This window comes from Buteo buteo, chromosome 27 (assembly GCF_964188355.1).
Source record: "Buteo buteo chromosome 27, bButBut1.hap1.1, whole genome shotgun sequence".
NCBI classification, from domain to species: domain Eukaryota; kingdom Metazoa; phylum Chordata; class Aves; order Accipitriformes; family Accipitridae; genus Buteo; species Buteo buteo.
The window spans coordinates 8,151,978-8,395,770 of NC_134197.1; the positions used below are offsets into that span (position 1 = coordinate 8,151,978).

General features: G+C 39.1%; 6 protein-coding genes across 14 annotated transcripts; 2 read left to right on the forward strand and 4 right to left on the reverse strand.

Moving 5' to 3' along the window:
* Positions 1-26,164: 26,164 nt before the first annotated feature.
* NPTX2 (neuronal pentraxin 2) lies at positions 26,165-37,322 on the reverse strand. Its single transcript, XM_075058351.1, has 5 exons — positions 36,780-37,322; positions 35,051-35,267; positions 31,307-31,551; positions 29,703-29,882; positions 26,165-27,794 (listed from the first exon to the last, which is right to left on the reverse strand). Exons 1-5 carry the CDS (start codon positions 37,230-37,232, stop codon positions 27,567-27,569), a joined length of 1,323 nt encoding a protein of 440 aa, XP_074914452.1. The 5' UTR covers positions 37,233-37,322; the 3' UTR covers positions 26,165-27,566.
* Positions 37,323-96,710: 59,388 nt separating this feature from the next.
* BAIAP2L1 (BAR/IMD domain containing adaptor protein 2 like 1) lies at positions 96,711-140,929 on the forward strand. The gene is made up of 14 exons (XM_075058318.1): positions 96,711-96,915; positions 106,327-106,402; positions 110,114-110,200; positions 129,223-129,284; positions 129,384-129,455; positions 129,785-129,922; positions 131,303-131,455; positions 131,898-132,065; positions 132,843-132,993; positions 134,178-134,385; positions 134,696-134,773; positions 135,109-135,274; positions 139,364-139,404; positions 139,985-140,929. Exons 1-14 carry the CDS (start codon positions 96,865-96,867, stop codon positions 140,058-140,060), a joined length of 1,527 nt encoding a protein of 508 aa, XP_074914419.1. The 5' UTR covers positions 96,711-96,864; the 3' UTR covers positions 140,061-140,929.
* On the reverse strand, positions 106,080-157,445 carry BRI3 (brain protein I3). Of its 2 annotated transcripts, none has more exons than XM_075058320.1 (3): positions 156,976-157,445; positions 155,114-155,228; positions 106,080-106,224 (listed from the first exon to the last, which is right to left on the reverse strand). In XM_075058320.1, exons 1-3 carry the CDS (start codon positions 157,139-157,141, stop codon positions 106,128-106,130), a joined length of 378 nt encoding a protein of 125 aa, XP_074914421.1. In that variant the 5' UTR covers positions 157,142-157,445; the 3' UTR covers positions 106,080-106,127. The 2 variants fall into 2 exon arrangements, with proteins under 2 accessions (XP_074914421.1, XP_074914420.1); XM_075058319.1 differs by lacking the exon at positions 106,080-106,224 and adding an exon at positions 142,038-142,426 and having other exon boundaries at positions 156,976-157,430.
* Positions 157,446-161,516: 4,071 nt separating this feature from the next.
* Positions 161,517-189,595, forward strand: TECPR1 (tectonin beta-propeller repeat containing 1). 5 transcript variants are annotated; one of them, XR_012654532.1, is made up of 25 exons: positions 161,517-161,588; positions 165,816-166,048; positions 167,755-167,937; positions 168,456-168,578; positions 169,238-169,363; positions 170,891-171,065; positions 171,162-171,262; positions 172,731-172,832; positions 173,228-173,373; positions 174,248-174,771; positions 175,610-175,755; positions 176,718-176,873; positions 177,406-177,555; positions 178,178-178,335; positions 179,663-179,790; positions 180,075-180,177; positions 180,868-180,964; positions 181,372-181,451; positions 181,780-181,836; positions 183,389-183,563; positions 184,768-184,903; positions 185,251-185,343; positions 186,069-186,175; positions 186,663-186,769; positions 187,445-189,595. XR_012654532.1 is itself a non-coding variant. In XM_075058343.1 (25 exons), exons 2-25 carry the CDS (start codon positions 165,818-165,820, stop codon positions 187,640-187,642), a joined length of 3,615 nt encoding a protein of 1,204 aa, XP_074914444.1. In that variant the 5' UTR covers positions 161,517-161,588; positions 165,816-165,817; the 3' UTR covers positions 187,643-189,595. The 5 variants fall into 5 exon arrangements, 4 of the variants coding, with proteins under 4 accessions (XP_074914444.1, XP_074914445.1, XP_074914446.1 ...); XM_075058343.1 differs by having other exon boundaries at positions 186,650-186,769; XM_075058344.1 differs by lacking the exon at positions 172,731-172,832 and having other exon boundaries at positions 186,650-186,769.
* A 1,763-nt stretch (positions 189,596-191,358) lies between these two features.
* BHLHA15 (basic helix-loop-helix family member a15) lies at positions 191,359-195,473 on the reverse strand. Of its 3 annotated transcripts, none has more exons than XM_075058340.1 (3): positions 195,210-195,473; positions 194,739-194,837; positions 191,359-193,611 (listed from the first exon to the last, which is right to left on the reverse strand). In XM_075058340.1, the coding sequence occupies exon 3, from the start codon at positions 193,573-193,575 to the stop codon at positions 193,075-193,077; it is 501 nt and encodes a 166-aa protein (XP_074914441.1). In that variant the 5' UTR covers positions 193,576-193,611; positions 194,739-194,837; positions 195,210-195,473; the 3' UTR covers positions 191,359-193,074. The 3 variants fall into 3 exon arrangements, with proteins under 3 accessions (XP_074914441.1, XP_074914440.1, XP_074914442.1); XM_075058339.1 differs by having other exon boundaries at positions 194,287-194,837; XM_075058341.1 differs by lacking the exon at positions 194,739-194,837.
* Positions 195,474-196,917: 1,444 nt separating this feature from the next.
* LMTK2 (lemur tyrosine kinase 2) lies at positions 196,918-241,238 on the reverse strand. Of its 2 annotated transcripts, XR_012654533.1 has the most exons (15): positions 240,984-241,238; positions 226,145-226,269; positions 225,204-225,348; positions 223,333-223,406; positions 222,668-222,786; positions 221,160-221,247; positions 213,049-213,182; positions 209,807-209,891; positions 209,084-209,205; positions 207,473-207,622; positions 204,279-207,198; positions 202,748-202,883; positions 202,117-202,365; positions 200,858-200,983; positions 196,918-200,182 (listed from the first exon to the last, which is right to left on the reverse strand). XR_012654533.1 is itself a non-coding variant. In XM_075058353.1 (14 exons), exons 1-14 carry the CDS (start codon positions 241,138-241,140, stop codon positions 200,955-200,957), a joined length of 4,533 nt encoding a protein of 1,510 aa, XP_074914454.1. In that variant the 5' UTR covers positions 241,141-241,238; the 3' UTR covers positions 196,918-200,954. The 2 variants fall into 2 exon arrangements, 1 of the variants encoding a protein (XP_074914454.1); XM_075058353.1 differs by having other exon boundaries at positions 196,918-200,983.
* Between the last annotated feature and the right edge of the window lie 2,555 nt (positions 241,239-243,793).

The window sequence follows — 243,793 nt, forward strand, 5'->3', positions numbered from 1 at the left end:
GTAAACTGACAGGCAAAACCTTCTATTAAATATACCAGCACTCAGAAAATAGTATTTCAGGCCATGGAACAAAGGAGGAAAAAACAGCAACTAGAATGAAGAGAAACAAGCCCAATTTCCTAAAGCCTGCCTCATTTCAGCCTTCCCTGAGAGCGGTAGGGACAGACTCCATCTCCTGCTCCTGGAACCTCCTGAGCTCAGCAAGGCTGTTCAGAGAACACCACTGCCCTGATTTGGGTGATATCAGTCACAGAAAAAAAATAGTTAAGTGCTGTCGTGGGCACTACAATCAGGTTGGTCTGCAACAGCAAAGGGAAAATGTCCCATTACCAGCTGTCCCAATTAAAGCAGGGCTTGCTAGAAGTGAGCAACCAGTTTCCAGTTGTTCAAGACACCAAAAAAGGGGGTGAAGTTCAGTGAAGCTGAACTGCAAACACAGAGGAGACCCTGCAGAGTTTGTGGGTCTGCTCATGGGCTGCACCAGGGATATGTTGTTTGTTCTCACCCCACCCCAAGAGAATTTGCTTTTACATTATGAATTAGGGATACATCTAAACTTCGTGTGTGTTGAAGGCAACCAGGCCTCCAGAAAAATCAACTGAGCAGTGGACTGGTGCTCGTTGGAATTAATGCAGCTGAGCAAGGGCTTTGTTGAAATGAGAAAGCCTAAAAGAGATTTGCTCAGATCAGGATTTAAGCTTTGTCAGACATGTTCGCCATGGCTCAGAGCTGCCCAGACAAATTGCAGTCAGCAGGTAGCTGTGGTGATTAGAGAGAGGGAAGAGGAAAAAAAAACAAAGAACGAGCAAACAAAAAACCAAACAGGAGTTTGAAAGTGACAGCCTCACGCTCACAACGTATTCGTACCGAGCGGCTGTGTCATGCAGTGTAGGATGCCTGTCCCCACTTTGCCCAGCCAGACCCACGGAGGACCCCTTTTGCCAGGCCTCAGTGACAGAGCCTCCAAGAGGATTTCACCCACAGCCATCTCTGGTTGCAGGTCTCACCTTTCTATCAGCCAGAAGAGGGGCTCAGTGACCCAACTTTGCAACATTATCTGCATGTCCAGGGCATATCTTCTGTCTCAAGCAAGGATGGGTTGCAGGACACAACCTTCATTTTAGCTTCACATCAAAACTAAAACTACTGACAATTTCCAACAGGCAAGCTGAGGTCAAGCGCAACAACACCCTTGAACATCGGAGAACCTCACCACCGATCCCATGACTCTGCCTGAGTAACTTCTAGTAAATTGCTTTCCGTTGGTCTACTCCCAACAGCACTCAATTTATAACATTGATGGGTCTGATAGCAAGGTCCACAGCCCAGCTCCTGCTGAAGCCATTGCAGAGGATCCAGCCTGGAGTTCCCACCAGAGTTCTCCATCCTGAGGTTCATTTCAGCTTCTTCCCAGTCTGCTTCCCCCATCCTCCTGGTCTGAGCAGGCAGCAGAAATTCCCAACAGGGCAGGGAAGTGACGCACGGAGATGTGCAGCAGTCGCTCCACTATCCATAGGGAGGCTGAGGCATCCTTTGCAGGATAACAAGCAGGAGGGGATGCCTCGTTTGCCTCTGCAATATTTCAGCTCTCTCATTGTGATCAACCGCTCTCCCATCAGCCTTCCAAGCCCCCTGCTTGGGAGCCTGGTTGCTGCCTCACACGAGGCACCCTGCCTGCCGGCTTGAAGAGGACCCCTCCTAATTAGCAATGCTGCACATGGAGCACTCTGTACCTGTAATAGCTTAAACCTCACAAGACTACATTTTAATTATGACTGTGTTAGAACAGAATCAGTTGCCTAATCAAGCTTAAATTAAATGCATATTTAGCGATTTTCATGCTAGCATTCCCAGAGACGTGATACTTGCACAATGAATTATTTATTTTGTATAGATCTCCAGTATTTTTTAAGAACAAAACCAGCAAACCAACACTCCAGGAAGGTAGGTAAATAAATTAACATCACTTCCCTGAATGACCATCTTCCCTACTGTCTTTGCTGCCGTGCACTTAGAGCTCTCACAGTAAAATGAATAAAGAGCATTCAAAACCTGTCAGCCAAATTACAGTGTGCATTTCCAGTGTAAACACGGATGGAAGGATTCTTTTATTAACAACAGCCTACAGATAGTACTTTGTTTGCAAGGTTGGAGCTCCAGAGGCAGACGTGCTGCAGCAGCTGCACTAGGTAGTCCAAAAATAGATATTTCCCTCTTAGTAGGTGAGTTTAAAGCTCATGAAAGCCGCTGTCTAAAATGACAGAATGACAATAGTAGTAGCCAGGTATTCTGCTCAGAGCACCATAAGCTGCTTTCAAGGACATGCCCTCATCTGTGCACTGATCAGTGCCCCCATCCAGCAAAACAGCTAACCTAGAGCTGAACAATAAGCAGGTATGTAAATCCCATTGATTTCTAGCGAATTTTAGGAAGGATCATCTGCAAGTTAATCAAGTTGACCAGGAATTTTGGTTACATAGGTCCAGATTTGGCAATATATCTAAGTGACTGAACAGGGCTAGAATTAAGTGTGTGCTTCAGGTTATGCATATTCAGTGCTTTGCAAGGCTGAGTATTTTACATCTCTCTGCAAATCTCTGCTTGTCTTTGTTCCAGCTTACCTATCTAATAAGCCAGTATGATAGCACTTACTGGGCTGTTTTGAAGCATGAATAATACTGTTTAACACTTCAGATCCCACAATAAAAAGTGATATGAGAACAAAGTATCGCTATAACAACATAGCATTATACTATAGAAGTAGTAAGTGTCATTAGAGTTATACACAGGAATTTTATTTTAATGCTGTGTAGTTTTCTACCGAGTCCATTAATGATCAGCCATTATAGTAACAATAAATTACCTTTTACAGTACTTAAGTTTTTCATGTTATAAGAAGTAGTCAAAATTTAACAGAAGCGACAGGTTGAATTCCCAGTGACACCTGAATTTTGTATATCGGCTGCTTTTGACAAACAGCAGCACAGAAAAAAAAAAATCAATGTAGTAAAGCTTTCACTGGAAGTAGAAAGATCTTATTTCAGTTATCCATCATAATTCCCACTGAAATCATTAAGAATGAGGGGAGCAGAGAAATCTGTAACAGGATCTTGGCAAAAGCACAAGGGGATGCTTTCTCCAAGCCCTTAAAGCTATATAGCCCTTTCTGAAGCTTGGTAACGTATGTTTTAATACTTAATGTTGATGCTAATCAAATTCCATTATCTGTGATTGAAAGTCTCAGTCCAAAGCTGTATTTTCCCCTAATGTACCAAATCATTAGTTCAAGTCCACTGTTGAAAATTTTTAGCATTTTGAGTTGGTTTCAGATAAGAATGATTCAGATTTCGAAGATCTTCCCTTAAACAAAACCCACACACGTACATGACAGATGGTGTTAGACACATAACACATAGCCTATAGTAGCGTAGCTATATATATATATATCTCTTATCTTTGCATACTTTTATAGATAAGAATAGGTTGCATCACTTGCATGGTTAGTCACAAGTCTGGCAGGGGACCTGAAAGCTATAGAAAATGTGGACAAACAGCTCACAAGAGTCTGGTGTCAGGAGGTTCCCAGGCACCAGAGGTTTGCATCTGGCTTGCTTTCTATATCTCAAGCTTTTGGAAGCCAGTTTCAACCTATATATATATATATATATATAATTCATAGTTATAATGCAACTGCCAGCTGACAGTCTCCAAGCAAAATGGTGCAATCTGGGTTACTGCTAGAGAGGAACTGGGATAGTGGCCTGGTTTCAGTGCCACATTTAAATCATCCTAAAGCCCTAAACATGCAGTCTCCTGATCAACACTTATCCTTAGTTTTTCCTTGAAATCCACCAGGTCACATACAGACTAAGCCCAGCACCTGAGACCACAGTCCAAAGGGAGGTGTGAGACAGAGTAAATAAGACATTAATTTGGTTAACAGAGCAAAGATCCCACGTTCCCTGTAAATGGAAGCAGCTGAAACCACATCTTGACGCATTGTCACTGTCAATAATTAAGTAGTGCATATTTTTGAAGATGGACATGAATATTTGCCTTTCAGCTTTGTCATTTGTCTGGAGAAAAATCAGGAATACTACATTGTTCCAGCAGCAGAAAGTTAGGCTCTATCACCTCACATGTGAATTTGATTCTTCGTAATTGGATAAGCTTGGCCTGCTTTTAAAAATCTGCTTAAAGGTTTGCAGATACCTTAAAGGTTGTTCAAAAAAACAGAAGAATATGCTAGTCCTGGGTAACTGCAGCACTGGGGACAAGGGGTGCAAGAGGGTTGACTCCATTATTCACAAACTAAGAGAGGTAGAAGACAACTCATGAAAAAGGGACATTCACTAATTTAGTGCACCTAATCTTCTGGACGGTTGGTAAACACCTAAAGGAAATTTGGAATTTAATATTAAATAAGACTGCTGTTCCCCAAGTAAATAATAGATAAGTCTCTTAATGCATCAGAAAACCCATTCCAATCTTTTGCAGCTGTGTCCTTTGATATGGGCAAACAACAAATACATTGGGACAAATCTCTCCCAGTGCACCTCTACTGGCATCAGAGATCAGTGTGACCTATAGCATTTAAGTGGGGGTTACCCTAATACGAACTCACTCATAAGCCTGATTCCAATCCGTTTTTAAGGAACACAGAGGCTGAAGCAGATGTCACTGACATTAGCATCAGGCTCAGTAACTGAGTCATTAAATTTGATACAGGCTCTACTTATATCCCAGCTAAGATTAACTGGAACATGTGGTTACCTGTCAGATGGATTTTGTTACACAAAAAACAGTCATGCCTTCCAGACCATAGCAGTGAGATATGCCGCCACCATCATCTGTAGAAGTAAGATTGACAGCTGCAGCATTAGAACTAGCATTAAAATCAGCATTAGATGACAGCAAAGTTTAAAATGCAGTATGTACACAGCAGTATTTGAGATATATCCGCCATTTGCCTGTCCAAAGGGGGTTCATTTTTGTGCCAGGTGCTTCATACTAGTAGAACAAAGATGTCTCTTGATTTATTAGTTAAAATTGAAGTTACTCCCCTAATCAGCATGTTTTCCCCTGTAAACATTGAGTGCAGGCTACTCCACTACTTTGTTTGTTGAGGTTTTCCTTTTTTAAATCATCTCAACTCCGCACCTTGTACAGGTTGATTCAGCAAGCAAGTTTTAGAATCCCTGACCAGCACAGCTGCGCCAGCTAAAGCCAGTGCACCCAAAAACATTTGTGCATTGTCTTCAAGTGAATTCAATGTGCATCTTTGCAGGTATAGACCTATTCCTGGGAACACAGTTGGAATAGTAGAGAAGCATTCCTGTTTTGGCAAAGTACTCCTACCTACACAGAGCCTTGCAATATAAAAGTACTTGGAAGGAAAACCGTTGCTAGATATAATGAAACTTCGGGGAATTTAATTTAAATATGTAAAAAAGCAGTCTGAATATCAGACTAAAATATCTAGTAGGAAGTAGGGTAGGTTCACTAGTGAGACTTTCTGTAGCAAACCTGCACGTGTCTGTCAGACACACACATTATCGAGCAACTATGCATAAAAATTGCCATGAACATTTACCAATATTTGTCTGGACTAAAGGATCAGATCTTGTCTGTACAATACATTCACACTCTTCAAATATTGGAAAAGCAGAGAAGTTTCTAGAGGTGTTAAAATAAGGCTGGATAGGATGTTGGTAATTACATGGAGCTACTCTACAAACAGCCCAACCTAGACCACAGCTTCCATTCCTATGCAGTATTTTGGTGGACAGATTAGCTGTCAGTGCCCTGAGCTAGAGCTTTGCTCTACCCTGCATGTCCAAACATCTAGCAAGATCCTTATGAAAGTCTCTTTCACCTTTATCTATGCAAGGCTGTTCATTATGTACTTGCATCCCCATGAAACCACACTGTGCTGGTGAATCATTTTGTTGGACTGCTAAAACCCAGGCAGTCACATCCCATGATAAAGGGTGATGCAAGTCATTTGGCAATGAACCTAATCTCCTTACTGCTGAAGGGATGGAAGGAGTAAAGCACTGAAGCTTTTGAAATGTAATTAAAAATGTGTTGTCTTCCAAATGACTGCATGATCTTAGAATGGTTCTGGAACATTTAAATAAGCTGTGCCCCGTAAAAACAAGACCACAAAACTACAACAAACTTGAAAAATATTAATGAGGTGCTGTCTAATTAAAGTTAATTTGTTTGGATTAATTAGTGGACTGTTAGATATTTGTTTGTAAAGCTTTGTAGATACGACACATCTTCAGTACTGAGTACAGTTCATTCAGTTACTACCAAGACTAATCCCAAAATGCTTAACCAGGACTTGAGCTCAACAGGCACGTGTGGTTATACAAAAATCTCATTTTAAATTTCTTTTAAAGAAAAAATAGTTTCTAGCTGGGAAAAGGCCTCAGATAATGGCCAAATGCTGAAAAATCTGAAGGAAGAAACCCTGTAAAACAGCTACATATATAATATGCATATTTGTATTTTAAACCAAATTTGTGATTTCCTTAGAGTACCTAACACTGAGAACACAAAACTTGTATACAATCCAAAAAGCATTCAACAATTTTGAATGGTGCTCTCAACATGTACTAAAAGACGTTGCTGAGGGATGCATGCCAGGACCACAGACTGCTGGACACAGATTTCTTTGTTGTACATAGAACTTCTCTCATATAGCACTTTGGATTAGATATTACTATAAGGAGCATAGAAAGGGACTGTCATATGTTAGATCCTGTGCAAAAAGCAATATCATATCTCTCTGTAAACCTAATTATCTGACTGGGCTTCCCAAAGAGGACTCCAACTTTTACTACATTAAAGAAAGGGCACGATTGCCACCACTGCCACTACTGCAATGCTATTTCTGAGCAGACAGGCATGACATGGAGATCAATGCTGAATGCTATCATTCTCATTGCTTGAGTCCAGGCTGTTTTGATAACACCAGAAAATGTTTTATTCATATTCATAATAAAGCTTTAGAAGAATGCATATTTCACTTGTGTTACTGGCTAAGTGACTGTATTAACTATCCTAGTTTTCAATGACAGCCCAGTTGGTAGAGTATGAATTTGAGGAAACAAGCTCAGAAGGGTTTTCAGTCAAAGGATTCAGTTTTACAGGGGAACAACCTCCATCGATATACTCTTAACTTGGGTTCTTTTATCATTAAGACAACAGAGGCGCTGAATTTGACCCCAGTGAAGCATCTTCCCAGCACAAGAGGCAAAAAAGCAACTGTAATTCTCTGCTTTGAAACCCCCTAAGCACAGGACTACTCTCGCAGCACAGAGGAAGAAGAATATGCTTTAGGTGCTACTGTGCTTCAGAAGTCCCAGAGCTGCTACAACAGCCCCTCTGGGATCCTTTCCACAGTGAAAAAAGATCAACACTTCATTATTCTTCTGGATTACATTGACACTTGGCAGTCTAAAAACTTGCAGACCTTAGTCCAAACTGTTCTGTGCAGGGTATAAAAATAGTAATCAAAGATTTGATTGTCTAACTGAATGAGTGAGCATGAGTGGATGGTTGCACCCTACCCTACAGGCAATAACTCAGACTATCCAACATGCTTTTCAGATTTTGAGGTTGCAAAATACATACAAAAACACTTGGAAACTGATGCTAACATAGTCCCCAGTACATCTGTAAAAGGGACCATAAGGTATTCACAACAACAGAGACTGGTCACAAAGAACTTCTTTTCCTTATCATATAGTCCTATGGAAGAGTGCTTAACTTCACCTGTAAGTTAGATGAACCTGAGTAGAAACCCAACTCCCAGGGATATGTCCAGTGGGACAAGGAGGAATTAAGTTCAAAAGATCTGTTCTGCATATCTCATCAACAGAATATGATCGGTCTAGGAGGACTATCCAGTTGTAATTTGAAATTAGGTACCTCTAATCTGGTTCAACATGTGCAGTTAAAATATGCACCACAATAGCTCTAGTTTTGCTAATCTTACGGATACTATCTTCATTCTGATCACCATTCTGAGGGTCAAATTTTGTCTTCCAAGGAAATAAGTGTGCCTACTGCACAGGAATATGGACCATGCTGGAAAGATGACTCCCACCTGCCGCACCCCTAGGCACTGATGGGATAAACCCAAAACTTTCTGCTTCCTGGTGATCTGTTGGTTTTCATCCCAAGAAAGGTACAAGCTTAGCAATTGCTGAATGTGCTTACAGACTGGTAGCTTTCCTTTCCATTGCATTTAATGCTAAATGCTTCAAAGGTTTCTAGGAAAAGAAGCTGTCAATGTCCTATCAAACATTCAGAACCATGCCATCTTTGCCCCAAATATTTATCTTTTCCTCATTAAGGTTTTCTTTATCAGTTGCAAATGAAGTCTTACAAACTTTGAAATACTGCTCCTTTAGCCCAGGAGAGCTTGTCAGACGCCTGTCCATCCCTTGAGAGATACTTCTAAAAAGCACGTTAGGCACAAAAGGAACACACCATCTAGCTACACTTAGATTCTCCACTCAGCTCCTAAGAAATTCCTGCACACCATCCTTTACCTTCCAGTCATTTCAACAAGCCCTTTTATTTGATTTTCAGAGAGAAGCTGGGACATGAGCTAATCAATGTTATGATCAAGGTAAAAGGTAAAAGCATCAGAGACCTAATCTATATAATTTACTAGAAACAGCACAGACACTTCCCAACATTGATGGCAGTGAGCTGTTTCTCTGTCATACGAGAATAGTTGGGGGTGGGGGGGAAATCAACACACAAATGAACAAACCTTAATGTTAAGGTACTCTCCCGTGACAAGGCAACCACATCTGAATATGAAGCCTGGCCATCACCCAAAGGTTTGTGTCACCAGGGTGACAAAGGGTGCTACAGGCTGTCCTGCAATGGACAACTTTTCCAGGAAAGTTCAAGCACCCTTGAGGTAGAAGACATCTTCTCCACACATTTCCTCCTCGTTAAGACATTAGTCTTAAGCCAACAACAGTTGGAAATCCCATGATGGCATCTCATGGCATAAGGCTGATAACCTACTGTAACCTCAGTCTTGCCCTTAAAGCACTGTTCACAACTTCCCAAAAATAGAGCATGTGAGCAGATGTTTGGGAGAAAAGAAAGCAAACATCTGCCCTGCTAGAAATGTAAATCCTCCATAGCCACCCCCTGCCACTCTGCAGCTTGGCACCAATCCACCCTCAACTCCTGCAGCACATGGGCGGACACAGGGAACTGCCTGATCCCCACGTCACAGCAATCAGCTCCACAATGGATTTTGGGTAATGCATAGCATTAGGCACAGCCCATCATCACTAATGCAAACCCAGGCTGGCATCCATGTTACAGGATCTAAGCAAACAGGCTTGGGGTTAGCTGGATGTCCCAGCTATGTTTACCAAAAGGACTTCTGCAAGTAAAAGGAGATAAACTGCTTGATCACATGATGCCGTCACGTGAACCACGCACGTACATGTGATTCTGCTCATCTGCTTGCAATAAAGCTGAACAAGTGCAAGAAGTCATGGGAGAGCCAGAAGAAAAATCCTAGCTGTCACTTTAATTGAAAGTGTGCGTGTTTGCTATGTTCTCTGCTGGCAGCGTGAGCATTTTAAATAAAACATGACCAGTAATTTATTTAGCAAGCAAGTCTTTGAAAAGTTCTTTTGCACAGCTCTTACTAATTTATGGCACACAAGATTAACCCTCCTTTCGCTCCACATGTCCACATGCTTGAAGTGACTGGGGGCAAGATCCACATTAAATATTGCTCTAAAGTACAACATTCAGGCACCTTTCTAGTTCTGTTTCAGCCACTTACCTGCCTCAGAGAGCTTCAGAAAAAACACAATCCAGCCAAGGATTCAGTCCCTTCTTCCCAAGATTCGGTTTGATTCTTATCCCAGTCAGTGCTTTTTCTTCAGGAATATACATTATTCATGCTACATATTATGGTGCTGATCAAGTGACTGTAGCACATAGACACCTCTATGAAATCAGGACAGCTCCAGCTGTACATCTGAAATAAGGTAAAAGATTTTATGCTGTATACATGAAGTATTTACACGTGCACAGACACAAAGTACATGTCAGTGTCAAATAACCCACCACGCTAAAGGACGGAGTTCCTGTGGTGACTTGGAAACATTCCTGTGAAGTTTAGCCACAGTTCTGGGGGTGGGTTTGGGTTTGCACTGCCAGAGTGGTTTAAAGTAGATGTTGAATCTCGGTTTCAGTCACTTCTTCTTCCCACACATGTGGGGAAGCATGTGCATATTTGTGTGTACATAAACAATTTTATATATGTGTGTGTACATACATATATATGTATAAAATGTGTTCATACAAGACAAATATACACACACACAATGTTTGTATACACATAAAAGTTATTTTCCCTGAAAAAAATAATAATTGTGAGGAATCAAAAAAAAAACCACCCAAACCCCACAACATTTTGTAAGTCCAAAGTAGTCAGTTTATCCTTCCTCAAAACGGCACCAGCTTCCAAGATAATGACCACAATTGACCAGCAATTTCTTTGGCATTTACAGCCTGGCTCATCTTCCATTTTTATTTTCTATCCTGCCTATTTTATTATCTAAATATATCCAGTCTCTCTTGTGCTGAGAAGGAACCTTAATATATTGAAAAATGTATAGTAATTTTATGCAATAGTAGGGTTAAGTCATTACAACTTAACCTTACCAAAACTTAAGAGATGCACATTTTATTTGTGTAACCTCAACCCTTGGTATAACAGCAATAGCTGTTTACAGCTTCAGAAAGTTAATTTTAATCATGGCAGTTTTTTAACTATTTAGTAGAACTTCAGGAACTTCATGTTTTCCTTCACCAAAGTCTCAAGTTTTGTCAGCTACAAGTGTAAAATGGATGATAAAAGTATATGTGTGTGCACACATACACAATACATTCATATATTTTATATACTATAAAATACAATATTTGTTTATATAGTTATTACATAGCAATATTTATAAACTGTGTCTCACTTTTTGTAGATTTCTTTTCAGATTGCATTTTGGGAATGTATAAGAGCCAATTATTTGGATTTGTGTTTGCTCTAGCATATTTAATAGAAATATTAGCAGCAAGTTGTAAATAAATTGAAAATAGCAATTTATAAAATTATAAACAATAATATGGTTCAAAGTCAGAACTGCCACCAAGAAGACCTCTTCAAGATTTGGACTCACCTCCCACCTCTCATGTCAGTGCAGACCATAGTACTCATGTCAACAAAAATAACCTTCTAAATACTTAAATTTTAGGCAGAGTTCGAAGTGAGTAGAGAACTCTAGAGACTTGAATAAAAAGAAATCCACCAAGCCCTAAGTCTTATTGCAAGTAGAACATCTCTCATACAACTTCCTATTTTGTTGGGAAAGGTCAATTTGTTTAAGCCAATTTCAAAGGAGTATGTACCTCACTGAAACGCTTTTTCTTCTACAAACACAAAATTTTTCAAGCTTCATGTAAAAGATGCATAGTTATGAACACTGCATTTATTCTTTACCGTGCTCTTTCTGATACTGCTTTTGTGAACAGAGAGCCAGTTTATGTACAAATACAGCACAGATGACTGCTGCTACAAGTCATTTCAGTATAAGGTAGTTTAACTGGAGGAAAATCATGTTCAGGCAAACCATCAAATCCAGAAAGACCAGCTGGTGAGAAAAAAAACACGTGAACACCATCTTGAACATTATTGAAGTTTAAAATTATCGTTAAGAAATAAATTATGTCTAAAACCCCAATTTAATAGCCAAGGACAGTATGGGTTTTCAGAATCATGTAAATTAAGATCTCACTCCAATCAAGTCTTGATGAAACCAAGAGGCAATTTTAGGACTAAACCAGCTAAAAGGAAGCTTAGTTCTCACTGCAGAGATGTCTTTGAGTTTCCCACTGCACAAATAAAGGCTGTACAGCCGCCTAGCTGAGAATGCATAACACAGGTCAGCTCTTCACTAACAGGAGCTGCTAACAAGCCAGCTCAGGCAGGTGCTTAACTACCGAAAGCACGACAACAGCTCCATCTGAATTAAGCCTGCTCTTGGAAAGCTTTGCTCATCTCCTTCCATATGAGGATGCATTAAGCCCTTCTCACCCTGCAGCACTCACTGGATAACAGCTACATGTGTCCAATAGCTCACTGGCTCTGACCATGCTCCCAGTTCTCACAATTTGAGTCTGTGCTACAGCTACATCATTTCCAAACAGGATAGGCAGCACTGAGCCCTGGTGAAATACATTTTCAGCCAGCTGCACTTGAATATTAGCCCAGGTGTCAATGCGAAACATTATTTCTACTAAAAAAATCTTTATTAGCAAACACAAGCATACTAAATATTTAAGGCACGGTTACATGTTCTATTGCTTAATGTAAAGTGCAATGAGAAAGCAGTACACTAATCTGTTGAATATACGACTTGGTTCAGCTTAAAGGATCATTGAGCAACAATCAAGATACAGCAGTGCTGAGCACTGGTTATTCCACAGCACAGCAGAGATCATATTTAACAATAATGAAACAACAAGGAGGCCCATCATTTTTGTGGCTTCAATTTTATTGTCTTCAACAGCTATTTACAGGGTAGTGGTGGTGAGAACAGGGTTCAACTGTACTTGAAAGAAGTTGTGCAAAGCCTGGTTTAGGAAAGATTAAATCTCATTGTAATGTCCCCAGCCTAGCCAGGTGCAACTCCACTGAAGTCTTTATAGCTGTGTAGCATAAAACTAGCACAGAGATCAGCAGCAAGGACCACATTTAGAAACTATGATGGAAAGAGGAGGTAAGAATAACATCATCCATCTCTTCTGAAGAGTCTGTTTGTAAAATCGGGTAATTTTTACACTGTAAACTAAGTGGTTATCAACTCGAGATGCTATATTTAAAATTCAGTGTTATTTTAGACGTATTTTGTTTTTGAAGTTGGTGGGGATGGAATAAGAAAGGAGAAATTCTTGAATCTGTACCTCCCCCAGACATTTGAGTGCCCAAAATATACACTACTTTCTGTTATTTGATTCCATGGCAGCAACTGTTCCTTTTCCACAGCTACTGTGTTCACGGGCAGCAAAATCCCTTGGTTCCCTCCAAGCATCCAGCCCCTACCCTTGTACTGCTGATACGCAGAAAATAAACCTACTTCATTGTGCCCATATTGATTTTGTAGAGCTAGAACATCTTCGGGAAACAGAGTCTACAACTCAAATAAAGATGATCTGATTAACTCTGCAATTGTACTTATTGCTACTAGACCCCTTTTTTCTTCTTAACAGGATTATTGATTTAGAGTTTATAGCAACTTAAATGTAACAACAAGACATCCTGTGCACAGAGATAAGGCAAAGAAAGACACGCTTTTAACAAGGAGGACAAAATAATACTTCTCTGAGCATATAAATGAAGATAGCACCGCTGTTAAAATAATCGGTTTGTCAAGTATCTTCTTGTAAAACCCAGGGAGGTATATACTTTGTGGTGGTCCAAGGGATAGACAGTAGCTTTCACCCGATACAGCAGCACCTCCCGACCTGAAGATACTTCTGTCTTCCCCAAGATGGGTGGCTAGTCCTGGTTAGATGCAGTGATGGAGAGATGGCTGGCAGAAAGGAAGGATGCAAGAACTGCCTGTGGACTACGGGTGAGGGCCTTAGTTTCAACAGCAGAGTCCCTGCTGATTTACACCAGCACAGGGAACACAGGCCACTCACCTTCCCTATGCCATAAATGAGATTTGTAGAAAATCTGAGACTTAAATAAATGCACATGTAAGAAAAACATACCCATATTTAGCAGTCAACATTATTACTCTTGACCCCTGAATTTTTATTTTTTAAATAAATACACACAATAGCACTTTAACACAACTGCCTCTGGAATAAGGGACAACAACCAGATAGCACACATTGTGGGGGTAGGAAATGCAGCAGAAAACTGCAAGTTGTCCTCCTCAGTGGAGATAATCTGCAGAATAGTTACTCTACATAGAGCTTGCATTGTTTTGCAGAGCAAAAGTCCAGGCCGGTCCTTCAAAAAAAAAAAAGCAAAAAACCAAACCTACACACCAAACCTACACTGGACTTGATGCACTTTCTTCTCCCCTTCATCCTGCAGCAATTCGGGGGGGGGGGGGAGGGGGGGGGAACACAACAACGACACCAAAAAGAAACACCTAACCACCACACCACAAACTTGGAAATTATGCATTTACCCTAACAAAACACCAGTCTCCAGTGCAATTCTACAGTTAAGGACATGCTGAAGTGTTTCCCTGAATTAGGCTAGGGCTTTTTCCTAGAGATGCAAAATAATCCTTCTATTTCAACTCCCATGAAAGACACAGTTAACATACACATCACGAGAGTTTAAAAAAATGGATAGAAAAGTTCAGAGACATATCAAAGAGGAATTCAGTGCTAAAACCTGAGCTTGCAGGAGAAGTCTCAACAGAATGTTAATGTCAAGAACTACCTATTTGTAGGGAAACAGTATACAGTCTATTGAACAGTAAGAGATCCAACCCCTAAATAAAAAGCTGGGGGCAGGGGGGGAAGTAAAAGTGAACAGGTATTGATCAGCTCTAGGGGAAGTGCTGGGAGAAAAGAACACACACAGAAAATTAGCCAACTGAAGACTACTGGGATTTCAATTTTAAGATATTTATTGTACCACTTTGTAGTTTCAATTAAATTCCATGTTAAATGAATTAAGAGTGAGAGAAGTGACAGATCTCCGAAAGTATATGTCTACAGGGAAGTATCAGCAAATGACTGTATGTTCCACATGGATTCATACCAGGCCTGGCATACTCAGCACGGTCATTTATGATATTGAAATAAATATATATTCTACTAGCAGTGAACTTACAGACTACACAAAGGACAGCACAGTAGTAAATAAGGATGGAAAGAGGCCAATAGAGTGGCCTGGATAGCTTAATAGATTGGGCTCTTTCCAACAAAATAGGCTTCAATAGAGCCAAGACACACACAAAGCTATATGTCTAGGAACAACAAGCATTCAGCATGAGAAACTGCATCCTAGAAAGCAGATCGAATAAAGGATTTGGACAACATAAAGAACAAGCAATTTGTTAGGCATTCCCAGGGACAAAGCTTATTTAATATCATGCCTGAATATATGAATCCAAAAACACCGTCTGAGAGCAGAGATGATATTTGACTTCTCTACAGGGCATTGGCAATAACCAGTTCCTGCTTCAGATGTGAAGTTGAAGAAAGACTCATGATAGCAGAGAAAAAAAGCCACAAAAGCGTTAAGGGCTGCAAGAAATACCTAGAATTGTTCTTAGTTGTTTATGCAACAGGCAGAAGATGGCCACTTGCAAGGAAAGAAGGTGCTAAGAGGTAAGCATGACAAGGACCAGCAAGTGAAACCTGAAGGCAGACAAAATCAAATTAGGAAAAAAAGGCATACTGTCTTAACCCTGAGAGAATTGACTGGAACACACTGAAAAGGGAAACGTGGATTCAGTGCCTGCTGACATCTTCAGACCACTTTCCAGGGAATCCGTTTTATAGAGCAGATTACAGGCTCAGTAGAGAAATAACTGGGACCTGTGAGGGTCTACAGAGCTTGTTACTTGCAACATGTTTAAAGCTGAAAATTGTCATTTATCTTTCTTTGATAACTGTTGGGAATAAGGAGTTCTTAGATTCCTGTGCTACAGTTTTCAGGAGTACACAGTGTGCAATAAGGAACGTCGCCCTTCAAACCCCTTCCTCTGCCTATAATGGCTCAAATCCAGTCCACCTAATGTTAGGCACCTTCTATATGGCCAAAGTTAAGAACATACTCAGAATTGCCAGTCTCAGGAAAAGAAAGTCACTTCCAAATAACAGCTCAAATCTTAAAGGCATCTTCAGCACATCTCTCTCTTCTACCCATTAAGGAGCGTTTCTATGATGACTACTTTATTAGATCCCTTAAGAAGAACTGCTTCTAATGCTGCAGGGGACTAAAAGGATGCTTCACCGTGTCCCAGGCCACTGGGCCACACTTGGACCAGGCTGGTGACCTCAGTTAAGATTTTTGTAGCTGCAACTTTCTTCTAAACCTTTTTTAAGTGAAGTAAAATCCTTCCATTTCATTTTTAACCTTTGTGTAATGATATTTTTTCCTCCATAGTGCACCCCTCTGCATTATTAATTGCAACACAAGACAGTGCTTGCTATTAAAAATTTCACAATAAATATTGTTGCCAAGTGCTGATGAGCAGATGTTAAGCAGCATTTAAAGACTACAGGACCAAGGTAGGTCAAGTTATTTTAGTTCTCCCTGGAATCTAGAAAGCTCTTTTAAGCTGATTTTATGACAAACCCGATTGCCTGCTTTCATTACTAGAAATTCATGATATCTAATCCCCTTGTTTCATGTAGCAGAGCATGCTGAGTGACACATGAGTGTTTCTCTTCATTCAGTTTAATCAACCAGCTGCAGTTGCATTCAATCATCTTTACTGGAGAATGAGCCTTCACTCACTATGGCTTCATCTAGAGAATAAATCGGTACGCACAAGGAGAGCAGGACTAGCAACAATTGTACCGCAATGTTGATTCAGACCTGTAATAATAGTCTGTTTGCATCAGTGATCCAGGATCCACGTAAACAGTTTGTGTAAGTCTAAAAATAATGGGCAATAATGCAAACTAATTCAGCTTGAAGCTGAATGGAGCAGTACACTATCTGAACGCCAGGTTTTTTGGTGGAGCATTTGATTAAAGCTAGTAAGAGCACACTTTAGCTTTATGAACCTGTTTGTCCTGTCAGTTGTCAGAGGGCAGAGAGGGGTCACCCTCCAAAGGACGACTGAGCAAAGCAGCCAGCAAACTCGCTGGATATAGCTCTCCGGAGGATGCCCAAAACACACATCCTTCCTGTTTGGAAGTTAACTTTTGTGACCTGTGCCAAAAATCTCGGTTTCAGGGTGGATTCCATGTCCATGTCTTGAGCATGTCCTGCTCAAGGACTCTTCCTGACTTCCTCCTTCCTACTGTTAGTCTGTGTGCAGCGTCCTCCTAGTTCAAGTTCTTACCGCCTGCTGTGGTTAAAGAGTATAATGACACAACTAGCTTAAATATGGAGGGAAGGAAAAAGCAGAAACAGGTACCACTATCATGATTTTTGTACCAGTAGGAAGTATGGGGGTAACAAAGTCTTTCAGGAGGCACAAAACCTTTGGACAGACAAATCCAAAGGAGCTGTTACACTGAGATTTGCAAACCTCACCCACTTGCTCTAATGGAAGCAATCAATAGTCACAATGAAGTTTCCTTTCTCCCATCCTCTATGTGTTTTAGAGGAAGACAGACATCAAACCCAAATTGTGTGCATTAAAGTACGACCTCCACAACAATTATGAAGGCAAAATATAGAGCAAACTAGAGCTTAATGGCTCTATTCAAGTATTTTTTATCTTTTAAGGGGCTGTTTCAGAAACACAGCTGAACTCAGAGGCATGGGCTTTGATTTCTTTCCCTCACCCTTCCAAATCAGAAAATAATTTAAATTCCATGAGTGCTAAATTGACCTTGCATTCTCCTCTGCTTGCCTGCTAATTAGAGTTTAACAAGTGGTGCTTCCAGCCCTACATAGCACATCCAGAACAGAAAATGATGCAAATGTGAACTGATAGGATCAGAGAGCTTTACCCCACCATTAATTTCTACATAAATCCAGATGGGACATCAACAGGAATTTTGCAGACAGGGGATGGCCCAAAGCCAAGATGAAAGCAGCACTAATAAATCTTACTGTGGTCATGTTGTTCTGTTACACTTCCATCCTTTTTGAGGTTTAAAATATTACAGCAATTCCCATCTGGGGCAAGACCCAGAATGTATTTTCATTCTCTTCTAATGCTTTCAGCTGACAAGACTGTCAACAGGCAGGTTTCAGTTAGTGAAACCAACTTAGCTTCAGTGAGCCAGGAACATTTACATCTTCAGAGATAAACTACACATTAGCAAATACAATATACCTTAGCATAGCTCTTAATTAAATCAACTTGCAGTTGTCACTTAGGCATTGATAATGCAACATAGGAAGCACTTTCTTCTTCTAGGAAGAAAGCAAGGCGCTCTAAAAATCTCACACCAGTCTTGATTTTCTGCTCCAGCTGGATTTTCAAAGTCCTATTTGGAATTCACCTTCCTTATTATACAATATCCATGTAGATTGTTCTTAGAAGTATAATTTAACAAAGATTTATGGGCTTTTGTTTCAAATTTGTATTTTTCAAAGCCAAAAAGCATACAGAAGTGTTTTAATATCATCTGAAATGCTGCTCAGAATACAGTCAAATAACAAAGAGCTCACATAACTAGATTTGTGCCATGCATTATTATAACAGCATTGCTAATCCAAGAAGATGCAGAGGTATCAAAGGGATGCTGAGGAAGCACCATAGCAATGTTTCAGAGTCAAGTAGTGTCTGTCAGCTCTTCAAGACACGCAATTTATATATAATTGCCACCAACAGCCTTTTATCCTTCAGAGGGAAAGTAGAAGGCAGTGCTGTAGAACAGTTTTCTGGGAGTTTTTCCCCCACATCAACAAGCCCTTATTGTAAACTTGAAAAAACTGGGATACAATATGATGCCTATTGCATAGATGCCAGTGAACAGGGGTGCTATATCCAAAGTCCACCAAAGCTGACAGATGGTTCCCAAAGCTTTAGCAGATTCCTGATCAGCCCATCATACAGCCAGTTCCCTGACTTTCTGAACTGTAGCATACACCTTCTGTTAGTTCCAGCTGTTTTTTAGTACTGAAGAATCATTTATTGATACCACTAAAAAAAAATAAAAATAGCTGAAGAGTCTTTATTGCTAACATAGCCCCAGAAGTGCACAAGAACCATTTGCAAGTCTGACATGGGTTTCTACAGCAACCCATTTTCACCTTGGCATTTAATTCAGACTGCTCTAGAACACTCCTGTCTGCATCTGGAAAAATAAATGATTGTATTTCTGTTAATGAAAAGGGATTTGATACAGCCCCCACAGGACTATGGGATGAAAATGAGCATGTCTGAAACCAGCTGATACAGTCCAGCCTCCCAAAATACAAACTTGACTTTTAGGCAAAGTCTGAGGGGAAGACGGTTCTTCCCATATCTACAATGATCACAACAAACAGACATTATTTCTGACTTCAACTGCTGAACTCAGAGACAACTTTCCCCTTACCACAAATATTGAGATGGTCACAGTTTCCTTCCACTTCCCCCCTGAAGCGGTTTATGCTGGCTTCACTCTCCTCCCTATCCTCTTTCAAGTGCAAGAAGTCTGCTACTTTCAAGTGCAAGAAGTCTGCTACAACGAACGGGGAAAAATAACTACATAAAGATAACTGCCACTTCTTAAGTCAATGAATGCCATTAAAATTTGCATCCTTCAACTGAAAAACAAGTATATGAATGGCCTTTGAATTCAAGCATTGAGTGGAAAACCAGGACCCAGTGCAAGAGATGTTAGTAAGATTCTGCTATTAGTTATTTCAATGAAGGTAGATTATTTTTATTTTTAGTCTCCACCCTCAGCTGCAGAGAACTTGCCCCCAAGGGCTGGTGCAGGGTGGGGAGAGAACAAGGAGACAAAGAAACCCCCACACAACCCACCCACCAAAGAGGTTGCCCCAAGATTTACTAAGCAAATGCCAAGCATCATCCAGTTTCCCACAGAAACAGACAAGGAAGAAAGCAAAGTTAATATTTTAATTAAAACAATAAATCAACCACCTTCTCTTGTTTTCTGAAATGGCTTGATATAAATTCTCATCTACAATATTTTTGCCGTATCAGAAGAGGGACCTGCTCATCTGGCAGTGATATTTATAGTGCTCAGCAAATACTAGCCCATTCCCCCCCCTTTAACATACCTAACCCATCTCTAAAGACTTGTTTTCTCAGTGTGTGCTCAAAATTACTGAGTGGAAATAAAAATATAAAATAAGTACATAACAGACTCCAGTGATTCAGAGTAACCCACTCTAGCTTGTGTTTTCAAAAATAGCTTTAAAGTCACACCAGATTTTTTTGTTTCATTTTTACCAGCATGCTCAGACTTGTCTCAAACAGTTTCTTGTTCTTCTCCCATTCAAGTCTATGGAAATTTTGACTTCAGTGTGATCAGAAGAGGAAATTCAGTCATATTCATTTCTCCAGGGTAAAGTAACCAGAAAGGCATTAAAGGGCATAGCCTAGTGTGGGCAACACTACTCGTCTGCAAAGTCACTTTACACTGATCCTTTTTCAAACTCTGCCCATGGTGCAGTACAGAACAGATCTCACTACATTTCTGGGACCTAAACAATACCACGTGCCAATTCAGCTCACAGATTCGATCAGGATCAGAAGATCAAAATCATAGCTACAGCCCTCAACAGGCCATCCTTGAAGCACCCTGTTTCTTTATCAGGCCAAAAATCCTAGTCCCAGTCTCCGGAAGCAAGCAGCTAACACCTTACCCCTGAACCATCGGATGGCAACCTGAGGTCTAAGAATCATGTATCAGCCCTTCCACTTCCCAAGGGTCGTAAAGTGTCATGCTGTGGTGGAGATCTGCAGTCAGCCCCACTCACATCAATGGAGCTACGCTTGATTTGCACTGACACAGCTGAGGAAGCCTGTACTCTTCAATAGGTTGCTCTGTTTTGTACATCCTACTTCCACTTGTGCACACAAAGCCCTGCCAGCCTTCAGGCAATTCCCAGAACAAATAGACTGGTTTCTATTTTCAGCAGCAGCCACTGTCATTGCTTGGACTTATGTCAAGGCAATATTTTTCTTATGTTTTTTCCAAATCCCAAGCGTAGGGAAAAAAAGAAAGACATTATCCTCTATGTAATTTGTTTGAGCTGATGTGCCAGGTCTTCAATTAACAAGCGACAGCTCCATTCTGTACCAAATACTTTGTTTAAAGCTCTTCCAAGCTGACCTGTGCAGTCAGCGGTGCCTGAGTAACCATAGCAGCACATTTGAACAATGCCAAATACTTGTGAACAGACACACAAAAATTCAAGAAGTGGAACGCACAAAGCGTGGATCTCAGTGAAAAGCAGAACAGCCACTAGAAAAAGCACTGGAGCTGCTGACGAACATGAGAGCGGAGCTAGATCCGCTGTTTACCGAGACCAAAATGAGAGTCATGATGGGTGAGAGTGCTAGTACAGCCTCAGAATTAAGATGACAGCACAGATATATACAAAGTAAAACTGGTGACCAAACCAGCTTCGGAAGCCCCCTTAATTGTCTGGATATCTGTGGCCACCATAGTTACCCAACTAGCAAGTTCTGATCACTCCCTTGCAAAAGCCTTGTAGGTGCTAATTTTGCACTTGACAAGAGCCCCCAACAGGCCAGAAGTCCAAAGCACATACTGACAGTTGTTTTCCAGTGACATTAAATTATACTTGATGCAGAGAGGTATTTACCTACTACAATTATACCTAGAGCTGGAAGTCTCTCCAAGACCTTAGAAGCCTTGAAAAAGCTAATTAATGAACTGCTATAAATAATTTGATCTCTTAGGAGGATACGTACTCTCTACACAGTAAGTAACAGCTTTTGTTAATGGAAAAAAGGATGATTTGCCCATGCATATCTGTATTTTATTATAGGTGTTTATCAACCATTTATAATTTGCCATAAAGAAAGCAGAAAAGTTAAAAAGAGAAACCCTACCCTAAAACACAGCACATTCCTGTGAGCTACACCATCCCTAGAAAGTAAATCTAGGTCTGTCCTGTTTTGTCAGACACAAATATCTCCCACAGGGAAATCTCACATGAAATTAAGAGGCAGTGCAGATCATTTCTCCCAGACCCTTTTGCAGTTGCGGAGATAGACGAAGGCTACACAGGACCATCTCTTCCCAGCTCTGCACCAGAGAGGAAGCAACTGCCTGCTCTGAAATGGGAGGAAAAACAACTGCTTCCCGTTGCAGAAAAAATAGCCACGTTTAGGACCACAGCACGATGGCATGGCAGGGTTCCCCTGCGAATCAGAAAGTATGATAGAAAAACAGGAAAGTTATAAATCACCTGCTTAGCTAGTGTTGTTACCCAGAAGGTTTTAGCATACTCTTTTTAACACATGAGATTGCCCTTTAAATAGGTTTCCTTTTGTTTGGTAAGGTCAGGAAAGCAATCTTCCGTTGTGGAGATAAGCCTAGGCGACCAACTCTGTTGCAGTAGCATAAGGATTTTAAGCTACTCACAAGCTGGTTTAAGTGTTTTGAAAGATACAAAGTAAAAGAGCATCTAGTACCTTACCACCTAAACCCTCCTAAGAAATAGTCATTCAGTTACCTTTCTGAATACTTATTCTTAAAAAGCACTTCAGAACCTCTGGTGGGAACAGCTTAGTGATCTAAAAACCAGAGCAAACCTCTTGCAAACATCTTTTAGTCCAGAAGAGAAGCACACACCATGCCACAGATGCTCAAGACCACCCTTTGCAAGGTAAGCTCTGCACCCTGTGATTCAGTACAAGCTGACCGGCAGCGAGAGAAAAAGTCGATACCACGAAGACAACTGCTCGGAATCTTTTACATGGCAGGAGCACCTGGGAATAGCACCGCTAGGAGCTAAACTGCTTGGACAAACATGTGCTGGGAGCCACCTCAGGTGAAACGCCAAAGCATCTTTAATAAATAGAACAATTTCTCTCGGTGGCATCAAGCCATCAGGGAGCTTCTGTATTTGAAGCTTTGCCAAAACATCAGCCCATCTCTCCTGTGGAGAAAGAAATGGACCTTTGAACTCCTTGTGCAAATTTATACTTTTCCAAGTGCAGCCTTTTAGAAACGGCTATAGCCAGGGGTGCAATTAATTCAATTCTTTCCAGAAGATTTTTAGCTCTGTAAAACTCATATATTATTTAAGCCTCACAGCTAAATCATGAACATTATCAAGGTCCAGCTTTTATTTTGTGGGAGGGGAAAAAAAAAAAAAAAAAAAGACATTTTGGTAAAATATCTCTGGAAAAATCCCGCAACACCTCTAAAACCCCCAGATTCCATGGCTACCAATACAAACCTTTCATTTCTGCAGTGAGTTTGATGGTACCTGACTCTCTTCATCAGCAGATCTCTGTTTCAGAGGGGTCCTTGCTGTGCCTAGCCTCAGATTCCTACAGTGGCATCAAGGGATCATCTGTAATAAAAGCCTCAGCCAGGCCATTTTTCTCCTGTATCTGCACACCTAGCAAGAATCAGGTCCCCCCAAGGATGCTGCAATAGAAGGTGGCTGATCTTCCCTCCCAACCTGGATAACTGAAGTCAGCTGGATGAAGAATCCTTATACATTAGCAAACAAGAAATAAGTCTACTCTGTAGTTATATAAACATTTTTTTAGAACAAAATATCTTGATTGAGAAAGTGCCAGCTTTAAACCCCTAATACAAAGCATTAGCTTTGCTACTGGCCTGCATTTCACCTTTAGGAAAGGCCTGAGAGAAACCAGCTCTCTGGAGCAAAACAGAATCAGCTTCTCCCTGGCAGTCTCATGAATTCGAACACTGGGGAAGTGTGTGTAAAAATGAGGGTAGAACTTTACTGGCAAGAATTTCTGCGGTCTTCCTTGCATTTCTGAGACCTAAACTAACAGTTTAATGAGCAAACATCACCCAGCAGAAAATCATCTGCACGAGGGAGTCAGTCTCCCATTCACAACAGGATCCCAGAGGCACAGAGGTGGTCCTCCTCCCCTCAGCAACATTCAGTTCTAGTTAGACAGCAAGTGTGTAGCTAAAGCCTTCAAGCAAATACCAAACATATGATATGATCTACATTTTCTAACGGCCAGCCAGTTAGTCAAAAAGACTTGTCTTTGAAGAAATATAACCTGGATTTAAACATACCAAACGCTAGAGCCTTTGTTGCTCAACAGCCATTAAATGCATCAAGTATATACAAACAGAACAGTGCAATACAGAAACTGACTGAACAGCATTCACACCCAAGAAGTCATCTGGAGACCTAGCCAGGTCACAGCTCGCAAGACATTGACTTGTTAGGATCAATGATACCGCTTTTAGGAGTCCTAGCTCTGTCTGTTTTTAAACAGAAACAGATTTTCTAGAAATCTGCATTACTGCACGTTCCAAGTGCTGTCGCTGTCAGTCAGCTTTCCCTAAGTTATTACTTCTGTGTATTCAGAGCAGTTTGGGAACTGAAGGTTGACTTGTCACTTCCACGCTCCATAAACAGTATAGATGCTGGAATATGGTAATATTTACTCCTGTTTTGCCATCTGCTTATATATGCACATAAACCATGTGACTCCCAGAATGTGGAGCAGCAGAATAACAGCTGTAGCTTTTTATCACAAGATAAAGGTACAAAAATCAATACACATATTTTGTTTTTGATGAAAAAGGTACTATTGCACAAAAAAAATTGTATCTAGTAAAGAAATAATAATAAAACCCTTTTCAATGGAATATATACTCCTTAGCTTTGGCTTTTACTAAAGAGTTGGTGTCTAAAAAAAAATAAACCCCAAACCCTATCATCTTGGCTACATAATCAGTAAAATACAAGCCAACCCAAACCCAGAGGACTAAGTCTTTAGAAGAAAAGATCCATCCCAGGTCTAGGTCAGGTTGCAACAGGATGAACGTCCCCAAACACCCTCTCACCTGTACACCCTAACATACCTTAGCAGAAAAACAACTTTGAGCATCAATTTCCACACTGAATAGAAGTTCTGTTACGCTCCTCCTTCACACAGCCTGAGCAGAACCCAAGAAAACAAGCAGCCAGCCACTCAGCAGCACCAGCCTAACAACGGCCCCCAGACCAGGTGTTCTCACTATGCACAAAAAAATTACACCCCCCACCCACAAACACCTCCCCATGAAGATGGGGCTTCCTACTCAGGTGTTTATTATTAAAGCCAGTGCTAAAGACAGACCTAAGATTGGGAATGTGCTTAAATAACTCTAAATAAAGACCAACATGGCCAATTGAAGTGTAAAGACCATCTACTTCCCTAAACCAACAAATGAATCCAAACACTGAATTAGTGTTTAAAATGATAGACCACATCCATGCACAGGCTCCTAGCCATACAGGAAAGTGCCTGAGACAATTTCACCATTGCACCTTTTAAGAGAGAAATATGCAAAAGCTATTTCCTGAAAGGGCAGAGCTCAGCACAAAGAACTCTAGACTTCAGTTCCTTCAGTTCATTTTGAAAAAAAGCTGATAAAGAAAGGTAGATTGACTGGAGGGGCTGATGCCTCTGCCGGTCTTCAGCCCACATGTACTCTCCCTGATCTTAGGACACAGATTCTTTGGATATTGAGGGGGTTTTTTTGTTCTTTTCTTAAGGCAGGGAAAGTACTGTTGTAAGTCTGGGGGCAGGGGTGGCAGTGGCTGTTTTAAGGCCCATCAGGATGAGAATATTTGAAATCAAGTTGTGTAATGTTTCATAGAAACCTCAAACACTCCACGGCCAGAGAAGAATGTCAGAGCTGGATAAACATTTCTGCCCCAGCTGGTTGTTCTCTTACAGAGAACATTATCAACTTACCAAGCAGAGCATTTGGTTTACTACCAGACCCCACGGACACTGCACTTTACAACTTGCACCAGTGTAGTGCCTCTGCTGTTGCATTTCAGCAAGTCATCTCATCGTTTGAACAGTTCTTTTCACAGTGGTTTGTCTACAACCAGTACTTTCACCCAGAAGGGGTCATACTTTCAGCTTCTCAAAACTGTAAAAATAAATATGAATATATATTCTGGGTTCCATCCCACTCCAATGAAACTGCTGTATCCCAGGCCATGCCATAGACTAGCATCTATGAGTGGTAGGAGGCAGGTCTGAACCTAAGCTTCAGACACTCCACCGCATCCAAATGTGGAGACCCTCTCCCCAGTGGTGGTTTCATGCACATACACATCCCCCTAAGCAACTTTTGGTTGAAGACTGTGATTTAAGACACTTAGGGAATAAAGATAACTCTTACAGGACTGTACTTCTATCAGTCTAGAGAGACAGTAGCTGAACTCATAGCAGCTATGAAGGAGAACATTTAGTGCCTTGTGTGACTATAAAGGAATTAAAAGACTCATTTTACAGTGCATTTTAATTAAAAGTTCATTATAAGAATTTTCTTTTAAGAACAGCATACTACATATTAATGGAAATATGTAACTTTATCCTACAAATGGGACTGTCACCATATTATTCTTACAATTCAAACATATGAAAAATAAAATATGATATTTAGCTTTATAAATTTCCCCTCCCCCCCCTTTAAATCCTTTTTCTTTTAAATAACAAAAGAATTAACTCTTTCCCGGTACAGTGCATTTGCTTATCTGCGAGCCACAAACCAAGTAGTCACATCAATGCCAAGGAAACAGCAACATTGTTTGGAAAATATTGAGAGAAAATGATAAAAAAAATATATTAGTCAGCTCAGTGCTTACAGAAGAGACAGTCAACAAGAATTGAAAAAACAGCACATTTTCATATTACATAGGACCATTATAATAACATAGAAAACAGTGCAGAAGACTTATGCTGGAAAAATATAGAGCGATTCTCAGCAAGCAGAAACTGAACTTTGGCACTTGCTCATAAAAAGGCCTTTCAAAGCAAAACAAAACAGAAATTCACTTAATCACAGCTTGTATATTTAAAAAAATAAAGACATTGACTAAAGCAAGAGAAACAATAGAGAAAAGTTTACAAGCCAGGTCACTATGAATTCAGTACATTCAGCCTACAGAAAATACAAATACAATCTTTCATCCATCCATCTACACTGGGATCCTGGCTAGCAAGACAGGCTTTGGGACAGAACCTTTACCTGAAGCATCTCTATTTCAACAGAGCTATGCTGATTACACAGCCCATTTCTTCAAATTGAACTAGAATAGCATGTCTCAAATACATTGCCTCCCTATCGTAAAATAAGGATTTCTAATCTGCAAATTAAAAAGCAAGACCCTTGCACTCAGACAGTGGCTGTTCTGCTCTACCCATAGTTGCACCATAACCACTGTAGTGTAAGGATTAAGTGATTTCTTTAAAAAGGGCTAAAAAAGAATGGCTTCAATTCAAAGGGGAGACGATAGACTGGAAGGAAGGATTCACACGTAGCCTGTTAGTCTTAGCAGTTTGTCAGCACTGCACATTGTTAAAAGGAGGACTGTAGTTAACATGTGCATGGCTGTTCCCCTTCCCTGCCAGGACTGATGAACTAAACTCGGGCCTAACCAAAACACTGCTGCAGGCCAAAGCAAATTTTTGGATCAGGCCATGAGAAAGCAAGGGCTGCTCTAGCCAAGAAGTGCTTCTTTCATTGTCAGGCTCAATGCCCCAAACTAGCAGCTATCTTTGCACTGAGGCAGTTTATTCAATTTTTTTTATTCTTTTGAGGAGTTAAGATTGGAGAAGGGCAGAGAGAAAAATAAGTGCTTTAGATTCCACAGAACATTGTCCTACTAAAGGGGGCACTTGAATGGGAAACAATTGCAGCTATAAATCTAGCAGACGCTCTTCACATGTCTCCACAGGCCATTTAGTAGCACCTCCAAACACATCAACGTTGTTGTCAACCCACGGTATGATGTTGCCAGGCATGTTGGTAGAGCAGTTAGCAATATTCATGATGTCTTCAGCTTTTAAGACCCTGTCCCATATATTGAACTGGCTCATCTCCCCAACGAAGGCTTGAGTTGCATCAAATCTTCCTCCTACTGTGTCCTTTAGGCACACAAGAGTTGGGATTAGATGAGAAGGTTACTTCAACATTTTCTTCTTCAAACTTGAAGACCCTCCCCCCCCAGCCACACTGCTAGAAGGAGGTGCAGAGCTAGGTCATAGAGACGAACAACTTCAAGTTTCTAGAAGGGCTACTTTGAACAAGATATTCTATGGAACAGTTAAAAGTTCCAATCTGAAATGCACCAAAACAATTCAAACCAAGCAGTAGTGACTGTATACCATCACACAAAGGCTATACATAACTAACCCTGCCCCCAAGCAGTAGAGCAGGAAGGCAGCTTTGAATATTAAGGCTAATTTAGGAGCCATTTTGCAAGCTTGGCACAGGACAACTTCAGCAAGAACTGCATAGATGTGTAAGATTACTCCAAAACCTTTATGGCTATAGATTAAACTGAAACTGCAGCCCTTGACAGTTGTCTGCAGGGCCTGTAAGATGCGATCTTTGGATCTAAATACACAGGCTTCTTCTGGTTGTACCAAATGACTAATTCAAACTGGTGCATAACACTAAAAGTGTTTGCTTGCTCCATCCACTACTCAAGGACAGAAATCACATTTTGTGTGATCACACTAACACAAAACTGATAGCATAGGACCAAGCATAGTACAGGCAAATGACATGAGAGTTACAGAAAAGCTGCCAGCCACTTAATAGTGAGCTGGAGCATCTGCTATGCAGAGTGTGTTAGGATTCTGAATTTACCATTCTGTCACTTATGTCATGGATAAGTATCTACTAAAATCAGTATCAGGACAAAACTAATTTTTCATTGCCCCGTTGTGAGCCTGGGAGTCCCAGAGAAAGGCTATTTCCTGCTACTCATTACAGTATTCTTTTTAGTATATGTATAATCATGCAAAGAACAGGTAGAAAAAAATGTGAAGATAAGAGCCACACAATTCATAGGCAATAGCTTAATGAGATGTTAATCAGAAATGCAAGATTCAAAATCCTTTGGGTTTTTTTTTCAGTATTCAAAAAGGACTTATCCTTAACCTCATGAATGCTTTCTGTTGGCAGTACTAATAATCAAACTTTATTAGCATTTGCATTAGGAAAGTTATTTATTTACATCTTTAATGAGAAACCAAATGTCTGATTTAGAGTTTGTCCCTTTGACTTCAGACTCATCTTTAAAGTAGACATCAAATTCTGAATGAGTGACAGACTGCTACTCTAAAAATGTGTTACATACTGAAAAGCTGCAGAATTCAGTCTGGACAGAGTTCTCCATAGCAGGCCAAATTATAGAAGATCCTGATATACACACAAGCACTCCAGTGCCCATAGTTGTTGGTCCCCTCACCCCCATACACACACTTTCCTTGGTCTGTTCCAGGGCTTGAGGACTAACATTCTTACTATTCTGGGGATAAAGAGGAAAGGAAGGGGGAAAACCAGTAAACTGCTAAGGGGGACAGTCAATTTGGCTTCAATTAAAAAAAAAAAAGTTTAAACAAATCAAAGCAATTATACTTGGTCGACTTTCAGCAAGCTCCTTTTTGACTGCTCATAAAACAGTGCTAGCCCATTCTGTCCTTTTCTGTAACTTCAGTGGCCACATTGCTAGTTACCAGCAATCTAGCTCAAAGGATTTAATTTAAGGCATTATTCAGATCACTGATGAAGTTGCACACTGTAGCATTAAGAGTGGGAATAGGAATAGCTGCAACATGAGTATTCTGAATATTTAGTAAATGAAACAAAATATACCAATGTACGATTGCATTAAGCATTTGTTGCTTTGTTTTAATCTTTCTGATACTGTCTATACAATAGGACCAAGTGTTTAACAAAGAAATTTTCCCACAGCTGCTGTTCGTTTGGGGAGTTTTAATTTAACTTTTTTTTTTAAAGCCTGGAACATGCTGTCATTCACTCACCTGTTCCTGACCCAGGATCAGGACACCTCCAGGTTTAATTGGGTGCCAAGGAGCAAGATTCTCCCCAGTGCCAAGCTTCTCTCCATCCTGAAAAGCCTCCCACATTCCATCTCTGGTTGTCCATGTTATACAGATATGATGCCATTTTCCATCACTAATGAAGAGAGGGAGCTGGGCAACCTACAAAAACCAAAGAACAATGCATGTTGCAAACAAAGTCTACCAGTTCAAGTACAACATTTAAAAAGAGACAGTATTTACTCTGTTCTCAGAAGCAAAAATTTCAGAGGCAGAAGTTAGTCCACATCTTTCTACTTTGTCCCAGCTCTCCTGTATTCAGGAATACAGCCATGCTTTTTATTCTAGATGTGAGCCTTTGTTTCACCTAGAATCAAGTGAAACAAGTAACAGAGTCTAAGCTGCTATCAGTCCACTGATCCTGCATACTAAACTGTGGCACTTGTTGCTTAAATCTCAGTGCTTAGTCCTAACTTTCCATCCAGTGCTCATGTTGAGTTTCTTTTAAAATCTCAGGTTTGCCTGGACCATTTGCAGTAACAACTCTGACAAACAGATCTGCCTGCTTCCAGTAAAACTTGCAGAAACTGTTATGCAGGGCTCCAGATAAGGAATTATGATCCTTTAGGAATTTGATCTGAAAACTTTCAACTCAATGTAAGACAAGTGCAGTGGGCTATGGAGTAGCTGTGATGTAGGAGAAAGAAAAGCCTCACAGAACATTAATAGTACTGACATAACATCAAAGAAAAAGTTACTGCTAAAGATAAGCAGACTCAAGTTTTCTTCTCTTCCACAGGCAATTAAAAATAATCAGCTTTTCACTTTTACTGATTTGGGAGGATGCTAGGACTGTTAAAGTCCTTAACTAGCCACATGACTGAACCACCTGTGTCATGTTGTAGATCTGTAAACACCTGATCCCTCAGAGAGCAGGGAGTTACTAGGAAACCTAACTGAAGGTGGAGAGAAAGGAAGTATTTATAATCTGTTTTAATGCCAAGTTTCAATGGGTCTTGCTTTCCGCAAGCCTCATTCTGAAGCTTGCCAGAAACCATCAGTGGTATGTAGTAGTGTGAGACAAGTGTTTCTTTTTGTATCTAAAGTCTGAAAAAATTGTATTTAAACTGATGTTCTGTCGCTAAGCATAACAAAATCAGCCACAATTACATGCCTTTTGCTCTCTGTCTTCTGCAAAATTCATTTTAACATATCTGAACTTCTAGGATTAGAGAGACAGAAATACTGCAACTGGCTTAGATCTCACAGGTTTTGCAGTAGCGTGGCTTCAAATACTGCTTCTGTTTCATAAAAAACCCAAGAAGCCAAGATCTGCTTGTAAATTCAGAGGACATGCATAAGTACAGATCTAAATGTCATGCTGCTTTGTCTCAACACTTTGTTTCGAGTACTTTTATCAACTTGCAACAAATAGATGGACAACAACAGACAAGTAGATGCTACCATCTCAAAGGCCCAGAGCTGGCTTCTCTCAAGAGAGAATGAAAGAGTTACTAGAGAGGTACCAAGGGTTCAGGCCTTATTCTGATTATGTAGATAATAAAGAAGAGTTAGTCAATTCTCACCTTATCATTAATTAGCAGTTCAATTGGATTATTCCCCCATTCTATAAGGACAATTTCATTAGCCTGCCCAGGAACAGCATATGAGAATGGAGTGCCAATTCCAGGAGAAGCACTTGATCTCAACCACAAGCATACAGTAAAAGCATACAGCTCTGGCAGAGTCTTCTTGATCTTCCCATATAAGTAGTTTGTGCGAAGAGGAAGGGAGACTTTGAATTCATCAGGTGACTTAAATGCACTGTTACCTAGAATTACATTGGGGAAGAAAAACCTTTAACACTAAACAAAACAATGTATTTGTAATTCAGGTTAAGAGACAAAATAATTGATATTGAGAATCTTTGGAATTTTAATCACTTTAGAGAGGTAAACACACAAAAAAAAATTGAAGTAGTATTACTGAATGTTGATTTTGCAGCACAGAAAAATCGGTTTTATACACATCATGCTAATTACTTAGTTTATTTTTCCTGCTCATTTAGAGCAAAAAAATAGATGGCAGAGAACTAATGAGAGACTGTTAAATATTTTCTTCCTTCATTGTTTAGTTCATGGCTGGAGGCCTGCCTATTTCAAACAATTCAAACTGTTTTAAAAGATATTTACTGTTACTGAACCTGGATTCTCTGGTATGCTCATTATTAAAGCATCATAGCACTTCAAAAACAGTATTTCTTTTCCTACTACTGCTACACAGGGAGCTAGCAGCAGCATCCCCGTTTTACAGATAGCAGGCTGAGGAGTGAGGTCGATGCTCTCATTTTGGATGGCCAATTTGAAATAGGAAAAAGCTGATATATTCCAGAAAGCAGAGTTAAATTCAGTAGAACAGATTTCTGTCCCATAGATGAATCAGGAGGTGATCTGAACAAAAACATAAAGCTGAAGTCCAAAGTGACCCAAAGAAAAATGCAATATAAAGTTATGAACTATGAAGACATTAGACATTTGTTTTAATATAAAAGCAGAAAATAGTTTTTTCTAAAAGATGTGAGAAAAACCAGCAAGATATTCCAGTTTTTTGTGAAATTGAGAACCCTTAAGACCAAAACGTTCTGAAGTTGCAATACTGTGTATTATATAGTTTGTGTATATTTCTGATTTAGTTGCTTACAAGTAATTTTCTAGAATATTAAGAAGAGAAAAATCCCACATTGTACCACAGAATAAAATCCCACAGTTCTGTAGTAGAGTGTCACCCTCAACCTTTTAGCAACCTGTTCTTCTGAGTCCCACTCATTTCCTTTACTCACATTCCTGAAACAAATTCAATCCCCTTGCCAAACTTCACACTTCAATCCAAATGAAGAGCTGTTATCACAAAAGGTTGCCACAATTCTCATATGGAATTTTTAAACCATTGGCATTCTCTCAGTTCCCATTCTCAGAAGCAACTGAAGTGTTTTGACTGCATTTTTCACAGAACGAGGGGGTGGAAGAAGAAAAAGCTTGTCTGATGCTTGCATCTGTCTTGAGGCACTTCCAGACCAAAAAATGAAATATTCTAAATTCTAAGCAAAAAAACCCTAGGGTCTTAGGGCTAATGTGGAGCAACCTCCACTAGGCTGGTACAACCAATCTCACATATTAAAAACCTCAAATATACTCCTGTAAGAGCATTAGTCACTCTGTGAAAGAGCTTAAGGAAGCAATAATGGTTTGGAAAAGAACAAACAATATTCATCTTTTTTATATTTTTCAGTTTGTTCTCATGACTTGAAAATATCCACAACTTCAAATGATAACAAGATCCTCCTGTTCTGGGCAATGGGCACATGCACAGGATAACACAATCCTTTTCCTAAAGAATCTGAATTATTTTGGGACAAGATGGGCAAGAAATATTGTTATTCCCTTTTCAGATGGAGAAAATATATTTAGACATAGCAAGTGCCCTGTCTAGCAAGTCTCCAGCAAAGCTAGGAATCACATTTAAGCCCACACACTTAAATGTTGCAGGATTATTCCTCCACCCAGTCCTGCTTTTTAATGCATCATCTATCTACTGCTGTCAGTGGAGACAACCATTGAAAGAATTACCAGAAGACTTTGGGAATCACAACAGTTGCACAAACTTCAAACTCTTCTGCCCCACTGGTAACTGAAGACAGCTGTCACAACTACAGATTAAAAAAATCCAAAGTTCATAATGTTACCTTATAAAGTTAGGGGTTTTCCTCCATTTATTTAGCCTCAGGACAATGGGGAGCTTATGACAATCTAGTTAGTTGCTAGGAAGAGATGCTAAACAATATGGCATTTAAAATAAAAGCACAATACAAATACTATTTTCAAGAGGTCAGTTCACTTCAAATATTGTCTGCATTTTATCTACAAAATCATTAAATTCTTGATTATTACCCTCACTTTGATTTGACAGAGGAAACAAAGGCACAGAACAGCTAAACTCCACTGTTAATAGACAGCAAATTACGCAACTAAAAGAAAGCCTGTGTCTTGGTTCCTGGCCCAAATTCTTCACTTCCCTGGAGACTTAAGACAGCCCTCTCTCCCCACACAAAAAAAATAAAGGTGGGAACAGGCTGTTTTTAACCTAACTAAATTACACATTCTTGTTCTCCTACCACTCCCCTTCTCTTTCTGATGACTTGCTGATATGAGTCACACCTTTCAGAGACAAGGACTAGCAATACTTGCCACATAAGACATTAACAGGCCACTAATTCTCCAGAACTTTAGTTGCAGTTTAGGCTTTATCTTGCTCTCAGAAAACACTAAGTGACAGAGCCAATAGAGGATCTCTTCTGCCTCCTTCCCCTTTCCCCTCCTTCACACTTTTTAAATGAAAAAAATAGATACAATATTACACAAATGGATCCATTAGGTTGCATTTTAAAATTCAAGAGATATGTACGTTTGCACCATTTTGAAAGCATGTCCATTAAGCTGCTTTTAAGCAGAGAGCCTATTCACCTTGGAAAATCATTTAAGGATTGGGCAGTGATATTTACTGGTACTCTAGTCCTACACAGTCCACTCTGTAGGTGTATACAGTGAATCCAGAAAGATAGTTCTGTTCTTTGGCTCATTTCCATGGGCATTTGTAATTCAAATAAACAGACTCTACTCAAGCATAGAGATCTCAGTAATAATTAATCTAAGTATCTGAATAAATGACTAGGATTAAGAGAGTGTCCCCCAGTGGCACCATGTGTAATCTACTGTAAACTCTAAAGGCTATATGCTTGGGATAGGACACAATTCAAGTATCTGCAGTTACCCAAAGTCATAACCAGCAACAAAAGAAAAGCCCACCAGCAACACTTCCAAAGCAGCAGGAAATGGTTCTGGTATAAAATGCCATTCATTACATCAAAGGCAGTTGTGCTAATTACATTTAGCCCATATGATTTTCAGTCCAAATAAAGGCAGGCAGCTTTACTTAGACATTATCTAGCTATTTACCTGACACCAGTATCATGCTTCTTCCTATTTCCACTTACCTCCTTATAGATCTTTTCATCCCACAAACACTCAGAGTTTCATCTTAACCACCCACATATGCCAAATTAAGAGACAGAAATCCAAAGCCATACAGAGACCTGTCAAGAAGGAAGCCTGTGACTAAAGGAAAAAGGGAATCCAAGTATTTGCACTGTCACCTACTACTTAGTCCAGTGCCTTAACTCACCCTCAAGGCCCACATTTAGACTACTGCACTAGAAGGAGGGAGTAAACAAAATTAATCAGCATGGGGAAGCGTTTAGATTCTGTGCAGATTACCTTTTTCTAGTTCAGACACTCTTTCTAGCAATGCGTTCAAGGCTGTCTCCGTCTTCTGCCGATGGGCTGACGTCTCATTATGAAGCAAAGACTTTTCATCCTCAAGCTCAGCCACTTTGCTCAGGAGTTGGCGTTCCAGGTCTCCAAGCCTCCGCTGAAGCATCTCTCGGAGGTCATTAGGCAGTGCTGCATATGACACGTTGGCTCGGAGTTGGTGCTTTAGGGGAAATGAGAAGGAAAAGAAAATTGTCATTTCTAAAACAGAAACTGTGAAATGCAGATATGCTCCTGATTCAAAAGGAAGAAAGCAAGATCACTGAGTTCTCCACCAAGTACAAAGGAAGCACTGCTTTTTAGCACTTGTCATGTTTAGTGCTTTTATGAGCACTGTAGCTAAACAGGTCCTGAAACAAAAGGGCACTTCTGTTAGAGGCTTCCAGCATTTCATATGAAGGAGTCTTCATACATTTAAGTTCAATAAAATCAATGTAGGGAGCCAGGTCTGATGCACTGCCATTAGTATGGGTACACGTGGCACATTAGTCAATTTTTGCTTTACTTACTGCAAGCGACATTGCCAACGTAAGTAAACAGAAAAACTATTTCTTTTTAAATAAAAAATTAAGCTACTTTGAAAGCAAATTTACCAAATGAAAGTTTCCTCAGGTTTGATTTGCAGAGTAAGGAAGTCAGATCCTCTTTCGATCAACTGTAAGTCTTAGCCAGTGAAAGTATTTTTATTTAAATTGAAAAAAAAGAAAAAAAAAGAAAAAAAGAAAGCCCCACACTCTTTCAGATAACACTGGTATCTTTAAGGATACTACAAAACCAACAGTTCCACCTACCATTTTATTCTAGTGGAGTTTCTCTTCTACAACCCTAAAAAAAAATTGCCTCAGAAAGACAGCAACAGTAATAAAAGGATGTTACGCTACCAGATCATTCAAAACTGTAATTGAAAAACAGCCCAGAGTGTTTAGAACTCTCAGAATATTAGGAAGCTGCTCGCCATCCTCACATCACCACTGACTGTTTGGAGGACAGCAGGAGGACATGCATGTAGCTCTCAGGGTGTGGAAAGCAAAACAACATCCAGCACAATTCCTGTTGGAATACTCTCTATAAAATATTTCCATGAGTGCCACTCAACCACAGGCACTGTCCAAAGCCTCATGGAAATCACTTATTGGTGGGCTTAGACCAAATCCCCTTTCTATTCACAGGCATACAGAATCAGGTTCTTTTTATTCTGTATCAGCTCTAAATACATGATCTTATCTTCACAATCTGCCCAACACAATCTCCTCATTACCACTGGTCTGTTCAGCGCCATATGCCAAGGTCTTACTGCCCAAGACGTCAGCTTTATACCTCAAACCCCACAAAGTCACATTCCCAGAAAGAGAGATTTAGACATATTAATACAGAAACTAAGCTGGTGACAAGCAAGAGAACCATAATCTCCCCCCACGCAGCGGGAGAACACATTCACAGAGGAGCCCTCCAGGTTTTTCACCATTAAAGCGAGCAGATAAAAAATCAAGAAAACCAGACAAGCCAACGAAGCAACTCGCTCCCAGGGCTTGGCCGGTTTGGATTTACCTCCGTCAAGATTACGCGCCCTGGCTGTGTTCACCCAGCGGTCCAAAGCCACTGTTACACGTTAAGTCGTTCCAAGTTTCTAAGCGGGCGGGCGGGGAGGCTGGCCCACCCCGCGCCCCGGCCCTACCTCCAGGCTCTCCAGCCGGTCCTTCAGAGTCTGCATGGTGCGGCTCAGCTGGTCGATGACCTGCGCCGGGTCCCGCGGCAGGTCGCCCATAGTGTCCTTGCCCTTGCCCAGCTCCTTCTTCCACGTTCCCGTGGCGGACTTGCCGTCGGCGCTCTCGCACCGGCTCAGCTTACCGGTGAGCTCCCGGATGGCCTCCCGCTGGCTCCCGATGGTCTCCTTCTGCTGCAGGACGGTCTCCCGCAGCTGCAGCACCGTGGCTTTCAGCTCCTCCTCGGGGGGCAGCGCGCCGCCCTGCATGGGCACCGGGGGCAGCGGGCAACCCGCCCCGGCGGCGTCCAGCGGCAGCGAGGTGCACACGAAGCGGCTCCCCGGCGGGCTCTCCTGGTCCCCCGCCGCCGACCCCCGGCCGCCCGCGGCTAGGGCGAGCAGGAGCCCGGCGACCGCAGCCAACATCCCGGCTGGCGAGGGGGGGCGACGGCCCGGAGGGGACACGGCGGGGCGGGGGGGGGCCGAGTCGGCCGCCGCGGCTGACGGGAGGCCGGTCGTCCCGCCGCCGCCACCCCGTCCCGTCAGACTCCTCACACCGCTCCCGCCTTCGCCGCCGGCCCGCGGCTTATATAGGCAGGGCGGGCGCGTGGCGGGGGGGGAGGAGGAGGAGGGAGGGGGGGGCGCCGGTCTCGCGCCGCGCGCGCTGGTTGGCCGCAGCCGGCGCTGACGCCGCGCGGTCCCGGGGGCCGAGGCGGCGCGGGGGGAAGCGGCCGGACCGACGGGAGCGGCGGGGGGGCGGTGGTCGGGGCTGGAGGGCAGTCCGGCGGGGCTCCGGGCCGGCCTGCGGCTCGGAAACGGCGTCGGAGCGGGCGGCTGAGGGCTTAGGTCCGCTCGGGTCCTGGAAAGCGGCGAGGATGCGAGCTGCGCAGCCTCCCCCCCCGGCAGCCTGTGCCTCCGGTCCAGCGTCCCCACGGGGAAGAAGCTTCACCCTGTGGCCGGTGCGAACCTCTCCCGCTCCACTGGACACCCGCTGTCCCTCGTCCTCCCACCGCACGCCCCAGTGAAGGGCCTGGCTCCGTCCCGACGATCTCCTCTGCCGAATTCGCTCCAGCCGGTCCGTGTCTGTCTTGTACTGGCGGGGTGGGGGTGTCAAAACTGGAATACCCCGTCTCTGGACGTGATCCGACCAGTGCCAAGCAAAGGGGATCATCGCTTCCCCTCGACCGACGGGCTACGCTCCTGCTAACGCAGCCTGGGATACCGCTGGCCTGGGCCAACTAGCTATTTGAGCTAAAAGATAATGTTGTCACAAAAACGAGATACAGTTCCAGTTATAGATCAGTATTCAAATTGGTGATGGAGGGGAAAGGGACAGGGACATTTGAGAAGGAGCTTCAGAAATTAGTTTTCTAGAGTACCATAAGACTCTCGTCAGACCCCAAGACCATTCTGGTTTTAGCTATATTGTTCATGGTATCCAGTATTTTTAACGCTGATCACAACTACTTTATAATCCGTGAAGGCTTGTGCATTTTTCCAAGTGCCATGAAAACATCAAACGAACAGTTCTTGCAAACTTCTTACGCATATGCAATGAAAACTGTTACCTCTACTGGAAAAAATAGAGAAACAATTTCCTTATGCATCAGCAGAGGCTGCTCTTAGGACTCTAAAACCTTTGAGTAGAATTTTAGATTTTTAGAAAGGTTATCTATGGAAATTAAAGACATTTCACCATAGGGCGAGTAGCTCTTACTATGAAATACGTAACTTTTTTAATAATAATGAATAAAAATAAGGAATAAAGAATATGTAATTGAAAAGATTTTTTAGCTCTTTTTCGGTCAACATGTGAACTGCTTTGTTACAGAATGAGCTAGCAAGTTTCAAGGAGTGTGTATTACAGCGATAGTTAATTCTGATTGTTTCGTGAAGTCCAGTTTATTTGTTTAACTCCTCCAGCAATGTCCTGTTTGAAAGTCATGTTAGTCAAAGCCAACTGCAGATGCTGTTAAGCCACGCCAAGTGAGAGATGCAGCTCATATTGCTTATTCAAGGGGAGAGAACACAGAGGACAGACAGAGCTCAATAAGCGACCAGAAGCTCCGATTTCTGTCTGAACTCCTTTTGTCTGGAAAGCAGGTCTCAGGAGACTGTACTGCTTCCTGGTTGAATGAAAAAGACGTACCCACTCCAGTACAGAGGCTCTGACTAATTCCTGGTTAGACATTTAACTCCCATTGAAATCAACAAGATATCACTGCTTAATCATTTTGCTGATTAAAATTCTGGATGCTGCAACGAGGAGGACCATGCACATACACTAGGAACAACTTGTCTGTCAACACAGTGTCTTTCCAGTCCACGCAAGTCCAAGAAATGTTAAAGCCTACATGCAATAACATACCAAAATTTTTGCTTTACATGTAAGATGATTCAGTCACATTATAGCTCATTTCTCCTGAATGCCATGTGAAGCAGTACTAAAAAACTTAATAAAATACTTGTAAAATGCTGGGTTTGCCTGTCCGTAAGGCCTGTCACCCTACTGTAGGGCAACAGTAGTCCTATATTGCTATTATACAGCTTGATTTCATCCTCTATAATATGAATTGTGATGGTACCCTATGAAAATGACCTCACATTACTTAAAAATAAACTTCAAAATCCTGATCCCAATTTTAAAACCCACTTTACAATTCAGAGCTATTCCCAAACAGATTTTGACTTAACGCATGACAGTGAGAAAGGCATTGCTTCTTTTTAAATTCAGGCAATGTATAGTTTGAAGGTTTTGCTTAATTATAGATAGATTTTTGTCATAATCTCTTATTCAGGCAAGCTGAGAAGTAATACAAGCAGCAGCAAGCAATAAACATCTGACTTCCAAAGTTTTGTAAGGTAGATGGTGGCAAATTGCTCATGACAACAAAAGTATTGTCCTTTATTGGTATACTGTTTCTTTTTGACAGGGGAGGTCAGTAAAGCAGGAAAAAATCCCAACAACGACACTTAGAAATGTCAGTTACCACACAATGGGGGCATAAATGTGGAGGAAGGGCAGACGGACAGGGAGAAAGGCAGGTATTATCCATAGTCCTTAACATCCTTAGTATTCTTCTATGGTACTTCAGTGCTTTCAAAAAGGGAAAAAAACCCCAAACAACACAAATTACCCTACTTTACCCCACTTCCAGATTCTGAGACCTAAATTTAATGCATGCAATAATTTCTTGAAACACTGATTGTGACTGTAGCCAGTGCTTTTTCATGTTGAAGGCCATATCAGTCCTCTTTCTGACTGACTAGCATGCAGCAGTAAATTATCATAAATAATAAATCATTAAAAAATTGAGAAAGTCTATAATTGTTACACCAATATATTACATGTTAAGGCATAAGCAAACTGAATACTTGATAATTTGAGATGTTTAAAAAAGGAGGGGTTTTTTTCCTTATGACCAAGATGAACAGTTCATAGGCACAGTGACTGTATTCCACTGTAGCATAAAAGTTGATTGGGGTAGAGCAGGAAGCACAGCAAGGACAAATAACTTACTATTGCATTTGAGAGGTTTTTAAAACTTCCTGGCTCTGTGGCTGTCAGGCAGCCTAGTATCTCTGCAGCCCACAGAATGCATTTTTAATTTTTAATTTAACTTCGACAGTTTCTACTGCCTTCAAAAGGGCTTTATTCTCTTTGGAAACAGCATTTGCATGCTAGCTGCTATCTGTCTTTATCTTTGATGCGCAACTGTAATATCTAATACTGGAACTTCAATACGTATGTAAAATGCATTTGGATTCTCAATAATATAAAGTTTTTGTGTTTAAGATGAAGGTCTGGGATTCAGGAGATCTGACATAAAACTTTGCTAACACACTTCTGTCTGGCCCCTATCACTAACACAATCTTGCAAAAAATTCTAGATAAATTAGGAGACTGTGCCTAATTTTTAAAGTGTAGCTTAATCACATGAAAGGCAGTGTGCAAGTGACTTTAGATGAAAGACCAGCTTATTCGTTTTGATACTTTGGTTTTGTTCCACTCATTATTGTCCAGATGTTCAGTGAAATATTGGCCTAATTATTTGAAAGGCTCAGCTTAGCCTAGACCTACAGATCCAGGTTTAGATCCTTTTTATAAGTGATTCAGAAATTTGGGTCTTACTGTAATGGAAGTTAAGCATTTAACTGCCTAGTGAAATATTCAAAAGTGCTAACTGTCCAACTTCGGCAGTAAGTACATAAATTTTACAGCCTGGCCCTAGGGATATCTGAAAAAATTATCCTTCATTTCTCTACACCTCATTTCTCAGTTTATAAAATGAACATACTATTCTCTTTCCTCTCTAGCCTTCCTCAGATTATAAACTCTCACCAGGCAGAAATTGCCTATTCCTGTATTGCGCATCACAATGGGACATAGTCTCACCTGATGCTTATTATTTGTATCAGAGTAGTGTTTATATTAGCTAGGTTATACTAGTTTATTTAATCCATTTGCTTCTAAGAAAATGCTACTTGGTCTGCCATTTACAACTCCCAGAAGTTAAAAAAAATATTAATTTGAGTAATGCATCACTTTATCAAAAAAGACCAATTTCACTTGTATCATAACAAGTCTAGCAAAACTATAGAGCTATTCACCAGCAGCGAAGCCTGAAACGATGAACTTCGTTCAGTATCCTTCTTAACATATTTGCTGAAGTAATCAGATACGAACACACTCTTTACTTAATCTTTAATATCAAGTCTACTTCTGACAGCATAAGAGTCTCCTGGCTACTGATTAAAGATGTGCCACAAAACTGAACTCCAAAATTTTTAAGCATGTTTCAAGAAACTTGGTATCTGGCAAGTGTTAATATCAGTAAACTTAGGGGGGGAAGAGAGCCAATTAACCAGTTACAGGAAAAGAAATATGAAACTTGGGTTTGCCTACAGAAGTTAAAAGTCACAGCATCCAGGGATATTGCAGCATGAGGATTTTGTTCAACATACTTTAGATGTTCTTAATATTCCCATCTATAGCTTTTATGGATAAAATACAGATAGAATATTAGAAGAAACCAATCATTAAGAGATTCAATCATTTGAAATTATTGAAATTATTGAAATCTTTCAATAATTTCTTTCCATATCCTAGGCTGTTCTATGATCATCATAAATGAAAAATGTATTCCCTTTTAAGTCAACAGGATTTTTGCCATTGATCTCAATAAATTCAGAATTTCTCTAGATCATCTAAATGATACATTACTTTTCTGACACTTGTTAATTAGGATGATCTTCCTTCTAGGAGAAGGAAAACAGAACTTACTGTAGAGGTACTCACTGTAAAAACTTAACGTTGTCAGAGAGATTCACTGCAGGAACTTTCAAAGAACATCAGATACTTGAAAGAGAATTTACTGCCTCCAGCATTCCCATATGCTGCTGGTGACTAAAGGACAGGAATAGGAGACTTTTCTAGGAATACACACAAGCTGCCTATCACCCTGATACTAATCATCAACCAGTAAAACAGCCACTGCAGGACCTATTATGTTCCTGGTACTCTACAGATATTTAGCCCAAAGTGCCAGGCTTAGAAATACCTTCCAGAAGTGAAATAGGTATGTTGCATGGAACAAACCCTGAGACCTTCACCTTCCTTACTCAATTCTTATTAATTCATATCTCCCTCAAGTTTGAAGAATTTTGCCCAATTCCAAGTGCAATACAAACGCCAGAATTTGGCTAGAGATATGCAAAATAAATGTCAATATATTTTAAAGTCTGCATATATATAAAATATACTGCAATGCATAAAATGATTTTACATGTTCAGAACTGGGTATTTATTGCTCAAGTTTCTTTTCAAAACTCTTAGTCCACTTAGATTTGGTGTTTTTGCAAAATAAGATGCTACTGTGAAAAGACCTAATATTGCACTTCTTTCTGTAGCAAGTGAGATGCATTTCCTCTCTACTACTCCATTAGCACCACTTCCCACATGGACTATAGCTTTCGGTGCAGTAGCTGTGATACACAGTTATTAAACTCCATTTCAGATGTCTCAGTGCTTTGCACAAGGATGAATTACCGCCTGTTACACCTCCAAATACTGCAGTATGGTTAATTACTACAGTCCACATTTGGGCCTGCTTTGGTGGGTTTCTAGAGTCAATAAGCTTACATGAATCCTGTGAATCGTTTTAGTCTTACAAACTTTAAAGTCCAGTAGCAGGTGAATAGTTTCCCCGTTGCTGGCCGGGAAATTGTGTCCTTTGACCAGATGGTTCACTGTTATTATGGTATTGGAAAGTTCTGTTTTCTTTCTACGATACCGTTACATAAACCACAAATACATGTTTATATCAGTCATTTATATTACCGCATGTGTGTGCTAGATGCACACATGCATTCGCATACATATGTTAAATTAAATATATTTTTGCAGTCACCACGCCAGAAATAATACACACTTGGATTTAGAGCTAGAATTCACAGAATAGAATGTAATGTACCCACCTTGTGACAAAGAAAGAAAGAAAAGAATACATGAGAGATTAGAAATCCAGGACAAAAGGCAGAACAACTTTCAGTGCCTTTCCATTAGAGAACATTACTATAGAAGAAGCTCAGTCTTTCATGTCGGTGAGTTAGTTTTTCAATTCTGTCAGAAGTGGAGTGATAACCTTGAGTTCTCCCTACAGGGATCTCCCTCCTCCTCTCACTATTTTTGTGTCTCATTCTGTGGCTGACAATTAGAAATGCTATTATGTCTTGACCCATACGACATGTGAAATGCCAAAGCACCTGCTGTTCTGAGATGATGTTAAGTCACCTCAACAGGTTTCATCTCAAGTTCTAATGAGTGTGACAAAGTAACAATCCATGGAGAGGCTCCATAGAGTTCTGGTAGGCCAAGAAAAAAAAAAAAGTCATTGTCTGTGGAGATAGTTTTTTTGCAAGAAACTAGAATGCGAACAGATGGAAGAAGATTGACACAAGAAAATTACAAAATAAAGGGTTATGTAATTTTCGCTAAGGATTCTGCACCAAGTATGTTTCAGACAAAACACCTGGGGCTAGGCTGTAGATTTGATAGCGGATCTGAAGATTCGTTTATTTACACTGGCAGTTAGATTGTGAAGTATTTTGGCTTTACTGTAATCAACAGCAGCTCCACTATTGACCTGTGTAGGGTATTTCATCCCATGGCTCTGGTAAGGTTATTTGCACTGAGAGGTACTTGTGCGTGAGAAGAGTTAACCAGCCCAAATCTTTTCAGAGTATAATTGTCAAAAAATGCATTTACTTGTCATTGTACTAACTCTATTTGGCCAGGCTGCAATCATATTTTCAGAGGGGTAGATCTAAATAAACTTGTTTGATTTTAAAGCTCATAACAGATTTACCTTACCCTTCCTGCCACTTGCCCAGTTCCATTTTGATTTAACCTGTTATCTTTTCATCATTTAAGATTACAAGATCTTTGGGGAAGTGACTGTCCATTTTCTATATGTTTTATAGTACCCAGCTAACTCCCCACTAACATAAAATACAAATACTCAGAATTGTAATGGTATTATCCCCATCTATATTTTAATTATCTAAGACCTGAATTCACTGGTAATTTTCTATTAAATTGCTTTGTTCAGTATCTTTCACATAGTATGCCATCATGAAATGATGTCACACACTACCTTTCTTTCTTTGCAGACCGATGGATGTTCATTAGAAAACATATACCAAAATAGCAGTAATGCAATGTAAAAATTGTCAATACTTTGCATTTAAGTGGTTAGCAATAGTTTAAGTATTATGAAATTAATGGCATTAAGGTAATTCATTTGTGAAACAGATGCCACTTCAGTGTTTTCATTCTATAATGCATGTCAAAAATTTGCAGTTGCAAATTACAGAGATTTCATTTTCAAATAAAAAAGGAAAATATTTTGCCCATAAATCCTTAACCTTCAGCCTGTGAAAAATATCCCAGACTATGAAAAAGCATGTTCTACATCCTTGCTGTGCCTCAGCCAGTCTGAACAAAGGTCTAATGAGTTTGTGAATAGTGTGAAAAAATCACTGATTTTCTGACTAGCTGACTGTAGGGCAGGAAGAAATCCTATTCGGCTAGGTTTGATTGAAACTTGAGTTAACTGTCAGTGCCCACACAAACCGGAAAAATAGGATTAAAGGCCAAAGAGATATTAACAGTAGACATGTTGTACATCTGCTTTGACAGATGATTTTCACACTTCACAGGTTTAACTAAAGATCACTTTCGCAGCAGTTCTTATGAAGCTAAACCCCTTCTAAATGAAATTATTAAAAAACAACTGAGGATTAAACATCAAACTCTAAGCTTTCATAAAACTATCCAAAATGTTGATAGTAATGATAAACGAAGATAAAGTAGAGCACTTACATACAAAATTTCAAAATAATTAGATGTCTATACATCAAAATCCAATCAACCTGCCTGTACAATGCTAAGAGCCTTAATCATCGATTTATTTCACTAACTCTGTGAATCTTTAAGCATACACCAAACTAATTTTTATCTGAGATTATGTAAGTACAATATGATTTCATAGCCTGTTAAAATTGTAAGGATGAGACTGAAAGAATCACTTCAGCTTCTTTCTGCTTGTAAAATGACTGCAACCAGATACCTTCCAAAAATTATGAAGTTATCCAGCACATGCAAGCTTATGTATGATGCTGGTTTAGTCTGGATCAATGGCAATAATTCAATGCAGAGCCATTGAGCTACACAGTCAAGTAAGTGAAGGGATTTCTTTTCTGTTGTTTGATCTGATAAAGGGCTTAGTGTCAGAGCTGCTCAAGGAAATGCCACAAAACCAAAACTGTAACTTCAAATCCTGATCCTGGGTTGTGTGCCAAAGACCACACTCAGTCAGAGCAGTGGCCAAAGAGTACTTAGCTGTTTGAGCTGGGAAGTCAAAAGTACCAGGCACGGTAGTGTGCCACAAGTTACAGATGTGCCTAGCTTGATGTGCCATCACCATGCTGTGAAGAGATGAGTTAAATTCTTAAAAGCAGGAGGAGATTTTGGAATCTCTTGCCTACTATATGAAGAAATGGCAAATATTTCTTTTTCTGCAAGAATATTTCAACCTTTTTGTAAGTGCCACAAATACTAGGCTGCGATAATATTTACTAATTTGCATCCACATTTAATTTTTAGTGTCATCCTGTCATACTTATATAAAATATTGTTTATGAATGAAAGCCCCTAAAGGGAATATTCTAAACATAAAGGGAAAAGTAAAGGGAATGTTCTTAAAATCTTGTCTGACTTACTTGCCACTGCACTACAACTCAGGAGTTGTGCTTTATAACATACTGCATTGGGCTCAATCACCAAGCTTGTTCCTCCATTTTCCAAGCTAAAAGATAGAGTTAATGCAGCAGTGATAAAACTAATTGCTGGGAAAAGTAAACATCTTCTTTTCTGATGATTAAGGAACCCTTGTTAGAGGTTGTAATATTTCTGCTTAGTCAGAAAGATAGTTCAAGTGGGGAATTAGTTATTGGTAACTGGTTTTTTTACTTTTTTCTCCTAGACAGATTTGATGCAAGTTCTTGATGTTTAGCATATACAAAGATAAAGTAAAACAGAATAACAAGTGTAAGCACTGCTCCAGAGCAAGGCAGAGGGAGGGAGCTCTTGTGAATGAGGTTCACTACAAAATCAGATTTGCTTCACAGTTTCCCTCCAATTGCTGTAAAGGCGAGGTTTGTATGAGTATATCATTGGTGAAAGGAGCACTGGGACTCTTGAATAAATGGCTTAGATAATTTAGGAAGATACATTGTTTTATTATATGGTTTATTTACCTAGTGACATGCGGAAAACAGACTCCACAATCAGTGAGATTGTAAAGTAGGTATGTTCATTCAGCGCTGGGCCGCACGGGGGGTAGTGCCACCAAAGTCGTGCGCGCCCGACTTGGCAGTTCGCCTCAAGTTTATACAGTCAGGTATTACATATTCACAATACGCCTATACATATGCATGACCTATCCCCGCTTCATATTAAAATTAGCTCCGAGAGGTCATTTCCATAGTCCCCTCCCAACTGCGCCTGCGCAGGGCCTCTTTATGGTGGTTGTCTGGTGGTCGCAGAGATGAAGATAGATGACTCCTCTTCGTCACCGCTAGTAACCTCTTTCCTTGTGCAGGCTCAGTGATTTTTTGGTATTCACCCAAGCCGCAAGACCAGTTTTAGCTGGCTCTTGGGGCCTGCTCCTGCTTCTTATCAAAGACTGTCTTTACCTCATTGGCTGGTTCTTGGGACCAGCTCTTCTTATCAAGGACTGTCTCTACCTCAGCTAATTTCAACAATGTAAGCACTAAACATCATCTTTCACCCCCCTTTATTATGTCTACTGAGATTCTTTTGACTCCCCTTGTCTCACTAGTGCTCTTCATTCAGAAGCAGTCCAGTCTTCTAAAAATAACTCAGTATATTTTATATATTTCTCAACAGATGTTGAATGAACTTAAACACACATCATAAGAAAAGCAGGGTAGCTCCAAGCTCAGCTGGGCAAGAGAAAGAGTCCCTAATTTGTCTGAAGCTAGCCTGGAGTATCTGGAAGCATTTGTTGAGCGAGGTTTAAAAACTCAAGTACTATTTAAAAATCACACATGAGAAAATTATTTTGGAATAATCTGTTTCACAGGATACAAGCTGTTGTATCATAGGTGCATTACTGAACTGTCAGGAAGTACTGAGCGTACTGCAGTGGCAGCCTCTAATTAATCCATTGAGTACCATTAATCCAACTGCCGATGTGTGTGTATTGCTTGCATAACAAATACTTTGGAAACAGCACCTTGCATTTGAGCATAATGATGTGTCCTGGTTTTGGCCAGGACAGAATTAATTTTCTTCCTAGTAGCTGGTTGGTTGTGTTTTGGATTTAGTATGAGAATAATGTTGATAACACACTGATGTTTTCAGTTGTTGCTAAGTAGTGTTTAGACCAAGTCAAGGATTTTTCAGCTTCTCATGCCCAACCAGTGGGAAGGCTGGAGGGGCACAAGAAGTTGGGAGAGGACACAGCCAGGACAGCTGACCCAAACTGGCCAACGGGGTATCCCATACCATGTGATGTCATGCCCAGTATATAAACTGGGGGGAAAGCTGGCCAGGAGCCACTGCTCAGGAACTAACTGGGCATCGGTCGGTGAGTGGTGAGCAACTGCATTGTGCACCACTTGTTTTGTATATTCTCATTCTTTTATTATTGTCATATTGTTATCATTATTATTATTTTCTTCTCTTCTGTCCTATTAAACTGTCTTTATCTCAGCCCACAAGTTTTACTTTTTTCCAATGTTCTTCCCCATCCCACTGGGTGGGGGGAGTGAGCGAGCGCCTGTGTGGCGCTTAGTTGCCAGCTGGGGTTAAATCACAACATGATGCGACTGTATGTGATACCTGGTATAATTTTAATAGGGCGTGTTTGTATTTGAAAGCCAATATATATCATATTAAGGGGGCATATATTTTGCACATTAGCTTTTTGGAGAACAATTTTCCACATTTAATTGAAAGCCCTTTACACTTCTGTTAATTTCTTAACTCTTCTATGCACAAGTCTTATCTGGAATTCATGCTCTACTTGTGATTTCTTTCTTCCTGACCATTCACTGCTGTCATGCAGTATCATTTATCTGTCAACTCTCCTCATCCCCACTGACTTATTCATGGGTCATTTTTAGAATTTTCTTCCAAATTTTTAGCATCATAAATTTTACTCATCTGACTTAATTCTTCAAAGATATGTTTTCTTTTTCTTGTTGACAGGATGAAATTTATAACATCAAATCTTCCCTGTGGATGCTGTATCTTACAGAGACTATTGTTGTGCTTACAAAGGTTATGCTGTGATTTTTTTGGTGAACATTCCCACTCATAAATCCTGTTGTCTAGAATATTTCTAGAAAGCAAATGCAAGAGGCACCAACATGGCTAAAATAAATTCAGCTCAACATTCAAACAGTCACAAAACACATTTGTTTACAGTCTACTTAGCTGCATGTGAGATTTCTGAAGCATGTTAAATTTCTTTATAGCGAAGTCTCTACACTTCATTGTTTAAATCACTTTTAAGTTTTCATTATTTCCCTCATTAAAGCTGTATTTCAATAATCTAACCAGTCCAAGTATGTCTCTGGTTAAAGCTGTATCAATAACACCTCTGTGTGCTATGTTTGAATAATCTGTAAGCATATCAAGACATTATTTTATGTCGCATTTGAAATGTATTATGCACATAGATGAAAGTGGCAAAGGTTTTAGCCTCATCAATGAAGCCTCAAAGGAGCAGTTATGGTATAACTACATGGTCTCAACCAGATGTAATTCTTTGGGCTAAAAGACAAAAAAGCCCACAATGTATTCTGAGTATTAACTCTCAAGTCTATTGCTGTAGGGTTCGAGTGCATCCAGGAAATCATTTCCTGAACCAGCAGTAAAGAGCCACAAATAAGATCCATCAAGGAGTCCTTGTTTTGATGCAAAAATATATTTTATCCTTCAATTTCAATTAAAATTATTCCCTTGAGAACCCCAGTTTAAGAAGGAGATTCAGGATACTTGTTGCTTCAAAAAAATCAGTTTTACAAGTGAAGAAAATGAAATGTTTGAAAAGTAAGCTAGAACAAGAAGGAATGTATGTAATTTATGGGAGACCAGATCCTTTTATCATTTACACTTTTGTCAAGATGAGAAATTCTACTTTGTCACCAGCTTTATATCAGTTCTGAAAAAGCCCAAAGTGAAATTAAATATAACATGCTAAATTTCAGTATAAAAATATAACCCTCTTTGCCTAGAACACTGTTGTGATTCCACATCATTTGCAGGATTTTGCAGTTGGATGAATTCAACTACATAATAACTCTTGACATAAGAAAGCATTTTGACTTACTGCTTTGGTCTTCAGTAAGTATAGCTTCATTGACTTAATTTTCAGTAATCAGTTCACTAACTTTCCTCTGTAAAATGAACGGATGGATTTATTTGGGTTGGTTTGGTCTGCAGACCTAAATAATCAGTTTCTTATACCCCCGTGGATAAAATCAAAGTCCTCTCTACTCAACGAGAGGGTGATTAGGGCTTTGAGCATACAGATAAGCTTATTACAGCAGACGTGGAATCTGTTCCCAGTAACAGTTGTAGAATTTGCTCATGCACTTGTAACACTTGATAGGTGTTCATCTAATCTGCTGCTAGGGACTGAAGCCAAATACAGATTAGACATTTTCCTATTATTTAAAACTTTAAGTACATATTAGTAATGTAATTACTATCTACTTAGTGGCACTGGGACAGCCTATTAGTCTATGCAAAAAGTCTATGTCTGTATAGAAGAAAATCTAGCAGTTTTCCTTTAAAAATATTTAAAGAAATTAAATTGTTCAATTGCCAAACATGGCTGATCTCCAAAGATCAGTAAGGATCTTGGTTCTGCCTCTGGCTCTGCACTACATTAACAATGTGTTCTTGCAGCTCTGTCCTAGGTCCTAGGAAGGCTGCTCAGTAGTTATCCTTCTGCAGACTTGCTTTGATAGCTTTCAAAAACACTTACATTTTTATGTATTTAATAAAAGTAATTTTCAAAATATCTGAGAGGAGACAGACAAAAGAAAATGTGCATGAAAACTCTCCTTGATGGCACCTTTCTTTCAAAGACTGAAGAACGTGTACAATTTTAATTCCATGTGGAGCTACAGAAAGCTAATGACTGAGAGTCATCAGACTGTATTTTAAAAGTACCCAGAGTGTGAAGAAAAACCAAAAAGGGAAAGGACAAAAAATTTGGGAATGAACTATCTAGCATACAAGCACGTCTCAGAAAGCAGTCAAGTAACATCTACTTTTATATGGTCAAATGGTAGGAATTCACAGAGTTAGCAAGTAATTCAGTTACCTGGAGAAGTAGTCTTAATGTAGAGACATACATGCTATCCTGGAGGAGAACTGGGAGGTGACTCAGCTACGCTTCTCTACTATTAGTTTTTCATTCTCTAACTGCAGGAAAGATGATAAAAACTATGATGTCCAGATTACTGACCTCAGCAAAAAAGAATATCCATGTAGTAGCAGCAAAAGAGAGTAGTATATTCTCTAATCCCCACGAATTTTCTAGCTGCTTGGGCTGCGCATGATAGTCTGTTACACATGCCCTGTACAGTCACTGTATGACTAAACAGCATCTGTCTTAACACCCCCATTTTTAAGCTAAATTCCCACAACTATAAGCACTCAGTCACTTGTATATTGTACTGATGTAAAACAAGATTCATGGGTCTTGCTTTCCATTTCCAAATATGCCTCTGAGATATCCTCATAGCATTTAAAAGGTGTTTTTTCACTGTATACATATTAGCATATTATGAAAGAAATAATTAGCATATCAAATGCTGGAGCTCAATTAGCTGCCAATGCACCAGTCTAGACACAAGCGCCTGACACTTGTAATAAAATCAAACCCAAGCTGGCCAAATGCTGCTTCTAACTCAGTATGGCTTCTCAGAACAGAAGCAGTAAATGTTCATTCATTACCCTCTGCACCAACAGTGCTGAAGCTGATTATCATCTGCTTCCATTTACTGCTATTGTTGAGCCACATCCCAAATGAGTTCACAGATTCAGTGACTATTCTTTTATTGTCTATGACTATTGACTGCATGTTTTTACTCCACAATTGCCATTTGGTTCCAGTAACTCCTGCACTTACTCTTGAGCTCTCTTCAGATATGGCTCAGGAGCTGTCTACTTCTCCAGACCTCTCCACACTGGGAAACAGAAAGCTGCTGTAGAGAACAAGGGATGCACTCCTGGTGCACAATACAGTTCAGCCACAAAAGTTCTGCTGTGTCAAGACTCTTTGAGGTTTTGAAGGAGTCTGAAGAGGATTTAACTAATGATGATGAAACAGAGCCAGAACACCGCACTGCACAAAGTAAAGATCAAATACATTTGCCCTCAAAAGAAGTGTAAGAAATCGTGAAAGCTGCAATGCCTTGGTGAGCTGAGAATGAATAGCCTGAGGCAATACATGTCCAGGGAACAGCAAATACAGCAAAACAGCAGCTAAGCACCTCATTCTGCAGTCGTAAGTATGACCAATTCCTCATGAGATTTTCCTATACCTAAAAAAGAGAGAAGGCAGCCTTTTCTTTCAAAGGAAATTTAATCAAATCAGAGATCAAATCTCTGCTCTGAATTCACCATACAGTTGTATATCAAATGCCTTCTGACATCTTCATTCATCACTGAAGCTTTGCCTTCTTTGAAAAACTTGCACTTTTGCCTTAATCACACTTCCAGTGATACAGATAGCTCAAATACCCATTCAATTCCATGGGACAATAATCTTTAATGTATCATTATCAAATTTCTATCTGCAGATACTATTTAATACAGAGTCATACTTCAGGAAATGAAGGCAACTGACTGGAATTTCATCCATGTATTAAAGCAGAGACAATTCAGGAAAGAAACTGCAAACAGTGGTTTAACAATAGATTTATTCACATTAAAAAGGGAAAACCATGCAAAAGCTGAAGCTTGGTATGACTTGGTTACTTTATGACTCCCACAAAATATTCTCTAACACAGAGCATTTTTCTCTTACCTCTTTTCACTTCATCCAAAGAATAAACAGCAGTTCAGCACAGAAACTTATCATTGGTTTTATATGCTTTGTTTTGAACTATATCTCAACAGGATGCTGACAGACAATAAACACTAGTTTCTGGTCCTCAACTGGAACTTCCTTCTGAAAAGGCTAGTCATACAAGTTGACTACTTTGGGAAAATAATTCTGTTTTCACCCTTTATTAAAATGTGTAACAACCATGTTTTTGTTTTTATATGCTGCAGACCCACCATACCATCTTATCCGAATGCCCTGTGTGTATATTCAGTGTTATGTACTGATACCACTACTATGAAATATGCAGATGAGTTACTTCCGCTGTTGACCAACTCTCAGATCTATGCAAATAAAGTATACTATAACAGTTGCCCAGAAAAACCAAGTTTAACTCAATCTTTGCTCCTAAGATTTCACTTTGTTGGTTTCTGATAGGCATTACCTTTTTCAGTGTTAGAAAAGTCAGTGTTTGTCTCTTAAGTGACAGCTGGAACATATTAAGGATTCATACTGTGATTTTCAAAGGAATTTATGAAGGATAGCTAATTTATACTTTCGTCTTGTGCCTAAGATATACTAACATGAATGTTATACATTAAGGAAACCAAACTGGAGGGGATAAATGACTCCTGAAGGAATGGGAGTCAGTGCCACAACACATCTTCAATTATTTTTATGGTTAGAAATGTTGGGGGGTGGAGGGTGGAGCAAAGGGATGCATTTTGATTTCACTTACTGTTGTCATTAGTGTGGATTTAATGTAATAATTATAACTCAGGTAAGATAAATTCACAAACATTATCCTAGTAAGAAAACACATAAATATATTCAGAATTTAGACATTTTGAACAAAATCAGCTATTTCTTGTCAAGAACTGAGAAACTCCTAAACATCTGCACTGAGCTCATACAAAATACTACAAATTGCTAAGTATTCCCTGAATATTCATTTCATTTGTTCGGTTTAATTTGCAGCATATGATGTTTTATGCTAGTAATTATATAAAATCAACAGTTATGAACACAGATAAAGACCTTCAGAGAGTCTAGCAAAATGCGTAATACTATGTAACAATGCAATCCATTTAAAGAAAAAAAAACCAAAAAAACAAACAAACAAAAAAACCCAAACAAACAAAAAAAAAAACCAACAAAAAAACAACCTGGCATAATTTCAAAAACGTAAAGCGCTCTGTACAGCTGGAAGAAACATTTATTATTTATACTCTGGAGGCTTTTCATTCACATCTACCAACATGTTTACCATTTGGAATGAAGATGAACTAGCAAGGCAACAGCCAAATATGATTTCTTTTTCTCCAATAAACTTCAAATCTAGTAATATTCAGGCTAGCCATTCACATTCTTCCTCTCTAGTGACTGACAGAGATGTGAGAGGCTTATTAAGATACGCTTGGATCCAAGTGGTACATGCTATGTCACACTATAATTTATGGATTTGGATTTAGATATATATCTGAGGTTAAATGCTAGAAATACATTTAAGCTTGCCAAGGCAGGTTGGTGTCATGAATAATGTATTGCATTCTACAACAGAGAAGCCACCATAAAGCTTTTACTTCTATCCATTTAACTGCTGGTCCAACATACAGAGCATGGATTTTTCCCACAAAAACCTATCTGGGGTTTTTGGCTGTGGAAACATGGCAAGTGACTGTTGAGAGCACCATTCTGTCTAAGTCAACAGTATAAAAAGTTATCAAACTTGCAGAAAACCACACAGTTGTTTTAAAATCTGCCTGCATAATTGGTATTATGTTATACTTCTCTCAGACACAGCAATAAAATACATGCACTGCAACTATTGATGTACTCAGATACACAGAAAATAACATTTCAACAAATTGTTGGGAACCATTCAACTACCTCTCAGTGGAGATGATGGCTGCTGAAAGGCACTTGGCATCGAAACTAGTTAGTCTTCACCTTATTTCATACTGTAAAACACACATTCTCCTGTGACCCTTAAGACAGTACTGGAACACCCCAACTTTTACAAAATAAGTTTATACTATATGGAACAATTTCTGCATATACATCTCAAACTACAACCAGAACAGCCTTGCCACAGTTGCCTCCCAACCACTGATGAGCCTCTGCTTCCCAGGCACTTTACTTTTGAATTTAAAGCTCCCTGAACACTTAGAGCTTCTCCTCTGTGCATAGCTCAAATTACCCACCCTGAGCAGTTCTAAAATCTAGTTTGCTGAGGGGTCTAATCTCAAGGTATGTTCAAGACATCCTATGGCCAGGATAATACAGAGTTGGTTAATTTTTCTTCTAAGGTACAGGTGCTTACGTTGATATGTGTATTTTAATAATAGCCTGGAGATCAGAAAACTCTTCCAAGTAGTGGGAGACTTAGATTCAATTTCCTCATTAGCCTGAAAGGCTGCAAACCACATCTCCCACCATCCCAGGAAAAGCTTCCAGGCTGTGACTGTCCTGGAGAGCAGGCAGTCCCCTCTTTCCTGTACAGCAATTGCTCTGCTGCACAGAAAGGATGCAGAATTCACAGATGAAAGTGAAAAAGCAAACATAATGCTTTATTCATATAAACCATTGAACACAAATCTAAAACTACTTTACCATTGGCTTTTCTTGTGCACAGGCAAACTATGTGCCAGTTAGTATCAGCTGGAGAACAAGCAACTATCTCACAGCTAATAACATTGCCAGAGCCAATACTCAGTCCCAGCTTCAGCTAACCCTATATAGTCAATATGGTTCCTGTCAATAGATACTAATGAAGAGATCCTACTAATGGTGTTGAAGCTTCTAACATGAGAGCAATCTACCTCCACAAAATCAAAATGCATATACAAAACATGCTGAGTGTGTATGAGAAAGTATGTTTACTGATTACTACTGAATAAATTAAAAAAAAAAAAATTGCCCTGTCATGTTCAAGTTTTGATGTACTTCAGAAAAAAATTTTCAACCTTCAGGCAGGGGAAAAAAACCCACTTAATAAGGTATGGTTTCCCCAAATCTGATAAACACAATCCCAAAGCATCTCTTAAAGAAGTCAGAGCCTGTACTTTACAGATATCTATGCTCCTGGCAAAATACCAAATTATACTTAGCTGGAAAGCAAAATCTACACTGGGCATCAGGGATTAACTTAAAATGTAACTGAAATACTTTCTTAGGGGAAAAAAAAAATGGAAAGATGTGTTATAAAGAAAGAACACTCTGTGTTTGGCTTCATTAGTGCTCAGAAACAATTACCCCTCCATCGCATGAACAGTGGATGAATAAGACTGCCTCCAAACATAATATGCTATCAGTCTGTAGCTCACGTTGTCCATCTAAAAGGGCTCAAGTTGCAGGAAAAGGGAGCTCTTTCCAGTCATTACTCCCTCACTGATGCAGACAAGGAGGAAATAGCCCAGGAGAAGAGAGTTGGTAGACCTCGATCCCATCAGCAGCACACCATTACCAGCAGACAAGCTACAAAGACGGAGTAACCTGTATCACTGAATAACCCCATGCAGATCGGTTTGCTCTGCAGAAAACAGTGAGCTAGGAAAGAACTGCAACTGAGAAACAACTGCAACTGAGAGGCTTGCATCTTCAGCCTGCTTCTGGCATAGAAAATCTGTGTGTAGCACCACGCCTCAGAGCTGACCAGGCCAGCTGGTATTTGGAATGGTCTCTCTTGGTGTACTGATCGTACTCCCCTCCATGCACACGGCCTTCCTTCCTCACACACTATGTCTATGTATATACAAACACAGATTTTCATTCACTAGAACAGAAAAGCTACTCTAAACAGATGTGATGCACTTCAGATAAAAACAGTTCAGTCCAGTTAATTGGAAAAAGAGGCTCATCATCATTCTGTTCACAGTTCACACCATCCCAAGGTAAGGCAGTTCACAACAGGGCTTTGTGTACTTAATCCAAGCTAATAGTAAACTGTCACTAACAAGGTGGTCCTGTGCTGCCCTTGCCCCATGCACAATCACCCCCAGATGCTGTACAGTCATCTCCTGTAAGGGATGCAAGAGCAATGCACAGATAAAGACGGAAAATGGGGGAGAATGGTTTGGGAGCAGCTTGCAGTTACATCACGTTAAATGTAACACTGAGCTGTGCTCCTAAAACTCTGGTGAACCCTTGGATATATACTTTACAGATTTTTTAGCATTTGCTTTATTAATACAAAATAATAAAAAAAACAAACCATTTTGAAATGAGAATTGTAATAGATGTGACTTCCTTTCAAATTGCTTATAAATACTGGCCTTAAAACCAGAAGGATCAACTCAGTAAGAATCACACAGAGTATGACTTACAATCTCACAAACTACGCAGGATCATCCTTGAAAAGTTCATAGATGTGTAGAAGACCACAGAAGAAAAAAAATCACAGGGCTGCAAGAACTGGCTGTGTCAATGAAGTATTGCTCTTCCCTCTGTCAGATCAACACCAATCATTGGCTAGAACAGTTATCTTTCAAACTGCACATCGAATTCAAGTCATTTTAAATAGCACAGCACCTTTTACCAGACCAGAAACTAACAAACGGTGTTATGCTCATGATCTTGAGGCAGTTCTTAGGTGAGTTATTAGGGGAAAGCACATGGACATGGACATACGTATGTGTGTATGTGTGAAGACAGGCTTGTTTGAATTGGGTACCCTAGTCTCTAGGCCAGCAAGTGTAAAGACAAAGCACTGAATATTCTGGACATCCTCGAGTATAAAAGAAAGGCGTATATTCACATTAGGATGGATGTAAGCATTTTGACAGATACTGAATGATTAATACACATCAATATACAGCTGGGTCCCAAGGGTGGAGGTAAGGAGTCAGCATCTGGTTGGCTAACTGTGGAGCTGTTAGGAGTTAACTTCTAACCTGGGGAAAAAGTTATGAGCCAAAGTTTTCTAAAATACAGACAATGGAGGGAAGTACCCCAGTTAGAAGACTAAAGACAAGTTAAAGTAAGAATGCGTAAAATTGGAAATAACTATATAAAAACAGGACAACAACAAGTCAGAACATGGACAGCACCTTCTTTCAATGTTAAAAAGAGATTAGAGCTTAATGAAGCTGAAATAGTAAACAACAAATAAGAATCAACTGTAAATCCTCTATCTGATTTAAGTAATACTACTGCACATTCTTTATACTGCATTATGCAAACTTCTTTCCATTGATCTGACAAATCAGATTAAATGTTTCTAAGCACTCCTCAAGCTGAAACTGAGGTCATGCACGAGGTAATTCTCTACAACTCAAATGACTAATGCATTACAGTAAGTCAAAGCAATGCAGTGTGGGTATGAACAAGGATATGTATTCACTAATCTTGGATCAAAATACTAATGTTAGGATGGATGTTGATTACAGGTTTCCAACAATGCAATTTTATCATACCTTTGTGAAAAACACTGTGCCTCAAAACTTAGTAAAACCTTCTATGGTACAAAACCAAAAGCTGTCCCAAGGAGGACTTTGTGGAGGAAGATTTCTTCAATATTAGATGTCTCCTGCATTTCACTGTGCAGGAAGTGAACATGGAGTAGAGAGCTGGGGAAAGTATTCCTAAAACCTGCAATCCGTATATGGGACTTCTGACACTAGTACAAGTTACAACAGTCTTCTTGTCAGGGGACAAAAGGTTCAGCTTCAGGATCACGGGCTGTGACTGTAATTTAAATCTTCCTTCTGTACCCTCTCAGGAGTGCTGAGCAGAGTTCACGGATCAATCCACTGAGGGTCCCACTGCAGCTATGCTTAAGTCTGCCAAGACAATAGATGCCAAGGTTTTAGCAGCTCTATGTATAATATTTCTCACCAGTGAAGAAAGGTAGTTGATTTTCCAGCTCAAGAATTTTTTACTCATGTATAGGAAAGAGTACAGTATGTAAGGAACCTTTTTTTTTTTTTTTTTAAAAAAAAAGGACATGGGAAATCCAGGGAAACTGCATATTCTAGGGAAGCCAGCAACAACTGACATATGTAGGCAGGTATGTATCTCTGCGTGTTTCAAACTTTGGCTTCAACCACTGTTGACAATCCAGAAGCACAGGTATATAATGCCAGGTTTCTTCCCCTTCTTCTCCAGATTTTGTTTTCATTGCCTAAAAAAAGGCACCCTGACAATTAAGATTATAGCAACATAAACCTCCAACATTAATATTAAAAATCTATTAATGCATTAATATTCAAATTTATTCAAAAGGGAAAGAAACAGCTCACATTGCCCTGAGACCCCAGTTGAATAGGTATGCTTTGCTGCATTTCAAAAAAGTCACAAGATTGTTATGGCACCTCCAAAGAAGCAACAAGTTCCAAGTATTAGAGCACTATTGGTGAACCCCCACCAATAATCCTTTCCTAGTCAAACTTACTAATGCCAAATCCAATTCAATTCTCTCTACTGTTACAGAGTGCCATCAGGAGACAGACAGCATCTTAGACATGTCTCAAGATGTAATTTTTTCCCTGTTTATTCAATTTCAGAAAACATATATACTTCCCTTAGAATAAATCTATCTTGGAAAAATCCATAGGACTAAAAGAATTTCATTGTTTTGCCAATATTTCAAAAGAGTAAATAGTGTGACTTATACTGCTATGAGTCATCTACCTCAATATTGATTTCAAGGAAAATCATGCAATATCTGATTCAAGATTATTACTTACTCTTAAAGGATTAACTATAATCTATAATACTCAACAGGTTTTGAGGGAAGATAAGTCTTGTCAGATCAAATACTCCCACTAACAAATGACAGAAACTGTTAACAACGTATTTCTGAACATGTTTTAAGCTTTGAACTCAATACCACACAACTTTCTGATTCTGAGAGACAGGAATACTCAGAAGTTATATGGCAGTATCAAATTGGAAAATACTTTCTTGATACTACATTTCTTAATAAGTAATTATCAATTATTTAGCATGAAAAGCTACCTAGAGGACTGATTCTCAGCCCATGACAAAATGTACTTTTACTACAAATAGAGAATTAAAGCTGATAATGTTTGCAGAAGGAATAAGGATGAATAAAATGGAAAAGAGTGAACAATAACACAACAATACAGTTTTCTTGGTAAACTAGACTCAAAGGGTTCTTCTAAACAGCCAAACACAAGGCTTGCAATGTCAAAATTAAACACTGTAATCCCTAACTCTTAAAAGGGCCTAAAGAATTGTCAACAGTAAGTATCTGAACATGACCTACCAATTCGCAAGTTGAACCAATAGCTGAAATTTATGATCTGTGGTTTTGTAGAGAAGCATATTAGATGGTCATTATTCTAAATGTTACTACTTGTAAAATCTGTAAGTAACAAGTGCTGTGAAAATCATTTGGGCTGAATTTCCCCCATGTAATCTTATAATATATTGCATCAATCATAATGCTGCTGCTGCCATTATTGACAGATTTGTAAATTGGAGTTCATTCTTTAATGTTTTTGCAATTCTAACTTTGATACCTGGAGCATATAAAGAAAAAAATCTATAGTAGACAGCTATGGGCTTGTAAAATTTCTCACATCTGATTTAAAACAAAGCTGCAATGGGTTTGATCAATGATGTACTATGCTCATCCTGGACACAATTATTAACAACATCACTAGCATTTATATAAATAAACTTTCACAATTTCCCAAGTAAAATTACAAACCTGTAATAACAGAAACTTATAGGAGCCAAGTCAATGTCAGCTTACTTCAGTGTATTTTATGGCTACACAGGGTTCACATATCACTTCTTAGTAAACACTCTGTTGGCCTTGATGCAGTGTGGCTTCTCACAGTACAAAAATAAAAACCTTTTTAATTATCACAATGAGAGGCAGAAGTAAGGAAAAACAATGCTATTCATTAAACCTTCCCTAACTAATTTTTTACACTGTTTTTTTTTACCCAGTAAAGTGCAACATAAAAGCTCAGTACAACTATTACTATTATACAATTTTAAGATTACCAAAAAAGAAAATGTAGCAGAATTTGTATCACGTTGAAGAAAGTATGTACAGTTATTTTCTGACACATTTATGGCATAAATAGAAAGAACACAGATTAAAAGACAAAGCTCTGCAATTTGCAATTGTAAAACAGAGATGGACTGAAGAATTAGGGGAAAAAAGCACTTTCAAACCCTGAAGATTATGGTTTGGAAGCATCTTTCTGGTAGTATTTCATATTATAGTAGATATTTGGAACAATGATACAAAGCAAGTCTGTTCTTCTTCCTTGACACAGGATACAATGTACAGCAGTAATGTTTAAAAAGCAGATCAGAGTATTCTCATCTTCCATTTTAGCAAAAGGCTAAAGGGATTTGTTTGCCTCCAATGGCATCTCCACTTTTTCTAATTCTGTTAACTGACCTGTGCCAGAAATTATATATAATATCAGCTCACTTATGAGGGGTAAACATTTGTCTTTGCAATAATGCAGCATACATAATATGCCAGGTATTTTCAAAGCATTTTCCCAGGCACATCACTTCTACCCAATTCCACCCCACCCTTTTTTCTGATACTATATGTTTCTCAGGATCTGTCCTGGGTTTGGCTGGGATGGAGCTAATTTTCTTCCTAGTAGCTGGTATAGTGTTATGTTTTGGATTTAGTACAACGTAGATAACACACTGATGTTTTCAGTTGTTGCTAAGTAGTGTTTAGACCAAGTCAAGGATTTTTCAGCTTCTCATGCCCAGCCAGTGGGGAGGCTGGAGGGGCACAAGAAGTTGGGAGGGGACACAGCCAGGACAGCTGACCCAAACTGGCCAAAGGGGTATCCCATACCATGTGACATCATGCCCAGTATATAAACTGGGGGGAGTTGGCCTGGGGGGGGTAGTGGATCGCTGCTTGGGAACTAACTAGGCATTGGTCAGTGAGTGGTGAGCAACTGCACTGTGCATCACTTGTTTTGTATATTCCAATTCTTTTATTATTATTATTATTATCATTATTATTTTCTTCCTTTCTGTCCTATTAAACCATTCTTATCTCAACCCACGGGTTTTACTTCCTTTCCCGATTTTCTCCCCCATCCCACTGGGTGGGGGGGAAGTGAGTGAGCGGCTGTGTGGTGCTTAGTTGCTGGCTGGGGTTAAACCACAACAGGATCAAGGGCAAGCCATCACTGTCTTCTGCATAGTACAAAAAAGTGTTTACTTAGGAGCACTGCTGAAGGTTATGAAGGAGTGTCTTTGTTAAGTGGAAAAACAGACTGTTCAGTTCCTTTCTTTTCTCTGTAACAGGATTATAATGGTTAATTTTGTTAAGAACTGATTTCTAAAATAGCATTATTGCTGTTACATGATGAACAAAGTGCAAGGTAGAGTGGATGGGAGAGGATACTGTCAGTAAGGTTCAGTATACTCTGTAGAGCTTGGAAACATGAGTCATAATTGAGTAATGCTTTCTTGGACAGAGCAAAATGCACTTCCCAACAGCTGGACTCGCTGAAGTTTTGCAGTGTGTTTCACACACCCACTTCTGCTGAAGGATATTTAAGAAATACTTCTACTAAGTTCTAAAAATAAATAGCTTAAATTCTGAGTCTGCAGCAAAAGATTTTAAGAAAAGAGTACCACAGCACACTTCACACTGATATCAATAACAAATGTTTAAATCCCATCAAATTCCAGAGAATACTGAAGCATTTCTTTAACTTGAATAGTTTAAATGAATATATAAAAGGCATGTAAAAAGCATATAGGAGGATATCCTTAAACGGTTTCCTGACAAAGGAAATTATCTTCAACTTGGAAATAAAAACTAAATTCCATAATAGGTATAATTATGGATTGAATGGGAAAGTTTAACCTCAAAGAGACCATTTTCAATCTGTTAAAAAGAAAATGGAACCAATCCAACTGCAAAGCATTAAAAAAATTAGACAATAAGCAATCCAAGTTTAAAGAGACGAAATGATCACAAGAACTATTTGTCTGAGGGTATTCTCATGCAACAAGAAGCAATATTTCAAAGTAGATAAATAAGAACAGGATGAGGTTTTATTAGAACAAGTATGTTGAACACCAACTCCTAGCAACAAAATTATAGAACAGCATCCTGTAACACTTATATTTTTTGCCAGGATAAGTTGGGATCTTCAAGCAGCTTTGTACTGCTACCCTTACTTTCACTTAGTAAACTAAAACACAGAAAATGAGTTGAAATGCCAAACCACTCAGGAGAGCCACGACTAGTGAACTCTGTTTTAGTTTAGTAACCAAAGCCCTAATTGCACTGCCTTCCAACATTTCTTACAAAGCAGTAACAAAGGGCTTTAAGAAGCTTCTGATGTTCAGTCTCTCTGAACAGAGTTCATTAACATAATAGCTTTTATTTTTAGAAGTATGAACATCTGGTAATAGGCTTAATAATACAAAGTATCTCACAAAATTACTGTATTTTTATTGCATGTTGGTAACCAGTGCTAACACTGATACTAGAAAACATTCCTTCTTTACATACTACTTTTTCTTCTTTTATTTCCAATTCATTATCACAATGTACCATATTTCTAGAAAGCATCAATTCCTGAACTAAAAACAGTATCATAAAATATACCTAATAACAAGTCCCTGGCAACTGAATAAAAATTGAGTTTTAAGAGTCTACACTAAAATTATTATGGAACAATTTTATTCCTAAAAACAATAAGCCTAAGAATTTTTTTTAAATTCCCAAATCCTGTAATTAGATTATGTTCAGTTGATTATTTTGATAAGGAAAATGTAACCCATGAAAATATTAATCTCGAAAACTAAAAAAAAAAAAAAAAAAAAGAAAAAAACATATGGCATTAATCTCATGAGAAGATTCTAAATTATACATTTTATTATCCTACGGAGATTTATACTCCCATTATCTCTTACACCCACATAAGATAAAGCAAGTGTAAATCTGTCTTTCTCCATGCAGGGAATTTCTTAATGCTGTATTAGAGAGATGATTATTCTATCCTCACATTTCATAATGCTGTTTTCTTAACAACCAGAAGCACTCTCATTTAATATTAAGACAGATGTTTTGACTGAGAGCAACTATGGATATGTGCTGAAACTAAAAATGAAAAACCCATATGAATAAATATTGAAATGTTCTAAGGGTGATCTTCCACCACCAAGACAGACACTTGGCCAAGATTTCCTCTAAATATTTGCAGCAGCCAAAGGGATTATATTTCTATGCAACTTTTATAAATTACATTTACTCAAATTGCAAAACATCCATTTCTTTCTTCTTCTGTTAATTGTAGATAGGGTAGGGCCATCACATCTGTGCCAATTTACACTCATATAAACAACAGAAGTACAGGCTGATTGCATCTAAATTTAGGCACAATTTTTAACAATGCAAATGGTGTGAGAAGAAATTTTTGTAAATATGTCAAATTTGTGTTTGATATATTTTTCTATATCATCCCACAATATGACATTTATCATCAATTCAGCTGTGATGGGCTTCTGACTGAAAAGTTAGCTGCCATCCATTTGCATGTGGTAACTACTTGCTCAATCTATTAAAAAATTTCAGCTGTCATGATGTTCCCTGAAGAACAAGGTGGTGTCTTGGGCAGACACAGTCAAGACTTTGGGGTCACTATAGATTAAATTCATACTGTGACTTAGAGATTTAATGGGTAAGCCAGTTTAACCATTAGAAAATAACATGAAGAACTCCTAAAAAATTCTTTATTGGTATTGGAAATAGTTGTAGGAATATTATAATAAAACAGCAATATTCACAACTTGAAACATCCTAGGTTTCTTTCAATAGCACTAAAAGGACATTCTTTGTTCTGTAACACTTGTTAAATTTGCAAATTGCATAGTAATTGAAACATAATTAATGGCGATATACTGCAATATGGTTATACATGCCATTTTATAAATGTATGTTACAGGTTTTTATATGAACTAACATTTTCATGCAAGAGAGCAGAGTTTAATCAATTGCAAACCGTGTACTTGAAGCAGCAGTAACACACCTTAGAGAATACTCTCATCTTGATGCTTGAGAAGGTTTGCATACAAAACAGTACTCCTCAAAATGAAAATATAAAACTCTGGCTTCTCAAGTAAAAATTATAATTCACAGACTGAATTTTTCATTGAAGCCAAGATGTACCCCATATAGTTAGTAGAAGAGGGGGTACATTCTCTCCTCTATCCACTAATCCCACAGCCATCTCAGACCCAATGCAATAAAGGACAGCTTTGGGGATGCTCTACATTATGCCAGCCCCTCGAGGTCATTCTAGCAGTTTGCAGTCACCTGTGCCCAACAATACTCTAGCCAAATGCTTTTCAGTACCTCTCCAATCAAGTAATCCCCTGTTCTAGTTCTATGTCTCCCCAGGGTAGTCTTCCACAGGGAAATCCCCAACCATCTGGTTAGCTCAGCTTTCAACTAGCTTTGATCCAACAAAGTGGCTCAAAGCAGTAGGGGAAAAAAAAAAAAAAAAAAGAGAAGATATGCCTGTCAGTATTTTGCATATATTGAACCAGACTCTGATCCTATTTTGATTAATGTAAATCCAGAAGAACTTCACCGAGGACAGGGATACAGGTCAGGGAACATTATTTTGCTGTTCTGTCCGATATTAAGCACAGCTGTTTTTTAAGTAAACAAAGAAAATACCACCAACTGGGAAAAAAATATTCAGCTCCTATAAATTAGCGTAGTTTCACTGAAGTCAACTGAGTTATGAAAATTTACATCAGCTACAGATTTTCTCCAGTATGTAATGAATCGTGTTCTGTTTGCTCCCCTGGGTCTCCACTCAGGCTCTATATGAATATAACTGAATTTTTTTTCCAAAATTAGTATCAACGCATTTTCTCCTGAGTCACATATTCTTAGCTTCTATACACTGCACATTGCCAAGATGACTAAAAAAGCTTTAAAAAGTAATTAAATGTTTTTTCAATAAAAAATATCAATGATACAATTTTCTTACACAACTTAGAAAACTCACCTCATTTTATTGCCATTTATTGTACCAGAATGCTAAAAAGGCAATTTGCTGTAGAAAATAGATCTCAGGATAATATACAGTACTGAATAATATGAAAAAGGAAACTCTGAGACAGAACAAACAGCACCTCTGAAAAGGCCATACGAAATGATGTGGTATGACTGATTTTAGCCAGGAATTATAAGGAACAAGATACAATAAACTTACGATGAAAAATTTAAGAGTCTGAACACATGTAACTAACTGTGATCTTGAAACCAAAGTTGTTCTTGCATTAATTTTATGGATCGAAATTTATGTACAAATATTTGGATATCAGAAGAGAAAATAGACTAAGATCTCCTCTGTTAATAAGCAGCACACACTACAACACAGAGTCCTGAAGTTGGAAGCCTGTTTTTCAAAGAAAATAAAGGTCATATCTGGATGTCAAAAAACATCACATCATTATGTTTTCATAGAAAAATTTAGCATTAATATTTTCAAAGCATACACGATACATAATCTGCAAATTTCAGGAAAAAGTATACATTTTAACCAGTCCAGACACTTCCGTGCATATTATTGCATTGTCTCATGAAAAAAAAAACCACAACTTTAAGCAGACAAAGAAAGCCACCTATTCAATTTCAGATAATGTACACATAGTCTGTCTTGAAAAATATTATTGACTTGTAAAGTATGCACAAGTTAGAAAGCATCAGTATTAGATCTGTTTGTGTTTATTCATTTTAGCAAATCTTTGTGTATATGGTGAAACACTGGGTTGTTACCTTGCTTTTCACATGATCTCTTCTTTTAGTGCACAAAACAGCCATTCCTCATTGTTAGGCTGGCTGCAGTAATATGAAGGGTATCCTTTTAATATAGAAAATGTTTGATTCTTAAAGGCTTATTTCTGCTGCACTGAAGCCATTAACAAAATGTCAATCAAATCCAGTGGGATCATGATTAGTCATACTAAATCCTGCATGAAACTCTACAGATCTTTGTGGCTTACTAACACTGCTTACAACAGCCGAGTGGTCAGCACAGAGGGACAACCTTACCTTATTCCTAGTAAAGTCATCTGCAAGCCCATTAATCCATACTACTCGTGAGTCACAGAGTGACATAGCTAAACAGTCTCAGTAGACCTGGAGACTGAGAGACTAGCTAAAAGAAAAGAAGTTGCCAGCTCTACTAGATAGGTGAAAATGATTAGTTAAAAGATTTTCAACTAACTCTAACAAGCAATGTTTCCATCAGAAAGTTTAACATATAAATGCAGTTTCTGTTAATGTCATCTTAAGAACAGCATTGTCTTGAGGAAACAGACCTTGTGAAGTTAAGATTTATAATGGCAGTTCTAGGAATTCACCAAGGAGCAGGATACCATTCACAGAAATGTGTAGTCAAAAATTGTAAGAAAAATAATTCAATTTTTCCTTTTTTCACCCTTTTTTAATAACTTAAATCTGAATAAGAAGTTTACTTAATGTAAAGTTAAGGTCTTCCCTCTAATTTTGCTTTTGGTACAATTTCTATTGATATAAACAGATTATGAGATATATTGCAGCAGGAGGCATCTCTCTCTTTAATGACAGAATATTAGGAATTTTAATGTAGAAAATTTGGGCTAAACTACCTTCATTTGTATTGGTAAAAACATACAATAAGTCAATTAATTTAAAAAAAAACACTGGAATTACAGTGATATCAACTAATAAAAAAATTAGGCTCGATGTGGTTAACAGTATAATGTTGCTAGAAGCAAACAATAAAACTAGAAATTCATAGCAGAAGTTTTCTCAGAATATTTACCACATTCTGCTTGGAAACTACAGTGGAGATGTTTGTTTTCTTCAGGGAGCTAGGAACAGTTGGAATCAAAGAAGGCAGTACAACACCTGAATAGAGAACTGGCCCAGACCTCTGAATTCATTGTTTTCCTTCCAGTATATCATTAGCTTTCCAGGTGACCTTGGATAAATTGCTTCTTTTCTCTCTGTCTCAATCTTCTCATCTGCAAATAGGTACAACAATCCTTTGTAAAGCCCTTTTTTAAATCCACAGACAGAAAGCACTGTAAGAATTATCCTTTCCCACCACTAATAATGAGTGTTCACAATGGAATAGAGTCTGCAAGATCTTCTAAGCAATGTTTTCACGCACTTAATTTATGCTTAAGCTTCTTAATGCATTTTTGACCTATAATCACGTGTGTTATTTTAAAAGATACATGACCACAATTTATGATATTTAATGATTAAGGAACACTAATACGGTTCTGTGACACCATATGCAACATACCTCAGTGCGCCCTGCTATACCTGAGTCTCCATATTTGATTGCAAAATAAGCAACAAAACTCCATTAAATAGCTAAAAAAGAATGGCAGGTATCAAATAAAACACCAACATAAATATTTAGAATATATACCACAACCACAAGGGCATTTTATTTTACCTCATCCACCATGCAATGATCAAATATACATAATTTTAACTAGTAAGCAATAAATTTTGCTGAAATTACCAGAATATACTCATCGATTTGAAAAGCCACATTAAAATGGTGACTTGCAGAAAAAAAACAACCAACAACACAGAAAGTAAAAAATGAAGAACCTAATTTATGAATATGGATATTTAAATAGAATATACAAATATTGGAGATTGAGAGCAGTGTACTGCCAAGCTTGTCATGCAGTCTCTAAGTAGGCTAGATTCAGAGAGGGGAGTGATCAATAGGAACTAGCTGTGGAATGGAATACTGTCCTGGTTTCAGCCGGGATAGAGTTAACTGTCTTCCTAGTAGCTGGTACAGTGCTATGTTTTGAGTTCAGTATGTGAAGAATGTTGATAACACTGATGTTTTCAGTTGTTCCTCAGTAGTGTTTAGACTATGGTCGGGGATTTTTCAGCTTCTCATGCCCAGCCAGGGCACCTGACCCAAACTGGCCAACAGTGTATTCCATACCATGGGATGTCCCATCTAGTTCAGGAACTGGGAAGGGGGGGCAGGGATTCGCCGCCCGGGGACTGGCTGGGTGTCGCTCGGCGGGTGGTGAGCAATTGCCCTGTGCATCATTTGTACATTCCAATCCTTTTATTACTTACTGTTGTCATTTTATTAGTGTTATCATTATCATTATTAGTTTCTTCTTTTCTGTTCTATTAAACCGTTCTTATCTCAACCCAGGAGTTTTACTTCTTTTCCTGATTTTCTCCCCCATCCCACTGGGGGGGGGGGGGGGGGGGGGTGTGTCAGTGAGTGGCTGCGTGGTGCTTAGTTGCTGGCTGGGGTTAAACCACGACAGCTGTATAGCAGTTCTGCTCACCCACGTGTAACCTGCAGCCAGGAAACCAAGCTGGGGTTCCGCTGGAGTTGCCATACTAGCAGAGCTGAGCATGTGTGGGTCATCCTATGTAATACCCACTGCCACCTCCACAGTGCAGAGACAAAGAAATTAAACTTTCCTTTTCCAAACCTCCCTCATTGTTCAGTCCGGTCTATGATGTTCTACTTTCAAGTGTTTCTGATGATAAAAATCAAATTTTGGTCGTTTATGCCTAAAGATTAATTTGTTTAGCCACATCCTTTGAAAATTAAGTCCACAATGCCATTTACAAGGCATTTTTTCTTAATATTGGTATTTCTCCCCTCTCAATTATTTTGAGAAAAAAATGGATGCAGGAAGGAATACTCTCTAAAACACCCAAAGTTGTAAAATGATTCCATAAGGTGTCTTACACCGCACAGAAAACAAACTGAAACAAGAGACATTAACCCCCAAAACCCCAACACACGAAGAAGATAGAAAAGTAATTTTAAGCTGCTCAAGTTTTTTAAGCACCCAGTAGGCTGTAGCAACAGAATTGTTTGAAGCACTTATATAACTGCTGAGATGCTTAAATTCTGAAAATAAAAAGATTTCCCCTTCTATCAGCATAGGCAGGTAAAAATATTCCACTCCTTAATGATTTGGCAGTTGTTGCAAAGTAATTATCAACCTGTGAGATTAGGAGATAGAATGAAAAAGCAGATTACTGTCCAATACTCAATTTTCAGTGGTTTGTTTCAAAAAATATAATGTAATGGTAGTTTCTATTTTAAAACTAAAAATGTACTCTCATCACACCTGAAGTAAACAAGACCTTACCAATATACCCATTCTGAACTTCGGCTTAGTCTTGATTCTGCTTTGAGCCACTCTAGTTACTTCGTTTGTTCTACATTTCTGCAGAACTAGAGTATCCATCATTAATTTCAGTTCCATGATTACAATTTTGAATACTGCATACAGTATCTTCATGGAAAGACAGACCTAAAAAAACGTCCAGCTTGCTGCAATTGCTTAAGACCCAGGAAATCAGGTTTGTAACTCATAATCAGAACCAAAAAGAATACTAGTTTCTGCAGAAATACATAGGAAAGAAGGTCAGAAACATCCTATTAGGATTTGGAAGAGATTAGAGGATCATTTGCTTAGGCGAACTGATGTTATTGATCATCTTATATCAGGACTATTTATGCTGTGCTCTTTTTTTACTTGAAAGTCCAAATATAGATGCTGCTGTTGATTTGTAAAGTCTAGGCAGAAAGTTGCAGACTGTTTTTGGCACAGAACCACCAAACTTGGAACACTCTCTGACCCAAATTTCTTAATTTTATCTTCCCCACATGAAGCCCATCTCCTCCCCATAATTTTGCATGAAATGGATTTGGACTGGAGGCCAAAGTCATGATAGCTGATGGCAGTTAAGTCATATTATTGCACATGTTAAAAATAGGGTTGAAGGATATCTGCTTTCACAACTAACAGTTGTCATTCTGACATAACACTTTTGATGATGTGAAAGTGCTCACAGAATTGGGCAACATTTCTTTTTTAATATGTACAAAATCAAGAGATACTTTAATCTCTTCTTTAAAAGGATGAAAAGTTTAAAGTATTTCTAAAAAGCACTAAAAAGTAATTTTATTCTCTTTTAAAAGTGCTTTCAAAGAGAGTGTTAACAGCTGATTTATTTTATTCCTCCTACATTCGTCTGTTTGTCTTCATCATTACACTTTAAGGCAAAGCTGTTCCACTGTTTTAACTTGTGGGTTGTCATTTTTTTTTAGACTGACTAGCGTTGTCACATCTAGTTTCTCTGTAAATCACCACATAAGGCTCTGCACCTTTCATGAGTTTTACTTCTTCTGCTACTGTTATCTGTAAAGTCTGTATCAGAACAATGATTCTGCTCATCTCATTTAAACTGTTGTATCATATGTCAGTGATATAGTTCCAAAACACTTTTAAAGCTTTGCATTCTAGATAAATACGCTCACATGTGTTCATTCACAGCAGCAGCTGCTTCAAGAATTACTGTTGTGTTGGGCACCTAGAAGTATTCAGCCTTAGACAGAAGTGCCAGTGATACATACGTATTTCCTACTTACTTGATGTGAAATTTGCAGTCACTTCTACCACCCATCAGCAGGTAAACTGAGCAGTTTTAAAACATCCATTTCCACACGCCCTCCTACCTACTGCTGTATGGGATTGCCTCCATGAGGAAGCATTATTAGCTTTCCATTAGGCAAAAGAAAACAATGCAGAATTCAGGAGAGCCACTTTGCCTGGAAATGGAAGCAATTAAGTTGAATGGCAAAGCTCACAGCAGCCATTCATTTATGAGAATATCTTTTCAGTGATACACTGTCTGAATCAAGTTAAAGAAAAAAATCTGACTTCAGTAAGTTTTACAAGTACACTAGTATTACTGTGAAGAGTACCCTACTTAAAATGCAGGTTTTATTGTTTTATTTCATTTGATTCAGTTCTGCTTTTGAAATAAGACCATGTTGTCTACATGGACTTTTATCACAAATACATCAATGATTTTACTGCCTCTAAGCATTAAAAAAAAGCTGTTTTCTAAGTGGGATGGAAGACATTGTCAAGCAGTAATAATTTGGATTCACTTCCTCGCTCTAACACCAAAACTGTGCTATATTCAAGTCGTATGACTTCTTTTTCCCTTAGTTTTCATGCTGTGAAAGAAACAAGAAGTTTCTGCACTTACCACATAGTACTACTGTAAGGCTTTACTAATTCAGACCTTGTTTTTTCATTCGTTACAGTGTGTACCACTTCTACAACTAGTCCCATTAATTCTAGTGAAAATTCTCAGGTGGACTTCTATTGCTCTTTGTGCAGGACATAGAAAATTTTTTATTAAGAAACAGCAGTGGCTTTACCCCCTTCAATGCTTTTTCTAATTAAAAGTACATTAGCAACTTGAGAGCACCAGAAATAAAATTATGTTCTCCACAAGTTGTATTTTTTGCGATGCCCTTCTTAAAGGGGAAAAAAACACCTTACAACTAAGCTAGTTGAAGCCCTGGCAGCAGCAGAAACAGAAATATTCCTTTCTGTACTATACTTACAAACATATACAAGTTCCCTTTTCTTTTTGCTTTAGCCTGAGGCTTCCAGTATGTAGAAACCTGCTACCTAAAATGAAACTTATATATTTAATAAGAATTCAAGGCTGTCTGAAGAGAATTGGCTCTTTTATTAACTACATAAGTCTGAAACTCAGTTAGACACTGTTCAGAGTTCTGTAAATCTAAGTCTATATTTCACCATGGACACGTTCAGTGACTTAACAGCAATATAAACAGGATAATTCCCAAATGAACATGGCATCTTTTTCTCAGTGGAGCCATATCCATCCCAGTTACTGGATGCTTCTTTTTACTATACTTTATTTCTTACAATATTCTAGTGGAGCTTTTGGGGTGGGGTTTTTTTAATGGGAAAAGAAACTTGCAAAGAATAAGCAGCATGTGAACAGCAAATTTACTGCTCATGTTTTTTATACAACATCCAAAATTACAATTACTATATAGACAATGTTGGTACAACACATTGTTTTGGTTATGAATAGAGCCACTTTTCTGTGCTACCTAAAAAAAAAAAAACAAACTGAAAGAGACTGCAAAGGGAAAGAAATTCCTTCCCTGGCTACACTGTAGTGCCATAATGGCTGCATAGCAGGATATCATACACATGCCGTATCTTATTGCGGCGGCCTTATCTTCATTTAAAAAATACAAATACAAAAGAGAAACTTCTTAAGCCCAATGCTTCAGACAACCGTTACCATTGGCAAAAACTTTTGGGGTACAAACATTGAACAATTCTTAAATCTAAAAAACTCCTCACAAGATTCTCCTCAGAAACTCAGAGAAAAACACACGTTTTTTCTAGACACATTGAACTGGCAATACTTCCCTACAGAAAAGCTCTGAATCTGTCTGAATCTGCAAAAGATGTGATGCCTTGACCCACAGCCAGACACTGGGTATGTGGAGGACCGACAGCGTGGAAGCAGTGCATTGGAAAGATGAATGTGCAACCACCAGCACAAGCACTCTACCAGGCTCTGGCTACTTCTGCAGCCTCCACGGAGAACATCTTCTCACTGGCCAGCCTTACAAATTCATTGACGATTTCAAACTGCAATGCTGATAGAAAGAGGCAGCACCTCCCAGTTCCAAGTACACGTCTCCCTCCCTGCGCCTCTCATCTCCCTTCAAGCTGACACAAATATCTGCAGCAGTAAAACAGAGCCACACGACAGATTATGACTAATGAGCTGAGTCTGCTCCCTGATCCAATTTACCACCTGAACACTGTACTCTACCACCAGCGAGGGAGAGGCAAGAAGGTGAGATTGCACAGCCAGAACAGAAGTTAACACAGGGCTGCAGGCTTCAGTAGTAATGCTGGTTTAATTTGCACAGAGCTAGAACTAGACACTAGAGATAGCAAGGAGAGGAACTGAGTGCAAGACTGATTTGACCCTCATGATTTGAACAGGGACAAAAATTATTTCCATAGAGTCTAAAGATAAAAAGGATGCAACATAAGCTCCATGCAGCAAATAAAAAGGGCATAAACAGGGACCACACAACATGGAAAACATTTGTGGGCCACAAGATTCACAAAGTTGAAGGACAAAGACTGTAGAAACTACAAGAACATACGTTTCCTACTGAATATGTGCCAATAACTGCAAACTGCAGACCACCCTAAAGAGCAATATCAAAGGATTTCAATTAAAGAAAGGATTTATTGCTTCCATAATTTTACAACAGTTATTGAAGACAATGTATAAGGACTGAAATTGTAAAACATTTTAATGCTTCTGAAAACAGACAGAGAGGAAACCTTTCTCTCCCAGATAGTATTAAAACATGTAACAGTAAGCAGTCTATACTAATCCTCTGTGTTGCAAAGCAAGCTGGTCATGTATTATTTGAGAGTGAATAACAGATTTAGCTATACTGCTGAAACAAAGTACAAAAGCAAAGAATTCCATCAAAATTATGTGAAAAGGCAACCAATGTCATTTAAGAAGGCACCAAAACCTTACTTTAAAAACTATTCCCAATTTTTTCAAATATCCAGAGACAGCCAAAAATAGAGACTGAACTTATTCATTATAAGGCTCTGGTACTATAGCCAAAATTAACTGAGTGACTAAGCATACTTCTCTTGCCAGCAATGAAAAAACAAATGGGACATCCTTTATCCATGACGATTTGAGAATAGTTATTATTAACACAGAACTCAAGTGATCAATGTCCTCTCTCTAAAATACAGAATTTTTCATATTAACAGGTAATAAGCATTTGACAAGGTGAGCAGTCTCACTGGAGCCCAAGTATAAATGGATGCTGAAAGGGAATTATTTCACACTGAACACAAACTGCAAGGACAACACAAAGACTGCTGAAGTGTTGCAGAGAGCAGAATTCCTCTCTGAGACTTTTACACAGTGGGCAGGGATTGATAAACAGCGGAGAACATGTCAATAATGTCAGAATCATCAACAAACACAATAAGCAAACTATTACTTCTTCAGTAGGCAGCAAATCAACATATATACAAGGCTGAATGATTCAAGGGTCACATTATCAAAGGTGCTTTTATCCTTGCTTAAAGGATTGGGAGTTTTGGAATACATTGTGGCAGCAGAATTACATGAGCATATAGGGAATTTCCCAATATTTGTTCATAACTGTATGTTTTGGCCTTCCTTTTTAAACCCATCATCATCTAACTGGGACGGTTTCCCTCTTCAGTTTAATTAATTTCTTATGTGTAGATGAAATATATTCTGTTGCTTAAAATGTATAAAACCACATGTACTAAATAAAATATCAACAGATAAAATCCATTAGAAGTTTCTACAAAAATTGTGACATATTTTATATTACATTTATCTTTTCAACTATATATACTGCCACAGCATACATACTCCTCAGACCTCAAAAAATGTAATGTCCTGTCTACAGATTAGCCTGAACCTGATACTGATTCTGAAAAATCTTCTCCCTGGATTTAAATCCAAAGTCTGCAGCTTCTTAAGTAAACTAGGCCAAAGGGTTTAGCCTTTACATAAGATTCCAAAAATTAAATTCAACACGCAGTCCCATCTTAGCATTGTTCCTCATCTCTCTTGTGAAATTCAGTTTTAAAAACTAAAATAAGAATAACCCCAAACAATTTTAAAATGTTTTGGTTTAGGACAATCTTATGATTTTGGGAGGTCTCTCTTGCTTCAGAATGCCTGAGACTGGCAGTACTATACTTGGACCTTGCATTAGTGTTTTGATGATAAACAACACCAGCATAAGCACTATGCATTATCCAACAATATTGCATCAGATGGAAAAACTGAGCTGGCAGTTAAATTCTTTACTTAATGCCAGAAAAGAGTTATAGCTCCTGTCCTAGATTTTGCAAACATAAGACTGTAATTTTTCCTCAGCCAAATTTCTATAGATGTTTAGAAATTTCTTTCTGAATGTATGATTTTGCATAAGTATTTTTTTTAAAGTCATTATTTCTTTCATTGTAGAAACATTAAAATCTGTTCCTCCCTTTTGGAGCTGTTGCTTTTGCAAGCTAGCGTTTAAAAGTACTGTTGTTACTTCTATTAATAAACTCTGCTCCCTTACATTATCTATTGATGAATCAGGTCAGCAGCATAGCTTCTTCCTACTCTACTTACAAATTGGAAAGCTCTTCTTTCCCTGGTGTTTTGGATTTGAAGGTTCTACCAAAAGAAAATACCTTCTGAAATTACTTAGTTTTTCATTGGCAGTATAATATATGGAGGTTTTTTGCAGAGAAATATCTTCAAAGACCTGAAGGCAACTGAAAATTGATTTTTCTATTGTGTAAATCACTGTAGGTTTAATAATATTAATTCCCAATGTAATGATCTTTTAACTTCCTTTATCATGGCTTTTTTTTCCCTATAGTTTTCCCCTAGGTATCAGCTCTGCTTTATTTCTATAGACTGTGTTTGATATTAGTAGATTAAATATATTAAATATGAAAGACTGTTACAAAACATGGGCAATAATATAAAATTTCCATACTTTGCACTTTTTAGGCTTACCATGAACTATTTTCATATAAATAAGCAATAGGTAGGGGAAAACCTAGAAGAGCTATCTTACAAATGCAAACAAGAAATCAAAGGGAATACATAAGCAACTGTCTGTTTTTTTTTTTTTTTTAAACAACAAGATCATATAAATTCATTATTTATGTTTGGCTGTGGTGATTTTCCAATTCTACAACTTTTGCTCCTTTTTAAGGGCATTTTAAAAGGCTGGAAAGAGCCAAATGGCAAATAAACATGAACATAATGCCTACGCATACATATATGTAAAACCAAAATTTCTTTGTGAAATCTGAAGGGACATTATAGTCCAGTCAGATTTGTGTTTTGGTTCACTTAAAAACACTTTCCTCATTATATAAACACCTAATGTAGCAAGCAGCAACAGGCATCATAAATGACTAAGCATAAGGCTAAACACTATCTAAATCTCTTTATATTGTTTTTAAGATAAGATAATTCCACAGACAAGATTTTAAATTGGATTTGCCTTTGCTCTCCAGAGGAGCTACACTATATACTAGCAGAGAACTTAGAAAAGGCTTAGGGTCAAATCTGCAACTATTTAGTTGTAAGCGCTATTACTGCAGACACTTGATAGCAGCCACAATATATAGATTACACCAGAATTTTCATTATAACACACAAGGTCTCTGAATCTTGCAGGTGATACCCTGTGCTTACCATCTGCAGCAGAGTTTCTGGTGGTTTCAGAAAGCAGCAGAGTTGAACAATGCTGAAAAAAACTGATTTCCATCAGGTGGGCTGAAATTTCCCGGTCTTGGTTTCAGTTTAGAGCTGTTATTTTTAAGCATTCAGAGATATGAATTCAGAAATCTTTTCATTATGGAAAGTGAAAAATGATGCTTACAGTATTACCATGTACTTGTAAGGCTATACCCTGCTCATGCAGCTTGACATTTTGGAACTTGCACATCTTTACAGAAATAGCCTCCCAAGCCTGGTTAAATCCAATACAAGTCAGAAATCTGTTCTCCAGCAATACTTAAAAAATATAAGCACCTAAATTCAATCAACACCCATGTCTTGAACACCAAAAATCAAGATAGGTTCAGAAGCATTTCAATGCCTATTCCTAGCTAATTACTATTCAGAAATGATATGTAAAGATGCCGCCACTCTGCCTACATCTCTGCAGAAGCCAAATACAGCAGGATTCCCCTTCACGCTGAAACTCAGCTAGGAAGGGAAAGACGTTGCTGCACTCCCAGATCCCTGGATTATTTGTGCTTCCTGACCAGTGAATTCCCTGCTCACGTAACTCCCAAATAAACAGATTGCAGAATCAAGTGTTTCTATTCATGCTTTCCTTCTGGGCCCACGTTGCATTGCAGCCCAGCTTCTGCAGACTGAGGAGGATAACCCTCTGGCTGCTCACCACACTGCCCGCAGCCTGTGACTGCAACATCCCTCATCTGGATCTCAATTTTGCTGATTTGGGGAGCTGTGAAACAGCCTATTATTGTAACTAGTTAGCATAATTGAAAACCATAACTATAACTTTCAGAACAGACCTATTTTTCTGGTTCAAAGATTACGACAATCTGTGCACTTAAAGCTTTTACAAGTGAGGTGATATATTTCCTGTTTAGCTTTGAAAGTCTACAGACTGAAAGGTCTAATGTCCCTCTGTCCACCCAGGAGTCAAGAACTGAGTCCATGCCTGAAAGGAGAGACCTCCCCTAATTTCACAGGTCTGGTGTCAGAACAATGAGTTTTGGAAAATCCATGACCTCCATATAGTTGGGATTTTAAATTTTTTTTCCTTTGGGGCAGAAAAAAAGACCAAAAATTTACATTAACATCTGAACCTTTACTTTTACATCTACAAGCCAGGTACCAGCTTGCCAAGCTATCCATTGTGCATGGGACTTCTGTGTTTGTATGAAGCCACTCGAATCTGGCACAGCCTCATGTACCTGGAACGCTTTATAGAATCACCATAATCAATGATCAATAATCAAGAAGTGCAAGAATACAGCCCATACACTTTTAAAATACCTATGCCTTTATAGCAGTTTTTACTATAATCTTTACTTACATAATCAAAATATTGTTTCTCAAAAAATCCAATATAATATGCACTTTTCTTAAGGACTAATTTAGAACTGCGCATGCTGAAGTGATTTAGATTTTAATTCCCATGCACTCATCTAAATTGAATTTAATCTGACATCTTATTACCAAGTTCTATTACATTCTCCTGGAGCTCTTAGTAATCTTTTCTAATATTGCCTAATTTAAATAAATTTATGACATTACCATGTATTGACATCGAGCTTTTCACCATTACTCTAGGCAGATAACATAGTAATATATCAGTCGGGTGTACAAAGCCCCAAATAACCTCAATGTTTGACTTCTTTCTAGTCCTTGCCAGTCAGCTATCTTGCTCCTTATGTTTCCTACCTCTTCATGCATTTTGCATGACTGGCAAAACTTTCCCCTTGCCTTAGTTGCTCCAATTTTCCTTAATAATTTTGTGTGAATTACTTTAGCAAAAACCTTTCAAATGTCGAAATATATTATAGCTCTCAGTTCTCTTTTATTCTATGTTTCATTAAATCCTTCAAGAATTTGTAGCAGTTGAAAAGACATCATTTAACTTTATAGAAGCTCTGCGGATTTGTGCTTTGAATTACTTTATATAATGTCACTCATAAATACATATATAATAGAGTTTTGTTACCTTTTATGATCTTCACAACTGCTTTTCTGGCTCAGAACAACAATTCTTCATATTCTTCACGACAAATTGTTATCTTTTAAAAGGATGACTACAAACCTGAGTACCCGTCAATCTCTGGCACAGACGCAACTGGTAATAGGAAGTTATGGTCTTGCTCTAAGTGTTACTCTGAAAAGTTCTGTAAGATTTCCACCAAAACTTCCACTAGAAATTTACCACAATATAGACTTGAAGCCTAATTTCTTCACTTTTTCCCTCCTTTCTCTTTTCTCAGTTTCACTCCCAGCAGAGTAATTACTATCCTCCTGGGTCAAACCAAATGAATGAATGAAATGTCAGCTAACATTTCTATAATGTATTGAAGAACATCTTTATTCTCTTGAACATGCTTCTTTCACACTTGCTATGACCTGATGACCAGTCTTTGTATCATGACTGAGCTCAGCCTCTAGTGACTTCTTGAAACACACACAAAATTAAGTAAGCCTATTGGGCCAATTTTTGAAACAACTGAAACCTGTGTAGTTACTCTAAAATTGCTCTGTTAAAACAAGAACAAACTGCCTTCTACTGCCAGTTTTAACTAACTTATCTTAAAGTTATCTTATAAGTGACAAATTTTCCTTAGCTAGAATGCAACTTATGTCAACATTATATAAAAAAGCCTCTAAAAACACATCACTGCTACAGTTACTGCTGTGGTTATTGGTCAACACTTTAATGAACAGAATAATGCTGCTACAGAGCATGTAGCTGCACTTGAAGCTGCACTTTACTAAAGGAAAAAATCATGTCAGTACAGGATAGCAGGCCAAAACATGTGCAGCTTCTTCTAATCTATACATTACAAAAGAATTTTCTTTTGAATTACATAACTGTGAATGTTTTAACCATTACTAAACAGGAGAGATGATCCCACATAAATAGGATAAATTATAAAAGATCAAGACCTTACAAGTTCCTTTTCTTGTTCTTGACTTTGCAGTAAGCTTTGTACGAGTTGTTAACTTGCTTAAAATAAGCTTTAAACTTCCTATTTTTACAAAGGCCTTGAGAGGCCTAAAAAAGGTTTTGATTGAAAACATCTGCATTTGTAGTTAAGAGATACTACAGGAGTGTAAAGAACCACTTTACTGTTTCCATTGGTGATAATGGAGTGTTTCTGAACTAATACAAATAAATAGATTGGGAACAAAGCTATCCTACAAATTCCAGTAAGAGACAACAACAATTTCTCACCTAAAATACAGACTTTTATGAATTACAGTATACTCTCACCAGCAGTTATAACAGTTTTGGCCCAAAGAACAACTGTATGACCTGTCTCAAAGGTCTCTGTTGATGTGGCAACACATTGTCATTACCTGAAACACAAAACTATCATCAAATAAACCCAACACTACTGTAACGGATCATGCTGGTTTTTTAAAACTTTTAAATGAAACTGCAAATAAATATGGGAAGGTAAAACCTATCTTCCTAGAAAACAGTGTGCCTGCAGTACAGATAAGATTCTTCCATAACACAGGACAGATGCCTACACATGCTGGTCAGCACTGAAAAACACATTTACTTGGCTTTAAACACTATAAAAGTCTGTTAGAGGAATGATTCCTCAGACCAACAAATATGACAGATGCTATACTCATTATTCTAAGACTGAGCAAGTAGAAAATAGAAACGGGTGCTGTTCTACAAAACAGGCTACAATAAAGGAGAAAGGATGCAACAAAGGACTCAGGAACATAAAAACTAAGCACAGCTAGCTTTTAGGGGTGACCTATGTCCTATATAAAAAATAGAGGGAGAGTTAGACCCCTCACAATAGCATGCAGAACAGCAACATGCTAAGCACACAGAGGGCTAAAGTAAACACCTGAAGCAGTTGTCAGGAACAAAACATTGGGATCTGTAAGGATAGGTGCAATCTCTGTCTAAATAAGGGGGCTGCAAAACAACACAGCTGCAACCATATTTATAATAGGAACATGACATTACATGCTATTAATGAAAAACAGGTATAGAGGTTATAGATACTCAGGTACTTCTCTCATACTTTCCAAGAACTGCCATCACCTAAATCCTGCTGGTTTTCTTTCAAAAAAATTAGAAAAAAAGGGTACGTACGTTCTTCCAAAAAAAGTTGGAAACACTGCGCTCATTCCACTTTCAGTTTTACAGCTCTTACCCACTATACAACAGAGCCAGGTTCAAGTCCTGCCTCAAGGTGGAGTAAATCAAAGCTATAGTTGACATCTCTCAGGAGAAAAATTATTATGCTCTATTAGACTATCAACTGTTTCTGTATTTCATGTAAAATAGTTACTGGATAAGCATTAAGTAACTAGACAAAATATAGAAACAGCTCAAGTAATAAGGTCTAGATTTGAAGGCTCTCCACTCACAGCTGACTTTATGAATCACTACAATATTACGATCTAGTTTATCCCATCCTTATGTTCAGTAATAATGAATCTCAAATATTTTTCATGGATAGTGGCAGACTTCTGACCAAAAGAACTGCAACTTCAGGTGTCCGACAGTTGAGGCCTCAGAAAGTTTTAAGATCACAGTTTTAGACAGGAGAGCCTACACTATAGCTAAATTTACTCAGCTTAGAATCTTTTTAGGCTCTGACATTATATTACTGAATAACTGAAGTACATTAACCGACATTTTGCAACGTATTCAAAATAAATGTCATATCTAGATTTCATATCATTTGAAGACTAGAGCTCCTCAAAGTTAGTGGAAGTTGTGACATCTGGCACACTAAGATGGCTAGTAAATGGGGGCTGAAATTGCATTTATTTGCCTCCTCTGCTCTCCTCTCTTGAAAATATTCAAGGTCAATGGCAATGCTTGAGCTTACTGTAAAGAAGACAGATATCTGTAGAGAAATGTTCCCCTTGGAGTTCTTAAAAATCCATAATAAAGAAAATAACAATGAACATTCTTTGAATATAAATTGAAAAATGTATTTCAGTTCTGTAAGTTAATCAGACTTAAACCTCCATGGGAAACTTGCAACACTGTTCTCAGTTTAAACGCTTCCCAACAATTTACAGCTTCATTTTGCAAACTTTTCCCCTAACCAAACTCCCCTGAACTTACACCACCTAGAAGGCTATTCTACAAGAGCTGCACAAAGCATACAAAGAAGAGGTTTAATATGTTGATGGGAAATAGTGCAGGAAAAAGCAGCAGCAGTTCCTGTAGAAATAAAAGATAATATATTATTATAGTAAGTATATTCAGGCAGATTAAGCGACACCTAAGTTCCAGTGCCCAGTCACTTCCGAAAAGCAATGCAGAGCTCAGGTAAAGCTCTGAGCAGGAAACCACCTTGAGCAAACCAGTGGGAAAGAGTATGGCACTAAGATTCAGGTGAGATCAGACCATCTCAATACAGTATCTTCTAGAAATAAACCACACAGTAGATATTTACTATATTATTTTCCTGCACTCTAGAAGATGCTATCTCACCCTCAAATGCCACCTACGCGTTTTAATCTACATCATGCCAATACTTACGCATGTGTTTACACTTACACAAATATTTATACCTAACTTTATTATAGAGACTGAAAAATAAGAACAAGAGATGTAAGCGGGTTACAGTGACTGTGATCTTCTAACTGGGTGTAGGCCTGGGCCCCTTCCTCCTGCTTTCCTGTCACAACACTGGGAACGTGTAAATCAGGGCCACTGATTGAGGGACTACAGCAGACAACTTCCACATCCTGGACAAAACTGCAAGACAAAACAGCATCCTGAAGAAAGGCTCCAGGTGACCATGACTAGGAGCTCTGTCTTACAACTATCATTAGCAAATCAGAACAATCTGCCTCTGACTTTAGACTTGATTCCATGCAAAGTGGACTTCACTACATGTACAGACAACCACAGAAGTAAGCACTGCGAAAAAGTGGATTCAGAGATTAAGGACCTCCTAGTTAAACAAACAATGAATTGTCAGCTTTGGCAAACAACAGGAAATAATGTGTATATGTTATCACAATGTATTTTTGTTATTTTGCAGTATTTTTCAATGTTTTCAATTTATAGTCCAAAAATACTAGCACAACTCTTATCTTAAACAAATAGCAATTCATATTTTACACAAAAATCCAAGCTGTATACTACTTTTAAACTGCAACTCCAGGTGCCAGGAGGTCTATCTATTTCATTTCTAGATAAAATCAAAGGTCCTCCTTTTTATTCTGATTAAAGATACCTTAGTAATGCATCACTACTTTCTACATTGTACATCAACATGGGCATATCAATTTTCTTCTTACATTTGCACATCTCTCTATAACCAAAATGTTAATTAGCATTAGGTTTCTCTGACCTAAAGCCCATCATTTGCATTAAGGTGAGAAAAGTATTAGGGAGGGGGACAGACAGAATGACGCAAAAGCTACTTAAAAGATGAACAAAACTTATTAGTTTCTCACACTTTGTGCAGATCTGCTAAATTGGCTCGAGCTGTGAAACTGTCGTAGCATAGAATCTGTTCCAAATCTCTGTTACATGGAGACTAGGTAAAGAGGAAGTGTGAATCAACAATATACCATAGCTTAATCTATTTTTCATTTTCCTCTCTGAGCATAAAAATGTATGATGTTGGAGTAAATGCCAACACCGTTAGCTTCAATACATTTTACTTATAAAGGACATAGGGCTTTATGATCACCATAGGAAGGCAATGCTGCCAATAGATCAGTAAGCTTTGGTCTTTGTTCCTTCTCAGCAAGCAATACAAAGAAACAGAGCCAGTATATGTTGAATTTTCTTACCAGGCCCCAAAGGAAAGTTAATTCCAAAAGATGAGTTTTGCATTTAGATGATGTTTCAGTTCATGGAATTAGCAAAAACTGGATCAAACTCTTAGTGCTGAATGAACGCGGTGAAGGAAGTGGGCACTTGCACCATGAAATCTACACATACCTCACTCTGCTGGAAAAAATTCTTTCTCGTCCTCTTCATGTCCCTCTCTCATATGCAGTCAGCATTCAATTTCCAGTACAATACAGTTGTTATATAAATGTCTAAGTATAAAGGGAAAGGGATATAGCAGGAATCATGAAGATGAATGAATATTAGGATGTGGTCCTTGAAGTGGATTTTGCGTTGAGTGTGGCTTCTTTGAATAATCAGAATACACAAACACACACATATATGTTTTGCATATATATGTTTTTTTCACTACAGGTTTTGGGGGTTAAAATACCTGTTTCCATAGTGAAACAAGAAAAAAAGGCAAAAATTAAGAAAAAAAAAATAATCAGGAACTGATAGTTCTGTTCCCAGCTGAAAAGAACTGTATCGAGCAAACACTTTTGATGTGGGTAACATAAAATGTTTCAAAATATTTATTTCAGATTTTTATCCTCTTTTAAATGATATGGCAAAATCCAAATATAAAAAGATTTTGTTTCACTGTAATAAACGACATCTAAGCAATTTCAGGACTAAAAAAAAGATTATTTTTTCTTCCCCAAAAATTAAGCCATCTCTCATGTAAAAGCTTGATTTCAATTAATTAGCCTTTCTAACAACAAAAACAAAAAAAATCAGAAAAGGAATTAATTGCTCCAGCTACCAGTAGCTTACACAGTTATTTGACAGCATGCTTGGCCAAGATACTTGGGAACTTCATGCACGTCCACTAGTTGCTGGGTGTTACAGGCAGCTCTTCTGGAATTGCATTTTCATGCTAGTTCCTTCAGCGAAAGACTGAATTCTATTACCTGCTTCATCACTGGCTGTATTTGGTTATTATTCTCACTTTCTTTGCAATAACTGTACTTAAACTGAACTAACTTGCCTTCCCAAGGAGCAACTTCTGCTACAAATCAGTCAACAGATTAAGTTCCTGTCTCATTTTAGAAACCCTGTGTGACAGCACAGTATTTATAACTGCAATCCAAAAGTCTGCATTTATATAAAGTAATAACACTATTGCACTGACCTCTGATGATTACTTTTAATTTGTATACAGGTTAGTCCTTTTTCACCTTTTGGTCTTGTTTAAGAATATAACAACACAGCAACCTTGACAAAATTGGAATCAACTGTTAATTAGTATTCCATTTAATGGAGATGAAAGCCAAAGCATTCTGACTAAGAGGATACTGCACAAGGCATTCTGACTAAGAGGATACTGCACTTACTACATTACATTAAGCTATATATAACTGCATCAAATGGAATATTTAAGCATTTTAACTTGAGCATTTTACGCGTTAGTAGTTCATTTAATTATTTTCTCTAGAGAAGAAGTGGTACAATATCATGCTGATGCATGGGGAGTTATACGAATAAATCTTCAGGCATCAGGATAGGATCAGATACCCAAGAGCCTCACTTAAATCAATAAAAGCAGGAGGTAGTAGTAGGAAGGATGCTGCTTCTGGCTTATTTCACATCACTGTATGTACAGCAGGTACACAAATCATGCTGGAGACCTAGTTGCCTTAATAAAAATGTAACTCAAATTTTCACACTTTCATAAAAATAAAGAGATAACTATTTATGTTACATTCTCGCTTAAAATGTATCTGCTAGCCCTCTTGCTTCATGATAATCATGTTCTAATGAATTTGAGCTATTTAGGTCACATTATATTTCTACATGGTCACTACAATCTCAGAAAATAGGTGAGAATAAATCAGTAGAGAGAGTGAGAGGGCATAAACAAGAAACTTCACTAATGATTCCCTGCAGATAAATAAATTGATGTGTCACCATTCTCCAACACATAACCTCACTCAACTAAACCAGTCCCTCTCTAAAATATTTTCTGCACTGTGGCCTATTTTTATAGCTTTGAATTTGATATGGGAAATATTACATCAGTAATCAACGACTGCAAAGAGAAATTGAGATGGGAATGAGCCATAAAATGAGCAGGAAAGGCAAGAAGAAAGGGAACATAATGTTAGAGATCTGAAAAGGGGAAATAGGACTTCTGTTAGTTGGTGTGTTTGTGGTTTATTTTATATATTTTCATTTCATTATATTGGTAAATAGTACCTGTAGGTGAGGCAGGAGAAATTGAAAATTAAAGAAATAGAATAAGAGACTGACTCAAAATTGGCAAAGAAAAAGGAGCTCAGAATTTGAAGTATACCTGGTCCCAGCTGCATCTGATACTACAGGCTGGCTGGCAGCCAGGGAGCTCCAGCTTCAGACCTCAAACTCCACAGCAGCTGTGGTAAAATCTAGATCACGCTATGAGTCAGATCAGCATTAACATCAAACAGAATTCAAGCTACAGTGTTGCCCTAATTCATATGCTGCTACCCACTTTCTTGGTGGACTGTGCTGATAGCTGAGTCTAACTCAGAAGCAGAAACAAATTTCCAACTCTTGTTTTGCTCAGGAATTTCAACAGATTGGACACTGGAGAAAAGTTTACATTAAGCTGCTATGGTAGTTGTCTGTTATCGAGGGATTCCTCCTACGTAAGTGGAATTCCTACCTAGCTATTTTGTCTGCCTTTTCAACTGCTTTATGCTGCTGCTGACAAAGAGATGTGATTTTGGCCCACATTGTCTAGAAACTAAGAGCTAACAAAATATTAGACATTTTTACATTGACCCATTAACATTACCCGAACAGCACAAACTGTTGGCTGCACTTAGCAAGCCGAATATTTCTGAATATTTTGGGAAAAATATCCAGCTGCTAGCTGGTGAATCACCATAACAAAATGTTCATTTCTCTAAAAAGTTATGCATCAACGTAAGCAATGTGTGGTTTTAAATTCCCAATTACACAGGCCATTTGACTTGTTCATTTTGACGTCATTCCTGACATAATGCTAGGTAGTTGCCATAGTTCTCCTGAAGTCTTGGAAAATTCCCCACAATGAAAGAAAATCAAAAGAAATTAACTATCTTTTTTTCCCCTCCTTGCTTGCAGTTATTTCAGTAATTAGTTTCACTGTTGCTACTAATGAAGGTGTTCAAGATGTCCTTGTCCATTTGCTACAATGCTGCCTATCTTTCACCTTTTTGTTTTCTCTGAGTACAGACTGAGGTCCTTGACTGTCAAGGATGCTTTTATTCTTTTTATAAGCATTATTACATTATGAATACATAGCCAACCACAATAAACCCAGATTTCAACCCACCCTTAGCAGTCCTTGTAATGTCATTGTTGCACTGTTACAGCTCTTACCTTACCTTTATAATGTGCAATATCCTTTTTTGCCTGAAAAGCCATCAACAGGATATAGACAGACCTAAACTGGTCACACTCCCCAGAAAGCAGCTCTCTCAGTAAAGTAATTCTGCTGCTGAAAGGCTATGGGCTTATATAATAAAGTTTGGGGAAGAGAGGTTGTAGATACTCTCCCTGTACATTTCCCCTGCAGTGCTGAAGAAATACTACTTGTATTGATATTTTCGTCAGCAGTATTAATTCTACACACCATCTCATCCCTTAGAAATTTCCAGAAAAATCAACAAAACAGGTTAAAACTTGAAGCGTTAACCACAAAGTTGAGAATTAAAATGGACTAGAGGTATAGGACATCTTAAAAGAAAGACTATCCCCAGTTCCTCACAGTGTGGATTTTGAAGGATTCAGAAATTGTAGGAGATAGATGAACCATCTGTTCTGTCAACTGGGGGAGGAAAGGGACTTAGTATACTGATCTGGAATAAGCTCCTAGTAAAATATTACATCTTCTCTGGGTATTCCAAAAAAGGGGACAATCATAATTGTCTTTTTTTAATTCATTACTATGTATGGTAATACTTTTGTTTCATCCTTGTGTCTTGGTCTATAAATGCTGCATACAGAACACCCAAAAGCAGAACCAGGTCACTCTGACGACTTTTCACACTTAAAAGTGTAAAACCAATGTCAGATCCCTGAACTTCTGGAAATTGCAGATCCAGACTGAAGTCTGAATTTTGCAGCATAGGCCCTTCTCTCTATTGTAAAGAGGAGGTTTGAGCGGTTTTTCATTGTTGTTCTTTTGATTTACTTCTAGTTGCTAAGCAGTATTACAATAGTAACAATGTGGGCAGAGATAAAAAACTTTATATAAGGCTTTAGCTGCAAAGTATGTATATTCCTTGAACATAGTGAAAAACAGCTTTACAAAGAAATTCCATCTCCATACACAGCACAACCAACTGATTGATGAAGAGCAGGCAATAAAAATGTGGCATGTACAACAGCTATCTCCTGATATTTTAGGAGTCAAAGAAGGAGGAAATAGTACCAAACTACGTTTCACAAGTCCTATCAGCGTAAGAGTTTCTGAGGAACTGTTTTCTCTTTTAAAAGTTCACATTACTCAAAGTTTAACACAAATCAAGAGAAAAAAAAATGAAAGCTGGGCTTCACTGAAATAAATCGAAAACTCCCATTGATTCTAGTTCAACCAAAATTTTGTCCTAAATTTAAGAGAGACATGAATCTCATAAACAAGGTTGGTCAAACGAAGATCTACTACATGCCTTCTTTCCTAGTTTGGACAAGCAGTATTGTACAGGCTTCCCATATGAAAAAGAGCTTCAAAATTCAACAGCTCATCAACATAACATTTAGAAACCTGTGAAGTTAATGAGAATCTTGATATTCGATTCAGTGAATTCTAGGGTGGCGCAGCAATAATAAGCAGCACAGAAGCAACTCCATTTATCTCCTGCACCCACATGCAAGGTTCTCTGGTTCCAGGACAGTTAGTCCTAGAAGAACCCCAGGAATCCCTGAAACTGAAACTATATTCCTTATGTGAAAAGGACAAAAGAAATACTAAAATGCTTCTTCCTCATCAGCCATACAACTGAGCAGCTGCAATGTCTATATTGTATCACAACACAAACAATTCTTACCTAATAAATTATCTTCAAGTCTAATAACTCACTGGCTTAATATTATGGAATAATTATGCCTTAGAACCCCACTGAAAGTTGGTAGCCCACCGCCCGTTATCAGAAGCTGAGTGCTTTCTTCTCGCGTGTCAGGTGAGGATGACAAATAAGCTCCTTAGTTCACTCCTAGATCCCAGTCCCCTGATCATCTATGTAACACATGTTACTTTACATTTAGGATCTCTTTTGCTGCTAACTTACCTTTAAAATGAAATTTGAGCTGCACCCTGAGAAAAACTCATTGCAAGGACCCACCTTAAAGGCCAAACATGTACAACCACATTGGATTTAGCTGCCTCCACTCAGCACACTTCTGTAATGCTGTGGAGCTAAATCCGCCCTCAGACTCTCGCACTCCTCATGGCAAGCCCCAGGGCATGCACCATGTACCTACAGTATCATTCCATGCACATGCTACTCCTGCAAGCTACAACACAGCCCTCAGATTAATTCACTTTGAACTGAAAAACACAAAACAAAGTAATGGTTAAGGGTTTACAGCCCTGTGGATGGAGCGCAGCAGTGACCCAAACCAAGTGTTAGCCAGCACGGATGCAGTCAGTATGCCCTAGAGCAAATCCACCAAGAGCCAGGTGGATTTGAGCCATCCCACACCACTTTCCCTTGAGGCTAGGAATCGCTCCTTATGAAATAGCCCACATTTTCAAATGTAAAAGCTGAGCAAAAATTATGAACACCAGGCCAAACTCCTTCAGCAAAGCCATAGGAACTGTACTGACTTCAAGGAAGAGAGTTAATCAGGAGCTGGGAAGCCACCCGTAATCACTCTAATTTCCTTAAACATGCTATTTTCCCAATCATAACATGACTGGAAGTGAGGTAGTTTGACCCTGGAGCCACCACCTTTCAGACAACCAGATTAAATCATCCTCTCCATCAAAATCTCCAAGACTGCCTTTGCCAGTCTAATCTAATCATCATCTTCCCATCTTTGCAGAACAGCCCATTGCCTCCAACCACGTCCCTTCTCAGGCAGTTTGCAAGCCAGATGCAAGCCCTCAAGTGCAGACAGCAACTGTCAGCATCTGCTTTGGAGTCTGCTATGGAGACGCACTCAGTACACACCATCGGGCAGCACACACGCTTGTGATAGGCTTGATTATAAATATCCATCACGGGCTGCACGGATTGCTCCCAAGATTTGCGTTGTTGAGCATCAACCATCACTGCTCATACATTTTCTAGAAAGCATTGCTAGTATTGCCACCAGCCAGTGGGTGTCTAGAAACAAGGAGTGGGCAGGCACAGCAGTGTTATGTTCTACTTCAGCAGCTTCCTAGAACAGCAACTGAACATAAAAGGAGAAGGCAGGCTCATGAAAAGTCCATACAAAGAAGCTTCAGTATGGTTCAATCCAAAAATATCCATGTACGGGTTTGGAATCATCATATTTTTATTACCAAAAAATAAAAATGGATTGCATTTTGGTATGAGTACAGCTTCTAAAAAATGTTCACAACTAAATGATAAGTTACAGGAAGAATGTAATGGTATTTTCTTTGAATTGTTTATTATTAATACAATCTTCCCTGAACATTTTTCTAGCAATTCCCCATTACAGTAAGGCTGCATACTAGAGAGGGGTTAATGAGCTACAAATTTCTTTTCAGTATGGAAATGCAGTTCTAGGATTTTTGCCATTTTTAAAGTACAATCAAATTACTAGTATTATGTACCTCTTCTATCTTTTTCTAGCTGTGAAAAGGAAGAGGTAAGGACAGCATCAAAATTTATGTTCGAGTTCTTTGAAAATACTCACAGAAGTGCTACTTTACACCTGGTCATGTTTAGTTCCCAGCCCAGCAATAGTATCACATTCCAGATGAGGTCTTTATGTTCTACCCCATAACAAACATTGATAAATCTTACCCTGGTTATAATATGCAATCTACTGATATTATTAAAATCAGCAATGTGCAGATGCTATGTTTAGCTGCAGTACTCTACACTCAGCCTCAGGCAAGACCAGTTTATCCATTTGGAACAGAGTACACCTGTTGTTAGTTAATCCTCAGTTGACAAATTACAAATGGGAGAATAACAAATATGTAGTTATTTAAAATACGGTGGTTTTGGCATGAGTCACCTTATAAAACCCTGGAACCGAAATGGATTAGAAGTTTATAACAAGAATTTCACCAGGATGTTGGCTTGCTGCTAGTGCTGACTTCTAAAATAAAGTTACAGATCCCAAAGCATATTTAGGTTTCAATAACATGAACATCCTAACAGCACTTACACTCTTGAGAAAAAATTCCAAGGCTGTGTATAAGCAATATAAAGGCTGTTCCATTTGCTTACCACTAATATCTATCTTGTTACATTATAAAGCACTTTGAGAAAGCCTTGAGCATAAAGATTATGCAAGTTTATTTTGTTCTATCATGCATAGCTTGCTTGCCATCTAGTGGACACAGCATATGAATTAAAGCAAGCACATGTACTTTCAGCAAGAAGTGAGCAATCACAAAATGTGTGGGTATAACACTTCTGAATTAAATATTTCAATTAGCAGCAGAAAAAGATTAGCATTCCTAACAGTACTGCCTATTAGATCCCCTTGAATGCTAATTTTTGTCTAAATCCTAAGAAATCTCAAAAAAAATTTTAAAAAATGCATTATTCTATACCATACGTTCTTTCCAGTCTCAAAAAATAAACCACAATGAAGAAATCAGATTATAATTCATCTTGTAATACTGCCAAAATAATTTGCAACATGAGACAACTGAGACACACAATACAAGCATCCAAAGCATTCATCTATCTCCAAGACAAAACCATCATCCCATTTTTAGTCTGGAGAAAGAAGAGTTCGCAATAAGCATTTTGCACTTCCTTGACACCCCCACCACACCCCACACCCCCCGCTCCATAAAGTACAGTGAATTAATTACATGTTTAAATTACGCATTTGATTAAGTGTCTTCCTTGATCAGAGAGCTCACTATCTTATTGAATTGACCTGTGGGTCTGAGTTACAGCTCATTTGCTTTGAAACCAGCTCAGGACAATGAACAGTAGGGAACAAAATGATTTTGTGCTTGCTTGCATCAGTTTAAAAATGGAGTAAATCCATTTAACTAACCAGAGCTGAATCAGACCAAAAGGTTCAGTAAGCCTTCAAAAGTTTTATATACTTCTTTCAAATGACACTTTGTGTGAGTTTTAGTGTGCTTTTGTATTGTCAGCTTGAAGGGGATTAAAATACTTGAAAAATTCCTTATAAGTGTCAACAGAGAACAAAAAATACATATCAATCAGAAAAACAAGCTGGTAGAGTCACTTTAATTTCCTGTTCAGCAAATTTTACTCCGACTCTGAATGTTGTTTGATATCACTAAATAACACACTGTGTACTTTTTTTTTTCCCCCTTAATTGAGTTAAATGTCTGCTAATGACCACAGGGGATGAAATAGCCCACAGCTGGCTATATCATGCATATGCGATTGCTGCTTAGCTGCAATTTATGTAATTAGTTACAGTCATATTAAGCTATTTAAAACACATGTTAAAGATCCAATGATGAGCTGACATTAATGGGTCATTACAGCATGTTTAAAACATTTTCAATGAATATTTGAATATGCTGCTGACATGCAAATAGACACTTATGGAAAACAATCATACATCAAAATATTACTGATTTTAAAGAAATACATATATTTACTCAAAGGAATATTTCTGAGTGTGTACTTTTTCAAAAGATACATCAATGATACCATTTTCTCATTACAATTTCAATTCTATAAAGCTACAATGCATGGGAAAATTTTTATTGTTGCTACTCATGTTCCAAAGCTTAAAATACTATAAAGGAGAACTGGCATTCCTTAAGGAGTAAATGTAAGCACTTGTATTGAGTTAGTCCCTCAACAGCAGTTTTGCTAGCAAATCTATGCGATTCTGCCTTTGGCCAACATGGAATCAACTGCCAGATTTGGGCCCAGAGCATGCACTTCACATAAATACATGCAGGAAGATAGGTTCAGATTCGTATGCCCTCAGCTCCAGGCCAGTCCCTGTGCCTGGCTGCTCCTGCTAGCTATGTACCTGTGAAAGGCCAGAAGCACCTTAGCCATCGCAAGGACTAGATCAGGAGACGCTGAAGTCCCAAGTCGTTCTCTTTTAAACTGCCAGGGGGCCTGTTGGAGATTATGCATAATTACAGGCCTACAAATATTTCTGTTTGACATCAGGGAAGCGTAATGTGAGGCAGATGACAGGTAGTGAGGATGGAGTTTTGTTTTCTCAATAAGCAACGTGTTACGGTCCAATATCAAAGCTCTAGTTACAACATGTAGGATGTCTGTTAAGGACAGGCAACTCAGTTGGATGGGTAACATACCTCCGGGGATAGCCCCATGTAAAACGTAACAAATATTGTCTCCTATAACACTGTAGAGGATTTTCTTTACTTGCCGAGTTACAGGTTGTTTCAAATAGAACTGTTTCAGCTCTGTTCCTCAACTTTTGCTTCCTGAGGACTTTCAAGATTCAACTGGATGAAGCCCTGAGCAACCTAATGTTGAAATTCACCCTACTCTGATGGGAGACTGGACCAGGTAAGCTACTAACCTGCCAGGTTCCCTCTAACCTGAATTATTCTTGAGATGCAGTTATTGCTTGAGATGCAGTACAAAGATAAATACCACAGGATGGGTTCACCACCAAAGTAAGAATACTTCCTTCTTCATCTCTTCTGGCAAGCAAAACAATATATGTTAAAAGTAAGCGTCAAAAAAAAGTAATGAGATTAATTTTAGTTCCAATCAGTTCAGAGAGCATATATGATTACCGATTACAGCTGGAACTGTGCTTAGAACTCCTCCCCAGCGCAAAGTTAGCAAGTACTCTTTGGAGTCTCTAAGAAGCAATTCCAAAATGCACAATCCTGAGTACTCAAACACTGCTGCACCCAAAATTCAGTGTTATTGATGAATACAATAAAACAGAAACTTCTAAATAAAAATAATATATCTCATATTAATATGTTTATTATAAAGGCTTACAGTAGTATGTAGGTAACAGAGCATAAAAATGTATTCATTAAGGCTTCAGTTTTGCAAGCTGTTAAGTATTCTGTCCTGATCAGACAAACCACTTTGGTATGTTAACTAGAGGACCTAGTGCACACACGTTTAAATGTAAGAGCATCCTTAAGTAACTTGCAAAAATGAGATCTCATTCAACCGCTCTAAATTCATGGTTTTTGCTCGTATCAGGATTAATTCCAGCTAAGTCAGTAACGTAACACTAATCTTAACACAATGCAAGATCAAAAATCCCCTATTAAAAGAATGAAATATTAGCATTTGTATTACAAGCTCAAGCAGACTTTTTTTCTGAGTGAATTTGAGAATTTATGATTTATAGGAAAGGCCTAGATACTTATAAATTAAGAATTGGATTTGCCTGTTAAGTTTCAACTTTTTCAGTCACACAGTAAAACACAACACTAAACTAGGACAGAGCAATACTACTAATTATTATGATTGGTACATAAAATATTTCTAACACTACAACAGGAGGAAAATAGAGAAAATGCTTCCAAATGCTGTATATACTTGTAAGAGTCTAAAGATTTGGGAAAAACAATACAAAAGTGTAGTGACAAAGGAAAATACGAATAAAGATATAAAAATTATTTTCCACACTATTGTTTTTATACTAGCATCGAATTTCAACAATAAAACAGTTGTTGCTTTTTTCCTCAATAAACACACAACCTAATCTCATAATGGTTCCGTATATTATTACTTCTAATGCTCATTTCAGAAATTTGAAGAAAGCATTGTTAATTCTCTTACTTTAAAAGAGAGGTCAGTCCTGCTATTTTCCATCTGTTAACATCTTTTCCTGTGTTAATTGTCTCAATTATTTATGGTAATTTTTATTTTAATCTGTACATAGATGAATTAATAGATGAAATCATTACCCCAAATTAAGGATTCTTCCTTGCTAGCTTCATTTCCCACTTAGTATTCTTTAAAAACTGCTTCTTCTTATTTTCTTTTTTTTCCTCCACTACTTCACAACGGTATTATTAATTTCAATCTTTATTTTCTGTTTTTTTAATAGTCTATAGCACTAAAAACTTGGAGAAGTGTACATAAAAACACTAAAAATTGTATGTTCATGAAGACTGCAGAAACTAATACCAAAGGTCAAGAAGAACACAAGAGAATATTAAGTTCAGCAGACCTTTAAAATATTTATATCTGCTTACAAAGTAAGAAGACGTTTAGAAATGTATATTTTGAAGTGTTGAGCATCCCCACAATGTTAAGTATCATAATATTTTTAAACAATTCTGCCTACATCAATTATCTGTATCATTTCTTTCTGATATGCATATTTCATTAATACTTACATTGCCATTTGCTACGACTGAACTTAGCACGCCAAATGGAAACAAACACACTGAATCCTAGGTGAGTTCCATAACATTCAGAGGAAATAAGGCAAATGCTTTGCCCCTAACAGGAATAATACACTCCCTACTATACAATATACTCCCAGCTCCTTTAGCAGGAGTCAGGAAAGCAAAAGTCCTTTTCTACCTCTTCATTTGGGTACCTGCACCCTCAAATTTGAATGCCAGCCTGTTAGGGAGGAACATCCTTTTCACACATTGGCATATGGTGGTAACACAAAAGCAGTAGCACCCTGGCACAGTCTGTTTCCGGAGCTGTAAAAAAACTCTTCAGACAAAAGACTTGGGAATAAACAGTGTGATTCTTCATCCCATGCTTAGGCAAGCAGCCACATCACATTCAAGAGGATTGTTTGTATGAGCAAACACTGCTAAGTGTACAACATGAAGTGTAGACTTGGGCCTCAAATAATTCACTATACCTATAGGATAACATTATAAACTGGATTATTACAGAAAGGCAATTAATACCATGAATACCAGAAACTGCAAAGACTTTACCTGGGAGTATTAAGTTTTATAAAACTCCCTCTCTGCCCACTATTTTAGTTTTATTCAAGACAGCACTCTAAGTGCCCACTTTTTTCCCAGAAGGTAAGTTGTAGCTCTAAAGGTATAAACACCTCCACCTGCTTGAATGAAAACATTTTTACAGCTCTCGAAACGTGATAACAACCTCCTCCCACACCAGAGTCCAACATCTAGCGTTCTGTTCCAAGTCTGGTTTTTGTTGCATGCTTGCCACGATTTTATTGCTGCAATAAAGTGGGGGAAACAGAGGGAGAGACAGCGACCAAGAGGAGGATGTCTAACGTGCAAGGATGTTGATTACGCCTCACGCACTCAACACCTAGCACAGCATCTGAGTTTTAAATACCCAAGATTATGAAATTCCCACAAAGTCCTTCAAGATAGTGCTGGTATTACTTTATCAGAAAGATACTGCAACTAGCATACTTTAAATTAATCTCACAATCTCTGGACAATTTACGGTCCACAAAAATTTATAGCTTACCCAGCTTCCCTCACACACACACCCCCACCGTGAAGGCCTCATGAGTCATTTCACAGAGGAAAGACGACTGGGTGCACTGTTTTATTGGCGTGTATTTAAGAGAAATAGAAAATTTAAATGTGTAGCACACAGCTCAGGTGGTGCACTGGACGGAGATTCAGCAGAAAGACGTTGCTGTCCTTCCCTGAGAGGCCCTGAGGCAACCCCCACGGCTCTCCCTCGCGTGGGGCTGCTGCGGAAGGGAGAAAGGGGACCATCCCCAGCCTCACTAGCACCGCTAGGGCTACACTAATTCATTCTGACACGACTACTTAATTAATTCTTACAGAACCCACACTTAATTACTGGGAGGAAGAGTTTACCTCCGACTTCGCCGGACACCCCCAGCAGAACTGCCTCCTGAAAGGGCCCTCCGAAGGGCCCAAGCTGCGCTTCGGCACAGAGGTGCTCCGCGGGGCCAGGACGACCGGAGCGCCGAGGCCGTGGAGGAGAGGCTCGGCCCGGGCTCCTGTGAGCGGGAGGCGGGAAGGAGGAGGGGGGAGGAGGGGAGGCGCCGCGGACGAAGCAGCAGGCGGCGGCAACTCAGGTAGAGGCGGCGCGGGCCGCCCGCCCTCCCCGCTGAGGCGAAGCGAGGCGAGGCGAGGTGAGGCGATCCCCGCCGTTCCGCCCGCCGAGCCAGTCCTGCCGCGTCAGGCAGCCGCGGCCCCGCAGGCCCCGCCCCGGCGGCGCTGCCCGGCTGGTTCCACAAGTTTTTTGACAGTTTCTTAGCGGCCGAGGGAGAAGGCGAGTCTGCTGTGGCGGCGCTGGGCTGGGGCCGAGGCGCTCTCCGGAGGACGAAGCTCTTCCCACCGGCCGCCTCCCCGCCGGCACCATGTCTCGGGACCCCGAGGAGGTGAACAAGCTGACGGAGAGCACTTACAAAGTGAGTACGGGCCGGGGAGGGGGCTGCCCGCCGCCGCCGCCTCGCCTGAGGAGACGACGGCCACCTATGCCCCCGCTGGCCGGCACCGGCGGCGGCTGGGGCCGTTGGCCGCCCACCCACAGGCGAGGGCCGGCGGGAGGGCTCAGGGCAGCCTCGGCTCCTCACGCAGAAAGGGAGCAAACTTTATTTTTTTTTTTTTTTCTTTTCCTCCCTTGTGAGTGATCTCGCCCGACGCGGTGTGTCAAAGACTGCTCGGTGCTCCCTCGTAAAGAACCCGAAGGGGCTCGGGGTGGAGGCGGCGGGGAGGCTCGTCTCCCCCCCGCCGCGGTACGGCTGAGGCGGTGTGCGCCCCGGCCGCCTCCCGCCCGCGGCCCGAGCGCTGCGCCGGGAGGCGGCGGGGATTCGCCGCAGCCCCCCCCAGGGCGGGCACGACCGTGGCCCCGACCGCACGGGTTGGGCCGCTTCACAGCTGGGAGCGACAGCTCCGGGACAAGGCAGGCTTTAAGACTGGTTTCTCCCTCTCTAGCAGGGCTCAGTTCTCCAGAGAGCCATAATTCCCTCAGTGTGTTGTAATGATAAGGTGGTTTGGAGATCGTGGTGGTTGTGGTCCTCCGCTTGAACCGTTTCTTCATACGGGTCGGAGCCTAAAAATGGCTTAATGCTGAATTAAGTTGCTTGCCTGCGTCCCGAGCTGATAATCAGATTTATGATGGTACACCCTAGCACTGCCTCAAAGCACCGACTGGTGAGGGTAGTCTAATTTGAGTCAGTAGACTTAAACTTTCCAAAATGCCTTGTTATTTGTGGAATTAAAAATATTTTGCATGTGGGCACTAGACACTTGTTTTGAACTCTTTCTCTCTATAAACTCAGCCCTTCCAAAACACACCAATTCTAATTGGGCAAAATTCCCTTAAGAAACATACTTGGTTGAGTAGCAATAGCAATACTAGATCTGTACCTCATTCTGTATGTTGTGTTGTACTAGAAAAAGCACTTAAATTTGCAAATGCATTTAATCATGCAAATGAACTTACAGCTGCAATGCATTTGCAGCTTTGAGCCCAAAGGAGGGCTTTCTGGGGGACTGTTCTATTTTACTATTTACTAAATCTTACCAGTTTACTATTGAATGTTTTCATATTTCTGAAGATGTTGTTGTAATTATTCAAAGGTCTCTAAAAACATTTACTGGAGTATTTTGCTGTTAGTTTTGTTGTTATCCAACAAGTCAACTTTACTCCTTCAAGTAGTCCAGTTGTATTGGTGTCATGTTGTATTTGCTGTTTGGTTACTTTGGACTTGGATATCAAATTCATGCAAAACTACTGAAAAAAAAAAAGAAATTACTTGGCTATGAATTTTGTCCTCTAGAAGTGGTGCAGGTCATCTTAGACGGTCTGGTGCTTTTTGATATCAGTTATGTTCATGGCAAGGCCATAAGCAAACATAAATTCTGCTCTCTCAGAAGAGCAGCCTGTAAATACAGGCTCACAGAAGAGAAACCTGGGAAGTTGACTGTTCAGGGCTGTGCTGACAAAGGAATGTCCTGCCCTGTCTATTGACTTTCAGAATGTAGCTAAAACAGTTTTACAGAGGAGAGGGAAGAAAATTTCTTGTGTGTTTTAATGGATATAATATAAATTAGGCTTTAAAGGAACGACAGACCTCTAAATAAACAAAACCTTCCTTGTTGTTCAGTACTTACTTCCTGGGAAAATTTAGCCTTTTGTTTTGTTTTTTAAACTAATTTGAAGGGATACTTAAGACTGAAACAACCAGCAAAAACACAGTAATACAAAGTTAATGTTGATAGTGTGATGAAATGTCTTCTATGTGGGTATTTTGAGAGGTCTGGTATGTTGCATCACATAGCTAGTACTCACAGGCCTGGAAACCCTCCTGCCCTGCCCTCATTAAAAATTGAAACTTTATCCAGATAAGGTATAAAGGCTGCTTCAGATGGAGAATGGATTCCGGGTCTACTTTAAAGCAGTTATTTCCATATCAAAGTTAAAATCTTGAAAATAGTTCTTTACTTCTTAAGGGCAGAGAAGACTAGCCTGTGTATTCAGCATTTGCTGTGACTGTAATCACAGCTCCCTCATCTAAAACAAATGAACACCTTTTTGTGCTGTGCTTTAGTCTGCATGGTGAGCATGCTCTCCTTTGTTTAATAATGCTCATGTAACTTCTACTCTTGTTGTGTACCATCCTAGCAATACAGTGCTTAAAATATCATGCTGGTATTGATAAAATCAGGAGCAGTGTTTGTGTTTCTCCTACCAATAAGAAAGGCTTGGTCTGGGGAAACTAATTCAGTGTAGTGAAGTGATGGCATCTGTGTGCTGCAGGACCAAACACAGGCTTTTGACTTCTCAAAAAAAAAATCAAGTTTTGGGTGACCTGGAAAAATAATAGAAAATTAAATTGAATGCCTTGCTAGTCTGTTTTCGTGTTTTGTTTCGTTTTTTCTTTCTTACAGTGCTAATCCATTGGATTTATTAAATACGTAGTAACCTGTGTTATACAAAGCTTCAAAATATACTTACAGAAGTCATCAGGTGGCTAAGTAATGCCCTTGTATTTTTATCTTGTTCATCCTTTTTGTTGGCAGCAACATTGGAAACAACATTTTTTAGCTAACCTGACTAAATAAACAACATAATCCACAAATACGTGTATGTGTGCACACAAAAATCAAGGCTGACATTTACTCTTTATGTAATACTTGAATAATCACTTTAATGCATGATAGGAATGGCACGTGCAAAATGAAGCCTAAGGGTGTGGAAGCCTATGACTAAAGAGGGCCACAGCCTCCCTTTTGCCAAGGAACTGCTGAGAGGTTCACTGGTATGACATTGCCCTGCCCTTGTAACTTACTGCAGTGGTGTGGCATGCTGTTGAGGGGACATTGTATGACCCCCTCACACACAGACTTCGTCAATTGGTAACACCTGGAAAGTTGTTATGTGTTTGTGTGTCACTGCAGCTCATACAGTTTCATTTCATCTGCTGTATATGGGGGAAAACTATTTGGCATCCAGCTATGATACACACAATACGGGGGAAAGGGGACAAAACAGGAAAGTACTGAGTTACAGACATGTCATTCTGTCTGTGTGGTCCAAGGGCTGGGCAGGCAGCTCGCATATTGCTCCTGTGGTTTGAGGTTTCCGGAGCTCTTGATAATAGCATGATAGCTGTAATTCATTGGTGTTGGTAATTGGATTTTAAAGATCTGTTTTTCTGTATTCAGGTAAATCTTACCCAGAAATTCTGATTATCAGACAAAGTGTAATTTAAAAAAAAAAAAAAAACACCAAACAAAAAACACCAAACAACCACAAAACCCAACCACCAAAACAAACAAAAAAACCCCCCAAACAACCCCACCTTCGTTTGTTCAATAGAGTGCTGTGTTTTCCTGAGAGGCATGCATTCTTGACAGGGGCATGTAGAATTATTTTAGTAGGCTATATTGTTTTATCCTGGAAATATATCTGGTAAATTCAGTTTAAAGCCCTAAATTCCATGTTTCTGTATTTTAAAAAGACTTGCTATTAGATTAAACTCCCAGGCTTATTTACCAAAATTAAAATTCACCTATGGTCCTAGCACATGCTGCAGTAAGGCAGTTGTTTTGTGTCACTGAAATATAAATCTAACTTGGGGGAAGAGGAGCCTTTGGGTGTTTGTGTATGTATAAAGTCCAGTTCTATCTTACTGCAGATTCTCTCTTTTGACCTTACTTAGTCTGTTCTGAGTCATGTGTTCATAACCTGAAAAAGTTTGTATTTGAAACATGCTGATGGATGATGTATAAATGTTTCTCTTAAATAAGAAATGTTCCATCAAGCTGACTAATAATTAGTCATAAGAATTAGTCTTTTTGAATAAACACTGGCATCCTGATCTATTTTTTTCATTCTGTTAAACCTGTTCTAAAACAATATTAAGCTAACTTCCAACTGAGATAGCTTAACAGGAGGTGTGTTGAGGGCTTAATTGTGCCCGTCTGAAACCGTATTGTGGATTTAAAAAGCTAAAGGAGGAGATGAAATGCAATCATGTACAAAATGGTTCAAATACAGTAGGGCACAGTATGATTTACTTTCTATAAAGCTTTTCGAATCTTCTCAAGTGGGTTCTCATACATAGTGTAGCAACACTAAAGACTTTTTCCAAAAACTTAATTTTACTGTTTTCCAAATTGAGGAATAACAATTTAAACTAAATTATTAGTAGCTATATGAGGGTTAGCTATGAGTAGCTATAGTGATGGTAATATGAGTAACGTTAGACATAGAGATCTACTTTTCTGTGCTAGTTCTATAATTTCAGATTTCTACCAAAATACAGTGTTATCCGCTCTGGCAAAAGTGCCTGCAGGATGTAAACTTGAAACTACAGGGAGTCTATGCATTGTTTAGTTGTATTCATACCTGCTGAGCTATTGTTCTGTGAGGTGTGTCTTTAAGTAAAAAGCAAAGCTGAGCACTTACAGGAAGGCACAATGGCTGTCATTTGTTTTGAAGATTAACGTTGTTTATATGACTGTCAGGAACTGCGGAAGATATAATACCTATACACAACAAGTGGAAATACAAGGCTTGTTCCTCTTCAGTCAGCTCCTTGCTACCAGGCTGGTTAACTCACATTGGTTTCATGTGGTGAAAGGCACATAGCAACTCTTAACCAGATTATATGAGTATTTAATGACTCAAATGACCAGAATAGGTTTCTCGTATGCTTTTTCTTGGAAGGTCACTTTTGCCAATTCTAAAATTCTCTGCATAAAAAGATGTTTCCAGTTGCCTGTTTTGAAAGTGTTTCCCTTTATTTCCATTCATCTTAAATAATAAAAAGCTGTAGTATCTGATCATGTGCCTCCTCTTCTCTTCTGGTTAATTATTCTGCTCATGAGAGGTAGTGTGTCACTAGAATATAGGACACTGGATTGACAATTAGGAGGGGGTGTGTGTGTCCCTCACTGTAAAGGGAAATGATGTGTTGTGAACCACTGTGTCTCTCCCAGGTTTTTTCTTACTTTGTGGTGTCCATTTGGATTAAGACAGAAGTTTTATTCCCATGTCTTTGTATGTGGTATCCCATGGTAGATAACAAGATTGTGATATTTTCTGAGACTTTTGACAATTTAAAATTAGTGGTTCTCTTGATCAGAAATTCTTCTTTGTTTGTCTGTCTCTACCTTTTTAGAAGTTTTGAGATCTAGCTTTAACGTATGACTTGCAGTTTTGCACTGGTGTTCAGTCCCACTCATTTTCATGACCTTTTCCTTGGACTGCAAGTAAGAGAAGCTGTAAAACTGTAAGACATCATAAGAAAAAATAGCTATACAAATTGGTTTCTGAGTGGCTCTTTCCCCCTATAACTTCTGAAGCTGAACAAAATATTACAATCGCTTTAACTGATCTGAAATGTCTTGGCAATATCAAATTTATACCTGATCCTGAAGAGGGAGTTGCCAGTGACAGTCTCTCTTTTTGAAAAAGTGTGCTAGATATTTCTTCCTGGACAGTACTTCAAAGACAGCAACAGTGGTTTAACTGTATAAAAAGAGCACTAGAAGCACGGCCAGGTTTTCACTTGTTTAAGAATCTAGTCTTCAGTAGAAAGAAAAAAATACGTATTATGCTTCTTTCTAATGTTGAAGAGAGGAAAATCATCTAAGAATTATTTCATTAGATCATCTTGGAGACCCAGTGTTGGGGGGAAGCTAAGTCTTTTAATTGAACACAAACCCTTAGGAAAGTGGATGAGCCTTGCACAGTGCTGTGAGGATCAGCTAACCATACCCTGGGTTAAACCAAGCAAATTCCAAAGGGGAATTTCCATTGCAAAGGTTTTTGCTGCTTCTCAGGCGTTCACGTCTAGAAACTGGTGCAGACACTTCTGCTAACAATCAACCACTGTGGCAGCGCAAAGGCTGAAAAACTTCCAGAGACTGCTTGGTCTAATGGGGAAAAGATCCATTAGTTGTATGCCTTCCAGCTACTGAAGGCACTGAGCTATAAATTGTTTCTTCATCTTTCCCAGCAGTTTTACATATATGTTGAGCAGATGTTGATGTACTGGAGCTCTTCCTCGGAATTCTCTGTGTTTCAGTGGACCTGTTGTGTTTCCACAATGCGGTCTATATCTGCTATACGTGAATACCCGATATATATCAAGTTGTCTAGTGAAAATAAAGAGCTACAGGGTCTGGCTTCAGAGAGGGGAGCTGTTGAGGGCTTTTTTTGTTGGGTTTTGTTCACTACCTCCTAAATGAAAACAACTAATGACAGAGGTGCAATCACTGTTTGAAATCTGAATTAGAAGATGTCAAGAAAACTGGAATCTTAACCCCTGAATCCTTAAAAGAGTAATTTTAAAAATCAGTATTTCAAGACCAATAATTATTATGTCACCATTAGAATTTGGGGGTAGGTGGCAGTAAGGATTTTACTCTAAGTTTTTGTTGCGAGGAGCAGGGTAAGCAGGGACAGGAACTGTCTTTCAAGAAAATTATTTTCAGTATATGGATGCAATTCAAGGTGACATTGGGATTCTTACCTGCCATGGATACACACAGCTTCAACGTCATGTAGCCCTTTCTTCTCCTCCATATCCTTGGAATACAGGGCTCTATCCTAACATAATCCCCTAATTTACCTGTTGTTTTTTTTTCTTGTGATTCACTGACTCCATATATGCCAAGAGACATCATCTTTAGTACACTGCCAGGAAGAAACGGCAAGAAGTTGGAATAGGAAGAGATAGCTTACCTGTTGGAACAAAAGCCTCACAGTCACACTGCCTCAGATATGGCGACAGCAACAGAGGCACAGCAGCAGCATTTACAGTAGTAAATTAAAGAGTTGGGGTGGGAGGAGGGATGTTCCCAGACACTAGAGCTTGAAAATCCATACTGTTAAGTTGTTAGAATAGCCCTTGGCATTGTTGGCCCGACCTGAAACATGCTTTCCCAAATGATTTCTGGATGTGGTTTGTGAGTTAACACAAATCAAGGGCCTGGGGACAATAGGGAGTTCACTTGCAGTGATCATGTTTGGGTGGGTAAGAGTTTAATGGTATAGACCGGAAAACAATCCCAGTTGCATTTAATTTGAACAAATAAAGGCAGTAGGGGCTAGGTATTGTTGTTCTGTGTCTGCTTTTGATGTCATATATACTATACCAGTATCAGAACCTAATAGTTTTATATCTTTTTTCAATATTTATATTTTTTTATTCAACATGACTGTTAAAGTATTATTGGTGAAATCTGGAGTTAATTTTTGTCTTCACTTTTTAAATTGACTGGAGTTCAGATATAGCACTATATTTGAAAAATAATAATAAAATTCGGTCTGAATGACCTTGCCTGAAAATAAGACAAATGTGATAGTATTCCTGTTTTTTCTGGGTCCATGTATGTACTAAATATAAATATTTTCATTCTGTTAGTAGTATAACAGACAAAAGCTTGATACTATTTCACTTGTCTTGTGTCTTGTATTTCTTGTAAACAGAAAGTGTCTGTTTTGAATTCCTTGAACTTGAAAGTTCTGCTGTGTGAACAGTATCTAGAAAGATGTGAGTTGTGTCATAAAAATAGTAAGAATAACAGAATGGTGTCTTTGGGTATCACATGACCTTCCTCTCATGACAATAAAATTTTACAGAGTAATGTCACAGCTATAGCTTTGTTAAGAAGATTCTGGGAAAAGAAGGTCTAGAATCTGCAAAAACTTTTAAGGTTGTCCTCTATGGAAATAGAGGGCTTGTGTTAATTTTATTTTAAAAGAAAAAGCAAATATTCATTACCAAATTGTTCCTGAGACTTAGCAGCTGGTGTTATATGAAGTTGTATTTTGTATGGAAGAGAGAAAAGAAAGGATTAGAACATTGTGGTTACTTGACTATTAAATGACCAGGCACATATGGCAAATTCTAGAATACTTGTTCAGCGGTGGTTATTTACATGTGTACAAATGGAGTTTTGTTAAGCAAACATGCTGTATCTTTAATTCAAATAGCGATTCTACCTGAAGAAACCAAGAAGCCACCAAATAAGTGAAGCTCAGAGGCCTCTTTCAAACTTAGCATTGTTCAAAAGTTAACTGCAACATCCAATATCTTGGAATACTGCTATTTATGCTACATATATTTGAGACGTCTTAAAGGGCATGATTCTGAGGAGTGAATAACTACTGCGTTTATATCAGCATGTCATCTTTTTTCAGTGCTCATAACAAGATAAAAGTAATTTTGGAATATTGATCTGTGGGGGAGGAGGGACAGTTACTGTCTTAGATCAGAAAGAGGGAAACTGAAGCTTTCCTATGTGTAGGGGCAACTTGAACTTTGTGGGTGATTTTCCTTTTTGGAGCGGGCAAAAGCTTCTTCTCCTCAATTCTTCACCCCCCAACTTTGGGCAAATTCAAATTTGGATTCATAGTTCATGGCTTAACTTATTTTCTATTTTTTGCAAAGAGTTGAAACTTTTCTGTTTAATGGTGTAGCTATTTTCTTGCACTGTGAAACTGCCAGTCACAATTTCTACCACTTCATCAGTTTATAGAATTTGCTAGGTATGAGAGTAGTCATGCTTGGAGCTGCTGGATTTCAGATTCTGGTTGTTTCAGCCAATAATTGTATTTAACGGCCAAAGCAGCTGCAGTAGATTTTTTTTTTTAACTCCTTCTATTTAAATAAAGTCACCATTTTCATTTTCTTTCTGAAAGAACTACAACTTTGCACAATAAAAGGCAGGCAGCATTTTCAAACAAACAAACAAAAAAAAGCCCAACAAAAAAAAACCCTAACTGATTTCCCTAAATGCTATCTGTAACTTAGAAAAGATTAATGAAGTGCTTAGTCTTCCCCTAATCAGATATCTGGTAAATTTATTTTCTTGTTTTCCTTTTCCCAGCTTTTTTTTTAAATATTTTTTTTTTCAGCGAGGGGCAGGGCAGGGAAGAGCTCAAATCTTGAACCATTGTCAGAAAGTTCTTGTTATTGTCTGACCTTATGAAACAAGTAGTGGATAAATGTTTTTCTCTTATTCTTATTTCACCATCACCTACCATAAAAGAAGGATCTGTACAAGCTTTTATCACATTCTTGACATCTTTTTGTATTATAAACAGCCAGATTCCTTTTTACCCTTATTGAAATAGGGGTTTTTTTCCAGTTTGTTGATCTTAAGAGCTCAGTTTCTTCTCCCTTCCATCCTTTTCTCTCCTCTTCCAAGTCTTATATTTTTCATCCATCCACAGACTTTTCAGATGTATGCTGTACCTATGAAACATAAAACTAGATCTAAGTAACACTGAGATAAATACTTTCATCCACTGTTGAATTGCCTTGGCTATAACACAGATTTTGTTTTCTGTTCACTAGAATGTTATGGAACAGTTCAATCCAGGACTGAGGAATTTAATAAATCTGGGGAAGAATTATGAAAAAGCTGTTAATGGTAAGTCTTCCAGATGCAAACTTTAGAAAGAATGTTTAATTTTAATATACATACTGGATATGAGGGTTGTGTATAAGCTTAATTTCCAAGTTGAACTTTGGGTGTGTCTAATTAGGAAAAAAAAAATCTAACAAAAAAATGCAACCACCCAAACATATGTACCTTCTCCCCCACCCTTTTTTTTTTTTTTTTTAAACTGTCCTGCAGAAGTTGCATCCCAAACACTTAGGCACAGAGCTACTGCAAAATAAATTGAACATAAAGCCTAATAACTCACATTAGAATAATAATATAAATGGAAAAAAAATGCAAAGTTTTGCAAATTAGATGTTCTCTTTTTTTTTTTTCCCTGGAAATATCTTCCAAAGATATTTCACATTCTTAGATCTGTTCCTGGTCACCTGTACACATCACTACCTAAGTAACCCTGTGGACAGAACAACTTGAATGAGTAAGACTTGCAGGAGTGGATTATTATTTTTGTTTCTTGTCCATACTAAACCTGAGGATATCTTTTTAATGGAGTCAAAATTGGAATAAATAAATTTGAATCTAAAGACCCAGCCTCTCAAAGTTTTTATAATGTGGTGGTTTACTTCCATTATTGACTTCACAGGAACTATCTATCTAAGAATGGGTTTCCAAGACTGGGCTCTAGATTCCCAAAGCTTATATTGTCAGACCTGTTAGAGCTTGCTCCGTTTCACCTATGCAGACCTGTTGAGCTGCTTGATACCATATTAAAGCAATGTAAAATCTCTCTAATTTCGCTTTGTTCAAGTCTGTGGCATGTCTTTCTCCTACCTGTAATCTAGTACTCCGAGAAATGTGATACTGCAGAAGTAGTGCATAGCCAAATAGACATTGAAATCTCTCTTCATGCAAATTTTAGACCAGGCTGGAGAAAAAGATAAAACCAAACCCTGTTGGAGATGAACATAGGGAATTGTTGACTTATTTGCAGTAATGCCTAACCTGATGGATTAATGTTGTAGTTACCTAATACCTAACCTAAGGGATTATAGGTAGTACCAGAAGTAATAACAAGTGTTTTCATGTTTGGTTGAAAGATTTTTATATCAGTTTCTGAGAGTTCTGCTTTTCACAAACTTTACTGTTGATACGTTACATTATGCCTCTTCTCTTTTAATTCGATTTGTCATCAGTAATTCACAATATAACTGCACAGCAGCGCTGGAGAGGCTGATAGGCGTTGTATTCAAGCAAGTTTGCCTTTTAAGACTGGCTGATAAAGCATATCTAGTGTGAAGCTTAATTTCAAATGAATAAATGTTTACAACGTTGCAACAACTGTTGAGAAACTACCTTAAAGTCATCTTTGGACTCTGATAAATTGTTAATCTTTTCTCTATAAATTCTGAGTGGTATAAATAGATGTGTAACAAGGAGTAAATACTCTGTTGCTAAACAAATACTTTGCAGCTTTCCAAACAAGTCAGAGTAGACTGACAAAGAACATAAACTATCAGAAGTTCTTGTGAGTTTTATAATGTATTCTTATATATTTTGAGGATAAAAGGTCAAAACTCCTTTTCTGCAGAAGTAGTTTACTAGCCATAGTACTGGTGAAGAGACTATACAAGTGGAGTTCTTCATTTTAGCTTCGTTAGCACAGAAGAAATTGCACATTTTCTTCCTTTTTTTTTTAGTGCCTGTATTAGGATAAAAGATTGACTTGGGGGGGGTATCTTGAGAAAACATTAGATAGGAAGAGTTGGAGTGGCATAAGATCTTTGCGTATGGGTGGCATACTGCTCCATCAGTAGCACCAGTATAATTCTTCTGTGCAGAAAGTTTGACTATAGAGCACCTATGAGATGCTGCTTAGACAGAAATTACTCTTGTGTAATGCAACAGAGCCTCAAAAAGAATCTTTGTTTCATTTGGAAGAGTTTCAGGCTTCTCAGTGAATACACTGTTAGGTAACCAAAGATGTCACCTTTGCTAGTAAAAACTGTAAAATACAGACCTAAAATACTATAATTGGCAGTTGCCAATTATATTCCTCTCAGAAAAAAGTATTCTAAAGTCAACAGTGAGAGTCTGCTTAGCTTCCACTTTAGGTTAAAAATGTACTAATACAAAAAATTATGAAAACTTACTTCAGTAAGTATTTTTCACTGCCTTTCAATAAAAGCTTGCTAGTTTGTTTGGTTTGGGTTTGGTTTTGTTTTTTTTTTTTTGTGGTGTGCAGATCAGTTCTAGATACTGTGAGGATACAAGGCAACCACTGTAGATCTACTACATACGTCAAATGTTTCTCACTGCTGGCCTCCCTGCAGTTTGAACCTTGATGTTTCTGCGTTCATTCTAGCAAAACTGGCTTTGCTGTTTAAATCGGCTATAACCAGGAAATGATTAACTGAGAATAACTGACACCTCAGTGATATATATTAAGAGCTTATTGGTTCCTGTAAAACTGGAATTGAACTATAAACAATAAAAGGGGGGGAACTGTCCGGGGGGGGGGGGGGGGGGATAAACATCCAAGTGTTAACTAGGGTCTGTCTTTTTTGGTTGGGAATGTTAAACCTTCAGGTTTCTTCCTAAACTGTATATGTGCCTGTTGCCTGAGATTTTTATTGCTTAAAGTACTTGGAATACAGATTTCTCTGCCATCCTGAGTTCAGTGATGAAGACAAAAGTAGGCATTTTCCTCGAGTGTCAAAATAACTCTGTGCAGAAATTGTACATATCAATGCTAATTTTCCATATGTGTCTAAGAAACCAGAGATCTTCCAACATTTAAGCTCACTAAGTTGTTGAACAATAATTTATAATAATCTTAGGAACATTGATGAGATGTTGAAAATTGAGAAAAGCATGCCAAATGGGTTATCTCCATAACCTGAACATCATCTTTCAGAGACTTGATTCTTGAAGTTTTAGCATTTAAGGCCTAAAATTTCCTTAAAGTGAAAAAGTTGCTGTTTGTATGTAGGATCCTCAGATTTCAATGTATTGTTTTGAAAAGAAATCATATTTGTAATTGCAGTATACGATGACTGTACAGTGTTATCCATAATGGTAATTTTTAGAAGTGGTTGTATCAGATGTATTGAGCCTTTCACATTTCACTTTTCTTTTAAATATATCCCACCTGGCGAACTGTATTTCATCATAGTTTTTTTTGAAGTGAGTTACTCTTTCAGCCAACTTAAACAGTAAATGATGATTTGCTTTTGAAGGGCTCCATGTCTCCTTGTTGCAATTGTAGGTCCATTGTCTCATGGCCAGTAGCCATTTCTCAGATCAGTGGTCTGGCTGGCCAATAACGGGGCAGAGACCTTGGCATTTCGAGTAACTTTGGGATTGCATTTTGCTTTTTTCCAACAGTTTTATCTGTACCAAGGAATTTTGTTATGTCCTGACCAATGGCTTATGGCTAAACCTACCCACTGGACACTCATTGCTCCTGGATATGCATGAAAGTTGGAACTGAATAACAGGCTGAAACTTCAGTAATATATTCTGCTGTTCTATCTTTGTTACCTGGTTTCACAAATCAGCAGATAGCACAGGGACTTGCGTAACTTTCTCTGATAGCAGAATTTCCTTATTGCCATATACCCCTTCTTCCTTACTATGTGCCCTAGATTACAGGATTTCATAGGATCATAGATTAATGAAAATGGAAAATACTTTGATTTTTTTTTTTTAACAACTTTTTTTCTCCCCCCCCCCCCCCAGCTATGGTAGTGGCTGGAAGAGCATATTATGATAGCCTTGCAAAGATTGGGGATATATCAGCTGATTCTCCAGTTTCTAAAGAACTAGGTAAGTGAAATCTCACTTTTAAAAATTACTTCAAAATATAAACTTTATTTTTGTTTTCCTGCTGGCAGTTCGCAGAACTAATGTGAAGTAGAGAAGGATCAGAAAAAGTGCGTTTTACTCTTAAATAACACATAAGTGGAAGGAATTAGATTCCTTTAAGGTCTATTATTTCTTAAGACACTTTTGTGAATATATTTGTGCCTATGCATCCAAAAGCATGTGGTTTTTTTTTAAGATCACATAATTCTATGATAAATAAATATGGAAAAATGCGTAGCTTGATTTTTAGTACAGAGATGAATGTTGAAATATTTCTGCAACAGAATATTGGTATGAGGAGTCCTAGCGTATGACAGCAGTTCTAAACTAAAACAATATTCTGGATGAGTTCCACTGTGAAGAGTTTATTTCTACTTCAGTATTTTTGATCAAGTATATCACTAAAAGTTCGCAGATGCATTATTTTCCAGTTAAGCTTTTGAAAGAGAAATTGTAGAGTCAAAGATGTAGTACATTTACATTAATGTAAAATTAATCCAAGTTCTGTACTTTTCTGAAAATAATTTGTGAATTTTTGAAAGATTGTCATCAGCACTTCATTTTGTACTCCTTTGGCTGGCATTGAAATGATACTGCTCAATCTACAAAAGTGAAGTTGGCATCAAAGTATTTGTAACATTTCTGACAAAAGATTCCAATATCACTACAAAACAAAGAAGCAGGAACTATACTGTAAAGAGGAAACCTTTGTTTAAAGCCTTTATTTGCTTTTTGACAAAAATAACTTGATAAAGTGTCTTGTCTCTGAACTTTTGATTATGGGCAATGTCGGACTTTTTCAGTGATGTAACATGCATCTGCTTCTGTAACTCACAATAGTACGTTAATTCAGCTGATTAAAAAGGATGGTTTTAGTAAATGTGTTTTTAATGATTCTACTGAAGCAGAATTGAGGGGAAATATTCTTCTTGAATGGTGGCCACTGGTTTCTATGTGCCTGCATACATTTTTGATTTGTTCTGCAACCACTTTTGTGTGAGTGTTAACATTCTCTGTTGAAAGTTGGGAGCGGCAGAACAGCAAACAGTACAAAGCAAACAGTCCTAATGTAGGTGCTTTCTGTATTTGCTTTGCAGGTTGTTTACAGAAAGCAGAGTTGCTGGTTTCAAACTATAGAACAAAAGTATGAGAAAGTTGAAAGTAATAACCATACAGAGTCTTATAAAAATATCAACAAATGCATAATTACAATTTTTGCAATCAAGCAGTTGGTCAAATGCATGGAAGTAATCTATTTATTGAACTTTGTATGACTGTGGGATATTGTCTGCTTGTTTGCAAATATTATCATTGGGTAGTCTTGAGCTGAATTCTGAAAATAACTGTTTTTTCCTATTATTGGGGACAATACAGAATTGTGATTGAAAATATAATTTTGTTTAACTATAAATTCTTCCCTGCAATTATAAACTTTTTTCTAGATATACTGTATTGAGAAAACATGGCCTTCTTCAGGGTCAGGCTTCTAACACTGCTTTCTGTTCATCTTCTACTTAAACCGTTACTGTGGAAAAATCTTTTCTTCTTAAGGAAAACAGCAACTCTGGATTTCTTCCAGCATACTCTGATAGATACTTAATTTAGAGATAAGGAAAGCCAATGAACATTGGAAAACGCAGGATAATGTGGTTAGGAGTCCGAGAGAGATCATTTGCATTTTCTTGAAAAAGTCTTAATAGTTCTGAAGCTGGGCTACAATACTGAACTATTCAGCAAAGTAATATGATACACCCCAGATGCCTCTAAAAGTATCTTTGCTTAAAAAGGGGAAAAAAAAGATAAATACTGCACCTTTTAGTATTTTTAAAATACTAAGAAGCATGTTGAGCAGTATCAGATGTGTAAAGACTAGATCAAATTTTGCTGTGATTTTTCGCTTGTTTGTGGACCCTATTAACCTCAGTGGAGTTACCATAGGTGCAGCCCACTGTGGAATTGTCTCTTCTGTGAGTTCCTTTAGACTTGCCAAAAGACATGTTATTGACCACTAACAGGTCTATCATGCATAATACTGATGTAATCTTTGCCAAGAAAGAGGTCAGTAGTCACCAGTTAAGTTTTGTGATATGCTTGTGAACTGCTTTTTTGGAATGTATTCTCCTGAGCATCAAGTGAGCTGACACACTAGCTTGTTTTATAAGAGCAACAGTCTAAAGACTGGCAAAGAAGCAGAGAGGAGCAAGTTCCAGAATTTTCTGTGTGCGTGTTATCTGGAATATTTCTGTAACTTTTTACTTTTCTCTTGCTTAATATTATATTATAAGGCCTCTTCAAGTATCCTGTATTAACTGAAATAAATAGCAACATTCCCACAGATGTCAGTAGTAGATCATTACTTTTTTTTAATACTTAAGATGTTATTCTGACTCTTCACAATGAACTACATAAACCAACAATGGCCAAGTTCTAAATGGTTTTGGAATGCCTTAATATTAAGAGCACCACTTGAGGTACTACAGTGGTCTGGATTTCTAGTGTTCAGGTCTTTGGACAACAAGAAAATGTAAATGTGTTTATTTGAGTAATAAAAAATTGAAACATCCAAAGTAAATATTTAAACTAATCTTGAAACTGATCTGTTTAAAAACAAACAAGCCCCTCCCCTCCATGGCTTACCAATTTAACCACAGTCAGGACAGTTGGCTCATAAGCCATCCATAGATGGCAAGACTTCATAGGAGTCAGAAATCCCCGGTGCTTTTTTTTTTTTTACCTCATTGTATCATCTACAGCAGAAATGAAGGGAAAGCATATCTGCCAATTAATTATGTTTGATTCGTCTTAAATGTACATGCCTCCTCCATTAGCTTTGTGTTTCACCCATCAGCCTTTAGGTACTTCTTGGCTGTAAAAGAAGGTGTTAGAACAAGATTCCTCCCTTTTCCCCTTTCTCCGATAGTTACATATAAAACTGTAACTTTTGCAGGCACAGTTCATATTAAAATCAGTTTTCTGAATAATGAACAGGGGAATGAGGCAGGAACCAAGGTTTCAGGTGCTTCCTGTAGCAACTTCACCATTAGTAGTGGCAGATGAAAAATAATGTATTACTCTAAATTCAGTCATGTTGCGTTAAACTTCTTGCACATAATTATGAAAGGACTACAAGGCTCAGATGGCTAAAACGCAATATTCTTTAAAATTCATGGAGAATCTTTACTTGAATATTGCACTGAGTCATTTTACAGTTCAAACCCAAACCTGCTGGGTGACGTAGAGCATATTTACTGCCAAGTCTGATGTAAAGATTTGTATCAAAAACACAGTCAATCCTTCCTTCTCATAAGGAAACACAGAACATGGTCTTCCTGTAATACAACACTAAAATGGATACCAACCCCAAAGGAGGGTAGAAACAGAAATGGAAAAGAAATAGGGGAAAAAAAAAAATTTAAGTAGAGGGTAAAATGCATAGAGGTTGGAGAAGTGGTGGGGAAAAAAATCAAGTAAAAATGTCAGAAAGTGCTTTCTTCTATCAAATGAGATTGGAGCAGAAGAGGGAAACAAGAGAATGAAATGGAAAATTGGATTTTCCAGCTGATTCAGAGCTTTTGTACTACATATCTGTATCTTTCAAGTCTGGTTGAAGCTCTCTATATTACTTTAATACAGAATAACTTAATATGAGTAAGTTGAGGAAGTAGAAGAATATACTGCATTCATAATACAATCCTTATGAATAAGGGATAAGTTGATGTAGGTCAACATTCTTTCTAATTTTTTACTTCCCTAAATTTCTAAGCTTGTAGTCCCTCAGACTTGGCTACACGAGTATTTATGAACATAAGCTGAATTTATGTAGTTTGGGTTATTCTGCAATATGGAATTTGCATACCTTTCTCTTCTAGGCACCTTTTGGAAATCCCACTAGGTAGAAAAGACAGGAAACAAGAAACCGCATGTTTAAAAATGTTAAGATTTCAAACTATTCAAATTTCAGCATACCACATCACAATAAAATTTGGGGTTTCAATAATGCACTAACAATAATTTAATGTAGATACTATACCACTGATACAGTGTTAAAACAGTAACTTTCATGATGTGTTGCTCATCTTTTTTTGTCTTGCCCAAAATATGAGTTTATGAGGCTTTGTTTTAATAATTTTTAATGCTTATAATTTTAAAACTCTCTCCTAGTAACACAGGCTGTCTTTGTAGCCTTCACTTGCTCAAGGAATCAGGAAGTTATTTCCTGCTCGCTCACTGAACAGTACTTCTCACGTCTTCCCAAACATCCTCTTTAGCACCTGTCAGTTATTGTAGCTACAACTCATTTATTGTATTGTGGGTGTAAAGTCCCAATTTGTTTGTTGTGTGGCAACTGTATCTATAGCAGTCGCCCACAATTAAATTATGGGTCTGTACCTAGAGCTTATTGCTCAAGAACTAATAAGTGTAAATTATTCATTGCTTGTCAAAATATAAAAAGCCAAATTGTAAGAAAAATATTACATGGCGTGGTCTTGACCAATTGAACTAAGTTGCAGAAGTTCAGCATGTTAAAAGGAAAACAGAGGAGACAAAGTCTCTTCCCTAATCTAACCAAGACTGATAATTTATTTAAAGATTACTCTTATAGGCTTTTTTTTCATAGTCTCATTCTGTTAAAACTTATCTGGAAACAGGTATGCAAAAGCTTATGTTTATCTACAGTCTGAAATGTAAGAATATGGAAGAAATTGGGTTCTTCTCAGGAGAAATATTCTGGTTAAAAACCACTATGGGTAATCTAGAGAAGCAAATATTGGACTAAAAGATTGCTCTGTTGTGGTAGTCACAAGACAGGGAGAAGTGGGGAGACAAAACCTGAAAACTCCTAATGGTGTGCGTAGTAATTGGAATTCTTGCCTGACAGAGGATGAGCCCTGAACAAAAGAGAGGACTGTGCTTTGGGTCTAAAAGACAGTATTTGAACGTATTCACAAAATGGAGGTTTGCTCATAAAGTGGTGTAATTTTAAAGGTCTCCACAACTTTGTCATGCTTTGTAAAATACAAAATTTCAATTGTGAAATGATATAGTAATACACATGGTATTATAGTAATCACAGTAATACTATGATATGGATAACTGGGGGCAGCAGTTCTCTATGTGCACATTTCCTTTTTTTTTGAGAGCCCTTATACTTCTCTGCAGTTAGCCAAATGCCTATAGTTACTGGGGTAACTGCATATTGGTTTGAGAGTCAAGGTTGATAAACCATTGGTCAGTTAAGAGAATAAGCTAATGATTAGTGAATAGGCCTGCAAATTATCCAATAGTTGCCATTTCTTATGAATCTGGATGAGTAAGCTAGTAAGTTAGAGCTCTTGAGTAGCATCTAACAGAATCACAGACAGCCTTTGGTAACTGTTTTCTAGCTTTTATTTAAAGCAGACTAACAATTTGATAATAATGTAAACTTAATACTAATTAGTAGTGTGACGTTCAATCTATAGAAAGTTCTGATTTTTTTTTTTCAGTGATAACCACTTCATTTTACATTTGCAACTAAGAGAAACCGTGTGGACTTTTCTCTTTCCTCATTTCTATTTGCAGAAATGAGAGATTTTCTGTATCAGAAACTGAGCTTTGTGGCCAGCTCATATAGAAAAATTTTTGGAACTGAATTGGAAAAATTCTTATTTTGCAAAAAAGAACATATCTCCTTGCTGAAAAAATTCTAATCAGACTGTAATGTAAGGCAATACTGTCTTTTTAAAATGCTGTCTTGCACATATTTGTCATTCAAAACTATCTTGAGCAGGTACTTTTCAAAGCTATAGCTCTCTGTTGCTACTTCTGTGATGCAGCACTTAAGTGTCACTCTCACTGTTGAGAAAGCCAAGCAGAAAAAGAGAAAATTCCATCGTTTAGGGAAAATGTAGCTAGTTGCACTTCAATTAAAAGGGGGGTGGTGGCAGAGTTGTTGGCTTATGTTAGAATATAAATTGACCCTTTCAGCTGGAATCACTCCTATTTCACCTGTCTTAGAAAGATGACACGTAGCACCCTTCCCTTCATTGGCTAATTTAAACTAAAAAGCTCTGTCATCTTGTCCCATTTTACTTACTGCATCAGTGTTGTCTCTTTTATGGTATAAATGTTCTGCTTTTGGAATAGATTATGTTGGAGAGAAAGGCAAGTGAACTGTGCCAGCAACTACAGAACCCCTTTAGCACCTCATCTGGTGGAAACTTCTGGGAAACTAGCTTAGAGGCTGCAGTTTAAGTAGTTAACGTATCCGGCCAGCTTTTCCTATGGAGCGTTAATAAAACACTCTTCTACTATATTTATAATGAAATTGCATTGGAAGAAGCCACTCCATTCTTTTCTTATAAAAGGAGAGTGCACAGAGAGCTATCTTGAAAAGGAAATACTAAGTAGTCATGTGTTTTTTCAGGAGTGAGGTTTCGTATCTTCTAATTTTACAATAACACCCAGGGCTTGTGCTATATAGACCTCCAATCACCTATAAGAAAGATGGAAGGAGATGAGCCAGCCTTTCTAGATACTACTTTTCTAGAAAGAAAAACTTAAGTCTTAGATTCTTAAATATGAAAAACTTAACTCCACATCTAATAATTTGCCTGACCATCTATTGCAGAGCTATTGGAAGCTGTATATATTCACTGATTTGTAAATCAATTTAACTACTCAGATATTCATAAGCATGTGCCCTGCCAATGGCCTGGCAAAAAGCTCCTGCAATATTCATCAACGGTGGAGAATACTTGGCACTGTGCTATTAATAAACCAAAAGAAAGGCAAGAGAAACCTGTTACCATGTTGATATCCAGAACAATAATTAACAAACAAAGAAAAATTACAAAGCAATAAATAATCAGTGAAGAAGGCTGCTGCAAAACACGTCCTGGACAGTGAGTGATTAGGTGGCATCACACAATGAAGCTGAACAAACAGTCGTTAGCTTAAGATCTTTTGGTGGTTGTTGGTTTTAAGTTCTATAATCTTTCCCTGCTTGATTCTACCAAGAAATGGAGTGAACAAGAGGTGGGTTTGCTATGAAACACAAAGAATGTAAATGCTTAAAAATGGACACTGCAGCTTGTTTTTATAGGACTACCCCCAAAAAGTTTGTTCTGTATACAATTATGTTGTTGTAACTTCTGTTACGAAGGCTTCCAGATAAGGTGCAAATTTTCTGGTTCTAGAAATGGCTGAAGTGAGGAAGAGAATATGAAAATACACGAGGCTTTTAGGGAACAATTGCAGTAGCACCAGGGGAAGAAAAGACAGATATTCATTAGACTTTAGTGATATTTTTCCAGTTATTTTTTGCAGATTAAATTCTAGATAATTGGTCATATTTCTCAGTCAATATCAGTATTTATTCTTTTTTTTTTTTTCTTCCTCACAGCAACCAGTAAACTGAAGCTGAATATCCTGATTTTAGTGATAAGATATGGGTATAACACTCTTACAGTATATAGCCCTGAATTTCTCAGGGTGGTTAACTTAAAAATTCATAGGTGGCACTGGCAGTGCTGTTCCTTGTGATGCATCATTATAGTGTTACAGCTGTGACACCAGTGCATGTGTCTTTGCACCTGCTACTGTTAAGCACACCTACTTGTGTACAATGACTCTGGAGTTTAGCACAGAACATCCATAATGATACATGTGACTACACACCCTTGAGGGAAAAATCAGATATTCAAAACACCTACAGTGAGTGTGTACTCGATATCTTCATGCTATGCCTCAAAGGCCTGAGAAAATAGCAAAAATACTATGAAGGGCATCCTTAAAGATTTTCTGACTATATTGAAACAGTTAAATTTCACATGAGTCTCATAGGTAGCAAAGAAATCTTTCATCTTGCAGTGGAAATCCTGGAAAGTATGCGCTGTACTTCACCTGTGGTGTATGTGCAGTGTTTTCTAGATTGTGGGTAGTGCCTGTCTAGAAAAGAGTCATTTGGAAGTGAGAGAACTGGCATTCTGTGTGCAGGGCAAGCGTGTGTTCCCCAGCAGTTCTTTCAACTTACCCAAACATAGTACAATCGCAAGGTGCTGGGGCTAGTATAACAGGCAGGAGGCCATTCTCTCTCAGCTGATGCTTAGCAATCATAGTTTTTCTTCACCGCCACCCCCAGATATATCTGTTGGCAAAGAAATAAGCCTGAGAGCCTGTGTAGAGAATATATACTTAGTTGTCTTCTCTGAGAGAAACTGATGGAAAACGGATGTAAATGACAACATTGCAAAGAAAATGACATCATATATATAACTAGCTTGTGAATCCTTTAACCAAATGTCTAACTATATTTTGTATGTACAGTCAGCTCTTCCTGATGTATTATTTCTAAACAAAAAAAATACAGTATCAGTTGTAGATGTCATTAACGTTCCTAAGGTGGGGGGAACCAAAACTAGTTGTCTTGGACTTCTGAGAAAGACTTTTATCAAAACTTTCAGCTCAATTTGGGTGTGAAGTTTTTTTTTTGGCGGGGGCGGGGGGGAGAAACACTGCTACGACTGTGAAATTCGGTGGCCATTTCAAAGTGCTGTAATAAAAATTGCAGTGATTCCTTGCATTTTACTGAATTTCATGTAACATTTTTAATGATAACTTTAAATATTTATTCTCTCGAGTATTGGAAACCCATAAGGAACTTCAGTTTTTGCTGTTTAGCATGATTTGTTTGCTCCAGTCCTGCTGAAAAACTGAGATTAGCTCTGTTGTATGATCATCCCTAACTAATTGCCCAAAACCAGCAGGGCTTCACACAGGCAAGTTCAGGCTTGTGGTTGTACTGTAACTTACTTTCTTTGCACCTGTCTTGTGTAAGGATTACAAGTCACTTGTTTAACACCATTGCAGCTCAAGTATGACAAACTATTGTATATATGGCTTTCAAAGCCCTATGAAAGATCAGTCTCTGACATACATACCTTAATATACTGTGGTTTTATATAATTGGGTAAAAAAAATAAATGCCTGCAGCAGTCTTTATATATATTAGTAATGGACTAACAGGTGGAAAAACAAGTTTGCCACTTTTCATGCATTATTTATGTCGCATATGCTTTTCCTTGCCTTTTTTTTAACATTAAAATTTAGTTACTGTGCTTACCAATAATCTGAAACAAGATGAATATTTCATGTTAATTAACATCTGTTCAATGATATAGTAGGTTTACAAAAATTCTAATCTGAATTTTTTTGACTAGGAGATCAAAACCACTTGGGAGAGAAAGGGGAATTAGACTAGCAACTAACTTTGCTAAAACTGTAATAAAGTCACATTTCTCTTTAAAATATAATGTAAGCTAATATTTTTGTTCTGTTTAAAATTGTAAAATAGGAGTATCATACCAAGAACAAACTCAGAATAACTGGGAATTGTAATGGTCTTGAGAATCTCTTTAAGTATTCAGTCTTGTAAAGACTTATGTGGGAATAGCTAATTTATGAACAGTTCATTGTCCACTTCATAGCATGTAGTGCATTGTATGAATTTTGTAGTAGTTCTTAAAATCACTTGTATCAAGCTGAAAGAATCTGGCATTAATTTTAGTCTAAGTAGATTATATTTTAAAAGTTGATCCTTGGGTTTAACTGAATATGGCTTTTTTTTTAATATATATAAACAGTCATAGACTTTCTGAGATATAAAGAGCTCAGGAGTTCTTTGTGTCTTTTAATACTTAAATATTCCAAAATTTAAAAAAAACCAACATAATTTTAATTCAAGTAATTTTAGTTCTGTCTTCTGTATTGGGAAAGCACTTCATTATGCAGTCTTACACTATTTTCTTTCACATGATCATCAACAAAGTTTTAGGACACGGAAAAGATTACTACATAGTTTTGACCCTTAACTACAAAAGCAAATGGTATCATAAATGAGAGATGCTAGGCTACTACAGTAGAAGTGAACTGTGATCTAGCCCTTTGCTCTTTGTCTAATTATGAAATGGGAAAAGGATTTTTGAATAGCAAGATTCTTTAATTATATTCCTCACACTGAGAGCAATGTGTAATCTAATGACAGGGGAAGTGTTAAAGAGAGTATTGCCAAGTACATGTTCTAGCAAATTTTATTCCAAATAACATACAGCTAAGCTGCTGAGAATTGCTGGTTAGGCTTTTGGTTTTCCCTTTAGAGAGATAAATTTGGGGTAAAATCCCAGCCATCATCTTATAACTGGTCCTGAATGCATTTTTCCAGCCAGTTCCACAACATAAGTCTGTGACTAGAAGACAGAAGTCCTTGAGAAGATGGTGGCCACGGTTGAGCTGTTGTAATTTATCCAATTGGCTGTATGCTCCTGGCTGGGTCTAAAAAGCTTGCTAGGAGAGAGGATGACCAAGAGAAAATAGGAGTGGCAGCCTGCTACTAGCCACCTTTTATTTTCTGTTTTTTATTGCTGATGCCATTTGGCCCTGGTGCAGAGGGAACAGGCTGTCAGTGAGATATAGATAGGCAGCATTTGTATGTGTATGTTATATATGTACATATAAATATGTACATATCAAAATAAAGCAAATATTTTGGGAAGCATAGAACTTAGTGTACAGCATTTGCTGTGAAAGTAAAATGGCAAAAGGTCCTTTTCTTCCAACAGAAGAAAGTATGTGGTACCTAGAAGGTAGTCTCTGCTGATTAAAACAGCTGTGGACTCCTGTTGAAGTATGTTGGCTATGATGTAGCTGGAAAGAAATTATTTGACTAGATAAAAACAGAGGCCATAGTGCTTTTTTTGGGGGTGTGTGGTTTTTTTTTCCGCCCCCTGCCACAGCTTGATTTTTAACTTCAAGCAGGTGAAGTTTTGACTGTGGTCAAACATACATAAAAACACTATGCATGGGCTAGAATATATTTTTTTCACTAGGGAGGCATATGAGGAACACAGGAAGTGAAGCCCTGTGAGAAGGAGAAAGTAGAGCACTATGAGTTCATCACCACATAACGCTGTAGGTGCCCAACTCACAAAATTCGCAATAGTGTCTTGTACAGTCCTATTTATTGCTTACTGGTTTTGTCTGGACATGAAGGCAAAATACTTAGGCATCTTCCAGGGTCTTACAAACTTTGGAATACTGTTTATCTCTTCTGTATCAATGAGACTGTAAAATATCTAAAAATATTTTAAATATTTAAAAGGAATGGCACTTGTGGAAAAAATAGTGATAAAACTGAGCTATGGAGAAATTGAAACTTCTTAACTCTGAGCATTAAATCAGTTTCAGATAATTATTTGAAATATTGTGAGCTAACTTTAGATGAGAAATGATGCTTTGAAAGCAACTTCATATAAAATGCTTACATAGTTAAAGGGGAAGGTGAAAGCATGAGACTGTTTGTATGTTAAAAGAATAATTGTTGCAGTTTATTTTGTGTAGGAGCCTAATGTAAACACCTTTGACAACACATGCTGTTAACAGGACTACATTTTTGTACCTTTATGTATCTTTAGCTGTATAGTACTTTAATTTTTATATGTCCAATAATATCATAATGTTCAGTTTTATTCCTCATGGTTCATAATATCGCTCTTGGATTTTATTTTACTGGACTAGTGCATCAATACAGAGATTTCAGCCATTGTGTCATGGAAGGTTTTTTTTCATTTCCTTTAACCCATGTTTAATCTGTTTTAAATCAATTATTTGCTTGTTATATCACAGAAACATATCTGTTGATCACAGCCTTAGTGAGAACTCTGCAAATTTTAAAATAAAAATTGATCTGAGAATGCTATTTAGAATGTGAAATTCTCTTTGCTTCTATTTTTGTTTTATTTACAAATTTTATTTATTTATTTGCTGTTCTAGCAAAGCATAACTATGTATTTGGAGGTGCTGCTTTAGAGTACTACATCTAGCATGTATACTAGACTTAAAATACTTTATTATGCTCTGAAATCTCTTCCCCTTTTCTCTATTGTAGGTTTATTCTTTTTTTTTTTGTTATCGTCATCACCTTCTACAGTCACCTTCATAAAATGGCATTGAATGGTCATGTGTCAATGCCATTTTATAAAATGAACTACAGAGAGACTTACTCCTTGCTTCCTATTTCATGTTCGTTCATGCAGTAAGGAAAGGCAGACTTGACCTAGTCCTATTGATTTATGTGCATATTAGTATTAATTCTACAAATTGTGGGTTCTTTTTAAAGCATTCTGGACAAATTGTATTAGAAGTAAAGTACAGTTAGAGCTTGGGAAGTTTTACATTACTTTGTCCTTCTTTATGATTTTATTCTTTCACATTAAATTCCATTAACGCTTTTTGCCTTCTTTAAAGCATCTGTTGCACAATTAAACCTTCTGCAATAAATCCTTCCTATGACAGAATGATAAATTTAATGCATTTGAGGCTTAACAGATGTTTTGTTCAATCATATTTATTTGTTATACTGCATTCCTTTGAAACTGTCTACTTTACTACCTTTCAGGGGCTACTGGCTTCAAAGGACTTTGTTTCTAACTTTCCCTTGTCATAAATGTCTTTCTCCTGGGCAAAGGGTAACTTGGAAGAAGGAGAGCATCTTGACAGAAATGGCATCTAATAATACACTTGAACTATATTGTCTCCATGTGTAGCCTTTCATTCTCTTGTTTAATGTAAATAATTATGTGGTTTCATCTCTGAGGCATGAAGTTACTAGATCTTCCCTGAATGCAAAATAGGACAACAGGAGATAAATGAGTGATATAATTAAACACTTTGTCCGTTCTCAGACATCTAAGAAAGTTTCTCTATTAAGAGACTTGAAATTTTTCAAGAGCAGCCTCCTCTAAATAAAACAAAATTGAAGTTTATTTCAACTAAGGTGATGCAATTAATACTTTTATTGATTCTAATATAGTTATTTAGTATTTTAAAAGTTTAAGTGGTTTTGTTGGTAGCTGTTAATATTTGTTTCTATGACAGAACTCTATTGATTGAGTTCCATGTTTGTTTCTAACTTGAACTGATTCTTCTAGTCTTCTATTCCTAAGAACAGTCAACATAAGCTAAAAACATAAATAACCAATACAATCCCCCAGGGCAAACAGTGAGGTTGAAGTGTAACTGCTGCAGTTCTCTATTCTGGCCTTAGTTTGTATTCTGTTAGAAATTATTAGTCTGTATTCTGTTAGTTAGTATTTCTGTCAGAAATTGTTTTCCTTGTTTTTCATCTACTGTGAAGACAGTCTTTTAAGGATGTCTTCTTGCTCATGGGATGCTGTGTATGGAGAAATAACTATTACACATTCGGGGTTAGTAATTTTTTTCTTTCTTTTAGGGGCATAACAAAACCAACAGTATTAATGCAATTCTAGTCTGTCTTATTTTCTCAGTAGAAAATATAGATACAACCAACAGCCGTGGGTAAGCCTAAAAATATTCCACAAATTCCTGAAGTTTCAGCTTAAAAGTTCTTTCTAACTGTGCATTGAACCTATTTGAAACTAAAATAAATTTACCATGGAACTTGGTATTACTGTTCATGGTCATATTTCAGATTATAGCTGTATTACGCAGCATGGTTTCAAGAACCATACATGAGAAATGTTTGGTTTATTTTTAAGTTATTTAAGATGTTCCCCCAAAATCCCTATCTGAAAGAGATTGTTTCTTCTCTTCCCTGTAGTGCACTTACATGGTAATAGCAAAATAACAGAACAAGTATCTATAAACATTTACAACTATGTTTTCGTTTTCTAAAACAAATGTGGGAATATTTAATATACCTCTGCTCTTTTAGTTACAAAGATTTCATGTTCAGGGTGTGGAGGAATGGAAGGCAGAAAAAAGTACTTTTGAAAGGGAAGTATTTTAATAGTTCTGTTTATCATCAAGACCGGTGGTTTTGGTTTATTAATTCATTGCATAATATGATGCCTAAAACTGGTTCAAGTGTACACTATGTTTGCCACAAATTGGACTTAAGTAGTCTTTCATTGTGCACTCTAGTCATGTCATTATGTTTGATAGATTTGGGGTTTGCCAATAAATGATGACAAGGTTAATATTCAGTTACTTGGTATTCTGAGCTCTCATATATAAAACCTGATCATGAGCAGCTTTAATATATAGCAAAATATTTCTAGTTCATGTGAGAAGTATGTGTTTGTCTACACCTTAAGTAGTTTTCTGTACCTTTTTACCAGATGAATAAGTACTGAACATTAGAGCCTGGCCTTAGGTTATGCTGTTACTAATCCAGAGTAACCCATTGTCTTTATTAGAGCTATTCTATAATTCGCTATTGTAATTAAAATAAAAATATTATATTGAAGTTGTTCAATTTCCATTCCACTTGGACACTGTTACATGTAGGCTAGGGGTTGTGTTGCCTTTCCTGAATTAGTCTTCTACAAAAATTTGTCTCCTTGTATAAATCTTATTTGGGAGGGCCATCAAAATGTGGCTAACCCATTATCTTAAACTGGCAATAAAAAAACTTGGTATATGTTCACTGTAAAAACGTTCTCTATTTATTTGAGTTGCAGTATCTGACCTGTAATTTACACTATAATTTAAATCTTAATAGGTCAGAGTGTGCTTACTATGGGTTCTTTTCAAAATGTTGATTCAAAACATGAAAGAGGAAATTAAATGGGTGAGTCAGTACATACAGTGCCTGTGGATTACCAGTGGCAGTAAGGAGGTTCCAGCATAAAATCGCTTTTGCCTGATGCACAGCATACGGGGAGTCTTTGGTTGAGAGAAAAAGAAAATGTAATTAGAGATACAGTCACTGATATCTAAAAATACTATTTAAAAGTGTACTAGAACACTCTAAAATAAACTTGTAAAATAATCCAGCACAAACCATTTAGAAGGAAGTTTAGTTTTTTTAAGTTCTCTTCATTTCAGGACATGTTTTGGCAGTATTCTTTGTAATAAAGATGAAAAAACCTGTTTCTAACCAAGCACTCAAAGCCGAAAGACTTGAAGGCTGCAGTCAGTTCAAGTGCTGTATGAGACAAAAATAACAACCTCTGAGCGTCAGGTTTTCCATTCTTGACACACCAGGTGAATGGGTTGTTTTATTGAGCGTTTACACTGTGGTGGCAGGGCAGGCCAGAGGAAGGGAGTGTGAAAGAGCGATGCGAGAGCTGAGTCAATACCCGACGTTGTTGGATGTCTGTCAGTACTTGGAACGCTAGGGTTGGCTGCGTTAGCGTTGCCAAGTATTAGCTAAGTGTGCTGCTTTGGCAGCAGATTCTCAGAACTTACTTTCTACAAAGAGGGAGAATAAGTTCACTTTAAAAAGAACAAAAATCTGTAAGGGCAATTATTTTGAGGGCCATTTCAACACTCACTGTGAATTTCTGTAACTTCTCAAATAGCTTTCTAGCCTGCATATTTAAAACCAAATGAACTTCATAGTTTTATTTGTATTTCTCTGACTTTTTTCCCCCCCTATTTCTTTTAACACTATTTTCCTCCTTAAGTTGCAGATAAGTATTTCCGAAAGTTTTCTAATTTTAAAAGTCCATTACAGTCTAAAATGTATCTTTTCAGTTGAGTTCGATGAAACGGAAACACCATGGACTGAAGTGTATTCATTGCTACAGCCTTAAAATAACAAGGTGGCTTACTCATGTCCATTACTTCAAGTGTTTATGTAGCTACATTGTATTTACTTTTCTATTGCATATGAGCAACTAATTACTATAGCACTTCTCACTTCTTATAGTATTTATATTTCCGTAGTCACCAGCAACTTTAAATACAAACAAAAAAAGCATAGCACTCTGTAGGCTGTACAGAAGGACTCACAAAAGCTTTATCTATCTATATAAAAATACAGATCCCTCTGTGTCTCCCATCTATCATCCTGGTATCGTTCTGCAAATTCCTTTTTCTTGCTAATCAAGGGGCTGACTGTTCTCATTGTATTCTGATTCCTTCTTCCAAGTCTCCTGTAGTCTGTTGTGCAAAGAGATGTAGAGGTGGGGATTGGGGCATGAAGAGGGATTCCTGAAAAGTCAGGACACACATGTTTTTCTTCCTGAACTGCCTCATGTTTCCCCATAAACAATATTGTGGACCCACATTTTTATATTATTTAGTTAAAGATCTGCTGTGTCGTATTGGTTCATGGGACAGGAAGTACGGTTCTCATTTCAAAGAAACTAAAATTTTGAGGTGTCATGACTTGAGAATGACAGATAAGAAGGGAGAAAGGTGGTAATACATATGCAAGCACTACGGGAATGCATCTATGTTATATGGGAAGGTTACCAAATCACTACTATGCGCTATGGGGAGACGGGTTTTGATGTCTGGGGAGATGCTGAGAAAGGAGAAGGTAAGGTTCTCATGGAAAGTTCTGTCATTCATTTTATTTAGACAATTTTTTTAATTATCTGCACCCTTTGGGAGCTTTTGTGTGCACCTGAAGGATCTGACACATTATAGGATGATAAGTCTTTGCTGACTAATTCAGGAGGGGTTCTGAAAGAATACGGATGGTAGAAAACAAGATTTGTAAAGCAGCATGTTGAACAGTTAATGCATCCTTTTTTTTTCCCTTTGAAAAAAAGAAACTGAGAATAACATAAGATAACAAATAGGAGGGGACATACAGAGCAGTCCCATGCAGTGACTCTGCCAGTGATACGTAATCAGAATTACAGAATTGTGTGTAGCTTTGTAAGGCCTGCCTGTACATTAGGACAGCACTACTGCAGGTTTAATACTGCAAGCACCTGTATGGCAAATACTTCAAGGTTGACTGAGGAATAGATAGATTACTGGAGGAGACGTGCCAGTGAATCAGCCATGGAACTGAACCTGCCGTTCTTGCCATGGAAATGGAACACATCTCTAGTCGAAACTTTCAGATGTGACACAGTTCAGGAATCAGATCATGGTCCTGGGACTTTCAGGTTTTTGTAAAGGCTCCTGGTTGAGACCTGGTAACTATCTACAGGTCTAATTTGGGTGAAATCAAACTGGGCACTTCAGGATACTTCCAACTACTCTTCCCAGCAGTGTGTTGCAATCTCCCAGACAAGACTGGCACACACTCAGTGCGTCAGTGCCAGCGCAAAGAAGGGAGTGGGGATGATGTGGCCATCTGTATCCAGAGCAGAATGGTGTGGCTGTCTGCATGCAGGGCAGGACCGCAGCATGCACAGTTTACATTGCGCATAGAACCACACCCAAAGGATTGAGGTATTTTTCCTCCATATCCTCCTTAAAGCAAAATGAAACAGTTCAGCTTTTAACTGCTCGTGGTTAAAAGTAAACTGTGTAACTTTGTGCTGGAAGACAGCAGAGCATAATAGGCATATTTAGGATCTGTTGGGAGGATGCTGAGAAATCTGCTGCTGCTTGGATGTTAGTTAATGCCATACAGTCAGGCTGTAATCGCTGATAAAACAGCCTGGGAAATTAATCAGCATATGTATGGGATCTGTTTTAGCAGGTGTGCTGTGAATGAATGTGAAAGGTTACTTAGTTAATTCCGAATATCCAGTTAGTTAATAAACATTAAAGTTTAATTTTCAGACTGAAAAATGGATAGCAGCTATTTGGATAGCAACAACTATCTCTAGTTCTTCTGTGCTATTCTTTAACTTGGCAAGAAAAGAGGCTGTTACTAAATCAGTATGAGCTATTCTGGAGAGAAGGAAGTATTTATTTTGTCTGTATGTATTGGTTTTGTGTGGCAAGGTTTTGGTAGCGGGGGGGGTTACAGGGGTGGCTTCTGTAAGAAGCTGCTGGAAGCTTCCCCTGTGTTCGAGAGAGAGAGAGCCCATACCAGTCGGCTCTGAGACGGACCCGCCGCCGGCCAAGGCCGAGCCAATCAGCGATAGTGGTAACGCCTCTGTGATAACATTTTTAAGAAGGGAAAAAAGTTGGGAGAGGGAGAAACAGCCGCGGGAGAGAGGAGTGAGAACATGTAAGAGAAACAAGCCTGCGGACACCAAGGTCAGTGCAGAAGGAGGGGGAGGAGATGCTCCAGGCGCCAGAGCGAAGATTCCCCTGCAGCCGGTGGTGAAGACCCTGGTGAGGCAGGCTGTCCCCCTGCAGTCCAGGGAGGTCCACGGTGGAGCAGATCTCCACCTGCAGCCCGTGGAGGACCCCACACCGGAGCAGGTGGGTTCCCGAAGGAGGCTGTGACCCCGTGGGAACCCCGCGCTGGAGCAGGTTTTCTGGCAGGACTTGTGACCCCGTGGGGGACCCGCGCTGGAGCAGCTCTCCTGAAGGACTGCACACCGTGGAAAGGACCCATGCTGGAGCAGTTTGTGAAGAGCTGCAGCCCGTGGGAATGGCCCACGTTGGAGAAGTTCGTGGAGAACTGACCCCGTGGGTGGGACCCCACGCTGGAGCGGGGGAAGAGTGTGATCAGCCCTCACCCTGAGGAGGTGAAGCGGCAGAAAATAACGTGTGATGACCGTAAACCCCATCCCTGTCCCCCTTGTGCCGCTGGGGGGGCTTGGTGGAGAAATCCGGGAGTGAGGTTGTGCCCGGGATGAAGGGAGGGGTGGTGGGAAGGTGTTCTGAGATTTCGTTTTATTTCTCATTACCTTACTCTGGCTGATTTGTAATAAATTGAGCTAATTTTCCCTAAGCTGAGTCTGTTTTGCCCGTGACGGTAATTAGTGAATGATCTCTCCTGTCCTTATCTCGACCCGCAAGTTTTTGTTATATTTTTTCTCTCCCCTGTCCAGCTGAGGATGGGGGAGTGATAGAACGGCTTTGGTGGGCACCTGGCGTCCAGCCAGAGTCAACCCATCACAGCACTCCATGTCCCTTTTGCATAATAATGCATGATTAATTATTCTTCTGTCGCTTATAAGCTTCTTGGTTTGTCTGTGGTCAGATCTAGTTATTTATTTAAACTGCTGTGATGAGCAAGAAATTTCCTATACCTCTTAAATATATTCCAGTTAATAAATATATTAAATACGTTTTATTACTGCTCTTAGTTAACCAGCTTCAGAATTCTATGAAAGAAACAATGTTTGTCAACATACATGCTGTATGTTTATCAACAGGCCAAGTTCTGGTAGAAATTTCAAGAACGCACAAGAAACTTAATGACAGTCTAGAGGAGAGTGTAAGTTAAACAATTTATTTTTTAAAATTTATTTTCCTTTTGAAGTTATAAACTACTTTTGCCAATTTTTAATAACCCTTCATTTATTTTCTTTTAAAGTTCAAAAAATTTCATAAAGAAATTATATCTGAACTGGAGAAGAAAACTGACCTGGATGTAAAATATATGAATGTAAGTATATTCAATTCTAAAAGTCATATTTTATTTATCTATTGCTAGTCAAAGAATTTTTCAGAAATTGTACCCTAACAGTTAATTAATACATTAGAACTGAGCTTTAGATGGATGAACATGGCAAAAATTTTCATGCTTATTTTGAGTTAAAAAGGGAACCAATGCATGACTTAATAGCATTTTTAAACTAAAGTTGAGAAAGGCAATTGCCAAACTCATTTGATGTGTATTAGTGATATCTCATAGATTATGGTGATGCTTTTTAGTCATTTACCCAGTTACATGGCTGAGTGCATCATGAAATGTTTTAAATGCTTTGATTGCAGGCAACTTTAAAGAGGTACCAAACTGAACACAGAAGCAAATTAGATTCTTTAGAGAAGTCTCAGGCTGAGCTGAAAAAAATCAGAAGGAAAAGCCAAGGAGCACGAAATGTAATGAAATATGAGCATAAAGAAATGGAGGTCAGTGTATTGTCTCTTATTTGTTTTTTTCTTTGTATGAGAACTGGTCAACAGAAAATGTTAAGCTATTACAGGTCACCTCTGAGTCTGTTTTAAAACTTGACTTCTGAAGCTTACCACAATTTTTGTATATGCAATGTTATTAGTTAATACACATAACTCCTCTGTAAGTTGTTTGGCAATAGTTAAACTCTACAATTTCAAAGAACTTGCGTTTTTGGTTCCTCAAAGTTGGTTTATATTAAAGACATTCCTAGAATATGTGTTCAGGTTGAAATTAAGCTCTGGACTGCACTGCTCTACATATTTAGAGACTTCTGCTTCAGTTTCTAGGTTTCATCCCTTGATGACTACTCAATTTTTATTTTATTTTTTAAAGTACCTCTGTAACTACACCTTTATGCAAAGGTTTACACAGGGAGTCAGCTATACTATGCAAATTCAGTAGTGATTTGCTATAAATTAATTTCCCAAAGTAGGCAAATGCCAACTTCTGTTACCACTTACTACCTTTCCTACTGATCTTAAAACAGCATTGCCATCTTAAGGCGAAATAAGAAATGGCAAGGCAATGAAGAGAAACTATTTTAAATTAGTAAGTCATATTCAGGTTGTCATGGATCTCTCAGAAAATACTTGCCATTGATATTTTTATTTGCACAATACTTCTACTTCATGCTAGTTTATGTATTTTTTCTCTATATTTTTCTATTTTAATTTTCTTTTCAAAGAAAGCTTTGTGTATAACAAGGTACAGTAAACACAAGTAATACTAGCTCCTATTTCTTACTACCTATCTTTTAACCTACATTCATAATGGTTTGGTTTTTTTAAGGTTTTGGACTGAGAATTCAAGGATTAGCATTTAATCACAGTTTAGCCATGAATCCTCATAACCTCAGATAAATACAGTTTAGTCTTTCTAGTAAGTCATCTTCCCCTCTCTAAAATGACGCAGAGATTCATCATAGCTTTGTGAGAGTAAATGTAACTGCTACGGAGCAGACGAAGGCAATTAGTCTAATTAGAACACCTGTGGCCTTAAAATTGCTCAATGCAGTTGCTGCTTTGATGTCATATTCTTATTTACTGCAACATTTTATTTAGAGGCTAAAAGGCTGTTTCTTGTTTTGCTTCACTTCCCCCACCCCCTAAATAGATTATTGATTGCCTGTAATGAGAATATACATTTACCTGATGAGATTAGGGAAGTTAGGTGTGTGCATGAAAAGAAGAAGACTTGGAAGTAGAGCCACCCTACCCCACCTGCCTTTCCAAAAGCTTTTTCTAAGGCTTTTAGAGTTTGTTTCAGTAATTGGATATAGTACCAAATAAAACTCAGAGACTGTATGTGATTTTTTTTTTCTCTTTTTTCCTTAGTATTTGGAAACCGTGAGCTCTCGACAGAGTGATATTCAGAGATTTATTGCAGAAGGCTGCAGAGAAGCTCTCCTAGAAGAAAAAAGAAGATTCTGTTTTCTGGTTGACAAGCACTGCAGCTTTACCCAGCACATACACTTCTATCACATTCAGGTCAGTGGCATGAGTGTAAACAAATAAAACTCCTGAAATCTAATCATATAGATCAGACTGCCATAAATAGCTAAGATAGCACTTAGGAACACTGTAGTGCCAGACAAGTGTTGTGATGAGGTCATAGAAAATGTTTACAATGCAATATTCTCTTAAGTGTATTGTAGCAACAATAAAGAGTTACTGTGACTTTTTTAAAAATCAGATACTAAGAAAAACATGTATGGACTGATCAGGTGTTTCCAGTATCTGACCTAGAAAAAGGACAGTCTCTTTCTACAACATGCTGTTTGTTTCAAACAGGTATTACTTAGAAAAATCTTTGAAAAAACTTCCATTTTGCTGGTGTTATCATTTTGGTATAATGAAAATTAACAAGTATGTCTGTGCAATTTTGTGAAAAAGCGTATCTTTGACAAGTACCTTTTAAACTTGGATGCAGTGTGCGGACTTCCTAAAATCCAAGCTGCCTGGGTGGCAGGAAATCTGTAGTGATGCCACCAAAGTGCCTGAAAAAGTCAGAATGATGATAGACGAAATAAGGACACCTGGTTCCACTCCAATATCAGGAACTCCACAGCCTTCACCAATGATAGAGAGAAATACCATGGTATGTTGTTGTTTGATGGTTAAAGGTTCTCTCTCTTAAATGGGAGTAAATGGGCTTCACCAGCTTCTTCTGTACCAAGCATTTGGGATCGAGTCTATAATGTACCTCCGTTGGAATATTCTGGGGTTGGCTATGAAAGCAAAATCATTAAGCTGAAGCTCTGCTACTGGAAAAATACACAGTATAGTAGGCAGAAGCACATATCCAAACAAGGGTCAGTTGAGTGCCTAGGACTTTTTCTACAGAGCCCAGCCTCAGGACTACTTTTGTTCTAACCACTCCATTTCCTATGTTCTTGTCTGTAAGTAATAGTAATTACATACTCAGTAGTTCAATATAAAATTAAACAAAATGTTATTTTCTATTTTCTTTCCTTCTTCCTTCTTCCCTCCATGATTCTTATTAGAGTACAGGTTAAATTCTAAATTCTACCTACTTGTATGTTGCGTCACCATTAATTGTTGAATTTCTAAATGATATTAGTAAATTTCTAAAAAAAAAAAAAAAAAATCTGGAGATTATCTAGGTGTAACTGTGCTATTTGGGGGGTTGGAGGGGAAAGCAATCATAGCATTCCCACTAACAAATGTTTATCAAGGGACAGAAGCCTTTTACAAACTGTTCTATCAGCAATTTCATAGGAACATGAGGAATTTCTGACAGATCTAAATATGTATCATTTGGTAATAATTAAGCATTGCTTTCTAGAATTTAACATTGCAAATAAGTTGTCACTGTCTGCTCAGTATTGTGATAGTGTTGTTTTTGTGACTCTAGATTGGAAGTGATTTTTACTCTCATCATGAAAATGCATCAAAGGTGCCCCCTGCTCCTACAGGTAGGGCGTACACTAGTCCACTAGTTGATATGTTTAACAATCCTGCAACGGTTCCGAAGGCATCTTCTGAAAAACTAAGTAATTCAGCAGGTGAGTGTCACTGTGCTGCAAACTATATAAATGTAAATGACACACTATAGTGCTTGAAATTCTTAGGACTTCTTGACTACTATGATGATGTGAATTCCAGGATGTATAGAGGAGTAGAAAATGGTCTTTACAAAGCATTTATGTAAGTTGCCTAACAGGAGAAGTATGCGTTATAAGAGAACTGTTTGCGGTAAATGCAGGTCAAGATAGGTATTTTATTCTATATTAATCACTTTCTGTGTGTCCCTGACTAACCCAGCTTAACTGCTCTTGTGACTTCCAATCTTATCAGAAGAATACATTCTATAATTTTGAACAAGATAAAACTGAGTGATTATTGCAGTGCACACAAGTAAACATAAACTACTATTACAGTCTCGCTTTGGTTTCCTTTAAGGGCATGTAGCAGTTAGGGAAGAATGCACATGGGACAAAATGAGCCGAGTCTTGCATTTCTTTCCTGAAATGTAAAATCCTTTTAAGATTTGTTTTCTAAGTTTCTAATAGATTCATATTTTTACTTTCTCTGCTATAGGGAAGGAAGGGAAAGAACTAAGCCTAGATCACAACATAAGAAATGCAGAACTCTTCAATGTGATAATAGCAATTCCAGCACTTCTTCCTTAAAAATGCGTTTACAGTATCTTGTACTGGTCAAATAACATAAAATTTTGAGACCTTCTTTATGTTGTCTTCTGGTCTGGTGTCTGAAAAGTGCCAAGTATCTGCAACTCTCGTCGATTCAGCTGAAGTTGAGTGCTAGGCACGTTTGAAAATGAAATCTTGGACTTTATACAGTTAGATTATTTTAGAATGGAAAACTTTCAAAGGTCTTTTATGGCTGTGAACATTTAGCATTTTTCATGTCAAATGAGGAAAGAAGTAGCAAGTTAAAACTTACATAACTTTTTATGTCTGTTGGTTCAACTTTACTGTGATGGGGGCAGGGGGTGTCTATAAATGCACATGCTATTAAGAACTTCATGGTGATAAGAAACATTGGCAGATAATTGAGAGGTGTCTAAGTGGAAACCAAAGCAGTACAAAGTCTCAGAACTTGATTTGCACTTGAGTATTCTTTTATCTACTTTTTTTTTCCTGTCACATGACTAATTGTATTTAATTTTGTTAGTGTGTGGCTAATTTTTCCTTTTTTTTTTTTTTCCTTTTTCTTTTTTTGACAGAGAATTCAGATGATGCCAGTTTATCGCGTTCAACTTCTGTTGCCACAGGGCTAAATATAATGAAAAGGCAAAAAGTAAAGACGATCTTCCCACATACTGCTGGAAGTAACAAAACGTTGCTTAGCTTTGCACAGGGGGATATCATCACACTTCTTGTAGCTGAAGAAAAGGATGGTTGGCTTTACGGGGAACATGACACAACTAAAGTGTAAGATAATGAATATATTACCCAATTGGAACATGTAGGAAAAACGTGTCTCATCAGATTTTGTTAGCAGATACTAGTAAATGGTTTTCCACCTTTTTTGCTGGCTGTCATTGACTGGGGACTTGGACTCTTTCTGTAACGTAAATTGCTGCAGTTATTTTAGGGAGATTTTGTACATTAATTTGGTGTCATCAGAAATCAGGTCTAAAAATTAAATCTCAGTTTGACTCTACTGTTTTGCCCACTGTTGTCTTTGGAAAGATCTTTCCAATTTTATATAATATGAAATTGAAAACCTTTCCCATTACAGAAAAGGATGGTTTCCATCATCGTATACTAGACCAGTAGAAGAACCAGCAGAAGAAAAAGCATTTGTCCCAGTGCCAAGGTAACGTTTTGGGTGGGACTTGCAGAAATGCCCAAATCTTCTCTAACATTTGTTAAAAATATTACTTTTTCTGCTCATGTTCTTTGTTGTTCAGTAACATACATGGTAAATACTTTCTAACAATCTGTAATATGATGCCTTGATTACATTAACATGTTTTAATGGTTGCACAAAGACCCAAGAACTAACTTCACCCCAACTTTGAGTCCCACTGACTTCAGTGGGACTGTACGCCTTTATTAACTTTCAGCTCATGCACTTCTGTACTTTCCTGGGTTAAAGTGAGAGAGGTGTATTATAGGAACTGAAAATATTTGTTGGGTTCTGTCTTGCAGCCCTGCACCAATCCGAAGTATTAGTTCTGTAAATCTTGTGGAAAAAGGTGATGTTGTCCTCCCACCGCCAGACTATCTGGGGTCTTTGCAAACAGATAAAAGAATGGAGTCTTCCAAAGGTACTACTGTTAAAACGCCAACTGACAGACCAGAAAATGCAGGTCCGGTAAGTAATCAATACCATGAATCCAAACACTTTTCCTTGCTTACTTTTCTTGACCTACTTAGCTGAGCTCTTAAATGAGGCCCCAGGATATTCTACTTTAGCTACTTGTGCTTCAGTGGCCCTTCGATGCAGCTGTCTTCAAGAGTATAATTTTTTTTGGCATTTCAATTCATCTGTAGTAATAGGAAGGGAGAATAATTGTTCAGGGATATAGCTAAGAGTACTAGGAGACTTACTCTGCATAGCAAACTTCTCAGGAATGGAATCTGTTAAACATGAAAAGAAATTCTCACAGGAAGTACTACAAATCCATCATCTTAAGTGATTTTAGAGCTATAGGGGGACAGGAGATTTAAAGCAGCTTAAAGTCTGTATTCAGGAATGCTTTACACAACCCCATGAAAGTTAGTGTTGTTTTTTTGGATGTTGCTGAGGGATATATGTACTAACTACTGTCTATATTCAGCAAAACCACAGCTGAGTAGAAATACATTTTTATTAATAGATAATGCTGTATAAAGCTAGTATTTCTGCTATTAAGTCAGCATTCAAACTGATTCAAAATGAAGACTAATCTAATGAAATTAAGCAATTACTAGTCTTTTTCTTGCTGCTTGTTTAAATATTTTGCTGATGTGTACCTAATAGCGATAAATGTTTTTCAGACTTTCTTCAAAAAGCCTCTTGAAGCAGAGATCACATTTTGATGGGAAAAAACTTTCTGTGATTTTATATATTATATAAAATTAGGTTGTCACTGCTAAAACTGAGAGACTGTACCAGAGTAAAATGCAAAGTTCCATTAGCAGGTACCATTGCAAACTTCTTGGAAGTCAGGAATCCTATAGTTGGCTGCCAGTAGCTAAAAAATTTACATTTTATTATTTATTGGTATGACTAAAATATTTTGTATATCAATATAACATCTAAACAAATTTTGGGTTGTCGTTCTGACAGATGTTTCTGCTTTCTAAGTAATCTGTTGAATCACGCAGTACAAACTGAAGTGACCTTTGTAAATTTGTGCTTTATGGAAGTAAAATTAACTAAAGAAGCTTAAAAAGCACAAACTGAAAGTTTGTTGGATCACATTTTGATTAATGGTGATTGAGTCCATTTAAGGTCAAAGGGTGACAGAAAATTTGTAATGGTACTCCTGTAAAATGGAAAGGCATCAGGAAACAATGGTTGTCTTTAAAGAAGCCTCCTTTCCTTCTGTTTCATTTAAATCTACTATTAGGATGTCAGGTATATCTACAGCATTGTTTTACTTAGAGGTATTAGGCATTGGAGGGGGTTAACAGGTCTTTGTTATATTGACAAGCAAAGAGAATGAACTGTGTTTAAGTAAGTAAAAATAGAAACATTCATTTAAGAATAACAAAAATGTAACTAACTTCCAATACATCACTCTAGAAAAAACTACCATTGGAAAGACAGAAGCATGACACAAATTACATAAATTGTCAGTAACATCAGAATTTTAAACTATTATCTGCATTTCAGAAGCATGGAGAAAGACAGAATTGTAACAAATGGGAGGAAAAGAAAGGTTAATTTTATTTCTTGAGTAAATAGTGTGTCTTCAAAGAAATCACTTTTGTAATCACATCACAGACTTGTATCTAGTTCTTAAAAGAAGGAACAGGTCACCTCAACTTTACAAATACAAAAAATGTGAAAAGTTGCTGGAGGTTCAGCTATACAGGCCTTTCAGAATTGTTCCCTCCAGCTGTACTTGGCTTTGTAAAGCCATTCTACAGCTATTTCAGAAGAGCAGCTATAGATAGAACAGAGTTGCACTTCTGCTAACTTCTGCCAAAATACCTCTTGCAGATGCAGAAATTGAAACAAAAGTATCTTTTCTCTGGCAAGGAGGGGGAAAAAAGGCTAGTGCTTCCCATTCCAGGAAAATCTATGTTCCTTAAAATGCATGAAGAACGACAAGCAGACCTAAGAGCCTTTCATAAAGAAAAGGATGAAAGTTGCTCGACAGAGACTTGTGAAGCTCTCTTCTCTGTTAGATCTTACCCCATTTAGACTACAGTAGTAATGTTTGGGGATATTTTTTCATCTAAATATTCCTATTAAAAGATTAGCTGATTGGTTTTTTTGTCAGAACAGTCTTAATGTTAGCATATATATTTGAATATAGCATATTTGAATCCACATTCAAGTAAGTGGTTTTATTTATCACTAATGAGCCTTCTTGTGTGGGAAGTATATAATTTGTGCAGTGACATCGTGTTTCTAGGACAGTGTTTTTCTATGAGGAATAAAGTTTGTCCAATGCATGAAATGAGTATCAAGAAATAAGATCTAAATTTTAGTGTTCAGTCACTTTCAAATCAAATATATATCTGATAACTTCTAAAATGATTATGAAGACAAGCATCTATATTTTGACACATTTGTGGTTTTCATTTTTGGATACAGAAGTAATGAGCCTTAACAATTATGTAATGTCAGATTTATACATTGGTTCGCTGCTTCCATGGCTAGCTGTTGAGACCTATGGGATCAACATGTCCTTCAAATGTAATTATGTTTGCAATAGTTAAAAGACGTACCGGCCTGTGGAAGTTGCCAAGCAAGCAGTACAGCGAGTTCTTTGCCCTGTGACAAGCTCTATAGTAAGTCACATTTACTTAAAAATAACTGAACCCATTAAATTGTCTCAGTATCGTTGTACTGTGCTGCTGTCTTTAGTATGGCTAACTAGGAGTGCTGGAACAGCTAGGAACTCCTGGTACAATAGATGGTGTGCCTGAAAAGGAAAGGCTTGCAGGCCTTTGTTCAGCAGTGAAATTTTAAGTATTGAAAACAAAATGGCCATACAGACTGAATGATTAGTACAAGTCAAGCTGCTACATAAAAGGTGACTGCATATTCCTGCTTCCACGTGCAAGAATGTACATTCAAATTTTCACTTGGAACTTTATCTGACGCATATTAGAAGCACTGCAATTAGTTTGCAGTTTGAAATATGTAATTTTTAAGTATGATTATTACTAAAAGTTGGGGGGGGGGGTGTAGAAATGAACTGTTTGCCAAAACTTCCATGTAGCATAACAGGCTTGTGAAGGGTGGTACTTTGCAACAGTTTTCCATTTTATCACACCTGAAACACTGCATCCTGTAGTAGCACTGTGCCGGAGCCACACTGCCACCTTTTGGGTTAGCTTAACATCACAGGAATGATGTACACTCCATCACAGAAGTACGGTGCAAACTGTAGCTATAAAAACAAGTCTTTTCAGATTGTACACTTAGGCATGGCAATTTAATTGTAAGGAAATATTAGCAATAGCTATGCAAAACTATTCCTCCTTTTGTATCACTCCCATATGAACAATACAAATTATATATGTACATGCCATGAGCTGTTTTCTTGCCTTTTTTACTCACCAGCACTACTCACAAAAGTCATGGGAGATACCAGAACTTGTACTTTGTAAATCAATGATAGCTCAACACAGTAGGTTGTATAAAAAAATTCTACATGATACTGATCAGAAATCTGCCCTCACTTCAGGTTTTTAATATTTAAATATGTCATTATGTGGCTGCTGCCTTTTTTAACTTCATGACTTTACAGATGCACTGGCTGTGTTCACCCTGTAAGATCTGCTCCAAGACTAGTTTTGGCATTTTGCTGTGACAACTAGCACTTTATAAATTATGCTATAGAAACAATATGGTATGATATTTGTGCCGCAAGTAGTTCCGTCCTTTTTCTTTTGGTTGATGGCTGTTGCAGTGACGTTTTGTTTGCTATTTTAACCTATAAAATGCTGAGCTAGACATCAGGTTGATCACCGATCTTAAACCAGGGGGGTGGGTACCACACAAAAAAACCCAAACCAACAAATGCTAATGCAGTTTTTTAACTTCCTAATTTTGATGTTCTGAGATAATTCTCCCCTCTATACCTCTCTGCAGTTCAACTGAACTATACAATAATTATTCTAAATAGCTAAATATTTTAGCCTGCTTGAATGACAGGGTCTCTTTTCCTTAGCAGGCTAGTGAGACCACCTGTAGCATGTTTTTGTAAATCTAAGTAAATATCTTCGTTTTCTTTTACAGAAACCTGATATGAATGGTATTATAAAACCACCTTTTCTAAGGTATGGGGTTTTTCTTAAAGCTTTTACACTAATTTACTTGTGTTGATTTTTATATTGGCTTATTTATTGTATTGATTGATTGTGAGGGGAAATAAGGCTGTTTCTTCCAAATTACTCTGCGAGGAATAAGGATATTTCTTCCTAATTACTCTGTGACCTTTCCTAGGCATTAGTAAAACATTATGGCTAAAATTGGTTGCACTTCTCTGAAGAGTGGCGTCAGGTAAAATACATTGCATTAGGCCCTTCTCAGAAAAGTGTTTCTCCAATAGTTTGACAGGGAGCAGGACTTAAACTATGTCTTTGAAGGTTATAAACAAAAGTCTTTTGAAGACTGGGAGCTATTTAAAAACATACAGATCTAACTGGGTATTGACTTCCCAAATTTTGGATTACTGCAAAGTGAGTCTTCATATATAAGCTTGTTTTAAAAATTCAAGTTAAACTAAGAGTTGCACAGAATCCTTTAGTCTAAATCCATAACTTAGTCTTCAGACAACTTGGATGAAGAAACTGCATGGCTTAAATTTGGGTTTGTATTGCAGCAAGCCTTCTAGTAACTTTGTGCATTTCTTTTCAGTGGAGAAAATCCTTTTGCAACTGTGAAACTCAGACCAACAGTAACAAATGACAGATCAGCACCAATTATTCGATGAATATACAGTCCACACACATGTACTTCTTCCTTATAAACACCATTTTCAGTAATGACAATTACTATCTAAAGTTGTTCTAAAAATTTATTTAAATGTAATTACTGTACAATAGAATCATACTGGAATGGATTTCTGATTTTTTTTTTTAAACCTATACTTTCTAATGAGGCAATTGCTTTGGGCTAATGTTTGAGCACTTTGGCTTGATTTTACAATATGCCTTTTTTTGTAGTAGGAATTGTGAAAATACTGGAGATAGTTTGGATACTCTAGTAAACCAGTATAACTAATAGCTCACAAATATGAATCTTTGGCATTCATTATTTGGAAACTGCAATGGTAAGTTCTAAAATATAAGCCTGCATATGCCACTTGCTAAATAAGATGATTTTTTTTTCCAAACAGAACAATGTAACAACTGCCTTATTCCAGAATAGAGAATTACCTGTATAAAGTGATGATACATTATTTTGTTCAAGACAGACACCCTAGGTTATAAATAAATATTTATCCTTTAAGAATAGACAATTTGTAATGCTTTGCTTAATGTTCAGGTACAAAGTTTCAAGTGTTAACATAAACCTAGTTTAAGTCTGATGTTGTAATGTCAACACATGCAATAACTACTTCTTTTAAACATGTTGTCAAGCTTTAGTCTTGTAAAAAGTCATAATAAAAGTGCCATGAATTTTTTCCTCAAATTCTAACATAAAAAGCTGCCTTTGAAGTTATTCCATTACTGCAGCCTTCCACAACAGAAAAACAGATTAAGCTTGAAAATTTTTGGTTAAGGAGCCTAGCAATGGCCTAAATGCTGGCATAGTATAGTATCTGAGTTAAGTGAAATACACCTTTTAACTTCAGTCACAAGCAGAGTTGTACAGTTGGTTACCTCAGGCCCAGATCTTCTAAATCCAATGGAGCTAGCTTGTCTGAAAAGAGTTTTCCTACAGTAATAATCATCTCACAAATTAGCCTAGAATATTAGAAACTGACTCTCCACACTGCATCAGTGTGGAGTGCTTTATCACTGTACAGTTTGGGTGATATTTCCCACCTGTCTGTATTGTGACTACTGCCAGTGCTTAATCCTTACTCTAAATCATTCTACTTCACATGTGTACATGCTTCCTACAGCATCCTATGGTTATTCATTGTGTTGTGCCTGCTTCTATTACTATAAACAGTGAATTTGAGTTGTGAAATGCCTTTCAGTTACTTGATACCAAAAAACAGTATATGAGCATGTAATGGCTGCAGAGGTAGAGTCCACTCATTCCACATCTTTCTCTCACACTGCCTTTCAAGTTCAAGGCTGAGGACACTTCATTTGCTATAGAGCCTTGCAAAAATATCCATTATCCCATTTTGAAACACCAGCTTTTCAGAAGTGTAACTTATACCTCAGCCAGTTTTCTAAAGCATATTAGAGGAAAGTTAACCTAGACTGTATAAGCTTTCAATAATATAGTGTCAGAAGGAAATAATCTGAAATGCAAAAATCTTTACTCAGGGCAGCCTATACTTGGCAGTGCCACAGCCTCTCTTTCTAGAGAAAAGTGCCCTGCTGCAGACAGAAGGTACTGGTGTCTGTGAACTAATACCAATTCCACAATGTTAAGAAGCTTCTGCTACAGCAGATAGGACACTGCCACTGCAGCCCTTGGAGGTTATATGTGTCCCCACAACCAAAACCTTCACTAATTAAAATAGAGCTTTTACTGTTTGTTATTACTAGTGCCTTCAGAAGACAGACACTGTCCACTAGCATAGTGGTAGCACACACAGCACTTGCAACCCTTTCCTCAAAAAATTCTGATGTGCTTAAACAAGTACAGCCGTAAACCAAGTCTTATGATAAAAAAGAAAGGATTCTGGCAACTATTTATCCTTCTTTGTAGCTAGGATTACTAACTCCACTTTCAAACTACATGTAATCAGACACATTAGTCACATACTTAATAATCCAGCCACAAGTTGAGGATTGCAAAAGGAAAAGCAGTTTTATTTAGTTTTCAACAGGTGCCACTAAACATGGAAAACAAGTTGGGTTTTCATGTTTTGCAATGCACATGCTCATAAAAGATTAAGTTTAAATTACATGCAAGAGACTAAATTTCTTCACACTTTACAAAACAGGTCTGAAGCAAATAAAATGATTGTACATGACATTTACATTAGAAAGAGTATGCTAACAGTTGTAGCTTCCATAAGCACATCCACGTTCATCCCCTTAGCCAAAAGCTGCCCCACAATTAGGGCATCTTCTCTGCCTCAGTGCAAGACAGAACAGAATCCCAATTGGAAAGAATACAATGGCACACAAAACACCAAGACAGGTGAAGGTGTCCTCCAACACGCCAACCCTGTAAAAATGGAAAACAGACTTAGTCAAGGACACCCACCAACTTTGCCCCAAAGTTACCACTTTGTGATCTGGCAGTCACTAAAAAACACACCACTAAAAACCACTTGTTTTATATAGCAAGATAAAGTACAAAGATGTTTTGGGTTTGGTTTGGGGTTTTTTTTTCCTTTAAAAGGAATTTATTTTCATAGCTTGCAGCAGCAGATTTTGAATTATACCACTTAAAGAAAAACAGGAAAGTTGTAGGTGATCAGACTGTAGTTAAGAAGTCTACAAGGTTTAATTCAAACTAGCTGTTTAGTTCCAGACAGCAACCATTTCTCTGTCACTACAATCCAGGACTGGTACTTAGATCAAAACATAGCCACCACACCTCTGAGCACTTCTATCAACTCCAAATATTGGTTAATGCAAGAACACCAAAGAACATGCGCAGGTGTAGCACCTGCTATACGCACTTTCAATTTGGAAAGCTTTAACATGAAACCCTGTGCCTCTGCAGCCATCTCTGGTCCCTAAACAATCTGGAAGTCATGGCTCTTCTGTATTCTTCCATCCGAGCTCAACTAAACTTGGCAAGTAACTACACAGGAATAAAAGATCACACACTGTAAGGAAGTATCAAATGTTACTCCTTGCTAGCCCTTCTTGGGGTCAAGCTTTTTCATATAGGCAATGGTACAGTTTTCTAGAACTAAACCTTAGTGTCACTGAAGTTTACTCTCATAAAAATGAAAAGAAGCCTGCTTTTAAAATAATTTACTGACTCTTCTGGAATGATACAGTGCTAAAGACTTAACTGCACTAGTGTTGTTATACTGGTTATTGCACACCAAACAACTCCCATTTCTCAGCTTTTTAGGTCTTTTACAACAGGCAGCAGTCACACTTGTGTCATATGGTTTGCCTACCTAGTTTCCACAATTGTCCTGGGGTGAACCCTCTCAGTTTGTTCAATCTCAAGTCTCCCACAGTATATGTGCACTAGAGCTCTTTCAGAAAAAATAATCCTTGTTTTCTGAATGTTTTGATCTGATGATTTGGTGCTTTTTCTCGGCTTCTTCCTAAGAGAAAGGTTTGAGTGGGCACAGAGTTGTGTAATGCTGGTTAAGGGCTTTTGGTGAAACATCCAGCTCATGCTTTCACTAAGCAAGTTAAAACCATTGCAGACAGCAAGATGAAATAGGTTTGTTTCAATCTGTTACTTCAAATTAATACACAACTTGATAATGTCTGGTTCCTGCAGTTGCCAGCACATTCCCTCAGATGTGCTGGCATATCTTTCTTCAGAGAGCGCAAGTCAATGTAATTAACATGCAAAGGGATAGGTGCGCTGGGCATTCAGGGTTCTGACCAATTTAGCAGGATAAGGAGGACTTAAAAAAATTCTAACTGGAGATTTACAGTGAAAGAGTACTTCAAATGTCAGCACCTTGTTGTGGAAGGTGCCAATTAAGTAAGTGTGTACAGGACTGTGCTAACTACTCACATTCAGACTTCCTAAGTCACCAGAACAGCTCAGAGGCATAGCACTACTGTCATAAGCTGTTTAACAAGTTTATTTCTGGTAGCTAGAAAAGTCCAAAGGCCAAACGCACTTCACTATTAAAATAACCCTCAGTAGGTGTTCCTGGTTTCTACTTCCAAAAACTGATGTCCTTTTAGAACTGTAGAAGAACCTACTATCGATGTCATTTGGCTCCAGCTGAGTCATAACTGAATGACCACCCTACATGAGAAATTCTGTTTCAGCACAGTTCTGTGACAGCAGAAATTTACCTGAATTTCAGTCCCTGACTTCTTTCTCAAGTGCTGTATCTAAAACATCCCCCAAAATTAAGACAGACAGTAAAGCCTGAATATTCAAGACTCAAGAAATTTGAGCAGCTATACTAAGTCGTCAAAATTTGGAGTTTAGCAAAACACTTGAACAAGATGTGTCCTCTTAGATTCCCTGGTACAGTGAAAGTCAACAGAAACAGACCTAAGTGACCTTGAAATACATGCTACAAGCAAGGTGCCAAGGTCAACAAGCTGTTGTTTCCCTACAGAGCAGTCACAGACAACCTATTGTACATGTAAATAGAGCAAAGGAAGGAAGATGCAGACTCAGAGACAGTTTCCTTACTGCAGTTGGCTAAAACATTACAACTTGCTTAAACTTAAGAACCATTCTCCTTCCCCTCAACCATCATAAGCCACCAAAGGCTTTTCAAAGTGTTCTTCATATTCTGCTGCTTATGCAACTTCATGTTCACCTTAAGCTTTCAACATCAGTCCCCTCCTTTTGATGAACTTACTTAATTTCTGTTTAGAGTCCTTATGATAGAAGTCAACTTTACCGAATCCAAAACATAACATTATAGCAGCTACTAGAAAGAAAATTAACTCTATCCCAGCTGAAACCAGGACAATTTGGTATAAAGGTATTGTCAGGATACAGTTGATTGCAGCAGTAGTTTTATAATTTCATATCCTCAAATAACACTCCTTTAAGGCAACAACTGAAAAGATGTAGAGTAATGCTCAAATCACCACATAGATTCTAGTCTCAGCACACAAGTGTCCCAAAACTCAGACTTTCATAGCCTGTGCTGTTCATTGTGGCCACTCCTACCAACTCAGCATAACATTACCCCTCTGTTCCTTCTAAGTCAGGCATGCGTACTATCAGAGCTCAATCTATCAGTGCAAGTGCTTTATTTTGCCACAACAATGTAAGATTACTCTTGAACATTGACATCTGTGTGTCCAGAGAGATAAGAACAATGAGAGATCAGCTCTGCAGAAATGTTCTGCTTTTACAGCAAACTCTCCAGGATTTCAGATCCTACCATTTTTCCCAGAACTGGAACATGTTTTGTAGAGTTAGTTTCAGTGGTGTAGGTACCACCATTTTTTCCCACAGCTCCAAAGCACTTCAGGAAAGCTTCCTCAAACATGGAAAAAGTTTCACACCTCTCTCCAGTACCTTTTAGCTCCAATTCCCATACCTCTATCATGAAATCACAAATCCAGATATCACATTGGCCTAAATAAAACTTTAAAAGTATCCATGGTACTGCCCAAACTCATAAAACCACCTTTCTCCAGGCTGGAATTGCCATATTCAGCACACTGATAGTCAGCACATGTTGTAAAGGACACTGGTTCTGGCATGTCACCCACAGATACTATTGTTAATACTAGAAGTACTAAAAAACCCCTAACATTTACTGGAGTACTTCGTACAGTGGTTGCAGTATCAGCAGTATCTGTTCTCCAACTGAAGCAAAAGTGATGTTTAAGGAATCAAGCATAAGGTAAGAGTGGAACTTTCTTCCTTATAGATTTCTTTACATCTCCAAAAGGATATGACAGTCTCCACTGACGACACCTAAACAGACTGTCATACCAGAGTTGGTCCAGCTTACCTGCCAGGGTTTTGTGTTTGATTCAAATTACCAATTCTCACCACAATGAGTTGCAGACTTACAGAACATATGGACTTAACACACAGAATCCCACTTTCATTTCTGGTATTTCTACAACAAGTTTTAATACTGACCAGGTACTACAGACACACTTAGCAGCAGCAAGAGCAAGTTTCTTGGAAAAAGCACTACTGCCTTTGTGATACAGTTTACCAGAGTTCTCTTTTGTAAGTCAGGTTTGGCAATGCCTACATCTGTCCCGCTGATACCACAAGCATTTCTTGTGGGAATGATGACCAGAGTTTTGTGTGCCATCAGTTAGCCTTTACACTTCTGCTGGCTTGATGACAAGTATGTCCAGTGGATTTATGAGGATCAGAGAGAAAGGTGTCACACACCCCACCTGGCATGCAATGCATTTCTACTTCTACACCAAAATGCTGACAAATTACACTATATGCCAGCAGACAAGAAGGAGCCAGGCCATTTCTGCTGCAAAGCAAAAACTCACCCTTGTCTTGGTGCATTAGTCACTGACTCACAGCACTTGCCCTGCATCACCTCAGCAAACAGCACTCAGAGAAACTACAGGTGGTAGATTTGCTCAGCTTGGTTAATACTTCTTTTTAGTCTGTCTCTAGTGTTCTGCTACAAAGAACTTTACACCAGGATCCCCATCAGCCCATGGGAGCAGTGCCTGCTTCCCTTCCCCTCTCACCACAGAGCATTCCCCAGCAAAGTGAAATATCATTGGGGAAAATGGTCAGAGGGGATAATACTGATGGGGAAAGAAATATGGAAGGAATTATTGAAAAATTATAAACAGAACAGCAGTCACTGTCACTACTAGAAAAAAGGCAAATATCATACAGTGGCATATGATGAAGTAAGCTTTTCCCATATACTCTGGATTATTCACTGTATACAGCTTTGTTCTTCATTAAAAAAAAAAAAGTGGATTAATGAGACAAAGTCAAAAGGAAGGAAAAATAATAAAGCAAATGTAGCTCCCATTAACTTACCCTTCCTACCCACCTTCCAAGTCCTAATCCCAAACCAGTTGTTACATCATTAGCCTGTGCCCCGAAAGTCAAAATCTGCTTGCTAGGTCAAGTTCAGAGCATACTAACCCAAGCAGAGATGCTTTTATTAGACTGACTTTTAAAAGCAGAGTTGAAGAGCCTCATATTAACCCTTGCTTCCAGAGATTTCCAACTAGCTGTCCTACCTAAGCATATTATTGTGTATGAGGCGGGGTTAGGTAGCATGGCTTAAGGTTAACAGGAAAGTTTTAGTGTAATTTCTTTGCCATACAACCTCTTTGCCTAGGGCATATCTGGACACTACAACTGTAAAATTACATTGCAAGTGACCCTCAAAATTAGACTGCAGTTAAAGAATGGAGTCAGTAAACAAGGCTCTCGTACCCTTGACTTCATTCACCAGGGAAAAGATGTGCTACAAGAAGTGCCATCTCCTGGGAAGAATCTGCTAATAGGACTGAAATGCAAAGTGATTCAAAACTGTTCAGAGTGCCAGACTGGTTACAGATACAGGGATAGAAAAGACACTAAGTTTCAACCAAAACTGGCAAGCCTGGATGCAAAAGTTGAATATGGCAATTTGTACTTGTGGAAATCCATGAAATGCTGAGCACCCTCAGACCAAATAAAAATTGGCAGTAGAAGCTTAGGAGGTGAGGCCTCTCCTTTTCCCCCTTCACAGGTTAACCCAGTAATATACTATATGCACTGAGAGGCTCAGACACAATCTCGATGCTTCTAAGTAATTAAAGATTTAGGCAGTTTTTGGTACTACAGATCTATCCAAGAAAGGCAAAGTCCCTTTTCCAGGCATTTCAATGACACCAAAAATAACATTACTCTGGAAAAGACATATTAAGTGCAGTACACAGCACGTTAAGGCTATTGTATTTCCTGCCTTGTTTTGCTATTACACTAATGCCATCTTTTTCATTCACGCACATTGAGCATTCCCCTCCTGCAGCCATTCAACTCTTGCTTTGTTAGTGTTTTTAAATCTTCTTCTTCTCTCTTAATAATTCCATATTCAGTTCCTGCCCTGAAGTCTACCTTTGTGACAAGTAAGCCAGTGTGTTCAGTTAAGAGTATAAGCAGCCTAATTTTTATCTGACCTTAAAGAATAAACACACTAATTAAACATTATAGAGGGATCAATCAGGGTACTTCTGGTCAGCCCCGAGTAGCTGCAAACCCAAGCATAGATGGCTGCTGTCTAACCCATTAGAATCAATTAACCCTCTTAATCAGCTTGCAAGGCCCAAGTCTATTGCTCAGCAGATGTCCCTGACACTTTAAATAGAATTTATTTTAAACTCCCTTCCCCCTAAACAGAGTTATTCAAGAAGTGTTTTGTGGTAATGCAAAATGCCACTTTAAAAAAAAAAAAAAAGCCATCCATATTCAACACCAGACCCAGGGAAAAGGACCAGCAAGGGACAAAGCAAGCCACAGGAAGCACTGCTGGGTCAGCGACAGAGGAAGACCAGGCACAGTACAGCTAAGCAGCAGACCAAGTCAGCTGCAAGTGACACTCATTTGGAAAGCTTCCCAGAACTGTATCTGCATGACCTCCACCATAACATACCTGTTACTTCAGAGCCAGTTCCTATCTTGTCTATAGCAGTGTGATTACTACTACAGCATTAGCTACACAAATACTTTCTGGCTTCTGTCGATTTGTGTCACCACCTAATTTTAGATGAACACTTATCCAATCACTGCTTAGCCAGTTACTAAATCTAGAAGGAGGAAAAAAAAATACTTTTCGTAAAGGAGAATATGAATATTTTAGGTTTTTCTTGTGTATCTTACCTGAGCTGCAGAGTAATTAGAGACTCCATATTCAAACTGTTAGATTCATTAATGTAACCAAACATAAATTTCGTTCTACAGCATAAACCACATAAAAGCTGATTGTAACTGCACCACTCCCAATCTAAAAATAAAGTGGAAAGGTTTATTTATACTACAAGCAGCATCTTGGATTTAAGCTATAACTGCAGCTGCCAACTCCGTAACTAAGGTCAATTATTCCCACTGACAAGTATTTAAAACCAAATTACTTTTCAGACAATCCTCTTCTTGAAAATCAGTCTTAAAACATTAATATCTTAAGTCAAATGCTCAAGATCAGAGGGCCAATAGTGAGATCTGCGAACACAGCATCAGTACAATTTGACACGTGCATTTTTAGACTTAACACTGCATCACAGTATTTAAATGCGTGCTTATCAGCATTTTTCATCCCTTACAAATAAATTCAAAAGGTCACACCAGCTAATCAGAGACAGTTTGGCTATACGAAGAGCACTGCAACACCTGAAAAGAAACTGCACTTCACTTAAGGGTGTCTCCAGCTGTCTTCTACACAGATACTCCCTCACTGATCAAGCAAGTGGAATTTTCAGATCAGTATGCCATCTCTCCTGGCACTGAGGCTGGTTAAGTCTTTAACTTTAGATTTCAACAGAAACATGAGACCAGTGACAAGCACAGACTTTGGAAGTTGCACACCAAATCTTTAATTTTCATAAAAACAAACATAGCTAGCTTTTCTTTATGTCTGTCCTAGCTAATGCAACAGCAGCAGCCAGGTTAAGCATGTTTAAATCTCACCTGCAAGCAGCAGAAGAAAAAGAATTGACAATTATATATGCAACTGAGTAAGCACGGGACCCTTACAGTTTTAATTTCCATGAAGAAAGATGCCAGCTCCTCTAGCCTCAGCTTCAAGGCGTATTGAATGGATGTTGATCTGTATTCACAGAAAGGAGCCCAAATCTATACATAGCCACTGGCTTGCCCTCCTCAACACAAGGCGTACATATATGTAAATGCAATTATCTTTAAAAGTCACCTTCAACTAAGAGACACCACAGTATTTGCAGATTTATCTGAGCTTCCTTATGCTTTAGGCCCTACTTCCTATACAGAGGGCTGGCAGCAGAGCCACAGAAATTCTGGCAATGGGAACAGCCTGTACCTAGTTGTTGTCTTTCCTGAAATGCCTATAAATCACCAGCCTTCTCTAATGTAGTAGCACCACTGCTTTAATTCCAGTTCTGAGAACAAGCTAATTGAGACAATCTTCATGGCTTCACACCAACAGCCTAGCCTCACAAGTGAGGCTAAGCATGCCCGTTAAAATTCTCTGTAGGTGGCGGACATCTATCCATGACAAACTAGACTGACACCTGGTGTGGTTTTTCCTCACTTATGTGCATACACAGCCAGATCAGTATCACCTCTGGTTACCAACAAACAAGACCATTTTCCTCCTCTCACCCGTAACAACTCATTGCTACAAAGAAATCCTAATTACCAGAATACAGACCCCATGACAAATGGTGACACTAATTAAAAAAAAAAAAAAAAGCTATCAACTCAGGCCCAGTGACAGACTGGGCATTAGGGACCAAATTATCATTTTTATATGGTCCCATTAGGGAATACATTCCTGCTTTACCTTATTAATTGCATAAAGTCTCAATTATTAGAAAAACATGTTTTGATTATTGTCCACAAATCGGTTCAGACCAGTAGAAGTAAAATCCTCAGAAACAGCAAGAGGTATGCTGTTCTCACTTGGGACCCTGTTAACAGGCTTACCACCTCCTCTCTTCTGGGCTTAGGTAACAGACTTCCTGCTAAGCAGCTGCGTGCCTCTGCTGTTAGGCTGAGGGAAAAAAAAAAGTTACAGCTATCCTGTCAGTAATTCCAAATGGCAGACTCGTGGCATCTGCTCAAGTCTGCTGTATCAAGGCTGCCTTCTTTGCAATCATGTGCATAAGTTATTGCTGAATTTCACGCCCTAACTGCTCCAGCCACCAAATTACCACACAGCAGGGATGAACGCCCCAGTCTGCCTGAACAGCATACATTTACAGAAAGCTGCATACTGTAGTATAAGTGAGCTACACCGATTCCCAACACAGGCTGATCATCTTTGTGACAAAAACCAATGTCGGGAGCTGCTGCACTATTATAGCTATTCTATCTATTCCTCTTTATAGCACTCTTGGAAAGGTATTTCAAAGTTGGCTCCACTCGCAAGACTCAAAAGGCTCTCCAGCATGTCAGCCTGCTGTTAGAAACTGAAAATCTGCAGGTTTTCCCCAGAATATCAGACATGCTCTCTAAATAGCTAGGTCTTTTTTTTTTTTTTTAATTCCTCACATATTTAACCAGTACATATTATGAAATTATATTAAGAATATTTACATTAATTTTAAATATAGTTGTTGTGAATAACTACAGAAAACCTCTATCCTGAACAGCCTTCTATCAAACCACAAAGTATTTGTGATTTAAATAACTGAAGTAAAGAAGAAATTTCAGAAGACTGAAATTTTGAAGGACTTGATCACCTAGATGCAATTTTCCCAGAGTCTATTCTCTCAGGAGACATGCACTTAATTGAAGAAAACAAAATTTCAGATAAAACCTGAGAACTTACTACTTTGTCAAGTAAAACAAAACAAACAAAAAAACCCCCACAAACAAAAAAAACCCACCACCACCCAAAAAAAACCCAAACCAAAAAAAACCCAAAAAAACTGTACCAGGGAGAAGGCTGTAAGAGATCTGAGAATAAACAAACTTGCCTCATCTTCCAGTCCTGGAAGAAGCTTGAGTGTTATTATAATTTGGGATCCACTATAATACTTCTCAAGCAGATGTTTTGTAACTGTCAGAAGAGAAAGCTGCCACAATGTCCTTTCCCTCACCCTTTCTTCCAAGCAATTGAATACTTGTTAAACAGGAAAATAAAAACCCAACAAGGCTCATCACAGGCTCTGTACCAGATTTTGAAAGAACCATCTTTTGCAAACATCAGATCAAGAGATGGTTTCACAACTTTTAAAGGGATCTTTCTTCTGTTAAGTAATAGGAAAGCAAACATTCCTTTGCAGTTTGTTTTACCCAACAACACAAGATGGAGAAAAAGAAAATGAAAGTGACCAAATGAGAAGCAGCCAGACTGCATTCTTCAAGCTAAAAAGATAATTACATGGCTGGATCTCCAAAGTTAGTGGCTGTAATGACTCAATCTGTACTTGGGAACATAAAATAGTTTAAAAGCAGGACTTGGCCAATCCTTAGATGTCAACTACAAGCAATAAAGCTGACAAGACTCTGCAACTCAGTTTAATTCTCTGTACAGCAGGGTTGGGAGAACTCACACTAAGACAGACAACAGGACTACAACCACCCAAGATATTTTACTAATGCAAGGAAGGATGGAACATACATTAATACTGAAGTCTGTAATTAGAAAGCAACACTGACCAATGATGAATGAGAATAATCTGACTAATGAATAACTCTAAGCAAGAGGTACAGCTTGCAAGACATGAGAGTCATCCCTCAGATGCAGCAATGCTTCAGAGACAGAAGAAAAAAAGCAATTACATAGTGACCACAGGCGTACTACCTACTTGCAGAGTGGCTACTTTTGGAGTACTTTTTATGACTTCATATCATAAATCAAGCCTAAAGATCGATTGTACTGTAACTAGCTTATTAATCCCAAGATCATTTGTGACTGCAATAAAATAGACTCCTACCCAAATAACAGACCAATACTGCATATTTCTCCTCAACGCCATATAGTTTAAGTTAGAAATGGTTTTGATTTCAATTAAAAACATTCATACATACCATAGTGCAAAAGACTGGTTTGTATTTCTAATGATAGAAATCCTCTCGATGGACTTCAGCCTACTCTATCAGTTACATTATTCCACAGCCACAAGGCTGTGCCAGAGGCTTTTTCCTCATGGTCTAAAGCAGAATGGCTTCTCTAACGATAATGCACAGCATCAAATCAGAACAGTAACAGGATGACTGACTTGGCAGTTTAATAACAAAGTTTTTTGTGAGCCATTAATAGCTTTTTATGTTTATCAATGCCCTTTCAACAACTTTTTTGCTCAGTGTTGTATTCAGAGTGTAGCTGCGTGTTGCATTCTTCGTAACGCAGGTTTCTAGGCCAAGGAAGTAAATTAGAACTATGTTTAAGGTCTTGAGAAGTCAAAGAGGATTATGAGCTCTTTCTCTAGGAGAAGCAGCCAATGTAACCTTCCAGAACATGAACTCTGACCTTTCAGGTTCCCATGAGTATTTCTAATATTACACTTTGCACCCAGCCTCCGTGTCCTTTCTCTTGAAGTACCAGACTATCAATTCCTTAACTAATCAAAAGACTAGCAATCTGAGATTTTGCTCTCCTATCCTGACACTTTGACTCTTCCTCTAAAGACAATTAGGAGAAAACATAGTGATACTGCAAAGACGACTATGGCACACCATTACTAGATACAGTTACTTGTCCTTGGGATTCACTGATTAAGAGTATTTCAGAAGTGCTGAGAAGAGTCCTACAGTTTAAGCAGTGCAGTATTATGCCTCACAGTAATCAACATGTCATAGTTCTCCTCACAACTTTTTCTTTTTTTTCACAGCCTAAAACAAAACCTGAGGATCCAAGAGTAAACAAGGTTTTTGTGGAGGGTATTTTGCTTTAGGAAAGAGTCTACAATGTACAGAGCACTGGGTACCTCCAGCAGAGCAAGTCTGATGACTTAAGAAAACTATTCAAGTGAGGTCAGTTAAAAACACCTTACAAAAGATAACTCACTTTCCCAAATTTGGCTAAAGTTAGATTGCAAATGATTGTTTCAAAGGTGTCTCCTAGAACATGCCAGAATAACTTCCAGAAAAAAAGAAAAAAGAAAAAAAAAGCACAAAAAAAAACCAAAAAAACACACCCCCCAAAAAACCCTAAGAATAGCAGCAAGAGTCTACCAATCTTAAGTAATTGCAAAGACCACTTCTATAGCAAAATGTTTTTGAGATTTACTGGGTTTAGGGCCAGAAGGCCTGTATAAACACACTGCCTGCCTTTTACCAAGCAACACATAACATTTTTCCTGTCTTCTGGTTGAGCTAAAGCATAAGCATTTTAATGTAATTACTCAGGTGGCAGGATCTACCACATCCTCTGAACAGCTCAGTGGTTACTTTCCCTCACTGTTTAAAACATGCAACTTCTAGATCAATAGCTCTAGCTGGTACAGGTTTTTCAGCCTTAACTAGTGGCATTTCAGCAGGCACCTGTTTTTACATAGCAACACAAGGTACTTCTTATTTGAATCCACCTTTGAAGGCAGGTACTGACTCTCAAACACCAATTCTAACAAAACCAAAAGACATCTGGGGGACAGCCTCTGACACTATGACTATCAAATTCATCACACTGAAACCTGGTATCATTTCAGTTATTCTAGCAAGTCTGTTTCCTACACATTCACAAGGGGAATGATTTTGCATTTGAGTCAGAGCTGGCCAGGCACACCAGTGTTTGAACTGCACCAGCAGCAATCTGGCTGCCCTCACCCATTAGTTAATATCCTGGGATGAGAAGGACCGAGAAGTGCAAAGGGACTACGGCTGACTTACAGCACTGATGTGGAAACAGACTGCCTCCTTCCCTTTTTTTATGGCTGCTGATCTCCAAGGGGGAAGTTGTTCTTTTGTTGCAACTCCAGCTAACAGCTGACCACTTTTTCTGGTTTTCACCACTTCATCAGATTAACACTGAATCAAATCTATTAATATCCCTGTTCTTCTGCAGGAAAATGAATTTTAAAGTAAGAGATCTTTTAAAGCCATAGGATACTGATGTTTCCAGCCAATGCTGATAATCACCCTGCCTGGTTTTGCACAGTCTGAATGTTGGGAATGGGGACACAAACCACAGCAGCAGAAGCCCTTCCACAGAAATGCCAGATAACCAGAAGTGACTGTGGTCAAAGATTACAGAAAGTTTCACAATAAAATCATGCTACTCACTATCACCAGTCATAAACACATCAGAAAGGACTTCCTGTCATCCTCTCCCCCAAGAACTGACCCTTTACATCTGTTGCTGAAGTGCCTTTTCATTAAAAATACCACTTACAGATCTTCCTTCATCATAAAGAACAGATTCATGTTTATATATAAAGTCTATTGTATTCATTATAGTGGTTGTCACGAGCCCATTAGGACAAGCGCATCCTACATAAAGTACTCCACTGCTAAATTTTAGTGCTTTTTCAATTCATTCAATTCTAATACACACACGCAAAGAAAAACTACTTAAAACCAAGGAACTATATGGATGCTTGTAATTTAAAAAATAAACCCCAAGACTTAGTTTGTTTCTCAACTAGAGAGCTATTTTACCTGCAAGCAGGACAGCCACCAACTACTACTACAGAAGTGGTGGTAGCAGGCTGTTGAATAATGGTGTACGTGCTCGAATAGTTTGGCTGTGATGTCGGTGGAGGAACAGCATACCCTAAAATAAGAAAAAAACCTCAATCACCTACATGTATGGCACAAAGAACAATGATGATGATTTAAAAGTATGGAAACAGAACATGGAAAAAACCAAACAGATATGTAGTCTTGACTGAGCACTTTAAGAAATTCTATCAAAATCAGAGTTGGAACACGCTACTCAGCACATCTAATAGCAAAGCCACTTCATAAACCCAAGTATCTAGCACAGTTTAACCATCTAAAAAGGACACTGACCTAATAATTAACTTTGAGAATTTGTTTCAATGCTGTTTGAGCAACAGGGAAAAACAGTTTAAACAAACAATGACCACAGCTTTCACTGCTGGATGTTACGTATCAGGTATGTCCCACTCCAGCAGACAAACTAGTTGCAACAGAATAAACCTTCTGGTTTCCAGCCCAGCTTAACTTCCACATATTAAGTTTATAACTGGAGAGATAGGTAGGAGTGATAAGATGCAAGTGGAAAGGAAGCAGGTTGCATAGCACAGGGGGGGAAAAAAAAAAAAAACAGAACAAAAAAAAAAAAACCACAAACTTCCAGAAAACCCATGTTGGTAGCTAGTGAATATGTTGTTTTAACAGTTGTAGTTAGAAAGCATAAGTCTTTAACTACTGCATTAACACTTAAAAAAAAAAAAAAAGCTTTTTAAAGGGATGGTTAGATGTATACAGTGTGATCATACAGTCAACGTACACTTTGCCCAGGTATAACCTAATGTGAGCTTCTCTCCCTGGGCACAGTTCTCAGATTTTCTTGAATCAAGTTATGCAACTGTAAAATGCACCAACTTTACTACTTAAACTGAAAATAATCAATAATATTTGTACTGTAGGCAAATAAGCTCCAAGTTATTAGCAGAAAAACAAGCTATGGCCTCAAGATTCAACCCAGTGCTTGATGACTGGGGTCTGTGTCTGCTGTGTATATTTTTTGTAATTTTTAAGCTTTCCCTTAACTCTACAGTCTTTCCCGAGAGGCTACTTCTTTCTTTGATGGAGGTTAGTATTAATTCAGTTACCAAAAGTACTGTATCTACTCACCTGCTTAAGTCTCTCCAAGACTACTGAAGTGTATCAGAAAAAACAAACATTAACCAGAGTACGGTGAAGCGCATGCAAAGAACAGTGCAAGTTTGGGGTCTGTTTTACTGCTAGCGCAGCTGTGCCTCTTCGCCATTGTTTTGGGGCAGAAACCCCGCACACCTGAGGGATGCCTGCGAACTCAGTCGGTGTTTTGGGGAGGGCAAAACGCAAACAAGACGTTACACCTCAGAGGCACCCAGGGAAGGAGGGGAAAGGGAGGCGGCGCTTGGAACACCTGGATCCCCTGCGCACCCTCCTCCCTGCGCTGGTTTTCGGCGTGAAAACCGAGACGATCCAACCGCCTCGCTCCTGACGGGGAAGCCCCACGCGAGGGAGGCTCAAGAGTTTCCCCCGCTCTCCCCGGGCAGCCCCTCCGCGACGCAGGCCACGGCCCTTCTCCAGAGCCCGCGGCCGGCCTGCGGCCCCCGGGGCACCGACAGCGCCGCCCCCGCTCCCGTCCCCGGGGGGAGGAGGAGGAGAAGGAGGAGAGGGGGGGCGGTTGGGGGAGCCTCTCCAGAGCCGCCCCCCGTCCCAGGGCTGGGGAGCGCGGGGCTCCCTCAGACGCTCTCCTCCACACGCCGGGGAGCCCTCGCCTTCCCCCCCCCCGCTCCCGCCCCGAGCTGGCGGCCAGCCCTCCCCCGCCGCCTCAGACCCACCTGCGGCAGCCGCGGCACCCGGGTAGGGGTAGGGCGGGGGCGGCTGGAAGCCGGGCTGCGGGGCGGGGATGGCGCCGTAGTTGCTCTGCCCGTAGTCGTAGCCCGCGCCCTGGGCGGCGGGGCTGTAGGCGGGGGGCCGCTCCTGCAGCAGGGGCTTGTTGTCCATGCTGGGGGCGGCGGCGGCGCTGCCTGCCCGCGGAGCGGAGCCGATCGGCGCGGCGAGGGCCGTGAGGGCGAAGAGGAAGCGGCGCCCTCGCCTCAGCGCCCAACTTGGCGGGCGCCGCCCCTCCGCCCCGCCCGGGGGCGCCGGAGCTCAGCGGCGGCGCGAGCGCCCGGGCGGCGGCGCCCCGCGCATTCGGGGCCGGGCGCGAGGGACCGGCGGTTGAGGGAGCGGGTGAGCGGCCCCTGGCGCGCGGGCGGCCCCTCCCTCCCCGCACCTCGCGGGCGGCCCCGCCTGCTGCGCTCCGCGGCCGGTCACAAGACTGCGCCCCACGTGACGCCGCTCCCCAGCGGCGCGGGGTGACTCGCCGAGAGGCGCAGGGAAGCCTCGGCCTTAAAGGGGCCGCGCCGCCGCCTGCCCGCGCCCCCCCCGCCGCACGGAGCGGCCGGCGGCACCCCGGCAGCCGCCTCGCCTTCCCCCTTTTCTCCCCCGCCCCGCCGTGGTGGCGGCAGCAGGCCTCCGGACCCGCTGCCCGCGCTGGGAGGGTGCCGTGCTCCTCGTACTGCCCGGGTATGGAGGCGGGAGCAGCCGGCAGCGGGACGGGCGGCAGCACGCTGCCTCCAGTCCCCACCGGGCCTGCAGGTTGTTCGTTACTCGAGCCGACGGTGGGTTTTTAACGTGCCCTCCTTAGCATCGCTCTCCTTCAAGGGCGCCTCTCCCAAAAGGCAATCCCCCGCTGGAAACCGGCCGCCCGAGCAGGACGAGGATGGAGTCGTTATTGGCTTGGTCCCAGCTAACGTTCCTGCTTTGGTAGCTGGAGGGTCTGCTCAACCCGGGAAGACCCCCAGAGCGCTGACAGAAAGAGGGGTGCGGAAGGTCATCGGTTCTGCACCTGCGATAACGCCGAGAGCCGCTTCAAATCATGTAGTAGCCAAATGACTGCAGCTGAGCTCCAGGCAGACGGAAAGCGTCAGTGTGTGTCCACGTGTACATATGTGTGTATACATATATAGTGTATGCGTGTGCGTTTGCATTTACACAGAACCCCCAGCCTGAGGAAAAAGCAAAAATCAGCGTGAAATAGTGCTGCGTTCCACAGTGACTTCTGCAAACTCTTACATCCCCACTGGGAAAAGCCGCACTTGAGTCTTAACGGAAAAAGAGCGCTCTGGGGGTGGTGGCACAGAATGGGAATGTTGTAAAAGGAGGGAAAGTTTTTGAAAAGAGATTGAGGAAAAAGCAGAAGAAAACTCACGTGGTTTGAGGAAACACGAAAGTTAAAAGAGGACTAAGGGAAGGAAGAGGAAAGCAAGGGGGAATGCTGCTTTCTCCTGTGCTGCAAACTAAAGGAAGGAGTTCAGCAGCACTTTCACCAGGCTCAGCTGCTTCTGAATCCAAGTTCTCGATTGTTGGACAGCTCAGGCCAGATGCTGAAAGGATCTTAAATGTCTTTCATCACAGTTAAAACTCTGGCCTCTTCCCTCCATACCTTCATCCCTAGAGCTGTCTGATTCACCAAATCTTTTGCTTTTGAAATATACACAGGCTGGTCCTTCACTACAGGTACCAACACGGCCCCTATCGCCACGGCAAACCCTGAGCAACTCCCATGATAGCGCTCCTGTGCAGTAGGGAATGTTTAGCCCCAATTTCATAGGAAGAGGGGGAAAAAAACCATTAAAAAAGGAAAGAGATTAAATAATTTGCCTCAAAAGCAAAGGAATTCTTGAAACACACAGGGACACAGACTACATGACCTGAAATCCAAGCCAGTGCCAGCATCACATGATGGTGAGAGGATCCCTGCCCTCTTGCTTTCCGTCTCCTCCCTCCAGTTTGCAGTGCCTGACTCATCTGGAAGGGGCAGTGCTCACGGTTTGCAGTGACATTTAAAGATGGCTCCTACTCTGAGGAAAGCTTTCGCTTACTGTAACTGTAGTGGTATAAATATTACATGAGGATTTTGAAAGAAAAATCTTAAAGCACAAATGCAATGCAATACTTCCTCATTCGGGGAAAGATACTTCCCTAAAATGAATGTCAAGTGACGAGGAAAAACCCCCCTTTTAAAGAAGTGAGATTTGGGAAAGCATGGAAGAGCCGACCATAGAGAAGCTACCTGTACAAACCATCTCCAACTGTGTTAGGACAAAGGCCACAAAACAGTGAAACAGGATGTAAAATATCTCGACTATGCTTTGGACAGAGCAAAATCTTTCATAATAACGAGATTTAAAAACTCACAAAGTTAATTTCAGAGCGCTCCAGCCTTGCCTAGGTCAGGGATTTGTCCCTGTCACAGGGGTAGACCTCCCCTAACTGCATTTTCAACACAAACTGTGGCTTTGCCGTGGTACACTGCAGGTTGTATTTAGACAGCTACAAGTATGGGCAAAACTGAGGGAAATCTCCACTGGCAACAAGGGCTACCAACCTTAACCGAGTGAGACCTGGGTCACTGAAGATAACTCCTTCCTCCTGAGTCACACAGAAACCACGGGGCTGGAGGACGGAAGTAGGAAAGGATAGCTGGATATTTTTTCTCTCTCTTTTGCACGGCCTCAGAGCCCCATTCAGGGAAGACTTGGGGTGCACCCTTCACAGGCCACAGACTGGAAGCGAGGTTCACATTAACCCAGTGCCCCAGGATTATACAGCAAAACCACTGTTCAAACAGATAGCAAAATGAAAATCTGTTTACATTTAGCTGTTTGCTTTTGCAAGACCTTTGCCTTATTAGCTCCTTACAGAATAGAAGTCTCTACTGCAACAACAGCAACTGAACAAAGCAGGGCTCAGCATTGGGCACTCAAAGCAAGCAAGAGTTTTCATAAGGGATCAATTAATTCCTAACTTTTGCATCAAATACAGAGATAGCAGAGCCAGCATACTCATTAGCTGGCTACAGACCACAAAAAAAAGTTACATGCTGCCAGTGTTATGGAGAGCGTTAATTTGGTTTCACATGTAAGGTCCTCCTTAAAATAAGCGTGAGAAAACTGTACTTGTTGTAAATGACTTATGCAAACTCCTCACATAATCAATCATTCATGCTGCCATCCTGTAGGATTACAGGACTGTGGTTCAAAATCCAACATGTGAGAAAACCCCAGAAAATGCTCCTTAAATTCTTCTGCAATCCAGTTCCCATGGAAAACAACGGAAGTCTTGTTTCCACCTGCTTAAAATGGCAACTGGATTGAATATACTTCAAATGTATCAGAGTCACAACCGCTACCAATCTTGCAAAACGAATTTCCTAGGATTTAAACAGTGCTTGGTCTTTATAAAAATGTTTTCCTACAATGATCAAATCATCAAAACACTACTGGGGGGCAAAAATTCTGTGTTGTAGGCACCAATCAGTTCAAGGGACCAAACCACAGCAGTGTGACTCAAGCGTCCCTGGGGCTCAGAAGGAACTGACCCAGACGGCATGGTTTTGCCTCACAAGCATCATTCTAGAGAATTTTATGTGTACATCAACCCGAACCGCAACCCTCTGCGCATCAAAACCATCTGAACCTACAGGCCGCAGAGCAAGAGCAAGGCAGGTGTAGTCTCTTTAACCAGCAACTAGAAACTCCTCAGGCTGGATTCACAACGGATCTGCCAGTTCCCTTCGAAAAAGGCCTGAAATGAAAGACGACTGCTTTTCCGCCCTCCTTCACCGCACCTTTGACATACACAAAGAGCCGAGATACTTCTTGTTGGCAGGCCTCTTTCGTGTTTGGCTATTTGAACAGACAGGCATGGACGTTCTTGCCTATCTCGTTAGACCTTCTGACTCCCTTCAGAATGAAGTGGAATGCGATGGCAAAAACTGAGATTCATAGCAAGCACTTCCAGAGGGAGGTTACCATTTTGCAGCCGGGCGAGTCACCGTGGTGACCTGCAATAAACGTGAAGCGGCACCTTGGTGTCCTCCCGGAAGGACTGCTACAGCGCCGCTACCACACCGCGACCGGTCGTGACAGCTACCGGTCGTGACAGCGGAGGCCGCCTCCTTCCTTGTACCTCAGGCGAGACACCTACCGATGCATCAAGAGTAAACCTAGTTCCAGGCAAAGGCTGTTTCCTTACTCTGGCTGTAATCCCTGCTCTCTCAGCCCGCAGGCTGCCCGCGGGGCCGGGCCCGGCCCGCCGCAGCCCCTTAACCCCGCAGCCCCCGGCCGCTCCGCTCCGCCGGGCCCAGGCGCCCCTCCCGCACCCCCGCCGGAGCGCGGCACCGCCCCCTGGCCCGCCCCGCCGTGACGCACCCGTCGCTCCGCCTCCCCGCCGACCAATGGCGGCGGCGTTTAGAGCCGCCGGGCGGCGGCGCTGCCCAGTGAGAGCGCGGCGCTCTCCGCCGGCCGCAGCCTCCGCGCCCCGCCCCGCCGAGGCGTCCCCCGCAGCGGCGCGGCGGCTCCTTCCGCCGGGAGCGGTGAGGAGAGGCGCGGCCGGCGGGAGGCAGGTGAGGGGCGACCCCCGGGGTGGGGGGCCGGGCTCGGGCAGAGCCGCTCGCTGTCAGCCCGTCCCGCCGCTGGGAGCGGGGCGGCGGGCAGGGCAGCGGAGACGCGGTCGGAGACCGGGCCGCCGCTGGGCCCGGCGCAGCCCCCGCCGCGTCCCTGCGCTCCCCGGCGGCTCCCGAGCGAGCGGGGCCGTGGGGAGGTGCCGGCGCCTCTGCGCGGACACACGCCCCCGGGCGAAGGCGTGCGGGGAGGGGGGGGTGGTCCGCGGGGCGTTTTCGGGCAGCGGGTCTGCACCGCCGCCACCGGAGACCCCCGCCTCCGTTCTGCGGGGGGAGTGGGCGCCCTGACCGGCCGCCATGTCGGCCCGAGGGCCGGCCCAGCCGGCCAGCAGCCCCCCCACGGCCCCCGTGCGGGCGGCGCCCCCGCCCCGCGGGGTTCTTAAGCCGGTCCGGCCTCCGTGCCCGGTTGGGAAGGCGGCGTGCGCCCTCCGCTGCCTGCGGCGAGTTCCGCTTTGCGAGGTTCGTGGAGCGGTTTGAGAGGTCCCCGCGGGTGTAAAACAGCGCGTACGGGCGTGGGGTGAGCTCGCCGTTATCCCTGGTTCGCTGGGAACGGAGGCAAAGCTGGTCCGTGCGCGTTTTCTCTTGGAGCGCGGTAGGTCCCGGGGTGGTTCAGCCCCGCGGGATCCGGCCACGGCCACGGTCTGAAGGCAGGGGCACGTCCCCCCTCCTGAGGAACTTCGCTACTTTTAGAGTGTGCAGGGAGTCGGGATGTTTTTCTGGAACTCTGTAGCAGTCGGTGTTACGCCAGGCAGCCGGAAATTTTAATTGACAACATAGCATCTTCATGTAAGTAGTTTTAGTTCTATCAGAAATTGCCTGGCTGAGCTGAGGGATGAGGAAGAATTCAGCAGGGGTGGATCTGATTTTCTCCAGTCCCCTGCGAATACTAGGCAGCTTCTGCATTCACTGAAATGCATGTGAGCCACAAATGCTGAGCATCCTTCAAAATCGAGCAACATCTGTCCTCATCTTCTGCAGCACAACCAGTGCAAAGGGGCCTCAACTGAAGTCTTAAAAGTAGTTTATAATCCCAAATGCATTTGGGATTTTCCCATAATTCTCCAAACACTCTGTCTTAAAAGTTCAGAAGAAAGAATATGCAGAAACTCTCACTTACATTGACCACCTTGAGTATTTTAATCCAGTTGCATCTGCCTGGATTATTTTAATTCTGTCCCATCCATATTTTTCCTAACTTCATAATCTCTGGAATTTTCACTGCCTCTTTCTGAACTGTTCCAGGTACTCTTCTGCCTGCCTGGACTGTCATTCCAGGAATGGGCCTTCATTTGTATATTTGCCCAGCTTTAACACACCCAAGCATCACTTTTCTATATATCTGGCTAGGTAAATATCTTCATTGCATTATCCATAATGTTTCCTTTACTCCAGACTCACTGGCATTCTGGTTGCTTAAGATTAAATGCGTAATATTTTCCTTTGTTACAAAGACTGTTTTGCAGAATTTTAAGTGCTAATACTAAAAGGCTTATTTTCATGGCCTTTATTTTCCCAGTGGTACACACATTGTAATTTTTACGTCATCTTCACTTGGTTCCATTCCATTTTTTCCACATTATGTCCTTCTGTACTATCCTACTTTTACTAAGGTAGAAAGGCAGCATATAAAGAAGATAAATGGCTGGTCCAAGAGCAGACAAAGGCTGTAATACATGCCTTCATACTCCCAGCAACAATGGGGAAAAAAAAAAAGTAAAAACTAGAGGATTCATCACAGTTATGCTGCCACAACTAATAGGAGAATTTTGCTTGTGACCTTCCCCTGGCCTTGGTCGTTCTCGGCTGCTATAAATTTTCTTCTCGTTGTTACTCGTTAGTTACCTCCTGGATCCAGGTTTTTAGGTACTTAGCAGCAGCAGTTCTAGGAATCAAAGAATTCTGCAACATCTTCCCTGGGATCCCATGGGAATTTACTGTGCTGTTCTTTGACACTGGCCTAGCTGTTTCCAGATTCTCTGCAGTTTCACTTCCACCATTCAGACATACTGTACAAGTTAATCCCTCTGTACCACCGCTTATTATCAGTCAGAAAGCAGGCAGGCAAGTTTCCTTAGGCCCTTGTGTTGAAAGCACAGTTGCTGTTTGACAACGAAGAAGCAGTGTTCCATGATGACTCCAAGCAACAATTTCTCTTTTCTTTCATTGCGTTGGATCAGAGTCCTCTTTTCTACCTTTTGCCACCTGGTCCCCCACTGCACAGCTACTAGAATTGGAGGCAAAGTTCAAAATACTCATCAGTAGTTCTGACTGTCAGACATACAGAACAACCGAAATTTGTTCAGTTTCATGGCACCCAGAAGGCCAAGTGACAGAAATAGGCTGGCCTTCCTTGACTTCTAAAAGGACTGGTGTACGCTTACCTCACATAAAATGCTGACCCCTCCACGAACGGTGGGGCTGCAGTGCCCAGAAAATGGCAGGTTACTGATAAAACTGGAATGGAACTCAACCAGGTCTCTGCTGTCAAACCACACTCTATGTATACTTAAATAAATATCACACCTATGTATATTAAATAAAGATCAGATCCCAAAGTGTTCACCAGAATGCTTTGGAAAGAGGTTTCCTGGCAGCAGTAGGTAATATGTCTGTGGTGGGTTGGCCCTGGCTGGATATCAGATGCCCACCAAAGCTGTTCTATCACTCCCCTCCTTAGCTGGGCAGGGAAGAGAAAATATAACAAAAGGCTTATGGGTCGAGATAAGGACAGGGAGAGATCACTCACCAATTACTGTCACGGGCAAAACAGACTCGACTTGGGGAAATTAGTTTAATTTATTACCAAGCAAGTCAGAGTAGGATAACGAGAAATAAAACCAGATCTTAAAACACCTTCCCCCCACCCTTCCCTTCTCCCTGGGCTTAACTTTACTCGTGATTTTCTCTACCTCCTCCCCTCCAGTGGCACAGGGGGATGGGGAGTGGGGGTTGGGGTCAGTTCATCACACATTGTCTCTGCTGCTCCTTCCTCCTCAGGGGGGAGGACTCCTCACTCGTCCCCTGCTCCAGCGTGGGTCCCTTCCACGGCGTGCAGTCCTTCAGGAGCACACTGCTCCAGTGTGGGTCCCTCGTGGGGTCACAAGTCCTGCCAGAAAACCTGCTCCAGCGTGGACTCTTCTCTCTACAGGTCTTGCTGGGAGCCTGCTCCAGCGTGGGCTTCCCAGGGGGTCACAGCCTCCTTCGGGCACCCACCTGCTCCGGCGTGGGGTCCTCCCCAGGCTGCAGGTGGAGATCTGCTCCACCGTGGACCTCCCTGGGCTGCAGGGGGACAGCCTGCCTCACCAGGGTCTTCACCACGGGCTGCAGGGGAATCTCTGCTCCGGTGCCTGGAGCACCTCCTCCCCCTCCTTCTGCACTGACCTGGGGGTCTGCAGGGTTGTTCCTCTCTTCTCCAGCTGCAATTGTGCAGGTTTTTTTCCCCTTCTTAAATCTGTTATCCCAGAGGCACTACCACCATCGCTGATGGTCTCAGCCTTGGCCAGCGGTGGGTCCGTCTTGTAGCCGGCTGACACTGGGTCTGTTGGACATAGGGGAAGCTTCTAGCAGCTTCTCACAGAAGCCACTCTTGTAGCCCCCCTGCTATCGAAAGCTTGCCACGCAAGCCCAATACGCTGTCCATGGATTAAAACTAGACATGTGCTTATGGAGAAGCTCTCTTTCACTTCTTTTCCTTTGCACCTGTGTAGCTAGGTTGGCATACACCAAGAGGAGGCCAAGAAGGAGATATCGTAAGATATCATGGCTTTGTAGAACGGAGATGAGCAGTGTATGTAGCACCACCAGCATTACCAGCTCTTGAGAGTGAAACCGCCTGCTAAAAAATGGTCCATGCTACTTCATCTCACTTCAGTGTTGACTCCTGCCAGAGCTGTCCTATTAATGTTGTGAGCTCTTGTAGGATGGACAATAGTGTGCCGCTAGCAAGGTCTTTCATGTGGCTTTTCAGAGCCATCTAAGAGGTGTAACTGCACAGCTCTGACTGAAGGAGATCTGTCTGCCAGCTTTGCATGGGCTCTTTTTAAAAGATCATTCTTTACATCTTTATTTAATTTGACTGATGATGGCTCAGAGCAGGACTGATCTACAGTAGGTTCAAGATCCATTTTTTAAAACTGTCATTTCCATTAATGCCTCCTTTTTGCCTTTCAGACATGGCCATGCCCAGTTCCCTTTTGTGGGCTGTTGACATTTTTGGGAGGGTTTACACTCTGTCTACTGTTGGCCAGTACTGGGAGCTCTGTAAGGACACACAGCTGGAATTCAAACGGGTCTCTGCTGTCAAACAGTGCTGCTGGGGAATAGCCTGTGATCATCAAGTATACACCTACGTGTTCTCGGCTGACGTTCCTATTAGATACCAGGAAGAAACCTATGAGAATCAGGTATGACATGTTACGGGTACCTCTATCACACCGCCACATATTTGTGGCAGAAAGGAATGATAGCAAATCCATACATCAGCTGTCTCTGCATGTTCTTCTCACATCAAGATTGTTTGGTTTTATTTGTTTTCTTTTCCTACCTGAAGTTTCTGAAGAGTATATATGTGCCAAACAGCAGGTTATTCTTTTAATATTTTAATTCCCAAAGGAAGGTTATACTTCCCTACTCTTACCAAAAGCAATGCCAGTGTGTAGTTCGGCCTGTTTTATGCAAGCCATTTCAGACTGCAACATTCACCCTTTTCACCTGATGTTTTCCTTTCCTTAGTGACAAATACACAATCCCCTTCAGAAAATGTCCAGTGTAACTTCCAGGCAACAAAGATACGTTATCAGAAATATACTATTCTTAAGAAAATGCTATTTTTTAGAGTTTCAGAGACCTCTACTAAAGGCATAACTCTCCATTAAAGTACAATGTTTCCAGCTTTTTTGCATAGGAGTGTTAAGATGATCCTATATGATGTACTTCAAAAGGATGTCTTTAAAATAGTGTTTTAAAGGAAATTTATCTATCTTGTTTTTAAGTTAACCAAAAGTTATTTGAGAGGGAAAACTGAAGGATTGAGCACGTTTCTCTGATTTCTAACGAGCAATGGGATAAATATAAGTTGAGAAAAGACATTAACTTATCTGCACGAGTAAAAATACTACAAATTAATTTTATACATTATTTAACATTGATACAATTTTTCCAGCCATTTAAGAGTGTTCCTTTTGTTATGTAAAGATGTTCTCTAAAAATGCACAACTTTAAATTTTATTTTATTGTTATTTTAAAACTTTTGTTTTGTTTGTTCTAGGCTATGAAAAAATGGAAAGCAAAATACTAGAAAGCACAAAAGGAGATATTCTGCAAGAGCTAACAACAACAAAATTAAACTCAAATAGTTTACAGATAATGTGCAAAGCAGTTTTGCCAGATTCCTAGTAAAAGTAAATAATATTTTGCATAAAAATTATAGAAGGATTTTTGAACCAGTCATTTTCCACGTGCCCTAAAATGTAAGACAGTATTATATGACAAATTTTGCCAATATGTCTATAGCGGGTAAGCGTGTGGGGGAAAAAAGAAAAATCACTGCTGCATTGGCAAAAACCCTAGTAAGTTATTTGTTCTGTAACTGATTAAAGCCAGATTTGGAAAAAAAACCCTCTTGGTATAACACAAGATACAGAGAAGATTTACTGATATAGTTATCTTGACATAGTTTCTGGCACAGAAGCTATGCTATTTTTCTAGTGTAGGCAGGATACTAATCGTCTTTCTCACAGGGAGTAGATTAGAGATCCCAAGGCCATCTATATAGCATTATCTTAATGCTGCAGTATCATGGTGCCATACATCACCAAAGAAAAAAAGCACTGTTAGTAGTAAAATACATCATCAGTTGCTCCTATTTATGTAGCTGAAAATGACTTGGTTGGGACTAGCTCTGCAGTCAGCCTTTCTTTGATACTTAAAAAAGCTTCCTCCAAGACTATGTTAGGTAGGTGCTTACAGTGTGAACACTTTCTCATTCACCCCAGGAATTTATTCCTCTTCTACTGCAGAAAATAAGAAATGTATCATTGATGATTCCCTGTAGATGTCCAATGAGACGATGTGATGTCAAATAAAATATTTTATTTATTATTTCTGGCAGCGCTGGAATCCAGTTGGTGGCTTTTGTGAGAAATTACTGCCCAGTGACCGCTGGCAGTGGAGTGATGTGAGCGGGCTAAAACATCAGCAGCTTGATAGTTTCACACTGCCTTCACCACACTGGGAGTGGGAGTCTGACTGGTATGTGGATGAAAATATTGGAGGGGAACCAACAGAGAAAGGGGTAGGTGAACAACACCAAAAAGAGATCTGTTCTGGGAATCCTTACTCTCTAAAATAAAAGGCACTTTTATAGAAGTGTAAAAGGTCTGTAAAAATACAAGGCACTTAAATTCCCATAGCTACTTCTTTCTGGGAAGTAGCTCAACTATAATACAACACAAGAAAGGATCTTGTTTGAAGGCTTTTGAAGTCTATAGGAGCTTCTATAGAAGCTTTTTTCTTTTGATCAGGCCACGAAGTGCTGGCAACTGGATGCCATTGTTATTTAAGATCTTCACTATGAAGAAAGTAAAATGCTTTACTGTGTCTTGTTTGTTCTGTGTATATCATGGAGAGGAATTTGGACATGAGTCGTAAATCATTCATGGAATTAGCTGATCTGTTAATCAGGGCTGTTGAGACATGCACAGTAACTTGTACTGTATTTGTAGGAGTGACTTTTGTGCAGAATTGCTCCGAGTTATGATTTCAAGCTTTCCTTTGGTCCTGATTTTCATACAAGAAAACCTCTGTTTGCAGGGCTGGACTTACGCCATAGACTTCCCCAGCACCTACACAAAGGATAAGAAATGGAATTCTTGTGTCAGACGCAGAAGGTGGATCAGATACAGGAGATACAAATCACGGGACGTTTGGGCGAAGGTTCTGAATATCTGATTTTCTGAAATGATCAATTATAAGCGCAGGGAAACTAATTTTTTATCACTACTTTCTAGGCTGGATTCCTTGACTTCCAATGTGTAATTTTTGCAAGCATAAATGGAAGGCTGGGATTTTTCATAGAAACCTGTGGTAATAAGGTGCCAAATCTCATAGCAATGCAGTTGGAGATAGATGCTCAGCTCCTTTGCAAATTTCAAATCAACTTTTTAACTTCCTTTGGTTGTTTGACAAAGCACTGTCTTTCGAGGTGGCATCTGTCTAGCATCATTCACCAGCTGTGTCCTTTATCTGGATGAATAACTGTCCTTTAATAATTGTTGTTCCAGTCTAAGAATGTACAAAAACTTTTAATTTCTGATGTTCCAGCTTTCCAATTCAAAGAACGTCTGTATGCACTGTTCTGTGAGTAAAAATTTCCTTTAGTTAGGGGATGAAACACAGACTTCTTCATGCTGCTTCAGCAGCATTTCCCCTCTCTCTGCATGTAGCAGCCTTGAATGAGAGGAAGAATCTCCATGCTCAGCCACTTTAGTAAGCGATACGTAAACCAATCTGCAAGAAACAAGTTAGGCCACCAGCCAAATCACCTATCTATTTGCAGTGTCTTCTCTTCTCAATCTTCTTTCTCTTTGCCTCAGATTGTATCACATGATGATCCAGATCAGTTGCCAGACCCTTTCAATGACATCTCCATCGGAGGATGGGAAATCACCGATGAGCCTCTTGGCCGTTTATCGGTATGGGCAGTTTCTTTACAAGGGAAGGTATGTGCGTGTTCCCTAAGTTTTCTAATATAAATTACTACTGAAAAGAAGTTAAATGCTTTTAAAGCAAGGCAGGTTTGTTATGGTCTTGTGTTGGTAAGGAAATACGCTGTTTGTGCATCTGGCAGAGGATCTAAAAGCTGTTTTGGGACTACATTATGTAACAATTTGTGTTGTAAATGGAAGGGTTTGGTACCTCATAGGATTCCTGTTTCATGGAAGCCTTAAACCTCTATAAACAGATGAATCTTAAAAACTCGGGATGAGTAGTGTCTTATATCCTGAAAAATGCCCAGAATGCAGACTATGGCACTGGTAACAAAGAGAAGGAGCATTAAAACCTGATAAAGATTCTTGCAAAGCCTTGTGCTGTGTCTCTGTGGTGGAGAGTCAGGAATGATTCAAGGAAAAGTTTACAAAATGGTTTTCTAAGACTTCCTGATCAGAAAATGGTAACCTCCTGACTTAGCAATGTGGAATCCAGCTCTGGAATGTTTTCATTTTATTTTCTATTGAAAACTAAACTTTCTTTTTTGTTGTTGTTTTTAGGCCTACCATAAGGCCTCTTTTCTTTTGCTCAGTGCTGTAAAGATTTGATTCTTGCTTTCCTTCCTTCATCCTTAAAGCATGTATCTGACATTCCTTTGTCTCTAGACAATTTCTAACTTGTGGTCTCACAGGGAAGAATGTAAGACTTTTAACAGATAGTCTGAGATTTCAGTCACACTTGGCACTGCCTGGAGAGGCAAGTAATCTTGGTTAAATTGTTTAAAATAAAATTCCCTATGCCTTATACTTCCCAGTAATAAGTGACAAGCATCCCACTCTACAGGCTTACTTGACTGACACTGTAAAATGCTTTCATCTCCCAAGTAAAAGTCCCCAGAGAAATAGAAGTATTTCTAAAAATGAGAATTTAGCACTCAGCAGTCATGTTGTGGAGCACTTGTACAACTACCACAGGATGCTTTCTATGATTGACCTTCCTATTTTTACTGATCTATAGAAAAGTACACAGACTGTAGGACCAAAACTAGCAAATGGACTGGATGTCACTGAAGGCTGCACAGAGAATGGAATTTTTTACCCATATTGTGGCAAGCTCTGTTCAGTGAAAGTGAGGTTGGGCTATCATCTAACAGTAACATTTTTGTGTTATATATTTGTTCATTCTTTATTTATATAACATGCCCTGAAGTACACTGAAATGTTTTTTAAATGTTGAAATATACACAGAACTTGCAGCAATAGGTTACTGTACCCAATCCAGATTTGCTTCCATCATAAAAGCTAGTCTGTAGAAAAGCCTCCTCCCTTAGTACATAAGGAAATAGTCTTCAACTGCATAATCAACATAAAAAAAAAAACTTTAAAGGTCAGAGTGCATACACTGCAGAAAAAAATCCTGTGTTAAAGGAGGACTGTTCTTTCGAGTTTGTCTTCATGCTTGTCTCAATGGTTTCATTGTTGTAGCAATATTTTTCTAAGTTTTGGGGATTTTGTTGTTTTTTTTTTAAACTTGTCTAGGTATGGTACAGAGAAAATGTCTGCCATCACAATCCAGAAGGTTCCATGTGGTCCTTAGTCACCACTCCTGGTGAAGTTGTACAGATCAGCTGTGGACCATATGACCTCCTTTGGGCAACTCTTTGGGAAGGGCAAGCTATTGTGAGAGAAGGAATTGATAGGAATAACCCTCAAGGTAAAGTTTGTTAAATTTAGCTGTAAACCCCTTTGAATTGTATAGTGTTGAATAAGAACCTAACCTACAATGCCTTCTGGGTTTTGTTTCTTGCAGGAATTTCCTGGAGTATTGTGGAGTCTCCAAGCTCTGAAAATGGGATTATGCATGTCTCTGTGGGTGTTGATGTGGTGTGGTGTGTTACAAAGGATAGAAAAGTAAGAGGTGTCATGCTCTGGCTCTGTTTTTTTCTTCCCTTTTTTCTATCTACTTTTCTCAAACAGGCATGTAACTTTCATAGGAAACATTGATGATTTGGACTCACTATCCCCATGGTTTGGGAAATTACAGTTCTCCTTGCTGTGTGTGGGAGTGCCCTGTGGTTTGTGATATACATAGTTGCGTTTAGTTTAAGGAAGACTTTCTGCTTTTCTCTTGGAAGGAACTTTCTAAATCCAAGTCAGACAGGTGTGGAGGTGGGTGGGGATGTAATAAGGGGCCTACTTCTAAAGGATATTGAGCATCAAAATTGAAGGGACTCCTAGCTGCTCAGTCTTGTTTCCACATGGTCTGAAGGTTGCATCAAAAGCAGCATGAGGAATATTTTCACCTACACTTTTCTATATGATCCTATTTTTTAATCTTCCTACTGTAACTGTTTCTTCTTCATCAGCCTTTTAATGTAGGGTTTTTTTATTTATTAAGTGACATATCTGTTATGTGTATGTGTGATTACTTTCTTACTGGGGTTTTAACTTAGAATCATAGACTATCTCAAGTTGAAAGGGACCCATTAGGATCATTGGGTCAAACTCCCTGCTCCTCGCAGAGGGTCTTGAAAGTCTTGAAGTCTTGAAGAATGTGTCAGAGTGCTTTTGTGCTGGTAGCAATCAAATCCCTTCATATCGAATTCAAAACCATAGATGAATTCTGTGCATGTATAGCAGTTTTAAGTAATTGAGTTACTCTGGTTTAATGAGTTACTATTTGTCAGCTGAGCCATGGTAACAGACAGTGTCCAGCCTGCTACATCTGCCAAATAAAACCACTATAATAAATGTAGATAAGCTAGCATGTTTTTCTTCGGATCTGCCAGAAGATAGTCAAGTACACTGTTTGTTATGTGATTCAACCAACAGCTTCTAAAGTAGCTGCTTGCCACTATATGCTAAATAAGGATGGAAATTTTTCCAGGTACCCAGCCCACAGACACTTTTGGATTTGTAAAGACTAATCTAAGGGGAGACAATTCAAAGAGCTGTACCACTGAAAAGATCCCTCTGACAGTTCCCTCCGTCAGCCCTGCTTCTAGTCTAGGGTTTGAACACAAGAACACTATTTAGAAGCCCATTCAGAGTGACCAAAAATAGCCGATAATTGACATGTAATAGAAAGTATTTTTCCAATGGCAGAGAAACTAATTCTGTCACAGAAAGTCATAACAAAAAGTCTCCCTGTGGGCTGTTCTGGCTGTAGTTAGTCACAAGGACACACAGTCTGGGTACTATTAAGAGAATTATTTTATCTTCACCTGATAAAGAAAAAGAACCAAGGAAGTAAGAGACTTCGTAAGGCAATGTGGCAAGTCAGTATTAGAGATTAAGACTAATCCACTCAAGAAACTGAATTCCAGCTGTCTGCTTGCTAATGCAGAAGAAGCAAAATTTAGACTTATTGCTGTTGCAGGTATGGTTTAGAAGAGGAGTGAACTCACATAATCCTTGTGGAACAAGCTGGATTGAAATGGTTGGAGAAATGATGATGGTAACTGTAGGCTTAAATAACCAGGTAAGACAGCTGTATACCAAATATGAGAATATTTATGTTCTACTTTGTAGAGGCAGTATTCATACATGGTGAGGACTGTCAGCAGTGCCAATATGGACAGCTGAACAAGAGGTCCATGTGCTTAAACTGCTAGGAAGGCATGCGTGGCTGAATTCTTCACCAGAAGATGAACAGTCAGCATGTCACTGTATCGCACATTCAGCTGCAAATGGTTTTCTCTGGATGGTACAGAATTTTAGACTGCATCTACAGTATCAGCATTAAGAAAGAACACAAAAGGAAAAAGCTGTGTCCAGCAGATTTTTGTGCTGTATTTTCCACCACTGCATCCTTCTGTAACTGGTATCTATCTGCATTCCATGGCATTTCCTTCACGAAACCTTTTCCCTCCCTAGGTCTGGGGAATCGGCTGCGATGACAGAGCAATTTATTTTCGTCAAGGTGTCACACCAAGTGAGCTCAGTGGGAAGACATGGAAGGCAATTGTATCTGGCCGAGAGAGTGACAGATCTCAGACTGGGAGCTCAACAAGTCTGCTCAGGTACTTATTAAAATACCTGCTCAAGATTTGTATGCCAAGAGTTTCAATGCTAGAAGATTATTTCTTTACATTCAAGTGGTATAGACAGGGAGAAGTGCGGAAGGCATCTCTAATCATTATGTATGCCAAAAAGCATTCATAGTTTTTGCCATTAAAATTGACAATAAGCAGCAGTTGTTGTACTCGGAGTAGAAACTGAAGCTCCCACTTTGAAATTCACTGCATGCTTGTAGTAAAGTGTGTTTCTCTGGGCTTTACTATCACTATCTGGAACTAGTCTCTAATAAGAGAAAATGTTACCTGTGAAATACCATGAAGGAGTGTCAACTCTACTTAGGAATTATCCTTCTCTTGAATGTCACTATACATTTCCCTTCCTAGAGAGATTAAATCAGTAACGCCCTGCTGACTGCTGGCCTCTTGGCTGTGCAAGACATGCCAATGAAGCTGGGAGTGCTGCAGAAGCTACTTGTTTGAGTCAGAGTGTGCTCTTGAGTAGAAGCCCTCTCTAGCTAAGACAAAAATCATAAAGTTAATAATGGGCTTTAAAAAATCCTATTCATTATTTCATATCCAGAAAATGTGATGTTCCTTCAGTGTTTTCCTGAGAGTTGTAGGCAGCCGACACCACTGATTGTTTGAAAAGATCAATGAAAGATCATCCTATGTTTCAGATTTACTAGACTGGTCTGCCAGATTTGTGTTTGTTAGACTCTTTTCCCTTGATGACAGAGTTTGACCTTCGAAAAGAAGTCTGCTGTTTCTCTCCTAAAGCTGAAACACTAGGTTGATTTCTGTATGTCTGTGGTCTTAGGCCTGTGCTAATTTATAATGTTTTCAATGGTAGTTAATTAATTATCTATTTGTCCTTCAGTGCTGGCTGTTTCTTTACTGATGATATTCAGAACCAAACAAACGCGATCATTCAGGGTGATGCAGATACTTCCTCTGATACAGACCTTCCAAGTGTACCCATGAACCTTGCCAACACTCTCCCAATGGGAGCTGCAGCCAGCAGCAGTGGTAAAGGCTCAGGCAACCAGACAGCAGAAATATGTGCAAATTTGACTGTGGATCCCCTGGACTCTGATCAAGGAGAAGCTACTGTTGCTTCGACTAGTAATGAGAAAGCTAATCTTGAAATGCATAAATCTACAAACCCAAATCCTTCTGCAGAACTGCAGTGGACAAACATTGACTTGAAGGAGGCCCAAAAGCATCCAGTCCTCTCCGTCAGCACCTTTGCAGAAACATCCAGCCTGTCTTCCCTTGGCATGTTCTCAGTGGGAGCTGAAGAACAGTATGGAGCCGATGAGCACCCACTGTGGGCCTGGGTGTCTGGGGGAGGCTGTCTTGTAGATTTGCACAGCCCATTGAAATGGTTCACTGTTCCATCAGGTACTATCCAGTCACCACAACAGACCCTAATTCCCAGTGCTCCCAAGAAAAATGTTGGTTTGGGGTTTTTTTTTAACAAAACCATGGTGCAAAACTTGTGATAACCTATTTACTCTTATTGCAGTTTGTTAATACACTCCATGTCTGAGGATAGTGCTGCATGTATTTAGCTGTACAGCACTTTGGGATTGAGATATATAAATGTAAAGGTGACAGTTCTCTGATTTTCTGTAAGAATTATCTATGCTGGATCTGTATCTCATTTTTAATTACACTGAAACTGCTACTTCAGGCAAAACCCATAATATCACTGAATAGTAACTGAAAGCAGTGAAAAGGGCTCTCTTGAGAGATGCAGATGCCACAAATAACTGCCTTGCTCCTACCATTCCTACTGAGACAAAGTTAAGATAGAGAAATTACTCAGAGGCATTGTGAGTGGGAGCCCAGCTGATAACTGGATGCAGTTGGAATTTAGATTCTTGAAGGACAGTGGTATATAACAATATTTTCAAAATAAACCATGAACTGTGGCATCCCAGTATTTAGTAACAGCATAACTCTTAATGCATTGTATTACCTAATTATCTTGCAGTTCAGTGATAAAACTTCCAACAAAGGTTATAGCTTTGAAAGATTCTATATGATCATCTAGTGATCCCATTTCTATGCATCATTTACGAAGTTTGGCTGTAATACATTGATTCCAAAGTATAATAATTAGAGAAATTATGTTAGACTGGGTTGATTCAGTCCAGTGTTCAAAGCAGCATCATGTTTTACCTTTCACAGAACTCTGAAAGCTCACTGGAGTTTATTGGTTTGGGTTCTGTTCTAGGTTTGTCATCCTCTGTGCAATCTCTGTCTCTGTCTATCACTCCAGCACAGACAGCAGCGTGGCGAAAGCAGATTTTTCAGCAGCTCAGTGAAAGGACAAAGCGGGAACTGGAGAATTTTAGGCACTACGAACAGGCTATTGAGCAGGTAAGCACTGAGGATATTTATCTCTTGTCTACTAAACACATCTATCGATACTGGGCATTGATAATACATTTCTGATGTACTCATCTGAACTTACTGTCAGCTTTATATTCCTGTCCTTATTTCTGTCTATGACAACTTTCCTGGATTATCAGTGTCTGAGCTCCCTGTAGGAAACTAGAAGCTTACCAAACACGGAGCAGCAATCTTTATCTAAAATTATTAGCTGATAGTTTTGTATAGGAGCAAACGAAGCACTGGTCAGCATTATTTGAGTACACTGAAACCTCAAATTTACAGGGAAATGTTGGCAACAGTGGAACGTTGTATGAATTATTCCACCACAAGATGAGGCTTCTTAATTGAAACAATGACTCAAGCAGGTGAACTTACCCTCTCTGTGACCATTAAGGGATTAATGTAACTTGCAGAAATAGAACAATGATGCAAACATCAATAGCAGCACTTAAATCGCATTTTTGTTTGATGTTCCCTTTGTTATGACTCCTTATGGCTCTTTTCAGATTCATTCACATTTTTGGTCCCTTCATTCCTAATATCCAAATGACATCTGGAATTAATTTCATTAAAAACACTTGGAGTCCAGGGGTTTAATCAAGTTTAAAAAGATTATGTCAAAAGCCTTTGAAGTCCAACCTATAAGAAGTTGTGTTACAACAGGAGCACACTAGAGTCGATTAGTGTCTGTGTGCTACTGCATTCTTGCAGAGGTGAAATGTTAACACTGTTACACACATGCTATTTCAGCACCTTTCTATCCAGTTTTGTCAGTTTTCATTTTGTCTTCAGCCTCCTGAATGCTCTGGTATACTCTGTTTCAGAATTAACTAATATGATACAGACTAACTTGCAGTAGGGATTTCTTGTGGTCACAAAAAATAGTATTCAGGAGAAAGTCAGTCATGCATTTTCCTTACTCCTGTAAATTTGTGTTTGCACTGCAGTCAGTTTGGGTTAAAACTGGAACCTTGCAATGGTGGAGGAATTGGAAGCCTCATAAATGGATGGATGTTCGAGTCGCACTTGAGCAGTTCACTGGGAGTGATGGAATGCGCGACAGCATCCTGTTCATCTATTACATGTATCATGAGGAGAAAAAGGTGTGTTCAGCTTGAGATCCTTGAGAGGGTTACACACGGCAAAGGAAAACTTTTGAAGGGAAAACAATTTTCTTAAGGGAGGCAAATTATGGTATGCTGTTGTTCTAAGTTTTGGGAACCAATTCAAATGTAGCCCAGGGTACTAGCAAATTGCAAGCTTTTCTAAGCTGTAGCTATGTTAATACTACGTCAGAAATACCCAGTCAGCAACCATCCACATTGCTTAAACCATCTGCTTCGCTCTAATTAGGAATTCTTTTGGAAGTTCAAAATGTTCTTGACTGTGAAGAAGGAGACAAGCTTGGCTGGCCAGGGTCTTCATAAATGGGGTTAATGCATATGGGCAATAGGAATCAGAGGCAGTGCAGGACTGGAGATTGAGCCCCATTCCTTCTGCACCAAGAATTGATCCTTTGCTATTCTTGGCAGGAATGCCTCGTTCATTGTCCTGAAGTGCAAAAATGCTGGCTCTGAGGAAGGTATATCTGAGTTTGCTTTAGTCGCAAATTTTTTTGTGTGTGTCTTGTCTTAGTATATCCACGTGTTCCTGAATGAAGTCACTATTATAGTTGAAGTTCTGAATGAAGCCAAACACTCCTTTGCACTGTATACACCTGAAAGGACGAAGCAGCGATGGCCAATCCGCCTGGCAGCCACAACAGAGCAAGAAATGCATGACTGGGTAATTCTGTGAATTTTTCATCTCAAGCAATATCTGAAATAAAACAAAAGCTAGTCTCTGAAATCTCAGCATTACATTTACAGTATCTAGGTTACTTAGCTATTTTCACAATTTCGGTATTTAAAAAGTTTATTCAAACTTATTTAGAGGCAGCTGAGGCTTCCTGTCTCCTTTGGAGTTTGCATGCTTTACTGATCCACAGTAAAACTGATACTGTTCTTCCTTCCCTTCCTATCTCCAGATACAGATTAGGCTGCAAATGAGTTAGGAGTTTAATTCAGTTAGTCTGTTCTTCTGCGTTGGTAGAAGAACTGTTATCTGTGGTCACTGTTGTAGAGAGTCTTATGTATAGGCAGGCAGGCATACATACACTAAAGCAATGGAAGACCTGAAAGATACTTCATAATGATCAGATACTGCAAACCGCATTGGTTCCAGTGATTGTGTTAATGATTTCTAAAACACTGAATTCCAGTGCCTTTGAGAAAAAGCTGCTAATTCCCTTTGCTGATTTGCAAGAACCTGCAAAGGTAAAATTTCATTTTGTAATACTGAAGCATCTATGGCAATTTTGTTCTGACTGTAAACGGAAGCTTTTGGTTCTCTGCTTCTTTTTTTGTAGCTGTCTTTGCTGAACATGTCCTGTTGTGAAAGCAGACGGATTCAAGGCCCTCCTTCTCACCATGCCATTTGGTCAGTTACTTGTAAAGGAGACATATTTGTTAGTGAGCCAAGTCCTGAACTGGAGGCTGGACCACACCTGATGCCATGTGATGAAATGTAAGAGGTTTCAGAAGCTGTTCTTTCTGCATGGGATGCCATCCAGGAAAGACTGTCTTTTCATGTCAAGTCAGTGGCTTTGATGGGCTGTTGGAGTGTATAGTATGCTGCAGATGTCTGTCAGTGACAAGGTTAATGGCTGCCTTCATATTCATAAGTATATCTGAAGATACTCAACAAATCATATTTTAATTCTTAGATGCTGGAGCTATTCATGTGATTTCAAAAGCCTTTCTCATTGAGATCCCCCTTTTTTTGTGAGTGCATCTTTAATGCCATAATTATTTAAATTAAGAGATGGCCTAGACTAAAAGTAAACCTAATCACTGTAATTGTAATGTATTTTGAGCTTTCAGTTTTATCTGAGTCGGGAAATCTGAAATTCTGAATCCTCCATAGTCACTACAGTGCAGGATCAGCTCCTTTACGGTTTCTATTACAGCTGTGACAATATAGTACTGCAAACTCTTCAAGCAAAAAAAATATCAGCCTCGGAACTGGTGGGTTAAAGGCCAATCTTCAATTTAAAAAATACCCCCAGTTTCAAGTTACTTGCACAAAGTGTATTTGAATAATACCTGAGAGATCCTTTAGTCCTTTTCCTTCAGGGTAGAGCACCTTCAACATCTGGCAAATCACAAAGCTGGTGTGCTCTTCCATCTTAAGTTTGGGGGATCCATGACCTAGATGATCTCCTGCCATTCTGATAACTAAAATACTCCTCTGCGATCTCTTTATTTTCCCCATTCTTCCCTAGAAGAATACCATGGCCATCTGGCTGTGTAAAGCCCCAGAAGAGGATTAACCTGCAAAGATTAGGAGAATAGGAATAATTAAAGCCCTTGTTTTTACTGAGCTCCATAGCAAATACATAAATCAATCATTTGTTTTCTTGTTAGATAAAGGCAATTCCTAGATTTTAAAAAAATGAAGATGAAGTTAAAGCTGAGGCAGTTGATGGCCACTAAGATGTAAAGATTCTAGCAAGATCATTCTAACAAGTGTTTAAAAAAATAAATAAATTTTATATATATATATTAAAAAAAACAAACCACAAGCCATAAAATAAAAGGAAAGTAAAATAATTCAAAGCTTGAAAATTCCAAATGGAGGCAGACAGGTTCCTTCCAGCTAACTTTTCAGTAGTTGTTCAAGGGGAAGTGCTTTCAACCGGCAACTGCCTTCGCTAACAGATTGCACAGAGGTTTAACAAACGAGCATATAAAGTTGTGTGTCTTTAAGATTGTTGAGTTGTAGGAGGGGAAGGTGTACATTCCTGATGGATGTGGTGCAGAGTAAATGTAAAACGTTGTCCTTTTTCTGGCAGGTTTTGGCGCCAAGTTGGAGGTCATCTTCGACTGATAGAGTGCAATAACCGAGGCATAGTGTGGGGCATAGGATATGATCACACAGCTTGGGTTTATACTGGTGGATATGGAGGTGGCTTCATTCAAGGTATGGACAGTTGATCTACTGCGGTGTACACATTTCTTACTTACCTTCCTGACTGGGTCAGCTATTCAAGCTATTTCAGCTGTCCTTCCTTTAGCCTAACTAACATGTAGGGTTATACAGTGAACAGGCCACACATCAGGAAGGAATTGGTACTGCAGTTTTATATTTGTATTTTCAGGTTAAGAGTGAGAAATAGGATAATCAGCAATATTACTGTGGCTATTGGAATTTAAAATGTAGTGTCTTTAAGCTTTACTATAATCCAAATAATTTCTTTCTCACAGGACTGGCCAGTAGTGCTGATAACATTTATACACAGTCAGATGTGAAATGTGTCTACATCTATGAGAACCAGCGGTGGAACCCAGTCACTGGCTATAGCAGCAGGTTATTTACTCAATTTATTGTATTTGTTTACTGTAATTTTTTACTACTGTCAAATGAAACAAAGGGTTTGTTCTAGCTTTTCAGAATAGTTATTACAGTTACTTTATTTTCAGTCTCCTCCAACATTTATTGTTCACCTGAGATGGAAGGAGCAGAGTTTCTCAATTTTGTAGATTTGTAATTAAGAATTCAAAATGCATTTATAGCAAAACATTACAGATTTGTGCTTTGTGAGTGCACAAAGTGTGCCTAATTGCAACATCTTGCATTACTAAGGCCATACAGCAAAGTTCTTATTAGGATCTATATATTCATATACATATTGTACTAAATACATTGGTTCCTTGAATAGTGTATTTGAACAGAACTATTGAAAAAGCATGCACATATATGGGTGTCTATGCCAGAGAAACTCAAGATTCACCTTCCAATCTTAAATAGTAGTGAGGAATATCACTCTACAGAGAAAAGTTTACGTAGTCCTCAAGTTTGGTGTAACTGGACGCAATTGTACAGATTCTTTCCCACTATCCTCATCACTCACATGGTATTTCTAAATACAGAGATTAATGACAGAAAACTGATTTGTGTATGAAAGCAGGAAGTGCTACAAATAGGCTTTTCCTCCCCCACCTTTTAAATTCACTGTTGTAAATGACCTTGCATTCCTTGTACACTGTTTCACCACAGAGGTCTGCCCACGGACAGATATATGTGGAGCGATGCATCTGGCCTTCAGGAATGTACAAAAATCAATACCAAGCCTCCTTCTCCACAGTGGTCTTGGGTAAATTTTGTCTTAAAAGTCTTTTTACTAAGACGGCAAGGCTTAGCAAGTAGGATACAAGACTTGGGCTCAAGTGACCCAGATTTTCTTCCTGGATTTATTGTAATATTTAACCTTGGTTTCCCCACTTATACAATAGCAATAATCTTCCATAGTCAAAAGAATGTTAAGCATTGAGTGGGATTTTTTGTTTAGTGGGACTTAGACTTCTGTTCCAATCCTTTTCTCTTCAACTGAATTAAAAAGACTTGGGAACTTCTGTATGAACTTATATTGCAAGTATAAGATGGTTTTTAGCAAGTCATTGCACGCCAAATGGTGGAAGGGAAATAGCGGAAGAGGTTATTTTTATTATACATTATGTGTTGATTGTGCTTGTTATTCTTATTGTCTCCTTTTGACAATAGGTATCCGATTGGTATATTGATTTTAATACTTCAGGCGGAACTGATCGGGAAGGCTGGCAGTATGCAGCAGACTTTCCAGCGTAAGCAGATACCTTCTTCTACCTAAAATTCTAGCAGGCAAATGCCATGCTTAAGTCATCATTTCTTCTTGTTTGCTATTTTGCACATTAACTGTGCTTTAACAGGGACAAGTATGCCTTGATTTTCCCCTTTGTATGGGGATACTAACACTGAAATTTGCCGGGGAGGTAGGGCAGCAAGGTAAGCTTAGCAAACTATAGTTTCAAGCATTTTAAAGTCAGCAGGCATGTCTGGTGGGCAGTTACATAGACAGTGCTCTCAGGCTGACAGTGACATCAGAGATGCTCTGACATCCTCATGAACACTTATTTAAATCTGTTTTGGTAGGTCCTACCATGGTCACAAGACAATGAAAGACTTTGTCCGACGGAGGCGCTGGGCAAGGTGAGGAGCTAAGATATAAATACATGTTTTTAACTTGAATGCTAACTGTTCCTTTAAAGTCTCCTTTAGTTATGAGGGGAAGAGTCTTATCACCCAATCAACAAAAGCAATAGTGAAGAAACCTGCAATAAATAACCCATCTCCAATAGAGAAGCTGATGATCTTTAGCGTTATGGTTTTAATTTTAAGCCTTTACAGGTAGATACCATGTTTGATTTTGTGGGATCTGTAGATAAAAGTCAGCTAGTTATTCTCTGTATCTGATTTTCCTTATGGTAAATGATTAAGGAATAGTAGAGTCTAGGCATATTAGTACATACTAGGTCACTTGTAACAAGTGGTAATACATTTTTTATATTAATAGTTTTAACATAGGAATTGCACATACTGCATACTAAGCAACAGATAATCCCAACCCTGTTTAAGTCACAGTACACTATATTCAGGTGGAACCTGGAAAACAGCAAACTGCCACTATATTCTAGTCTATTCTGTTAAGCAGGGAAAGTGCATTCACTGTTTTTGCAGCTTTCCTATGCTTTCTGTACTAGAGTATCTAACAGCTACACTAATAAATTGCTGTGAACTTACAGTTACACATTGTTCCATTTGTTATTGGGACTACAAGGCTAGTATTTCGGTCCTTGTACAAAAATCTTTGAAGTAAGGTCCTGAAGCATCAAACTGTTGTTCCAGGATATGCAACAACACACAAAAAAATCCAATCAATCACAATAGTGACTTGAAATAAAAGTAGTGACTTGAAATAAAAGAAGCAACTTGAGAAATACCCTCAAGCTTAAATATTTCCTCTAGTTTTAGCTATCAATTGAAGATTGAAAACAAATAGGGAACAGCTCAGGGCTGGATCTAGTTTTTCAGAACTGGAGAAAGGAGGAATGTCTGGAGCTTTTTAGGACATTCTTCATACACAGAAATTGCTGTTGGGATGATAGAATCTAAAATAGTTTCCCTAATAGATAGCACTGCTTCCTTGCAGCTTCCACAAAAAAAAATAGACAAATTCCCAGAATGATCTACCTCCAACTCTTTAATTTAGAGCTGCCTTATTTCTGCCTACCTCAGGATGCTACATAATTTTCTAACAGGCTCCACCAAAAAACTACTTGTAAAATGATTCCCTTAACCAAGACACAGGAAGGAATGAACCAGGTGTGAAGTTCTTTCTGCAGTGGGATTCTCAGCTTGGGAACAAATACTCATTATCCAACTGTTGCCCAATGAGTTTTAGAGAGCTAAGGAGCAGTGTAGCACAAGCTGTGGACTTCTTGGGTGGCCTTGGTTTTGTAAAGTAACTTTTTTAAAAAAACAGAACCTTTGAGAAATCAGTAGTAGGTCAAAATTCAAAACCTGATACTAAACATGGCTGGTTTTTTTAAACCCCTTTCAAATTAAAAATATTAATACTTGTTGTACCTACTTAATGAAAAAACTTCAGGATTGTTTGCACCGAAGTCAACAACAGACCGTGAAACAAAATCAGTTATAGAAAGTACATACGTCTGATGGGTTTGGGGTTTTTTTGCTTCAGAAAATGTAAGATAGTCACCAACGGGCCATGGCTGGAAGTGCCTCCTGTTACCCTGTGGGACATCTCCATAATTCCCAGTTCAGATGCAGACGGAGAAGAAGCAGTAGCACTGTGGGCAATCGGTGACAAAGGAGACGTGCTCTGCAGGCTTGGAGTGACACAGCAAAATCCAGCTGTAAGGCTCCCTGTTTCTTTTTACTGCCTGATTGATGTATTTAATGTAATTATGCAAGTACATACACACAATCATGCAGTGCCCTCTCTCAAAGCACCTTGTTATTTTTTTTTTCCCTTTTATGTCCCAGATTTGAAAGTCCTTGTCCATCAGCTGTAACACAGTTTGCTGCCCACATTTCTTACAATAGCGCTTGTCTTGCATAATCTGTCTTAGCTGGTGACACATCACTTGCAGGAGCCCCTCTCAGCCCCTGTGTATCTTCTCGTGAAGCACTTCCACTTTCTGCACTGATAGCTTAGTTGCTCTTTTTTTTTTTTTTTTTAAACTTGCTGATATTGTGTGTATCCCATTTAAATGAACTGCTGAGGGATAGAGTTTCTCTAAAGTAAGGTCCCAATCTAATGCCTGTTGATATCCACAGGAGTTCGGCCATTGAGTTTTCTGGGCCTGGAATTGACTCTGCTTATTTAAGACAGGTGGGCCTGGACTAACCTACAGATTTGACTTTTTTATGGACTGGGACAGAAATAATGAACAAATGTCCAGTAAAGTATGGAGAAAGGGACAAATAGTCCCAGTAATTTCAATAGGAATACTTATTTCCTATAATAGACACATGCTGAAACACCAAATTAGGGTTGATATGCACTGATTTTTAAGCCATATTTACAAGAAGGAAAAAAATCTAACAATATACTTTAGTGGAATTTGGACAAAAACTGCAAGAAGTTGAAAATTTATAGGAAAGATATTTTTTTTTCCCTTTCCGTTCAAACAGTTACAGTAGCACAGATTTGTAAGGCACTGCAACAGCAAGAACTGGAATACTGTGTCTGGAATCTGAAGCCCTGTATCAGTTGATTTTTGTGAGACTGTTGCTCTGTGCAATCAAAACCAAGGGATTATTAAAAAAAAAAAGGCTCTAGCCCAGCTATTCAGAGACAACTAGGTGCCTAAATTCCAGTGGTTTCAGCAGAAAAGGCCCTGTTATAGTCCAACATAGCTATTTTCAAAAAGTAATATATCCAAATATCTTTGAGGATCAGGGACCTTTTTTCTGTTCAGTTGTAAAGTTATGTAAGAGTTATTCTTCAGAATCTTTTCCGCTATCTGGGGTTTTTCCCATTTGGTAATAATCAACAATATTTTGTTGTGGAGTTTTTAACCATTGCTTCACAATTCATCTTCCATGATTTGTTAGGGAACATCCTGGCTGCATGTGGGAACAGATCAGCCCTTCATTTCCATCTCAATCGGAGCATTTTACCAAGTGTGGGCTATTGCTAGAGATGGTTCTGCCTTCTATCGGGGTTCAGTGTCTCCAAAAAAACCTGCAGGTAACTACTTAGACTTTTTTTAGTACAGTCTTTATCTTATACATTGTGTAAGCTCAACTACAATGCCATGTATGAAAAAGACAAATCTGTTTAGCACAGTCCTTTCCAATAGCTGTGCAAAACACTGCATATGAATAATACTCATGTTATTATAGCAGTTAATTTGCTTTTCACTTGCATGATTTCAAGTGTTTGTTTCTAAAAACAAACTAGTAAAAATAAATCAAGTGTAGTGTCATTCACAGCTTTCTTGCACAGCTATGTATTTCAATTGCAGACATTTCCAAGACTTACTCATACATAATTCCATTTTCTCAATGTTTTACTCAAGTATTTCTGACTTTTAGGTGACTGTTGGTACCATATTCCTTCACCTCAAAAACAAAAGTTAAAACAAGTCTCAGTAGGACGAACGTCTGTGTTCGTGTTGGATAAAAATGGTAAGGATTTTTAAAAATTATTTATCAATGTTACAAAAAATAAATCAGTATACTTCAGATTGCTTTAAAAAGGAGAGGCTAAGCCAAAGCTTCTGTGGACAGATTACTGTTGCTCCAAGAGGAGTAATATTTCATATTCAAAGACATGGAGTAGGCAGCCCTCTTAATGACTGGTTTTGAAGACTTGGGGTTTTTTATATCTGATAGTTCCCTAGACAGCAACAATCCAGCATCTATGCTATTACTTTGGGGTGAGGGGAAAAGACAGATGAATCTTAAAGAGAATTGCATGGAAGGGTTTGTCTGAAACCCTAGAATATGCAGAACTGAAGAATACCACGTTCCTGTTGCAAATCATTGCAAGTTAAATAATGAAGCATCCTGTTGTAAAAGAAACAAGCCCTTAATACCAGTCTCCTTCAGAGATCTTAATCTCAAATTTGTTTTACTTCTCTAGTGCATAGTTCTTTATATGAACATTTTTCCCCAAGAAATTTTACAAAACAAAGTATTTGCTGGTTTCCAGAAAAGTTACAAAGAACAACTATAGAAATACAAATTCCAAAGTAGGAACTTCATTGTGTTTCACTGTAACACATTAGTCAAAGCCATAACACATTTCCATAGAACACAGAAAGTATTTACTACTGATTTGTTATGTTGTTTACTAGCACTTTATACAAAGCAGACATCCTGAGCTGTAACTGGGACTATTTATTTTATAGGCAATCTTTGGTACCGGCAAGGTATCACACCAAGCTACCCTCAAGGATCTACTTGGGATCATGTTTCAAATAATATCCGTAAAATGTCTGTAGGGCCCCTGGACCAGGTGTGTATTAAGCTTCCTTGCATCTCATTAGTTTATTAAAAATTATGCTTAACATACTTTTGTAATTAAATTAAGTGTTCTTCAGAATTATTTTTGTTTAACTTAATTTATTCCACAAGGTAATTGTCTAAATGCTGGAATCCTGATAGCAAGACAAAAGTCATGCCAATGAAACAGTGATACAGCCAGCCCTTTGTTGTAAATAGCCTTGTTAAATTTTTTCCTTTTTTTTTTAATGAGGCTATTTTATATATTTAATCTCTGTCCTGCCAAGTCTTACTATCTGGCAATGTTTTCATTGTAACACTGGTATCTAGTTGTTTGTTTGGGTGTCTCGCTGACTAAATTAGAGCAGTTTTGGCCTATTCAAGATCAAGACTAATTTCTGAAAGCGGTCAAACAGACTTAAAACTTTCATGTCTGGGAAAAGCAGCATGAAGAACACATTTTACTGCCTCTCTCTGCTTTCTTGAGCTCTGGGTGATAGCTGACAAAGTGCAAGGAAGTCATAGTTTGAGCTGTGGGACCGTCTGCCATCGGACTGGTGTTCAGCCAATGGAACCTAAAGGCCTCTCATGGGATTATGGTATTGGGGTAAGTGCTGAGAGTGTAATACTGCCTAAAAGTTATATATCCAAATAGCCATGGGCACGCTTAGAAAGTGACATTCTGCTCCAGCTGGCAAGCTTTCCAAAGCTTGGAAAGGAAATTGACCTTTGTTCTTCAGTTTTAGGTTCCTCTTTTAAGTTAATATAATGGGTTATGCAATTATAGCTGGGAAATAATGTATTTGCATTTGGTAAGTATTCATTTTAAATAGGTAATTTAAAAGTTACAATGGAAAAATTAGTAAAGTAAGTACCATTTTTTAAAAATTGATTCCGAGTCTGCACATGATTGTTCCTCATTGTTGCTCCCTGTATTACCCTCAGTGTTTTGAGAAAGACTATTTCAAGGTTCTGGCCCCTTTTAAGTTGGTGGAAAACCTGCAGTGGCTGTTATAAACGCCTGACCCTACTAATCTCCATTCCCTGTAATAAAAATAATCCTCAAGCTTACTACCTATATACCTCCCTGTCAGGGAGGTATGTTGTGTTTTGTTTTGTTTTACAAGGAGCCTTTTTTTCTGATTCAGCCCAGAGCAGGATTACTTTCCTCATGAAAAAAATAGTATAAAACTAGTAGTGTACATAAAGCGTCACATCAGATAGATACTATAATCGCAGGGTGATGTTTCTCCTTTTCTATTTCTTTATCAATCTTTTATAGGGTGGATGGGAGCACATTACAGTCAGAGGAAGTGCAACTGAAGCATCTCGGGTTGCTGTGCATGACACTTCTGAGGAAAACCCTGCAGTATCAAAGGATTTAGAAGATGAGGAGAGTAAAGGGAAAACAGAACACTCTAAAAGCCCTCTGATGGTCAGTGAAAGTCAAGAACTGGACAGAAATGCTGCTAATTGTTAAGTTGTTGCCATTTACGTGTTGCAAACAAGCAGTAGTCAGTATAATTTAAAAAGAAACTAAATGTCTATAGCCTGGAGAGAAAAACATGACCTTTTTGTGCTACTAATATATTTTACTGAACTGGAATTTGCAATTGGGGTATTTTAAATACTGATTTCTTCTACTACATCATGTGTAAAATGTGACTTGATAGAGCTAATAGTTTTGTCAAAGCAGGCAAGCTTTTTAGCCACAATGTATTTCTGACCCTTTACCATAGCTGCTACACCATACAAATGTGAATATCTTTGCAGGTGATCACTACATTTACTTTTTTTTTTTTTTTTTTTAACGAATATTACAGTTCTCTTCCCTACATTTCTCTCATACTCACACACCTTGCAGACTATTCTTTAAATACGTATTTGAGCAGAGATGAAGATGTTGTATCAATTTCAATGAACTACAGGCAACTCCAGTGATCTACACTGCAAACATAACTGGTCCTGATTGTATAAGCATTTATACATGCACATAACTTTGCTCATGTGAGTCCTGCTTATATAAGCGTGTATTTCGGTCATGCTATTCTTAGTCCCATCGGTAAAATTAAATTCTGTACAACTCAGCATAGGGTGCAGTTACCAGCAAGGGCCCATTTTTGCTATCTTTGCTCACAATGAGCAGTATCTTAGTTGAGAAGCGGAACCACTGCTTTCAGTGAGACTATGTAGAGAGCATGGTCCTATTCAGTCTGACTAGAGAGTGACAAAATCTCATTCTAAATTGTCGGTCCAACTGGTGGTAAATCATGTTTTGTCTCCATCTTAACTGGAACTATGATAATTGAGGTATACAGATGACTACCTAATGAGGTTGGAAGGCACCAGACACTTGAGGAGTTAGGCTATGTTCCAGATCATTGCAAATTACACTTTCATAGTATAAACGACAAGAGAAGATCTTAAATAAGATTCTGACTTCACAGCGGTAGGAATGCAAACCAACTTCGCTGATAGCACTGGAGTTTGCCAACGTATACTAATGTGGGTTCAGAACGAAGCTCTGGTCTTCGAGTAAGTAAGTGATTGATTCATCCCTTCTTCCAACACAAAACCACTTTTTATTCTCAAAAAAAGCTTTTTTTTCTGGTCTTTCTTACCATAATTTGACTGTGGTCTGAAATTATTATTTGAAATCCAGTCCTTGAGAATTGCTGAAAAAGCCTTGTCTCCCAGTAGCTTCAGGAAGGCACCACATTTTTCTCCTGGCAGCAGTTTACAATCATTTTTCCTCTCTGTGTGTGACTATATATGAAGTTATTTTTATATGATGAGCAGTGTGGTGTGGTCTCAGTACTGTATTTGTAGAAGTAAAATTTATGTTTGCACGTATTTAAAGAATATATTTGGTATTTTAATGCCAAGGAAAGCACTGTTTCCAAGTCAAAATGTGAATGAAGAGTCAAGATGCTTTACTGTTTTAAAAAAACATGTTGATCTTGCCAGTATGTGATTATAGATTTCTGGTTTATACATACCTTGTGGAAGTACCATAAATAATGTGTTTCCACTAATTACCGTAATAGGTTTTGCATAACTTGCACAGTATCTTGTCCAAATAAATAACTTTATCACACATATTTTTAGAGAATTATTAGGATTGTATTTTCTCTGCATCTTATCAAAAATATTTTTTCTTTTAATTGTCAGTGTTTATGTATCCAAAAATCAAACTGATTTCATATAATAAGCTTTATAATGTACCTTTGCTTTTTTCCCTGCATTGCCAAGTTTCACTTACTTTACTGTAAAAAGCTGGGTTTAAGTAAAAAGATAAATTATAAGTTGAGTACTAAATATTTGCCTTCTGAAACTATTATTTAGAAAATTATTTAAAAACATAGTGTCATTGTTATGGCTAGTTAAAGTGACTTTAAATTGAAACAATTTTGAAAAATAAAAGTAATTTATCAGAAAAAAACTGCTTCTTACAAAATCCCTTTTGACATGTTCTAGAAAGCAGCACTTTGTAGCAAAGTACCACTGTGGAACTAGCAGCTGTCATTCCATTAAAACGTCTACGTCCTGTGCCTGAATATTCATCACAGATGCCTGTGTTCAGAGGAGTAACCTTCATGTATGTGCTCTGCCACTGTATTTATAGCTAGATTTTTATTACATGACATTTTGGGCTTAGTGTTTGAAATAATGCCTCTGCTTATAGGAAGTCCTGACAGAAATACACTGCTACAAGCATTTGAACTCCATATTTGTAACAGTAATTATATAATTGGTTCTTAAAGTCATGTGCAGTTCTTCAGCAATAGCACTGTTAAAATATTGTTTTTCCAACTCATTGGCTTCCTTCCTCGGCCAAAGTAACCAAATAGCAATTCAAACAGGGCTATCCCACAAAAACCTTTCAGGACCAGTGTTCAGTATCTGGAAACTCTCAGATCAACCTTATAATGCACTGGTCTAGCAGACTAATGACCTCTAAAGAATCCTACAAAAAATGACCATAATCTACAAGTGCTTAGTCATCATTTACTCTACGACACACAGAACCACAGAATTTAGGCTGGAAGGGACCTCAGGAAGACATCTACTCCAACCCCCCGTAGGGCCAATCCATTCAGGTTGCTCCGGGCCACGTCCAGTCAATCTCTGAACACCTCGCCGTTCCACAACAGCCAGCTGACGCTGGTATTTGAGGCCACCACTGCTGCAGCCCGGGGCAGAGGCCCCAAGCCCTCTCTGCAGCCCACACCTGGGCACCAACGTCTCTCCCTGGGGCAGAGGTCCCTGCTGCAACACGCTGCCAGGTATCCCGCCCTGCAGCGCCTCCACACAGGCTCCAAGCTCTCCTCAGCAGAGCGGCGGGGCCTGCCGCTAGGTCCCGGTGCAAGCCGGGGACACGTGAGTCCGTCCCCTTCCTCCCTCCCTCCTCAGAGGCCGGCCACCCCCAGCACCATGTGCCCCCGACGGTGCCCGCAGCAGCGGCCGGAGCGGCTGCGGCAGCCGCAAACGCCCGCCCGCAGCCTGCCCCTCCAGCCGCTCAGCCCGCTCCCGCCGCGCTCCCTCAGGAGCGGCCCGGCCCGCCGGCTCCTCTCGCGAGAGGACGAGCCCGCCAAAACGCCTGAGGCCGCGGCCCCTCAGCGCCGCCGCCCGCTCCCTCACAGCAAAGCGCCCACCGCTCCGGGCGACGCTCCCCTTCCCGGGTACCTCCTCGCCACCGCGGCTCCCTCGCTCCGCCTGCGGACGCCGCCGCCCTCGCCGCCGGGGAGAGAACCTGCGGCTGGCGGGGCAGCCCTTTCGCCGCGCCCCTGCTTGGCGGGAAGCTCGGAGCCGTTGGAGGGACACGCCGAGGTCCTCCCCCCCGATCCCGATCCCGCACCGGCGTCGGGATCATCTCCACCCTCCGGCGATCCCCAGCAGGGCAAGGATGCTGCAGAAACGGCTACACCCGAACCGGCCCGGCTTCTCCCCAGGTTACAGGTAGGTACGGCCACAGGCACAGCCCGAGCAGCCTGTCACGCTACAATACACCTCTCCCACCGGTACCGGTACTGGTACAGGTACTGGTCTGTCTGTTGTTGCCAACAGCCCGTCAGGTCCTGTTTGCATTGACCCATATGGTGAGAAATGGCCACATAACAACCAGCGTAACCAACTTACCTGAAGAGATGCTAAAACAACTGAAAGGAAATGCCTTGGTGTTACTGATTTCTCCCATTATAATCAGACAACATATAAATACATTAAGGGCTTTACCAATAAGGAGCAGCTGTTGGATGAAGTACAATACAGCACTGTTACAACAAGTCAAATCTACAAAACTAGGTAATACTTTCATTAACACTTGAGTACTAGCAGGGCTAATCAAACTATTTTAGTGTCAAAACAGTTCAGAAACTAAGAAAGTACAAGTCAAGGCAGGATCCAAATAATTTCTATCAGTCATCTCCAGTAAGGCAACCACACGTACAAAACATTATGCCGTTCTTCATCATACTTGTAGATCAGTATGGTGGGGAAAAATTCACATCCCTTGCCAGCCTGTCTGGGAAACTTTACCTTTTAGTCCGAATGAAATTGTCATGCTATCAGCCCTGCTGGAGCAAAACAAACAGAATGTTACAAACTACACAGCTCAATATAACCCTTCTGTGATGGGTCCAATAAGCGCTTCCTCAGCCACCATTCCTCCTTGGATAGCCCTACTTTGCAGGGAGAAGGACCATGCCACATACTATTATCCATCCTACCAGTGCACGAGATGCCAGATTCTACCTTTCGTATCCACACGACAGAGCAACAGCCATCCTGCCAGCACAGGACTTCGGGGATGTGGGTAGAAGAGCTGTAACACAGGGGATCCACAGGCAGCACAGTTCCAGCTGAGGGCACCTCAGCTTGTTCTTCAGGTATGAGAATACGAGAGGAAATGAGAGTTCCGCAGTGACATAAAACTTTTCACAATAAGATGGGGGGGGGGGAAGAGCTCACTTTCTTTTTTGAAGAGTTCCTGCTTCATTTATTGTGTTTCATAATACCATAATCTAGCACTAACCCAGAAAGAATCCTGATCACATTACAGACATCATTAGCAAATTATTTGTAATTGGATAGATCATTGTCTAACTTATGACTATACTAAAACATTTTTAACATAGTTTTGGCAAAAGTAGCTCATTTGTCTCTTATTTATTATTTGTATTACAATGGCACCCAGAGACCCACTAAAGAAAAACTCCATGAGGCTGGATGCTCTGGAAATACAGACCAGAAAACATCCTTACTCTAGAGAGCTTACAATCTAAGAAAGCTTTATAGATGTTTACAGTAACAAGTACTTTAAAAGTTTTTATGCTTTGCACAGTTCAAAATTATCAGAGCAGATCCAAAACACTCAAGATGATAAATATTTAGATTTGGTAGCCAATTTCCCATACGTGGCACTTCATTCATCAAGTTAGTCAAATGTTGTCATCAATTTTTCCTCCATAGCAGGGTAGATAAGAACAGAGTTGCTGAAAGTTTGGTGAACAGCACTACAGCCAAGATTCTCAAGCTCTAGTGAACTCAGGTGACACAGGCCTTAAATGCTCAACTCGCAACCCTTCCAGGGAGGGTAATTTTCAAAAGTTACTAAATGTTTACTTTCAATTCAACTACAGCGTTACAGGATAGGTTTCCAGACCCTGACATGCCACACAAATATATCCATTAAGCTCTGAAAAATTCTTATAGTTTAAAGTCATTTTTTAATGTGCTGTATAAGCTATAGCCATGAATATTACCTGTTTGTCTTTTTAAGAAAAAATAGGGGATAGCTGGAGGCAAAAATAATCTCTTGAAACCTTTATGTACTGACATGTATTATCATACAAGAAGGAGAAAGAATGACGGTAGTAGCTAACTGTTGGTGTTTTGGCTGAAGCTATGAATCTATGTGGAATATTTTTGTAGCTGTTCCTCACGATCATCATCCCCATGTTGCTGTTGATAATGCTGGTACAATTTGGACCCCCAGGCTCCCCCCATCCCTTCTGCTGCTGGAAAGTGTCCGTTGGACATATTGAGTATAATGGAGGTCAAGGATTTAATGTAATTTTTGGCCAGTGTGAGAGTCTCTATTTTGGAAAGTTTATTCTCAGCTCTCACATGAGGGATCACCTCCCGCAAAGCCTGAAACGCATTGTTGAGCTTATGCATTCTCTGCCTCTCCCGCTCGTTGCTTTCCAGTCTCCTCAGATGCCTGTCCTTATTGCTCCAAGGATGCTTGGCTCTGGCTGCAGTGATCTTGCTGCACTCCTTGTTTCCCCCATTCCTCCTTTCTTTGTGTTGCAAACATTTCACCAGTTCTTTTTTTCTCATTGCTGACTCCTCAGAAAATGCTTCTTTGTCAACAGTATGCCTTTGCTTCTTTCCTTTGGTTTTAGTCTTCATGTTTTGGTAGATGTACTGGTATTAAGCATCAATGTGCTGTAAAAACACGACACAAATATCTTTAACTGTTGCACAGTTCCATGCTGAACAAATGATCTGATGCAGGAACAGGCTTCCACTATATTTATGAGCAGTCCACTAGAGGGAAACATAACACACTAACACAGAAGCTTGGAAACTCCTAGCCAGCAACGCATTTTCACCCACAACGTTTCTGCATTCTGGACTAGTCCCCACCACACACACACACACACGCACAAAAAAGCACTTCCCTCTTCCAACAACAATCAATAACAGTGGGGTTTAATTGCAGTTTCTACCCCTGTTCAACAGCAGCAGAGAACTATTTATTTTCCAGGTTATCCAAAAAGACACAGCAACGTTACTTCCTCACATGTTAGCAAGGCAGATGACAGCATTGAAATTTTACCCTCCCTCAGCCCAAATTCTGTGCCAACACTACATCTGAAGACAGCAGCCTCACAGCAACCCTGCCTCTAACACCAACCATCAACGTTACTGAGAGTCTATTTCCAAAATGCTTCCTTCCACTTTTCTCCAGTTCATATAGTCACAGAAAGGTTTTGTCTTAAAAATTTTTTTTTTCTGATGCTATTATGTAGGAGCATTTAGAGTTGGCGAGCCAATAGTGATAATAATTTAAAAAAACCTAGCCACAGGTGCTTGACTGTCCCAGTATAGGACACCAACCTTAGCTGGAGCAGGTGGTGACCAGTTCCCGGGTGTGCTGCAGTAAATATCATTTCCTCTCTCATTTCTTTAGAGACACCTTCAGCTGCTCGGCATTCACAATGACTCAGTTCTCTGCCTGCGAGGGCACCCTGGCCATCCCCAGGTTCCTTACTACCAGGGAAGCAACTTTGCCAGAAAGGACAGGAATTCACAAAGCAGTTTGGTTAGGGTAGCACTGAGGTGACAAATGCTGAAAGACGGCACTAAACAGCTCCTGTTACAGGAGCCTAGAAGAAACGTTAAGACATGCGGGTATCTTAAGCAAGAAAATAAGACTAAAGCCAAGCATCGGGTTTGTTCTGGACTCTTAGACTAAGTCACTTGGCAGAAAAGGCATGACTGCAGGACAGAAAAGTAAAGGCAGGCACAAAGAAGACCAGTCAACGTCCCCCCTCCAGCACAAAACGCACGGTTGGGGAGAGCAGAGAAGTGAGCAGCTGCTGTTTGAAAGGAAAACATCTGCAGGACTTGGTGAAGAGGAGGTTCGTGGAGGCAGGCAGCAGAGAAAGCTGGAAGAAAATCCAAGAGAAAGGGAGGTTCAGCAAACTGGGAGCAAAGTAGTTTTGAAAACTGCAGGCTGGGGATAAGCAAATGGGATGGCATGGGATATAAGATGGTGCTTCGCTGGCCGAGGTTTGCTTTCAGACTGCTGCCCACTGCTGTAACCCTGAGAAACCACCCTCATGGGGCCACAGCTAGGCTGCTGGGACCCCCAGGGAGATGGCATGGGTGTGCAAGGAGGAAACAGAGATGGAGAGGGGGTCAGGAGCAACAGACCCGGGGCAGTCGAGAGAAACCAAAGAGAGAGCAGCCAAATACCAACAAGTCTTCCACCCTCTGCACCCGTCCATCAGGGCTGGCCTTCCTCTTCTGTGACTTACCGCTGCCACCAGCTGCGGAGAAGGTGCCTAGGGCCCGGGGGGTGACATAGCAGAGACGACGTGGGAGCCAGGAGCGGCGGGAGGGTCTGCGGGGGCGCTGCCCGTCCCCTGGGCTGAGCCAGGGGCTGTCAGCGGGAGCCTGCTGGGAACCAGGACCCACCGCAGGCGGAGAGAAGAAGAGCCTCCGGGGGGGTCCGAGCTCAGCCTGGAGCGGCGACCGGGCCCCGAGCCCCGCCAGGCAGCCGGCGGCCCCGCTGCCCGCCGCGCCCGCAGGTGGCTGCGCTGCCCCCGCCCGCCGCGACACGTCGCTTTAGCGGCGGGGGCGGGCCCGGGCCGGGCCGGGCGGCGCAGGCGAGAGTTGGGCGCTGAGCTCGGCGGCCGGGCTGCGAAGTAACGGTCCTTGCGGGGAAGGGACCCCCGTAAGGCGAAGCACCAGGTCCCGGCAAAGGAGCGGTGCAGGGGGACGTGACCGCCAGCTATTGCCATTACCCTTTTTAGGCCGACGGAGGGGGACAGTGCCTGGAGAGAGCAGCCGGCACAAGGCTCCCGGGTTTTGGATGGCGACGGGGCTCTCGGTGAGAAGAAAAGGGCAGGGGGGAGGCAGCGCTCTCGGCCAGCACGGCAGCAGCGTGTGTATGGAGGTGCTGCCACCAGACTGACGGACACTAAGCCAGACAGATCAATGTCACTACAGGAGGTGTCAGTCCAGTACTTCAGCGGGTGGAGTGTCCTCGAGTGGAGGAGGAAAAGGTCTGTCTCATGTCTGTTCTGCCAAGGGCTGTGCAAGTTACCACAGCAGCTCTGTGAAAAAGGCCCACAGACAAAGCACTTCCAGCCCTTGCAAGAAGGCTGCTGATGATAAAGATTGCAAGTGCTCAAATTCTTTGGTAACAGGTTCTATATAAGATGACCAACTTAGTGCCATGGGATTTCTTCCATCTGTTCTCAGTAATGACGACTGTCTTGGTCAAATTTCAGCCCAGTAGTTATATTTTACCTATTGAAGTCAAGTCATCTTGATATCAGTTTCTCATTCCCAGGTCTTGAGAGTTGCCAGGGCTCAGAACAGCTGCGATACAATGTGGGGGCTTCCACGACAGCCTCTATTAACTACTAACATTGCTGCAATGTGTCATCACAACCTTAACGGTTAACAGGTTCAGAGGAAAAAACGGCACTCTCCTGCCTCACAGAGTGCCCAGGCTGAAACTATCTCCCCCTCGTGTGAAAGGAGCTACAGATACACACAAGTACTACATTTACCCGGCCATCTTCGGTCCATTCAGCACATGCACACTTAGATTAAAGAAAACAAGAAAATAATCTTCTAGAAATAAACTCAATGAATACTAAGAAAACATTATTAACCTGTTTTCTGGAGGGTACTTACAAATTTTGAAATCTCCATTCTTCCTACAGATGCTTAATTCTAGGATCAAAAGCAGTATTCAGTGTTTAGAATTACACTGTTTGTATTTCAAGTACTGCTTGTCTACTGAAGTTCGCACAAGGGTGATACGAGAAGAAATTAAAGGCAACTACACTATTGAGTGTCAACTCATCTGCTGGGACTGTAGCTTTGAGCTTTTGGTACTTTCTCAACCTCTGGACACTAACAAATATATCTTACAGTAGAACTATACTGTGGACCTGACTCATTGCTGGCATCTGTTTAAGAATGAACAAACAGACAAAGAGATTATAAATATATAACTGTATTTTATTTTTAATATTAAATATTTTTAAATTACAAGCAGTTTCTTGAATCACACTATGCATGATAATCAATATACAGTAGAAATTACAATTTAAAAATGTACACAATTTAAAGACATTTTGACCTGAAATTTCATTAACTATGATATATTGCCATAAACCTCATACCTGTATTAAATTACAATAGGAAAACCTCATACCTATGATTTTGTTACATAGTTTCTCATTTACAAATAGAATTAAACATAATATATACACACACATCAGTACCATTTATCATTTAAGTTACACCTACATCTGTGCAAGTTCAAACAATTTCATAAACAAAACTAACTGTAAGTCATATTCAAGTTTCTGAAAAACAGGCTGCTGGTATTACAAATACTTATTTTCAATAAGTTTATATGATGTTTTGACTCTCCTCTAGATTTTTTCCAGTCTTGTACCAAAACCACTAACAGGCAAGGATATTTCTGTATGACTTAAAGCTGAAGTAATTTTGTACACTCCATTCTTATTTAAGGCTATTTCTTATAAGGCTAATATACTTGGATTCCACCTTTCACCAACTCCAACAAAAATAGCCATGTCACTAACACCTGACAATGCTGACATTGTAGCATAGTGCTTAATCATAAAAAAAAGTCTTTCTACCAACCAGCCTCCTCATGAAAAAGATCGAGTACTACATAAAAATCTGCTAAAAATACTGATAAAAAGAATGAGGCTTAAATGGCTTTCATTAGTGCATCAACAAGGATATGAAAAAATGTTTAATCTGCTCATTTCCATGAAAATGGCAGTTTCCATAAATGCAGTTATACACACAACATATCTGCAGCTTGGGGATTTGGGAGAGTACAGGTGTTCCCATTAAAACTGGACACTCTTCTCGCTCTGTTGGCTTCTCACTACAGATCCTCATTTTTAAACAAACTTCCTTAGGTGGGAAAAATCAGATCTTTCAAATGACTTTAGTAGCCAAATTGAGACAATGCCTTCATTATTCAAATAATCAAGGTATTCTACTAGAGAAGGAATTAAAACGTAACCAGTCCTCATAATAAACCATTGAAAATAGATACATGTACTTCTAAAACGGAAACCATACTTAAGTAGCTAGTGCAAGAAATTACATATAGTTTAACCAATGATTTGTAACAAATCCCCTTATAATGTAGCACGTTGGAATTAACTGATTCATCTTCATTGTGCCACTGACTGCTAGGCAGATATTTAAATATTGCGAGTAATTAATCAGATTTTTAACTATAAATTTTTCCAAAAAAGACCATTTATATTATTGTAATCCAGTCTACTGGATTACTGAAATTAAAATTCATGTTTAAGTGAGGTGAACCAACTTTAAATATTTATTTCTCTTCATTGTACAGCTAAAAAGGACACTACCTTGCTTAATATCATACACATCCCAGCTCGTTTTGGAAAAAATGCTCCTTTGGCAATTCATTAGCAATGAGTCCATTCAGACAAAGGAGTAAACTTTCACTTCCTATGTAAGATTTTCTTTAAACCCTGGTAGAGAATAAATATCTTTTATTTCCATCAAGCAAAGGAAATTCCTGACGTGCAAGATAAACATAGGATTTTCCAGAATTATAAGAAACAAAATGCACAATCAAACTCTAACATTCTGGAGTATAAGCTTTTACTTAACACCATGGACTATATTTTAAATCAAATGATTCAAAATTAAGGCTGAACTCCAGGTCTGATAGATTTTCACCATGCCAAGGCAGATAAGCCCACACATTCTTTGCAGACCATTATGGAGTTCCATTCTTACTCTGGTGAGAATTAGAGCAGACAGATGAGACACCTCAATGTAGCAATATCAAGGAGTTTAATGTTGGAATTATGGAATTTCTAAGCAATAATTTACGCACAAAGTCTATTACCTATATTTTAAAATACTGAGAGCAGCACACAGCTTCCTTAAACCCTCTACAGTATTTACTGTAAGCCCGTATTAAGAACTACTTGGCTTTGCCTCTTAAATGGTGTTTTGGGAAAAGTCCATGAAAAATTCAGTTCCTCACTTCCTACAGAAGAACAGTTCTGATTAACTCTGAACCTGAGCGCCTCATCAGAAAGAGTTATCTCAACAATACATTGGCAATTTTAAATAACATTATAACTAAATCATTCCCTTTTGATCAGTATGGAAACCATTCTGGTTAAGGGCTAAATAATGCTGGGGGAAAAAAAGCAGTTAATGTATTCCTGTCATTTTAAAACATACTTAAAAAAATCAAAATGCATATATAGAGGTATACAAAAAAAAACTTTACACATCTGAAAATATCTAGTCCTCCCATACTTCATGTGATGAAAACTCTCTGGTGACTGGATCTGAACACTTGGACCACCATTATACTGAAGCCCTGCCAAAATATCCACTAAAATACAAAGTACTTAGTAGCACACTTGTATTTTAGGACACTAAAATACAAAGCCAGATAAACTGTTCCTATCAGTTTTTCCTATAGATCCGCAGCTGCATAAGGCATTCCAAGAGGTCAGGAATTTGTTTCTCAACTGAACTCACTTTGAAGTAATAATTAAGGATTTTTTTTTTCCCAAGCAGTTTGAAGGATTAAACTAGCTAAATGCATGGTAGAGTATGAAGGTTAAAAAAAAAAAACAAAAAAACCAAAAAAAAACCAAACAAAAAAAAAACAAAAAAAAAAACCCAACCACATTACACTCCCTTCCCTACAGACAGCTTCAGAGCAAACTTTACTATACTGCATCTTTTGGTCAGTATGCATTTCAAGATGTACCATGGAGCCTTGCAGACATCTTAAAATAGGTCTGGCCTTATAAAGGGTGCAAAATTGGGTATTAACCATTAATCTAATTCTTAATTGTCATAACATCACTGAGAGGTAGATTTACCACAGGCCTCTGAACAGCAGCCCCAGTCTGCAGTCAGCAGAAGAGTGAGCTTCAAAATTTACAGAATGTACAACTAAAGGGCCAAGTGTGCCCAAATCCAGTCTATTGAAATTAGTCTTTTTAGAAGATTCATAAATTCCACAGTTTTGTACAGCCAATTTTTCCTCTTCTCTCTCCAAGGCAGAAATTGTAGTAAAAACTGGAAGGCCCTTAATTATGATATAGTCAGATGCTATTACAGTTTAGAGCAGTCAGTAGAATCATATTCAGGAATTAAGAGACATTATCTCTTTTCATCTAAAAATTCCAGAGCATATCATATATTCTTTTCCAGTTTCCTATAAAACATGAACACTAACAATCAATCTATAATCATTATCATTTAGAAATGGTACTGAATATAAGATTTCAGCAAGTCTAACATAACACTCAGAAGTTATGTATGTTTTACAAGTACCGTGCATAGCAAAGGCTACAAAAAAGACAAATTAAACTGGATAACTGGGCCAATTCAACTTGTCTTATTTTCCTTGAAAGATTTAAGATTTTGATTCTGTACATCATCAGGAAATAAAGGAAGAATAATCCATAGTGCAATTGTAATAAGCAAAGTAATATGTAGTGATATCTTTTTGAATAAATATGGCTCACTACTGATCAACTATCATTCATACAGTTTCAGCAACACAGCCACCTGTTGCACAGGACAGTTATACACAATTCTACAACAGGTGTATGTTCAAATAGATAATGAACTACATGGAAAAATATAAAAAGAATATTATACAATCTCATACATAAACCAGACTGTAGTGTAATTGCTTTACGTGTTTCTTAATTTATCTGAAAAATACTTCAAGTACTTGAAAACAGCGGCAGAATCGTCTTTCAATGAAAAGCAAAATTGCACTGATTTAAAAATACATTACAAAGTTAAATACACATTCAAATTAATGTCCTGATTTAACATTGCTTTCAGTGTTTACTTTCATTTCTTAGTACTTCTTGATTACCTGTGTTACTCCAGGAGGATCCAGAGTTTAGATAAAGAAGTTTCAGACACAAAGTCTGTGTGTTTTATGTATGTAGTCCAAGGAAGTTTTAATTCATTTAATCTTTTTCTCCATCTTCACTGCTTCCTGTTAGTGGAGGAAAGGTCATAAGGTACAGTGAGATTCTTCCATACAACCCTCAATTCTTTTGTAAGACTCTTGCTAGAACTTGGCATTCTGCTGTTTTGCACTTCCAAGTTTGGTTAATCTTTCCCTACGGCTTTCAACTACTGTAAACATTTGGTACATTTATACATAGACATCTGCTTAAATCACACAGTTCAATGTCACTTATTAGGACACGTAACACAACGTAGGATCTCCAAAATAATCTCTCTTATCTGAAAGTTACTAAGCAGCAAATATTATCTAATCAATAAGCACAATACAAGAACAATACAACTCTATATAACAACGATTACATATTTATAGACATTGACCATTAGCAAGGCTCAGCAATCAGTAATATTTATTTTTAATAATGCAACATTTTATCAAGATTAATAATATGGTGAACTGACTCAAGTCTGCTTACTTTTGCTTCTCTTAACCCTCAAAAAAATGTATCAAAGCTTTAAAAAAAAGCTTTTTGTTAGACAAGAAAGCTTCTGTTAATAAATACTGCTAGTACTCAATATTGCTATGAACAAATTGTTTGGCTCTCCTAACAGCAACTATCCTACTCGCAGCTCTAGAAAACACCGCCATTCTTGAGAGAATGTCAAGAATGCACTTTCTAAAAAGCAATACGAAAAGAAACTGAACTGTAAAATAAGCTTAGACAACAATGTCAGAAACATTATGTTCCTAGCATCCTCACCCTGTGCAATAAAAATAAAATTGTGACTTATGACAGTACAATAATGAGAATTATTCAACTGCCATAGAGTGGCAGCTATACAGAAGTGCTTAAGGACTGCATAGATTTCATTTATATAAATATAGCACTAATTTTTTGAACAGAAAAACTGTAAGCTTGTCCTATAAATGTTCCATAGAATATTCAACCACAACCTCGTAGCAACCTGGATGCAAATAATCTAAATGGAAAGCTATGTCTTAACTGAAATACAAGACCAGACATAACTTTTATAGTGTTAAAAATGCATTTCTAAATTAAGTATTTAAAATAGAACAAGATTTGTCACATCTATGACTTCTATCTTTGCATAGTTTTTAATTTGTAGTTTTAAAGTAATTATTGTAACTAAATCACTTACCTCCTTGCTCTATATCTGAATCTGTAAGATGTGTAAGAGAAAAGCTTGCCATGTTTGCAGGAGAGATAGAGAATCTGGAATAAGGGGATGAATGTGACCAGTTTTGATCCAGAGTCCGAGAAGGTGGAGGTGGAGAGAAGTACTTTGATGACTGAAGAGGTGGTTTAGAACTAATAAGACTATTAGCTGCCTTTGATATAAAGGATGGCTCTGGAGAAGAGAAGTCATCATCCCATTCAAAACCCCCACCTTGGGGGAAAAAAAAAAAAAAGAGGCAATTTACAGTAATGTAAAGTCATAAACAGTTTTAAAAGCAAGCCCCTGGAAGACTGCATTAATCCACAACAAAACTTGTAGCATTTTTGTTCTAGCCCTGGGGGTCACACCCATGGTTTGGTTGCCTCTCAAGATACCCTAGACACATCAATATATAAACAATCAGTATTACATCACAAGCTTTGATAATCAGTAACACTAGTATCTGAGCCTAGCTGAAGTGTACGCTTAGGATGCGAAACTGAAGCCAATATGGTACAGTGAATTTACAAGTAACATAATTTAAATGACATTTCACTAAAGACTATGCATAAAACAGTCTCAGCCCCTGCTGTGTATAAATATATTCAAGTACCTTCTTCATCTGTTGAGCTTTCTGAATTTGCAAATCTGTTTAAGTAACTAAAACTTGAAGATGGAACAGGAGTGCTGCGAGACCCTTCCCCATTCAAGTCTGCTGCACGGTTTCCCAGCTCCTTAGTTGGCATTTCCTAAGGCAAACAAAATAACTTATTTAACTTTCTTGTACACACAATGTATCTATACCTATAGATGCAAGCATTCAAAAAATACACTCCCCCACCATCAAGTCTACTGTGAAATTAAATGGTCTGTAAACTCTTAAGTTATTACCATACAACAAAACTTTGAGTTATATATTAAGCATATACATGTACTTCTATTTCTAAAGAAAGCTGTATCAAATCTACGCTAAAATGCATGCAGGAAATGACTAAACATTATTTACAATATAAAATAGTTTCATACAAAGTTAAAACACCTTCCAATTGAAAACAGTTCCTTTATCAGCCTGACACAGGTAGTTTCTTTCTCTTTAATAAAGCCTTATCCCATCTCCCAACATTTTTTTAATTTATTTTTTTTTTAACCCCTTAATCATGCTTCAGGATAAAGAGACAGACTTTGTATGACCGGTATTTAAAGCAGTCAACATTTTATCAGTTACTATAATAACAAGTACAAGAGTTCAACAACTAAGAGCAGTTTAAACACAGCTCATTTTTTTCCTTCCCCTCTGACAAAAGGATTACTATTCCACAGATTGCCTAAACACAAATGTATCACCTAAGTTTTCTATTCCAAAACACAATTATCTCTAATATTTATGTGCGTCATCATAAGCAACATTTCCAAAGCTTGACAATGTGACTGTTCTTTTAAACTCACTGTACTAGTTTAGTTGCCATAATCTTAAAATACAATCCCCTCTGTATCAAGTTACAGAAGTTAAAAATTGATAAAGCAGATAGGGAAACAAAGGTAACCTTGAATTTTATAAACAGATCAGTATTTCACTGAACTTGAATCACATAGGATTAATAAAAAGTAGCATTACCATCTAAACACTGTTCCCATCTCCGATTATGGTTTAAGGTAAATTTACCTTAATACTAACTAAGGCAAGATTCAGAGTTCGGTTGCGGTTTTGGGTTTTTTTGTTTAGTTGTTTGTTTTGGTTTTTTTTCCTTTCTTCCTTTCTTTTATAAAGACATTTGAACTTAAAAGTCCTCAACCTCATTAAACAGATAAAAACCACGTTTTATTCAGTGCATGCAGCCAAGGGTTCAAAACCAACAGAGATTCAGGATTTGGCAACCAACCCTGCCCAAAGTGAAACCCTCCTTCACTTCAAATTAATGCTGCTATTCTACCAGCAGCAACCACATCTAGCCAAGACAAAAAAAGTTTTTTTTCTTTATATATAAAGAAAAAATAACCCACATCACAAACAAGATCTAATCCTTCCAAAACAAGAAAGGTGATCTTGTAACAATGTGTCCACAAATATTAAGCTATTCTACCACATCTTGTTTAAAAACCCAAACCAACAAAATCTTTACTTAGTAATTAGAAAAAAAGGATACCTGATCAAACAAATAGACCGTCACATCGTCAAAGAACGTTACAGCCTTTTTGTCATTTTTCCAATTCTCATGTTGCCTTTCATTAAGAGGTTTTGGAAGTTTCAACAAGCTTCTCAGATGTTTTCCCTCATCCTTGTCAGTAAGTATCTCAGGTACTTGATGAACAGTTTCATCTTCACTGTCAGAACTCAGACTATGCATATGAAAAGTCCTCATGTCATCCTCAGAATCACTGTTTTCATCCTCCTCATCCGCATCATCACCATCTTCTAAATCAAGCATTCCAGAAACATCGAGTTTGCCGAGGTATTTTCCTTCAATATCTGGCTCTTTCAGTTTTTGTCCTTCAATGTGATAGAAGGACTTCTCACTGTTACTCAAATCTAAAGAACTGTGTATGTTATGCACAGAGTTTAAGTCCCTGTGTGAAAGAAGTTCTGAAGTATTAGTGCCAACACAAGAGACAGTTTTATGGGAAGTCTCACGTAGTTTTATTTCATCCCTTAGGTTACTTTCCATCGATATTTCCAGGGAATTCAGAGTTGCCTCAGCCCACTCATCAGGACACCCCTGCATCCTTACATCCATCTCTTGGATCTCTAAGTTGTGATTTATTTCTAGTTTTGCATTTTGATTATTGGTATCCTGGTAATTCCTTACATCACACTTCTGCTGTCTCTCTTCAAAACTGTAATCCTCTTCAGTATTATTCTCTCCTCTATCTGAAGAAACAACACACATAGTCTCTCTTGACAGATTTACAGTCTCTTCTGTTTTTTTATCTGGCTCAGAATCATTATCAGAAAAATAGGCAGAGTCTCTATACGAGTTCTGATTTCCACCCAGAAAAACCTTTGGGGTTGTTTCAAAATTGCTGTTCACTGCATCTAAACAAGCTGCTGCTTCTGAAACAATTATGACTGGATTAGAAGGTAAAGCACTGATGTTGCTCTCACTGACAACACAGAAAGCAGTATCTACACTAGAGGCATCCTCAACAGTGATATGGGAAGTCCATTCTGGAGATTCCAGGTTCTCCGTTTCATAGCCACTGTCAGCAGGTTTATCAGGTGGCAAAAGTTTCTGAGGACTTTGAGCCTGTAAAGATTCTAAAACCTCATTTACATCTAAAGAATCTAAAGAATCGGGTGTCTCTAAGGCTTGTTCTACAGTTTGTATAGGAGATGGGCTGTCTTCCAAAAGACTATCCTGACTTGCACAATCTGAAGTAGCAACAGAAATGAAGGTCACCTCTTCTGGAACATCCTTACAGTTCTCAAAATGATTTGATGTTTCTTGTCTTTCCTCCAATAAACATTCAACTTTTTTTAATATAGGAGACTTCTCTTGCAAGTTTCTTTTCATATCTTCCGGATCACTACATTCCTCTCTATTAAAAGCTATTTCATCAGACTTGAAAAGCATTCCCTGTTTTGTTTGTGCATCACACCCATCTGTTTCAACAGCAACACCGTAACAAGGATTGTTTCCAACATTATTATTTTTGGCATTATTGGATAGCTTTTCTTGACAGGGAATATCAATGTTACAGGGCACAACTTCATTGACTTCCACATTTGAAAGTTCTTCCTCATCCTTCAAATAAGGAGGATTTGCATGTTTATCACATGACTTATGTGCTGTAGGTGGACTAGAAGATGCCTGCATCTCTACAGTAGCGTCAGACTGAGAATTTGGATCTTTATTCATTGTCACTGGGTTAAAATTTTCATCTTTCACTGTTCTAAGACTTTCATGTATTAAAGAAAAGACCTGTGCATTTTCAGCCAGCACAGGCTCAGGCTCTACAGAGTTTCTATTTGAGGTTTCCAATATACTTTTTAGAACATCTTCTGGTTTTTGCCCAAAATCACTGCTGGTTTTGTTAGACAACAACCCTGTTAATAAGTTTTTCTCTTGAAGAAATAAGAAGTTATCAGAAAGTTCTTCTAAAGTTACCAAGTCAGACTGGTTAGAGATATTTTCACATAAGGAAACAGTTTCATTTTCAGAAGCATGACTAGAATGCTCCTTTGCAGAAAGGCCTACTGCCTTTCTAGCATCTGTGTTTGAGTTTAAAGCAGCTGTTTTAAAGTCTTTAGGAATATCATTTGTTTCAGCAAAACCAAGTATTTTTCTGTTTGTCAGTTCTTCTGATCTGTCAATGTCATTAAATATATTCTGGAAAGGACTTTCTGGACTACTAGCAGCAGTCAAAAATTCCTCTTTAGGATCTGTATTGTAGTGGAAGAAGTCCCCATCAGTGCTAGATTCTTCAATATCAAGATCCCTGAGAACCATAAAATGAGAATTTTTTTCTTGTACAGCTTCTTGATGATCAACTTCTGTAGTTAGTACAACTGATTGGTTATCAAAATTCATGCTGCAGCCACTTCCTTTTTCCTCTAATTGGATATAGTAGTCATTTCCAACAGAAAGCTTGTGTGCGTCAAACACAGGTAACACCCCAGGGACAGCAAGTGATGCTTCTTGACCACTTCCATCCTGTGCTCCTGACCCTTGCTCTGAAAGTGACCTCTCAAAAACCTCCACTGGAAAGAAAATACTTGTGTATGTCATTGCTTCATCAGGATTCACATGACCACATTCATCAAAATGATCATGTTTAGCTGCCTCCCAGATATATTCAAAGCTGAGACCCTGGCTTGTTTCGGTTACAGTAAGAACTTCCTCCATCTCATGGCCAAGTCGATCTCCTGTGAAGTGATCTAAGATTGGAAATGCAGAACTATTTGTTTCTCTATTTGAGGTGTTTGGTTTAAGAGCATTCCACTGCTGTTCAAAATCAATCTCTGAGTCCCTTTGGCTTTGCATGCGAAGGTAAGTTAAAAGTCTATGTACTTCTTCTGCTGTTGGTCTCTTTTCTGGAGGTAGCCAACAGAACTGCAGAACTTCATACCTATACAAACAAGAAACATGTTTCAATAGGTTTCACACTGAAAAGGAATTTATAAAATTCAGGTATCTAACAAGCTAATGAGTAACAATTAATATCATTGGCAGGAACTTCCATCTATGGCAACTCCTTTTACTCCCTTTATCTAGGCCTTCTTTGCCAGGAGCATGATTCCATGTAGCAATTTCAATATATTTAAGATATAATTTGAGAAACTTCTTCAGCAGCTTTAAGAATTAAAAAAAAAAAAAAAAAACAAACCACATTCAAAGTTTACCATCTATCAGAGTATGGCTGCTCCAGATGTGGCTTGAAGAGTTTAACCTGCTTCTCCTTTATGACATGAGTTAGGACTTCCCTGTCAGAAAAGTCTGAGTAAGGCTGAGCAGCATTCTCAAACAGCTCCCATAACGTTACACCCAAGGACCTGAAAAAGAGCAGCAAATGACTGTGCATTCTAAGAACTATTTTAAAGTTGCTTTTCTAAGAAAGTAAGGATTATGCAAAGCATAACTGGCAAGAAGAAACAAATATCACTCTCCCGTTGGCTCTATAATAACTTCAGAACCTGTTAACTCATTTTGTTTGACAAAATGCTAGAAGCCTCAAGAATAAAGTTGCTTGAAGGCAATGACAATGAAGGCAACACCAATGAAGGCAACAACATGTAAGAGGCCTCAAATGATTCAACTATGGAAGAAACCCCCACATCTTAAAAATAGAAAATGCCTATTTAGAGAAGCAAGATGAAAAAACCTTATGGTTAGTCCAACAGTAGGAAAAGCTTTCATCAGAAATTGGGTCAAACTGCTAGAAAACTCATCTTTGTTTCAGTTTTCATAAAATTACTTATTTTTAAGCTGCAGTGGTCAGAAGCTGTGTCTTTGCTCAGTAACATACCGTATACAGCACTTGCCACATTTGCAGTGATTAGAGTTGATGTTGATCCTTGGGCAACCTTTCCTTGCTCAAAATGCAGAGTAACTGACTCTGCATGTATTACGGTAGAAAAATTTAGATTGGAAGGGGTCTCTAAGTCATCTAGTCCAAACCTGTTCAAAGCAGCTCTGTATAAGAGGCACTAAAATTCAAGTTGGAAACCTTAAGACTCCGGCTGCTTGAGTTTAAATGAACAGTATGATCTGAGGAAGCATGCTTGAAGGATGCAAGGAAATCAGTACATAGGTAATTTCTATCTATCCCACTTGCTTTCTGCAACCCTACCTTTAAATTAGCAAATAAAACCTAGTTTACTATTTAATATCCTTAGTATATAAAAGCAGGCATTTAACCACAACGTTTTCAGAAATGTTAGTCTAAGCCCCAATTTCCATTTCCCAAATTTCTTCGGACTTGAGAACTGAAGTGGAACTTGGCGATTTCAAAAAAGTTCATCAAGATTTTCACCAGCCATTGTCTATAAGCTCTTTGATAGCACAGACAAACAGTTAATTGCAGTCCTTAAATGCTGCAGCAAGAAATTAAGATGCTACTGTTCTACCAATGGAACTTAACTGGGCTCTAGTGGGATCAACTTTTTGTCATCCACAGCTATTATATTACTGGAAAAATAATTTACCATTTCCTTCCTTTATAAACATTTGAAGGCATTCAGCAAATACATAGCAATGAGTTTTAGTATAAACACCTACTCTTCTGTTAAACACTTTTTCTTAATCTAATTGTTCTCTCCACAGATTTCTAAGCATCTTTCCAAAGCAAGATATAGTTTCAGGTTTGTAGAGATGAACCTGCGGTACATCTGCAGTACAACAGCGCATCAGGCCAATATTCAATTTAACTATAAGTATTATTTACTCCTTTGTGTAACACTTGAATATATGTTCACACATCTCTCATTGAAATTATTTTAAAGCCTACTACATACCATATGTTACTGTATTTATTTTGCTCTGCTGATAACAGTCTGTCTTGAAAACTTGTTACTAACTCAGGTGCAGTCCATCGGAGAGGAACAAGCTTCTTCTCATCTGTCTCAATATAATCTTCCTAAATTATTGATAAAAAAATAAAAAGACTGAACAAACATTGGATCAACTTCCAGAAGTTGACAGTCCTTTCCTTAATATGGTTGTATGTGATCCCTATGCAAAAAATTAGAATTAAAAAAATTAATCCCATTTTCCCCAAGTAGCAGAGAGTAACACTATAGAGGAAAAGCATTCACTGTTCACTGCCAACTTGTTGTTTAAGGTTTGGTACTCAGAAATGTTTTTAATTAATGCCTTGAATTTTTCACTTTCTTGATGTATTTTAAATACTGTAAATATTTTCATTAAGAAATTTGATTGAATTTTTCCTTTCTTAAAACATTAAAATTAATTTGTGCATATTTTAGGACTACTATAAATAGGACCTAAAACAGATTTAACCAGAAGCTTCCTTCTACAAGCATAAACTCCACTTGTCTCTAGAAAGATCATCTATTCTGTTACATGAGCTTGCTATGGTTATTTGCAAGTTATACTTTGAAAGTCCATTATTCAAATAAAGGACAATCTAGTATCAGTTTATAACTTTAAAGTATGCTTGTTATAACCTCAGCCCACAAATCCTTTAAAAATAGTGGTACATCACTAGATTAACTTACCTTATACCTACTGAATCCTATACCATAATCTCCTACTTTGACATTTAAATCGGATGTAAGAAAGCAGTTCCGTAAGGCCAAGTCACTGAAAAAGCAAACAAATAAATAATGAGACCAAACCAAGAAGTCTTCAATGAAAATTAAGACAAGTGGGTTAACAGAAGTGACACTTCTTAGAACAGTCAGGCCACAGTTTAAATTATCAAGTAAAAAGCCAACAAAATTCTAGAAAAAAAAAATTTAAAAAATCAAGGAGTTACACACAGTTATAGGTTACAGCAGCAAGTAGCAGGCCATAATAGGAGCAGATCAGTAATACAAAACAATAGTGCTAAGGATTCAACATCCACACTATATACACTTCCAATGATTTTATTCACATGAGCTGCAGTCCAATTCTATAGACCTAAATCCTACTAAAAGCTGAAGCAAGCTAGGTGCTAAAAAGGTGTGCTCCTGGAGCTACCTTTCTGATTCTCTTTGGATAAAATTAAACCAGTCCATGCACTCCAAAAGACCAACTCATAATGCAAACCCAGGCACAGTAACTGGGGAGATGAATTTCAAAAGTACAATTTTGATCCAAACTAAATGTTAAGATAGTTCTCTTGTTGCTTACATTTTCATTAAGTTTTAGAACCTGTACAAGCCAGCAGCTGACCTCATATCTCACCAGAATACTGCGGACACCATAGTTCTATATAAACTCTCATTGCTTTCAGAAAAAAAACAATGATAGGGTCTCTCCTTACTTATTGGACAAGATTTGTTTTGTGGCCACAAGGATATGACTGCCCTTAGGCCCTCCCACACCTTCAAAAGAGAACCAATTTAAAGCCACACAATCAAGCAGAATCTGTATTCTGGAATCCAACCAAAACTAAACATAGTGACAAAGCAATCACATTTAAAGATATTATACAAAAAACCCCTAGACTATTATGTTGTCCTTTACAAAAAAGTTCAAAATGTAGTCAATTCTCTAGAGTAGTGAAGTATACTCTTAAGCATTCAAACTACACACAGAATTTATATGCAATTACTTCATTCTACTACTAATCCTATGATGTAGATTACTTAGGCTGTTCGCATTCTAGAGTAATGTCGGTCCCTCTTTACCTAACACCTATCATTGCGTGTCTTGCATTTTAATTGCCATAAGCAAAATCTATTAACAATTCATACCGGCTTTAAATACTTAATTTACAATATGACACTAAATAGTAATATCTTACACCTACAGTTAAGTTCCTCTAAATAACAAAACCATACATTACACACAAACTAGAACTACAGATAGTCTTTGAAAAAGACCATCAGAACAAGTAATGTATTTCATAAAAGTCCTCTAATATACAAATCAAAAAGCTCTTGAATACACGCAGTTGTTTCCAGTTTCAACCATAAACCAGACCACAAGTACTTAGAGCCAGCAGAGCTGCTGTAATAACACCAAGAAGCTGTTTTAGCAAACCCATTGTTCAAACTCAGAAGTTTACGCAAGTTTAACGGAGCTGCACACTTACTATGGAACTGTAGCTGTGACAACAAAGAGCTCTGCAGACTAATTGCTCAAATATTTCACTTCTCAGTTTCACAGAAGGGTACCAGGCAATTAAAGTGCACTGGTTTGCTTCTGTGTGGCTTGAAAAAAAAAAAGTCTCTGAAGTACAAACGGTCTGAAAGCCACACAGTTTCCCTACTTCAAAGAAAGAAGAAAATGTTTTCCTTTCCAGAGTCATTGAACTACACAGGTCAGAAACACATTTGTAACCCTCAAGTATGCCCCAAAACTTTTCAACTTGTTTTATATTATTTAAATAAATATCCTGGAAGAAAAAATAAAATTTTGGCTGCTTGAATTTACCACTAACAACAAAATCACTGATGCTGGAGCTTTACCACTTACTCTGACAGCATCAGGATACTGTTGCTAGAAGTAAACATTTACAATGAGAATCTTGCAGATCCACAGAATATCTATTTATCCAGTTTAACTGCATCTCACTGAAAATGTACTGTAAAATACCTACAGAGCTATGCTGCTGCAATACAAGAAACAGCGATCACTCAGTTTGACAGGTACAATTGGTACTACCTTCAAGTCATTTGAAACTGTTAAACAAGTTAGAAGAATAGCTCTGCCAGTCAGCCTCCAGCTGATGTCCAGACTTTGGGGTTTTCTCAGAGTTTTGCTGTTGTTTTACACCTGCACCTTTTAAGACTTCAGTTTGATAGTTCAGCTTCTCCCTGAACACAAGGTCTCTGCTTTCTCTAAGTAGCGAGATGTGCGTTGATAAGCTCTAGTACAAGTTCCTAACTTGCTGAAAGGGATGATGCAAGTGCTGTTTCTACAGCAAAGAACAAACTGACCCAACATAAAACCAGAATAAATTTTCTTGTGATACTCAAGGTTTTATCGGGTAAGCCATGTTTGGGGATCAAGTACTCTTTAATATTTTAGTCATTACAAGTCTAAGGTTGATGTCTTCCAGTTCCTTAACACCTTCTCATTTAAAGCCAAAAAAATTCTTTTTGGCATATTTCTGAGCAATTAGTTTCATGAATACACTTTTTCCTCCAGCCTTTTATAACTACTGCCATTCTTTCAGTATTGCCTGCACTAACTTTAATTAAAAATAAAGAAATCTAGCATTTTTTCACCCTGATTAAAACTAAATTGTTCTCCCATTATGATTTCTTCTAAATCTAACTCCATTACTGAAGATTAAAAGGTTACATAAACAATAATTCAGTGAGAGAACACTTGCTTCAGTCAGATTTTTTCCTTTTTTTTTCTCCCCTCTTTTTACTAACAAAGGTAACAGATTACCAAACAGAAGTTCTAAATTGCTATAATCTATTAAAAATACACAGAAGGTAAGATTCATTCTAACAAAATTCTAACATCCCTCCCCCCATAATAAACAAAACAAATTTAACTTGGCCAAAAATTAATCAAACAACTGCATCTTCTGGATTGGCTTAGCAGTAGGTTCTGTTCTATAGGCTGCAAACCTAAAAAGTAGGTGATCAGTTTTCAGCCAGGTGGGAGCTGTAACACCACACCACTACTGTTGGATCAGCATCTTCATAAACACCACATCTTCACGACTTAGGATATGTAAGTTAGACTGAAGTTTGTTAAAGCACAATCTTCAATACACACAGATTTTAATTAAAATATCTACATGAATTTTAGAGTGCATCGTAACTAAAAGCAATTCATCTGGAAAGCATACCTATGCACAAAATTATGTTTATGCATTACAGCAAGTCCAGCAGCAATCTCGCACGCCATTCTCTGTAGCAGCATTATTTGTGAATCTCCTTTAATATGTTCCTGCTCATTGCAGATATAAGTTTTTAGGTCACCCTGGAAAAGAAGTTGAAAATACTTATCAGCCTTGTATGTTGTTTGAATCTGAAAAATATTTAATGAAGAACCAACTAACCACATTACTTATTAACCAAATCTGTGCTTAATAAAAAAACCTCCTCAAGTTTCCATCTTCCATAAGGATTCTTACAGAAGTCATCTAAGGTGTATGGTATTGTCCTTTCAAGGGTTTTTAATCAAATCATTTAGTAATTAAGATCCTAGATCAGACTGCCATGTAAAACCTAACTGTCATACAATAATACTTTCCATTAAAAAACAGAGTTTGATGAGCTTCTGTTTTTAAATGAGATGAACTTTCAAGTGCTTGAAACCAACAAAGGTGACTGTCTGAGATTTGCAAGGGGATGGAAGGGAAAGACCTGAGAAAAGGGTTTCAGACACTGCCAGCTCACCATAGCTTTAGATATAAAAAGCATGGTAATACACCCCACTCCAGTCAAAGAATTCAGATGATGGCAGCAGTTTTACTGAACCTAGGCAAAGCTGAGCAACAGACACGTAATTAATGAGCCTGTAGAAGCATCGCATAAATGACTAAAAAAAGAACAGCTTTGAAACAGAGGGAAAATAACTGAAAGTTGTCCAACATTCAGGAAAAGAAAGACTATAGTAAGTGAATGCAAGCAAGGGAAGAGGACAAGTTTCTCATGCCTCTCTTGCTACTTTCACAGCTGGACTTTTAACCTAACACTTCTACATTTTTTGTTATTTAAAATACAGACTTTCTGGAAGTTTAGCAAATTACTTCAGAGGGTATTTTTGTACTGAGACTGCACAACATATTACATCACAACTTGTTTCACCAGCATAACATTCCAGGCTCTAGCTGTCCATGTCCATTGTCTGCCTAAATCTTGAGCCAGGAAGGAGACTGAAGGGAAGTCTTGAGATTGACCAGACAAGAAGGCAGTCTTTGCACTGGCTAAAAAGCACTCCAATGTTCCAAAAAGACTGAAGACCACTAAACTTCCTGTTCCTCTGGTGCTCATGTACATCATAGAGCTATAACTGAAGCAACTCATCCCTCCTTAACATGGTTAATTGAGGTCAACAATTTACAATTTATTAGTTCAAGCAGTAGATGTCTGTGCTGTGCATTTAAATCTAAGTGCATTGATAGCTGAGGTGTCTGGCTGGACAGTTGCAAACCTGTGTTGTATTTAATAAAATAAGCAGCAATGGGACAGACAGTCTACTTAAAGCAGACACTACTTCTATGTAAAACAACTTCATTTTAATTTTTCAAAACATTAATAGATTCTACAGTACACACAAGCAGCTATTCTATCTTCATCTGCTTTACATGTACTACTTATGCTGCAAGTAGCTATACCACCTTGTGAGAAAGCATGCATAACTTCTAATACTGTTTAATGTTGTAGAAGCCTTCATTCCATTCTCTTTATCCTGTTTTCAGCTACTGATTAGGTAACATTTACATATTTACATCCTACAGATTTACATTTTTTAAAATGTTTCCTGAAAGATTCTTCTGACTTACAATTACAGCTTTAATATCATACTGGCTCATGTATATATGTATAAACATATATAAACACACCCACGTCTTTCTACCTTGCCAGAGCAGATTTACTAGAGCAGAGTTCCAAGGAACTACAAAACAAACAGTGTCCATAACACACACAGGTTCCCAATTGCACAGCCTAACGAATATAAGTACAAAATACCAAGCTTAACTGACTCTAGGTGGCAGCAAGCACCTGAAGAAAGTCAAACTCTCCAAAATTGTTGTCATTCATTAAAACAGCAACTGGTTACTTAAGGTTTGTCCCAGGTAGATTAAGTTCCTAGAATGCCTGAAACGCACCAAGGAATTACTTTTTAATTTTTAAATGCATTAGTAATAGTAGTGCTGTGTGGCATCCCTTATTTACTAAATAATTCACGTAAGCACACTTTTTTGTAGGAAATACAGCTTTTATTAAATCCAGCACCTTGAAACATACTGGTTCTATTATTCTATTCTAATTAAGGCTACAGTCAAGGTTAAAATATAAACCAGGATTTTTTGGTATTGCTTTAAAAGGACATTGCTTATACCAAACTGGGGGGAACCAATGAATACACTCAAGTGCTGGACTGCCATCCAGAGTGACCTGAACAGGCTGGAAGAAGGGTCCAACAGGAACCTTATGAAACTCCAGAAGGACCAATGCAAAGCCTTGCCCCGGGAAGAAAAAATCCCTTGCAACAATACAAACTGAGGACTGACCAGCTGGGCAGCAGCTCTGCAGGAAGGGACCTGGGGATCTTGGTAGACAGCAAGCTGAACATCAACCACCTGCGTGCCTTGGCAGCAAAGACTGCAAGCAGGCTCCTGGGCTGCCTAAACAGGACCATAGCTACTAGACCAAAGGAAGAGATTATCCCTTTCTATTCAGCACTTCTTAGACCACATTTAGATTCTGTGTCCAGTATTGGCTGCCCCAAAACAAGACAGACAACAAACTTGAATGAGTTCAGTGTTTACAAAGGGTCACCAAGACAGTCAGGGGGTCAGAGCATTTCACCATGAGGAGAGGCTGAGGGAACTGGGCTCATTCAGCCAAAGGAAGACTTTGGAAGCACCTGATAGCAGCTGCTCAGTATGTATGAAGTTAAAGACCAAGCCAGGCTCTTCACTGTGGAGCACAGAGGTAGAATGAGATAACAGGTATGAGCTGAAACACGCGAAGTTCAGACTGAGTATAAGGAAAACTGTTTTCCACATGAGGACACTGGAGCAGAAGCACAGGTTGCCCAGAGAGACTGCGCAGTTTCCATCCTTGGATGTTTTCAGGATCCAGCTGGACAAAGCCCCAAGAAATCTGGTCTGACCTCAGGTTGACACTGCTTTGAACAGGAGTTTGGAGTGGAGACCTCCTGAGCTCCTTGCTAACCTGAATTACCCTATGATGCTTCCCTGCTTACAAGCAGACAGTAGCAATACATCAATACTACTCCCATACTGTTTTATGGGCTACAAAATGACCCTTTACTGGACAGGCTTTTCAACACAGTAAATATCAAAGGTTACACATATCTGAATACGGTTCTGCAAAATTCACTGTGCGGACACATAAATATAAAAAGCTCAATAATCATCCTTGAGGAAGGCTCCACTTTCTCTCCAGCTTCCTCTGCCACTCTACCTCTTCCCTCCTCTCCTGGGACTCCACGAAGAACCAAATTTTGCCTTTCCTCCCATCCTTCTCAGTTCTAGTCAGGATCAGTTCAGGCACCTTTGTAAATCTTAATATGCTTGTTCTCTGTAACAGCCAGAAGCCGGGGGCAGATTTACATGCAGTACGCTTCAGTGGTTTCCTTGTTTGTGCAAATTCCGTATTCGGTTCATATGAACATCCAAACAAATAGCAGAGACAACTTTTTAAACCAGTAGGTACTGATGATAGGGTTTTAAAAGTGTAAAGAGCTCCCCAAATTATGTCTACTGAACACTTTCTACCAAGTTGGAAAGCCGCCTGCCAAGTCACACATTACCACATAATTGCCCCTTTTGAAGTTCTTAGACAACTAAAAATACTACCCCTGCCTCCCCCCTCCAACATTGCTTTACAGTGTAAATACCTGCAGTCGCTACCATTAAAATGCCCGAAATTGGTGTACAGTATAGAGCACCTATACTATCAGAAAGTTCTTTAGACATATGTAAGTTTAAGGGATATTAAACAGTTCTGAGAGCACAAAGAGTCTTTGAACCCAACAGACATGATTTCTGAAGCTGTCATGAATTGTCACACACGCACACCTTTTTATAAACCACACACCACTGATATCTGCTAGTTGCCTCATAGCGATACTGACTGCGATTATTAAACAGATTTGCTGAACTCTTTGGTTAAGAAGTTTTCATCGCAAAGACTCTTTTTTGATTTGAAGAGAATGTTTTCAAGTGGCAGTAATTAGAAAAAGCCCAAACAAAAGAAAGAACCAACCACTGCAGGCAGGCACCTTCCACTAACAGCAACATCCCTAAAGCAATCTACAGGGCATTCTAGGCAAATACTGCATCCTGCTGATCTCATCTGCTCAGGGAATTGCAAGACTTAAAGAATTTCTGTAAGAATTTGATAGGCAAATCAGCCTCACAATATACATGCTACTTCCACATTTGAATAACTTTCCTTTACTCATAAATTATGTCAATCCATTAGAGGATTTGCTGTGCTGACAAAATGCTGGCCACGCACAGCTGAGTAATATATTAAAGTTAATACGCCAGCTACCACTATTTTTAACCTGGCATCATTCTGCAATGTTTAACAGTGAACAGTTAACTATTCATAGAAGACTGCACCAACATACTAGGCAAACTAATATGGAGGGGGTATAAGAACTTACTGAGCATTTCTTTTTATATTTACCATTTTTTAAACAATTTTAACACAGGCAAAGGAAAATTAGGATTTAAAAGCTTAAATCACTTATGTGCAACTGACTTCTCTTGCTTCTTGCCCAGCTCTGCTAAGCAAGGAACACAGAGCAACTTGGATTACATTATAAAAGAGGCTAAATGTTAGCCAATACAGTTACTGCATATACAACCAATCAATCTTGAGTAACAGAAAAGTAGTTTATATGGCCAAGAAAACAAGTACGCTAGCCTGCATGACATTCAGCATTGCTACCGTGACAGTTAGCTCCCGTATCTCTGCACTACAGTTTCCAGTGCCTCTGATCAAGGCCTTTCAGTGCCAAGGAGCCTGGGAACTGATAATCCGACAGAGCTGCCTCAGCAGCCAAGACAAGGTCAAGTGGCCCTAAAAAGGCCAGGAAACCTAGCAAGAGAAGTTGCAAAAGGGGGACATGCTGTGATAGGCTACGAGTTTGAAGGAGTGCAAAGAAAACAATCACTATACACTCTAGACTGTGTTGGTCAGCAGAATAGCCACATTTTTCATTACTTAATATGCCAAACTTGCAAAATGAGGTCTCCATTGCTGAAAGCCTCAAAAGAACTTGTCATCTGAAGACATTTAAATTTCCTATCCGACACAATTGAGATATTTGCCACCTTTTTACCATCAAGTTCTTAATCACATAATTACAAGGGATTAAAACAAGTTTATTCTTTGTTGTATATACATATACAACCAGTAACACAAGGTAAAGTGCTTTAGCATAGCATTATATTACTGCTAGCAAAACAGCAACATGTTTCTCAGCCTTCCCATCTGAACAATACATAGTCATCACAGACACTAGAACCTTTAGTAAGCCACTTCAACTGTGTCTGCCCCTATGGTCTTTCTATTGAAGAATCAGACTCTTGCGTGTTTTGGAAGCACCTCCATACCCCCCGATCTAGCCAATTTCAGAAAAAAAAAAGTACAAAAGAAGCTACCAGCTTTCAAAAGAAGCTACCCCTGATCTACCCAATTTCAGAAAAAAAAGTACAAAAGAAGCTACCAGCTTTCAAGATCACTTACTAGAAGCCTGAAAAATCCAAGTAACTGCCATCCCAGCCACAGTGGTACAAAGCAGCTTCTAGAATATCAGCCTACTGACACTCCACTAAAAACCTGTCTACTAAAAAAAGCTATCTAGCCATACTTTCTATTCCAAACGGTGCCGTCTGGCTTACTTCACATTTATTCCTTCATATCTCTCCTCTCCCCTCACTCCAATATTGCTAACTCCCACACCAGGCCCTGGGACTACAACAAGAGTTAGTGACATACAGCAATACTGAGCTAACTTACTGCACTCGTCTCAATCTCTGCATAAAACTATTCACGTGAACAGTTTTGTCTGCCTAGCCCCTGTATATTTGTGTGCACAGTGAATAAAATACTATGATGTCTAGGAGATACTCAGCTCTACCAAGTAAGAACTCTAAGTGAGCCAGACTTTCAGTATGAAAGTCATGTTTAACTCACTATAATATATAATTTTCTAAAAACGAGTTTTAGTTCACTTGGAATAGAAATCAACACAGACATTTATTTTCTATTCCAAAGAAATTACCTAACTACATTAAAATTTATAAAACTAACACTTTGGCTGTCAAGCTTACTGCCCCCAGTTAAAGTGAAAATCTATTTTATCCCCTTAAGTAAAATCCTTTCCAGATTACTCTGCAGGATCACGACAATTTCTGGCATTAATCATCAGGCATCAAACAAGGATATTATTTTTTCCCTGTATACTTAAAGTAGGGCAATCTTTAAAGTTACTCCATCTTCAAATTCAAAGTTGGATTACATGGCGTAACTATTTAAAAACATGGCAGCAATTAAATCTGATTTGGATGTGTATCTGTTAAGACTCTATAAAATGCAATTCTCTTTCAAGGGTCCTTTTAAAGAACCACCAATTTGAGTAGCAGGTTTAAAAATCAGTAAGAAGTATTCTATTTCTACATATTGAAAAACTACAAGAACCATTATCTGGCTAACCTTATGCACCTACTTTTTAATTCTTAGCAAAACCAGAATATTTCACTTTGATCAGTCGCTTAAAAAGTTCAGGTATTTCTTCCTTTTAGAAAAGAATGATTTTATCAGCACTTCTGCCTCATTAATTTCCCACAGTTAATAAATTTGAGCAAAAGAGCAGTAATGAAAAAAATAGTTTAAGGTCACAGATTAACTATCTTGTTTCTCAAGAAAACTCAAAAGTTCACATTAACTCTTATTTAAACTGCTTGAGGCAACTGAAGCAACTAGAACCATATACGTGCACCTGAGTTTAAAGGAAAATTCTGTAGTAGTGAAGCTGGTAAAAAAGGATCTTGCTGAGTTTTATAAATGCAAACTATCTTACTTATTTCTTAACATACATGCACTTCTGAGTTCATTTCTGTCTTGACATTTTCCAAGGAACTCTGCTTTAAATGCTACCTAGACCACAAACTTTAAAAGCAGCTATTGAGCCAATGTTCAGATAGCCACCTGGACTTCTGTTTGTTTTTCAATAATGTGTTACACTACAACAAAGCAATTCAAGTCTTTCCAGACCATGGATCCATCACCATATCCAAATTTTAGTCTCTGAAGACTCTGTGTATACTGGGCACAGTTCAAAGTTTCTATACATGCATGCCACCCCCTTTCTCACAACATTCACATGAATTCCAGCACATGCCTAGGAACGCAGTGGCTGAGCAAGGTTTTTGTGCGACTGTCCTTCCCAGCTTCAGTGTCCTTTGTGGCACTAACAGCAGGGCAGAAAGCAGTGAGAACACCCTTCACTGTGCTCTTAGCATTTCTTTTGGTGTTCAGGTAGCACAATAAGGCAGTTGTTTAGGAAGGGAAAGAAAAGAAGGATAAGAAAGTAAGGAACAGAAGAATACAGTAACAGAAAGGATCAGGAAGAGAATAGGAGGATACTTAAAGTTCTAGCTATTACAATACACATTACTGATTCTACACAAGCCCACCATTGCATTTTAGCCCAAAGCTGCACCGCATGGGTAAAATTTGGGTACTCTAGAGTGGGGGAGGCAGAAGGGAGAAATTCTTTCCTCAATTAACATTTTCATAGAAATGGTAATAAAAGCATATTACGGTTGCACAGACAGCAAATAGAATTCAGGATGTGATGTGAGCATATGCATGTGATACTGGACTACAATAAAAAGCTTCCTTCTATGACCTCCTTTCCCCTCCAAGCTCCCTGTTACATGACATAGGCAGACTGAAAGAGACTACTCATTCCATTATCAAAGAAAGAACAGCTATTTTCCACTTCAGAACATTCCACAAGCACCTAGAATTTACACGATGAATTGAAAAGAATATAAAAAAAAAAAATTACACTTGTGGTCTGTCTCTAAACCAAAAAAAGTCTGTCTTCTGAAATTCTGGTTATTCAAAAAACTTCCCAGGAAGAAAAAGAATCATTTCATGAGTGAAGGGCAGTAAATATGCTACATACAGTTTACACCAATGGAAAAACAACTGCAGCCATTTGTGTAAGTGCACTTACCAAGTCACAGAACTCAAAAACTAGGAGATAAGGAATGGCTTCCACACATTGCCCAATACACTGGAGAACATTTGGATGCTGAAGAATGCTGGAGTGAAAAAATACAGTTAAAGCCAGAAACATCACAGTACACATTATTTGCAGTATAACTCAACACACTGAAATCCCTACCAGAAGTTTCAACACATAACATTGGCACTGGGGGGGGGGGGGGGGGGGGCGGTGTGCAGCACAAACAGAAGGTGCAGGTATCCAAAGCCATAGATTCCATTTGCACCTTTGTATTGCTGCAGCATATCACTGAGAGCAGCTGAAACTCAGAGGATCTCAAAACCACAAAAGCTAGTACTGCCACAAGAAAGTCGCACCCATCCTCCCACCATCCCTTATACCAAAAATAAGTGCATGCAACTGGTTCGTGAACTACACCATGAAACCAATCTGGCTAAAAGCTAAACCTTTTTTTAGCCAGGTTAGTTCCCAGCCAGATCAGTTACTTTTTCTAAATTGCTTCAAAAACACTTGTGTCAATGCAGCAGAAGGCATGAGATTCTTTTTCTGACAACTGCCAACAATTTAAGCCTAAATGCAAATATAACTAGGACATTAGAAAGCATTAAGAATAGAAAGCTCTCTACGACCACTTGCTTGTAGCACATTCAGGAAAGGTAAACCACACTATGAGATATGCCTGGTGAACTACAACAGGTCTCTTTTTCAGTCATCTACAAAAGCCATTAAGTTGTGGCAGTTAGCTCTTCAAAGAGCTCTCACTATTCCCAAAACACAGGAAGATAAATTACACTCCCTTTAATACGCCAAATTCCTTTCCAGAATACAAAAACTCAACTCCTAGAAGCAAGTATCCTCCAAGCATAACACAAGAGGAAGAGAACACCAAACAATCCTGTTTTATTGGCATTTCCAGTCAGATCAACGATTTCTCAATTTAAGAGTACTACTGAACTGAAGTTAGTGTAATTCTGGTTTGGTTTTTTGTGCACAAGCCTCCTTGCAAGCTACCTGAACAAAATTAGGTTTTATCACTATGTTGCATTTAATTTTTTGAAAATGGGAACTTTAAAGAAATTAATGTGTATCTGATAACAGACACAGTGTTGCCAGTTCCCCTGCTTCTAACAGGAAAGCCAAGTACAGGAGTTAAACCTCAGTTCTCAGAGGCAAGTAATTAGGCATAAGGTTAGTTTGCAATATCAGGAGTTTGTTCCAAACAGCTGTAGAAGAAAATCTGATAAACCAAACCAAGTGTGTCTTCCACTCATGAACAATAACTACCAAACACATTTAAGCAAAGGGTTTATTTTTATTTCTAAGCAAAGTCAACTTTTGCTCAGTTTGGATTGACTGTATTTCACTTTTCAAAGACGAGCATTTCAGTTTTAAGGGAGGGCATGCAGACACAGTAACACTGAATGAAAGAAACGTCCATAATTCATATGCAGTAGTACAAAGTGTATAAGTTAACCAAGCTGTGAAACATTACTTACTAATATGGTTCTCCATTTCTTAAAAACTGTTCTTGCTCCCTGGGACCTGCACTTGCCTTCAACTCCTTCACTATTACCCTTGCTACACTACTGCCTCTGTAGATCTCTCCAAGTAGAACCTGAAAAAAAATAACCATTGTGTCTTTAAATCAGAGGGAAAAAATCTTTGGAGTTTCCTTGCAAATAAAAACAAGAGCTAAAAACATGCTCTAAGAAAGATTTTCCGGCTTTTTTGTTAACACATGCAGAGCTTTGATAATTAAACACTCATACTTAATAAATCTTGACAACTGATCTACTCATCAACTTTCAGAAAACACATTTTCTAGTGAAGACCACTTATTTACTTAAGATTTTTTCCTAGGAAAAAATCAGCATTAACAGGAATGTATTAATTCAAATCCACAGAAGTGAAATGTTGTCTACCTAGTAAGTAACTCTAGTAAGAAGCTACATGTAAATTAAAGCAGCACTGATCAGTGCTGTGATTACTGCTAAAAAGTGTATGCAAGGAAATATCTAACTTCAATTTCAGTTTTTCTTATGCTATTACTTTTTTTTTTTTTTTTTTTTTTTTTTGAGTAGCACTTTAAAGGAAGTACAGTAGCCTAGTCAGTTAGGAATTGACTCAAACTGCAATACAGAATTAAGAGATAACTTCTCACCTTTCCAAACCAGCCATTTCCAATTTCCTGGATGTAGTTTAGACTCTGACGTGCAACTTGAGACTTTGATCCATCTGTCATACATAACGAAACAAATGTAACACGTATCAAACCACTTGGCCAAAGTTATCAACTGTTGAGGAAATAATGCAAGTTCCTGCAATATTTATTCCAAATTACATGCATACATTCAGACCAAGCAACAAAACCTAGTTAGACATACATAAAGTATGAAGGTAAGATTGTGACAACAGCACTCAAGTGAAACTTTTCTCAACTCCAGCTTCTAAACTGTACTAGAATACACCCTCTACAAAAACGCAGTGAATCTCCTTATGAAATGTAAACTTAATTTTTTAACACACTCAATAAGAAAGCAAAAAGACTGAGTTCTAATTCCAGTATAAAAGTGTATCATACCCTGTAGCTGTGTAGAACAAATAACCTACTTACAAAAGTTTCCTATGTAAATAAAAGAAGAAAACCCAAGACAACACTAACTCCTTGTACATCTTAACATTTATAGTTATAGAGAGAGTTACTGTTTTAAGAGAAAGGGTTTGACTGCTTTATTCTTCAGCCCAACTGTCCTACTTATAGCTACCATCTGGAAGGAGGACATTTTCTGACTAAAAATACTCCACATAAAGAGCCCAGAGAGGGAAAGGATAGAAAACAAGACCCAGATCTTGGCAGACGATGGACAGTAAAAATGGCAGACTCTATACTATAAAAAAAGATTCAGCAGTGTTGATCCCTCTGCCACCTAATTGGTTAGGAGCACTAATAAATAGATGTACACAAAAACTTTCCATCATTACTACTTGTCTGAGACTTCTAGCCCACATTTTTATTTCCATAAACTACATTTCCACCAGTATTATTTTAAGTAGAACAGCTATAGCTCTACGATACACTGTCAATGCGCTCCTAAGCGCGGAGAAGGTTTTATCAGTACAACTACATTTTTACCAGTGTACCTTACTCAAGTACACTGCCTTACTTCTGGCAAAATAACTTCTAGGGACAGAAAGTATAGTTTTAACAATTATGGTAACATAGAATAGCTGGCATAAAATTATTCACAGATAATTTCCCCTCAGTCATTAAAACACTGATAAGTAACATTTCTTTTGTATTAAAAGGCACACTGACAGTTTCTTGAAATTTGTAGCTACAGAAATTTTACTAGAAGCTTCCCTGAACATCTAATGATTAAGCAACAAAGCAATGTATGTAAAAAAATTGTATGTGAAGTAGCATATGAGAACTACTTTATGCTAAACTATGCTTGTAATATTTAAGATGCTTAAGTTTCCTTTTACAAAAATTGTATTTTAAAGAATACATTCCAAAAAACCTTTCACATAGGGAAAAGAAATCTAATGCTCTGTCTTAACATCACCACATTTACAGCATGAAAAGTCTACAGTGACATTAAGAAAGTGATGCAGCTGAAACAGGAGCACTGCTGTTAAGGAAGAGATTCAACTCTTGCTTCCATTTAAGGCTAATGGCTAAAATCCAATGACAACTTAGCCATGAAAAAAAACCACTGAAGAGCAGAAGTCACTAACATCCTAGAGTGCTTCAAACCCTTCATGTATACAGAGGCATAACAAAGTAACCTAAAGAGGTTTATTTAAGCTAATTTCATTCTCTTAAGCTACCTTACATGGCACCCTGCCATAAGTTAACATTTTTTAAGTAATATTTCACATTTTATCCTATACCCTGCAAAATATGTTTACTCAGTTTATGTAAGTTTGTAACAATTAATTTGTTTCAGTGAAGTCAAACAATCGGCTAAACTCCATTTTTGACACTGAAATTGCCTACTTTTGTTGTTTCATTAAAAAACAGTATCTTACCTGTACGAGATGGAAACTGGGAGGGAGTTGGTAAAGCAATATTGGGAACTGAAAGAGTAAACACTTCTGCTGGAGACTGAATAGATGGAGTATCTTCTGCTGGAGGTGTAAAATCTATTTCATCATCAAAGTTATCTTCAAATTCCTGCAAAAAAGTAAGTCAAACAAGCTGATCTTTGTCTTCAAATTAGCTCTGGCACATTTCTTTTAGCGTAAATGAGCAATGTTAAGGCGGCTTAGCTTTTTTCCAAGGACAGTGACAGATTTTAGTTTTCTATTCCTTATTTTCAATTTATTACTGATTTAAAGAGATTAAAGTATTGCTTTTAACAAAAAGGGGGCTTTTGTTTTGGTTTTTGTGTTTGGGGTTGTTGGTTTTTTTTTTTTACTTTAAATGCTACCCCTGGCTTTGAATGAATTACCATGAACAGCCGAGGTCAAATATTCTCCATTTAGAAATGAGAGAAAAACTCAATTTTAGGAACACCAATAAACAATGTTCCAAAAGTAACTGTTTTCAGGGTTTTGCTACAGTGGATATGCATCTTCGGTATTCTTATTTGACAGGAGTGTCTTAAACCCTGTCAGCAGACTAAGAAAAACAAATTAAAAGAATATACAGAAAAACAACAAAAAGGTTCTTTACAGTAAAACTGTCTCAAGGGTATACTTCTACTACTGATCCTGACAGCTAGTAATGATTTTGAAAAGACACTACTTACTGCAGCATGGACCAAGTACTTAAAATAAATGGTTACAGCAAGACTTTACAGTATGTAGAAATACAGTTGCTGGCTACTCCAGAAGAGAGAATGTACAGTGACACTGAAGTGTCAATAACTGCAGAGTATTAGCACAAATAATCAAGTAAGTGTTCTGGATATCAGAATGCAGCTAAGAATACCACTTACATATATATATTTGTAGCTTCAGATGCTTACCTTGAAATCTATCTCAGGGTCTTTACAGCAGGAAACACAGTTTGCAAGCAGTATTACCAGTACTACTAGAGTACATATAGACAGAATCACAAAAGATGAGGAAACTTCAGCTGTAGCTCCTTCTTCTAGAAATAAATATGTATGTAGTATTATATAAATATGTTTAGCATTTTAAGAAGTTCCTTCAAAACATATTATCCATCTGCATTTATTTAAAACATGGCATTTGAACATTTAACTCTGTGGATATGATAAAAAAATAAGAGGAAACTGAACAGAAAGGACATACTGGCAAAAATCTATCTATGCTCTACCACCTGCCTGCACCGCTCTGTGCTTACTAGACTCGAGCTAAGAGGCCACAGCCAGCATGATTTACCAAAGTAGGCGATGAACAGTGATAGTCCCAAGCCTCAGGATTCTGCTTAAGTCGACAAATTTATATAGCTAACTAAACATGGATATTAGAAATCTGGTCTTTCTGAAGACATTTCCCATGAGCTAAAATGCCTGTCCTAAGAGAAAAGGCAGCTAGAAGAAATCCTCACTTAAACTGTGTACAAATTTAAATATATTACTATAAGGCAGTACTGTCTCTTTCAATAAACGCACTCATGACAGTCTGCCAAATATACAAGTTGCTTTCACAAGTGCACCAGATCTCATCAGCTCCACCTCAATTTCTATTTCTTGTCATTCATTAGGTGATTTGTCTCCATTTCAAGAATTTTAGACAATCCCTAACCATTTTGCAAACACACTTCCAAATAATTTTCCAAAATTTTATATATAAACATTCTACAACACATTTTCTATGATTAAGTCAGGTTATTATTACTCACACAGGATAAAAAGCCTTGAGTGGCATTTTACAAAAATCTTAAGTCTTTGCCAGGGGAATTAAACCTATTTTCATCCCCGTTTTCATCTTTAGTCAGGAACAAAGACATCTAGTTCCCTAGGAGACCGCAGCACACATCCTGAGGGTTTGTTTTTGGTTTGGTTTTGTTTTGTTTTTTAAATGAGTAGTGCCACAAGTATTGGAAGAGTAGTTGGACCATACCTGTTTAAGATATATTTAGGTATTACATCAGTGTTAAAGTTTAACAATGTCAGGTGACTTGGACTGACTGGATTTTATGGGAATGTCCAAGTATCAATGGGAACATCTGGCAACGAAATACAGTATAAATGAAGCCTCAAAAATAAAGAAAATCAGAAGTTGATCGCTAGTTAAGGGACATACAAACTTGTCCACCTACCTCTTAAACCTTCAAAAAAACTATAAAAAGTAATGAAGAGATTTTCAGAAACAGCTAGTTTTTCACCATATTCCACAGAACATTTAGAGAATATTTATTTAATTACTTGTAAAGAGTAAATTGACATAATCAAAATATAGCTTTAGAGTGTTAGCATACTTTCAGAAGATCACATTATTTTGTGCACAATTAAGAATATTATCTATACAACAATAAAAGCTAACCAAAAGGAAGGTTTTCAAACAAGTGATACTGTTTCTAGTTTCTGCAATAGCTCTAGCATTCTAAACTCATTAAAGAACATAAACTCTCCATTTGTAGATACTATGTATTGTTGAAACACAGGTCAACCACGATGTGAGGCTACTCAGCACCTTTTAGTCAAAATTCTGAAGAGAAAAAAAATCTCTGAAAAGGGCTCTCAATAGAACAATTTATATTCATTTAAATCAAGTCATAACACACTTTTCTTGTTGATGCTTACAAATGGAAAAATAAGGGGAAGGTAACAGCTGACTTATGTTTACTTCCTTCAGATGTTCAGTAACCTTACCAAGTAGACTGAAAATTACCTAAACCACAAACATAAGCATTTTGTGAAGTCATTAGCTAAATTACTGTAACACACACACACAGAGGTAATATAGCTTTAGATAAAATTTAAGAGATTCCTTTGAACTTCTAACTGAAACCAAATAATAAAGGGTAGCTTTACTACAAAAAAGTAAACATATTTATGTTACCAGGTATTACTAATTAAAATTATTTTAAAGACATTTTTCCAAAACCATCCCACTTAATTTCCAAACAACTTCCTCACCTTCGCCACCAACTTCACTGAAATGAGACATCAACTCACCACAGACTACCTACTGAACAGATGCAGATTTTCCCTGACTAATAAACACTTGGGAACACATCAGTTACAATATATATTCCTCCCAGTAGAAGATCAAGACTCCTGAAGTGCCTAGTGTGTTTCATACAGTGTACCGGGTGCATTTGGGAAAGTTAGCCAAGCAAATCACTACACAATGAACTCTGACATCAAGAACATGTTTTATTATTCACAGAATACATTACTAGCATGTCTTAAAACATTGCTATTCAAAGACTAACTTCAGACCAGATCCTTAAGAGGGAGGTATAGAACACCTCAGCTGTCAAGTATATAAAACACTAAAAAAAAAAGCTATCAAACTTTTATTTTGGGTTTATGGTACACTGTAGTATCTCCTTTTTGATGCCCACATAGCTAACATTAATTTTACAGTGTCTTCCTGTTCCCCATAGGAGGTGAGCATTATCACTTCTCATTAGCATCCTCCCCTGCTCCAAATACTGTATCTTCTTCTAGACGGTCTTTGACCAGCCTCTACTGAAACTTCGAGCGATTCTTCAGAATTTGCTTTACTGCTTTCAATCTTACTGCTTCTTTTCAAGACCTGACAAGGGGCTTGTGCACCCAAAAATACATCTATTCTAATTATATTAGCTGGTCTAGTACAAGTCGTTATCTCTGCCTACAAACTTCTTACACATGCCCTTGGACTATCATAACTACAGCAGCATGACCACAATATGTATTTACATAAACATTATCATGCTCACTCTAACTTAGGATCCCACTTTTGACTGCCCGCCCCAGAAGTTACAAGTTATCACAGCAAATCCATCTAGGAGGATTCAAGCTCCTGGTGGTCTTATGCCAGTTTTCTGGTTTATTTAATTCAAAATGAGTCATAACGAGCACTAACAATCATAAGCTGCATTTATTGTACATTAGATACACTGCATACATATTCAGTTCTTTTATATGAAAAAGACAACATGTTTTGGTTGGAATTCCTTCTGTAAAGAAAACTGGACATTTATCAAGCCTAAAATCTAAGTCTTTTATGCAAGTTACACTCTTCCCCATAACGAAAGCATCTACTTCAAGTGTGCTGGAATGAATACAGAAAAAAAAATATTGCTGCTGTTCATTATGTTACTTTCTAACATTATAGACCTTTTCTAATTCCCAAGAAAAGAAAGCGTGTGAACGAACAGTAATTAACTGAAGGAAATCATGAAGTTTTTTTAAAAAAGGGAAAGCAAAGATCACCTCTGAAAAGGCAGCTAACCATTAACAGTCCATTAAGAAGATAGAAGTCATCTAAACTTCCAAAAGCACATGGCAAATTTCACATACAAAGTTACTAAAAGATGCTTTAATACAAGAAAAACACCTATTATAAGTTTCTGCAACACTTACAGAACAGCATTTCAGATGACTCATACAAGCTACTTACTAAGAATTACAGAATCCATCTCTATTTGGATAAACTTTGAAGTCTCTCACATAGTCATTAATAAGTGATTTTTAAATTTGCACTTCTTTAAAAAAGGAATGTAAAATTAAGTATAAAATTATGGCAACCTGTAATTGGGCTAAAATTTATTATAAGTTAAGTTATTTTAATAGCTTGCATAAATACATATTCAGTGATGGAAGTCACTGATTAAGTATTGGAACTGGTGTTTAACAAAGTGCTGAAAAATCTGCTGCAGTATAACCTCTTCTGCATTTTTCAACTATTTCCAGCCAATGATTAAGTCACTGGAGCTTAGTAAAATGACTTGGAACTGAAAAGGTAGGAGATGTTTAATACCTCCTTTTGTTTGTAAATTGTGAAAGTATGAAGGAACGACATCTATTTATTACAAGATCCTGGCCAAAAAAGAAACCAGAAAGCAAGCCGTTCAATTAAACACAGAGGACGATTTTATATAGTCATTACAGAAAACAAGTTTTCTTCAATAAAAAAACTGTTAAAATACATTGTAAATTTAATTAATTTAAATCTAAACCTAGATAAAAATTAATAAATATCACTCACAATTTCATAATTAATGCAGAAGTTAAGAATCTTAACATAATAGAGTCTAAAAGTAGAGAACTTAAAAAATTTACTCAGCATATCACCTCAGTTTAAAAACCTACCATATTTAATGTAACCCAACACAGTAACAACCTACTACATCTTAGTATCTAACCAGAAGTCAAGAATCTGTTCTTTAGGAAGGGAACTGCAAAACAGATCCAAGAAATATTATATATAAAATGACAACAATATAAGGCTTCCTGTCAGTTAATACAGTCTAGACTACTTTGGTCTGGTATACCCAAACTACTTCAGCAGGAGGCAGAGGCCTGGATTATATCACTACTACATTAAAATAAGCAGGATAAGCAGTGTGTCTGTGTTACTATAGGTGTTACTGCAAGGCTAACACAACATAATGCTTTACAAAGAGCTCTGTGCTAGTACGTGTTCCATCTCAAAATGGCATCTAGATGGTCCTAAATTATCAACACAGAAAATAAGGTCTTTTTTCAAAGGCTCACAGTATTAAATACTGATTCTATGCTGTTATTTACCCACTTTTTAAAAGTACATGGTATCACAAATGATTCAAAGCCCTGGCTGAGGTAGGTAATTAACAGCTATTGAAGCAGATTCTTCAGCACCTCTGAAGACTGACATTTCATAAGCAAGTTTTACACTGAAGTCTAAATTTGAGCACAGCACTTGCGAAGTCAAACCCTGTACGCAGGCAAGTACATGAACATGCTCACTGAAAAAACAAAGATGATAAATTATGCTGGCATTCTCAGGATCAAGTATAGGCATGTGAACATATACTTCAGTATGTATTAGCAAGTTTCAAGGGGTGGAAAAATATTATTTTCATACAAAGTATATTTCAATGTAATTTATATAAGTCAGGATTCTCTATACCTTCCTAAGCTTCTTTCAAGTCTTTCTTCATAAGAAAATTCACTGACTACCAAATGGAACAAGTAAGCAAATGTAAGTGTTTCTCACTAGAACTAGTTTCCTTCTCTACCTAATTTCCTGGTCTGCCCACAATACTCTCAAATACCCACATACGTCATCCACCTGTGGCTTCCTTTGCTACCATTAATTAAGAGCAACAGGCAAGCCAGCTAGCCAAGTGGTCCATCCATGTTCACTTGCCAACCAGCCAACAGCCACCACTCAGCATGATACAGGACCAGACATAACTGCCTGTCCGTGTGAGAGATGGCAGATCTGCCTTTCTTCTACTACCAGATTACGAAAGGCCATGACACTTGAACTCCGACTCTCTCAAATTTGGTTCAATGTGATTAATCATGTTATTAAGGTCTCAACTTCCAGGAAATTGGGCTAAAGAAATGCAAGAAACAACACAGTTCTAAGCTTGGGGAAAAGAGAAAAGTAAACATATGTGTACAGACATTACTGAGTACACTAATAAAAGACATTCACTACTGTGATAAAGGCAGTGCAAGGCCCAGATAAATTAAGCATTATTAGGGCACAGCAAACTTCAAGGGAGCATCTGATTTTAAGCTTTCAGCACAGTAGTTGCTATGCAACAACAGTCCCACTGCATAAGCAAGAGCCTCTTTTCTTTCAAGAGCAGCTATATAAATGGCAGTTCTGCACTAATAGCTATAACTATTTCCAGCACAAATCTAGTGTGACAGCAGTCACTTAAACTGTCTCTTGGACACCCTCAAATTATATGATCATGAACTGAGATGGTACTTTACAACACCAAGCTGGAACACAGCAGCCTTTAAAATACTAATGAATGACCCAATCTAACTCTGCTTCCTAGCTAATTCCATAGTATCTTTCATAAACTCGATCAGTTTACTTACTCTGCATTTAATGGATATTAATGTAGCCAGATCAAAAAGTGTAATATCACCCTAATTTATAGTGGTTTTGATAAATACGATTTTAAAAGCTACCCCAACTTTCCTAAGTAATGCTGTCATTTTCTTCTATGCTAGCAATTAAGTGGGAACATGTTGTCGACTCCTACCCAGTTCTTCACAAGTCAGATTCAGATCGTTACCTTTTCCTCACAAAGGGTTTCTCCTGTATTTATTTACTCCCTGAAATCTTCAGAGGTTTGCTACTAATAGGCACAAAACCAATACAGCCAGGTCTATAAATTCTGAAGGCCTACAGGCAACAGGTAGAATACTAAAACAAAAGCCTATTCAAAGCAATTTTAGACACATCTATTGTATAGTATCTTATTTGTATGGCAAAGTAAAGCACAACATGCATTGCAACTCCCGTTTTTCACAAAAAAAACACCAACCTCAAGAGCTCATTCCATTAGTTACTGCATTCCCATCATCTCAATTTTACCCTGCTATGCTCCATTTAACAACTGAGCCAAAAACCAGCATCATTTTTGAGAATAAGTTTCAGCAGAAATGTGTGCAGTACCATCATTTAGTTGTGCAATGCTATATTACAATAGGCTTTAAAATACTACATTAGAACTGCATTCAAATCACCATCAACCTTCAACTAAGACACAACACTAGCAAATAAAACCACAAGTTTTGAAGGAATGTTATTTGCACTTCAGACATTCTTGGGGGGGGGGGGGGGGATAACTTTGGGATGAGAAAGGCACTCCAAATTCCAGACAGTCCTTTGATTTTAATGGCCATTACCAATACAACAAGAAGAAACATACCTAAGATCTCGGATGACTCCCATTGACTTTATGCCCTCAACACAATGCCAGCACCTTAATGAAATCTAAAACTCTTTCCAAATGCCCAAAGTATTTCAAGCAGAGACTGTGAGTGTTCCTTCATTGAGCAAATCCCCAAGAACAGATATATATAACACTCCTTAATGGACTTTAAGGAGGTTCTCAGTTTATACCTGAGCTTTTCAGCTTTCAGATTTTTAGTACTTATTGCCATGCAAAGAAAACACAAAATATTTAAAGTTTAAAAAAAAATAAAAATTATCTGGAACAAACTACTGAAAATTTTATTAACTGAAGAGAGTTATTTCAAAAGACTATCCTGTCATAATGTTATTACTAGCCTTATATCGGATAACGCAAAGTTTGCATAACTAACAGAAGTAACCTTCCGTATGGATATTACAAACCTATCTTTATGCAAAAGCACTTTATTACCCGATTTTATTTTCCCCTCTTCCTTACAACTATGGAAAATCCCAATTACTAGATATAATCTCAAGGAAAAAAATACTCTTAAGTACTTAAAACTACAGCTGTCCAAGTTACTTGTGCACACTTGTATTTAATCTTTCTGAATACAAGAAGCAGTAATTAACAGTTTGTCAATAAAACTATTTCCTGTCTAAATCTGAATTGCGTTACATAGCCTAAATCAAAGTCTCACACTTGGAAGAATATAAGATGACAAGACTTTCAGCAGTGTGGAAAAATTAAAGTTTAAAAACAACAACAAAAATCACATACAAGTTACTCTGTTACTATATTATTCTAGACAGAAATTGAAACATTTCACCTCTCTACTCAACCTGTCCATTACAATGCCTATCTTATCCTAGAACTCTATTATTTAAGTTCCTCATGGTGGAGGTGGGTAGGATGAAAGGCCAATATATGTGCACAGACAATTCTTTTGAAAAACCATAAGTTCTTCTTTACAACAGTTAATCATCAGAAGTAAGTGTAATGAAGACAGCAAGTGGCAATTTCCTACAGAGTTTTTCCCCCATGAAGCAATAAAGACACCTCTGACATGTTCCTCCAACCCACCTTGTGTTCTGGATATAGTTCTACAGTGACAAAAGCCAGTTTCATAGTTAAATGTGTTTTGTGGACACGTGACCCTGAAATCATTACTGTCCTATGCAACAAGTTACAATACTTTAAAGAAATACTAGCTACTTCCTATCACAACTGGATGTATAACTCTGTATGACAACAGTTCCTGGCAAATTATCTCAGTCCTCCCAGTCAACCTTAAAAAGAATACAAGAAGTCTATCCTGCAATCTAAGCCAACACTTTTTCAAACTATTTTATTCCATGCTCCCCCTAAATACTTTTACAGTGTCCTTCAAATGAGCTTCTACAGCTGCTTAAGTCCACTTCGTATGCAAGGGTGGCACAGGTTACATATCTTAAGGCAAGAATATCTGGGGAAATGCTGAATTCTCAGGTTGTACAGCACCCTCAGAACAAAACAGCTCCGATCCTCATCTTTTCCTGAACGCTTCTCCTGGCCTGAGTGTTGGCTGAACAGTTAGTAACTAGTAAAACTGTGAGCTGGGGTTAACTTCACATTTCTGTCATTATTCTATTACCCTACAAGTCTTCCCAGTATGTCAAAGAATTACTTGCACAACAGCACGCTGCTCAATTTTAATAAGGACTAAATATAGGCTAGCACTTCAAGTGTTTACAGAGCGAGATCTGTTTGAAGTTTCAGTGTTAGAATCTCATGTTTGCACAAAGGCATCTTAAGACAAGGTAAAAAATATACATGTTAAAGAATTATGTACCCTGTGCCTTCACGACAGGGTCTCTGGAAAATCGGAGTAGCATCATTATCTTGCAAAGATACCATCCGATTCTTAAGTGTGTGTGTGTATGTGTATATACACATATATATAAATATATTGTGCAGAGCACACTTTATTCTATACTGCTAGATGTTGGTTTTGATAATCAATTCCTGCTCAAGTGCAGTATGTTTTCATCTGCTATACCATTTCTCCAACAGCGAGGCACAGGAGTTGTAGATTTTTATTTTTTTTTTAAACAGGGTAGACCACAATCATTTAAAGAAGCACAAGAAAATTACACTTCATGGTATCTCAAGCCATCAGAAGTACCTGCAGCATGGAAACCAAAACATCAGTATCTCTTTCTCCCATCATATGACAGGAATACAACCTATTAAGATATACTGTTTTGAAGAGACTAATTTCTTTCTGTTCACGTGAAAGAAATACATAAATGCAACCTTCATGTGATGGGATTTTCTAGAATCTTGATTTTACAGTAGATGCCTTTCCAACTCCAATGTACGACTGGGTTAAGAAATGTGGGAAAGAAAGGAGCAGCGCTTTGCCAAAAGAGCTTATTCAGCTCCATTTCTCATCCCTATTCATAGCTGAAGGATCCCTAGGAAGGGGAATGCACCATAGAATGAATGACCGATATTGAAGACCTGGATCTGGAACCTGGTTTAAGACTGAAAGCTTAAAAGCCAGCACTCATAAGTCTATTGTTAAAATTTTCTATATCTCTTTCATACCAAAGAAGTCCCAGGGTGCAAAGGTAGTCCTAAAAAAGTCACATCACTCTTAAGTCACTGCACTCATGTTTCCTTACCACTAAGGAAACTTTTCTAAGCGTAGCAGTGTTGGACAAGACGTTACTTTGTACCAGCATTTCATACCGAAAATCCCTCAGAAGACAATTCACTGACATAACTTGCTTCACACCATCACCTTGCCTAAGCTATATGTAGCATAATACCTTGCTACAGGCTGTGCTTAAACTACACATGTAGATTGAAACAGCTATCCTGACACACTTTCTACATTTCTGATTGTAAAAGCATCTACAAATTGTTTCTAGTACCACTGATGTTGCTCAAGACCTTTCATAACAGCAGTACAATGAAAACAAAGAGTTTATACAGAGGAATAAAAGCACTGAAGGTATTGCAAATAGTATCCAGAACCACATCAAGCTCCAGATTACTAGATGCACACACCAAGTAGAAAGGCAGACCCAAAATAAATCAAAGGAATACTCCAGTACTCCATGTGCTGTACTTCTGCTGCAGAATTAGAATGTTAGGACTGAAACAGAAAACTATGATTTTTGCAGCCTCTGGCATTATACTGACTAAAGGTCTCTTTATCCTGCACAGGTAAACCATGCATGGACAGCAACTGAAACCAGACTACAGCAAATGTCCAGAAAATTACTTCTACTCAAATTTGCCTGACAGTTGTTCATTAGCCCCTCAAAATATAACTTTGTCTTCCACGCTTTTCAAGCAGAATGTTGGATCTCACTACAAAATACAAACTCCTCTTTTTATACAGGATCTGGGGCAAAACCAGCACTAACTAATGGGCCCTTTCAAACCAATAACCTGTGCCTGATGCTACAACAACATACCTTTAGACTGCCTCTGATCTGTGCTATCTTAATACACTGCAACGATATCTGAGGAATTATTAAATACACCCAAGTATTCAAGGTGTGAGAAACAACCTCAAAAAGTGACCTCCTCCTATAAGGGCTGCTTTAGTTGTAGCGAAATGCAGACACTTTACAGCCAGAGGCACAGAAAGTAGACCAAGCCTGTGAACAAAGCCTTACATGGAACATCCCTGCAGGCCAAAGAGTCAGGGTTGGCTTCTTACCACAGAGTCACAAACTCACAGATAAAAACAAAAGATAAAAGACAACTTAGCAGCTCTAGCTCTACAATTACTAGGTGTCTGGGACAGAAGCTAGAAAAAGAAATATAAGGAGAAGCAAATAAGTTTAGTGCTTGAAAGGAGGAGGAAAGACCACTCCCAATAAAAGTATATATCACTAATTAAAATCCCCACTTTACAAGCAAGATTTTTCTTAACTTCAAGTGATCCAAGTCACTAACTTGCATATGCCTAGAAAATGGCTTTTCTTATTATGTGCAAGTGTCACATAAATTTTACATTGTACCAAACCACAGGCTACAACCACAATTGGGCCCCAGTCTGACAGAACTCCAAGAGAAACATGAAGCCAAAGCAACAATTTTCCCAAGAGTATATACACGCTAGAGAAGTCCTCTTAAATAAAAAACAGTGACTTAATCTCAAAGTTTTAACTTGTTATCTATGGCCACCTGACTATACTAGATACAGCTGCATGAACATCCAGATACTCTAAATGGGTGTCTCTGGATACTATACACCAATTTCTAAGCATCTTTCCTTGGATTGTATGTGACAAAGCTCATCAGCAAGGACTCACTGCCATGACATTCAACTGGTCCAGGAGGGAAGTCTCAAGACTGAAGTTCTCAGTACAAACCAAGAAAGCATATAGGCACCAGTCCAGCTGCCACAATTCGACTGAATAGATTACCTAATTCATTACAAATGTAAAATTGAACACACCTGCTAAAAATGCTACCACCTATTCAAGTTTTACAGGAAAATGAGAATATTTTTGAGTCCTTGTTACTTTGTATTTGCAAAGACTTCATATAGCACAGAGATGACAGAAATACTTTGTCTGACATTACACATAAACCCTTCGTTCAGATTCTCAGCTTTCTTAGAGAGGCAGCTGAATTAAGGTCAAGTACAGAAATCCAAGTCAGAAGAACAGAAAGAGAGCCTGAATGTAAATGTAAAGCTTTAGCACAGTAAGGCAGACGTGTCAGATTATAATGCACTGTGTTTGGCTACAAAATAGTGCTGCTAAAGAGCAGTTCCCAAATGCCCTTATTTCAGCCACACAGTACTGAAAGTGGAAGTCCTCTTAGCCTGATGCATCCATGTAAAATCACCAATACTCCACAAGCTCAAAACAACTACAGCACTTCATTCTGTTAAGTCCCTTACAGTAGACCTGCCCCCAGCTCTGACCTCCAGTATAAAGTGAAACTTTAAATTCAGAACTATCACAGTACATATCAGTATCCTCCTTTTCCATTCACAGAATAAATTAAATCTAAGTTGGTCAAAGTATTTTTAGCTAGTCGCATCTTCAACATCTTGTTTTTCCCATATTCTACAGTAATTGCTCTGAACCCTACCAGGGGAACAGTTAAAGCCTTATTTCCTTTACCTCCTCTCCTTATTGTTGAAAAGAAAAAAAATTAAATTATAACCTCAAAAATGCAAAACAAATATAGAACACATCATCCATGCACGCCTTCATCTGCAAACACTATGAAGCCATACTTAAAAAGAATGGCATCATTCATCTCAATCAAGGCCCTGGGAACTTGACAGTTCCCCAGCCATATAGTCTGGCATATTTCCACAGCAGTTCCACAAAATGGAGCATTTTGGAACAAGGAATCCAATCTAGTCTTGCTACAACCTGCCCATCAGCACTTCCTGCTTTCCAGCTTCCTCCCCAAAAGGGAAGTTAATTTATTATGGGTATATTCCAGGAGCTATTCCGCAAAGTTCACTACAACAGCTACAGACACATTCCTCCTTTTTCTGTGGTTTCCCACCTTTCCTGTGACAAGCTCAGGGCAATACCCATCAAAATCTTTCTCCGTTGTGAAAGCAGCAACCCTTCTTGCTAGGTGAAGTATTGTGGGATCCTGAAATAATTCTGAAACCAATTACTAATTATTTTATGAAAAGCCCATTAAATTCTTCACAAGTTTACAACTTTTATGTATCAGACTGAGTGTTAGAGTCAACTGCAAAAACTGCCGAGGCCCAGAACAGAGACCATCAGCGACTGCCAGTACCAATACAGGAAATCAAAGCAACCTATCATGGGACATATGAGAGAGAAATTCATAATATGCCTAAGTTGGTTTTAAACACAACTCATGATTCTTAACCCAGCAAAATAAAGTCACAGTTTTGTCTTCTAGACAGGTTATAAAATTTGCCTAGAACAACAGAGAAGGTTCAAGACAAAACAGCATCATTGTCATCCACTGGTAAGCTATTCAAAGGAAGGAAAAAAGTCTTTGTAGCTTTCTAACTGGTTACTGCTGTAGTGATGATACAGGACATGTTGCAGACTAAGAACCTGTTGCATGTAAACCCCTTTGTGTACATTATTTCATTCAGTAGGAAGTCTTCCCAGCAAAAGGGATGCCATTGAAACTGGAAAAGGTTCCTCTTGAGGCCCTAAAGGTTTAAATACTAAGCATCTGTCAATAAAAGAATCCAAATACACTGCTTCTTACTATATGGGCAAAGATACAGCAGAAAGCAGCAGTTTCATTTCCTGGAGTTCACTGGGCTCTCCATTACAGGATTTGGCACAGTTTGCTAAACATCAGATAACTTCCCATGTATACATACTTTGCCCTAAATTATAACCAAAACCAACATATAAAATTACAATGTCGAATTCATTTTGTATGAGTCCAATATTACAACATCGTAAGTACTTCTCCTGGCAGTATTGCACTTAACATACCCTATTTGGCCTTTAAAAAAAAAAATTTAAAAAACCACACTTCAATACTATCTCCTGTATTTTGTCCAATCAGCTTTTCATTCTGACAATGAAGCTTTTTATCACTGTCATGGAAGTTATGTTTTGATCTCCCAGCTTTGTAAGGTACATAGCATAGTCCTGACAGCAAAGAGGAATTTTTATTAAAAAAAAAAAAAAAAAAGAAAGCACTGAAGCACTGGATGCAGACACTCTGACATGTACCTTTAAATAGAAAAATTAACCAAATTTCAGGAAAAGTAAGACACAGAAAAGGCAGAAAAGACCTCCACACAAAACTGATTCTGCTGTCTTACCTTACACTTGGTGATGAGTTAATAGTATTTGGACAAACTTCAATTATTTCATAAATGAGAAAACTATCATTTAGTCTCAAAGGAAATACAGATTTGACTGACAGTTTTTCATTTTTCAGAAGGTTACTTTTATAGAAACTAAGAAAAAAACTCAAAGAAGGCTGATGGAGCGAGTAACTTATGAACAATTCAGAAATGTTCTTGGGAAGACAAAAAAATTGGGAAAGAGGCCTAGGTCCAAAAATAAAGGAAGTATGGGTTCCACTCCCAGTTTTGATACTTTCTGTGGAACAGCAGCCAAATTACCTAATCCCTGTGCTTCAGATCTCTCCTTCCACACTGCTCCTCCTCCTCTCTGAACATATTGTCTATTTCAGCTCTTCAACTCTTCGGGGCTAGAAATGAATCTCAGTACACATTCAAACCAAACCTAACAAAATTCAGTCTCTGATCAGTAACTCGTACGATTGAGAGGACGTATTTTTTAGTCTGTGCTTTCAAGACAAACAGGAAAATAAGCAAGAAAACCGAAGGAAGTCAGCATTACCTAATAAGAGACAAATAAATGTGAAGTACATGACTATTTAGAGAGACTGGGCCGGGGGGGGGGGGGGCCGAGGGGGGGAATCCGACTAATCTGACCGGAAAGGAGGGAAGCGCCGTCTGCCCTGAAGAGCCTCCACCCAGAACGGGAGTCCCGGTGATTCACAGTCAAAATAAGAAAAAGAAAAATCACGCCGAGGTCTGTATCGACTAGAACGGTAGCCACTATAGAGAGAACGTACGTGGGTAAGCACCCGGAGAGAACAAGCACGCAGTTCGATCTGGAGAGACCGAGATACCGACAGCGGGATATCGCTCAATGCCACTGGCACAAGACGTGACCTAGAGGACGGGAGCCACAGCCCGCTCCGTCGCGGAGCCCCATCCACCCGCCGTGCCCTTCCCGACGCTTCGGCGAGGGGAGACCGCCGAGCGCGGCGCGGAGCCCTGCCCGCAGCACGGGGGAGGGAGGGAGGGAGGGAAGGAGGGAGAGACGGGGGTTTGGAAACCCGCAGTCCCCTCGCTCCACCACCGCCGCCGCGCCTGCAGAGCCCCGGGCCCCAACCGGCGGCACCTCGGGCCGAGGCCCCCCCCGGCTGCCCGGCCCCCAGGCTTCCCCTCGCAGGCCCCGCCGCGGAGCCGCCCCCCCCCCCCGCCCCAACCCGGCTTCGCCCCGCCGCCTCCCGCGCCTCACCTGCACCTGCTCGCGGAAGCGGAGCCGCCCCGCCGCTCCCCAAGAAAAGCGACAGCAGGAGGACGAGGACGAGCCCGAGCGGCCGCCGGGGTCCGAGGGGCAGCGGGCCGCCCCCCCGCCGCCCGGCAGCCCCGCCGAGCCCCCCGCGCTGCTGCATGCCCTCCGCTCCCGGCCCGAGGCTCGGCGCCGAACGAGGGGCTCGAGGTTCTCAGCGTCTCCGGCGAGCCCCCGCGGCAGCCGCTGCCCCCCGCCTCCGCGGCGCGGCTGCCCGCGGCATCGGACCCCGCCGCCCCGCTCCCCTCACAGAACCCCGCCAGCCCCTGCGGACGCCGCCGCCGCCGCCATCTTCCGGGCTACCTGACCGGGAGGGGGTGGAGCGGGTTGCTGATTGACAACCCGGTGTGCCAATCAACCCGCGCCTCACGCTCGGGAGGAGGGTTCGCTGGCTAGGACGGGCCTAATCCGTGATTGACAGCCAGGTCAGCCAGTCGCTCCGCAGAGGGCGAGCTAGGGCGAGCGAAGGCTGCGGCGCGAGAACGGCGGAGCGCGCTTGCCAATCAAGCCGCACTCCGGGCGACGGGAGGAGGGCGGAGTTTCCCTCGGATTGAAGGCGCGCTCCGCTAACCGGCTGGCGGCGCCGTTCCCGCGGGCGGGAGCAGGAGGAGGGGCTTGCCCGAGCCCGTGCGCAGGACACGCGGCAGTAGCGGGAACAGCGCCGCCTGGAGGCACGGCGTCCGCCCGCAGCGCTTAACGCGCCCTGGGCCCCCGGTACGGGCAGGGGCTGGCGGGCCCTTCCGCGGACACGGGCCCCTCGGCTGGGATCGCCCCGCACAGAGGAGCGCAGGCCCCAGCCCGTGCCCTCGTGTGTCCGAGGCCACGGCTGTGTCCGGCTCTTCCAGGCCAGCCCGGGCCTGGGGACTCCCCCGGGGACGGAGCCGGCGTGGGGCCGTGGCGGAGCTCTGGACCGGGGCGATGCGTGTTCGGCTCTCTCCCCCTCCGTGCACCCGCAGCTCGACTCTGTGCCAGAGGCCGAGCGAGGAAGCAGTACAAAATGTAAAAAAAACAGAGCCTGGTTCCCTCAGAAGCCGCAGAGGCCTCCGGCAGAGCGTCCCCTGAGGAGCCGCCATACCTGCGCTGCGAGCGGGAACACGGCTCCTCCGTGCTGGTTCTTACACCTCCCTCGGACTGTGGGCCCGCGTCACTCGTGCTCCTCTGCAGAAGAGGACCACAATCAGTCTCAAGTTAGACACAGAGATGGGCATAAACCACCCTCTGCAGCCTATGCGTTGCCAAGGCTGGAAATGACCTTGTTAAACTAACGATACAAGCAGGACTCAGAAATAAAGATTGTTCTGGTTTAGGTTTAGGCATGTAATTCTGCTAAATTTAGAGTACCTGAAAATGAGGTGACGGTTTTAAGTAGCATAAATGGAAGAATTAATCCTAAGGAATGGGGCTCTGTATAGTAAGGAAATAGGGAAATACCATACGACTAACAAACTAGATTTCCATTTTCCAAATAATTTAGCAAAAAGGCTAATTATGTCAAGATTATATAATGACTTTGGGAGCACAGATTCTCCAAAGAAATGTACAGTGAGTACACCCCTGGGACTTCATGAAAGGAAAGGTTTGTGCTCACAGTAGTACTTGGAACATGATGTCCAGGAAGACACAACATAAACCTAAATCTCTCTGTCGCTAAGAATTTTTTCTAGGGTAATTTTTCTCCTACCACAGGGATGTACTTAAAAATCAAACTACTTTCCTCTTAGCAAGTCTCTGTCCACCCCCAGACACCCTCTCTCTGGCTTGAAGACACTAATTGTACTACCAAATGACCCATATTTTTTGAAATGTTCTAATTAGTTTTTCTTCCAAGGGAAATATTTTACTTGACTAATGATATGGAAGACAACCTCCTCTTTTGTTGTTTTAGTAAACTATTATTAATGCATTATGCTGCTTACTGTGAATTATTTTTTAAAAGCAATATAAAACAATAAACAGTCCCTAAGTATTCCTTGTCTGGCTGGCTGTAGATTTGATGGACTGGGAAGGCAAAATGTGGTCCTTTCCCTTTAAAATCAGTGATACGTTATATGCAATATGTAACACATTAATTTTTTTTCACGTCCAAACAGTCACCATCTCAATTTAAATAGCTCGGTACTGATGTAAAACTGATGCTGGTGACAAGCATGCAGCCAGGTCGTTATGTATACTACAAATATCCAGTGGAAACTTCAAGGTTAGTTCTTTATTCTTCACTGTATCAAATCTCCCTCCACTGAGTATGGACATTCAGGGCTGGGGCCTCTGGATGTGAATGTGTCTCCTAGTTGACATTATAGCCACATTTTTTTAATGATGGTTATTCAGACTACACTGTACTTATGTGGTATAACTACATGGGCAAATCTAGTGTACCTATCACTACAGTGTCTAGGGTCTAAGGTTCTTCTGAGATCTGTCACAGACTTCATGCAAATTCCATGCGTAAATAATTTTGAGGTTCATAGCAGCTGCAGACATAAAAACTTCATTTGTAGCCTATCAGCAGGTTTACAGTGCAAGGGTGTTCTCATTTCAATAGTATAAACAATTCATTGCATTTTAAACACAGCAGACTGCTTTATTTCCCAACCCACCCTGTAATAATTGAATGTTAGGCAGGCCTTTGATGTAATTTGCTGATAAAACATCATGTTGTAATATCATCTGGGAAGCTATGGCAGCATATCATTAAAAGAACTTGTCAGAGCACTATTCTATAATGATAGTACACTTAAGGTTAGCTGTGAATTAGT

Bases quoted from the DNA above. Each gene is read 5' to 3' on its own strand.
- NPTX2 (XM_075058351.1), bottom strand. From the start codon at position 37,232: ATGTTGGCTGCGGTCGCCGGGCTCCTGCTCGCCCTAGCCGCGGGCGGC. The intron at 31,552-35,050 runs GTAATCTGCACA...ATGTAATTCTAG, and splicing joins AGTGTCTGAACTAGAAAAAG to GTAACAGTGCATTTAAGTCA. The intron at 29,883-31,306 runs GTGAGAATTGAC...TGGTTTTTGTAG, and splicing joins AACTGCTAATTAATGATAAG to GTTGCCCAGCTCCCTCTCTT.
- BAIAP2L1 (XM_075058318.1), top strand. From the start codon at position 96,865: ATGTCTCGGGACCCCGAGGAGGTGAACAAGCTGACGGAGAGCACTTAC. The intron at 131,456-131,897 runs GTCAGTGGCATG...ACTTGGATGCAG, and splicing joins TACACTTCTATCACATTCAG to TGTGCGGACTTCCTAAAATC. The intron at 135,275-139,363 runs GTAAGTAATCAA...TTTCTTTTACAG, and splicing joins GACCAGAAAATGCAGGTCCG to AAACCTGATATGAATGGTAT.
- BRI3 (XM_075058319.1), bottom strand. From the start codon at position 157,141: ATGGACAACAAGCCCCTGCTGCAGGAGCGGCCCCCCGCCTACAGCCCC. The intron at 155,229-156,975 runs GTGGGTCTGAGG...TTCTTATTTTAG, and splicing joins GGGTGCCGCGGCTGCCGCAG to GGTATGCTGTTCCTCCACCG. The intron at 142,427-155,113 runs GTAAAATAGCTC...CCATTTTTACAG, and splicing joins GGTGGCTGTCCTGCTTGCAG to GGTTGGCGTGTTGGAGGACA.
- TECPR1 (XM_075058343.1), top strand. From the start codon at position 165,818: ATGGCCATGCCCAGTTCCCTTTTGTGGGCTGTTGACATTTTTGGGAGG. The intron at 178,336-179,662 runs GTAAGAGGTTTC...TTTTTCTGGCAG, and splicing joins CTGATGCCATGTGATGAAAT to GTTTTGGCGCCAAGTTGGAG. The intron at 180,178-180,867 runs GTTATTTACTCA...GTTTCACCACAG, and splicing joins GTCACTGGCTATAGCAGCAG to AGGTCTGCCCACGGACAGAT.
- BHLHA15 (XM_075058341.1), bottom strand. From the start codon at position 193,575: ATGAAGACTAAAACCAAAGGAAAGAAGCAAAGGCATACTGTTGACAAA.
- LMTK2 (XM_075058353.1), bottom strand. From the start codon at position 241,140: ATGCAGCAGCGCGGGGGGCTCGGCGGGGCTGCCGGGCGGCGGGGGGGC. The intron at 202,366-202,747 runs GTACTTGAATAT...TTTTCCCCCAAG, and splicing joins AAGCTCAACAGATGAAGAAG to GTGGGGGTTTTGAATGGGAT. The intron at 200,984-202,116 runs GTAAGTGATTTA...CTCCACTAACAG, and splicing joins TTCAGATATAGAGCAAGGAG to GAAGCAGTGAAGATGGAGAA.